The 204,486-nt window shown below is 43.2% G+C and overlaps 13 protein-coding genes across 16 annotated transcripts; 6 read left to right on the forward strand and 7 right to left on the reverse strand.

The window, feature by feature from the left end:
* Positions 1-16,074: 16,074 nt before the first annotated feature.
* On the forward strand, positions 16,075-49,030 carry cdk6 (cyclin dependent kinase 6). The gene is made up of 8 exons (XM_080516315.1): positions 16,075-16,241; positions 17,118-17,480; positions 21,445-21,580; positions 28,036-28,203; positions 40,605-40,714; positions 46,658-46,708; positions 47,466-47,601; positions 47,847-49,030. The coding sequence occupies exons 2-8, from the start codon at positions 17,257-17,259 to the stop codon at positions 47,997-47,999; spliced, it is 978 nt and encodes a 325-aa protein (XP_080372441.1). The 5' UTR covers positions 16,075-16,241; positions 17,118-17,256; the 3' UTR covers positions 48,000-49,030.
* Positions 49,031-51,973: 2,943 nt separating this feature from the next.
* On the forward strand, positions 51,974-57,972 carry fam133b (family with sequence similarity 133 member B). The gene is made up of 11 exons (XM_080516366.1): positions 51,974-52,106; positions 54,644-54,741; positions 54,989-55,067; positions 55,268-55,387; positions 55,474-55,506; positions 55,689-55,760; positions 55,838-55,936; positions 56,030-56,068; positions 56,180-56,269; positions 57,102-57,152; positions 57,236-57,972. The coding sequence occupies exons 1-11, from the start codon at positions 52,083-52,085 to the stop codon at positions 57,329-57,331; spliced, it is 801 nt and encodes a 266-aa protein (XP_080372492.1). The 5' UTR covers positions 51,974-52,082; the 3' UTR covers positions 57,332-57,972.
* A 1,078-nt stretch (positions 57,973-59,050) lies between these two features.
* On the forward strand, positions 59,051-61,053 carry LOC308144936 (progranulin-like). 3 transcript variants are annotated; one of them, XM_080516224.1, is made up of 6 exons: positions 59,051-59,083; positions 59,317-59,466; positions 59,595-59,897; positions 60,015-60,191; positions 60,365-60,502; positions 60,614-61,053. In XM_080516224.1, exons 2-6 carry the CDS (start codon positions 59,317-59,319, stop codon positions 60,740-60,742), a joined length of 897 nt encoding a protein of 298 aa, XP_080372350.1. In that variant the 5' UTR covers positions 59,051-59,083; the 3' UTR covers positions 60,743-61,053. The 3 variants fall into 3 exon arrangements, with proteins under 3 accessions (XP_080372350.1, XP_080372352.1, XP_080372351.1); XM_080516226.1 differs by having other exon boundaries at positions 60,365-60,516; positions 60,614-60,739; XM_080516225.1 differs by lacking the exon at positions 59,051-59,083 and adding an exon at positions 59,139-59,202.
* Positions 61,054-61,900: 847 nt separating this feature from the next.
* Positions 61,901-66,356, forward strand: LOC308144421 (uncharacterized protein; the record flags this gene model as incomplete). The annotated part of the gene is made up of 7 exons (XM_080515533.1): positions 61,901-62,082; positions 62,173-62,289; positions 62,382-62,537; positions 63,661-63,786; positions 63,878-63,910; positions 64,892-65,014; positions 65,758-66,356. Exons 1-7 carry the CDS (start codon positions 61,905-61,907, stop codon positions 66,354-66,356), a joined length of 1,332 nt encoding a protein of 443 aa, XP_080371659.1. The 5' UTR covers positions 61,901-61,904.
* A 1,701-nt stretch (positions 66,357-68,057) lies between these two features.
* On the forward strand, positions 68,058-87,652 carry ankrd28a (ankyrin repeat domain 28a; the record flags this gene model as incomplete). 2 transcript variants are annotated; one of them, XM_080515529.1, is made up of 29 exons in its annotated part: positions 68,058-68,146; positions 76,658-76,741; positions 77,461-77,539; positions 78,209-78,279; positions 79,620-79,820; positions 79,898-79,985; positions 80,084-80,226; positions 80,777-80,884; positions 80,953-81,057; positions 81,532-81,610; positions 81,734-81,848; positions 82,089-82,171; positions 82,261-82,324; positions 82,440-82,508; positions 82,608-82,748; positions 82,842-82,953; positions 83,032-83,058; positions 83,335-83,409; positions 83,856-84,057; positions 84,201-84,288; positions 84,448-84,565; positions 84,852-85,071; positions 85,166-85,253; positions 85,334-85,417; positions 85,509-85,657; positions 85,745-85,827; positions 86,023-86,105; positions 86,185-86,276; positions 86,358-87,651. In XM_080515529.1, the coding sequence occupies 29 exons, from the start codon at positions 68,120-68,122 to the stop codon at positions 86,654-86,656; spliced, it is 3,177 nt and encodes a 1,058-aa protein (XP_080371655.1). In that variant the 3' UTR covers positions 86,657-87,651. The 2 variants fall into 2 exon arrangements, with proteins under 2 accessions (XP_080371655.1, XP_080371654.1); XM_080515528.1 differs by lacking the exon at positions 68,058-68,146 and adding an exon at positions 74,707-74,862 and having other exon boundaries at positions 86,358-87,652.
* A 41-nt stretch (positions 87,653-87,693) lies between these two features.
* On the reverse strand, positions 87,694-91,430 carry btd (biotinidase). The gene is made up of 6 exons (XM_080515530.1): positions 90,910-91,430; positions 89,818-89,967; positions 89,526-89,677; positions 89,275-89,452; positions 88,603-89,175; positions 87,694-88,522 (listed from the first exon to the last, which is right to left on the reverse strand). The coding sequence occupies exons 1-6, from the start codon at positions 91,129-91,131 to the stop codon at positions 88,253-88,255; spliced, it is 1,545 nt and encodes a 514-aa protein (XP_080371656.1). The 5' UTR covers positions 91,132-91,430; the 3' UTR covers positions 87,694-88,252.
* A 1,809-nt stretch (positions 91,431-93,239) lies between these two features.
* Positions 93,240-113,521, reverse strand: snx13 (sorting nexin 13). Its single transcript, XM_080516070.1, has 25 exons — positions 113,438-113,521; positions 104,533-104,645; positions 104,253-104,355; positions 104,017-104,106; positions 102,085-102,206; positions 101,876-101,994; positions 101,539-101,643; positions 101,352-101,440; positions 101,154-101,237; positions 100,691-100,829; positions 100,500-100,588; positions 100,249-100,348; positions 99,441-99,634; positions 99,241-99,345; positions 98,969-99,139; positions 98,798-98,867; positions 97,994-98,136; positions 97,797-97,904; positions 97,600-97,710; positions 97,255-97,416; positions 97,095-97,166; positions 96,877-97,022; positions 96,677-96,745; positions 95,939-96,051; positions 93,240-95,783 (listed from the first exon to the last, which is right to left on the reverse strand). The coding sequence occupies exons 1-25, from the start codon at positions 113,447-113,449 to the stop codon at positions 95,548-95,550; spliced, it is 2,865 nt and encodes a 954-aa protein (XP_080372196.1). The 5' UTR covers positions 113,450-113,521; the 3' UTR covers positions 93,240-95,547.
* A 12,758-nt stretch (positions 113,522-126,279) lies between these two features.
* twist1a (twist family bHLH transcription factor 1a) lies at positions 126,280-127,868 on the reverse strand. The gene is made up of 2 exons (XM_080516197.1): positions 127,162-127,868; positions 126,280-126,748 (listed from the first exon to the last, which is right to left on the reverse strand). The coding sequence occupies exon 1, from the start codon at positions 127,741-127,743 to the stop codon at positions 127,195-127,197; it is 549 nt and encodes a 182-aa protein (XP_080372323.1). The 5' UTR covers positions 127,744-127,868; the 3' UTR covers positions 126,280-126,748; positions 127,162-127,194.
* Positions 127,869-129,919: 2,051 nt separating this feature from the next.
* On the reverse strand, positions 129,920-130,381 carry LOC308145176 (uncharacterized protein; the record flags this gene model as incomplete). Its single annotated transcript, XM_080516538.1, has 1 exon — positions 129,920-130,381. One exon carries the CDS (start codon positions 130,379-130,381, stop codon positions 129,920-129,922), a length of 462 nt encoding a protein of 153 aa, XP_080372664.1.
* An 11,171-nt stretch (positions 130,382-141,552) lies between these two features.
* On the reverse strand, positions 141,553-144,789 carry polr1f (RNA polymerase I subunit F; the record flags this gene model as incomplete). Its single annotated transcript, XM_080515607.1, has 4 exons — positions 141,553-142,631; positions 143,502-143,710; positions 143,870-144,011; positions 144,491-144,789. The coding sequence occupies 4 exons, from the start codon at positions 144,787-144,789 to the stop codon at positions 142,136-142,138; spliced, it is 1,146 nt and encodes a 381-aa protein (XP_080371733.1). The 3' UTR covers positions 141,553-142,135.
* Positions 144,790-148,052: 3,263 nt separating this feature from the next.
* tmem196 (transmembrane protein 196) lies at positions 148,053-153,268 on the reverse strand (the record flags this gene model as incomplete). Its single annotated transcript, XM_080515623.1, has 5 exons — positions 148,053-148,124; positions 148,221-148,339; positions 149,293-149,428; positions 151,107-151,163; positions 153,104-153,268. The coding sequence occupies 5 exons, from the start codon at positions 153,266-153,268 to the stop codon at positions 148,053-148,055; spliced, it is 549 nt and encodes a 182-aa protein (XP_080371749.1).
* A 20,302-nt stretch (positions 153,269-173,570) lies between these two features.
* itgb8 (integrin, beta 8) lies at positions 173,571-187,989 on the forward strand. The gene is made up of 16 exons (XM_080516438.1): positions 173,571-173,665; positions 174,641-174,726; positions 176,411-176,582; positions 176,676-176,782; positions 177,186-177,325; positions 177,635-177,800; positions 178,590-178,748; positions 178,876-178,971; positions 179,136-179,228; positions 180,257-180,397; positions 182,593-183,025; positions 183,186-183,408; positions 183,530-183,633; positions 185,084-185,200; positions 186,565-186,728; positions 187,681-187,989. The coding sequence occupies exons 1-16, from the start codon at positions 173,572-173,574 to the stop codon at positions 187,807-187,809; spliced, it is 2,424 nt and encodes an 807-aa protein (XP_080372564.1). The 5' UTR covers position 173,571; the 3' UTR covers positions 187,810-187,989.
* Positions 187,990-190,964: 2,975 nt separating this feature from the next.
* sp8a (sp8 transcription factor a) lies at positions 190,965-193,029 on the reverse strand. The gene is made up of 2 exons (XM_080515598.1): positions 192,952-193,029; positions 190,965-192,575 (listed from the first exon to the last, which is right to left on the reverse strand). The coding sequence occupies exons 1-2, from the start codon at positions 192,970-192,972 to the stop codon at positions 191,355-191,357; spliced, it is 1,242 nt and encodes a 413-aa protein (XP_080371724.1). The 5' UTR covers positions 192,973-193,029; the 3' UTR covers positions 190,965-191,354.
* Positions 193,030-204,486: the final 11,457 nt, after the last annotated feature.

Consider the following 204,486-nt stretch of genomic DNA (forward strand, 5'->3'; position numbering starts at 1 on the left):
GAGTAAGAAGAGGTCCACCTGGCAGAGGCACAGCACAGTATCATCGTCATACATACATGCACCGAGTAGCCCCGGGGGGGTGAGGATTTCACCGTGTCAAGGAGAATCTGAGATGCGAAACTGTAAAAGGATAGCTGAATGGAAAGTGCTCCTTTACATTATGACACGCCAGCTGTCGAGGCGCTCAGACCTCCGGGCTGTGAAACAAAGGTTTTGACCGCTAACATCAGAGTTCGGCTGAGTTACAGAGCTTTCGGCGGGGAAATCAGCTCCTCCGCCTTCAATGATTTTGTCAGTTTCTAGAATAAGAGAACAAAATAGGTACATACAGTGATGATGGAGTGAAACTGGCTGAGGAATGTCGGTACCTTCAGGATAGAGCCCTGTATCAGTTTCAGAGAGATGGCCTGATCGTGCCATGCAGTGGCTGCCTCTCTCGGCTCAGAAAGTGAAGGTTCCCACCTTCATGTTCAAGTTGAGCTGAGGGGTCTTTCCGGAGCCATATTGTTTACATGGTTTTTCTCCAGATACTCAAGGTTTCTTCCACTGTTCAAAAAAACATGTTTGAGGTTTATGTTTGAGCCTAAATTGTCCATAGGTGTGATTTTAACTATGACTATGTGTTTGTGTTTGACCTGTGTTGGACTGGTGATTCCAGGATGTATCTTGTTTTTGCCTGTCTTTAACCAACTGCAGCCCCCTGTGAAGTTGAACGATGGAGTATGTGAGACTGATAAACGGCTAACATGAAAACATTTTCACATTGTTTTTCCTTCTTCAGGGGGGGGATTGTGGAGTAGAAAATGATGCCAATGAATCAGATGAAAACTTAAAAAGCAATATTTATCGTTGTACATAAACTTACCTCAAGGTATTAGATTTTTTTTTCCCAAGGGAATCAGTATGGGACTGTCTCTCCTCAAAATCCCTCAATGGTCCATGAAAGGCTGATTAAAGGAAATCAACAACTTGGTGGGGTGAATTGATTTCCACAATAATTACTGTATATCCTCGAATTTTATTCAGTGCACAGAATTTCTCAAGTGTTTCATGCAGGAGTCTTTCTCTCTCTGTGCGCCCGTCCTCAGAAAGGCTGTGGTTAACTTGGAACTGAACTGCACTCTGGATGAATTCATCTATTGTAAGCTGCATAAATAAGTGCCTAGTTTGGTGGTGGCACCATTAAAGACGCTGATTATGTATTTTTTCCACTGGTGTGCACTTCATCATGGGATTCTTTTCACTGGGAGAACCAAGGCCAGTGATTAATGCTTCAGACTAAGTTTTTATGTTCTATTTTCATACAAATAGAGTTTTTGTTGATCAGAACACATGATCTGACAAATTTGACATGGATTCATATCTCAAGGAGCTATCAAGCTGTGTTTGGTCTATGTTGTACAAATTTAACTTTGCTAAGAAAATGAACACTGCACAGACGATATTGGATAAATCATTTCATAAAATACATTTCTGGACACATAAAATTGGATCTTCCTCAAACTTTCTTATCTTCGGCCAGTGCACTTATTTATTCTCCTCCTGCAAGTTTCTTTTTCACCTTTAGATGGAGTCAATGCACCATAAACGCTCTGTGGTCTCCCATTGAATGCGAAATCACCTGTCCAGCAAAATAAACCGGATTCAAATTTAGTTTATTTTCTTTTTCTATTTGCCAGCAGTAATTAATCATCATCACCATCCAAATGTTTGATTTGGATGGTGAACCTGTAATAGAAAAAAAAATCTCAATTCTGAACTTCTATGAGCAGTTTGATAAAGCAGAGTTATATTTCTGTCTCATTATTTTTTTAATACTTTTCAAGAGACCTGTTGAAGGATTTAATCAGTGACTGTAAAAAAAAACTAAAATAAAAAAAAGCCAATCAAACAGGACAAAGAAAATTAAAATAATAGTATTTTTTGATCATCATCAATCAGTCCAGCGTTCATCTTAATGGCTAAAATCTGAAACAGTTCTTCACTCAACTTACTTTCCTCTACTTCTATTGATATTTTTTTTTATTAATGTCAGACATTCCCCTTTAAATGGCATGTTTTATGTTTTTATTCATCTATCCAATATCATTAAGCTTTTTAAATATACTTCTGCATATAGCAATCCAAGTTTGACATTTATGGGAAGAAGAATTGTGGCGTTTTCCAGGTGCACAATAACATCTTGATTTACAAACAAGCAAAATAAAGTGTTGACGGTGTGGCACCATCACCTCACAGTGAGAATATCACCAGTTCAAGTCTGGCTTCAGTGCTATTTTTGTGGAATATCTAATCTACCAATAACCTACATGTCACTGCTGTGAATCCTGACCCTGTGACCCTTGACCTCCACCAGCTCCCCCGACACGGCTCTGCAGCAGCCCACTACCCGTGGTATAGGCAGTTAAGGTTAACTATGAATAGGGTGACTTCAATTCTCCAAAGGAATCCATAAAATGTGCTTTTATGAGGCTTGCCAGGGTAGATTCTATTTATTGGAAAGCCTGGTTTGGCCTCTTTTGGACCACCTTTGCAAAACCAGAACTCGCCAGCCGAACGACACACCCACGCGGCCTCAAATGGGGGCCCTCTTGCTGTGTTAAAATATGTCACATTTTCCATTTTCAGCCTCCCAGTCTTTGACTGCCACATTTCACCACAGCTCTGGACTGGTTGCCTCCTGCAGCCTCCTACTGTTCCTCCACCCACTGATCACATTATCCCTTTCTCTGCATTCTTCCTTGTGGTACTAAATGATTTTCCTGCTTTTCTTTTCAGGCCTAACAAATGAACATTTTCTCTCGTTGGTTGTACTTTCTCTGTTTTTCCTGTACACTGGCATTTCATATTTGATTCTTTCTTGTTCTGGTATCATCTCATTCTTTTCCATTTATCTTTTGATTCTCCTCTCTTGCTCATTCCTCTATTCTTCGACTAGCCTTGGCTTCCAGCTGCAGACAGTCAGAGCAGACACAGCACACCAGCCCACATCAAGGCTGCACTATTGGCACACGAGCGTCCATGTGCATGTGTGTATGCATGTGTGTGGTTACAGTGGGGCCACATGGGGTGTCATTGGCTTACAGTGACATACATTAGGTGCCTATATAGTATTTCCTCAGTCACTGTGATTAAAAAGAAGTAAATACAGGGAAAACAATGGTGTAATAGAAGAGGCCCCCTCAGTTTCACCAGAGAGGATGTTGAAGTTCACTGTGACCACACACACAATGTCACAAACATGCACCTATATACATATATTCGCATTGTCCCATATTGAAGAGGAGTTCACGGCAACAGGCCGCGGCCCATCACAACCAATTACTGTGCAAACAAAAGAAGAAGAGGGGGCGTACAAATTGAGGTTGAGGCTGGCAGATAAAATGTTAGTCCATTGCTAAAAGTGAACAAAGAAAGAGAGAATGGAGTTAAGTGAAACTGTGAGGGAACTAAGAAGAGGGGCGGGACCTCTGCATATCCTTTGCGTGATGTGATTGGATGGCAACATTTCATTCACTTGCAGATTTATAACAGTGGGAAACGCAGACTGTTGGACACACATGCTGCATAGTGTGCGTGATAGTGTATGTGTGTGGGTGTATGCCAGCACATGCTTTCTGCTGGACCTCATTTGTGAACATAATTTGTTTTTACTGCTGTACCATTGAACCCTTCTCTCACTCTGACTGCTGTTGCTCCTGTTCTACCTTCTCTTATATATATATATATATATATATATATATATATATATATATATATATATATATATATATATATATATATATATATACAGAGAGAGATAGAGAGAGTGTGTGTGTGTGTGTGTGTGTGTGTGTGTGTGTGTGTGTGTGTGTGTGTGTGTGTGTGTGTGTTATAAGAGCCTCACCCCACTAACGCATTCCACTATCTTGCGCCCACGCACTCACCATGTGACCCGCAGTCAATGACAGGAAATAAGCTGATGTCAAATCCTGCTGCCTGCAACCCAGATCCTCTTCTGCTTCCAGTCAAAGACTCAGCCTTGTGTGCTCAAAACACACCCACAGCACAAGACTCAACAATAAACCTATAGGGACAAAACCGCATTTTTATGCAGGATGCACGACTTCCCACTGGTATAACTTGTTTCCCTAAATCTAAAGGCCGGCGGTGAATTTTTCCAACTTCCTTTCAGTCATCTTTACCCTAACATTGTGATGTTTCTTTTTCACTCTGACATTCATTGTTAGCCTTGTGTATTTGCTGTTTTATTTCTACTTTCTGACATGTCATGGTATAGTCATGGTATAGTTTAATCACTATGTTGACATTTTAATTGCCTTCGTCTGAAATGATGGAAGATGCAGATTAGCAATGTTCTCAGGTAGCTTACCTCTGTGAGCAGAGACTGTCTTCGGGATTATTGATTTGAAGGATTGGATTTCAAAATATATTTGACGCATTTGGACTGATTATTAAGTGTATTTGACACAAAACATAAGATGTTAAGTTTATTTGACACAAAAACATAAACATTGGTAGCTGGCCAGAGCGTAAACTCAACAGGGGCACGCCGTGCACCCGCTCAGATATGGTCTTCAGAAATATGGGTTTCAGAAATGTATGACTGAAACAAATAAGACAAAAAAAATAAATTACAAATTCTTTTAAAAATATAAACCTAAGTAGCAACCTTTTTATACTTGAAACAACTGAGTAAACCTCAAAATGGCCCCAAAATACACCAACTTCAAAAGCAGGAACAGTGGTTATGAAAACTGACTGCGTTTCTAAAGTCAACTGTCAGAACAGGGGTTCAATCCTTCAGTCTGTGGCTTTGTGCAGGTCCCCAGTATGCATGCTAAAGAAATAAGACTTAATATTTTGGTCCGAAACATCAGCCTTCACATGGCTCTGTGATGGTCAGCACAAATAATGAAATCAAATATTTTTCCCATGTATTCTATACTTCACACATCGTGACAAAGGAATACCCTGGAATACACTACCTTACAAGGCTGGAGTTCTTGTTGCTACGATGATGGTTCTACAATTTAACGTTCATCCCCCACTCCTCATCTAACTAATCTTTTTAACTTTATTTCTGCATAGTCTGAAACTCCTAGCGGTAGAAATGATACACGGCGTGTTTCACTGACAGCAGCACATGTGACGCGGTATCTTTCATTAGCAGGTGTAGCGCTGATAAAAACGTCCCTCAACAGTTTTGTTTACATAGTTGACACCCACACACACACAGACGTATTATCTCGTTTCCTGTTCTCAAGACTTCAGAAATCAAAGATTCTTTCTTAGAACTAGCATTTTTGAAGCATGTGTCACGCTGGGAGGCACAGAGAAAATAGACACACAGACCTTTACGTATGAAAAGCATTTACTCCAGACATGACTGAATGAAACACCTGTGCACTGCAAAGTATGTATTCGCCAAACCAGAGAAATGAAAGTGCACACTTATTCTATTCTTCTATTCCAGGCAAGACTCTAATTTATTCTGCAGCAGCATTTGGTTCAGCAAAATAGGTGTTTACGTCACATACGGGTGTGTGTGTGTGTGTGTGTGTGTGTGTGTGTGTGTGTGCGTGTGTGTGTGTGTGTGTGTGTGTGTGTGTGTGTGTGTGTGTGTGTGTGTGTGTGTGTGTGTGTGTGTGTGTGTGTGTGTGTGTGTGTGTGCACGTGCATGCAAACAGAGTTGAATGGACACAGCCACCTCTATGTTCTCTCCAGCAATAAACCGCTGGCTGTTAGAACCGACCGGGTTCCCGGGCTGAAAGTCAGTATTCCCATTGCTCAGGTCTGTGCTTGTCTTCCTTGCTTCATGCAGGATAAGAGAAAAACCCCATGGGTGCACCAATTCAATGTAAAAAAAAAAGAGAAAAAAAAGAAGAAGAGAAAGAATATATTTACAATATTTGGTCGGCTCTATTGGTTCAGTAACAACCTCAAATCACCTGAGAGGAAAAGGTGATATACTGTGACATGATGTCAAACACAAGCACACAGTATACTTTTCCTGAAAGCACAGTTTTGTGTTTTGGAGTGGAAAGTTGCAGTCAAAGCACCAGCGCAGCCTTAAATACATGCACACCTTGGCCAATTACAAAGGGCGACTCATGGAAGGTGCTAATGTTTACCATCACAACACCAACCGGCGAGTGGCTACTCCGGTGTAATAATGTACTGTTCCTCAACAGCATGCCCCCACATCTGGTAGTCTCTCGCACCTCCCCGAAGGTATCGGGCTGAAATGTTTCCCACAGACACGCAGTAAAGGCATGGGATTACATAGTTCCTCTCAAAAGTGAGAAGATGTGGTGATAAGTGAGGATGAACAGCTGGACGGTATTTATCTTTTACCCATGCATCCTAAATAGAGGCAGTCTCTCGTTGGAAGGTATTTGGATGTCGCTCCCCATAACCACCCACAGTCGTGACGTCACCGGTGCGAAGTGTGAAGCAAAACAAGTTGTGGTGGCCCGTGAATTACAGACTGTTTCTGGTGTTCAGAAGGGGAAATGGATGGCGGGCAGTTCTGAATTCACGAAGGGTAAGTTTTACAGCCACCTCCGTCTATAAAAGTGGAATGATAAGGCGTGCTTTTTGTTTCATTTGTAATTTTCTGATATGATAGCAGAGAAACAAAGGCGGTCACACCCACATGCCATGACACCTCTTCACCAATTCACCTCAAATTCAAAAGGCGGGTGCCCCAGAGGAAACCTCATACACGCACAGGGAAAACATGCAAACATTTTCAGAAGGCAGCATCTAAACTCGGCCCGCTGGCTCAATCTGAACTCAAACTAGGAACGACGGTCTTGTTCTCAGGCGAGAGTCCTTATCACTGCACCATTGTGCAATCTGGAGTCTTCCACAGTTCTCATGAAAATTTGGGCAAAATCCAAACTGGCAGTCCACAATATAACCCTCCATAAAATCACAATTTGTCAATCATTCAAAGAAAGAAACAGAAAGAAATATGTCCTTTTTTGTGTGTTAAAGTAAATTTTGTTACAATTCTATTCTTTATGGTCGTACCTCCCCCCTGGCAGCCCCTTCATCAAATTTTCAGTATTTTATTTCTTTATTTTCCAGCATTTTTCAATTAATTGTTGCCACAGCAGCTCATCCTCTTCTGGTATCCACTGTCTTGCATCCTCCTTTCTCTGGTAGGTAGTTCATTAAAAAGATCCTAATTCTCTTTATGTCAAGATCTTCACATGTATTAATTAAAGTCACATGAGACTTAATGGCAGGTGCCCCCCCCCCCCCCCCCCCCCCCCGAAAAAAAGAAGAAGAAGATATATATATATAAACAGATGTTTGTGTTTTTTTTGTTTTTTTTCCATGACTGTGCTTCTATCCACTCACTGATCACTCACTGCAACAGTATGTTGTTGTTTGTGTTTATTTATGTTATTATTTATATATTTTCTTGAATGTGCAGCGGACACTGCTGAACTGATGGATTTTAGTAGGGCTAAGACTCGTGCTCATACTCGACTGGTAACTCTGAGGCTATTCTTCTTCTTGTCTTCTAGTTTGTCTTATCCTTGTAGAAATGCAAATAAAACACAAGTTGGAATTTAAAATATGTGTTTACTGCCATAAAAACCACAAGCACAAAGGGAAGGAACTCTGTGAGACCCTCTAATTGAAAGTGATCTGGAACATAACCATCATGTTACCTGTAATTAGATCCCACCTGTATCCAGAGAGTGTTGGTACAAATACAATGAACCAGGATAGTAAGGCCATATGCCCCTTAATAACAGAGACCTGTACTCCCACAGCAGGCTGTATCTGTGACCACTCAGCTTATTACAGACAGGACAGGATAATCGTTGCCAGGTGAAAGAACAACAGGTCTTTACAATGCGAGGATTGCAGATACCAGCGAAACACCCACGATGCTTCTCAGGGGCCAATTAAAGTCGGCCAGATAAAACAACTCTGATTCCTTAACAACCAATGTTGTAAAACACTTGCACACACACCCAGCTCTCAGGACGACTGCACTGCTGATATTGTTTACTGCACTATTCCGTTTTGCTGAGAATCATGCCAAAATACCAAACTCCAACCAGAGTTCTAAAATTGCAACAGATTCAACAATACATAGATACACAATTAAACATAAATCATATCCAGGTCTTGATTCATGTTTTTTTTTTTTTTTTTTTTGGTTCACATGCATACTATACAGTGGGCTGATGATTAAGATCAAAAGGTTTACAATCAAGCAAATTTCCAATGTCAGATATGACAAATGTTGGCACTAAATTCTTATTTGCATCACCAAGACACTGAACCCCAGATTTGTCCCAATCAAAGTCAATCTCCTTGCATAGCAGCTGTCGCCATTTGTCTATCCTGTAGGTGATTGTGATGTAACCGTACTTTAGAAGCAGCTCAATAAGTGGAAAAATGTTACATGCTGGAAGCAAAATCTATTTATATAAGTTGTTAGTCTTTGATTGCAGTAACAGCTTACCTGTTAAGGAAAGAAAAAAACAAGTTTCACTGTGAAAAATGTTACTGCAAAAACAAACAAACGTTCTGTGGAAAAAGTAAAACATTTATGAACTGGCATAAAAAAAAAAAAAACAATCATATGCAGGTAAGCTAATGTTTATTTAGCTTCTGCTAATACTTCACAGGTACAGGGGAGAAAAGAGCGTCAACTCACGCAATAGAAAAGACAAAGACAAGAAACGAATTAATGGGTTCAAAGAAACTTTATTCTCTCTGAACTTTTGAATGTAACTGCATTCGTTTCCTAATGAATCAATTTATCTTATTCTCAACAAAAGGCTACAAGAGAACATGCCGAGCAGAGTTTTTGCTGATATTTGTGTTTGCTCCAGAAACCACTCCAGAAACCACTGAATACAACTTTGACTCATCACTTTCATATTTTGATCAGTTTCTCGCTGCACTTTTATAGCTTTTATCTCAACAGTAAAAGTTGCTGAGTCTATCTGCCGCACATCCTCCGGGTGACCACGTGCACGCAAAGCAAACATTATCTGCGCTCATATCTTCCGCTTCTTTAACTATCATCACACATGCTTGAAATAATCCTTCCGATCCCATGCTTAATCAGCAATCCATCTCTTCAGAAAAAAGAAGAAAGAGGAATACAAAAGAAATCTGTCAAATGTTATTTATTCGCTCCTGGCTTGTTTTCCGGTGTCTGCAGTTCATTTTCTGTGGACTGTGAGGAGCAGCTGTCACTTTAGCACATGAATGGAGCCCGTTCCGTGGCCCAGAGGCATCGGAGTGGATCAACGGCAGAGGAGGGACAGCTGGGCCTGGGGGGGGGGGGACAATAGCACTCTCAGTTAATCATTAATACTCTTAATGAACAGCAGCCAGGCACCAGAGGTTCAATGGCCAGTCTCTCCAGAATATTCCGCCTGCAACAGGAGGACGCAGGAAGCCTCGACCTGCCAGCTGACCCCAAACTGACACTTGTTGATTGGGGGCCTTTAACGGGTCAACCTTTTAATGGAGCTTTAAACTGCTGTCGGTTTGATGAAGTTTCGCCCGTCGGCCTTCAGAAAAATGACAGCAAACTGACATCGGCCAGATTTATGACAATTCTGAAACAAAGGGCCTCGGCCCGTTTTATCTTCTTGGTCAGCTTGCGCTGGTTAATAAACGAATGAGTGATATTTGTTTAAAAGGTCACGGAACAGACACAAGAAAACACCACAGCAACTGAACGACTCACTCCTTTCAGGCGCGCCTCATGTGTATCGGACATATGTTGCACTAAAAGGTAGAGTGAGGATTAGATGGATGAACTGAGCAAGTGCACAGTCGTCCACGAGGGATTTGAAACATTACCATTAATTGTAGTGGAGAGAAGAAAAAAAAAAAGGCACAAATTAGCTTTGAGATGTTAAAATAAAAAATGCATTTCTTTGCCTGAAGGCACGAGTCTTACGAACAGAGGGGGCTTTATTTTCACTGACTTCTCTCCTAATTTTTTTTTTTTTTTTCCCCCTAAAATGTGTTAAGAAAGCCGTTAAACAACCTGAGATGTTATTGGAAGATAAATTAGTTTCTAAGGGGGAGCAGATGTTAGCTGGAGGTCTCATTTGAATGTTTGTGTGTGTGTGTGTGTGTGTGTGTGTGTGTGTGTGTGTGTGTGTGTGTGTGTGTGTGTGTGTGTGTGTGTGTGTGTGTGTGTGTGTGTGTGTGTGTGTGTGTGTGTGTGTGTGTGTGTGTGTGTGTGCACTTGTGACCACATGAATTTGTATGTGAGTGTGTCTGCACGTGTCTCTCAGTCCAGCCCCGAGGCCCTCCCCGTCAGCGGAGGTGGCAGGTGTTCCTGTAACCCCCCCCCCCAAAAAAGAGCAGGTTTTTATGTCGCCTCCTCAAGTTAGTGGCTTGGTTGCCATGGCGATGCCCCAACAGAAAGAGGCTTGTGTCTGGGGGCCGGTGCCGGGGAGAAGAGGAGGACAGGCGAGGAGGAAAGAAGAAGGGGCTTTACTTTCACCACACACACACACACGCGCGCACACACACACACACACACACACACCGGACTTCACTCTGTCTAAATGAGAGGAGAGGAAGAAAGGACTCAAGTCAGAAACACAAAACAGGCTCGGATTGTCTCTCCACGTCTGCGTCCGTCTTGACGCACCACCTAAACATTAAGCTGCTGACTGGTGGGTGAGACCTGGCTCACATGAATCACTGCAAACTAAGTGACGCTTATAAATCCCGACAATGGGATCGGGAACTTTCAAAGGGCATCTGATATCACACATCCTATCAGTTTTCTCCCCAGGTGTGACAGCTGTGAGCCCAGAGACTTCTGGTAATTATCACTGCACCCTGTGCCTTGTGGCGTGGACACCCCCCCCCCCCTTCATTTATCGTGGGCCGACCCACAGTCAAGCCCTCTCCCTGTTGAGGGTCCTCCACTCTGTGTGTGTGTGTGTGTGTGTGTGTGTGTGTGTGTGTGTGTGTGTGTGTGTGTGTGTGTGTGTGTGTGTGTGTGTGTGTGTGTGTGTGTGTGGGGAGGTAGATGTAAGGAGATCTGGGAGAAACTGGGAGTCACCTGTCCCTCGTTGGCCTCTGTTGTCCCCCATGGGAGAGGTCGTAATTCTCTCTTGGCTGGGCTGATCAGCAGCTGCTACACACACACACACACACACACACACACACACACACACACACACACACACACACACACACACACACACACACACACACGCACTGGCATATTGGCAGACACACTCAGACTCACAAACATAATGCACATAACGCAGCAGCAGCTTGTTACTGTGTGTGTTTTTGCAACCTTTAATTTGATCATTTTTATAGAATGGTGCAAACATCTTGGACATATTTGCCGAGGAATCATTTTCATTTTTCTAATAGCTTGCATGGTAATCGTTGGCATGTGGCCTGTTGAGGAGAACTGATTCATGATGAAAAACTTGACATGACATCCAAGTTTTGGTTCATCCTCGTGCAAAATTGTCCATCTGCTTGTCATTATCTTTTACATGTGTATTCCATAATTATCTGTTACCTGGAACATTTGGGATGTCACTTAATTTAATAGGCTGAATAACCTGCCAGGCTACTGTAACAAGTAGACATGGAAAATGTCCACAATGCATTTATGTTTTTAATATTTTTTTTTTAATTATTGAATTGCTTTAAATACAATCATTCATTTCATCACATTCATTGAAAGTAAACTCACTTGATCAACTCCCAGCTCTCTTGCAGGACATACTGTACGTTATAGTCATTTATGAATGCTGAATTTTCTGTACGTTCACATTTTCCCATATTTCATAGTTTTGTTATTTTCTGTTCGGATACATAAAAATCACTATTGAAGCCTACCTTTTAAGGTGAAAAGTCAAATTTGCAATTATCAAAAAGTCAGCAATCAATGAGCCAGTTGCACTTAAAGTTTCGTACCGGAGCCACTTTCTTTTACATATATTTCCTTTTTTTAATCATTTCTTTTCAAAGCATCAGCAAAAAAAGTGGAAGGAAAACAAGGCTTTATATCAAACAAATATTTCTTTCGTTCTTGGTCAGTGACCATCATGATCTCAGCGTGAAATATTTTCACGCCATCCCCAAAACAAGATAAAACAAATATGCTGGTGGCACTGGTGAGATGAACCATTGCATTCCGTATTTTCACTGTCACGCCGTAGAGGTTGCATGTTGTTTCAAATGGCTGTGACGATTGTATGTAGGCTACAGCTTAGAGGAAAAATTCTATTTAAAAAAATGTTCACTAGTTAATTCGGTGGCTTATAGAAACTAGAATTTATTTTATTTGTCAATGGTCACTACAATACCTTCATTAAGTTTGAATCCCCTTTTAATATGTCCACCCTGATACAAAAAAAAAAAAAAAAACTGCATCTGTATTGATTACCGTATTGTATTCCTTCCAAAAAGCCTTAATCAACCTTAACAGAAACATACATTGGTCATAATATCATTATATTACAGACTTTACAATATGTGTATTTGTTGTATTTTGTACTTCTGTGTGTGTTTTATATTTGTTTGTTGTGATAGTAAAGGAGAAGCCGATCATATCATTACTAGATTCCTATAATGACAATAGAAATAGATCTATTCGATTCTATTCTATTGGATTGTTATGAATTCTGGTACACCATGAAAACTTCAATGCTTTACCAGTTTCATTGGAATAAATGTTTGATGTGAATTAAAACAAACGCATGATGAAGAACAACTAAATTAAACCCTCCAACTATATTCTATTACAATATATATTCACAATTCTTACACTTTTCATTACACAGAGATTTACTTTGACTTTTACAGAAAGATTCCAGGGACTTTCTTTACCTGAACAAGACCATTTGAATGAAAAAACAAGAAACCAGAAACTCATTTTCATTCTGTTTATGTTAAATGAAGATACATTTGTTTGTTTGTTTGTTTTGTCTGTTTATTATTCGGGCTTTAATGAGAATCCAACTGAAAATATATCATCATGATCAAAGACAAACTTAAGGAGTTCACGTCCATCAACTGGAAACAAATTATGTATCTTGTGCACGTCACTGATTGCTTTTTCTTGTATTTTTTTTTTTTTATAATTGACAATGAGCAATTGTGCACACTGCTTTTTCCATTGAAAAAGCCAGAGATGAAGCCATACTTTATATACGGAGCGTGGTATTCCCACAACAGGATGTTCCTAATTGGACCATCCTGTTCTTGCATACTTTGTAAAACGAGTCTCTGGGATGAGCGCTGTCAGTCATGGACGGTGAAAACCTGAAGAAAGTTGACAAATCACATATTGAGTAATCGACGGCTGCTGTGCGAGTTTATGTAAAACATTCAGACTGTTTCACAATGTGGGTGAATGCCTGAGGTGTCTCTCTCTCTCTCTCTCTCTCTCTCTCTCTCTCTCTCTCTCTCTCTCTCTCTCTCTCTCTCTCTCTCATGTCCATGCTGCACAGAACAGACCTAATTGGTTTGTCGCTCAGCCGGATCAGAAGTATGTTTACTAATATATTCACCGTGGGTGACGGCTCTCAGAGCGGATTTCACGTGAACAATGATGATGAAAAAATGTAAACGTCCCCATTTACAGTAATTGGTCTGAGACACATTGTCTGCTTTGTGTGTTTTGTGATGTAAATGGTTGAAATGTGGGCTTGCCTATATGAAGTTGGGCGAGGGAGATGGTTGAAGATACTTCCATGTCATCGTCCCCCCACAGTTCCACCTTTTCAATAGAAATCAATGGATTCTGCGAACAGCATGGAAGACAAGTTTGCATGGAAATCACAGCTTCGGAGGATTGACCTTCTTCTGATCTGGTGTGTGTCTCAAAATGCACGCCTCCCAATGAAGTTATGATAATGGGGCTTGGTTACACGCCTGTAATTGGCTATTCATTGGGATAATCTGACATCAAGTCTTGTCATGTCTAAACCGTGTCCACGTTGAAAGAGAAAAGGGAGAAAAAAACAAACTTGGCTGGAATGTGAATAATGTTCAAACTAATTTTTAAAATACATAATTTATGACAGGTAAGTTATGAGGACATAAGGAGGCGGAAAGTCATTGCAATTAAAAATCTGCACAGTACAGCAAAAATAAATGAATAAAATATCAGTGACCAAAGATAACAAAATAAAGAATGCAGAATACAATGAGCATAACATGCATTAAAATCAAAACAAATAATAATAAACAAAAGACAATCATTTTACACATTTTCAAAAGGTAAAATCAAATGTAGTATAATCTAATGCATAAAAGCCAACAAATATATAGTGGTGCTTCTGTTAACAGTATTTTCTTAATTGTTTTAATTAAATGTTTATTTAAAGTTAAAAAAGACAGAAACTATGCAAATATATATATACATATATTGGATTATTTTTCTCTTGAAACAGTGCTTTTGAAAATAAATCACATTTTATTTGAAAGTCCTTTTTAAATGGTGTCACATTTGTTGAAAACATGCATTTGTGGGATGAGCAGTGAAGCTAACAATGTTACTACTGATTATGCATTTAACCATTTATTTATTTGGAAAATAAGAGTCTCATGCACAGCAACAGGAATAGTAAGAAAATGTGCTTAATTTTGCATAGTTAAAAAAAAAAAAATTCTAAAATGAGTGTGCATCCATTATTGTGGTAATGTTTCATATTAGAATCTGCAAATATTACATGTTGTAGAGAAATATCATTAATTATATTGTGTAATTATTATATGTCGTGAAGGTCACACTGTTTTTCTTTGCCTTGACTCTCATTAGATTGGGTGATTAAAGTCTGAAACATCACATGTTGTGCATTTAAGTTTATTTATTTACCTGGCCAGGAGGAGCAACCATACAAGAGCAAGAAACAGTTCAAGAAAGTTGTTTTCTCTCTCTCATTTTGTTAACTATATTCTAAAATGCATGTTTCTAATTAAAACCTGACTCTGCTGTGTTTTTCGTGGATCCTTTACGCACAGTTTGCATGTTGTCTGAGTATAGTCCATTATTTATGAATGACTTTATTTTAATTCTGGCAAAAAAAACAAAAAAACATGAAGAAATATCTCTAGGAGGAAGATGCTGTGCAGAGTTGAGAATCCATAAATGTGCCAGTTACGCTTATCATGGGGGGGGGACTCTGCAAACGACCACCCCAGCAGAGGGACCCCCCTATCCACCTCCCCCCGCCCCGCCCCTCGCCTCCCTGCCACAGATCAAGCCACCGGGCCTTGAACCTGACCCCTCGGGACCATCTAGGGCGAGCTTGTCACATTGCATTCCCGCTGGCGCATTGTTGCCGCTGCAGGTCCTCAATGGGTTCTTGCGGGAGAGATAGATAGTGTGGCCGTCCATCCAATAAACCTCCCCTCTCTCTCTCTCTCTCTCTCTCTCCGTCCCTCCCTCTCTCTCTCTCTCTATCTCTCTCTCCCCCTCCACGACCCCCGCGGCGCTCCCGGTTTTAAACACGGGAGACAAAACCCGCCAGGGAGGACTATGAATGGTAAAAGCACCGAGGAGGCCGAGGGAGAGCAAAAAGGAGGCGGCGGGCCTTTGTAGTCGGGGGAGGAATGCGGAAATGTCCCCGCTCCGTGTCAAACCTCTCTGAAGGGGGTCAGGCCACATTCAGCCGGCGTGGGAAAGCCAGGCGGAGACGGAGCTCACACACACACGCGCGCGCACACACACACACACACACACACACACACACACACACACACACACACACACACACACACACACACACAGCCGAGCGGCTCTCCGCGGATATATGGAAGAAAAAAAAAAGAAAGAAAGAAAAGAGAGAATCCAAAGAGGAGCGTGGTTTTGGAGGGCTATATCACGCGTTTGCCTTTGTCCTATGACCCCCTTCTTCCCCTCCACCCCCAACCAACACCCCCCCACCCCACCCCTTTCCCCAAGTTGCAGTGAGAGTGTGTGCGCAAGTTTTCCTCCTCCTCCTCCGCCTCCTCCCTCCCTCCCTCCCCTCGCTGGAGTGTCTCCGGCCGGGGCTGGTGCAGCAGCAGTCTGAGGGGATGGGGGGTTCGAGCTCGCGCACCGTCAACTACCTGTGTGGCCCCCGCATGGAGGAGGACAGTGTCCGGGGATGCGTCTGATGGAGGAGCTCTTCTCGCGCGAGACGCCAATGCCTCCTCGTGTTCTCGAGCACGCCGCCGACGTTGCGACACTTTATTGACAACACGCGCAGAAGGTAAAAGCGAAGTATTTGTGCACAACTGGTAGAAACATTAAAAAAGATTTGAAAGAAGTTATCTTTGCGAACCCGGAAATATTGCTTTAAATTGTAGTGACGCTGCAGACGCTCGCGCGAGTAATTTAGGTTAGAATATAGGCCATTTAAAAAAAGAAAAATCAGCCTTATGAGCTCGCGCCCTATTAAAATTGGAAAAAATTAATGGGTGGCATCCAGGCTGATAAAAACAGGCTTAAAACTCAATTTGTGCGTCATTCCACGCAATTGGAGCGGTTTGAGGCGCGTGAGGCGAGTTTTAGCGTGTTTTTAAATGGACTGTTGCTGTACAAAGTTCAGACAATGCAGCCACGTGCTCGGCAAGTTTGCGTCTCCTTCTCAAACAGAGAGACAGAAAACGGCCCGGAGAAAGAGCACCACTGACCCCCTCGTGTTTGTAGCAGTGAATGCCACGCCATGTGATGTTTTCCTTCTATTTGAACGCGTTGTCTTGCAGTTTATTTACAATTTAACACCAGTGTGGCGTCTTTAATGTTTTTTTTGAGGGGGGGAGGGGGTTAACAGCGCAGCGTTTGAAAGTGTTGAAATATAAAATGTGACACAAATGCAGTTTGAATTAGAATGGCACCGTGTTTAATTTGATTTATTTTGTGTTACACTGTGTTCAAGAGGAGGACGCGAGTTGCGGTGCGTAATAGGAGGAGGAGGAGGAGGAGGAGGAGGAGGAGGAGTGGAAGTCTGGACGCAGCAGTGCTCCGTGTGATAGTCGGAATAAAAACATGATGACAGTCATGTTGCTGCCTACCTGGAGCACTCTCTGACCAAATCTGACAAGGATGGTGTCTCCCTCCATCTGTGTCTGTCCCTGTCATCTAGGCATCGCATGTGCCGGCTCTTTCCCGTGACTATGCCTTTGTGAGAGCAACTCTTGGACCCGCCACCCCTCGCCGGGATTCCCCCGCAATATTTTCAACCCAGGAGACGAGGAAGAGGGGGCGACGACTCCGCTGCAAGAATGGACAAAGAAACGATCGGCTCCCAATACGAGCAAGTGGCCGAGATCGGAGAAGGAGCCTACGGGAAAGTGTACAAGGCGAGAGACTTGAAGAATGGGGGACGCTTTGTAGCCCTGAAGAGAGTCCGAGTCCAGACGGAGGAAGAGGGGATGCCTCTCTCCACCATCCGGGAGGTGGCGGTACTGAGGCAGCTGGAGGCCTTCGAGCACCCCAATGTTGTCAGGTGAGTGAGTGAAGGGGTGGGTGGGGGGGTACATGTGGGTGACAAGAGTGAAAATCTACTGCAGTGATGAGACAGGCCAAAACGCACAACTTCCTGATTGATGGTTTCTGATGGCAGCAACGCCGCCTCATGTGACCTTTTAGTGCAGGTCTGCACTTCATGTGTTGCCGCTCAAGTCCTGATCTTTCATGGGTTGGTTGTTTTTTTTTTTTTCTTTCTGCTGACAACATGTAAATGTGGATTGCACAACGCCACATTGGCTTCCTCTGCTATCTGTACCCAGCAGGCACTCACCTGTTGGATCATTTTCTTTCTCCGCGGCCCGTCGTTTGTCTCCCGGTGCTGGCTTCCTGTTTAATGTGGAAGCCTTGCCTTCGCCCAACATTATTGGCTGTTTCCAGTCACATTGATGATGTGATGCACAAGCACGACACCCTTCAGAACAACGTGTTCTAACTTATTTCCCCATTCAGTATTTATTTTGTTCAGGAGCTGCATACGGCCTACATGTAAAATGATACCGTAATAATATTTAATTCCTGACCATTACAAAACACATGAGCCAACCCTGGTGATTTACTTTTCATTTTCTATCTTTTATATGTATTTCTTGAGTGAAAATGCAGAAATCTGCCTATTCCATGCAATATTTTCACAAAATAACTTTCTCATATGGCTTTGGTGATAATAATCATACATGTCACATTAAACTACCTATCACTGCTGCATTGCTGAGCCTTCAAAGTTAACGGACCACCTTCCCAAGTTTACGCTAGAGTTCTAGAAAGCGCCTCGTCACACTGGCGTGTGCAAGTCAAAGCCTCACGCCATCCCAACAGGGTGCTTGTACACCAGGTCGATAAAAAGAGTGCCATCTTGCAGAACAAATGAAAACTGATTTTATGCTTGTTGAGTTGGGAAGATCGGCAGTGTTTCGGTCAAGTTTCCTTTACCTTTGAAACCGTGTCAGATCACACGAACTCTGCTGTGCATCCATGGAACAGCCTTCAGCACAGAATTCAACATACATGCGTTTCAATGAGATTACTATTCATGTGCAATTCTGGAGTTGCCTGTGGCCTTCTTCTCCAGGCTTGTTCATAGCTGTATAAATGCTACTGCTGCATGATGTTGGTTAAACATGTGATCATGTAAAGTATTACAATTGCAATAAGACTTGCTGTAAAGCCTCCAGTCGATGTTGTTCATCCAGATAAGAGCAGCATTTCTAATTTTTTGATCTATCTGCAAGTTTCCTACCAACAGTGTTTCACAAGTAGAGCAGCGTGATGACTTTGTTGTTTTTAGGCCTTTTTTTTTTTTTTTTTACTTGTTTTTGTGCTTGTGACTCCCAGTTTGTTGGAACCAGGTATGATGCAATGTTGATATGAAGAACTGATGTACAATATCTTAACACAAGTGCAGCCGGATTTGGCCAAATGTGTTGCACATAAATGCATGGTACATGAAAACACAATTTATTTATTTATGTTTTGAATTATGTACATTGTGAAAGTTATTAACATGCTGATGATAAAATATATATTTTTTAGAATGAATACGCTGCTGTCCAATGAAACTGCATTTTGGTTTGTTTTTTAACTTGTCAATTTCTAGCCTAGTCGTTGAGTCTTTTTCTACGCTCAAAGCATACGCCCAAATTGTAAGTGGCACAGAGAAATGTGGCTTTCAGCAGGTCGATGAGTTTTCTACGATCAAACTGAAGACGTGCACAATTCAAGTCAAACATGGAGCAAAGCGCATGTTTGACTGTAAAGGGACTTTGCAAAAAAAGCTACAGGAGTTCGCTCAGGTTTCACTGCATGACCTATAACACGAGTAATTTCGTCATTACTTGTCACTTGACCAAAGCATAGACCCATAAATTGCTGTCTTCTGTAATAGAAGGACTAAAGCCAGCAAGTGTACGATTTAAAATGTGCTTTAAATGCCATGCACTGATAGTATCAAATATGTCTATCTCATAAGTGAATGCTTGATTCAAGACATTTTTATATAAATCTCTCAATTTTATTTCTCAAGCACATTAAAAAAAAACAAAAAAACGTTTTTAAGCTATTTTTCTTGAATAACTGCATTCATCTGATGTGTTTAGTATCTGAAAACAGGCCATTTTTGGCTCATCTGCTTGCTGTTCACATGACTCATAACAATGTTTGATACCAACGCAAGAACACAAGCCTCATTTAGCCATGTTTGTTTTATCTTCTTTTAGTCTGCTCTGTGCACATATGTCATTTTCTTTCAGTTTTGACATGAATCGGGCAGAAGTTGGTGCGTCATTAGTTGGCCCCAGCCAAGGTCTGACCTTGTGCTTGTTTTATCATGGACTATCGAGTGCTTTGGGATGTGGCTGAAGCCCTAAATGAATGCTTCAGAGGAATAGCCAGTGCCCTTGTGCCTCTAACAATAGTTCCCCCGTCCATTAATATGCACTCCTGTTAAAGCATAAATTGGTGGCATCAAATCATTTAGAATGCAGACTTTTTTTTTTAACTATTGGAGGAAAATAAGTGTCCTCCACTTTAGCCAGTGAGCATGAGCTGAGCAGCCCAGGCCAGGAAAAGTGCATTGTGGGCCTTCTGTGTGACTCCAGGCAACCCCTGGATGTTTGTAATGAGGCCCATTATTCATTCCATATGTTCAGTGTCTGCTGAGAGCCCCCATTGTAGTCCAACAATCGAGCTGTGAGGGGCGTTTAACCCCAACGCTTCAGTAGGAGGGCGCCTTCTATTCTGTGACATCATGCACAGGACTAATACCTTGAACGAATCGCCCCTCGCTCACTCCTCTCGCTGCGCCATATCCAAGTCTGCTGATTACAAGGGTGTTGGCATGGACACATGACGCCTCGTTGGAGGGAAATAAAAGAGTTTCCAGCGAGATTTAGTCGTTCTTTTCATGCTCCCGTTTTAAATGGCTTATGCAGATTAGCTCGATGGAGTTTTAATGGCACAAGTAGTGAAAATTGTTTAGGATGTTGTCGTAGCAGAGTGACGATGCCCCCTCATGAATATAATGATTAAAAAAACAAACAACGATCCCTGTGGCCCCCTGGCTCGCAGTATGTACACTTTGTACTTGAACGTTGTTTCGAAGTGGTTGAATTTGTTGCACGTCGCCTGATTGAACAGTTTATCAATTTATGATGCCGACTTGTTTCGACCTGTTTTAACATAATGAAACATTTAATTGTGCATTGTCCGCAAGATGTCCCTTGCACCGTGTCGGCAATTATGAAACGAGTCGCACAAAGTAGACGACAGATGACCGAAGCTTCATCGCGGGACTCTGATGTTTTGATGGGAGACGGTGTCTGCAGGCCGCGGCCACCAGACTTCCCACCGAGTATCGGGAGTTGTCATAGTGCCGCTCGAGGAATGCTGCTTGTAGTCCCCCGGCTCTTTGAAGAGGACATACTGGACAGCTTTTCTTTTTTTCTTTTTTCTTCAGCTTTTCATCAAAGCTTGCTTTGGCAGGTCTACCGGCATAATCTGGATTCTTGGCCTTAGCTGGTTGCTTAGCAAAGCCCGGCCATAAACGCTGCTGCAGACGGGATGGTGTTAAATGTTTTCAAAGCTTTGCATAAAATCGGTGCATTCTCTCAGTGTGTTACTCTCGTCGGTGTTGTCAAGATAAAATGGATCCTGCAGAGGGTCTGGATTCAGGTTGTTGACTTCACACTCATGGTGTTATGCCTTTAAAAGTGATGATTGCTGAACAACAACAATAGAATTTTGTTAAACTCTGTGTTAGTTGAAGGTAAAACAACTTGATGAATGACAACAGGTAAATTATGCACCGCAGGAAGTGATTGTGTTGCCATTTCTTGCATTGAAAGACAACACAACCACGTTGTTGACACACACACACACTGGCCGAGTGCAGTGGACCTCATGAAAATCAATGGTATTGATCTCGCCCACCTGTTCTCCTGTCGCAGGCTGTTTGATGTGTGCACGGTCTCTCGGACTGACCGGGAAACCAAACTCACTCTGGTCTTTGAGCATGTGGATCAGGACCTGACCACCTACCTGGAGAAGGCCCCCGATCCTGGAGTCCCACCTGAGACCATCAAGGTAAATGTCCAGAAGTCAAATCACTTCTTCTTCTTTTTTGTGTGCCATTGAGCTTTCAAACATTAGCAAGGACGAGGATAACATTCCTAGACGGGCTCATAAAACACTATTTGACATTACTTTCAGTTGCTATTTGAAGCATAAAGGAAGGTGTTGGCCACTCCTCTCCCCCAGTCACGTCTCCCGAAGACTTTTCTTCGCCAGAGTCGGCGCAATTCCCACTGACATCAGAGGTACCGGGGTGTTTTTTAAGGGCAGCACATATGGCAGATGGGCTCCAAATTAGAGGCTCACTGCCTTTTTCCTTTTTCACTCTGCCCTCCGACGTCACCCAGTAATGCAGATGGAGACTCAACTAGTTTAGAAAACTCTTCTCTCAATGCTTAAAAGACCATTTCAATCTAATCTTAATCATTGGCACGTCACAGTTAAGTGTTTTTTGTGCATCAGTTGAAAGTGCAACAGTCACCACCACTATCACTTTCTGTAATTCGTTGAATAAATCCAGTGCCGCCTTACACTTCGCCAAAAGATCGGAAGTGGATGTGTCGTCAGCTCCCTTTTTCCTCTGAAACGGTCTCCTTTTATTTACATTTTTCCCACACAGTGTCTTTTATAGAATCCTCTTTATCGTGTTTCTGCCCCAAGGTCTGCAGATGCAACGTGAACAATATTGGGAAAATTATCTCTCTATTTTTAAACAGAGGGGCCTCCGAGTTTGAAGTGTCAAATTTGGAACAGAGAAGCTGTGGCGCTGCAGTAACCAATAACATTTGACCCCAGGGTCGGGGGGGGGGGTTTTTGTGTGTGTGTGTGAGTTTTGTATCGATGCAGTGCAAGTGTAGATGGGTCAGGTAGATCACACCTGAGGCTTTCCCAGGGCAACTTTGCTGAAGATGATACAGTGTGGTGCTGCAGTTTCTCTGAATCTGTCATGATGATTGAGCTGCAAACACTGCACACGTTCTAAACAGGCACTTTACCCAGTTACAAACAGCTTTAAAAAAAATTTTTTTGCAGCAATTATCTACATTGTCACAGTTTCTATTTGTCCACAACATGTCTTTCTCAACATCTCTTCAGAGCCAAACCAAAGATCTTATGTGGACGTAAACTGACTCGCGTCTGTCTTTCTCTTCCTGTCGTCCCAGACAGTCTGTGGGGTCCACAGCATTGTTCCAGTGGACTCATTACTCTTCTTTTCTCTGCACACAGCTCTCAATGACAGTTGGTACATTTACATGTGCAGATGAGCCGTGCTATCTTTATAGCTTGACAAAGCCATTGAAGTGGTCACAGGACACAACAAGAATAAATAGCATGCAAGTGGGTCTCTGTAACAACAAACCACCTCTTTTCACCATGTTTAGCTACTGTTTTAGTGACTATTTACCTTTTTATAAACTGCTGGATACACAGATCGCCTCGTCTCTTTCTCGACCAACTGCTATATATTTATTATATATATATATCACTGATGTCAATTTCAGAAGCACTCAAAGTATTTAGTTAGAGTCTGACCTACGCTTTTGTTTTAGGTGTCATGCAAGTGTAGCGAGTGGGGTCCATTGGTCTTTGCTGCTCCCTCATAGTTTTTGTATTGTGGTTGCATTTTTCCACAACTCACTCAACGTAATGTGTGTTTGTCAAGTTTCTAGACTAAATATGTCATCGCGGTATGAATACACTCTCATTACAGTATAATTTCAGTGAATTAGAGGAACTTATTTTTATACTCTCCCGTTTGAAATCAAGAAAAAATATCTTCTTTGGTGTCATTGGCAGTTTTTTGTATTCATTACAGACTTAAAACTGTCATTAGTCCAAATGTCTTCCATTGAAATTATTTTTATTGGTATTAAGATACTACAGGAAATCTAATAAAATTGCTTTGTATGTCACTGAAATTATTGAAATTAGACACATACTTCAAAATGCCCAGTAAAGAGTTTGACTTTTTATTTACCATTATTAGAGATGGAATTTTCAGTTAAACTCATACTCAGTTTTTTCCACATTTTTTATTAATTATTTTTATTGCGAAAACTCCAGCTTTCTACATTACAAAATGGTATATTTTGGACTTTCAATACAATCACGTATTGCTCTGAGATGTTGGATATTTTTCATAATTTTAGCAATAAAGAGTTTTGCATAAGAGTTTTGTTACGGCTTTCTCGGCTCATTCCTGCTGCCATTACAATGTATGTTCTGACACCACCCGTGTTCGTGCATACACGGAACTATTTCATTCTCTGTCATCTCTGATGATTTAATCAAAGGCAGAGTTCTTTACTCATTCTGGACTTTTTTTCTCAAATTGTGACGGGTGTGACATTGAAAACACAAACGCACCAGCGGGTTGTTTCAGACATTGACTCATTTATAATGTTTAGTTGTAACATAATGTGATGGCAGTTGTGTATAATCTTTTGCAACATAAAACAAATAATCGTATTTGTCTCTATACATTTAACATTTAATAAAAAGTTTCAGTTTCTGAAAAATGTACTTATGTGTATATTTCTGCCTAAACATCAAGTTATTTTATTCAAATAAGATGGAAATACACATTGATGTTCTTATTTGCTTTAACTATTACAGGAGACTCCTGTTAATTTGGCTTGTTTATCAGTCACATGTAATTTCTGGAAATAAAACTAAAGATTGTGATTCTTTTTTACAATGACTTTTCCAACCGAGGCTGAAGGCCTGAGGAATGTTTGTCCTCCCTTTTTGACGTCTTTCCTCGGAAGTAGTTCGTTGATTTATTCTACAACTAAAGGTGAGGGCTTGCAGGAAGGGAAGAAGAGATGGAGGTTAAACGTTCTGTAGCTTCTGGACTCTCCATTAACCGAATGAAGTGGGCTTCCATCTGAAAATTTACAATTTGTTGTATGTCCACCCTGTACATGCAGCTTTGGGGATGTTTGAGAGAGGGAGCTCGGACCACTAAGACTGGCCTGTCTTAGATTATATATACCACTGGAGTCTCCAGGGGACAAAAGGACAGCTCCACGTGGGCACCGACCGTTGTTATTTCTAGGACAGTGGACACTGCACAGTAACCTGAAAGTGACCCCTGCCCCCAATGACTTCATGAGATTTGGGCCGCAGCAGATGACACCATATTGTCGCTCCAGTGTCCCACCTGTATGCGTCTGATTAAAGGATTATCTGAGTATCATGAGTCTTACTAAAGCAAAAGGAGCAGGCATACTTTTCCCTAAATCCAGCCAACCCCCTGCAGCGGTCACCCCACCATGGCCTGTCCTGTCCACTTCAGCCCTCCCACCCTCCACCACCCACTCAGACCCACCACATGGTCATTGATGAAAGAGGCCCTCCTCCAGGAATCAAATGAGCTGGAAGGACATCAAGCAGCCGGGTTGCCCCAGCCTCAGTGCTCCTTAGCTGGGCCATCGCTTGGGTCTCACCCACCCTCCTCCACCGCCATCACCCAGGCTTCCACAGCTCCATTCTGTGGGCCCATGAAGGGGGAGGTTAATGAAGCATGGGGAGGGAATTACACTAACGCTAACCGGCAGATGTCCCATATTGTGCCTAGTTACAATAAACAATATGGCCGCCTCTGGTGCATTAGCATTAGAAAAGGAGGCGCACTCAGAAAGCCATGTTTTGACGGCTCCTTGCAGTGGGCTGACTACTTCTTTTTTTTCCATGGCGCTCCAGTTTTTTCAGGGTCAGATCTGTCGCTTTTTTTTTCTTCTTTTTCTTTTTCAATTTCCTCCTGGCCAAGTTTTTTTTTTTTTTTTTTTGTGAAACTTTCGGTTGAAGTGCAGCCAGATGAAGACACTTGTATGTTGAGCAACTTTTTAATGTCTCTTTGCTGCTGGATCAACTTCCAAGTGAGGTGGATCACATTGCCACCCACACAGTATGTACTTTTAAACTTTGTGCCGGTATTACAATGTCCTGGCTTTCATGCGTGGGCCTAATATTTTCCTGTTGTCTCCGTTGAAAGTGGTTTTGTGGAGGATTGTCGAGATATTGTCATTGGCGAGTTTGGGAATGTAACCGATACTGATGATGGCAAATGTACTTCCAAGGACCAGGAGGCCACAATTGTTTGTGTGTTTGTCCAGGAGTCACACTTCGGAGATAATTAGTGTTTACTAGGAAATGCTGTTGAAAGGAAGCACGGCAAAATGGCTATTTAAAGCAGAGAGGAACCAACGGGAGGGGGCACGCTATTGTGTCAGCCCCGACACACACACTCACACAATAACCAACTGCCTGCCTCTGTCCTATGGCCCGGTCTGTCTGCTGGCCTTCTCGGCAGGTCATGGCTGAATAGAGATGTAGAAAGGAAGGTCTGTTTATGCATCCTGCCTGTCCTTGGTCAGAGGGCACCCACACACATGTGCATGCTTCCACATACACACACTGATGCACCGAGGGGCAGACACAAGAGAAACGGGAAATGTCGGTACACCCATATTAAGTTTACACAAACCCTGGGAGGGGGGGCGGGGGCTTTTGAGTTTGTTTGTGTATACAAACACACACCCACATTACACCCCGTCTCCACAGCATTGTGTGGGGTGCCCCGTCTCCTCGTCAATGGCCGGCGCAGCAGCCAGCCCCACGCCGTTTGCTAATGTTTTCTGCTTGAGTGTGCAGACCCCTTTGACTCACTCACCAGCTGGTGGGCCAGTGAATAGAGCTGCGGGCTTGGGTCCATGTCACTTGTGAGGTCTTGGCGGTGGGTTTTGGGGAGTTGTTTTTAGGGAGTGTGTGTGTGTGTGTGTGTGTGTGTGTGTGTGTGTGTGTGTGTGTGTGTGTGTGTGTGTGTGTGTGTGTGTGTGTGTGTGTGTGTGTGTGTGTGTGTGTGTGTGTGTGTGTGTGTGTGTGTGTGTGTGTGTGTGTGTGTGTGTGTGTGTTGGGCCCAGTTGGATGTCTCGTAGAACAGGTTTTAAGATTTTAAGACATTCAGCATCAGAGGCATTTGTGTTTTCCACAGTGTTTATTTTTCCTCGCATCAAAGGCACACAAAATAATCTTATTTTAAGATTAACCTGCAGTAACTTCACTTGATAAATAAGACTGTCCAAATCATAGCTCTGTTTGAACTACCTCGCCACAACCTCTTTGGTCTGATGGTTTATTTGTTTACAGGTGTTGAACCTGTTTTAGGAGTATTTCAGTTGTAAAAGAACAAGTCTAAGCTGGTTCTGACAGTTTGTTCCTGTTCACACCGGTCTGCATCTGCTAATGTGTTGAGGATGAACTGCCTTTGGCCATTCCTGAGATCAACTATTGGGCATAAAAAGAGAGCGAGCGAGCGAGCGCCAATTAACTTGAGCAGGACAGCTGTGGAGTAACAGATCAGTGCTTGTACAACGCTGGGGCCTCTTTCCTCTCTCTCTGTGTGTGTGTGTGTGTGTGTGTGTGTGTGTGTGTGTGTGTGTGTGTGTGTGTGTGTGTGTGTGTGTGTGTGTGTGTGTGTGTGTGTGTGTGTGTGTGTGTGTGTGTGTGTGTGTGTGTGTGTGTGTGTGTGTGTGTGTGTGTGTGTGTGTGTGTGTGTGTGTGTGTGTGTGTGTGTGTGTCAGTTATCAAACATCTGCCACCGTGGCCAGAGATGGACACAGGCCTCTGCTCGTTAACTCCTTCTCCGCCGCAATGTTTCCGTTTCCACACTGATCTCCTCGCTCCATGTCCTCATCGTTGAGACTTTCTTCTTTTGAAAAGCTTGACGGGACGAGATGATCGTTTCTGCAGACATGCAGCTTTATCTCGCCATCTGTCTTTGGTAATTTGCAAAGGCTCATTTGTTTCAATCCATCAGATCAGGTTAAATCATTCAGAACTGCACAAGAAATGTTCCCATTAAATTTTCCATTCTGGACAAATCAACCGTCCATCACAGGACAGAGACGGCCAACAACGCGTATTCACAGTCACACCAGTTTACCATTTAACCCAGTTTGGGAGGTTTTGGACAAACGGAGGAATTCAGGAACTCCAGGAACCCGGAGCCTGACACCCACTTGAAAACATGGTCTTCACACCATGATGCCAAATTGCAGTTTCATTTCATGTCGCGCCCACAATGGGTGCCACATAAATAAAACGCTAGAAATAAAACACTTTACCAATTGCAGGTCGTCGTCCAAAGTTCAGGCTCCATCTTTCCCTGTTCATACATTTCAGTTTGCTTTGAATGAAGGCCGAGCACCTTCCATGGCAGCTGCCGCCATCTTTGTGAGAAAATGAATGACTTTCTCCATTTATCATTCAATATCAGAACCAGAAAAAAATCTTTATTTACCCCCGAGCACCAGAACAGCAGATGCATAAATTTAATGACCTGCAGTGACGATGTGGAAATCGACGGACAGAATGCGATGAATTGACTGAGGTCAGCCTGTCCTGAGCTGCTCCTTCTGCACTTTGACTGTATTTCCAACACTTATGTTTTGCTTTCCTTTCAGGATATGATGTACCAGCTGCTTCAGGGGCTGGACTTCCTGCACTCGCACCGCGTGGTTCACCGTGACCTGAAGCCCCAAAACATCCTGGTCACTAGTGGAGGGCAGATCAAGCTGGCCGACTTTGGTCTCGCTCGCATTTACAGCTTCCAGATGGCGCTCACTTCTGTGGTGAGTTCCAGTGTTCGTTAACAACGCAGGTCTCGTCCGCGGAGAGACTCGTTACACACCCCCGCACTCATGATTTTAATATCGTGTTGGCTTTCTCCACAAAATAATACGCCATGAGGTAATCTGACATTTTGGCCCACCTCTGTGGCACCGGTCTACTTTGGTGTTGAGCTTTCTCATAAGCTGCTTCGGGACGCGCTCCAGTTTTTTTGCTTTTCAAATAAATTATCGATATTATCAGCAGATATTGCCTCTTTCTCCAATCAAAGTCAGCTGCGTAGTTTATCTGGAGTGTACTCGATAATAGAACATTGTACACGTGTGGAAACTCTGACTCATTTCCATCAAGGTTTGTGATAGATGCACACACACACACACTCTGCCTTGAACTCCCCTCCCATCTCCAGAGAGTTAGATGAAAAGCGTCTAATGTGTTGTCGCGGGCACTTACGGGGCATCAGCGGGCAGCTCGGCAGGGCTGAGCCAAATGATAGGATTTCTCTGCGTAAAGTGAGAGCCAAGGGCCCCCGTGGCCTGTCTCAGGAATCCCTCTGTGGCCGTCGCAGACAGGGATGGAACAGACAAGGAGACACAGACACCCCTCCCTTTCCACTGTCGGCACTTTGATGTCCAACTGTTGAGCTGCAGGCTCTGATGACCAGATAATATAAAGCGAGAAGGGACTGAAAGGAGTCTTTGGAAGCGCTTGAAAAAAGGAGAGATGTGACTTTTTAAGATGACGGTAGGCAGCAACAGTAGCCCCAGTAACTTTTTTTTTTTTTTTTTTCTTCCCTCTCTTTGGGAGGCTTTTTATTTTTAAAGGGTCCTGATCCACTTCACATGTGCACCAATGGCTGTTTGCACATTTACAAATCCAGTGTTGTTGTACTTCAGAGCTTGTGAAAGGTGAAATTCATGTCTTATTTCCATGATTTTGAAACTATTTGCCTTTGCTTGTGAAAGATAGGCTTTAGCCTGGAGTAATGGCTCAGTTTCATCACCTGCAAGTGTCAAATGTGGATTTTGTATGTTCTGGAGGCTCCGGTGCAGTGGGGAAAACACTGAGAAGAGAGTTGGTGGGCAGCAGCGGTTGTTATGCCAAGTTTGAAAAACACTCATGGGAACTCGGGTCCAGTTCCATCAATGAACGTAAATAAAAACATTTGCAAAGGGAAAGAATGCAAACTGTATTTTGCTTCTCAGCATCTGTGAACATGACCTGCACAAGCAGGTGCTTCTCTACAACAACCTGCTCACACGCATCTCACTCGCTGGCTTTTTCTGCTCTGGGAATGTTTCATTGAGCGGCGGTAAAGACCTCTCTTTGGTTCGTGAGGTGAAGGGCTGACATTTAAATTCAGGTCACGTAAAACTGGGCTGTCCCAAGTGTATAGAAGATAATTATCAAATAAGATTGAATTTACTTCAGGGACCACATACAGTCCAGTTTCATCCAGAGTGGACCAGACTGGTAAAATATTACTATAGTAACCTTTAAGTTTACACTTTACACATTTTTCCTTTGTTATGGCCACAGTGTTTGTAATGAAATTGTCTATATATTTTTTTACAAGATCAAATAGTTGGCCATGAAAATTTTGTACGCGCTGACTACGCATGCGCCAGAGCTTGTGCGAGGAAATCCTCCGCCTCCCCGTCTGAACGAACACAATTTAAAAGCTAATAAAGATAGCCACACGGCTCAAAAGTCTTGAAGTGAAACATAAAGTACCTTAGGAAAGGTGGAGAACGCCGGGCAGCAGAAGTGCATTACGTTATGGAACGTGCACGGAAGGTGAAGTAAATTAATCGATAATGAAAATAGTTGTCAACACTTTTAATAATCGTATTTAATCGACTCGTTGTTGCAGCGCTCGCATATGTATGGAAAAAAAATCTGAAGCAATTTTGGCACAGGATCATAATTATGGTGAACTAGCTCTCTCATTTAGTAAATATTGATGTAACCTGGTAACATTCATGAGTCATGGCTGACTAAATGTGTGATAATGGTCTGCAGTCTCTGGTACTTTTTATGATTACTATAAGTGTCTCCTTGGTTTTGATAAGTCCATCACCCTGCAGAAGGAAATGTACCTCATCATAGAAGATGCAGATTGTTTCACGTTATTCAGCGTACGAGCGTTTTCATTGGAGGATTTGCCTGCGAGTGAATATTGCACTTCTCTTATGACTCCATGGGGACAATTTCTGTCAGGGGTGAACTTCTCCGAGGGGGAAATCACCGTGTGAGTGGCAGATGTCAAGTCCTCGAACCGACCCGCTCAGTGGCACTGAACGTGAATGTGTTTGCACACACACTCATTTCCCTCCTCGCTTATGCAGATTGGGCCACAGAAAGTGTGTGTGTGTGTGTGTGTGTGTGTGTGCACGTGTGTGTGTGTGTGTGTGTGCGCGCTCGCGCTCTGAAGCAGAGCGTTGCAACGTGAGCACGGGATCTTGGGTTCCACATGAACGTTCCTGTGTCTGGAATCCCCCTATCAGCCCCAACACACACAATCTCCATTCATCCATTCATTGTTTCCTCTTGCTAATAAAAGCAGATAATCTGCAGTGCACGCAGCGCACATGTACATAAATACACACAGTGTTTTAAGAGGATCTTCCCCTTTGCCCAACAGACCAGCAGTTGCTCATTTAGTCACTTAATGCCGCCGTTACTGGCAGACAGATGGACGTTGGAGAACTGCAGTTGCTCAAGCAAACAAGGTGCTTGTCTCAGTTTCAAAGTGATTCATTTAGCGCGACTGCAATGAGAAGTGGGCTGAAGTGAGCATTTACATGATGTTGTCAAAGAGTCCCCGGGTCCTTTCTTCTTTCCCCGCGCCGCTAACTGAAAGTCGCACTCTTGTACTTTCTGCTGATGATTTACCAGCAAAAGCTTGAACTTCTGTTTTTTTTTTTTTTTTTTTTTTGTGATGAGTTTGCTTTCTCACCTAGCAACATGTTGGTTTGCTAATGTGTCATTGATAAAGTATGTGGTCCGTGTGTGTTTAAAAAAAAAAAAAAAAAAAAAAAAGTGTGATGGATTCTGGGTGCCTGCGTGTGACTGATGGCCCCGTCGGCATCACCCACTGATCATGTCGCGCGCGAGAAGAGGAAAAGGGAGGCAGAGAAAACCAATGGAGAGGGAGGGAGACCACCCATTGGGTTGGTACGGGGGTCCAGATTAGGCTGCCCCAGGCAGTCCCTGGGGGGACCGTTGCTTTGTTGATGGTTTTTTAATGACCCTGGTCTGGCTGGAGGCTCATTGTGCTGCCTTGAGTGACGGGCAGATGGGGAAAGCTGATGGGTTAATCTGACATACCAGAAAGGAGTGCAGTGGGATCTTTTTTTTTTTTTTTTTTTTTTCCTTTCCCCTCGCTGTTCATCTCGACTCAAACTCCATTCCTGCCAAACTGCTTTAGGGAAAACTATTTCTTTTGATGCGGCTAGAATTTGAAACAAATGTTCCGGGGTTTTTCGCACAAATACAACCAAAGAGTCTCAAGCGTTGCGCAATTTTGTCAGTCCAGTGTTTACAGCTTGACTACTTAATGTCTGAACAGTGGGATTAAAAATGAATAAAAAATGTTTTTAAAAGGCCTGATTGGCAACATTGAATCAAGTTGTTGAACCCTGATATGTGGAAAAGCACAAAAAAACTGCGAGGAAGTAAAGCAGTTGAAACCGCAGCCTTTCCTTTCCTTTTTGGACAATTTCACAGCCATGAAATCTAAATAATTCTCAGTCATTAGAACGTTAAACATGAACTCTCTCGTGTTCCCAGCTTAGTGAATTTGTGAAATTTAATAGGCCTGCAAAAAAAGTGGAATGACATTTGACATTGGATGGTTTAATTAGTTATTAAACGTAAATGCACTGTTGTCAAATACATAAAACTTTATCCTCTTCTCTTGTGTGCTCATGGACTTGTATTCCATCACTAAACAGGTCTGGTAATATGTCATCCACTGCAAGGCTGTCGACTTCACCCTGTCCTCTGCAAAAGTTGTGAAATTATCTTGAGGGCAAATATAAAAAAACAAAAAAAAACAAATATAAAAAACCACACCACTCCATTTAGCAGTACTCTACAGGAATCACTTGTCATTCCATAATTCAGAAATGGCACCAGATTAGACGAGATGTTTATAAAACACGGCCGCAGTAGCCTCACCTGACCACACACTGGCAGACGGCGGACAGACGGACGACCCCGTGAATGCCATTAGTCGACGCTCTGATACACGTCATGTGCATGTTGTTGCCTGACAAACAAGGTTGAGAAAACCTCAAGAGGAATGCCGACAGACTTTTTTTTTTTTTTTTTTTACGCACTGGTCATTAAGCCGTTTTTGTGTTTTGAGTTTTTGAAGTGAAATTAAAATGAGGGGTTGCCACTGTTTGCAGGAGATGACAAGATAAGATCATTAGTGGCAAAATTGGTTTTATTTCCCTTTTAAGCTCGTCTGAAGTCTGTTACCGAGTGGCGGAACAACCCAAGGGGAATTTTCTGATTCTTCAAGTGAAATCCTTGTCAAGTCTTGGCCCAGATGGGACTTGGCGTTCACATAATCAAATGAGCCATTTTGTATAATGAGTGCAGTTGGGGGTTATTTCAACAGAGAGAGATTATCTTTGACTCACTGTCACAGTTTCCCTCAACCTGTTGCTGGTGCCATGCAGGGGAGTGAAGCGGTTACCTGATCAAAAGTATTTTCCCATTTCTTTCCACTGACCCCCCCCCCCAACCCTCCGCTTGTAGCCTTCCCACTGCTCTTACCAGAATAAGACACCCATATCTCAGACGACATTAAACAAATTGAAACCAGATTTCCTGCCTGCGCTGAAACGGCGGAGTGGCTTTTACAATGAGAAGACTTTCAACTTCGCTCAGATTTTATTCAGTCTTGATTGAAATTTCCACGATGACAATATTCCCCGTTTACGTTCCACGGACTTTACGATCAAAGGAGCCAGTCATAAGCTTTGCAGAGAGCCGCACAGCATATTTAACCTTGAAACCTAATCTAGCACAGCTTCTGAACTTGTATAGTTTAACTTTATATACCTAAACTGTGAGTAAGAAAACTATATTGAAGCGCTGAGTTTGTTGCAGTTTGTAGCTTTTACAACAAAATAACATGCCACATTTTGATGAAAATCAATGAAAACATGTTTTATACTGCTTTATCCAACTGAGGATTCAGGGTGCTGGAGCTGAACCCAAATGACTGTGGTTAAAACAGGGAACATCCTGGGGTCACTTATTTCACAATAATTGTCTTTGGTTGAAGGGAGGAAACTCCAGTTTGCACAGGGAAATCATGCAAACTCCACAAAGACCCGACAAATATTAATGAATAAATAAGAATATATGAGCAGGTTCATGAAAGATCCTTTGGAAATATTTAACACAATAAGCAGCTTTCAGACTTTGATTGGCACTTTCTTTAATCCAGAGTTCCATTGTCTGTTATGCAATATGCAATGCTGTTTTAAAAACAAACAAAGAAAAGATCTTGAATATATGATTTTGTGAGGTTGATGGGTCTCATGGTTCTTATGATCCATGGTATGTATTAATGTGTTCATATTTGTGGCATTCAAGGTACTTTTCTTGAGGGTCGGTTTTATTGTTGTGTATATTCTTTTCTTTTGTGCATTCAAACATTGTTTTACTCTCACACATTTTAATGATGCTTATGCATACAAACATCATAAATGCATCATGCCTGGAAAAGCAGTCTGATGTACTTCTCTAATGTTTCTATGATTGCCGAGGAAAAACTGGATAGTCGTATCTGTGTATGTGGGCCTGTTTACCCCCCCCCCCCCCTTTGCCAGACAATGTAGTTCTCCTCTGGACGAACAGACGGAGAGAAAGAAAAGCAGGCAGGCAGCGGTAGGGAGGGGGGGAAAACCCTTTGCACTGCACGAAGGAGAGCACGTGCAGCGCGCTCTGGGAATGTTTAGATATCTCCTCAAACGGCTCCACATGGGAAAAAAAGGAAAAGTCATCCTCTATGCTTTGACTGCAGCCGGCCGGAGCAAAGGGGCTGGCCCCAGTTTGACATAAGCAAATACACACACACACACACACACACAGTTCGCACATGTACTTGTTCAGAAATACACTGCCAGTGTTGGGAGTAATGCATTACAAGGCTGCATTACTGCTGTAATTCCGCTACTTAAAAAAAAAAAAAAAAGTTTAACCTTTTATCTTCACAGTCACAGCACCTGTTTATAGGTTTTCTTGTCACTTTCTCTGTGTAATTTGTAGACGAGTTTAAGTTTTAGTAGTCTCCAGAAAATGTAGCATCTAAACATAATGAACAAATTACCCAGACTCCCTCTTTACGGCCCAGCTGAGCTCGCTTGTTCTCATTGAACCAGTCGCTGTTGCACAGGTTTCCACAAAGGTCAGCAGTTTCATGCAATGTCTCATTGCAGCTCCATCATAAACGAAGCTATTTGTTTGTAGCGTATTGCTTTTGCTTGCACTGGCTAATAAAGCGAGAACATTGTTTTGATTGGACTAACTGGAAATGGTCTCTCGTTTAGTTTTGGGCAGCCCTTTATAACGTACACAACAAATTCAGAAGATCGTCTTGATATGACGAAACACGCACGTGCACATGCCGCCACATGCACAGTGCAGGGTTTTGTTGTCCCCAACCGTGTGCTGAATGTACACACACACACACACACACTCTCCTGCAGTTCACTCCAGCATATTAATTGTTGCCAATGTCTTGGCAGCCCTCCAGGTGGGGAAAAGGGGGCACTGATTGGCATGTTTGCCTTACATGTGCACACGCGGTCACCTGGATATTAAAGCAGAGGCAGCGCCAGCAGTGGGAAGAGGAACAGGGGGGGGGCAGAAAAAATTACAGCATATATCAAGAATTTTCCAGCTAATGATGTGCGGATGTGGTAGCACTGGGGAGAGGGAGCCACTGACTGTGCTGTCTTTGTTTCGTTCGCCAAGGGCCCCGTGCTGCATTCCTGTACGCTGTGCATACTTTGGCAACAGTTGCAGTGCCCTTCTTTTTTTCTTCTTCTTCTTCTTCTTCTTCCAGTTTTACTGTATACAGTTTGTGTGCTGCTCTTGCACTTTTCTCTCTTACCCCTGAAGTTTTCTCTCAACCCCCCCCCCCCCCCCCCCCCACACACACACACACACACACACACACACACACACACACACACACACACACACACACACACACACACACACACACACACACAGGCTCCCTGCCTCAGTCTTCCTTTTCCCCTCCATCACTCCACTAAATCTTCTTTCCTTTATTTCCTTTCTTGGCCCGGGGCAGCAGTTTTGTCGGGACTGTAAATTGTCCTTTTCACATAACATGAGCAAGAAAGAGGGAAAGTGAGGCCGGAGTGAAATAATGGTGTTTACAACATGGCTGACTGCTGGAGCTGTGGACTGGGGCCTCTCTGGAGACACAACATCACAGCCTCAGCGGTATTCCACATACATGGCTTTATGGTTGTGATTATAACTTGTCTTCTGCCTTATGCGTTGGCCTTTCTGTATACTCTGAATCCTTTGTCCATTTAGGTTTTGGTATCTTCTTGGAACGACAGCAACCTACAAAGGATCGTCTTCAGGGATGCTGTACAGAAAATGGAAAGCAGCGGTTGTGAGCCATTTACCTGCGAGAATATTTCCTGCACCATGATTCAACTTCAGTCAATCCCTGCAGAAAGTTAAAACTTCCAATTACAGCAGCCATTCTGCGTGTGGGTGTGCGCACACGCACTGCTGCTCTTTTATCCTGGGCTTCCTCAGTGAGGGGGAATGTAAACATGGGCCCCCAGCCAAGCTCCATCAACCCCGGAGCCTCCAGGCTGCGGCCTTAAGCCCCAGCCTCCGTCGTCCTCATGGCATGGGGTCACCGTTATGCCCCCCCCCCCCCCCATCAGAAGATCACCCACACTGGATAAACTGGTGAGAGTGGAATGAACAACGCCACGACCAAAAGCTCCACAACCTGCCAATAATTTTGACGTATCCCAATATAATAATTATAACTTCCCATGCAGCAATATCCGGGAAACAAAGATACCCTTGCCATTAAGGAAGTTTAACTTTGCTTGAAGTAGTGCTTGTGCAGCTTTTGAGATTAAAAAATCCGGAGAAGCTCTTAACAGTCTTTTAATACTTTGTACAAATACGTGAAATCTATCATCTCAAGTTGCTGCCACATCCAAGCGATTGAATACAATGTCTAATCTCCGATTTAAAGAAAAGACTTCTGATCTGAGAGCAGAGACTTTACTCTTTTTCACATCGAAACGCATGCTGCAGATAACATGCATGTATGTTTGCAGACACGCACGCCAGCTCACAAACCATACTGACGCACATTCGTCCAGTCCAAAAAAAAAAAAAAAAAGCAGGTGCTCCCAAAGTCACGTGCAAATACTCCCACACGCTCACATGCATGCACCCTATTGTCACACTGCTCCGCTGTTTGTGCACGGGCAGACGCAGGTCCGGATGTTGCGAGGCGAACGGGCTTGGAGGTCTGGCCTAGGAGGTCCAGAGGTCCTCTGGGGCGGGAGAAGCCATTTCCTCCCCGAAGGGTGGCGGGGAGGAGCGAGCGGCGGCAGCGGCGAAAGGCTGAGGAGGCGGTTGGTGGAGGTGGTGGTGAGGGGGCGGATGCTCTCAGCAGAAAGGAATTCCCAGAATGTTGTCCTTTAATCTGGAGTCAGCCTCACACACACTCTCTGTCTCTCAGTCAAACTCCCTGTCTTTTTTCTCTCTCTCTCTCTCTCTCTCTGTCTCTCTCTGCTTTCTTTGACCTCCTCCGGCTTCACTGTTGCCATGCAGAAGGGAAGAACGGGTTCAGACACAGAGATGGGCTGAAAATGCAAACCAGCTGACCTAAAAGCAAAACACTGTATCACACAGTTTATGGCTGAGTCACTTTCTCTTTCTCCCAGTGGCCGGCGTGCCGTACGCCAGGGTCTACGTCGCCGTACAGAGACGGGGAAAGAAGGGATCTGTGAGGCCGGCCAGAGAATGAGAAGAGTGAGAATGAGACCCAAGAAGAAGAAATGCAAACGTGGTTGGGGGGGAAAAAAAGGAGCGGAAGGGACAAAAAAAAAGAGATTAAGAATTACAATCTTGGAATGTCCTTTTAATACATGTTGCTATAATCATTTCTGTGAAAACAGCCATTAGCTTGTGTGTTTAGGCCGTCGCCGTGAGGATGGTAATCTAGAGATATTTAGGAGAACAGACTGATGCATTTTATAGAGTGTGTGAAACTGCGTGTGTCTCATATTCCATTCATGGATATTACAGGCTCTCCAAAAGTGTAAGCGCTGGCTTTACTGTGTTTCAGGCATATGTGTTTTACAGACTTCGAAGCTTGGAGAAAGAGGGAATTTATAGAGAAGGAACACGAGTTTTTGGAAGCAATTGAAGGCAGAGGTTGGAAAAAAAAAAAAGGGAGAGGCAGAGGTGACGGTAGACTTGGTAAATAAATCAAGTACCCCACAGCTGTGAATCACACAGATGTTTTGAGATGATTGGAATATAATTAAAATACGTTATGGCTTTCCCTATTGTTGCAGCCACACATTTCAATTAAAGTTCTGTTTTTTTTTTTATCAAACAATTGGACACTGGGTTGAGTGTTGCATACGGGTTGCAAGAACATGGTTAGTTGGTCTCTTTATGATATCCACTGAAGGAGAAATATTAAAGAAAAGAAAAGAAACTTATTAAAATTGCACACATATTCTTCTCTGCGCCAATAAAATGAGAAGCCACCTTGCCAGAGCTACAAAAACACTACAGTGCGAACCCTCGGAGTGTAATTTCAGATAGAAATAAAACCCTGATGCATACACCCTGCAGTACATGCGTGTGGCAAATGCATGTGTGCGTTATGTATATGCCTTCATCTGCAGTTGTGGCTGGGTTTTCGAATAACTGTGTTGCAGTGAGGCGGATATACCCCAAGCTCGAGGTCTGTGGTTCTTCCTAGAAGGCTGCGCGTGTGCATGCGTGTGTGGGTGTGTGTGTGTGTGTACGTGCATGTGCATTTTTCTATACTGGTGAGGACCTAAACACTTCCATACTGACGCATTGGGACTCGTGTCACTGTGGATACAAAAACACGGCTCCCCATTCGGGAAAGTTAATTGATTTTTAGGCTGACACACGTGTTAGAGTCAGGTTTAGTGTTTGTCTGCGTGTGTTTGTGTGTGTTGATGTGTTGCTTCTGCATCTGGAAAAGTTGGATGTTTATTTTTCAGTCATGCATCCATACGTGTTTTTAAAACACCAAAAATAGTTATTTGTTTGATGGCTGCTGGACGTCTTATAGGACATTATGTTCAGCTGCAGCGCACTTAAAATAAAGTCAGGAATGCTTTCAAAATCCCCACCAAAACAAATTGTATTTTTGAATTTTCCCGTGTGGTATACGAAACTGCATGTTGTCCAGATATCTCGGCAGCTGTTGAACTTCCATTCATAATTTTCTTTTGAGGTTTCACTGTTCTCAAATCTTCTGTGGCCTAAAACAGTCAGTCTGTTCCATCTCGGCTTTAATGTCTCACTTCTGGTGACATGGCTCGCCCACTCTCACCCGGCAAGCCTCAGCTTCCGCTCTGCTTCAACTGAAGCAGGAAGCCGAGATGAGAAACTATCACACATCTGCAAAATGCAGCTCCCGGCTCTAATAATAGCGTCATTCAGTTTACAAAAAGGACAAAAAGACGAGACCCAACTTTTTATTCCTCTTTTATCAGTGTCTATTGACTCCTTATTTAAGCTTTGGCAGGCATTTGGTCGGTCAAGATTCCCTCTCGGGCTAGAATAATGAACCAAGTCCATTTTGCTTGAAGTTTCTATGTCAGGGGTTTGTGGCTTGTAAAAGTAACATAGCAGCAAATTGCAGTACGAGCGAAGACACTACCCATTTTCCTTTTTCGCATTGAGCTTGTTTTTTTTGCCCACAACAATTTAACTGGGAGAAATTAGATTAATGTAATGATCAGATCTGACTTATTTACCTGAAAAGCAATGATTGAAAAATCCAGGTTTACAAGTTGCAGTGGCTTAAGAGTTTATTTTAGAGTACGTAAAAGTTGAAATTGCATACATTTTTTTGTATATACATCTGACCTTGTGTTGTTGAATGTGATGCCTTCAGCCTGAGTGCTAGCTATGTTGAGGGTTTTCATTTGATTTAACACTGGAGTATCGGGGATAAATCGGCAGGTGACAATCAGATTTTTCATAAAACGACTCCTGCTGGAACCCCTAATGCAAAGTTTTAACATCGACCTCACACTGTAAGATGTTTCATTCTGGAGCAGGAGTAGTGGGTCTACAGGGAATCTGCTGCAACGGATAAAAAAAACACAAATCGTCTTTTCTCGGCTGCCTTTAAACTTCGGACTAGCTGAGCTTTTGCAGTTTTGTGGGAACGGTGACCTACAAGCTGTGTGAGTCAAATTGCATGAATGGCTCTGCGTGTGTCATACTGAAATACATCAGACCATGGCGCTGACTGCCTGCTGACTCAATCAGTGAATAAGCATTCTTTGATAGGCTTTCGGTGGTTTTCGTCCGGTGACTGCCTCGGTAAGTACCTGACCACTGAAACGTCAGGTATCGGTTTTCTCCGACGGAAAGCAAACACCGGCTGAGCTAATCCATTTCACACTTTTCTATTTTTGCTTACAAACATGTTCACCTTGGCCCCTGATAAGCACTGATCAGCGCCTGCAGAGGGAACTGCAGCCAGAAGCAGCTGGAAAAATGTGGAGTGTAGGAAAGCACCTGGAACCAGTCCACTCTGTTACCAGGGGTCACTGAGTTTTGTCTGGAGGCTTTCCCTACTGTAGCTGTTAACAATGCTGCTGCTTTCCTGCAGGCCACGGCGACACACACACACACACACACACACACACTCGGAGGTCCCTGTGGAGTTACAGCGACAAATTTGGAAAGCATGCTTAATGTGAAGTGGCACAAAATGGCTGCTGCTGTACCGCAGGTGGGAGCAGGGTGTTTTTTTTTTTCATAAGACACAGTAATGTCTTTAGATGTTTGGTATCAGTTGAAGTCACCCTGTTATCACTTCATGTGCTCGGTACTTGCCAGACCGGTAAAATGAAACACAGTGTTCATTATTGCGAACTTCACCAACTCATCGCTGTAGTTTTTGGTGAAGTCTTTGGAAAGACTGTGTAACAAAAGTCCCACCGGTGTGGGATCACAGAGAACGCGTCCTTCCAGATATGATTTCATGCCTTGCACAAGCCCAAGATGGAAACTTGAACCCGGTTGTGATGGTGTCTGTGCATGTCGGATGGTGACGTTCTGCTGCGCGCATGTGTTGCAGGTGGTGACGCTGTGGTACAGAGCGCCTGAAGTGCTGCTCCAGTCCAGTTACGCGACGCCAGTGGACCTGTGGAGCGTGGGCTGCATCTTCGCCGAGATGTTCAGGAGAAGGTGAGGTCCAACATCAGCGTCATCTCCCAGAACTCAAAACGTTGTGCATTTCGTTTTTGTGTTTTTTTCATTGATCCAGTGCATGATGACGGGGGGGTGCCATCGTAGGGCCAACACACACACACTATCCTCCCAGTGAGGGTGGAAGCAAAAGCAGTAACCTTACTGTGAAACAACATTGTTATCTGCTGCTCTGCCGTACCACCCATTGAACGTGTACATAATTCTTAATTTTGACTTTTAAATCGAGTAAACAAATGTTTAAGTCGAACAAAACAAGCAGATTGTCTCTAAAAGTCACAGTCCCACATGTTATCCATATCAAATCTTGAAAGCATCTTCAGATCTTCCATTTCCACCGTGAAACATGCTTAACTAACAATACAGCCATACCGATATCAGGAATGTGGTTGTATTGGAAGTACAAAATATATTGCATATTCTTGTTGTTTTATTTTCTCAAAAGGTTACGAATGAATGATACTTGGAGTTACTTACCAAGCTGCCACTTGTGAGACAGTCGATGTTGACCATAATGAGCAGTACAGGAGCAGTTTTAAGCCATAGTTTGAAACGATATGCCGATTGTTTTACAGCAATTGATTATGATCAGCGACCTAGAGGGATGTAAAGAATGTATACTGTACACACGCTCCCACCCTTGTGACTTTAGGTCTCCTCTTGTAGCCATAATCTCTTCACACCATCGGTTATCTCAGCCGTGAGGTCAACTTTCACCTTTTGCATCAGTATTAATACAAAGTTGCTCTTAATGTGAAAACATGTCTCAACTGGTGTCCAAAGACTTATATGTGGGCTATCAGACCTTAAAAGATTACTCTAGAATTTGTCCTTTTCTCTATTACGTTTCTTAATGTTCGTCTTTTCACAAAATGGCACCTGTCAGATGTGCTATGAGCGGAGCGCAATCACATTTCAGTTGCCTTATCAAACCACTACAGTAGCACAGGCAGCCTGCTGTGGTTGCTGTATGCGAGTCAAGATTCTGCTTCTTGGTAAAGGTAGACGACAGTTTGTGGTCTAACGAACTTTACATGCTGGAGAGCTGATCTAATAATGGACCACTTTTTAAAAAAAAAAAAAAAAGAAGCTGGAAGTGGAAGAGAGAAAAAGTCACGAGTGTATAGCTTGATATGAAAATCATTTGAATGTGACAGAGAGCTACGGGTAACCGTTATGGAAATGTCTCGACAATAAACTGAGGTCTTGCCAGCCTATAATTATGTGCACCATCGCAGATAAGAACAGTCTGTCTGAGGTAGGGCTGAGTGCCAGGAGGAGCAGCCCAGCTTCCTTCCCCAACCGTCTTCACCAGCACGCACCGCCGCACATCCACCCCCGCTCATTGCACATGGTGGGAACACTCGGGCTCTCGTGGCGCATTCCGGGCGAAAGGCGAGCAAAGGAATGAACGTGGATGCTTCACATTAGTGATTCCACTGATATCCTGCGTGATCCCAGTGCGAGTAAAAGAAGTGGCGCCAATACTTTGTAGGAAATCACAATATGAGACGTAACCTTCAGCTTATGTGAATAAAGGTTTTTTCTTTCAAATGTTAAGTCATAGATTAGGATGAGTAGTATTCTTTCCTATGCCATAGTCTAACTTTGAATTCTGATGAAGTATCGATGGCATGAGAATAAAATGTGACACGATGCCCACAGGAAGCCCCCTCGTCCTTTTTTTTCTTTCTTTCTTTCTTCCTTAATCAATGTCTTCTGCCTGTATCGCACTCCTGGACTAAAAACTAAAACCGAGATCATCATGTGTGCATGTTTCTCAGTAAATAGTTGTTAATCAGCACTGTCTGGTACATTGTTCTCTATATTCATTTCCTCTGGATCTTATGGCATTAAGGCCAGGTTGCCAGTGGCCGCTATGAAGTCGTCAGCACCACGAGCTTGTTTGTATCCAGATCTTTTTGAGTGTTCCCACTTCGTCACACGCTGGTACAAAAGGAAGCTTTGGAAATGTATATGCACTCCAGAAATACTTGCAACTGCTCTATATAGTGTATAAGTTGTTTGCAGTTGAAAATTGCCACCACAACAATCCAACTTGGAATTGAACTTGCACTTAAACCATCACGCAACTTTATTTCGGGAGTTGTTTTCCAAAAGAAATACATAACAGCAGTTTTTTTTAATGTTTTGTTCCCATGTTAAAAAGAAAGTGTTACAGTGGGAACTGGAGTAGAATGTAAACTTTTCTCTCAGATTGTTATTGCATGTTCTAAGTCATGTGAAACTGGTGACGCATGACAATTGACATAGTGCTGACAAAGTTTGTACTTCACACAACAATATTGGTCTGAAAGACACACAAACTGCAGATATATCACCAGTTCTGCCATCAGTGTTGCAGCATGAATCAAAATAAAATGCATTTAACATATCTATATGTCTGTAGATTTGGCTTTTTATGATGGGCTGAGATTCATCTTATTTGATAGTAAACAAAATGTCACTCATTTACTTCTTTCACATATTATATTTGTAATTTGAGCTTTTCATTCTGACCTTCAAGTAACTGCAGTTATGCTCAAATTTTTTTCACACGTTCAATAAACCAAATGTCACTTTATTAACAAAATGTAGATTGAGTGCAAATTCCCCGACAATGAAAATAGTTGGAAAGTACAATGTTTTTGGAGAAGTGGAAATATTTTTCACATGTTCATTTTCTTTACTTTTTTTTTAGCGTTGCATCACATGGTCACTTCTTTACATGGAAGATATTCATAGTCATGTCTGCTCATAAATTTAGATGTGCTTCCTGATCTCTGGGCATGTGGGAATTCAACCTGTGATCTTAAAACAAATATATATATATATATATATACACACACACATACGTGTGTGTTCATCTGGCACCCGTCCAACTTTGCCTTAATGTGCAATGTGAGGCAGAGTTTTTTGATGTGGCCATGAACCAATCACATAATCTCTCCCTCTTTTCCTCTGTATAGGTGATTAAAGATGGCTTTTTAAAAGGCCACCTGTCAGAGATTAAAGGGCACCTGGGAGAAAACAACACTACTGAATGGAGGAAAGTGTATAACATGCATGGATGAGCTTGATGCTGTTGAGTTTAAGATTAAGAATCATTTACATCCTGGGAATCAGGCTCTCCTGCAGAAAGCCTTTTATAACAGCGTGTGTTTATTGTAACGTTCTTAGATCAAATGAGTATATATAGCCTTAGAAATACTGTCTCTATAGTTAGAATGTTGAGCAAAGGTGTAAAAATACACCAAAAGTTGATTCTTAAAAAAAAAAAAAACATATATATATATATATATATCTAATGCAAGCTTGCAGTTTGTTGCAGGCTACATAGAAACTAAATGTAGCTGCTCCAGACATGTTATCTTTCTTCTTTGGAATGTCGAGCAGGTCACCACCACACAGTTCAACTGTGGAACATTTTCACACAAGCAGTCAGACTGGTATGAGGGTGCACTGCCAACACAAAAACATAAATAACATGTTAAATCCATCCGAGAAGCTCCAGGGCTGAAACTGGGGTAGCATTATCCCCGAATTCTACTTTTCAGCATTTTCTCACTTTGAATAGACCGTCTGTCATGTTGAATGTACGTTGCAGTCTCATGTCAGAGCCCCCCCCCCCCCCCCCCCCCCCCACGTCACCTCAAACTGCAGGTCAGAAAAGCACAGAGTCCCAGCATGAGAACATTTCCTTTATGACTCATGAAACTTCAAAGGCTTGCAGCCCCCAGCTCCCTCTTCTTCACTTTCATAATCTGACATGCCGTTATCAAACAGCCTTTTGAACGACTGTGGACTGTAACGAGAGTCGCTGTTGTCAATGGAATTCAAGCAAATATTGTACAAGTCTGCATCTGCATGGCTGGGATAGTGCCGGGGTGAGTCACGGCCTGTGTGAAAAGGCAGAGAGCGTCGTCTTGTTGACATTCCTCCAATCGAAGAAGTTGAACGCTGGTGTGTGCGTTTAATGGCCCTTGGAGAGGCTCCACATCCGTGTTGATTTTCTCACAGTTTGGAACTCGATTGATAAATCCGCCACGGCAGCGGCAAGTCCACGTGTGCTTCAAACGTTCGCAGGTACGGAGCATCCGAGCTTGCCCCCCCCCAACACCACTGGCCTTGCACACACATGGAGAAAAGCCACATGTTCAGTTTTCTCTCCATTTCCCACTCAGCCAAAATGAAGCGCTCGTGTGCACACGCACGCGCACACGCATTCCAGAGGTTGTCTCGGTGGAATGTGGGACAAAGTCGCGTTGGCTCCAAAGGAAGCGTGACTCAGCTGCCTATCCCAACTCAGTCTTTTCAGTGTCACCACTTGTGTGTGCACATGCAAGTCTCAGATTAGGAAACAATGTCGGTGCATGCGCGTTTGCCCGCACTGGTGTGCACTTGACTTGTCGGCCGTGTGTTCATGCCAGCGGCCGGGCCTGTATGAATCCAGCCACACCGCTCCAACCAACAAACCACTCTGGGTTTAAAAATGGTTCAAAGAATTATCAGCCCTACTTGTTTTAGCGTGATACATTTGCTGGAGGTGATTTTCTTTTTTCTTTTTTTTTTCCCCCTTCTATTGCAACAGTCAGAAACTGGTTTGGTCTGATCTTAAATGGCTTTCAGAGTTCACTGCAGTGTGTTTTCTTTTTTCTTCAACCCTGGAAAAACTGCCTCTGTGGTGTGGTTCTTTTAGAAGTCAGATGTCTAAAGCAGTGGTGCAAGAGTTCAAGAAGCTCACTGAAACATCTATTAGTTCAGGGAGAACTGAAACAAATTAATATCCTAATTCCACTTCCGAGTTGGAGCATGTGAGTTTTCTGACACTGGAGAAATGCACACAACTCCCCCGTGTGACTAATATCCCAGTGGCTGCGTCTGTAGGAAAGTGTGGGTGTTCAGCTATGCAGATCTTCCTGCAAGGGGGGAAAACACAGGGAGCACATGGTGACTCGCCAGTCTCTGTTGAGTTTCAGTTGAGTGGGGTTCGCCTCAAGTATATTCGCCTTTACACATGCATACAAGGACACAAATGCAACAGTGTCCTGCCTTACATTGACATCTGCTGGTGGCAAATCAATTCAAACGCATACATCCATATAGCACATTTGGAAAGAGAATATAATTCATTAGTAAAGCTGCAGTATTGTTCATGGGAGAGGACCGTGCTGTTTTTTTTTTTCCAACAGCACCTCCCCATTTCCATGCAGAGGAACCTTTATAACAGGAAAGTCCAGGTCCCATATGCCGCTTTTCTGTTGGAATAATCACACTTTTCTTTCACACGCCTTCCCCTCCCAGTTTCCTGCACACATTGACACTCACAGAGAGCAAAGTCAGACACACACACACACACACACACACACATGCACGCGCAGGATAAATGGGCTTTTTCTGTCCTGTGCGGTAACCAGCAGGCTTGTGCTCATGATGACTACTGGAATCTGTGCGGGTGCCAGGGCCGGCACGGCTGCCCACGGGCGCCCAAAGACGGCCCAAAAGCCACAGGAACCACCAGCGGCCCCGCCGCCGCTCCTCCCTCCTTTCATCCCTCGCTCCCAGTCTTGAGCGGCAGCACCGTTGCCGCGCCGCAGTCCCAGCTCCATGCGATGGAGCTGCGACTTCAAACGTTCACATCAGAGTCACACATTCCTCCTCGCCTTGGGCCAAAAGCTTATATATTTGGACTGTTTATCCACAGCGGGCCATGGGAAAGTGAACGTTAAACGTTAACGCTGACATCAAGAGCAGGTCGATGAGCGCAAAATGAAGCCCTTTTCCACCTTCATCTGAGATGTTTCTTCACATTTTCTTCGGCGTCGACATGGTTTTTTGTGGGACAGCATATTGGAAGAAAGAGATTAACATATGTTTAACATGAGCAGTCAGACTGATCTGTTTCCAATTTCTCTTTCCCAGGCCACTATTTCGAGGAAACTCAGATGTTGATCAGCTGGGGAAGATATTTGAGTAAGTAATCGAAATCGTTTCTTCCTGCCTCCTGGGCCCCCTTTTATCGTTAAAGAACAACAAATAAGTGAAGAAATTTTGAGACTGGACTCTATGCTGTGCAAGAAAATGAGTCCCGTCCTTTGAAAAGAATTAGGGAAACTCATGACAAATCCAACTGTTAGGACAGGTTGTCTGAAATGGGAGGTTAGCACCCCTGGCCATAACGTCAAGGATGCATTTGCACATTTTAGCCATGCATAAATAATATGTATCAATATAGTATTCATATTCAAAATGGCTGCATCAGACCAGCCCATGTGCCCTATACCTGCCATACTGAACGGTACGGAAACATTGAGAGGCGATTGGGCTGGAGCCAATCCCAGCTGACGACATGCAAAGACTGACATTTGACTGCATATGAACCACTTATTTTTTCTCGACACGTTTGAAAATTCATCACGTTGCTTTTCTTTTTGTCAGCAGTAGCAGCATCAACAGATAAACACGAACCAAATCCATTGAGAGCCATGCATATATAGTACACTTTTGCACTGGAGGTGTCCAAAAGGGAAATGGGTGTTTTTACATATCACAGGCCTCCAGCCCAGACTCTTTATTGAGGCACAGTGAAGAAACACAACTCTTGTCGGTGCTCGCCCGCATTACACAAGTCTAGTATAATTCTACCAAAGGTCAGAGAGGAGAGACGGGGATTGCTTCATCATCACCATTGCTGATGTTGAAGATACTGACGGCTGTTATCATTCCACAGTGTCGTTGGCGTACCTTCAGCAGAAGACTGGCCTCAGGAAGTGGCCCTACCGCAGAGTGCCTTCACCCCTCGGCCCCCGAAGCCAATAGAGGACCTGGTTCCAGACATGGACGAGCAGGGACGGGCCCTGTTAATGGTGGGTGGTGTGACCCTCTGAATGAGAAATTTGCTTTGAGAAACGCCGTACATATAGAAATTACTAACAAATAATTCTAATTAAAAGTAAGCCCTCTTTAATTTAATTTTACTGATCCGGCCCACCTGAGGATAGGTTTGGCAGTTTACAGCCCCGAACTCAAATGAGCTCGACACCCTCTGGATAAAGAACATGCCATTATTATATTTATCTAATTGTATTCTATCCTGTCCCTCCGTCTGCAGCAATTCCTCGCCTTCAACCCTTCCAGGAGAATATCGGCCTTCGCTGCATTGAGTCACCCCTACTTTCAAAGTGTGGACAGCCACAGCCGGAGTGTGTACGCAGCCCAGCCCATCCCCAGCAACAAGCCCACTATGGAGGAGAGGACTGCCTGACAGCACTCCTCCTCCACCCCCCCCCCCCCACACACATCATCCATCACAGTGTCTATACAGCAACAAAACAAAAATCACTCCCGGTATTTTCCACGAGTGACCATTTGTACAATGGGAAGTCAAAGTGCGTTCATTGAGTTTTTTTGCCACTGATCTCAACGGAGAAGATTTCCGTTCTAGACTGACGGCATATCGAAAGAATCCCATTTAAATTGAGACAGGAAAAAATTGTCAAATTAAAAAACAAAAAAAAGAAAATGTGTGCATTAGAAGAGCCTGACAACCAGGAGTCTGTGTGGAAAACCTGTTAGTATTGTAGTTTTAGTTCAGATTCATCAACTTCACTCAGACTTTGTTAAACTGTGACACTTGGCAAAACTCTTCTTTCTGCCTGATGTTTGAAAGCTTTTCTTCACAGTCGGATGCTCCCGAAAGCCACGAAAACAATCTTTAATTTGACATCATTCCATCAAGAAGCCCAAATTCATTCCGTCAGTTGTCTTGTATCTCTTTTTCAAATGTAAACGGACACTTTTCAACGATTACTTCGGTTTTCTGGATGATCAAAACTGCAGTTAAACACTTCGGTTCAGATCCAACGTTCGACTACAGCTGCGTCACGTTTCCGCTCCTCTGTGTCACAATTGTATTTATCAGTGTCAAAAAAACTTAACTACACTCTAAATCTGCTCTTGAATTGAAGAGCAGACCACGGGGAAATGATCGAGAGGGGACAGATTTTTTTTTTTTAGCCCGTGTAGGAAGCTCGACGGAATACACGGAGCGAGAGGAGGAGGATGGCGTGGAGAGCGAGGACACCGGCGCTCTCACCCCTTGAACCATGCACAAAAAGCTTGTCCTTCCACGAACTGATGGATTGTAAATGCTGCTTTTAGGATGTGAATTGTTGATAATTGACTTTGTGTAGCAATGCAAAGAGGCTCGCATCTCAAGACGGGCCACGTTGCGGGCGGACGGACTGCGGAGGCCACGGAGGTGAAGCCTCTTTATGACCAGTGTTTATCCTTGAAAGAGCCTCCTTGACTAGGGGGGGGAGGGGGAGGGGGAGGGGGAGGGGGGGCCCGGACCAGTGAGCGGACGGAGTGGACAAGTGTGGAGCTCGCCCTGCCTTCATGCTTTTCTGTGGATGAACAATAAGAAACACACCTGCAGACATTGCGTGCGTCCACGTAAAAGCACACGCATGCACTCGCCGAAACATTAGCAGGCGTCAGCAGCCAGCCACTCACTGCCATGTCGTTATCATTCCAGTTTGACCTATAATATTGCTGCCGCCTTGTGGACGTCCAGAGCAGCTGCAGACCAGTAGCGGGATTCTAATGGTCGCTGCAGGCTCGGAGCCACTGGCAGAGATCGACTGATCGGTGCTGAGACAATGATGAGATGTTAGAAATGTTCCTGCCACTTACTTGGTATTAAAGGTTTTGTTTTGGGTTTTTTTTTGTTGTTGTTGTTGTTTGGATGACATTTAGTCTGCCATCTTGGGCTTTTATCATTATGAAATCCAACTATTTTGTACTATCCAGAAGATACAGTAATGCACAGGCTTGCAATCGGTGGCAAAAGTCCCACTGGCACTATTCGAAATGAAAAACATTTGGCATAGTATGTGTCACCAATAGTCTGTATTTAAGTTTAATTTTATTGACAAGTTTTTATACGCTTGTTACTTGATTTTATTTTTTTTTAAATGCTGGGGCATAAATGATTCTTACACCTTTTCACACCAACTCTGATGATTATTGTATGGTTTGTGTAAGACTAGTTTTGACAGTGTGAGGAATGTATAAAGGATAGTACTAGGATGGTACTGTACAGTAACTTGCGCTAGCTGTAACGATAGAAGACCTGTGATGCGTGCGGCGAACGCGCGTAGACGTAGAGTAGCGAGGGTCGGTGGATTGTTGTATGGCGAGAGTATTTTGTCCTTTGAAAATGTTGGGTGGGCTCTGTGGGTGCTTTTTTTTTTTTTTTTTTATTTCATTGTACGTCGGATTCAGAGTGACTACAGATTCTACAGTAGTTTTGATAATGAAATAATGCACAATATTTTGTGTAGGTTTTTTTGTTGTGTTTTTGTTTTTAATCTTTATTTTACATTAATGTGCCGTTATATTCCGGTTCAGTTTTTACCAGCAAAGCTAAAGAAAGTTATGCAGAGTTGTATTTTTGTATGTAGTAGTTCTTGCAGAACAGTAACATTATAACACTGGTTTATGTTTTTTTTTCTTAACAGGTAGTGCAATTAGCACACACACACACACACACACCTACAGACACATTCTCCGACTTTCTCAGGTTCTTTATATGGACGTCCGAACCTCTCGGGCACCGTTTGCACATCTCCAGGCTACTTAAACAACCACATTACAACTCCTTCAGGTTTTCCTTCAAGCTGTTTCTCGATCATGTCAAAGATCCTAGTCTACTGTCATTTCTATTTATCAATATGTTACTGTAGTTATTACTGTCTAAAGATAACTGCCTGTATAAACTGTTCTTGCCTGCAGCTTTTAATTGCAAAATGGCAAACACGACAGAAATACTTTAGTTTAATGTCTGCTTCACTAAACACTGTGTGAATTTTTCAGTTCAAGACAAGTCTGATTCAAAAAGTGCATTCAATGCAATGAAAGCTACATATTAGGTATAGAGAGGTTTACAATGAAATGAATGACTTTTAGTCTCCTCACAGCCAATGCAATCACTGTATGCTTTTTGTATGATTTAACCAGTTTGTAATGCATTTCAATCTTATAGCAGCTGAAGTCCACTGTTGAACTTTACCGGTTTAAAAACCGGCACAGCTTGATCTGTCATATCACTCAAATTGGCATTATACTTATGTATCAATGCATTGGTGTCTTATTATTGTGTTGCACCAGCTGAATAAAAAGCAGCTTTTTATGATTGTTGTATTGGATTCTTTCATCGCGATCACACGTCCCAGTTTGTAAATTCATCTGTAGTTGCTGTAGTTGGATCTTCTCACAGATTTGTGTTTATATTTTACATCTCTGGTCGATTTTGGTCCTTTCGTAGCAGTTCTGTGTCTGTGGCTGGTTCGTGTCTCTGCAGTGTGTCAATATCTTAGGTTGTTCTTTGGGCTATTTACTAGTAGTAGTTTTGTACCGTTTGTAGTTGATTTAGTTTATCTTTGTAGATGTTTTGAACTGAACTTTTGAACATACATGATAACTAGGTGGGCTTGGGACAGTTTTTGTGAATTAAAGTAATGGCAATCAAAAGCACTTGAGTTGTCATGTTTACCAGAAATTTATTTTATGAACTATTTAGATGGTTTATGAGTGCTTGGGAAGGAAAATTGGAAGAATCAGTTGTATGGAAAAATATTTGACAAATGTCATCTTTTATATGACCCTTTTATTCAAATCCCACCTTGTTTAATATTTTTAAAGGATCCCACTCATGTTACACAATGTTAGTCTGATGTTATTCTGAATGTCCTTTAATGTTATTGCTTCTTTTTTTTAAACTGTTTTAATAGTTCATTGTATACAGTGACTGTGGGTGTCATGAAAGGCGTTGATAAATAAAATGGATTATCATTACTACTACAGGTTTTACAGAACCAAAACTACATAAACGTTTTATTGATTACATGACACTCAGTTTAGTTTTGCATTCATTCAGGTCTATCACGTCTGATATTGATCTTCGTTATTTGGACGTTGGTTCGGATAGATTATTTCTATCCTAGAAACAAGCTATCATTGACTAAACAGTGACCATTTAATTATTATATTTATCGGGAATAGGTAGCTGCAAGTTTTGTTTACGATTCGGCTGACCGTTGAATTGTCAAGTTTAATTTCTGAGTGCCACAAATCATTCGCATCTCCCATTACGTCTACGGTGTTTGTTATAGTCCGCCAGCAGGGGGCAGTAGAGCAAAGTCCAGAACGTGAACTTGCCGTCGAAGAACAGTTGAACGGCAGTAGACGGAGCGCCACTGGCTTTCTGTGGTGGCTAGCTGGATGCTAACAGCTACCACTCATGTTGTTCCTTTTCTCAAACGTGTATCCTATTTATTGACTCGACATGGGCAAGAGAGACAATCGAGTGGTGAGTTATGTCACGTTATTACGAACAAAGGGGTTAAGTTTAGCGCGCTGTCGACTAACTGCGATATACTTGATGAGCCAGTCGAGAGCTGTGATGCTAGGGCCTGCACGGTGCTCGGATGAAGATGGAAATAATCGATTCTTAAATGCAACGCAATTGATTCAGATGCATTTGCAAGCCACAGGTTCTTGTTGCGTGGTCTATCTAACGGTATAACAATGGAAATACACGAAGTAGTTACTGCGAGCTTCAGCTGATAGCATTGTGGATTGGCTGCATGTTGACGTTGCGCGTTGTTTTTCGGTGACATCAACCACTGTCGCTGCAGTTCTATCCATCTTAGAAACACGAGTTGATACGAATAATAAATTCCCTTCATTGGTAAGTGTGCATTTGAGTTTGCGTCATCCAGTGACATCGGGGCAATGCCGTTGTTTCATTACCTAATCCACTGACATCAGGCTGATGCTATAGAATTTAAACGCGATTACCTTCATGTTTTCAATAAGAACTAATTGCTAACATTTTAGGAGACACACACTATTGTCATCTTAGCCTCATATATTTCATTGCCCCGGGGGTACTCTGTAGAAAAATATTGGCCTGATCTGTTGTGCATCCTTGACTGACATAATATAATAATAGTCATAATATAAAAGTATACATAGTGGGCCGAGCCCACTGATATTTACCCTTTAGAGCATTAAAAAGACGTCTTTTTTTTTTTTTTTTTTTTTTTAGCTAATCGAAGTGGGGTTCTTCTACCCTTAACGTACCATAATCATGAGCAAATGCAATGGCTTCAACCATTTATTACTGAACCTATATCTATAATAAGCCAAAAATACAAAGACCCAAATATGAGTGCACTAATACATGTACAACATTCACAATATATATTTTTGTGCAAATCCAAGCCACGTAGTTCTAAATTATATAAAGAATAAGCACATTTTCTTTTTGTAACTTTAAATAATTCATATGTGTTTTGCATTCAAATGGAACACAGCTGCCTCTCAAACTCTATTTCACCTGGTAAGCATTGTACATAGAAAAATATAGTCGTCTAATTGTCCGCATTCATTTTATTTTTGTGAAATATGACATGCCAGGTATTAGTCGTAGTTGTGATGGAGACTGGTTGTATTTCTTCAAATTCAGCTTCAACAACAGAACGAAAAGAATAGAACACTTGTGTTTTTCTGTATTAACATTCACTGGCTGAGTTTAACTAAAAACGAAGAAGAAGAAATTTCACGCATCTTCTAATACTCAAAATATAGCTTTGTCTTTCATTCATTGTGCCGACAAAAATATCCAATCAACTCCATGTGCAGCTGCTAACTCTATAACTAAATATTAACATGTCCCACTGTACTCACGCGAAACTATCAACCTATAACCGGGACATTAACACACACCATCAAGGCAATCCAGGCTATATTAATCTCCAAAATCAGATCAACGACTGTCCATATGGGAACTACGGTGTCCTGGGAAGGACACACGGCTGGAAATGCTTGGTTCAACAGAGCAATATTGGGACAGCACCATCTAGCGGTGTTCTTCAGTTACTCCCTTACGTTCACGTTAAAAGACGAAGGATGGAGTTTACTGTTGTATCAGGGAGAGCTGATTTTGTTTTCTTGTGTGAGCTCAAGCTTTAGAAGACTCCCCCTCATAAGAAATACGTGCGTTTGAGCTATTTCATTTAATTGGTGGATGACTCTTCATCTTCATACTCAACCTTGACGGGTCAAGATCATAATAGTTTATAACCTAACTGCACTTTTGAGATGCTCAAATGGTACTCATAAACCTTTTTTTTTAATAGCTATATTATACTTATTTAAAGTGTCCTTCTTCTGTATAGATATAAAATTCTGTTTTGTAACAAAATAATATAACTCTGTTAACAAAGGCACACATTCTATCACGCAAAAAGGTTTGGCTACTTTGAGGAATATAAAATGTATTTTCAGTTACTTCACACTTTTGTGTTTGACATAATTCCACGTATTTTCATTTATACTATTCATGCCTTCAGTAAGAATCGACAATGTAACTCGTCAAGTAAATAAAGAACAAACAATGAATGAAAGGTGTGTCCAACCTTTGACTGATGGTGTGTGTTTATATCATTTCAATAAAATAAAAAGGTTATTTTTTTGCCTCACTTCCTCTTAAAAGCTGCAGTTTGACATTATGTGAGCAGATTAGAGTCAATGATGTCTTCTTTTTTTTTCGGATGTGACATATCTGACCTTTGCTTAGTAGTTGAGCCACGTACGAAGCCGTATCCCGGGGATGACCTGTATTCTTTCATTCATTGATTTGATTTCTAATTTATTAGTGATTCCGTCTGAAGTATTACCACTTCAATATGCTGAAAACCCCAGTTTTGCCTCTTTAGATTGTGTCTGACATTCACCAGAGTTTCCTAACTTTTCTGTGTTGAAAAACAAAACAAATAGTCAACAAATGATACGGGATCTATTTGAAAGAATGTTTATTTTCTTGTGCTGCGGTTGTTTCAGGCTTACATCAACCCTATTGCTGCTGCTCGTGCCAGAGGGCCGGTACAGAACTCTGGACCCACCATACAGGATTATCTCAGCAGACCTCGGCCAACATGGTGAGCACAGGCCAGCTGTCTTTGCTGCGTTGCTACTTTTGAGCGCTCGTACAAAGAATTAGCTCCTTCTAAGTAAAACTGGCTTGTTTAAAAAAAAAAAAAAAAAAACAATCAGTCTCACACAAAGGAGGAACTTTTCATTAATAAATAGCTGCTTCGTTTGCATTATCCAGGGTGCAGATCGCATGTGTTTTGCAACTTTTTTTTTTTTTTTAAAAACAGAATTTTGAAATTGTCTCTGCAACAGGGAGGAACTCAAGGAGCAGTTGGAAAAGAAGAAGAAAGGTTCTCGGTCCCTGGCTGACTTTGAAGACAAAATGAATGAAGTATGTGTCTGTTGCACACAGTTTTTACCCCTGGAAAGATCCAGAAGTGTGTTTTTGAGGTTTTGGCGAACAATTAAGATGAATAAACAACATATTACACGTGGAGATAATTTATTTTTAGCATTACGAAGATGACTGTTATAAACCCAACACACTGGTGTATTCAGAGCTGGTTGCATCTGTCTGTCGTTCTTCTTCAGAAATGGAGGAAAGTTCTCGCCAAAAACAGGGAAAAGTTGCTCGGTGCCGGCGAGAAGGAAAAAGAAAAAGACAAAAAAGTGACGGACAAAGAAAAAGAGGAGAAGAAAGAGAAAAAAGAGGTGCGTGAATGCCGATTTCAATGTGTGACGCTTCGACTTTTCATCGTCGGGCCTGCGCTCACGATGGTTTCTCTGTTGACGTTTAGAAAAAGAAGAAAGAAAAGAAGAAATCGAACAGGGTGAGGAGAGACCTCCAGCTTCTTCCCCGGAAGAGAGAGAGACACACACACACACACACACACACACACACACACACACACACACACACTCTCTGATTGTGACGTGTTGCATGAATTTCTCTTGGAATCAAGCGAATATTCTCAAGTCTCATGAACCCTGCTTTCATTGTGTTTTGGTCAAGCTTTCTTCATCTTCCTCTTCTTCATCGAGTTCTGATTCCTCCAGCAGCTCCTCGTCTGAGTCTGAACATGAGGTGAGTTTTTTCATCGCGCGCACGCAGGAGCGTCGGGAGTCCGGTTTTGAGTCCCATTTTCGCCTTTATGTGTTCAGGAAGAAAAGAAGAGCGTGAAGAAGAAACGGAAGAAAAAGAAGTCCTCTGCCCGCAGAGCATCCGACCCCTCAGAGGACGAGTCGGATGGAGAGACCAAGGTTTGTATTTTCAGACTGATGTTTGCCTTCATCGCGCCGCCATTGACGTGGGCGGGAATGGAAAACGTGTTCTTTGTTTTCTCTCGCAAACAGAAAAGGAAACGAATCAAGGAGGAAGGCGACAAAGAAAAGGTGATTTAACTGAACTGTGGCTGATAGCAAAGATTTGGAGTGAGATTAGATATGTGAGGAGACGTGTGGTGTTTTTTGTTTTTGTTTTTCATTCTTTTGGTTGTGAATCAGGACGAAAGGGCCCGTCGAAAGAAGAGGAAGGCGGACAGAAGTCATAAAGACTCGACCTCAGAGTCGTCTGCAGACACGGAGGGGGAAGAGGTACTTCTAAATTGTGGCGGGACGTTTTGATTGTGTGGTCGGCTACAGTTGCTAATGAGACTTCCCCTTTGATCTTTTACTGTTCCTCTGTTTTGTTGGGAACCTGCTGACTTTTTTTTTTAATCTGCAACGCGCTGCAGACAAGGAAATAACGTTCACACTTACCGAATGCAGGGTTTCACTTTTTCTTTTTTCTTTTTTCCCCATGTCTGAAAACAAAAGTGTAAATCTGGTAAATGTATGTCACTTATAGGTCTTTACCTCTGATTCAGCGATTTCATATTGGCAAATATAATCACATGTCACACGGGGAGGGGAACGCTTGACTCGTCTGTTTGGGAGTCACTTGTCGACAAGTGACTCCCAATTCCACCACTCCCAATTCCCCTGGGAATTTGAAGTTTCAGTTAACATAACGGATTTAGATTGTTTGGAAGAAGCCAGAAAAAGCTGTCGGGCGCAATTTTTAATCACTGAACCCGCTGCTCCAAAATGATCCGGGTCATGTTCAGGTCTGAAGTGATGAAGCCTTAAATACATTGAATGAAGCTTTCAAAGATGAAATCAGTCGCAACGTTAAATAAGTTGTATTAAAGGGTTCATTTACCTGAAATTTGAACTTGAGTTCAACTTAATTTTTTTTTAGAAGCACAAGTTAGAGACTGGTTTTAAAGAATGACCAGAGAATTAACAAATCGCTGTTGCAGCCACTTGTGGGAAACTCCAACATTGTGAAACGCTCAACTTTTTTTTTTTAGGCGCGAGCGTAGATTTTTTAAAGTTTTATCCCTCTTAACGTGGTTCCACTGTGACTCCTTTTCCGCTCCCACAGGCCGACGCCAAGAAGAAAAAGAGAAGTAGCGAGGAGAAAGAGAAATTCACAGTGAGAAATTAAATTTCCTTCTTGCACCATTAACGACACACAAGCAGCGTGGACTGTCCTGATTCCTGTGTTTGTCGTCTCAGGACAAGTCCAAGAAGAAGAGGAAAAAGAAGCACAAAAAACACGGCCGGAAAAAGAAAAAGAAGGCCGCCTCTCAGTCGGACTCGGAGCTCAACTAGCGGCCGAAGGTTTCCTCTCGATCTCCCCGACAGTTCACGTTGTAGAGTCACTCTTTCTGCCTTTCGACTACCAAAAACTTTTCCCCCATCCGAGGTTCGGTTGTTGTACGGAGGCCCTCAGTCGTCCCGCTGAGGCTCCGTGTTTGGACTGAGAGAGAGAGAGAGAGAGAGAGACGCTCCGTCTCCCCGTGGTGGAAACTACCGCTACATAATTTTTTTTTGTCGATTTTTATCACCATGCGTTTTGTGGGTTAATAGTCTTAAATTCACTCTGGGCTCCTGAGCCGCGGTAAACCCCACCACCACCACCACCACCTTGAAGATTTGGGTGTGCGTGATTCACTGCCACCATCGGTATGCTGGCCTTGTAACAGCTGCTTCCTCTGCTTCATACCAGTCTTCTTGCTTCGCTTCACCAGGCTGTGACGCTGGCGCCTGTGATTCTGCATGTAGACTTGATAACCTGATGTCTCACCAGCCTCATATTGAAGTTGGAACTGAAATCTGAGCGACGCAGTCGATGTTAATACAAACGGACGATTGTCTTTTTTTTCTTTTTTTTTTGGTTTAGACGACTTGTTAACACTGCAATGTATAAATAAACAATGGGGATTCGTTAATAAAGTATTGTTTTAGCCTTTGCCGTGTTTGTCTGTCGCAAACTCGTCACCGCCACAATATTAAACATGATTATAAACCCAGTTCAGAGCTACTTTTAAACCTAAAGCAAGACCTGCAGTACTTATGAGTGAAAGAGGAGCGTCTATCCTTCTTTACCTTCTTTATTTAGAACATTGTTGTATGGCAGTGATCACACAGTTACAGCTACATTTATAGCCTTTTTAGAGTTTTATAAAAGTGACTTGATAAGAAGGTCAGGGTTTGAACTCCAAGGTTGATGTGATAGTTTTGAAGCATTGTTTTGAATGTGTTAAACTAATTTTACTAAAAAAAAATGTATGCAATGTTTTCCACTGACACAATCACCTGAGCACACAACAATTTAAAACAGACAGCAGGTCTGAGTTTGGCTTTACGGTTCCCAACGTCCTCGAATGCTTCATGTGGTCCTCCACTGATACTCAAGCAGCAACCAATCAAATATGAATGGGGGGTTGTGATTTATTCTTTTTTTAACTTGTGAATTGTTGGGAACTTTAGTTTCACGAGTCTCATCTTGTACATGAGAAGTATTTGCAGTACTTTGAGAAAAGCAGAGTAAAAGATCTCTAATTCAATGGGAGAGGACTCCAGGGTGGAAACTGAAGAATATCACTGCACCGCGATCCCGGCCACAGTCGAGTCGTTTTAAATATGACATCTATGCATAAGTCTAAAAACACATAGTGCTCTTATATTCATTTTGGGAAATAAGGATTTAGACCTGAATGAGACTTTAGCGTCAGGTCTTGTGACTGATGTAGGGCAAGACTATCAAAGTTTAGTAAAAGCTTGTGAAATGTTTGATCTTGAGATACTGATCATGTGTTTGTTTATAGGCTTGTACAATCATTACCCAGAGGTCTGCCAGGTGCACTCAGTGGAGTTCAGGTAACATTAAAGATAACATGTTTGAACCAATCTGACAGTCACGAGACTGCGTGGGTGATGAAGTTTCCTTCTGCTTTTTTTTTTTTTTTAAGGTTTCAGTGGGTGTGTCTCCTTCAGCCCTATAAAGCCATTTGTGTTGGGTTATTCACTTTTCAGGAAGTGTGAGACGTACTGTAAAGGAGGAAGCTTCACTTGCAGAAGGTAAGCAGGAAAACCCCCAATGAATCTCTTCAGTTCAGTCTCGAAGTAACTTCTACCCGGGTCCACTGAGTAGACGCAACGGGAAGGTATTTTCTCTTTTCAGAGGGACGGTTTTGCAGGTGAAATGAAACTGAGAGTTTCCAGAGCAAAGGCTTCATATTCAGGCCTGGGAATCTGCTCTAACACTGTTGACTCTCTCACTCTCGCTCTCTCTCTCTCTCTCCCTCCTCCAGATGTTGAAGATGTCTTTGGGGTTGTTAGTTGGGGTGCTTGCCTGGGGGACGGCTTTTTCTTCCATCGTATGCCCCGATGGCCAGGTGTGCTCCGACGACTCCACCTGCTGCAAGACTGCACAAGGATACGGCTGCTGTCCATACCCACAGGTGACTCGTGCTCACACGCTGCCTCGCGGCGACGGTGTTCACAACTGATCCCATGTTTTAGGAACATTCAAAGGTGTGAAGATTTAAAAAAATAAAATAAAAAATCCTTCTCTCTTGTGTATCCGTAGGCTGTGTGCTGCTCTGACCTGCTCCACTGCTGCCCCTCTGGATATCGCTGCAACCTGGTCAGTGACATGTGTGAGAAAAAGGACCAGCCGTGGTTGAACATCCCCATGGTGGAGAAAGAGGCTGCGGAGGAGCAAAGCACCCTGGATCTCTCCCTGACTCCCTTCCAGGAGATGGAGGTCAACGTGGTCCCGGAGCAAAAAGGAGTCTCGATCGTCCACTGTGACAACTTTTACGCCTGTCCTGATGGCACCACTTGCTGCAGACACCCTAAAGGTGGCTGGACCTGTTGTCCCTTCTCTCCTGTGAGTCCCCCCCCCCCCTCCCCCTGCACTATAGTGTCATGTGACACTACTGTAACAAGAACCATGACTGAAAGATTAATGTTGTAGTGATTGATGCCGATAACGTGTGTCTTGTAGGCAAAATGTTGCACGGATGGCTTCCACTGCTGCCCGTATGGCTACGACTGTGACTGGACTTACCAACACTGTGTGAGGCAAAGCCTGATGTATGCTTTCACGCCCAAACGACTTGCATCCTCCTCCATGCTTGCCTTTCCCATCTCAGCTTCCAAGGAGGAAAGCAGCAGGCACAAGGTAGGGAAGACCATAATAGTTGAGTCTTTTTTTTTTTTTTAAAGTAGAGTAGGATCACCTCGATGGATGTGCAGCCGTACAAATAGCATTTTCAGTGTTCTTAAAATACATTCGATAACTCTGTATTCAGTGAAGAGTGAGTGAATACTGATTTATTTCTTCCTGCTTTACAGACCCCAATGGCCTCTCTGACAGAAGCTGTGGGCAGCGGAGTTGGAGTCATTCGCTGTGACTCCAGCTTTTACTGCCCCCAGGGTCAAACCTGCTGCAAGGGAGTCTTGGGACAATGGAGCTGCTGCCCCTACCCTCTGGTATGAATCCCCCAGTAGGTATTTCACGCTTCACTTTCAGACCCTGTCGGTATAGCTGTTCGATAAAGTGATACATAATTGATCAGTGCCGTCTTCTTGCGTTGATTTCAGGGCCAGTGTTGTTCAGACGGTCGTCACTGCTGCGAGTTCGGGTACAACTGCGACCCCTCCTCCTTGTCATGCAGAAAATGGTGGTCTCAGATCCCCTCTGGAGAGCAGCAGCAAGCAGAGACAGACTAAATAAAAGCTGTTAAAGGGACCAAGGTTTTTTTTAATCAGGTTGATCTACAGGCCAGATAAAATCAAAGCTTCTTTTTTTGTTGCCCTTCTGAAGAACAATAGGATAGATGGTAGTGAGTAATATCACCAGGTTTCAATACTTGAATCAAATAAATGCTTATTTTAATGAAAATGAATCTTTACTGACGTAATCTTTACTTCACAGCTTTTGGCCATTTTGATTCTTTTTTTTTTCAAGTGGTTGAAGATGTTTTAGAAGTTGGAGTTGTAACCGTGTCTGACCATTTATTAAAACAACTTTATTTCCTTTTTTCGGCTGTTTTCTAATTATTTTAGTAATCTGTATGTCTTTTAACTTTTTTGTTGTTGCATTTTTAGCCAGTTCAGCAACTTTAGCCAGTTTAGCATTTTGTGCCACTTTTTTGTTTGTTTTTATTAGTCCTTTTTTATTATTTAGCTTTTTTAAACCATAGGGATATTTACATAATGTGTAAACAAAATAAAAAGAACCTAAACATGTTTTTTTTATTTTTAGTACCTACACTAAAAACACATCAATATTTGTAGAACATTTGGGAATAGTGTGCTAAGACCAATAGTTTTTGCAATAGATAAATAAAACCTATTTTAATTGGCCAGTCAAAGTGTGTTGGATTTTCATGAAAACACAGAATGCAGGAGATACTCATTATTAAATTATACTCATTATTTCTATCATCGTTACAGCTGAAGGTATGGAGCCATAGACGCAACAACCTATGCCCTGTGATGCTCCGTGACAGAAAGTGCAGTGGAACTGCGGCTTATGAGGCCTACTTGGTTTAAAATGCACATTTTTATGTGCAGTTGGCATTATTACTAGGATGCCAGAGGTTCATTTTGCAATTTGTGTAGCCTGTGGTTGATTTACTGCGCTCTTGATGGTTGCAATTTGCAAAAAACGTATTAATCTATCACATCTATGCGGTTATTTGATGCAGATATGAAGCTCTGGGTGTTTTTTTTTTTTTACCTTTTGCATGTGTCGTGATTGGGTTCTAAGACGTGATTAGGCAGAAAACTGTCAAGCTGATCTGGCTACACCGTATGGGAACATTTTTAACTTCCGGTTTGCGCTGCGTTTGTTTTCCGGTTCAAAGTTGAGAATTCTAATGGTGAGAAAATGAGCCAAGTGGAGGAATTGAAGGAGTTTATCTCTCGGCGGCTTCACGCTGCTACTTCAGACATCTTGGGCGCCGTCGTCAAATCTTTGTCGGACTTCGAGGAGCAGACGGTCCGTCTGAAGGAGGAGAACCGGAGACTGCGCTCCGTGCTGGACATCATCGTTGAGTCCAAAAAGGGTCGGTGCGGCTTAATCTTTAAACCTTCAGAGGAGAAAAAAGAATAACAATAACAGTAATTTCACACATTATATTTGATCCTCTCTTTAGCAGCCAGGGAACCAAAGATAACCCGTCGTACCGAAGACAACACCCGGACATCAGCAGCCAAACAAAAGCCGAGGGTTCTTCAGACTTCCGGTGCAAAAGGCTACGCTCTGAGTCCGAGTGAGAATGGCTCCACGGTTTGTTTGTTTTTGTGTTGTCACGTTGATATTTAATGAAGCATAACATTGTTGTTTGTTTGTTTTTTTGTGCAGAGTCAAAGTGTCTCTTCGCCTCTCGGGAAGACCTCCTGAAGGTGCAGGATGCGAATAGAAACTGTCCCTACTGCGTCAAGACGTCTGCGGCCACTGAGGCGCACCTGCTGAACAGACATTACTCACGCGCCATTCACTTCATCACGGGAGGCACAGGTAACTGTTGTTTGCATGGAAGTCAAAGTGTTCAGGTTCAGATTGGAGCTCGTCAAATGTGTAATATATTATCCGAAAAGACATTGATCTCAGCATATGAGGCTGTTTTCACACTTCCAGGTGTGTGTGGAGATGCTTCATCAGCATTGGGTCAGCTGATCTCACTTCAAGCTGTGTTTACGTGTTTGAATAGCTGACAGGAAATGTTGGCTCAATTAAAAGACAATTTTAATGCCACAACATAAGTCTGTTCCCTTTTTTTTTTTTTTTTACTTTTTTGGACGATCCTGTTCTATTTGGTACTTTGTGACTTCTGCTTCTTAAAGGTCTTCCAGAGAAGTTGTAAAGGATTGAGAATAGAGAGGAAAACAACAACACAGATGCTTTATAACATTGTAAATGCAAGCACTGCTTTTTTTTTCTTTTTCGTCCTTGGTGTATTTAAAATGAGCAGTATTTAATTCTTAGTTATCATTTATCCATCCTCCTTTCTTCTTGTGACCTTTGTTTGTGTTACTTTGGTGCATTTTACTTGTGTATTTCCTTTAGTAATGGTTTGACTTATTTATTGGTGTATTCACTTTACACTTTTAATAATTGCTTTCTGTCATCTGTGGTTATCGTATTATAAAGTATGCAACTGGTGATATTTGATCGTGGTTGTTTTCGGGTATTTATTTTGAGGGATTTTAGGTATAATGTATGTGTATTAGACCGTTTGGGTATTAGAGAAGCTGATTTAACATTCCATCTATTGATTCTTGTAACATGTAATACATTATGAGCAATACTGATACCAAAAAGAACAAATTCTTTCTGTGTCCTTTTGGGTGTTTTACCTCACCTTTTAATGTTTGCATATCTTAGTCCAGTTAATGTAAAGTTCTTAAATAATTTTTGTATTCTGGTCTTATATATATTTATTTATTTATTCATAAACTTTAACCATTCATTTTTATAAGAAAACATAGCATTTCTTCTTTTTCTGCAATTTTTAAGAGCTGATTTGCAAAGAACACAAATGTTCAACAGGGGAAAACCATATCCTTGTAACTTTTTAGCTACTTAGAATTTATTATATATATTTTTTTTAAATATCCACCCCTTTTTTTTTCCATTCCAGGAAAATTTGTCATCCCCTGTATGTGTAAAGATAAGATCCAGGGCAGAAGTCACTGGCACTGCCCCTGCTGCCAGAAGATCATTTATCGGACATGTAACTTTGAGGCTCACCTGTCGAAAATGCATGGTATGTTTTTTTTTTACTACTATATCTCCACAACACTGCTGTAATATAGACCCACTCCACAGTTTCTTCACTGTGCATCTTTACTTCCCAGGTTATGCGACGCAGCAGCAACGCAAAGATGACGGTCAGTCAACAAACATGTCTCATTTGTTCTTTGTCAGTTTAAGCCGGTGGTTTTCAAAGTGCTTGGATTATGTTCATTTTGTCGTTCTGACTACATGGATGGATGTTAATTGAAATTATGAAAGATTTTCCAAGTTGTTCCAAACTTTGTCCAAAGACTCGCCAAACATTTAAGGTTTAAAGCATCTTTTAACGAGCATAAATGTGAAAGAAGGGGGCTCTTCCTCTCGCCCTCTGAAAGCCTGCTGGTCTAAACTGATGCTGTCAACACGGATTACATAACCACCGGTTGGTGTGTATTGCTCAGCTGTCAAATAAACAGTTGTTTTTACCTTAACAGCTGTTGGCCACTGTACAGTAATGCAGCACTAACTTCGCTGAGTTGAAATAAATGGCTCCTTATTACACAAGTATAGTCCGGTTTAAATTTACAAATAAGGCGTGCAGGAATTTTTTATTCACTCGGCTGCAGCTTCGATGCTGCAGTTTGTCAATCAATACATTCAACCTGTTATGTAACTGTTTTGTTTTCAGCCTCATTCAGTGGAAACAGATCTGTTGTTACAGTTGCATGAAAGAGCACGCATTGCTCTCTGTTAGTATGATTTATTTTTCAATTTAACTGGACCGTGCTTTGAGATAAAAATCTCTTTTTGCAAGGGAAAACAGTGACAAAATGACACGATCAAGTACCACATAATTATGTCATTTATTTTTGGCTATCGCCATAGGAGCTGTATAAGACATATCTAAAGAGAGAGAGTTTTTATGATTGAATAAATTCAATGTCTCTTGCCTTAATGTGCATTTATGAGGATAAATTATTTGTGAATGTTGCTGTTTCCCATTTGAGCTCTCTTTAGAAAAGTAATGTTTGACCAGGGTGCAAAGTGTAAAATGTATTTTCTTTAAAAAAAAAAAAAAAAGAAAGTCTATTAAGGCCTTTGTTGCATTGAAAATGAATCTGTTCTTCTCCCTTTAGAGACCTGTCAGCCCGCTGCCTCTGTGATTGAGGCAGAGCCACTAAATAATGAACCCAGGAGTCAACAGCAGCTGGAGCAGCACAGAATACTGATGCTTCAAATCAAGCAGGAAGCGGATCAAGGTGTGACCCAAGAGCATTATCACTTTGACTGCAAACTGTTACAGAGCGGTAGATTGTTTAGAAATGGCTTGTTTGGAGTGAATCACCCACAGTGGATGTCCAGCCATTAAGTAGGGGTGTCCAATTCTGCTCCAGAACGCCAAAGACGGCTCATTCTGGGATGTGGGACGACTTTGGAAAGTTTAAAAACGACAAAGAAAACCTTTTAATCTCTCAATCAAAGTGGCTGCTGTTAGTAATTAATTTACTGGGGATCACACTGTGACAGACACACGAGAGACTCGGTAAGAAGCTCGGCAGAGCAGTAGTGATGCAGTGATGCTGCCATATTGTTTGCAAAGCCACACTGTGAGGGTGAGTCTGTGAAAACATGCATTTGGAAGGCCGAAAAACGTGGACTTGAGAAATGACGGGCTTTGCCAACATGGTGGCAAGCAGGGCTTTAGATTGATGGATAGATTTTAACAACCAAATAAAGCACAAAGTCATGTCATATTCTATGTCGTGGAACACAACAAACATCAGCCGCAGAGGGAGAAACCTCTTTTTGGTTTTCGAAACAAAGGGAGCCATTCGCAGTTGGTGCTGTTATGCTATCATCTTACCAATCCGGGGAATTTGAGAACAAATTCGGCTTTACGAGTCCCCTGAAGGAAAATGACTCTGACAGCCCTGAGCCAGAATATCCCATTTAATTGCTACCTTCATGAAACTGACTCATGTTTTTTCCCCTTAATCTTCAGTGACCCATCCAGAAGTGCAACCCGGTGATGGGCGGGTACAAAATGGCGACGGTCAAACAGGAGGAGAAAGTCTGGAGTGCGATTACGATCAAGAGCTTATGAACAGCATCGTGTGTGTGGACAGTTTTATTCAGGATATCGGTGAAATCCGAAGTGTGCACAGCTGTACGAGGCGTGTTCAGCCCATCTCTCCAAGTCAGCCCATGGTAACCGATGCGGGGTGTGAAACTTCCGCAGGTGGGGGATCTCGACGCACTCCTGGGAAACGTGCCGCTGCAGAAAACGTTGGCGGCGGGCAGACTGAAGGCTCCGCACAGCTGTCTTCCGGTCACAATACCACAGGTTGCCACAGCTGTAAGGCCCGTGGGAAGGTTTCCTCTTGCACGCACACACCGAAGGCACATGTCCAAACCCACGCGATGGACGCAAAACTTTTGAAGCCTGCAGAAAGTTCAGCTCGACGCCGTCAAGGTCACTCAAAGAGAAACAAATGCGTCAGATGTCGAAAGCAATTTTCTTGTAGTTCTCGTCTCAAACGCCACATGAAGTTTCACAGGGCAAAAGTGCTGAACGCCGCGGGCAAAGGACTCCAGGGTTGAATTGTTCATTACTGCTGGGCGGGGTATAGTTATTCCACCTGTATAACAGCTTTTTTTTCTTTTTCTTTTTTTTTACTGTTGTAGAATTCTGTAGACTGAACCAATAATAAAACTTTTCAGCCAAAGTGTATTTTTTTCACAAGTTATCAATTTGAGAGTGAGAGCCTGCTTCACATGATGCACTGATTTGAGATTGTAGAACATTAATGAAGAAGATGGGAGCAGACAGGCTACTGCCGCCATTGCAATCGTTTATAAGGCAGCAAATGAATGCATGCACATGGAGAACATGCAGCAGCTAATCACTTCAACATGTGGTGCAAAATTAGATCCTTTGCATTCATTCATGAAACTCTACGATACTTAATATGTATACCCAGTCATCATTTTGTCATTTAACCGAACTGGTCAAAAACTGCTTAGTGGAGACTTTTATTGCCTTCTAACTTCTTGTAGATGTATCACTAGCATTTGAAAAGAAGGAATAAAATGACATTGAATCGTGTTACGTTCTATCATCAATAAAAGGCTGGTATATCAGAATTGTAAATCAATGCATACAATTTTAAATGACATTTTAAAGAATGCATACTGTTTTAGATTGCAGTGTGCATAAGAGAACGATTACCCGACAAATAAACAAGTGCTTGTGTGAAAATCTCATACAATTGATCCTGAACACAAAATACCACAAGGGTCTATACTGGGCCCCCTCACTACTTTTGATGACATTATTAAAAAGCTCCAGTGACCTCACCTGAAGTACAAACCTCTCAGCACAGACGCTACTTCCCCAGGAAGCTGAAACACACTGAGTGCCTTCTTCCTGCTGATTCACGCAGTCGGCATTGTGGAGCCTCCTGACCTCCTGCTGCACTGTGAGCTCCTCCAGCTGTACACCGGAGGACAGGAAGGACCTGCAGCAGGTGGGGAGGCACTGGCAGACAGAGTTAATCTGGAACAGACCTCCATCCCAAAAAGACCGTACATAATGTGATTGGGGTTTCGGCAATCACAATCAAGGTCGGCCCTCCCTTTAACCCTCCCACAATGAGGCGGCTCTGCTCTGGCACATGGCACATTGGGAGGAAGTACTTCCTCTTCTTCCTCAGATGGGCATGTGTGGGTGGAGCCAGCCCAGCTCACACAGACACAGCAGATTCTGAATGCAGCTCACATGATGCAATGATGAAATTGTTGAAAATCAAGGAAAAGCTGGATTTGGGCCATTAAACTTTGAATGAAACGTTTTTGGACCAAGGGTTGAAAACCCGTATAATATGACCCCTTTAAAACACTATTATTTGCTCAAGCTTTCCATTAAACAATATATTTTTACTCATTTATCACCCTGACATTAAAACCTTTTTATCTTATTCAGATTTTCTGGCCTTTCTTTATCGCTTCGTTTTAATACAATTCCTTGTTGGAATGGAGCTATAGAAATACATTTGCCTTGGGTTTTTTTTTTTTTTTTTTTTGTGGAGTTTGCATGTTCTCTTTGTCCACAAAAGTTGTACGATTTCCGTGTGTTTGCTGCGAATGTTGAGCGTGCATTAGTGTATTTTGGTGAAACTATCCCCGTTCTGCTGCGGGTCTCCGGGGATGTGTCGACAGGAAGGAGGAGAGGAGGGGGAGAAGCAGGGAGGCTTCACTCTCCCTCTCTCCCCCCCCTCCGCTTACTTTACTGTAACTCCCCGTCCAGCTACTCACACAGCCTCCACCTCCCCCTCCTCCTCCTTCCTGGGCTTCACTCGGGGAATATGGCTGTGTTGAAGATACAAGACCAGGTAACGTTTTCCTTCTGGCTAACGCTTATTTGTCTTATTTTTTGTTAATACATACACGTATATTCCCGTTTAAAACTGATAAAGGAAAAAAGCTCGCTTTGTTATTCACACCAGATGTAGTCCGTCAACACCGAGTCGCGCTAACTTCTCGTTTCGCTTCACTTTGCAGGATTTAAACAGTTGTTTTTAAAAAAAAATTCTCGTGTGCTTCGTGGCGACTTTAAAGCGGACGGCGGGTTGGAGGGTTGGCGTTAACCGCACGAGCTAACGTAGCATCGTTGTCCTCGTGAAGCGGAGTTAACGTCTGACATGTTAGCCGACTAGCTAGCGGCGGTAAACACAACAACAGTTCCCCTCAGAGATAAAAAAAAAAAAAAAAAAAAACCTTTCCCCGACCCGCTGGTTTAAGTTCCACACACTTCAATGTGGAATTCACACTAACACGTCCGCGTTGTGGTTCCCCCCCCCCATTTTAAATCGACGTTTTTTTGTTGTTGACTGGTGATGTGTCGGTGATCATCACAGCTGGATGGCTCCCGAGGTTATCAGGGTGGCTAACCCGGCTAACGTTAATTAGCAGCCCGGGAGTACCAGCTGTACCAGCCGCTGTACACCCCCACCCCCTCCCTCTCCACTCCCCGCTGCTCGGTTACTAAGTTAATCTGGTACACGATTGCTCATTAAACCGCACAATTAAACCGAGTTGCAGGAGCTGCGCCGTTTGCTTTGTCAGGCTGTCTGCTTTTCAGATCCGTGCACGTTTAGTTTGGGGCAGCTTTGGGCAGGCGGTCACCTGTTGCTGCAGATAAGAAAGGCTGTCAGACGAAAATAGCAGGTGGTGTTGCTCTGAAGTCACCAGCTGTGCACTGCCCACCAAGTCAGACCCTCTGATCAGCTGTTGTGGACACTGCTGCTGCTGCTGCTGCTGCAGCAAGGCTGTGGATACCAAGAGACCACATTTATTATTCTCCTATATCTAGTAATGGATTTCATCTTGATTGTCTTTTCAACCAAAGTTTTGTCTTGTTGTTGTGCATCTTCTGCCGCACTTTGTTTGGAGGCAGTCACGCTGACCAAGGTGTAATAGCATGACATTTTAGAGGAATTATACAAAATGCATGTTTTTAGACACACACACAGGAAGAACATGCAAACTCCACACATAGACGCCTGCCTCCCAATACTGTTAACATTGTAATCTGATTTTAATCATAGGTAATTAAAAAAAACACTTGATTGTTCTTGTGCTGTAAGATTCTTTTTTATTTGAAATATCTGCAAAGGTTTTGTACGCCATACCTTTTTGTTTTGTTAGTTTGAATCACATACTCAAAAGTAGAATGGAGAGAACCATGCAGGGAAAAGCCACAACACCCCCAGATTCTCTTTTAAGTGGCATTGCCAAGCACTTCTTCCCCTGACACTTTGATCTAAACTTGATCCAGTCTTCACAAAGGGAATCCTGTTCAGCTTTGCTTGAGATTGTCGAGTTTTAGCGAGGACATTGCCGGTCTAAAGTTGAAATTATCGAGCTTTTTCTTTGAGTTTTGTATCCCAACGCTAACTGTGGGTCCCTGGGCATGACCCTTGACCCATAGCAGCTCCCCAGCGTGCTGCACTTCACTCCTTCGGATTTGTTTTGGTTGCTCAAATTTATTTTCTACTCCAATAGTGTCAAAACATATCCATGAAATGTATTAGTGACCCAGTAAACCTAATCTGGAGTGTTTAATTTCCAGATGATGTGCTCAACACGGAACAGGATGCTACAAAATAGTTTTAAAAACAACAACCAAAAAGACCCAGCTTTTTAACTTCCTGCTTAGTTGTTCAATAGAGAAACTGAGTAACAATTTCTCGTGAAAAACCAGAGGAACTTTGCTCGACCTGAAAAACTGATCTCTGCTAACCAGTCCGGGTGTATTATAGCAATTTTTTTAAAAACCAGTTTTTCCGTAGCTGTTTAAAACATCAAACGGGTCAGTTTACAACAATTTGAAAGGCTTTTTTTTTTTTTTTTTCCTTAAACGACCCTTTTTAATTTTTTGTCTTACAAAACTTGCATTAATTTATTTATATTTGTTAATATAGATTTTAATACCCATTATATCATGAAATACATGAAAACATGTAAGCTGCAGGTGAAAAATAAATTATGTGCGGAAGTCCTGGACTCCTCAAAAAATAGCATGATAAAGTATAGTAAAAAAAATAAAGTATATAAAGCTAAATCATTTTATTTGATACAAGCGGACTTGAATCAAATTTGAAAAACAAATCTCTTGGTCAGTGTCAATGGAAGATGCATTTCTTGCTTGAAAATGATTAAATTTATTGGGTGAATATTCCAAATATTTCCAAGGTGCTGTTGTAAAAATCACACTTGTTTTGGTTTTGTCTGGTTTTAAATGTACTTGTAACGAGCTTTAGGATCTATAATCTGTTGATTTGTCAGTAATGATTATCAGATCGTGTGAAGTAAAAACCTCAGTGGATTTGATTGAATAGCTGTGTTTTTGTGGTGTTTTGAAGAAGTTATTGGAGCGCCGACGTGAAATCAAAGTGGGTCAGCGGCTGTGCGGCTCTGCGGCCCGTCCCGGACTGACCAGTTTTCTGGGCAGCAAACAGGAGATTGTGCGTGATTAGATCCCGCTCTCCATTCTCCATTGTTCTCTGTGCTGCTTGCGGACAGAGAAATGGACAAAGGGACAAAAATAGTCACACACAGGATAGAGCCAAGCTGGAGACAAGCAAGGGTGTCACTTTTGGCAGACGTTTTTTCTTTGGCCTCCAGGGGGCGTCCTGTTGCTTAGGAACCAGTCAGTGCCCAAACCAGCCAATGTGAATGAGGAGAGTGGGGAAAGCTCCTTTAAGAGGGAAGATTAGCATATTTCACATGAGGCTGGTAGCTAACAAAAAAAAGCTTTATACTAAAATGAAGGTTTATTGTTTTCTTATGTTTGCTCATGATTGAAAGGTGCTCATTATACAGATATTTTATGTGCACGTTTGGCTCGACTCTCGTGTTTCATTGAATAAGTGATTGAGATTTTATCCACTGCAGATAGCGCTGAGTTAAGATTGTTCTCGTGTTATGAGTGTGTGTTCATCAGGCATCAACAGTTTATTTGAACACAACACACAAGTGTATTTCCTTGAAATGGCTTGGCGTCAGTTCATATTTGAGGATGATGATGACTCATCGTTGATTTGCCAGCTTCTCAAATGATATAGCCTCGGGACTCACAATTTTACTGTCACTAATGGCTCGTTATTTTGAACACAAGTTTTTTTTTTTCTCTCACAACATTATTGCTGTAATCTTACAGTGTGTTCATACACTGATAAAAGCTGTAAAATACCCCCCCCCCCCACCACCACCACCACCATAAAAGTGCCTCTCGGCCAAACTGTTCCAAGTGTTGGAGCATGTAAATAGATCACATGTCACCGTGGTCGGGTCGTGCATACCATGCGTGTCGTGTCACAGTCGTGAGGCTCCAATATGGATCACCATCGCTTGATCTTTGAAAGCTCTGAAAACGCTAGATGTCAGCGTCTTCATTGGTTGCTGTCTATGGCAGCGTGTGCCAACACATACGCACGCACACGTGCTGGCCATTGTGCTTTTTTGCGCCGGGATTACGTTACACACACAGTGCATCCTGTCGTGGGGTGAGAGCAGAGGTCTCACAAGCCTGTACACTTTCACTCTCATAAGGGCTTTTGCGCATCGGCTCTCTGGTGTTATTGTGTGATTATTGTTTTATAGTATTTGTGATAATATTGTGACTGCATCTTGTTATTGCTGCAGTGAGATCAAGTTCACCTTCTGTGTGTGTTTTTTTTTTTTTTTTTTTGGAACAGCCCTTCTCAGCATTAATGGAGCAGACGTTCATGTTCCGCTTACCACACTGAAACACGAACCCAGCACATCACTATCTCTATTTTATTTTATTTTTTTTCAGTTGTCATTTGTCACTTTTGGCCTGATTCTGATCATCCGTCTTTGCTCCTAATCATTTCTATACTGCAAGTAAACCTTTTCCAGTTTTTTTCTGCATGCTTCCCTAGTTTGCTTATGCTGATTACATCTTCAGATGCACAAAGAGCTCAGAGAAAGACTCTTTTTGTTTGGCAAATTACAACAAATCTGCTTTGTAAATATCTTTGGGCTCCACTGCTGAGAGTATCCCCAATGCTAAGTGGGATAGACAGAGCTTTGGTTGTTTGTTTATGTATTTTGCTTCCCAAACAACATTCTTTGTTTCTGCTTTTGATGCAAATCTCTGCTGTCAACTGAGGAGGAGCAGGGAGATTGTAGTCTGTGCTTCATTATATTACATGGTTCGTCCATTTGACTCAAAAGTTGGGTTCCAACAAAATGAGCCTCTCTCTGTCTCTTATCCCGTCCCTCCCCCGGAGTTAATAGGGTTGTGCGGCTTGGCAAGATGGGTCTTTTCAGGATCTGTGTTGAATATGAACGAGACCGAGACATAGACACACACACACACACACACACACATACACGTACAGACTGGTCTTGTTAGCTGCCCTCACATTCTCTGGCAAAGCCAGTTTGTTCCAGTTTTATAATGAGGAGATGGGGACTTTTGAAGTTATGCCATTGATACACTAAAGTGATTACTGGAACACACACACACACACACACACACACACACACACACACACACACACACACACACACACACACACACACACACACACACACACACACACACACACACACACACACACACACACACACACACACACACACACAGATCTGGTATCCATTTACTTGTATTCTTTTAAATTGAGAAAGAAAGTCCACTTTGATTTCAGAATGCGCGTACCACGTAAATTTCATTGAGCAAATTCTAAAAACTGCTCCGCGGGGTAACCCACGTTTTTATTTTCACCACACTGTGTGAGTCACTGTTTTTTAGAAGCCTCAAACTTGACTGTAAAACTAAATATAAAGAGCCTCTCTGTTTTTTTTCCCTCATCATCATAGTAATGTACACCAAACATTTGGGCTTCGATGGATTGGTGCTAAATCTTTAAGACAGGTCTACGAGCAGCCATATGATTTCCACTTGTAAACATCTACAAATCCACGATGTTACAGATTTCAACAAACAACATGGCACTGGTTTCTGGAGATAGTCCAGTTTCACATTGAGGCGGCTGCAATGCACCACCATTCTGTACTGGAAGACCATTATTTCACTTTTAATTTAGTCACGACAGTCAAATCACCTCTTGTGGGTCACTGCAGTCCAGCTCGTGACCTCAATGCAGTTGCACATCAAATCAGGGTCATAACTCTCCTCTCTCCCATGACACTGTTGGTCAGAAGTACTGGTATTCTTACATCTAGAATTAAAATGATATCAGTCAACCCTGTACCATCACAATGTTTACAGTTGTTTTATGGTGAGGTAAAAAAAAGTAAACGTCTTTATTGTTTTTGTTTTGGAAGATTTTTGCAACTCCAGAAGCTAGTATGTTTACATTTAGGTAGTCAAATAATTCCCGTAAGGGAGCCACATGTAACATTAAGACCATTGCAGAGGGATGAACCGAATGTTCTGCCCACTGTGAATATTTGTTTTATTAAAAAAAAGGCTGCATTCTCTTTTAATTCCATTATTGCAAATTATGACCAGAAACTGTTTTGTTTATTTTCTGTCTTTCATTCTTTCACTATTACTCTTTCGTTATTGTCCATCTTGACCTCCTGCTTCCTCCCAATTGGCATTCTTTGCTTCTTTTTTTTTTCAGCCCTGAGTTTATTTTTGCTGTGGTCCTCTACAAGGTTTGTTGATGCCTAGTGCTTGTGGTCCCTGCATTTATTCCCCAGTCCCCCCCCCCCCCCCCCGTATCCCTGTTTGCCCCTTTTCTTTTCATTCTCTCTCTCCCTCCCTCTCTCCCCTCCCCTCCACGTTTCTGTCTCTCTCTCTTCTTTTGAAAGAGCTGCCTTCAGCAGTCTGCCTGAAATGAGCGATGCATACCCACGCGTACATTGGGTGCTGCTGCCCCCATCCACGCTAATCACAGAGTCTGCGCGCGCACGTGTGTGTGTGTGTTTGTGTTCGTGTGTGTGTGTGTGTTCCTGGCTGCAGCACAGCAGCGAGGATATGTAGCTTCCTGTGTGCTGCTAGGCAGCCCAGGCTCATTCTGCCGCATGCCTCTCACCGCCACCATTACGCAGAGGAATTCCCTGCCGTCTCCGCTGCTCGCCGCGTCCGTGAGTGCTGGTTAGAGAGAGAGAGAGAGAGAGAGAGAGATAGACGGCACCGGAGGAGAGGGGACATGCAGCAGAGCAGCGCCGACTGATAAAGGACAGGAGTGGCTTTCACGTTGGATTTGAAATGAAGCTGAGCAGTTGTGTGTTTACAAGGAAAAATCACCATGTCGCTGGGATTTATTTCTGACCCCTGCACTCTGGGATTGCGCACATATGGAAAACGGGAACACAGTGTATTTATGTGTCTGTGAATGAGTGAGCGCGGGAGTGCGTGAGCGACCGTACTGCCTCCGAGTGTCTGTTCCTGATGCGGTCTGAGCGGGCGAGCCGTGTGTGTATCGTGGTGCTGGAGGAGGTAGAGGAGGATGAGCCCTCCTCTTCATCCCCACCTCCTCGGCCCAAATCTTCCCCAGACCGCAGATCCCATCATGCCTCTCGAAAGGCTGCCGCTCAGGATGACAAGGTGAGATGGGCCGTGCTCCCAGCTTCTTTGTTGATCGAATTACATTTTGCTAAATGCTGATCTGATGGAGGACTTGCTATTTATCGGGGCTTAGCCACAAGGACTGTGGTCACTTCACGTTTCATATCTGGTGTTAAGTTTAAATATAAGAGGTGCATGGGTGCATGTTCCATTGTATAAAAATGCAATTCAATGCCAACACATGTTATCCAGCACTATATATAGCAGTAGTATAACCACCAGTGTCCTGCTGTGTGAAAAGACTACCGGTTTGTTCCGCTTGTGAGCAAGTCCTGGTCTTTGTAGTCTCCAGTGTTGCCTGTATGAAGGACAACCCCACCCTGTAAAGATGGGACTAAGTCTTGCCTTTTAATGATGGCTACTTTTTGAGCAGATACTAAGACAATGGGAGGAATTGATGTACTGGCCCTGATGACAGCCTTGTTACTCGTCTCCTCTGATCTCTCAGTGTGTGTCCGTGATCATCAGTGTGATAGGTCAGAAACAGATGCCAGCATGATGCACAAGCTCACTTATTTTTAGTTGAGACAAAATGAAAGAGGGTCGGTTGGGGAAAACAAAGAGGCGATCAGGAATGGGCAGGTCAACGTAATAGCATTGTATTATAATCATTGTTGCCTCAGTATCTGGTACTAGTATGAATACCGAGTAGTATAAATTGATGTCTTTTCACTTTTGTATTTGCTCAGTGTTGTTTGTGCAGTTTTTTCAGTGCATTTTCTCAAATTATTGCATCTCTAAGAAAACAAGGCATTACTTTTTTTTATTATTGATACTACATATTCCTCTATTTAGCTAATTGCTTTTAAAGACCTTATTTAGCCAATGAACTGTTATAATGGTCCATTAATAGTTGTTGAACTATTTGTGTCAGATTTATAGTTCTCGTCCTGGTGGCACCGTTTGTGGCTCGTCATAATAATGAATTATCGAATATCAGTTGTGCAACAGTACATATGTTTGCAGGTTATGGCATATAAGTAGAGAAACTGGATAAACATGTGAAGTTGTTAAATTTGAATTTGATTGTGAACACCAGTGTTCAAAGGTTCCGTTTGTTGTGAAAGAGGCACTTAATTGTGACCCTATCACGTGGAGTCAAATTTTGATCTGAAAATAATTGTACTTTTTGAATCAAATGAAGTGCTGACTCTTAGGATTCATTCGTTTTTGTTTTTGTTTTGTTTGTGAGGACTGCTGTATACACTTTCACTTCCGTCATGACTGCACAGCACTTGTGTTTACAAATCCCACTCAGTGTCGGGCAGCACCACGCTCCTACTCACGCCAACTGTTTACATTGACGCACTTGAGCATTGATGAAACGGGGCTCAGCTCGGAGAGCGTGTGTTTGCACTACGGTCTGTGTCACTCATTCAGTTGCAGCTTCCCCCTTTCTGGTAAAAGTTGTAATCACTTCACTGAGAACATGTGCACCTTGTTTGAATTATCCACATGTTGTGAAACGGAGGAAATGCCTTTGTTTATGATGCCCTCAGCCTTTCTTTTCAGCTCAATATTTACACTCGGATTGAGTGTGCTGGTTTAACTGACGGAGGTGCTCACATGTGCGTGTTTATGTCTGCTGGTGTACCTTTGTTGCTTTCAGAGGAAAATAGGTTGTGACCAATGACTCCCTCTTGTTTGGCTCATTTATGCTGCAGCTCATAACTCGTACGGGCAACGCAGTGGTCTGCAGAGAAATGTAGGGATTTTGCAAATTGAAGATCACATACTGAGTATCCTTCATCATCTTATCTTTTTGACTCCACAGCCATCTCTGTTAAAAGCCATCTTCAACGTGGACCCAGATGAAGTTCGGTCCCTCATATTTAAGAAAGAGGATGTCAACATTCAGGTAAGCCACTCCCTTGTTGTATGTTATTTTCTCAGGAGCAGCAGTCGGAGGGCCGGCGAGAATCGATCTATGTTCCGACTGATCGATCACCTGTCTAAGTGCACCTCTTGTCAGCATACTTTGCTTCTAATTTTATATTTCTTTCCATCAAGCAAGACGTATAGATTGTTTATGACATTAGACCCTCAGAGAAGGATCTCCTCACCGATTTCTCCTTTTTTTTTTTTTTTTGTTCACACAGTGTCCCTTCTGAATCAAGGAAATTCTGAATTTTTTTCTCTTCTTTGGCTTTCTGTTGATGCTCTTTGCCTTCCTGTTGGACTTAATTGCTTGGGTCGACACACTGCATCCCACTGGAGTCAGCAACACTGGCCCTAGCGTAGTGCAGTCACGTGGCATTTATAGCCTCAATTTGCTGATTGCTCTTCGCCGTGTTTAAAGAGTATGGGTGAAGCCGTGGAGTGTGTTGGGTAGTGACGGAGTGAAATGAAGAGTCAATGTGACCAGATGATGGACTTTTTCCTCTTCTTGGCACACATCTCATGTTTCCTGTGGTCTGCAACAGTGTAAGGTCAATAGATTTTGTTTTGACACGTCACGTGTTCTCTCTGCTATACGAGGCTGTATGACCTGTGTTCATATTGCATATAGACAAAGTGCTGACACTTAAGATTCGTTTTTTTTTTTTTTTTTTTTTAAATATCACCGTGTTCCCTCAGGACAATGAGAAGCGGACGCCGCTGCATGCTGCAGCCTATCTGGGAGATGCCGAGATCATTGAACTGCTCATCCTCTCAGGTACACACTGCAGCCTTTCACCTGTTATGCATCACTACGTTTAACAGCCCATTCTGGCCCTGATGAACTTGAAATTGAGCCAAACAAATGAGTTATGTCTCAAGTAAAGATACAAAATTGAAACTTGTGTCCAAATCTCTTTCTCATGTCGGAGCTCCCTGTTCTCTCAATAACCTCATTGTGCTGCTTGCTGATTTACAACTGTGGCAGTGTCACAGTGACTCTCCCCCCGATTTATCAGTCGTCTGAAAGAAGTCTTTTTTATCTCTGCGTGAAGTGATTTAAGAAGTGGAGGAGTAGGAGGAGGGGCTTACAGCAGCGTAACACAAGAGTAGGGTGGAATGCTTATGCGCGTGTGTTCATTCAGTGTTTTTCAATAACGTGAAGGGCTTGCAACAGGTGCAGCTTCGGGGCTATTTTAACCCTCGAGCCGCGCCAGAGAGGATCAGGGCCGTTTTATATCTTCCAGGCACCGTTGGCTCGCCTGCGTTTCCCATAAGTCAAGTGAAAAGCCTTTTTAAATTAATTTGTCTTTAGGCCAGTGTCGAATATCCATGTCGTTGTTTTTTCTTTCTATATCTGCTATTGTTAACATTTACCTAACTATTCCTGCCTTCCCACTGTGCTGTGTGTCCGTGTTTTTTTTTTTTTTTTCTTCTTCATTCAAAGGAGCCCGAGTTAATGCCAAAGATAACAAGTGGTTGACTCCTCTTCACAGAGCAGTGGCTTCTTGTAGCGAGGTAACACATTACACTAGCACACATGTTAATATCTCCTCCCCTGCCTTCGCTGCAACTCGAGTCATCACTGCCAGAAGCAACGAAATGAGTTTCAAATTTTCTTCCTGGGGATAGGCCAATGCTTATTTAAATAAACTGAATTCCTTGTCAAATGACCTTCATCCTTATATTGCCATCTGAAGTAGATATATGTCATAATTATCTTTTATCTAGTACAACAAGAGGAAGAAATCATTATTGTCAAATCACATTTTACCTGGCTCCAAATCCTGAATGTTTAGGTTACATTTTTTGTGCCTGTAGGTTAAATATGTTTACGTTGCGTTACATAACACTGGATACGGGCAAGATAAAATAACAATTAAGAGGACGAGGATAGCTTTGGTTGGGACACGAGATTGGAAATAAAAACAGATGAAGCCCAAATAAATGATTAATAGAAAATGTAGGAAATTGAAAGGAAAATTTATTCAAGATTAAATGTAAAGTGTGTCCGCAGCAAAGACTTTTTCAAAGCACAAAAACGTTTGTTAATGTGGACAGAAATGGGAATGTCTGGAAAAAAAACATGACTATGAAAATAGATCAGAGAGATGATGTGTCTAAACTGAATCAAAATTCTCTGTCCCGAGTGTCAACAACTGCCATCTAAAAATAGATTACCAAAATGATTAACTCTAGTTATATTACACACGCGCACTCACGCAAATCTCATCATATTGTACAACACTGTATCTTGGAGCCACGAGTTGCTGTTACGGTATAAAGTTAAGAGTTTCAAATGGGTTTTTACACCATCTATGAATCCCTGATTTTGCTAATGGAAATTAGTAAAATAACCTTGTGTAAAGTGATCACTGCAGTTCCTGTTGGCGCTAGTAACTCGACTGTTCAATAAAACAACACTTGACAATACGTCTCAGTGATTTATTCAAGGTGGCTGACTGCATTTTATAGAGCAGCTCAGACCAGGTGGTGCATCCTGACCCCAGTAAATAACTGAAAATTGAAAGTGAGAAAAGGCTGTTTAACGGCTTTATTTTGGGATCGAGAATTCTATCGTTCAGTATTGTCTGGTTCTGAATTTTCCTGGACAGACTACAAAAGGGCGTCTTTGGGCACGTGCTTCATAAACCTTCCACGTGTCTACCTGTTCTTCTTGGTCCTGGGCAACATGCCCAAACCAACTCTGCCTCTTCTGTTGTTTCACCCTCTCGGTGCTATTTTCAGCTCGAACACCCCCTAAGAATAGCAAAGAGTGTATTTAAACACCACACGGCCACCTGCACACTCTGGCATGTATATGAAAACAGTCTGACCCAAACTCGCTTCCCGTGCAGGATGCAGTGGCCGTGTTGCTGAAGCACAGCGCCGACGTTAACGCCCGGGACAAGAACTGGCAGACGCCGCTCCATGTGGCGGCGAGCAACAAGGCGGTGCGCTGCGCCGAGGCTTTGGTCCCGCTGCTCAGCAACGTCAATGTGTCCGACCGTGCGGGACGCACCGCCCTGCACCACGCTGCCTTCAGCGGCCACGTAGAGGTTGGTCGCCTTCCATTCTCAAAACCGACTCGCGAATACACATATTGGCATCTGTTACATTTCATTTTCTGTGTCAGATGGTGAAGCTGTTGCTGTCCAGAGGGGCCAACATCAACGCCTTTGACAAGAAGGACAGGCGAGCCATCCACTGGGCAGCCTACATGGGTGAGATTATTGTACTAAATATATCAGATGAGCTCACTTGACTTTACGGAATTTGTCTCATCTCTTTCTTTTCCGTCGCTGTCGTTTCTCTCGACCAGGTCACCTCGAGGTGGTGAAGTTCTTGGTGGCCAGTGGAGCTGAGGTGGACTGTAAAGACAAGAAGGCATACACACCACTTCATGCTGCTGCATCCAGCGGCATGAGCAGCACAGTGCACTACCTGCTGGGCCTCGGCGTCCATGTCAGTACACATGCTTGAATTAATGCACATTTAAAAAAACGCTTTTTTTTTTTATCCCATATGCTAGCATTCTCTTAGAATTACAGTTGACTTTAAACTGATAATATCAGCGGTTAACTTGCAGCAGAAATGTACAATGTAGCTCCACATACGTCCACACAGTTACTACTGTGTTACTGAGCTTCGTTTAGTGTAAATTGTCACTCTGATGAAAAAATGTAGTTGAGTATTTGCAGTTTTTCTTGAGGTATGCAAATGACAATGGCTACTTTACACTATAGCACAGCCACAGACTCGCAGTAAGTTTCTGCTCTAAATTCAGCTTGAGGACGGCATTCAAGTCGTCAGCTTAAAGTCTTCTGGAAAAGTAATAGTTGCAGTAGACCAGGCTGTGCTTTTTGGTTTTTATGTAGTTTACCAGGAGTTGTCATACATAACATGAGATATCCAACAAGGCTTTTCAGTTGTTTTTTTAATATGTTTTTTATATATGTTGTTATATTGTTAAAGTGCACTTTTCTTTATCATTGCATAAAAACTCTGTGTGTAGGTAAACGAGGTGAATGCGTATGGCAACACACCGCTTCATCTGGCCTGTTACAACGGACAGGACGTGGTGGTCGGCGAGCTCATCGAGGCGGGAGCCAGCGTCAACCAGGTGTGTTTGCGTCCCTCTGCCAGACGATATGTTCGGGATAGCCGTGTCTAACGACTGCACGGTTTCAGGTGAACGAGCGAGGATTTTCCGCTCTCCATTTTGCTTCCTCCTCCCGCCAGGGGGCGCTGTGCCAGGAGCTGCTTTTGGCCCATGGAGCTCACATCAACATGCAGGTATGTCCCTATGCTAATATGCCCCCATTAAAAGCACTGAAACACATCGTAATAGCTGAGAAACAGGATTTTATTTTCAAGTGGCGAGATTGGACTGAATGTTTGTATATTAGAAATGATTAAAAAAACACAAGTGTTCTGGTCTCCTACCAATGTGAATCCTACTCAGTAAAACACCAACAGTGTGGTTAACACTTTTGGAGCAGTGATGGAAACTGATATTAGGCCCCCACAGCCTCAAGATGCAAGGCCATATGGAAGATGGGGGAGGAGATAGGACACCCTCAGGCAGCAAGCTGCTCAGAGATTATGTGTTTGTGTGTGTGTTCACTTAGATTTTTTTTTTAATATCACATTTTTGGGACTCGCACGTGGATCAGCTATCGCTATCATGCGGCTGGACATGTACTGCAAGCGCTGATAATCATACTTTCCAACTATCTCCACTGTCCTTGTTCCTCCGTCGATCTGCAGAGTAAGGATGGTAAGACTCCCCTCCACATGGCAGCTACACATGGGAGGTTCTCGTGCTCCCAGGCGCTCATTCAAAACGGTGAGAACTCACAGGCATGAATTTAAATCAGTATGGAAAGTAACTGGCGTGTCCTGCGCGTTGCCCGATTTGCACGATGGCACGTATTGTACGGCTAATCTCTTGGTACTCGTGTCCGTGTAGGAGCCGAGGTTGACTGTGAGGACAAAAGCAGAAACACTGCCCTTCACATCGCTGCGCGCTACGGCCACGAACTCATCATCACAGCACTCATCAAGCACGGCGCCAACACGGCCAAGTCAGTAGTTGACATTTTACAATCTGTTAATCTTCCCACTTCATCTACTTTATGACTTGGTAATAAAAACTGCAAATAAATCTATAACATGTTGAGGACTTGAAATGTTTGGAGTCCCAATAAAATAGTGTTTCTGTGTCTTTGTCATTAGAAATGGCCCCTCGCTCTCTCACATTGCACCTCGTGCCTTGTAATGACTTGTCTTCCTCGCCGTTTATTTATTTATTTTATTTTTTTCAGAAGAGGCATTCATGGGATGTTCCCTCTCCACCTGGCAGCTCTTAGCGGCTTCTCGGATTGCTGCAGGAAGCTGCTGTCCTCAGGTACACTCGCGCTTTCATGCCGATGCCATTCCTGCTTGCAGAATCACCGAGTTGACATCCAAATTGGTGCTCATTGCATATTTGTGCAGGGTTTGTCATAGACACCCCTGATGACTTTGGAAGGACCTGTCTACATGCTGCTGCAGCTGGAGGGTGGGTATTTTCCCCATTGCTTCACTGTCACTTTAACCTGGACTAATACTGAAACAGAGGTCTGTGGTTGATTATTAAACGGCTCACTGATGTGCAAAGTTGTTTCTCCAACCAGGAATCTGGAGTGTCTGAACCTGCTTTTGAACATCGGAGCCGACTTTAACAGGAAAGACAATTTTGGGAGGTAAGTTACATTGTCACGAATAAACTATTATGTCAGTTTGACATATCTGCTGGAAATGAAACGTGAAGAGGTTCAAATGCATTCCTCAAACCTCTGTAGGGCTCCACTACACTATGCATCAGCCAACTGTAACTACCAGTGTGTGTTTGCCTTGGTGGGCTCCGGGGCGAGTGTGAATGAGCTGGACCAGAGGGGCTGCAGCCCCCTACATTATGCTGCTGCTGCTGACATGGATGGAAAGTAAGATCGGTGTTCTGTTTCACCGTCGTCGAAGGATCACGGATTTCCGTTAAAAGTGTCCGTCTGAATCTGACGTCTCCCCGTCTCGGCCAGGTGTGTGGAGTATCTGTTGAGGAACGACGCTGATCCAGGAGTGAGAGACAAACAGGGTTTCAGTGCAGTGCACTACGCCTCAGCCTACGGACGCACACTCTGCTTGGAACTGGTGCGTACGTGGAGAATAACTGCAGTCACATGGATAATAAAACAGTCTGTGTGATCATTTGTATGTAATTTTTTCCAGATAGCAAGCGAGACGCCTCTTGATGTGGTGAGCGAAAACATCATCACCTCCTGTAACATGGATTCCTCGTTATGACTCTGTGATGGTTTAGTCACTGAGTCAGCTGCTGGGCAGATGAAGCAACTGTGAAATCTGGAAAATACCAAATGGGCCAAACCTTTTGCGGCACACACAACTTTTAAATGTTTTACTCGTCTGTTTCGCGGCTGTTTCGTATTTCCTCGATGCCCCTCCTAAAGCGCTCTGTTAAAGTGAGACGTTCAACCTTGGGTCTGTTCCATGTGAACCACCTTCTTGTTTCAGTTAATGGAGACATCAGGAACGGATATAATGAGCGATGCGGAGAGCCAGGCCCCAGTCAGTCCACTCCATCTGGCGGTGAGTTCTGATTGGTCAGCTTGTCATCTGCCTCTGATACAGTCTGTGCTGCGATGACTCTGCAGGCTGCAGGTTTCACACAGATTCACTGTATGACTGTCTTGGATTGGTTTGCCTTGTAACTAATGTAGAAAATGCAACAGATTTAATCTTTAACTTCTCTTTTAATACATTTTTAATAATTTTCAGTAAATTGTTACAAATGCAGGTTGACAACATCTTGCAGTTGACGACTCTCCCTGAACATTTCACTCTTATAGCCTGAATAATTAAAAACTGACGACCTCAATGAAATTTGATATGTTTGAGCAGCTTCGGTGCTTTTAAGACGTCTAGAACTCAGAAATCGATCAGTCGAGGAAACTCTTTACAGAATGATCTCTTCCACTGCCCAGGCCTCTTTAACAGCACATGAACCTGACAGAGTTCTCCTGTGAATCCTTCAGGCTTTCCACGGTCACTGTGGAGCGTTGGAGGTACTGTTGTCATCCTTGCTCGACGTGGACGTTCGCAGCCCAGAAGGCCGGACCCCCCTCAGTCTGGCCTCCTCCAGGGGTCACCAGGAGTGCGTCTCCCTGCTGCTGCACCACGGGGCCTCGCCAATGACCCGGGACTACATCCACAAAAAGACGGCCATACATGCTGCAGGTATGCACACGAGACCTCCGTCTGAAAGCGGCGCCGACACATAACGTGAAGGTTGTTTTCATTTTTCTGGCGTCTGAAATGGGAAAACATGCCGTTGTTGTGGAAAGATAAGTCGTGCGTCAGCATGTCTCTGTCTGCTCCAGCTATCAACGGCCACCCAGAGTGCCTGCGCCTGCTCGTCACCAACAACGACCAACAGATTAATGTGGACGCACAGGACACAAATGGACAGTGAGTGTGTGTGTGTGTGTGTGTGCGCGTATCGATGAAATGCCTCCAGCTGGAGAGACTTACTCGAGTTTATTATGTCCCTGATTTAGCTTTTAACTGTTTTCATCTGGGTACTAAATGAAATGAAGTGTATCATTAATGCGCAACATGTCCTCACAGGACTCCTCTGATGTTGGCGGTGCTGAGCGGACACACAGAGTGTGTGTTCTCCCTGCTCAGTCAGGGCGCCAGCGTAGAGAGTCAGGACCGCTGGGGCAGGACGGCACTACATCGAGGGGTCAGATTAAACGCACACACACACACACTATGAAAAAACATTCCTGATTTTTATGCTCTCATCTCATAACCAGAAAACGGAAATAAAGAGTTTTGCACCGACTCACATTTTTAACATGCACAGTAAAAAAACATGGTTATACTGAAGTTTTTTTTTTTTTTTAATGGATCGAGCGACTAACTCATTGCACATTCTAGGTATTTTTACAGCCATAAAATCAACTGATTATTCTATTATTACATTTTCGTTGCTTTGTTTCTAAAGTCCTCTCCGATTTTCCGCCCAGGCTGTGACGGGCCAGGAGGAGTGTGTTGAGGCCCTCCTCCAGCGCGGCGCCAGTGTGTGTGTCAAAGACATCCAAGGCCGCTCCCCGCTTCACCTGGCGTCGGCCTGCGGCCGCGTGGGCGTCCTGGGTGCCCTGCTGCAGACGTCCAGCTCCTCACACACTCAGACGCACCTCACTGACGGCCAGGGCTACACGCCGCTGCACTGGGCCTGCTACAACGGTACACACATTCCCACGTTCCTCCTCCGCATGAAGCCAATTCAGTTAGTTTTTTTCCCCCCCTTCTTTTGACTGACGTTATATACTCATTCTAGGATACGACGCATGTGTGGAGGTGCTGCTGGATCAAGAAGTATTCAGGAAGATTAAAGGCAACTTGTTCAGCCCGCTGCACTGTGCTGTGTAGGTCACCGCAGGGTTAAATCCACGCGTGCCGAGAGGGAGCGCATGTTCACGTGCTCGGGTTGTGCCGTTTGTTTCAGCATGAACGATAACGAGGGAGTGGCTGAGATGCTGATTGACTGTCTGGGTGCCAGCATTGTCAACACCACCGACTCAAAGGGCAGGTAAGAGGCACAAGCAGAAATCTATTTTGAACAATAAGGTATATTACATAAAGTACAGTCGATTACATTAACCGTGTTGATATGGACACAGGACGCCTCTTCATGCCGCGGCCTTTTCTGACCGTGTGGAGTGTGTTTCCCTCCTCCTGAGTCACGGCGCTCAAGCAAACACTGTGGACACACACTCGCACAGGACGCCGCTCATGATGGCGGCGCTGAACGGACAGACGAACGCTGTGGGTCGGTATATTTACTGAAGCGCACGAAAATACTCCCCGTTAACCTTTAAGCGCTTCACATGCAGCGGCCTTCATTTCTGTGTTACAGAGGTGTTGGTGAGCAGCGCTAAAGCAGACTTGGCACTGCAGGACACGGAAAGAAACACCGCGTTACATCTGGCTTGCAGCAAGGTAGCAGCTATTTAACAGTTTGCTATTTCAGACTTAATAACCGGAGGCTTTAGAAATCACAATTCTAATGAAAAAATAGTCAGGCCAGGTACAGCAACGGTCACAGTGGATCTCTTTACCCAGCCAGAAACCTAAAAAACAACACGACCAAGCACCGAGAGTTTCCCTCTGTAATCTTTGCTCTGCTCTTCTCAGGGTCACGAGACGAGCGCCTTGTTGATTCTGGAGAAAACCAGCGACAGGAATCTCATCAACTGCACCAACGCAGCGCTCCAGACGTACGTAGCGCCTCCACAGTGTGGAACGTCCACACTGTGGTCGGGCTGTCGTTAACGGTGTGTCCTCCTCCGCTTGCAGGCCGCTGCACGTCGCAGCCAGGAAGGGTCTGACCGTGGTCGTCCAGGAGCTGCTGGGTAAAGGCGCCAGCGTCTTGGCGGTGGACGAGAACGGTGAGCTTTCAGATGAGACTCATTATTCGGACATCTCCCCCCCCCCCCCTCAAGCGTGATGTTCTTTTCCTTCCTCCGCAGGTTACACTCCAGCGTTGGCCTGCGCTCCCAACCGCGACGTCGCCGACTGCCTGGCGCTCATCCTCAACTCCATGATGCCCACCTCGCCGATGGTCACCATCGCGGCGTTGCCGGCGCTCTCGCTCACTCAGACGGTCATCAACCACCACCCCACCTCCAACCACATCTCCAAAGGAGTGGCCTTCGACGCTCCGCCCCCCCTGAGGCCTGACCACGCCTCCTACTGTAGACCGGAGCGCCCGCTCTCCTCCGTCTCTGCGGACGATGAACTGAACGACTCGGATTCCGAGACGTACTGAGGACCTTTCGACGAAGCGCCACTTCACTGGCAGGCGAGCCAGACACTCAGGAGCCTTAACAGATCACTGACCGGAGAGGACGATCACCGCTGGTTATTTTTAGGTGGGCTTATTCTAATCTAAAAATAACCCCTCATGTCAACCACATGGTGGTTTCCTTACGGTGCAGGACCGCGGGAACCGACGTACTAAACTGTAGAGTGAGGCGATACAATTTCTTTCAGACTGCATCACTGTATGGTCACATGGCCAGTGTCTTTTTAAATTTAAAGCAATGTTTTTTTGTTTTTAAAATCAAACTCCTGTTTTCTGCTGACATTTTTCCGAAGTAGTTTTGGGCCTTTTTAGAGATTTCAATTCAATTTACCAGAAGAGCATCGACTGGAGGAAAGCTCAGAGAACTGTTTCCTTTTTTCTTTTTTCTTATTTTCTCGGCACCAATGTCTGGAGAAAAAAAATGAAGCAGTGGGACAATCGTAGGGACCAGGCGAGGAAAAGTATTTCCTGCTGCACTTCTAGTCAGAGATCTCTGAGCCATCACGGCAGACTCACTGAACTGCCACTCGAGGACGCCGGCGCAGCCGCGTCAGCTGTTAGGAGCCACTTGTCGATTCCCTGGTGAGAAAGTGATCATTGAACCCTGTGTATTTATTCCAAGTTCAGCTTTGAATCCTTGAGATGCGATTCTGACAGCAGGCGGATGTACGACCCATTTTACTGTACGGCTGGCTCAGGACCCCACTGGCGGCCTGAGGAATCGTTCACTTGCAATGCTGTAACTACTTAATGTCTGTGTTCTGTGCTGGAGACGGGGGGCGTGGCTGACACGGTGTGAATGAGTTTGTGTGTGTGAGCGAGCGAGGGAGAGAGAGAGAGAGATGGATGAATAAATATTGCCTTTTTAGGAATATGCAACATTCAGGCAGAGAATGAATGCTACTTGGTGCAATGTTTGTAAAGATTAAATAACAGATGAATAAAGGTATTTGATTATAATTTATTCAGTTTGTAGTTTCAGTTTATTCATGTTGAGGAATCTCCAGCAAATACTGAAGTGAAGCATGGAGTTCCTCTGGGATCTGTTTGACCTTGGATATTTTTCACCTCATACACTCTTTTATGTGGGGAAACATCTGGATTCTCTGCTTATGAGAACAGACAAAAAGGGTCTGTCAAACTTCTCAAAGGACTAAAAAGGTGTGATTTTCTGTTTCTGACAAAACTAAACTTGGTGTGTTCCGCCGCTTTAAAAATAAAAAAACTGGACTCCTCTGTGTCAAAGACCGGCCTTCTATCTATGCATTAATTCAACACTGTCGAATGTCTTAAAAATTAAATATAACCCGCAGCACATCCAGAAGCAGGAGAGATTATCTGCTATGAACATTATTGACTCACTATAGAATTTAACATCCTAATTTTCAAAACTCAACAAATGTGTTGACTCATGAGATATGGAAAAGCTCATAGTTAAAAACCGACTCTTGCAATCTCATAAGCTGTTGTCTGAATCTAACTGAAGTGAAGAATAAAGACTGAACACACGTCCATCAGAGCCTGATTACTGGGCTGGTCTGAACTTTTCCATGTCCTTCATTAGTTGTCCAGGTGGTACATCCGCCCGTACAGACAGGCGGTGACCAGGCCGCCCGTCATGTTTGAGTGTGTCATGGTCACTCCTCCCCCTGCAGTTCTCTCCACCAGGTCTGGCTGCTCCAGAACCATACGACTGGACAGCACTGACGGGTAGACATATCTGGTCTGGAAAGTTCCCTCCAGCACAAAGTCCATCTTGGTCTCGGCTTCTTCCACCTCCTGTCCGCAGCCGCCGGCTTCCGGCTTTGCACACCGAACCAGCGCGCACACCTGTGGACACAGGCGGCGTACATAAGTGGGACAGAAGACATAAAGCAGTTTTGACTCTTGTGATTTCACCTTGTTCCCACCTGCACGGCATAGCGTCCGTTAACCACGTGCGTTCCGGCAAACGCACCGAGAGCGTAGAGCTCTGTGCCGCCACTTTGTGGTCGCCGCCTGTACTGCAGGCCGCAACAAAAGCCCCCATCGCACACTTTGAGTTTGCCCTCCGTCTCCTCCAAAAGGAGAAATTTAAATGGGTCGTGCATCATGAGTGAGACGAAGGAGGGGTCCAAGAGGGAAGCGTCAACACTGGAGGGGTCGTCACAGCTGTCTGAGTGGCAGCATCCAGACTCTGGAGCCCCCACCCCCTCCTCCGCAGCTGCGCTCTGTCTGGCCTGTCCTCCAGGTAGGGGGTCCAACCGCGGCACCCTGGCCACGAGCAGCCGTCCCTCCTCCGGGTCACCTTTGGCAGCGTGGTGGTAAGTGGCAGAAAAGGGGGTGTAGATGCCACTTCCCGTCATGATGAGCGGGTCACTACGAATGCTGGCACCCAGCAGAGTGACGTTGTTCCCCAGGCTGAACGCACGCTGGAACTGGATTAAATCCAGTAGGGGGAGCTGGTTCATCCAGGCCGCGGGGAAAATCAGCTGACGCACGCCCTGAAAAGAGACGGGGGGGGGGGGGGGGGGGGGGGGGGGGGGGGGGGGTCAAACACGACACAGCTCTTTACTTGTTTTTCTGTGCGCGGGTTTTCCTACCCTCTCCACCAGGGTCATCGTGGGGTCGTGGAACAGGATGTCGAAGCAGATGATGAGGCCAAACGTCCCGGCGAAAGGCGTGTCAAACGTCACGACTTCAGTCTGCGGAGGCGTGTCGAAGGCGTCCTCGAAGTAGAGGTTGTTCTTGTGGTAGCGTGCCACCAGCAGGCCGTCTGAACTGTACGAGGAGACGACGTGACTGACTGACGCTGAGGAACTCACGAGAGCACGGCCAAGATCTCCCAACGCACCTGAACACCACGTTGGTGTTGAACTGCCAGTGGCCGTCAGAGGGACAGGGGGCGGAGGGCGCCGTCGGCAGGGGACAGGGCTGCAGGTCGGCCATGTTGGCGACCAGGTAGAGGTTGTGGCGACGGGCCATGCAGCTCAGCCGATGGAGAACCTGTCAAATGAAAACACTCAAAACGTGAGGGTGCTTTTTTAGTACGAGTGAGACAGCCTCGTACTAAATCTACACCGTACAAATGTGTCATGTCATCCTACGTGACCATAACACAACATCCCTCAAGCATGACCTTTAACCTCAGTGTTATTGTATCTGCCGGGTTGGGTGCATGGATTCCAGCTCTCCCGTTCAGGGTCGGGAACGGTCTCCAGGAAGCCCGAGATGGATGAACGAGTGTAGTTGAAACCCTGCAGACCATCTTCAGGGAATACCAGGATCTGAGCACCCTGAGAGGGCCGGAGGAGCGGAGAGAAGTAGGGGCAGGAGAGAAAAATGCTGATTACAAGCTATGTATGAGTTTAGCCCAAAAACACGTGAATAAACACACGTCTAAAGATTTACTTCTTTACTTTGTGTCACAACAATTGAGTGCATCCTAAAGTTCACCCTGAGCATCAATGTATCGGCAATGTAAATATCACAAAAGCTCTAATGAACTGTCATCAGTCCTGTTTCCACACACACTGTATTGTGTGTGTGTGTGAAGCAGCATTTCTCGATTTTGACAAGTTATTCCAACTATAATATGAACTAGCTGACTATATTTTTGAGTTCCAGCTATGTTTGGCCAAATGTTTCATGCCTTTGAAGATTTACAAAAAAATTTAATGTCATGTGATCTGGAGGTTGAAAAACATCATGATATTGTTAAAATTGCAGTTTTAAGTCAAATTTCAGGTTTTTATTGTTTTGAAAAGGGATAGGTCAATAAAAAATAAACTGTGTTGGTCTAAAACAAAGACACAGTAAGAGTTCAACTTAATTCTAAGTTATAATGCCATAATTCACTGGCCCGGTGGCGATCAAACTGCTGTATGTGTATGTGAAGTAAAATGAGTTTGACACCCCTGATTTTAAGTCCCACTATAGTTTTCTTTTGACAAGAGGAATTCTATTTGGACCGCTTCTGGTTGAGGAGGTCAAAGGTTGGATATCCGTGTTGAATGGTTAACACTGTAGGAAAACAATGAGGGGAAATGTGAATTAAAGAGTAACTAATGCACTGTTGTTTATTAAATATCACAGATTGCCTCACATGTGACTCATCTTCTACTTTGAATCATCAGATTGTTTTGAGGTTTAAGCAGCACCAAGAAAAGAAAAAAAAAACCAGAATGAACAATCACGTGAGTTGAATTGAAAACAACCCCCCACGTGAGCAATCGCACCTGCTGTGCAGCTCGTGCCGCCTGCTGCTCGTAGATCTCCAGGTTGTTGTGCAGCAGCTGCAGGGCCTCGCGCCGGGACAGGGGCACGCGGGGCTCCGGGTTCAGCACCACCCGGTGCTCGTACACTGCGGCGACGTACGACGAGTCCGCCGCGCCGCCGACAGACGCGTAAACAAGCAGACAACCGAGCAGGAACAGCGCTTCTTCTGCTGCCAGGGACATGGCTGCTGGGACTCAGAGCCAGACTGACACCAGCCGTAAGAGTCACTGCGGACTCTGCTCATTTTGTGGTTAAAAAGTGATAAGAAACTCCTGTTGCAACATTTAAGTTACTCATGAACTCGTCTGGTTGCCTTGCGGCTCCAGCGGTGTTTCGGATGAACCGGTTTCCCTGTTGAGTTGTGTGCTGGTCGAGCGCGCTCGCCCCGTTACGTCCTCACAAAACACTTCGAAACGTCATTGTAACGCGGTTAAAACAGCGTTCACGAGCCCAGCTCCAGATTCCTGTCGAGCTTTTAATATCTGCGGTTTTGAAGGGACACTAAAGAAAATCGGTCACTAATTAACGGGGAAGCCACTAAATTGAAACCACCGGAAGCAGTTGGTACATGACCCGGAAGTGTACAAAACACGACCTCCAAGCAACACTTGCACGCTGGAAGACCTGGGATTTACTTAGTACCTTAGTTTTCCTGCTTATTTTTTAACACGCGGGTGGTTTCCAGGGTATTCCTCTCTTTCCTGACCACGCTGCCGATGCTTCTGTGTGTTTTAATCCGTCAGCATTATTATTAGCTGTGCAGCACAATGGCAGCTCCTCCGGAGACAGGAGGAGGCGCGGACGCCCCCCTCTCCAAACCCAGCCAGATGTTTAAGAACTGCTGGAGCTGCAGGCTGCTCTCCGGCGGGGGGCTCATCCTGTCCGGGGCTTATGTCTACAATGCTGCGAGGAAAGTCATGAGGATGGGAGGACAAACCTCCATGGGGGTCGTGGCACAGATCACATTTGCTGCAGGTAAAAGTTCTCGTGAGACTTGTTGTTTTTGCATCATGTCTCTATTTTTTTTTGCAGTGAATCACGCGTGTATGTTTGTTTGTTTCAGGCCTGGCTGCCTGGGGGATTGTCATCCTCACCGACCCGGTGGGGAAGTCACACAGGGTCGGAGAAGAGCCTCCATCAGCTGGACGATGAATAGAAATCAGACTGTTGTTGTTGTTGTTGCTTTCCAGAGTCTCCACCAATCTGCTGACGGATTTGTGCATCATTAAATCCTGGAGGCATTCGACTGTAGGAATGACGTGTAGTATATAAATACATGCAGTTTTATCTCTACTGAATACTGTAAACTTTCCCAGTACATAATCACTGGGACCTTAAACTAACTTCTTGAACTGGCTCTGCACTGTGCGACACTCTCCCTCCTATTCCCTCATGCGATCAGCTTCACGCCTCCAAATGAGCCTCCGTTGGATTAACTAAATAGCTTGAACATCTTAAGATGAGATCTTCAAGTCGACATGGGGAAAGGCTTTGCTGTGTTACACTGTCATGGTCACACATCGTCGAGAACTAATGGAACAAAACGTGTTGTTATCATCAAGCCCCTCGTTTTTCAATCAGATGTGTCACAGCTGGGAGATGGAACATACAGAGGATCCTTGAAGATGGTTACAATGTGCCATATCACCACAAGAGGGCGCTGGATCTTACACTATCTCCAAATCTTCAGTAAATTGGAAGGCCAGGTAGCAGATCCAGCTTGCAAGATCAATTACTCTTAAATTATGACAACCAGCCCATGAAGTACACTTACGGCTAAAAGTCCTCACACGTGTTGACTGATACACTGTGTGAAAATATGTGGTAATTCTAATGATCAGTAATAAAGTTGATGTGCTTTTCATAAACAAGTTACTGGTTTGGTTTCCTGATCTTAACTTGTGTATCACATGCTGGAGTAACTTACAGTATATTTTGTACATGTGTTCAATTATATAGTCTTACTTACCAAAAAATACTAGTTATGACAAACTACATTAGGTGCATGTTTGAAAATGGACACTTGTAGGATTATGTGCATATGATCAGATGGTAAATAAACAATAGTTCTGATGCAACAGTCATGATCTTTTAAAGTCCCACACAAACAACTTTATCTCAATATGTAAGAGAAATACTCAGTGATGTGATTGTCAATAACTTACCAGCTTTGAAGTTACAGAAAAAAAGGGAGGTTATTCAATATAGACAGAACATTTGACTTTATAAAACATTGTGGATAAAGACAAGCACACTGTGGGTCAGTTAGTCTGAGTTACCTTTTTATTATTAGTGTTATACCGATCTGAGCACAACTGCTCACAAGGAAAAGTTTGATAAGCATGATGCAAAAAACAAAACAAAACCACCCTTATGTCATTTTCAGTCGCGTAAAATGATCATGATAATCTTATGTTTTTTTTTTTTAGGTTAAAGAAAAATATGAAAATAGAGTTGACAGTACATTTAGGCACACTATTAACACATACTGTACACAGATATGCACAATTTTCATTATCATAGATTCATATATACTTGGGTTAAAAAAAAAAGAAAAAAGACGAGCCTTCCTGTATGGAGAGGTGTGCAGAAAGTTAAAGGTGACGTCTCCTTCTCCCAAAGTCTTCACCAACCCCCCCCTAAGGAGGGAGGCTGCAGTTCATCATCAGAGTCCACCAGGGCTGCTCAGTGCAAGCAAATCACAGCAGACACGGGAGATCCATCAGGCGACGGCAGCAGAGTGGGGCTCCCACAGTTGCTACGGTAAGTGCTAATCAGCAGTAAATCCACTGGTCACGGGACGCGGCTCTTCTGTGAACCTGTTTGGGGAGGGTGGGGGGGTGCACGAAACGAGAGAAGAGGGTGTGGAGGGGATTTTCCAGCAGTCACTTCATGATAAAGTCGAAATTAATGCATAAAACGCCACTTATGAGTTAAAAACAAGTAGTTGTTCGAGGGCGCCTCTCGGCTAGTTATAGCCCGTTGAGCTAAAAAAACAAACAAAAAAAAAAAATCACTGTTGAATCATTGTGCATAACAGAGAGTGTGCAGGAAATAAGTGTAAAATACCCCCATACACACCTGTAACGAAACAGGGGAAAACAAAAAACACACCAGACTTATAAAACAAGTCTGTAAAATAAACATACTTTTACAACAACGGAATGTCAAGTTGTTGTGGGTCGACAGGGAAACTGCTTCTAATGTTTTCTACTATTAAAACATAACAAATGACTAGATGCAGTATACAATGATTCAGTTTAATGCACATGCATTAAAAAAAAAAAAAAAAAGAAGAAAAAAAATATATTGCACCAAATTAAAGACATTTTCTAAGAATAAAAGTGATTCGGGATTCGTCTCCATCCTGATTTCCTTGTAACGTTCAGTCGCGTGGAGGAGCGCTACCTGTAGCGTGCGTCTGGCGGTCAGTATATACTGGATGTGGGTTTAAGGCTGGTTCGCTAGTTCACACTGGCACAGTTAGTGACTTGGAGACGGTCGCGTCCTCGTGCTACAAACGCCGTCACACTACAGGAGCCGCACACAAGGACAGAGCAGAGAGTTACATTCTTCGGTAGTGTGTTTGATCAGCCCGCCGCCGTGTGTCGTCACAGCCTCATCTCTTAGGTCGTTAAAAGGTCAACGCCGCCTTTTTATCTTCACGCACACAAACACACACACATACAGACACACACACACGATCAGCATGAGCTTTGGTCATCACAGATGATATGGCAGTAGCAATACAGGGGACGCAGGCTGCTCCTGAAGGGTGGTACATATGATGGTAACACTTTAGTGAGGGAAAAAAAAAAAATAGAATCTTATATCTCAAAAGAAGCTGGAAGGAAGAAAAAAAAAAACCCCATTGATGCCAAAAATAAGAGTAAAAAATAAAAACTCATCCTTTCTACGTTTGTTCAGTCACATTTTAAAAACCTCTGTAACCCAGTGCTATTGACATTTTTTGGTTGCTGTGATATCAGAAGGATGATTCTGCGAGTGGATAAGTTGCTGTCGCACCTGGGAAGCAGCGTGGGTTTCAGCTGTGCGGGCAGGGTCACTGAGGTGGCTGGAGCGCGGCGGCCAGGAGCAGGAAGGTAAGGCAAGGTGTGGGTCTATTCTAGCTCGTCCTGCAGTTTAAAAAAACAACAGTATTTGTGGAGCCACAAAGGGAAGCAGCGTCGGCTGGCCCAAGATCAACTCGCAAAAAAAAAAAAAGGAGGGTAAATAGGCAGGGTGTAGTGGGTGGACTAAAAGAAAAGACTGCTGCGGTCAGTCTTGGTGCAAATTAGAAGATTCATGTTTGTGCATGTGTGTGTGTGTGTGTGTGTGTGTGTGTGTGTGTGTGTGTGTGTGTGTGTGTGTGTGTGTGTGTGTGTGTGTGTGTCAAAACAACCGAGCGTCTGTTGTTCATCCTTCTGTTATGAATAACTGGAGTGTTTTCATTCAGGAAAAAGGAAGGACAGAAATCACAAACTTACACACCTCCCCACACACACACACACACACACACACTCTCTCTCTCTCACTCTCAGCTCTCAAGTCTCTGTGTGTCTCGTGGGCCCGTGTCCTGCTGCCTCCGTCCTCTCCTGTCACCTCTTCAGAGAGGAGGATTTGAGTTTCTGGTTGTATCTCTGGATGCGCGTGGAGCGGGAGTGCAGCTTGACGAAGAGCTCCGGGAACTTGTACTGAGGGAACATGGTCTCCAGGAAGCCCTCCAGGAAAACGTAGACCAGGCGGCGGTTCATCGGCTGGTACTGGAACATGTCGAACACGCGGAGGATGCCCTTTCTTGTCGTGTCCGCGCCGATGATGTGCTTCAGCTCGTCTGGGGGAGGGGGGGAGCCAAACACAAACATCCTCAAGAAGGGAAAATGACATCATCGAGTAATCATAGCGTAGGTAGATTGTCTTTGTGTGTGTGTGTGTGTGTGTGTGTGTGTGTGTGTGTGTGTGTGTGTGTGTGTGTGTGTGTGTGTTCACCTGGCATGATGCCTAGCAAGCTGGTCTTGGCAGCCACTCGCGTCCTCATGCGGATGTTCTTGTCCCGACGGGGCGGAGTCTCAGCTAGGATCCCGTTGGGCCAATAGGAATCTCTACAGAGGCGGCAAAACGGAATCGATTAAGATTCTTCCGATTGTGGAACATTTAAGCGGTGCTTCTCGGTGTTTGATCTCTCTTGGGATATTCGTGGCGACACGGCGACGGTTTGCGTTCCGAGTCTCACAGCAAGAAGAGCTGGAGCTTTCTGTGTGGAGTTTCAAAACTATACAGCTGTAGTGACTGGGAAAACATAAGCAATGATCCTTTCTAAATGCATACAGGAAGAGGTGCTCCCATAATCAATGTGCACTCGAAATTTAGATCGAGGGAATGCTCTTCTTAGACTAAGTGCTTTATAATTTGAAACTGTAAATCCTGCCTCTATCTCCTGTACCAGCGTCCAAATGAGGCAGCAGCCTCCTACGGATTCCTGCCAAGGTGTTTGGCACCGAGACAGGGCGGGTTGTAGAGATAAGTCTGACGGCGACTTTAAGGATGAGCAGTTTAACAAATGGGAGGACATTCTCAAGGAAATGTCACCGGTCGACAAGCGAGCAGCGGACAATCCTGTAGTGTCTGATGTGGATCAGACGTTGATTTGTCTCTCTCTTTTATTGCGTTAAAATGTGTTAAGAAAGCCACTGAACCACCCGAGACCTGCGGGGAAGGGGGCGTCACCTGAATTTCTTGACGTAGTCTGCCACCTGCTCTGGCGACGTCATGTAGTCCACATGATCCACGATTTTCCTGCAGGAACAAAAACAAGCAAACAAAAAAACAGAGGATTTGAGCTGAACTTCCATAAATAATCTAAACTTTTCTACGAGGCACACGTCGGTGTATTCCAGCCTGCTTTGAGGACTGTGTGTGTGTCTGACCTGTTGATTGTGTCTCCATACGTGGCCCTGATGAGCTGCTGCAGCAGGTTCTTGATGTTCCTCCGGAGCCACTGGTTTTTCTCTTTCAGGTCGAACACCTCGTCCATCAGCAGCAGCATCACCCGGAGCGGGATGTTGTCGTCCACCTGGACAAATGAGGAGCTCGTTGAAATGTTGCTTCAAAAAGCACCGGCGGGAGAAAAACTGAGCCGACTTACATTGTCGTCGAGCTGGGCGGAGACCCGACAGTGTTCCGGGTCGATGTCGGTCTTAGGCAAAAGTGGAGGCACCTGGAAGAGTCGAGAGGAGAGGTGGTCAGAGTGGGGGGGGGGACAGCGAGACAAGCTGGATTTATTTCGCATCATTAGTTGCTCCTGCCTTCAATATGGACTGTTTGATGTCCTGACCGAGCCTCTCCGACATGCGGCCCATGTTGTCAGAGACTTTGGTCATGCCTTCAGCCAGGCTGTCTGGCAGAGCTTTGACGGCGTTGGACACATTCCTCATGGAGCTCCGCAGAGGATTCACAAACGTGTCTATCTGCGGAGACGGGAAGCAAAAAAAGAAGAAAAAAAAAATCAGCTGGGTGAAGCCGCAGCCTTCACAGTACTCCATCATGTACTGATCAGACGTCCGTATCTCATCATGCGTACAAAAACGCTGTAATATTTCCCCAGGGGAACAGTTTACAAGCTTCAGAAAATAAAAAATAAAAAAAGTTACCTTTCGCGCAAACTCTCCTTTGCCCTTGCTGTAGGCTTTGTTCTCGAGGAAGTCGTAGACGTAGGGGATCAGAGTCGGACAGGCCTTCACCATCTCGGGGTTCAGCAGCAACTGGAACAACCGCGAAGTTAAGCGGCGCAAACTCGGAAAGTAAATATGGCGCAATGCAAAACAAATAACCAACATAAAACTATTACTTGAAGATAAGCGTTGAGGTCTTTTTTTCTCTTCTCCAAGAAATCTCGGTCCATGTTATTGAAGGTTTTCTTCCCTGGCAGCTTGAGGATTGACGCCAGGTTTTCAAACTGCATAAAAAAAAAAAAGATTCAAAGATTATATCTCTGTTGCACATTTAACCACTTTAGACCTGCTTGATCTCTAAACCGCCGCGCACCTGTTCAGTGATTCTCATGTGGAAGTCGTGGAAGTCCGAGTAGCGGCGGTACGTCTTCCAACAGTCTTCGCTGCCGTCTTGATTGCGTCTGAACACAGTGATGGCGTACAGCGCGTAGGTCTTACCGTGGTCGTTGCAGACCCCTGCAGCACCCCAGAAGCCGGGGAGACAAGCATCAGCTACCCCACCCAGAAATTCATCCACAGGGGGAATGGATGAAGGGAGGAAAAAGGAGTGACGGGACCCAAAGAATAGAGGGAATAAAGTGTGGCAGGAGCAGAGTGAAGTGGTGGACAAGCAAGCGACGGAAAGGAGTCCAGAGCGAAGAGGAGGGGGGGTAGAGGTGATATAAAAGTGTGACAGAAAGGCGGGAGAAGTGAAGGGAAGGGAAAAAAAAGGAAAAACAGAAAAACAGTGAAGGTGATGGAATGAAAGAAATTAAAAAAAAAAACAACAAAAAATACAAGAGTGTGAAGTGACACGGCAGACACATGCAGATGAATGGAGGTGAAAACACGTGCAGGGGAGGACTAGAGGGGGTCAAATGTCATGTGACCAGGACAAACTACACACACAAAGGTTAACCCACAGCAGATGTTTCCAGACAAGCCATCATCAAGCATTAGAATTGTAACTAGAATCATTCTGCGACTATTTGTATCTGTGAAATACATGGTAAAAATAAATGTATATAAAAAAAAGAAGCTCTGCAAATATTTGATTAAAATAAGTATTTCCACTCTGCTAAAACACCTCCAAACATTCCGTTTTCAGACTTTTGTTTTGAAGGCTTGGCGCTCGTACCTGTGTCAGAGATGAAGGCATGAAGGTGCATAGTTTCATCATGGCAGGAGTTGGACAAGTCGTCCAAAGACTGAAATCGACAGAGAGGAACCATCGTGAAGTAACGCCGTCCAACCCGTGGAAGCCTGGCACTGCACCTCAGCCTTTCGGGCTAAAATTCAACCCACTTACTAGATTTATGCTTCCCGTTGGGGAGCCGTTGAAGGACTCGCCGTCGCCGTCGTCGGAGCCCCGGTAGCTCGGCTCTTTCAACATGTCCAGCTCGGCGAGCATCCGCACGTAGAGGGGGCTCTGCTTGAAGGACGGGTAAAAGCGCTCGTCGCGCAGCATCATGTCGTACACCTGTGGGACGGCGCGAGGCGCAAAAAAAACCAAGGAAATGAGAAAGCTACAAAAACAACAACAAAGACGATCGTAGACAGACCGTTAAAACTCTTCCGCACCATTTTCTGGATGTCATCAAAAATCTCCGGCGTGGGGTCGTCTTTCTGCAGTTTCTCCCCCAGTTTTATGACCAGCGCCTCGTCCACCTGCACCCTGGGGGAAGCCTGTCGACACAGGCGGACACCACCAGATAAGCTCTCGCAGGCGAGATGAAGCAGAGACGCCTCCTGCAAGTCGCCGTGATATTTTGAGTCCCCACCTTCTCAGACAGGTACTGCTCGAAGACGCCCAGCGCCGCCGCCTTCAGCAGCCCCTTGGTGGCATTCGGCTGCTTCTTGCCGTCCTTCTGCCAGCCCTGCATGGCTTCCAGCTGCTGCTGCGCCGTCACCCTGTAGCCCTCCACCGTGAGCCAGAAGAACAGCTCCGCCTGGGCCCCCGCCGCCTGCATGAAGTCTGCGTGCACACGCAAACACATGGCGCCTCACATGTAACACTCGCGTTACACTTTCTTATGACTGAACGCTGCAGTTGCTTGGATGTTTTGGCAGCTCGAGCTTCAAGGTGATCCAGTTACTCCAACGCCATCTGATGACAGTGAGCGCTCTCTGTGGGTTGTTTTTTTTTTTTTAACTTTGCATGCAAGTGTTGGAGATTTTAATTGTTCATCTTTATCAATTAAAAAGGAAAAAAAAAGCTTTAAAGTAACCATTTGCAGTTCGAGGCATGCTAAAAATGTAAAACCAGCCGTGGTGTTTAAACTACTGGCTGGTTTCCACATCAGATCTGACACAACTTGGCTTGACTCCTTGTTCCTCTCGCTCTTTTACGCAAACACACGTACGCGCGAACTGCCGTAATCTGATCTGTGTAGCGGAGTGACCTTTTTAGATCTCTCACAAGGTCTTGTGGAAGCGACAGGGAAACGTCTCTAACGAGGCTGGATAAGGTTACTAATTTTAGAGAGTAGGAGCAAGATATGGATAAAAAAAAATAAAAAAAAGACGACCGTCTATATAAACACTGTGACATACTGTGAGAGACAGGATGTGAAAATCAGTTGGAGTTACCCATGAAGAACTGCAGGGCGATGTTGTGGACGAGGATGTGATCCAGTGGGATGACGCACAGTTTGCCGAAGTTGGCTGCCAGCTTCAAGGCGTCGACCTCCTACACAACACATGATCAGAAAAACAAAAATTATAATCAGGGAAAAGCATCACGAACACAAATGCATCCAGCTGATAGGGAGGAGCCCAACTAATATATATTAAGATAAAGGATATCAAATAATTCATGGTCGGGTGCTTCAGGTTCTTACCTTCCCGGAGTGCAGCCTTTGTATCCTGGTCTCACACACCTTCTTCACGAACAGCAGACTGTTAATCTGGTTCTTGATCACATTGATGTCTAAAAGACAAAGAAACAGGGAAGCAATGGATTCATTCGTTCGTCCACGCGCGACGCGTTGTGCAAACGTTGACGGGTTGAAAGCGTGTGGCGTCCGCCCACCGTCTCCTGCCGTGTCCAGAGAGCGCAGATACTGCAGCTCCTCCAGCACCTTGTCTTTGACGGACTCCAGCTCGGCCGGCTTGTCGGTTAACTTCAGGATGTTCATGAAGGCTTCATAGTTGCAGCTCGAGTCCCGAATCTACACACAGTGACAATCATTCTGAGGCCAAAGAGCTTCCCCCTCCCCCCCCCCCCCCCCCCACTTTAATTAAGCTCTTGATGATTCTGGACTCTTCTGGTAATAAAGCCTGCAACCTTCGGCAAACGGATCATTTTGTGTTACAGAAATAATATTAAAGCCTAAGTCAGGAATTTGCCTTTGGCCCGTATATTCTGCCTCAATCACAAGACATTTTAATCTTTAAATCTCAGAGGCTTTTTTTTTTAGATTTATTATTTTTCATGTAATAATCGAGTTTGGTGTTGTTTCCTTAGCTGCAGCGGCAATATTGTGCAAACGTACCATCCAGATGACAAACTGGTTGATGTAGTCGGGATCGCTCAGCTGGTTGATGAGAGGAAGTAGCACGCCACGCGCAAGGACCTCCTGAATAAACAAAAGGGAAACAAAAGTCACAGAGTTCTTTCGCAACAAGCATCAAAAGACGACTGCCTCAAAGGACGCGAACAACTGAACAAACCCGCGTGCTTGTGAACTCACCCTGAGGAAATATCTCATGTTCTTGTTGTGGAAATCTCCAGGAGGTAGTAACAAATACAGAAGCAACTCACACAAGTCGCGAAGAAAACCTGAGACACACACAAACACACACCCCATGTTCAAACGTATCCATGACACCGTTAAACAAAAGACTGAAATGTAATAAACATGGACGTTGTGTGTTTACCTTCTTCGTCTTTGTGCGAAGTACAAACTACATCTCGACAAATCTTCCTCTCCATCTCCACTTCGGCTTCGAAGAACGAGTCCACCAGTTCATCCGTTATGTCCCCTGTTCAGAAAACAATCCCCGCTGTCACTACTCGCACTATATTTAAAATAGCGACGATGCATTTATCATAAATGTTACAAATGACGGGCTTGGTGCTGCAGTACAATTAAATCTTTATTGAGTCACAGCATTGTCAACTTCTCTGTGGTAAAGAAGCTGAGTGATGTCTGGAGACGAGTCACTGAGAACCGCAGCAACTAGAAATCAAGAGTTTAACAGTGTGTGTACGTACTTTGCTTGTCCTCTCGGTCGCCGAGGCGATCCTGGGCTTTTCTAAAGACACGTAAATGGGTGGCAAAGTCGTCCACCAGGCGAGTGGTGAAGTAAGGCTGCCAGTCCACCTCTTTGGACCTGCAGGCACAGCATCAATAGTTACATCAGTTTGAAAGGCGCTCTATGGGGAGGGAAGTGTGTGTGTGTGAGGGTGTGTTTGTTCCGTACTGTGTAGAAAACTGGACGAGGGCGTTCTGCAGCGTCTGTCTGATTTCCAACAAGAAGGACTCGTCTTCGCTCAGAGTGTAGTACCAGTACTGGATGTAGTCTCGCAACGCAAACTGGATCACCTGCAGAGAGAGGAAGAGGAGGAAACTCAAGATTGCGAAATGAGCATCTAACAAGCAAGGGGAATAGTTAACTCAGTTTCTTTCTCTGATCGTCATGTTACTAAGTACGTCAGCCTGTTTCAGCTATGATTGCTTTTAAAAGTTGAACTGACTTTCAACACCGAAACCAAAAATTACACAAAAGTCCCGCTAAATAGTTGTTGTCCTGTGTATTCTGAATCATAACCTCCAAACTAATGATGACGCTGCAATAAATGCAACCGAAAACCTTTGAAACGTACAAAAGGAGGCAACAGATTTGCAAGAAGTCCTTTATTATGGCCCTGAGTTGTGAAGAAACCGTCCGTCATGTCCCGTGTTTGGTTTGCTCACTGCTTCATGGTCCTAATGCGTTTGGACTTCCTTTGGACATGCCTTACAAAGACGTGCATTTCATGTGGCTGGTAACCTTCACGCTATGTGCCACGCCAACACAGTAATCATGCTAGGATTCCTTTGGCCGGACCAAACAAGACAAGTTTGAAAAATATCTGAGAATCTATTCAGTGACTTCACAAAATCTGTTTTTCTCTTTTTAAATCTCCAAACACTCAAAAGAGGAGATATGATTAGTTGAAAAGAAACCAGGATAAGCCAATCCTCTGACTGTATTCTGTTACAGTAAATTGAAACGTAGCCACGTCTGATTTGATCAAGGCCACGTCTGAATCAATTTAACAGGATCGTCTGCAGAGACACTTGAGAGAAAGGTGTGCTTGTAAGTGAAAATAGCAGAGCAATCTAGCGGAGAATTTTGCTCTCACAGCCCGATGTGCTCTACATTTAGTGGCGCTTGACGTTCAACATGCTGCTGAAGTGATAAAGTGTGCATTCCCAGGGTGAAGGGAGGGTGGAATGGAGCCACCACGAGAGCCGTCAGTGTCATCTGACCGTCACTAAGTGCTGCGTCGGCACTAAACTCTGCCGACCGCGCTGCTTTGCGGAGGGCGACGAGCGAAAAAAACGAGGTTTCTTTACAGTGAGCGCTGTGGCCGGCGGATCGCAAATCATACAAATTATGACGATCAAGCCAAAGCCACAAACTTCATCTTCCCCGTCTGCAGTGCCGACAGAAAATCCACCCACATGCAGAAGTTTTACAATCGTGCCAGGCTGAGTTAATTATCCAAAAGCAGTGAAGAATATCAAGAGTGGAACCATTTCTTCCTTTTACCCAGGCCTTATGATGGGAACACCGTCACAGTAAATTTTCACTTCCACTTTCTATCCTTTTCAACATATATGTGTGACGCAGAAGACCGAATAAAATAGAAATGCCAGACTTAAGTGCTTTATAGTTCTACTTCTTTAGTTTCACGATTTCTCTTGTGAAATCACAACACGACTTTCCCTTATATAAAACACGACTGATCTCCAAAACACAAGGAGCAGCCTTCCTGCGAGCCCACGGCACAGGGAATTCTGGGAGTCATGCAATGGCTGACGGCGAACCCTCCTCTATGGCTGGAGGCCATGAAGCCGTTTATGTGGGCCAGCTGACGGGTCGGACACTGACCCGAGTGAGCCGGCGTCCAACAAGTCAGGAGCAGCCTGCGTTAATCCCGTTACCGTGTGTTGGCTTCTCTCGTCGGTTGCCACCGCGTTAATAACCATGCGGTGGTTTTAATGATCAAAGTAAATCGCCCAGCTGAGTATGCTTTGTCTTCATCAAAGAGCATTGATGGTGGTATGTTTTTGAAACGTGAAATCCAAAGATTACATTTTCACTGTTTGACACACAAAGTTAAAAGAGTGACTGAATAACACACACCTGCTGTAGTGGTTCATCTATAAAACTGGAGCCCGTCAACCTCCTGTCAATCTTTATGGGCTTCATCTCCAACTTCATCTCATCCAACGTCTGAAACACAGAACAACACACGCGCGGTGAGAAATGGAGCAACGTGAGTTACAGAGAAAAAGGAACTTTGACCGACAGAAAATTAAATCTGCAGCGAGTTAGTTTGCTGTACAGGTGTGTCAGTGTGTGTGTGTCTGTGCTTTTACCTTCAGTATACCAATTTGAGTCGGTGGCAAATAAGATTGCTCGCACTTTTCCAGGTGTTTCTCGGAGTTGATCTTTCCATACAGCAAAGTGACCGCAAAGCCCCTAGAAAAGACAAGAGACATTGACAGAAGAGTTAAAAATCGTTTCGGGCTTGTTGAAAAAGAATGTCGTATGCAATGTGTGAAATAATGAGCATAATTGTAAAGAGAGTACATGTGTTGGAGAAATATACACCGTACGGCTTTTAAAGAGAAGTGATGTTGAGATCATGTTGCTCACCCTCCAATGAAGCAGAAGATATAAAAGGCCAGGTAGAATATGGCAAAGGGTCCAAATGTGACAAGGAAGAGCACAACTCCAAGACCCCCCCATCCCCAGATGGAAAGACTGGCCTGAAAAAAACAGAGAAATAAACATGTTAAGTGCCACATATTAATTTATACCAATAGAATTATAATATCACATGGGGGCAGTGGTGGGTTACAGGTAAGGAGTTTTGACCAGAGGTTTGATGGTTTGAATCCCACTGCCAATGGCTCCCCGAGCAAGGCTTTTGACCCCAAACAGCTCAGGGTGCACAATACACCATTAATCGTGATATCAACATGCACAATGTAGATTGCAAAAGACTGACGGAACTGCAATAAATTAACTTTCAATGGCGCGACATGTCATCCTATTTGGTAGATCAGATGGGAGCCGTGCTACCTTTTGACGTCACAGCCGTAAATAAGAGTCGAGAGAAGGAGCACCGTTACTGGGAACAATGATGGTACGTTCACCTGGTATCAAGCAGCTATAATAACCACACTCTGGCTGTGAGGCGCAGTGGAAAACCAGTGTGTAGAAGACAGCAAAGACTTCTACAGAGGCCTTTCTGACATTTTATATAGAAACCACAGGAGAGCTTATCCATGTTTTATGGTCATACACATACCAAAAGTTCTCCCAAAAAGGTTTTTAGCTGCTCGCTCATTTGCGAAGGAAAAGTCGCAACACACCGGCAGAACTGGGAGACAGACGAGATTAGATTAGCACGGATTACAGACAACTCATGAACCATGATGACATTAACAGTGCAGATTAAGGCATGAATTCATTCCTGAAGAGTAAATGTTGGCACAGGAAGAGAATGTGTTTTAATGCAGAGTATCAGATAAATACCATGTCTGTCTGTGTGTGTGTGTGTGTGTTCATGTGTCACATTCTATGGCTTTCCTGTTATTGTGTGTGCAGGAAACCGAGCTCTCACATTGAGGCCACAACTCTGTCCCACTTTTCCAAGCAAGTTGGCCAAGCATCGTCACGGTTTAACCGTCGAAGTTAAAGCGCCAATTATAAAGCACTGGGGGATTTAAGTATTCAAATAATTTTAAAATACATTCCCAACTTGTCGATTGATTTATTTGTGTCCAATACTTGGCATCACGCAGTCATGGGAGTATTTTCAAATGAAATTTTGTCCTTTATTCTCCCTGAAAAAATCATGTTAGATGTAAGATGACTCATCCTGCACTCGGGGGTGTTTCCTAATTCTGCATCCAATAGAGATTCAGGGAGTCTCCTCTGCACCAACAACAGATGCCAGCCACAGTGGCTCAAAGTGACGGGAGAGTGAGTGTGACACAAATCTTCAAACTCTTTTTTACAGGAAATATCTACACAAAGACATTCTATTTCACAGTCTCTCATCCTTTTATATTCTTATCCTGAAAATCCCCAAACTCCCAGAAAGCAGAGAAATAGGACTTTTCAATGACTATGATGACAGTGGCTCTCAGAAAAGCTTCACATGGATGTTACGCATTGTTAACAAGAACCATGTTGACGGTTGAAGTCAACTTGGGAAAAAAAGGCCAGAAGAACTCACTAACTATTACACATTATTTAACAATTCTACTTGCCAACTGAATACATGTAGGAGTGGCTTTCATACCATGCTTAAGTGTTACATATTATGTCCTGGAGGTTGCATTATGAAAGCAATCCACCCATAAACCCATCATAATGAGACTGAGGGCAGCGACTGATCTCATTGTGCTGTAATGTAATAATGTATACGATGTACCAGTCTTTCTTTGAGAAGCCACCAGGCAGATTCACTGACAGACAGAACGATCAGCGGTGATGATCTTCGGCTGCCCTACATTCACACGAGAGTTACTTGGATAAGCGGCTCCGCTGATGGAGACAGACAGAGCCTCCTTACGACACTGACACATTGTCCGAGCTGTCGCCGTCAACCACAGCCAATCGGATGACACACATTAGACGACCTGCCAACTGTGTTGCTTTGGGATGCCCGAGCCAGCCGTGTCGGCATGTATAGCGCTGAGACTAGCCAAACATGCTACTGAACCAATGCTAATCAAACTGGGAGGACGCCACGAGGACAGAATAACTTTGCCTTTACTTAAAAGGTGACTTATTGCTGAAGAGATTGAAACTGCAGAATGATAATAGCCCTGAACATACGTTGGTGGAAAAAATAGTCAGCTGTGCAGGACAATGATCAGAAAATCTGCAGGGTTTCAGAAACGTAATCATTAAATCGATCATCAGCCTTTCAAATAATGCTGTTCAATAAGTTCTAATTCAAATAATTACACTTTAAGACATCCAATGCTCTTGTGTTAGCGCTGAGCTGGCATAGTGCACGAAGGTCATTCCTGGAGCGTTTTCTTTCATTAGACTCTCAGTCTGGGACATTTATTGCGGTGTCTGCTAATATCAGCTGCTTACACCTAGAAGACCAATATTGAAGCACAGCATGACCGTATAGTCCGAGTATAGAATGAAACCGTGCAACACACACGGTATACTTGAGTTGCTTCAGGCCAGAGCTACAGGTTTGCCCTCCTGTTGGACCAGGGCTTCAACATTAAGAGTTAACGCATGGATTATTCCTAAAACTCCTACAGTGAATGCATTCACATCATTAAAGGCACATTTTAGAGAGAAAAACAATGAAAACTACTATACAAGATACTGGAGTTGGATATTTTGCAAAGAATCTATCCGTGGGAATAAAAGTTAGTTCAATGTACAACAAATTCATCTTGATCTTCAATTGTATTTATAGGGCGCAGTCATCCAATACTATTTATCACAGTTCTATTTGCTATCAGGGACCGTCGGCGGGGATTTATTTTCGCAAACCGGCGGTTCGTTGTGTACCAAGATCATCGTGGGTTACAATCAACAAATGACCTCGGAAGCGTCAGGTTTCATAAAGCCGATGACGGCTAATTAAAATCGTCTCCACAGACACGGATGTTACAGATCAGCTCACGACGGCCGTAATCAGCAGAGGTTAATGTCACAGTCCACATTCAAGGAAGACCTGCTGACCCCGTCTCCATTCACTCACAGTAAAACCCTCGATCGACTCGACAGGTGCTGTCTGAGTGGAGCCCGGGACGAGACGGACGAGCTGGTCATGAGCATGCAGGTCATTACTAGAACAGGAACAGCCCACCGCGGAGCAGGCGGGGAAATATATGACACATAGCAGGCTGTCGTTGAGTTTATAAATGTGCCGATGGAAAGCTTTCACCAAGGAAAGCAAACATTAGAGCTTGTTATCATGCAGTGCTATAAAAAGGACCATTCACTCCTGTATATTTAACTGTGATGATAATCACATATCACTTTTCTGAACTGAGCTCGATGCATTTTATTTATCTGAAGTTATGCAAGACATCACTGTTACTGGACTGGCATTGTGAACACAAGGTGAACATGGATTTATTTATGTATTCTTTTAATCAAGGAATTATCTTTAGCTACTCAATTATCTCGCTTTAAAATTCGGAACGAGAAAACACAGTTGCCGTTTCCTATCAAAGCTCAACGATGCTGTCCTGTCTGCAGCCTCCGTCAATCACATGCACATTCTCAACTGTTCCAAGACTTTTTTGCAGGAAGACAGGAAGCGAATGCCGAAAAGCTGACAGTAAATGCATGTCATTAACGTTCGCGAGCACGTTGATGTCTGGACTGCAGAATGTGTCCAAACTGGCTCGACTGCCCCTCTTCGTCAAGTCACAACTGGTTTGAACAGAGTCAGAGCAGAAAGGCTTGGCCAGCAAAGAACACTGTCGAGATAAGAGTTAGAAACATCAAAAGGAATGCTCTTCAGTGGGCAACGTCGTAACGCCACACACTCTACATATCTTCACCCGTGCGTCCTTCTCTCAAAGCGCCTGGAACGAACCGTCAACCATAAAGTAACAGATTCCAAGAAGCTCCATGTAAAATCTCATGTGAACACAAACCGGTTCAACCGTGGTGTCACAACTATAGCATCAGATTTTTTCGATGCCCAACAAACACAAAATAGTTAAAAAGAAGGCTGTCGAATTCACTCCTGGGAGTGTTCTGTTCAAGAACAGTCAGTCAATGTAATCATCTGATTTATTACACTCAGGCCTGAGTTATGTGCCAACAGGTGACTGTATTACACACACACAAGCTCTGAAGGATAGCAGCCCTTGGAAAGCAAACAGGGATGGGCCAACTCTGCTCGCCACACACACAAAAAAAAAAAAAATCATCACTATCAAAAGATAGTGATGATGAAAAGGTCAAATTGTGAGCAAGCAATTCAGTCAGGGTGGGAATTAATACTACTCATTAAGTAAAAAGAGCTTCTCATCTGTGTGTTATGTTTGTGAGATCAAGTTGTGTATATTTGATATTGTTACACTTCGAACGGCAATACAGACGAACTGCCTTGGAAATCATTCGGAAATTCACTTGGAGACAGCAAAGAAGCGTAACAGCAAACAAAAGGCCAACAATCCTCGAGTCGTTTCAAGCCATTTATCTCTTGGCAATGGCTTCTGTGATAAACATCGAGGCATCAAGCGGCGCAGATGAAATACTTTGGGCATGTCAACAAACTGGAAGGAGCATACCCATGCAGCTGGGAAATGGGATTGTTAGTAACTGAGCCGATCATATTTCCCAGTTGGAAGCATTCATTGCTACTGTCAGACTCCACGAATGACACCGACGATCACATACGGAAACTAAGAGGGGAATGATTCATGTACACCTGTCATTTTGTTAATTGCTATGACCGTTGCTATGAAGCTCTATAGTTACAAACTACTTTCTTGGAAGCAGCGGGAGGAAGCAGTTTAGTTTATGCAGACTATGGGGGAGTTGACTGGTTCCAAAACACACAGTTCCCAATCCAATTTTGAGGCTCAGCTATATTATCGTTAGTAATGCAATACGGTGCCAACAGCTCCCCATGAAATGGAAAATAAACACAGGCAGCGTGAGCAAACATTCACTGAAAATGTAACAGTATGTACTTGAACCGGATCAACTAATGTCCAGGCTGATGTGGCCGCCGCTGGACGTGAAGGCCGTCGGCCAGCCCGTGTGATGAGGTGACTGCGGAGGAGAGATGATAACTGACACTCTTGAGTCATTACAGCTTACAGAGGGTTTATAACATGAACCATCTGTTCCAGTGATTAACACCCGACCCGGCGGGGGAGATGCACACATTTACAGTTGGAGATGCACAATGGCACAAGTGTGACGGTATCGGTGTCCCTCCAGGACGTCTGCACGTTCCGACGGGGAACAAATTAAAGCCATTTAGTAATAACAACAGGACAGGGACATACCATTAAAATTCAACTGTACACATTGTTCTAAAACACAGATTAAATGGCATTTGAGTAGAAGCTTTGTCTATCAAAACACAGACAAATGACTGGATAAAGAAAACGTGAATGCAAATTTGCACAAAAGATACATTTCATGTCCTTAAAACTTAAAATCAGTAGTTGCCTTACAGTGAGAACGGTGTAAACTCTAAATCGGGGATGAGAAAATTGTATCACTTTGACAGACATAAAAGCTGAGCATTTCAGTTGCAAAAATAAATAAGTAATAAATAATTATGACACCTAATTAAATAAATAGAACTCGCAGTATGTCTCTCAATCAAGTAAGTAAAATAACAGTGCACTTTAAAATGCAATTACATAGTAATTACAAATGATATCTGATCTAAATGTGGTGGAAATGACCTTTGTCCTCTGATCACCTGTGAAACCAATAATTTAATTTTAAGGAAATTGGCTTGCGGGCCACAAATAATGAGAGCAGGGGGCCACCTGTGGTCTGTGAGCCGCCAGCTGCATGTGTGATCTAAATGTTTGAAATCAATGCAACCTAACTTGCTTTTGTGGTCTTTAACACGTTGCCTCTTATCTGCGTGCTTGAGATTTTTTTTAAAATCTTATCTTATATATGCATTTCCTGCGCATATTGACAGCAAATCCACACATACTGCCTTGCACGTACACAGAAATGTCGGTGCTCAGAAAACTACAAGAGATGAGTATATTTCTATTTTTGTGACCAAGACCAGTCCACAAGAGCTTAGCTCCCACCCCAACTGGCGTGGTCATTGGGCGAGAGGTTAACTCAGCCCATTAAAGCTCTCCTGTGGGAGATCTCCTCTTAATGCCTGAGACGAAGAGAAAGTAAGTGGTGCTGACTGATCATGTCCCGGTACGTCTAATCCACCAGGACCACCATAATACAAACTCTCACCACACTCGCTTTGGCAAAGACATCAAGAAAGAAAAATATAGCAAATGGTAACAATGGAGAATTTCCAGAAATGCCTCGCATAGTGACCCACAACAAAGTGAGAGCTGCTAAAGAGTTTATATCTTGAACTTTTTCAAAATGTCCTTTCACAAAGCCTTGGTAAAGTGTAGCTGTTGTTTTCTTGTCAGCCTGGACTTGTATCTGTCGGTCAAGCGACGGTAATGGTTGGATCTGATTGATTTGTCTGGCTTGGTCTCTTTTTTGGAAACTGACAGTCAAAGGAGCAGATGAAAGTGAAAATGTAACTAATTCAGAACTTGAACTGCACATATGAGACAAGCCCACTGATTCTCATCAGATATTTTCTGTCCAGATTGTTACGCCCATCTCCCCTGAGCTGTAGTTTGATATTGCTGCTTCCAGTGTTACCCTGGGGAGGGTGAAGTCAACCTTATGCCTTTTTTTTCTTCACCTTTTAGGAAAACAGTGCAAGGAGGGCGTAACTGGGAGTTTTCATTACTCACCGAGACCCAAACCAGATTGTAGCAGAAGCCTAAGTTCACCTTTAACACACAACCACATAGAAGGAAAATGCACCGGGAGCTGAACCCCCGGCTTTGCAAAGTTTAGCAGCTATGGCAGTGTAAACTAAAAGGAAGAAAAGAAAGAAAGAAAAAGATATAAGAACAAGTAAATTCACTTCAAAGTGGGGACAAGTCGGATGTCACGTGTGAACGAGACTCTGCCTGAGCATGACCTGGACTCACAGAGGATATATCTGGATACAAAGCACAGGTCTGAACGGGGCTTAATTCTTGAGAGCTGTCGGCTTGTTTGGCAAGGTGACAGCCTCTTCTAAGTTTAGGAAGGAAGGAAGGAAGGAAGGAGGGAGAGGTGTACTCGATGACAAGCAGGCCTGATGTGACAGCATGCAGGCCTTGCTGTCTCCCAAGCTTTGATTAAGACAGCTTAATGAGGTTTAGCCAGAGGTGAAACACACTCGCATAACTGTGTGTGCCTGGCGATGATAAACCTCGAGTTAGTCACAAATGAACAGATACATTTATCAAGCTATGCGGGTTCTCGGTCGCTTTCTCAAAGGAGCACGTCACACTAATAAAAAAAACCAACAATGCATTCCGATGTCGACAAGAAACCAGCAGGACGATACGAGCACACAACAACGTGTGGGAAACAGTTCCACTGAAGCAGGAAATTGAACCCAGGATTATTGAACACAAGTCTGTCATTCATTTCAAATTAAGGCGAGCGGAGAGCAACATGTCTGCAGAGGTTCTTAGCTGAAGTTTAACACCCGACTGTGCATTATACAGAAATCAGTGTTGCCTGTCTGACGGGCTGAGCACAAAGCAGCTGGAGACTCATTACATCTGTAAACCTCGACTCAAGACTGCTGGAGAGATGATGTGTATTGAAGACAGGCAGTCTGTGCCGTTTGTTCACCCCCACCAGTTTTCTCCTTCAATCCTATGTGACACTACATGAATACTTACACACAGAATAAATCTACCTTAGTGTACAGAATAATAATGAAACATACCTGAACCTGTTACAGTGATTAATTGCATTATAAAACACTATTTTCTACAATAAATCAGTACTACACACTGTTTCTCTCTGAAGCATGATGACATATCTATCTTAATACAAGCTGGTTGCTTCGTGTTGTTTTTTTTGTTGTGGTTGACCTTGTCTCTCAGCTTGTGACGAAAGTCCGGACTCAGCAAAAATGAAACTTTCCATCAAACATCATGACTTCAGTTAAAGTCGGGAAACCTCATGTGAAAACGGCTGTGAAACTACAAGTCACGTTGATAAATCTCCACCACTATTGACCAGCTCCAGTGGACTCCAGACACCTTATTAATATTTCAGCAGCAGCCTATTTCAGGTCATTTGTGTTTGATAGGAGACCGACGAGCCACTGTCAGTGGAGACACCCCCAGCAGAAAGATGTACACACACGTCTTAAACACTTTCCCCACACGTGAAAACAACCTTGTAAACGAAATGCAGCAACATCTGTATGGCCCTCATCGAGCTGCCACCGCATACAAAGCGTTCAGACCAGAGCACAGAGGCGCAAACTCCTTCACCGGCACTGACAGTCGACTGGAATCTTCCTCGTTCTCCTCCAAAACAAAACGGCTAACTTTGTTTTCGCGTCCACGTTCGCTCCTTAGCCCCCGTGTCGCCGCTCGGCCAGCTAACGCCCAGCTCACCTGCGATCGCTGTAACGTAGAAACTCGTCGTTGGGGGACCTTACTCATAATCTAAACGCACATTACTGACATCGGCTGTGTCGAGCTAATTCCAGCGCGGATCTCCTAAACCCATCGTATTAACATGGCGTTAAACGTGTAATCCCGGGCTGACTGCCACTTATAGCTGACAGCCCTCCTGAAGCACGGCGGCTGCGTGCAGTGTCCGTCCTCCCCTCCCTCTCCCTCCCTCTCTCTCTCCCCGGGGCAGGCTCACTGTTTACCTGCGGGGCTAACCGCTGGGGCGCTAGCTGCTCCGAGCTAACTAGCCGTGGCCGCCAGCGGAGCGACACGCGCGTCCGCCTCACGCGCGAACTCACCTCTGCAAACATTGTCTAAAAGGCTGCGCGCGCGGTGGCTCCGGCTAACCCCACCACATCGTAGCATGCGAAGAGGAGGTCGTGTTGTCGGGTTAAAAACGCTCGTATTTCCAGCCTCCGTACGCTCTTCGGAGCGTCGCCATGTTTGCAAGGTTTACGTCTCGGCTGACCCGTTTGTGGACGTCGCCACGCGATTGGCTGAGCTCGTGATGACGCAGTATGCCGCGATAATCACGATTGACTGACCTAAATACAATAATATTTGACCAACTGCCGGTCACAGTATACATGACAGTCCTCATCTAAGACGGGGGATTAATAAACTCATATTTACTAATACCATTTATAGGAATACATTACAAATAAGATGTGAAGATTTGGACCAATCAGAATTTCTTCTTGGGGCAACGCCATTCAAATGCATTGAAACACATTAACATCTATGTTCTGTAACATTGCCTTATTTTCCGTTAAAACATTTTTTATAGCTAAAGAATGTTCTGTTTTATTCTATTATTTGCCCAGGTCTTTTTGAAATGTAGAGATCAGACTGAAAAGGTAATCTAAAATACAAATAAGAGACACTGCAATGATTTTAACCAGGTGAGTCACTCAAATCAGCTTTATTATTTCCGTTAATTCACACATCAGGCGATTGTAGATCAATTTAGGGACTGTAGTAGCCTACCTCAGGAACAATTGTGTTAGAATTGCATAAACACGTTATAATCGAGGACAAAGTTGAATCAGTGTATTATATTTGTTGACTGACGAACAAGCGACCTTTCCAGCACAATGGAAGTCGTTGTCCACTGTGAACTGGTATTGACTCCAGTCCCGACCAAATCTAGAATTAGATAATGTGATATAGAAAATGAATGGATTGATACTATCCTTATGACATGTCAGCAATAAAAATCAATGATATTCACTTGCATTTATGAATAAAGTTTGTTACCGTCCATCTGAAAACTAAAGCGTCTTTCATTTGCAAATTGTTGAATTAGAAATTATCCATGTATGCATTCACGTTTTGTCTGTATTGTTTTATTGAAACTGTTTGTGATCAAATACATAGGAACATGTAAATGGCTATAAAGAATATTGGAGAAAATCCACATATAATCCATCCATTCACCCATCATTTATACTGTTTTAACCACTTTGGACAAAGGCAGGGTAGACCCTGGACAGCTCGCCTGACCATCACATGATAAACAACCACTCACATCCACATTCACTCAGGTAATTTAGTCATTTGAGCACTCATTTACCCTAAAATGCATTTGTTTCATTAGAGGAAACAAGAGAACCTGGCAAAAAAAAAAAAAAATCTCCCGCACACACTTATATAACATGAGCAACAAGCTGAAGACAGACTCAATCTCAGGTAATTGTCACTGTGAGGCAAAACAAAGAGGAAAGAAACCGGTACACAGCCCACACATACCATCTTCTGTTTAGTAATGTCGTATAGAGGCGGAAAGTCATTTACTGCCATGTTAGTTCACATGGACTTTGCCCCTGCAGTCATAATTACTAGACAAAGATTTTGGACAGAACACCACTGGTCACAAGCTTGTCTGACGGTGTTTGTCTAATACTCTGCACACAGCTGCTACTTCTGGCTCTTTGATGCCTCAGTTGTATTACACTTTTAAGTTAATACTTTGATTTGTAAAAGAGAATTTTTTTTTTTTTTTTTAAAGTGTGATTTCCTTTTATCAAGCGAAGAGCATGACCTGTGTCAGTTTATATTTGTTTGAAGATAAGCCTCTCTGACACACTCATCAAATAAACAAGGGTGCTGTTTGATCACATGGTTGACCAATGGTTACCTGCCGTCCTGGTGATGATGCATTATTCAGTGCCTGAGTGGGACTTTCATTAACCTGAGCTCCACCTGACACTGGCTGGCACGGACACAAGCAGTGGAGGAATGGGGCAAAGAGCCAGAGACAAAAGAATCCCAGAGTGATTGTAAATTATTGTCAGCTACAATAGAGATGACTTTGTTTCTCTCGGTCATGATACCTGCGTCCAAGTGAACAGGGCCCCGGTTGACTTTCCCCGCAGGCAAGGAGGAAATGAAAGACACTTGCTCGGTCCCTCCTGTCCAGGAGACCGGGGTGCACACATCAGGCTTCCCATACTTTCAATGCCCAGGTGACCACAAAAGGCAGTTTCCCTGTCCTCTCATGTTTTGAGCGTCTTCGTATGTCTTCCTCTTTCTGTCTTCCTCTGTCAGCTGATGTCTCCCTCCCACAGGAACTTCCCAGGAAGGTTGTTAACATTAGACTTTACACCCACACTTCATGAGTTACCAGGCCGTAAGGAGCAAAGCATGTGACAAGCATATTGACGTGTGCATCAGTTTTGAAAGCAAGATGTATTTTGTCGCTTACGAGAGTTAAGCTCACACTGGGTTCGCCAGTTTTTCAACCTGATATGACCTGTCTGGGGCATTTATCATCAGTTCAAATATTTGAAACGTAACCCTCTCTGATGTCAAGCACTTCGAGGTGGAGAGTTTTCAGAAAGTCAAGTGAAATTATTATGTAATGCCATGTTAGTGCCACTAGATGTCACTATCAACCCATGTTTACCGCTTGGGAGACCGAGTCAGCGAAAACCTATCCCTGTACTGTACTAAGGTTTGATCTCATCTCTGTGACTATCGACGTTTGAAAAGGTGCAATAAATATATTCAGAGGTCACATAACTATGGTAATCATCTTGAGAAAAACAAAAGCAAAAAAAAAAAAAAGGTATTCAGAGGTAATAATAATAAAGTATTTACTTTGTAGGGCAAATTCAAATAGAAAGTTGCATGTTATGTAACTAAATGCAAGTTAGAAAGATGCGAGGGTTTCATTAGAATGTTCATTGCAAAAGTAATTGACTGTCTCACCTCCACAATGATTAGACCTTCAGCATGGTATTCCAGAGGATGTTTGTACACAAGTATCCCATTCATTGTAGGAGTTTGTTACTAACTGAACTGAAGTGATTTTGTACTCTGAAAAGTGATCTAAGGCACTAATCTTTACTTGATCTATCAACCTTCATGGGAAAGCTTGAGACCAAAGAGGCTCTTTGTAGAAGTATTTAATCCAACGATGCATTAGATGGTTTTACAGGACCACTTAATTTTCATGCTGTCACTGTAAATAAGAAAACACCGTTTTAATGGATTTCAATTTGTTTTTTGTGAAGTAATAAAGTTCTGTGGATGAGAAATTCAAGATTATTTCATTATTTAAAGGATTAACCATTTGGTCTGTTTCATGGGACAACAAGTGGCCTGAGGCATCGCGTCCATGGTGCTTTGGGCAGGAGGCAAAGGATCGGTGTGTCATAGTTCAGAGGTTGAAAGGTGGAATGTGATTGCCAGTGGTCATTCAACAATTAAAGGAAATGCATAATAAAGCATCGTACCCTTAGAAAAATGAATTGTCCATCCCTGATTGTGAGGATTCAACCTTTAAAACGACACAAATCACTTGCTTTCCATCTGAAGTGGTTCACCTCATTGAATAAGTTTACTTTAAGCATACATTTAGTAAAAAAAAAAAAAAAAGATACATTTATTGATATAGAAGACAATACAAACCTTTCGGTAGAAGTAAAAGCTGTAGATCCCCATTGCATTTTTAAAGAATTAAGTCAAATCTTCATCTCTGTTGTTGTTAAAACTAAAGATTAAGCTATTGTTAATTCCATGTTTGAGCAATGATCAAATTTGTGCGAACCACCAAACAAAACACCCCCTCATTGTTGCATTGTGAGTGTCCACACTCTAGAATCGTTCCAAAAATATAAAATATGCTACATATGAGGTGAAATACAGCATTCTAATTGAAGGATGTATCACCTCTTCAGTTGTTATTTATGTGACACTGTCCTCCATGTATTGCCATCTCCTGTCACCTGTGGTCAACTGGGTGACACGAGGCATATTAGGGGTGACACTGGCTAAATGTTTGCAGATGAGGGCTCCCAATATTTAATCACCATGGTAATAAGGGTCACCAGGGTGGGCCAGTGGGCCAAGCAGCCTAAGGGTGGTATGGGGGAAAAGATGTTTATTTCCAAATCCGATTGTGGGTATGTGAGTGCACGCGCAAGGTTGAGTGTGCGTGCAGATGTGTGTCTGCCCTCGATTGTCTCCTCGCCATTTGCCTGAGGGGAAAGTGTGCTTGGTCACTGCTCTTCCAAACTTCACTTAACACGGCCCTCTACCCCCTGACCTCAGCACAAAACACACAACAGTCGCAGTATTGGCCAGACGAGGAGCCGGGATGCAGGGCGGCTCTCTCGCTGGTGCTGTGTGCACATTCCCCTGGTACAAAAGTTGCCTGGTCACACAAGCACAGTGTAAGTTGAATAGTTTACCGTCCTTGTGGTGGAGATATTTCTCACTGATTAACACTGGGTTTGACATAAAGAAAGATTTATAGGTCACATGCTGCTTCAGCATAGATTGTAGATTCCAAAATTCTATTAGAGGTCCAAATATTGGATAATCACAGAAATGTTTGCAATGATAAAAAAGAGTGCCGCTAATGATTTTTATTATTGTCATTGCACTCTGATTTATGAGTTTCAGAACAAAACAAGGTAAGTTTGACACATTGATTTAGCAAGTGTTAGTGAGTAAACCTGAACAGAGTCCCACTTCCCACGGTTTCTTAAGGATCCTACACAAACAAACAGGAATATTGAGTGATTTAACCACAAACTTTGTCAATAAAGGAACAAAATTTTAGCCACCTGAGTAACATCCACAATTTTACATTTGTATCTTATTCTAAAGAAATGAACAAATGTTGATGGTTTTATCCCATCAACTCTTGTTGATTTTGTTGGAAAAGCAGACACATTTCATACGAGTGAGGCTGAAGTGATGGAGGAGTCAAACATAGATGGAGTTGAAAAAAGTTTCTTCCTGTGACAGTCTTTTGACTTGAATAAAAAAACAGTAAACTATGAGCTCCCATGTCTGTGCAAGGCATTGTACACAGGACACCAGTGCAACCTTTCACACATATTCCCAGTGCTTTTACAAAATCACATTTGAGGTGCTTATAATGTATTATATGGTCATATGATGGTACTTAATGTCATGTAGCAAAGGTTTTACAGATGTACATTGAGAAATGTGTCTAGTTTAGAGCCTTTTCAAGTTTGAAATTGGTCAGTGCAATGCCCCCAACATACAGTAACAGTCTAAATTATGCATACATTCGTTTGATACTGACTTTTAAGCATTGAACACTCGCCAATAATGCTCTGAAATGGCTGTTTCAATGATTTCCCTATGAGAGCTTGATGAAAATGATAAGAGATGATTGAAAATGATAAAACAAAACCAATGTCCAAACTAAACAAAAGTCAAGCAAAACCTGAAGTGAATCCAAGCAATTGTAAGGCAGGTGACATTAGGCTGGAGCAGAGATGCAGGATTTAATGGAAAGAATTGAACAGACAAGCTTTGTATCCACCAAAAAAGTGGTGAGATCACTCCAATGAGGTTTTACAGTTTAAATCATCTACATTTTGTGTCAAACTGAGTGTTTTCATTGTTTTTATTCCCCGTCCCAATGATATCAAAACAAAATGACGATTCCTATTTTCTCCATCAGACAGTTGAATTTATTTGACAAAAACATTACAGCAAAGGCAGATAAGGTACATATGGTGGAGATAGGGTAGATCTGTTTTCACTCTTCAAAAAGATTTGAAATAAACCTGCTTTTCATCCATTTAGGAAATTCCACAAAAGTGTTGTGGGGATAGTGTGGGTAGGAATACCACAAGTCTTCAGGGAACACCGCTGGAGAATATTTCCCGGAATTTAGAGGCCTGTACAACCGCAGCAGCAGCTCGTTTTTGAGCCGGGACTGAGCTCAGTTTGAGATAACGCAGGTAGCAGAGGGCTTTCTGTCTCAATGACTGTTCCTCTCTGGAGGACCAGAAATGAAAACAATAAATGGAGAGAAGAAGACAACATGGGAGGAGGAGAATATAGCTGACAAGAAGGGGGAAAAAAAAAAATGCATTTTTCAAATGGTGAATAATTTGTACCCCCTGACATGATGCTGCGCAGGACCGTTTCCTGTGGCTCAGGTTTCAGTGTGTGTGAGTGTAAATGTGCTGCTGGGGGAGGGTCCACTTCCTGCACCAACTCCTGATTTTGGGGGCCATTGGTTTGAGGAAATGTTAGACAGAATATAAAGAAAAAAGCAGGAGCTCTGAAAAGATTTGTCAAAAAAAATCATTAGTATTTGAAGTCGAGGTTTGTAAATCTGGGTAGTAAACGAACAGAGGCAGTCAGCAGTTAGAATAATTGAACTTTGGCAATAGAAATGCCGGAACTCCTTCTTCCTCGGTCATTCAACAGAAGACCCAGAACTTTCAGATGTAAATGACTCAAATCACATATTATGTGGCTGGATAACATAGTAGATCAGTATAAATTACTTGCTTGTCTATGCCAGTAAGAAAATGGTTTGATGTAGGTATATGTGGGTCCTGCATCAGCAAAACCAGGGCACTAGATTTGGGAAATGTTTGTGTGTTTGTCACCTGACAAATTAAAAGGCTAATACTATCACTACATCCTGTACACTGTTCAAGCCAAACAATATTTGAAAAATGTTTTCAAGTTAATCACATCAACCAGGCCAAGAGATGTAATATGCCTATAAAGAAACGTAGCAAAGCATAATGATGCATTTTTCATTCTGCCCAAGCAACAGCTGTTTTAATTTGTTGGTATTTAAGAGTCCCTTTAATTGCCACAAAACTTACCATTGTTAGTTTGAAAGAAATGTGAGTGTTACTTGTCATTTGTTTTTGTTTTTTTTGCAGGGTTCTACTGTTTTTAATTGATCAGATATTATATTAAAGAGTATGCCTTCTAACGTGCATTTGTTTCCATTTAGGACAAATCCTTGTGCTCTTGGTACAGCGTACAGGTGCTGATTATGTGTGTGGCCTCAGGTCGTGTTAATGGTCAGTTACAAGCTAAATAACCCTGTTGACATTGTCTTTTCCCTCCCTTTAAATTTACATCAGGCCCACACTTTAATAGCAGATTCGATCTCCCTTTGGTGCTTTTCTGAATAACCTCTGTTTATCTAAAAGCTATGCAGCCAAGATTTTACCACAGTCAAGTTGTTTTAATGTGTAAGGTGCTTCCTCTCAGATGTGCAACACATTAGTATGTTCTGTGTTGTGTTTTAGCACATTTTGCCCTTGTACTTTGTGTGTGTGTGTGTGTGTGTGTGTGTGTGTGTGTGTGTGTGTGTGTGTGTGTGTGTGTGTGTGTGTGTGTGTGTGTGTGTGTGTGTGTGTGTGTGTGTGTGTGTGTGTGTGTGTGTGTGTGTGTGTGTGTGTGTGTGTGTGTGTGTGTCTCTCTCTCTCTCCCACTTGAGACCTGGCAGTGTCTGCTCTGAGGTTTCTGTGGCTGCAGGTAGCGGACCTGTTCACTTTAACACTGTACCTCTAATGGGCTCCAGATGATCCAACTATTTATAACTTTCCCACAAGCATGCGCACACACATGCATACACACACACGCGCACACACACACACACACACACACACACACACACACACACACACACACACACACACACACACACACACACACACACACACACACACACACACACACAGCTCTTGAGATCACTTTGCTGAAAACACACACGTGCAGGCACACAAATACAATTGCAGCAACATCTCTCTATATGTTTACACTCCCCTGCATTAGAAAACTTAATTTTACCTCTTTAAGAAAGAGTTTGTCACTTCAGACTTTCCTTTCAGGAGACTCAGTCTGCAGGTTATGTGTATTGGTGTGTCTGCATGTGCATGAGAACGAGTTCAGGAGCTGGCACTGAGCTTTACCGGGCAGCCGGGGGAAGAAAGTTATGGGGCATTTTGGCCAGTTTTACAGGACTTGAAAAAACATGCAAATGGTTCATATGACACCAAATGCCAAGCTTATAAAATCACACAACCAACACCTTCGTAGACAGAAAAGAAAGTGAGACACAGACAAGAAACACCACCCAGAAAAGCAAATATAGTGTTCTAATATTACACTTTTGGCATAGCAAGACATAAAGATAAAGAAAATCCCCTGAAATGTACACGTACACTCTGGGCACAATTGGCCCAAAAATGAAGGCCAACAGTAATCACTGCATCAGCAAGACTTTGTTTTCCTTCAGTCGTGGCATCTCTTCCTTTGTCTCAGTGCGGTTTTCTTCACTTCTTCAACTACATTCACACGCTTCAGTGTTGCACATTGACTGAACAACAGTGTGGCTTCATGTGTGTTTTTGCATTCGCTCGCTGAGATAAATAACAAGGAGCGAGAGGGAGTGAGTTCGAAACAGTTGGAGGAAATGAGAGGGGAATTATTAAACAGAGCGAGGGAGATTCTTATGATAGATAAAAGAGGTTGGGTTAGAGATGAGGAGGGGGCGGGCGGGAGGAGGGGTGGAGAGGGAATTGGGCTGGGAAAAATAGAGTAGGAATGAGGTGGAAAGACACAAACCACCTCAAAAGTAATGAGAGTGTGGCTGAGGAGATAGAAATACGTAAAGAGGACGAAAGAGAGAGAGAGAGAGAGAGAGAGAGAGAGAGAGAGAGAGAGACCACCCCACAGTTACCAACAGAGGGAAGGCTGCAGATTTTAATGTCTATTTCTCTCCCAGCTCCCCTCAGACCAACATGGAGGCCAAAGTCACTTCTGCTGCCAAGTCATCCCTCACTCTGCCCTCATGCACTCATGCATGTGTGTGCGTGCGTGCATGCGTGTGTGTGTGTGTAAGTGTGTGTGCGTGTATGTATGTGTGCAGACTCACTAATGACAGGAGCCCCCTCACCGCCACTAAAATACAGTTGTGCTCCGCTTGCTGCTTTCAATGGAGCAAACTCAAAGGTTTTGCATCATCCAAATGATGCAACAATTTGTTTGTGAGCCTGTGTGCATCAGATGGATCTCATTCTCTACAAACGGAGTCAAAACAATCCTCTGTTAACACAACAAGGAAGCTTACATTTCCCCACTGAAAGCCACATTCTCATCAGTGTGAATGGACCTAAGTTGGGTCAAACAATGCCCTCTCTCTCTCTCTCTCTCGTTTTCTCTCTCTCTCTCTCTCTCTCTCTCTCTCTCTGTGGAAATCACACACGGTGCGTTATGTGTGACCTGGGGCTTTTCCATCCCGATAGCCCGTAGATCTTTGCAAGATAAGAAACCAGTGTGGTTTTATAAGGTAAACACAGTAAAGCCCCTTTAACCTTCATCAACAGACCCCCTAAAGTTCCCTGTTTTCAGCCAGCATTAATCATTTCAGAAAGCTTAAATTTAATAAAGGATCTTTGTATAGGGTGCAGTAAATTAGGTTAGGAGAAGGAGCCTATGTGTTTGAATGAGCCGTGCCAGTCTTTGATAAAGCGCCTATGTTTATATTTGTAAAGCGGGGGCCACTGTGATATTGTCTGGTATGTGGGGAGTTATAAGAGGCTTGTGTTTAACTCAATCTGCAAGATAAACAGCCTCGGGCAGGAGAGCCGAGAAGAATCATATAAGTTTTTTCGCCTCTTTCCGGAATTCTCTTCCTTTTTTTTTTTCCACCATTTTATCAGCTTGTTCATTTTTTAACCCTCCACACAAAACTCCTCTGAGTTGACGTCCAAGTAGCTGACAAGCATTAGTGAGGGGACATTTTGTGGAGGTGAATGTGGTGGCTCGCGGTCCAGCTGGGGGTCACCCCGCTGTGGGGACGAGGTCAGTCTCAGGGGTCATGGGTCAAATCTGATGGGCGCTGTTGGCACCGACCTCAGGGAATGTGTGCTCATTATGTGGTCCCAACTTCCTCTGTCACTCTGCTGCCACTGTTAAAACAATAATACTCTCATTATATTCTCAACCTGAGAGATTTATGACGTTTCTGCACCTAAAATCACCAAACTTTCAGCCAAAAAGGTTTTGTAAAGCTTAAAACTGATACAAAGTCCCAACACTTTTATGAGCTGAGCTCCGCGGCTTACCATTATGTAACAATCTTTCATAAGACCTTCCTTCATCCTATAACCACCCACACTTTTAGATTTTAACACTGAAAGAACCTCAAATCTGATCCTCCCCACGGGTAGTGGAGTTAATTTTTTTTCCATCTTTAGAAATCGCCCTCAAGAGACAAACAACTACACAATCTATACGCCTATATTTCTCTGCTTTCAACAAGTGAATGTAACTTTATTTGAAAAAGTTAGTGGAAAAATACTTTTAAAAGACAAGTGGAAAAAAAATGACATCGTATATCTTTCATGACATATAGAATAATATACTCATGGATGGTCTGATTCTTGAATCATAGAAATAAAACCAGGAGTGTGATATAGAAGATGGAGAATTTAGAAAAAAGTCTGATAAAAAAAAAATAATCTAAAAATGCTCAGTTTATTTCGTTTCAGGTCAGATAATATCCTATAGGATGATTATCTTGATATGAGCTTGTATAAATTGAAAGCTACAGACCACAAGCGGAAAAAAAAGGCTGTCACACAGGCACACAAACGCACGCAGTCGTGCACATGCACACACATGCATAGCCTATATACACTTACACCTATACACACAAACTGCTTCAGGTTGAGATGAAACACAGATAATTAGCTCTAATGGAAACCAGACTTCTAAATCAAGTCTCTCTCTCTCTCTCTCTCTCTCTCTCTCTCTCTCTCTCTCTCTCTCTCTCTCTCTCTCTCTCTCCCTCTCCCCGTCTGTCTCAGCCTGACTTCCTCTCCCCCCTTTTTGGTTTTGTGGTGTTGAGGGTTAATGTAAACCAGGGCTTGTTACCCCATAATGGAGAACTTCAGAGGGAGATGGAAGTGAGCCAGACACAACGCTGAAGGACGTAAAAAGAGACAGGTTGACTTCTGTTATAGTGTTTAAAAAAAAATAAAAAATCAAGAAGTTTGGCTTGATTTCTATACACAAAGAGTCAAAACTCGGTGTGTCAGAGGATCTATTGGGTCTGGCATCATTCAGTTACACACACAGGCCTGCACCTTTTGGCTTTTCGATCAGTTAAAGGACTGAAGACCCCAAACGAGGAGATATAAACTGTGATTAATGAGCAGGAGAGTGTGTGCATGTCAGTCATCAAAGAGTCTATAAATCATAGCACACTTAAAACTCGAGAGCCAGATTCCTTCACACTGATAACAAGCGGTCATCCCATTACTTTCAAACATCAAAGGCGGGCAGAAGCTGAGTTGCAGGAGCCGTCTTCCCTTTCTTTCTCTTCCCTCTGTGGAATGTATTTTGCTGTTTGGTAGGCGTGAGAAATCTCCCTGTGTGTGTGTATAACCTATATGTGTTTGTGTGTGTGTGTGTGTGTGTGTGTGTGTGTATGTGTGTGTGTGTGTGTGTGTGTGTGTGTGTGTGTGTGTGTGTGTGTGTGTGTGTGTGTGTGTGTGTGTGTATGTGTGTGTGTGTGTGTGTGTGTGTGGTTGTGTTTTGAAGCCTCAGAGGTGACATTCCTCCGTGTCAGAGCAACAGCCTCAAGTTTAAGATAACACGGCCACGGTGATCTGAGGGTGGGAATCGATTCCCCCCGTCGGCCGGCGGGGGCTTCAGGTCAGAGCTGATGGCTTTACCTTCCGCACGCAACCCGTGATGCAAAAACACCGTAATGCTGCCATAATCATCTCTTAACAACCCTTTGGAGACTCGTGGCAGTCTCCACAGTGAGCGTGCATTGACGTCAGCACCTTTCATCTTTATAACAGACTCTTTTTAAAAGCTCAGTTCTCCTCTAACTTGATTTTATTTGAAATAGCCGCTTTGGAAAGTTTATACAGGACTCTTATATTCATAAGACAATGTATAAGATGGTCTCTTCAATAAATAGAATGTAAAATTGCCATTCCAAACAACATTATTCGACATAGAAGAAACTAATGTTTGATATTCTTTGTTTATTGTCTGTTCAGTGGGACATAAAGTGACAGAAATGTGTAATGCTACACAAAATCAGTCCCTGTTTAAGAAATAATTGTGTTTGTGCTGTGAATGAAAATTAGGCATTGCATTTTTCAAAGAATTTGGAGAAACAGTGGTAAATCAAAGTAACATAATTGCATTATGCAGCAACTTGAAATGTTCAATTCCAGTCTACAGCTATATAATTTGTTTCATTATCTCTTCTGTTCCCATAGGCCACTCTTAAATGGACAATGCCGGTCATTCATGGTGTCTTTATGTGGATAGCCACATCATTTTCCCCAGATTTGCCGTCGCATGCAATTACACGGCCTATAAGTTTGCATTATGAACCGTGCCCACCCCATTTATCTGTCAAAGCTCGAGGTGAGACCGCTGTAGCACCTGCAGGAGACTCCCATGCTGACCTGTGGCTCAGCAGACATCTGGGAATATCATGCATGCCTCCCACAGCTCCAAATTCACCTTGTTCAAACAGACCACCAGCTAATTATGGCTTTCCCAGATCCCTGAGCTCAAGAAATCACTGCAGAGTAACCCACCACGATGAAATGTTTTCTTTTGTGCCTTGCACTGTGGCTTAGTTAACTTGAAATTCACCCGCAACCAATGAAAATAAACTCACTGCTCAGGCTCAAAGTACTTAGACCATGAAAGATGAGTTTGTTTTTCAAAAATTTCAGGTATTAAAAAGAGTTAATGTGCAAAAATTCACTCATAACTTTGGCTCAATCTCTGTTGATAAAGACTCAGGCAAGCAATTGAATGAATATCCAGACAATTTGGAAGAATGAAAGATACCTTCATTTTTTTATTCAAGATATTACCAAATATTTACAAGACTTCTAATGCTCAGACTGTTATTCCCTTCAGAAATCTGTAATGTCACATAAATAAATAGCTTTTATTTGAGAGAAGGAAAGGAATTTAGAGCGTGTGTAGAAAAATAAATACAAAAAGACTTCTTTTTCTGTGAAACACCATCACAGGGAATGTGGAATGAATTGTCATTTTTTTTCTCCTCTTGTTTCAAAACAGAGCAGTTCTCCACTGCTCCTTTTGTTTTCACAACATTCATAGTCGCAGTGGTCTGTCTTCATATCCGTCCTGTCTGTCCTAAGTGCTCCTTTGCAAACTTTACAGTCCTTGCAAAGGAAAATATGCTGCTTTCCTCTGAGGCCTGAAGCACCATGGCTAAGTTCAAGACTCCGCCGCACTCATGCCTCTTTCAGGCTATATGAGGAATTTGTCTTTTCCACTGGTTCTTCAGTTAAGACAATCTGTGGAAGAAACAATCATGAAGTTTAAACAAACATCATAAAATATGTATTTACTGTCTTCTAACACATATGCAGGCTACTTGTGTAGCAACCAAACTGATGTATACATTCAACAAAACAGGCGCTTTCCTGAACAACAACAAGTCGCCCCACAAGATTTGTTGATGCACATTCTGTGCCTTTCTGTTTTTACTTGCAATGTGCCTAAATTGAGATTTAAAATTCCCTGTGCTCACGAATTAATGACAGAATCAAACTGACTTGGTGGAAAAGTGTAGCAAAGAGAGCAGTTAGAGCATCTCTTTTGTAACATTGTACCAGTATTATTACTCTGTATCTGCAGCCTGTGCGTAAAATGCGCACGGTATAATTTTGGCACAGTCCCAACAAAAAGTGAAAGGAGCTCAGCGTACCGTGCTGTCCCATCAGCAGCAGCTCTGGACTTGCTAGTGGGAAGTGGTGGACGAGGACCACGCGCCCCCCATCCTCCAGACCGAAAACGCGTAGCTCAGGCGTTCGTGCGCCACGTAGGTGCAACTGGCTCCTCGCGCGTCCAGCTCGTCGCTCTGTAGAACTTGACAGAGGAAGTCGATGTACCGGGCCGCGAGCTTCAACGTCTGGATCTTGCTGAGTTTGTCAGACGGGAGGGTGGGAATGATCTTACGTAACGACGTGAATGCCTCGTTGAGGGACTGCGTGCGTTGCCGCTCACGGATGTTGGCCATCACGCGTTGCGTCTGCAGGTCATCGAAGGAGCGCGCGGGACTGCTGCTGGCCTCGCTGGCTCCGCTGCCCGTACTGCCGCCTCCTATGTCACAACTCTTCCTGCATTTCTTCTTCTCTGAAGTTGGACTCGCCACTTCTCCCTCGTCCTCATCGGCTGTACTCCTCCGCGTTGAGCGTCTCTTGCGCGCGCCTCTCCGAGGCAGCTGACGGTCGGTCTCCTCCTCGCTGTTGCCCGCACTGTCCATTGGGGAGGAGTCGTCTTCTCGCATCGCCCTCGAGAAAAAACCGTCAGTGGCCTGCTGGACAGTTTTAACCCCTGACCCAAATCCACTGAAGTGGGTACAACATCAACAAACACGATAGGTAAGGAGTGCGGCCTGCAGTGAGTGTGGGCTGGTATTACGGTAAACCTGGTGCGCCACGGAAGAGGAGAGGTGTCTGCCAGACTGGGACGACCCGAGTTCTTATAGCGGCGAGCGGGCAGGAGGATTTTGGGGCGCGCTGTGATTGGGCGAGGAGAATGTAACATAATACTGCAGGAGAAGGAGAGCTATAATATTAGGCACAGCGTTTAAGACGTGCAGGATTCTTTATATAAGATTGAGGGGATGTCGGGGTAGTCTGAGGTTTGTGCAACCACTATAAAAACCTCTCTTCAGGATTAATTATTTTCTCTCTTCTCCATCCCACATTTGTGCAATATTTAACTTCTTAATTTATAATCTAGCTGGGCTCCTGGAATCTCTTTTGAAATAAATCAGCTTGTGCTTGGAATTTTTACTTTACATTCATATTATTTATAACGGAATGTTTCACTTTAGTGCTTAAATCGCTGTTTGTATTTTCGGATATAGTTTTGTCTGTGTTCTAAAGCAATTTAATGACTTAATTATCCAAATAAGAATAAAGACTGCCCAACGTTTACTTGTTTTTACAGTTACCTCCTTTCTCCTATAAGGACCTGTCCTCGCATTTATATTTTCGTCACTGAAAATAAATCAAACACATCTCAGAATCTCCTCCATGAGTCCTCGTTAGATCTATAGTGTCTTTGTTTTTGCCGTCTCAGATGGGAGCAGCGGTGATGGTGAAAAACATCAGACCTACTGAAACACAGGAGGAGGCTGTCACAGCAGGAGGCCGCTCCTCGTATAGGCAGGCCTAGGTGTTTATTTTCCCGTCAGCAGCCCCGCAATGAGGTATGCACTTAAATGAGCCCGACTCCCGCAGGGATCTCGGCACCTCGGCTCAGGTTTAAAAGACGATCCGTCGCAGGGAGCTCGCAGGGCGGATCCGTGCGCACAGCGGGGTCGCTAAGGGCGGTGTACCTCTGGAGCTCAATGCAGATAAAGACGAGAGAGAGAGAGAGAGAGAGAGAGAGAGAGAGAGAGAGAGAGAGAGAGAGAGAGAGAGAGAGAGAGAGAGAGAGAGAGAGAGAGAGAGAGAGAGAGAGAGAGAGAGAGAGAGAGAGAGAGAGAGAGAGAGAGAGAGATTGCCCTATCGCAATTTGTGGCAACTTTCGGAGGTCTGTTGTGTAAATGATAAAAGTGGCGGCGTCTCATCAGGAGGAGAGGAGGGGGAGGTGGATGGCACACGAGTGGGGCGGGAGGCCTCTTCTCATAGAAACAGTGTCATCATGGGCCAGGTTAATGTCCGTCTTTTGTTTTTGTGAGGGATCTGTCGTGCAGTTTTGGTCTCACACCCATCGCTGTATATCGCCGACTCAGTTTGGTCCCGGGTGTTAAAAGGGTTCACACAGAGCTTTGGATTTAGGATTCTTCAGTTTGGGAGGGAAAACTCCTGTAACTCTCCTCCTTGTCACACCTGTTTGAAGTGGGCAGTCGGCCAGGTGAGGCGTGCGGCTGCTCTCCAAGGTGCTGAAAAACACACAGCTTCCAGTCTTCATTGCATCCTCAGTCAGATTTTTTTTTTTTTAAATGTTATCGGTGGACTCGGCTTTCGTTTCAGACGTAGCTAACAGCCTAAATACATTTAAATCGCTCAATAAAATACACGCACGCAGCATAACAACACTTATTTGGCATGATTTTGGGAGTTTATTTCGGCCACTGGAGCCACATTCATTCCACATACTGCTTTATCCACCGTCCCGTGGTGGATCGGAGTCAATCCAGCTGACTATGGGCGAGTTACATTTAAACATTAAATATTTCGGTCTCGACGTTCTCGGCTCCACAATGCTCGAACAGATATATACATTTTATTTTATTATTGGTTAGGCAGTTTTTTTTTTTTTAACATGCTTTATCAACGGTGGAAATTATTCGCGCGTGTTTCTTCAAGGTTTTTGTTCTGTTCATTTTCATGCGTAAAAAGCCAGTTTGGATGGAGACGACAAGAAATTAAAATCCAACCATGTTTGTGCAAAGTGCAGACCAACTGCGCGGGCTCCTCGAAATAAAGTTTGTACTGAGCTGTTCTGTCTCAGGTGTTTTCCAGCAGGTCCGTCATGAAGGAGATGTAGACGATGGCGAGGCGCAGAGTCTCGATACGCGACAGCCTCTTCTCGTAGGCAAACGTGGGAACTTTTCTCCTCAGTTCATCGAACGCCTCGTTCAAGCTGAACATCCGTTTTCTTTCCCGCACATTGGCCGCCTGCCGCTGGACCACGGTGATGATCCTCCTCCGTTTCGACTTGGAGTGCCCGTGCATCGCGCGGCTGTAGAACCTCGGAGGCTCCACCACCATGCGCTCTTGGTGCACGTCGTCCTCCAAGCTGCTACTCCAGGACAGGTCGTTTAGATGCGCCTGGCTGTCAGGACTGGATGGGATATCATTCCCCTGCTGCTTCGGTGGCAAGGCGTACTTACCACGAAACCCCATTAGGTCCACGTCAGTGACAAAGTTTATTAAAGTTGGATCCATTAAGTGGCCTTGCGTCTCCATATTCAGTCCCAAGATGCTGGTTTGTTGAGATTAGTCCAATTTTGTATTCCCAGTAGGAAAATCTGCTCCAAAGCTTTCAGACTGGCTCAAACAGTTCATCTGACACTGAAACCAATGCAGAGGAGCATTTCAAGTCAGTCCAACTTTCTCCAAATCCGGTCAGTGCACAGCGGGGTCAGATCCTATTTGGCTCACATCCATGGGCCTTTCCTGCTGTTTTAATAAGCCCCCCAAACCACCTTGCAGTGTGGCATCTTTTAAATCTGCTGGAGCTCTAAATTGGCTCCATTTCTGCTGTTAGTCCGCTGATGAGTGGGTTGCAAGTGGCTTAAGAAGGGGAAGAGGAAGCTGAAGGGCCCTGCCAATTGATGTGCTGTCCTCATGGAGGCCCTTAATGAGCTTCTGAAGAACAGAAGCTCTTGACAGAGGGTCACACAGTCGTGTTTGCACTCTCCGCTCTGCCTCAGAGGCTAAATAATGACACTTTTATCACTTAAACCAGCCAGGAGAAGACCAAATAGGACATTCCCTAACAGTCACTACACACCACAAGCTTTTCTGTTGCAAATTAAAGCAAATAACTGTCCGTTCCCATGGCAGGCCAGTATCCACAACGCAGGGAAGGAACCGCTGGTAAAGCAGGCAGCCTCAGTCATCTGATAAGCGAGATAACCTGGCCTTTACTATAAGAAAATACTGCAAGTTTTTCTATCGTGCATTTAAAGTAAAAGGTAATTTGTTAGTGCCACTCACGAATAATGAAACCACATCCCTAAACATTATTTTGTATTGATTGTTTGACATGCACTTTTAGTACAATGTCCAGACACTGATTTTTCACAATTTGTGTATGACCATGTTTTTCGTCCTTTATTCAAAGGCTAAAATAGACTTTTTCCCGAGATTTGCATTGGGAATTACAAGCCAATTAACTTATAATCTCTCAACATTTCTCAACAGTAAAACAAAACTTTCATTTGAGCCATTACATTTCAACTACATCATCCGTGACTTGTGTCCTCCTTTTTAAGCAGGTGTTTGCTTTTATTTTAATGTGGGACAGGTGCATTGAGTGAAAAATATGTGTGCTACAGCTGTGCTTTTGCACATCTGCTCAGGATTCTGGCACCAGTTAAAAACTTAACTGAAAACTTGTGTATGAGAGTGAGCCAAACGTTTGTAACCCAGTTCCAGTAATTTGCCAATTTTAGTCTGTTAATTCCAAATATTTCCCTCAAGAAGCAGAGGTGGAAACAATCCTGATCACAAGCTCTCGAGTATAATTACTGCTAGAATTGTACTCAATTACAAAAGCAAAGTGAAACATAAAATTTGAAAGTGTTCTTTTCATTAATCTCTCAATTATTAAAACCACATTTAACTGCATTTACAAAAGTCGACACTTTTCAATTTAATTTACCTTTATGAATATCTTAGTTTAAGGTACATTTCAGATAAAAAAAAAACAACAAAAAATGCTATGCTGAGGAAATTTGTTTGTTAAAAGAGTATACAAAAATGTAATTAAATATCAATGGAATTATGAGCCACATTAGCAAAGTACCCTAAAAAATCTCACTGAATCATAGTGTATGTTACTCCAATTTGCTATTTCCACCTGTATCAAAAAGGCAGAACTACTTTTTTGCAATTTGAGTACAACCATCTCTAGAAAAAGCTGTGAAGAAGATGTGAGGCGAAGCATCCTCATGAAGCTAAAGTATTCTCGCTGTTGTGACCATGATGACTGAGAGGCTTCATGGTGTCCTGTATTCCTGAGTCATTATTCTAAATACACACGTTCATCACATGAATGCATCATTTTTCTGACTTGTGTACACCCTCTATCATCTCCATCTCCCTCGGCTGCCTCCTCTTCCTCTCGCTCTTATGTTTTCCTGGCAGGCGGATAAACATGATGAGACATTCCTCCGGTCGCCGTGGAAACGCTGAGAAAGCACAGCTGGGGCGGGAGAATATGAGGTAATCTCACCCCGGGGCTGCTTAGTAAATATTGGTCTTAAATAAGGAGTAAAACCCCAAAAGACACACACACACACACACACACACACACACACACACACACACACACACACACACACACACACACACACACACACACACACACACACACACACACACACACACACACACACACACACACACACACACACACACACGCTCACCTTCAGGGGTTTGTCCCAATTTAGTCTGAGTCAGGACAGACCTTCACACAGACACTCATAATAGCCCATTTCCTGATCTGCTCTGTTATTATTTGTTACACAAAGTGAAATTAATGATAGTTTGTGGTGTGACTCAGTGTTTATGGAAGTAAACAGTGGAGGGTTGAGAGCTACAAACACAGCGTGAAACCCAAACCTCTTCATAAAGTGAGTGTTCGTCGGTCACAGGAGGTGAATCTTCAGCGTTACATTGAAACGTTTTGATTCTGTGCTTGTGAAAGTACAGCGCTCTACAAACAATGGGGATGCAATAACAGCTTGTGGATGTTTATGTCAAAGCTGAACATTCTGCATTAGAAGAATGTATATCGAGTGACTCTCTGCAAACAACAAATACATTGCAGTGTTTAGAAGTGCAAGCCAGCTTTTAAGGGAAACATCTTGTTTTCTGTGGCTTGGAAAAGATCCTTTCACAAATGTCACATGGCCAAGGCTGAGGGAGGGGGGGGAGAGATATTTTTAAATGTGCTTTCACAATTTTTACGCAGGGTATCTCTCACGTATTTGTGTTTAAAGACAGAACAGCATGTGTCCGCTGGGCCGCTGCAGAGCAGCCGGGGCTGTTCTCACCATGTAAATCTGCCTCGGCGCTCCTCCTCTGGCTCCGTCCTCAGTGAGCTCCAAGCATGCGGCCAAATCTCGCCCACTACTCCTGTAAATCTGAAACTAGACACTCCTCTCCCCTTTGGTTTCTTTCTGTCTCCCTCCTTGATGCTGTCTCCTCCCCAGGCTTTCTTTCTCCAAGCTGCCTCTCACCACACCTCATTTTCATTGCTCCACAGCGGATTGACCTGAATACCATCCATCCTTTCTCTTTCATTCTTTCATTCTTTCTTTCTTTCTTTCTTTCTCTTTCCAGGTTTCTCTGATACGTGGAGAAGCACATCACAATTTTGGAAACCGGAGAAGGGAGGGAGTCGGATAGATAGAGAGGGAGTGAGGAAGATGTGTTTAACTCCTGACCTGTCCTCCTCTTCTTCATTGTGTCACTCTGACTCTCTCCTGCTCCTTCTTCCTCTCTCCACACCCTGACGCTGAGTCATCGGTTCACTCGGCCCACTTTCTGTGACATCTCGCCCTCCGATTGGCCGGACGCTTCAGTCGTGGGGTGTTTACACAGCTGGGTGGCCATGTGAAAGATAGGACCCTTGTCTTGGAAAAACTCCAAAACCACATCATATATCTTCTTAACCCCCCCCCCCCCCCACACCACACCGCCCATACCCCCCCACTTCCAGTGGACCTACACCTCACGTTTGCCAAACCGCTGCATGCTTCCAGCTCCTCCTTTTCTGAGCAATCCTCCTCTTAATCTCACCTCATTGAAAAGAAAGAACCCCACCACGTGGCTCCTCCACCCACCCTCACTCATGACAGCACCTTTCTCCAGAACCCCCCCCCCCCCCCCTTCCTCTTTCTGTTTAAGTAAAGTCTGTGTTTATTTTGTAAAAGAGGGTCACTGTGTCTTTCCTGTGTATTTTTAGGGTGCAATGTTACATTTGTTTTATGGGGGTTGTTTTTTCAGCTCTGGTGGAAGCGAAGTCTTGGCCGAATGAGTTTGACTTGCTCCGATGCCACTGAGTAAGACGATGAAGACTAAAGTCACCAGCATCACTCCGATAAACCAGAGCAAATAACTTTAAGTGTAAGTGGGTGTTCATGTGTGGACCGGCAATGTTAAACCATGAAACTGGAAGAATTCAGATGTAGAAGAAGGACAGAGAGTTTGCAGAGTGGTGTCGTGGACAACACAAGTTCAAAGTGAGTCCGATCCTGAGTCCAGTCTGTGGCCTTTCTGTTCTCATGCTGGTCGGTTGCTCACTCATCTGCCAGAGTCCAACAAACAAGGGCTCATTGGCAACTCTAGAATTTCCTAAAAGTGGGACTGGGTGTTCCTCTGTGTCCGTCCTGTCATGGACTGACAACCAGTCCCCTCGTCACTAATGGTCAGCTGTGGTCTACTCTCGCCCCCCCGCCACGCTAAAATACCACGCAGGGCAGTTGGGAGAGAAAGTTGCCATTCCAATTGCAACATTGTGAGTTCGTTTCCTCATCTCGTCTTGTTGAAGTGTCCTTGAGCACGATGGTGAACCCCAGTTGCTCCCAATGGAGGTTGTTGGTGTGTGAGAGTGTGTGTGCGTATATGTGTGTGTGAATATCGGTAAATGGGACTGTTAGAATAAAACACTGATGAAGATCATCCATCTCAAAGACTGCTCAGATTGAACTCCAGTAAAGTGAAATTGAAATTAGAGCGTCTGATGCAAAAGAGCTTATAAACTTAAGGAAGCTTCAGTAAAAGTCACTCTCTGTTATTATGGTGGCTTTATTGCAGCTTCCATGTTGTAAACACCCCATAACTCTATTGTTTTGAATGTATATATTTTTCTTTATCACAACTAAAATCTACCAAATGACACACTGTTTGTCTTGAACATGTCACTTTCATTTAAACTTGGACTTAAGGATAAGCAAATGTAAATAGTAATGCTTGTCAATGGAGAAAATTATTTCACTTTCTCCAGACTCTGTCCCAATATTGGAGTTAAACCTTTACATTTCCTTCTCATTTCTCCCCTTTGGACACATCACATGGTTAACATATGATGGCTATCACAGAGTACACAACTAAATTGTTTTGATTAACACAAGTTGCAAGTGCATAATATCTGTAATTTGTAAAATTGTGACAATGCATGACACTCCATACATGATAATAAAACTACCATTTTATTTTGGCTCTTTTCTTTAGAGAAGTGTATCCAACTCTCAGTTACTTCTCCTGATTGATATTTTCAATTAAAAAAAAAAAAAAAAAAAAAGACACCAATAGCATCTAGTGAGTTATATTTTGGGGTAAAATCCTTTTTCTGCGATTATTGCAGTCAGGTATGACTTCATAGTACATAGGACATGAATAAACAATTGCAAATCTTTTGCAGAAATCCACCAAGACATTTATTCAACCTGAAGAGTTTCTTAAGTTCTAACTTGTGAAAAATGTGTGATCATCAGTTTTAAGACTCAGAGATTTCCAGCTCCCCCCCCCCCCCCCTTTCTGGGAAACGACACTGTCTTCATAAAATATGTGAAGATTTGGGAGTGGGTTCAAAATGAAAGTGAAAAAAAAAAGATTTGGAGAAGTTATTGTTCCCAAGACGTCAGCCTGTCACACTGGAAGTGTAGAAATGTCAGATTATGACAAAAACTTCCAGATTCACATTCAGTTAAAGCTGAATGATCTTTAAAATAAAAAAAAAAGAGAGAGAAAAGCTGTGAGGTCTTTGTCTCTCATCTTTTCAGTTTAGCATGTCAGTCGTGTGTCACCGGTAATTAAAAAGGGTCCGCTTGCCAGAGCGACCTCCATGGTTCACTGATCAGAGGAGTTTGTTTCATCTCTGTGTCGATGACTTTATAAGTACTTTTCCAGAAATCCACTCTCATGTACACATCATCAGCAGCACTGGCCACCCACGTTTCATTTCTTTTCATCTCTCCCACTCTTTCCCCTCCGTTCTTTCTCCCTTTCCCCCTCCCCGCCGTGCGCATAGGTGTCGTCAGCTTCACGCTGAAGTTTGACAGGATCATCATAAAAATATAATAGTAAAATATTTAGCTGTGTCCGGGGTATTGTCCTGTAAAGCTATGTGACCGAACATGACGTCATTTTTTCCAGACCCAGAACTTTTTCTCTCTCTCTCTCTCTCTCTCTCTTTCTCTCTCTCTCTCTCTCTCTCTCTCTCTCTCTCTCTCTCTCTCTCTCTCTCTCTCTCCCCTCCTGGCTTATTTATTTTTCTGTGGTTTTGGAAGGTTGTGGCTGTAGGTCTGATGATATGCTGAGTGTGTCTTCATCCCTCATAACTCCTCTCCACTTTCTGCTTTTCTTTCGATTTATATGCAAAAGTTACAGGGAGTGATAAAAATACATTTTTCTACATTAGCTTTTTGCACCGACATTAATAAAAAAAAAAGAAGTTTGGTTTAACCCTTTAACGCTCTCTTGTACTCGACACATGATTTGACCTCATTCTTTCAATGTTAGCCTTGTTCCTGCAGCTGAGGTTACTATCAAAACAACTGCAGGGAAGATTAGAAGTACATATTTTTTAATTGTTACCTTTTGTCCTTTCCCAGCTATATTTCCTGTGTGTTTTGGGTGGAGGAGTTACTCGTTTGGGCTGAACACTGTCTAGACGCCTGTGAGCCTCCCATTACCTCTTGATTACGCCGAACCCTTATTAATCTCACTGGGCAAGCTCGCCAGGAGACACAGACACAGACACCAACACACACAAATAGAAATCGTCAGATACACACACACACACACACACACACACACACACACACACACACACACACACACACACACACACACACACACACACACACACACACACACACACAGAGTTCATATGAAAGAGCAAGACAAACAAGGTATAAAACAGACATAACACAAATAATTAGGCAAGCAGAAGACATGAAACATTACATATAAGCATAAACATGTAAGATTCACAATATATTAAATATATATGATGTATCATATTCATGACACTTACTGTATATACATATTTTTCCATGAATGAGTAGGCTATATGAAAATTAGGTTTATGCTTTTTCTACTTTTAGAAATGGTCTAACATGTAAAAGGAAGCAGATCTATTGAAGTACTTACTTACTATGTAGTTGCTCATCATGCGTATTAATAACATCAGCAAATCTTGTGATAATATCTTAACTGTAACAGAGAATAATATAATAAACCCCTTGAAAATGTGGTATAAATAGAAGCAGAAGATGTAGAAGGACTATAGATAATAGCAGTGTAAGTATCTTTTCAAATTAATACGGTCAATCAAATGTTATGAAGTATAGTTACTATATGTACATTGTGCCCGCTCAGCACCGCCAACTCACCTGGTCCACATTTGATCCCACTTCATGCAGTAGTTTCTGATTAAATGCTCGTCTTTCTATTCATTTTGACATTAAAGAACATTATTGTTGACAAATATAGGAACCCAGAGGAACTGAAAGGCACAACTTTAGTTATGCCGGTAAGAATCACTGAATTTGTAACACTCACAATATAAAACACAACTATTCTCATGCTTGTTAGATAAAAGTCATTATGCAACTGCCTGCCACACCTGTTACATGCACATCCTTGTACTAAAGCTTAACTTGTATGTTTTTATTGTCTTCATTATCCTTAAAATTAATGTGGGCCTACAAATAAATATTTTGAATAAAATATTCAATATATTTGACCTCCATGTATTATGATTGTATCATGAATTCTTCTCCAAACAAAAAAGCTAGAAAAATCTACACCCTGACCCTGGGATTTTCCTTGCTGTTCCACCCTCGTAAATTGTCTTGCCACGCCTTAGAAATCACATTTATTGTTTATTTGACTTGTACTCTGGTTCATTATAATTCTCTTTCTATGGTGGTCCGGGTTAGTTCAGCATGAATTCTGGAAAAAAAGGTTAAAACCCATGCAATTAATCATAAAAAAACAACCAGTTTAGATCCAGACATGAGTACGGCTTCAATGTGAAATGATTTAACAAACAAACTCATCTCAAAACGTTGTACTTGCTGATGTGCATTGTGTGATACACGCCGGACAGGAGGTGGGATGATGAAAACCTCTCGGTGATTTCCAGACTGACCGGAATGGAACGCGATCCTTCATTGTCAGATTCTAACAAATTCACCGATTGAGTGTGTGAAACTGGGAAAACGTGCACACATGGGGGCCCGGACTCTTATTCCCCGGAGTAAAACGCTGTGGCAGGAAAACACCCGTCTGTCGTCGCCAGGGTTACCGAGGGGCAGGACTGTGGGTGTCGGGTGCCAGGGAAACTAACTAACTATGGGAATCTGCCTCACTGACCAAATGTAACGTTTACATTCGGGGTTAATAGTGTGTGTACATATGGGCTTGAATGTGTTTGTGTTCGGACAGCGATCCCTGGGGAAAACCCATCATACTTGATTCCTGCCTGACTCTGTGTGTGTGTGTGTGGGCTGCTTGCCTACCTGAGTGAGCGTGGCAATTTTTTTTATAAATAAATGAAAAAAACAGAGGTGCAAGTGCCCCAAAAAATAAAAAAATAAATCTCCATCAAATTCCTTTGAAAATACTATAAAGAGATTTCATGGATGTCAGTGGGCCTGTGAGAGATGGGCGTCGATACAAGCCAGCCATACCCGAGCCGTGCTGGGAGAATATACGGCCAGAGTTGCAGAGCTCTGACTGGTGGAACACTTAACATTTTACGACTCGCTGCCATTTGGGGCTCAGGGACGGAGCAGAGTGCTGACCACATAACTAATTAGGCTTGGCCAAAGGGGGTGTGTGTAAGGATAGGGGGATTTGTGGATTGCGGGCTGTGGATGTGGCGTGTCTGCATGAGTGAGAGAGCGAGTGCGTCACTGACCGTGTGCCACGGGTTGTTGTTGTGTGTGCGTGTGCGTGTGCGTGTGCGTGTGAACCTGGCGAATTGCATCCGGGCGCCGCTCGTTCTCCATAAAGACTCCGCGGGCCTCTTTCATGTCGGAGCTGCCGGGGTCTGGAAACTCTGACAGGGGAGATAGAGACCTGTCGCCAAGCTCGCACTGAAACACACACACATGGACACACACACACACACACACACACACACACACACACACACACACACACACACACACACACACACACACACACACACACACACACACACACACACACACACACACACACACACACACACACACACACACTCTCTCTCTCTAGATATAAGTGTTATCGGGGGAGACAGGGGTATATGAAAAGATAGTCTGGCCTGCTCTACAAAAACAACACCCCTCCTATTGTCTCATCTCTCTAACCCTCCCTCTTCTCTCCATCCCGGGATCATGAAGATAAACGACCATGCACAGATATGAGAGTCCAGTTGCAGGAGGGGGCGGGTGGGGTGGGTGGGTGTCAGAAGTGGAATGTGTGTGAACTGCACACCGCCTCCTATAAATCAGGGAGACAACTAGGAGGAGGCGCGGGAGGAGGAGGAGGGTGAGAGAGAGAGAGAGAGAGAGGGAAAGCAGGATCCAGGAAGAGGAGGCCGTCTGCATGAGGGAGTGATAGGAGGAACGACAAGATAAATGAGCGATGATGGAGGGAGGGGGCACAGGTGCAAGAGAAGTACACCCAGGCTGGGGTTAGAAACAGGCAAATAATAATGATAAGACAGAAGGAAGGTCATCGGAGGACAAATTACAGTGAACCATCTTTTGAACATTTCCCATAATTGTTTCTTACTCTCTTGAACATTGTGTTTCTTTTTTTCCTGTGCAGCTGAACTGTTGCACAACGAGATGAGATTTACTCTATAGGAACGATTTGTAATAACCAACGCAATGTTTCTTTACTGAAGGATAAAATATGTGTTAAGTGAACGTGTTTATCTATCTGCCTTATGCTCCAACCGGTCAATTTATGAAATAGCAGGTTTTATTTTTGTATAGCAGGTCACCTCCCGCAACAGCTCTGTGAATTAGAACTGATGTTTTTAAGATCGATAAATCTTTAAACGTTTTCAAGGCAGGTTGTGAAAACATTTCCTGAGTGATGAAGTGCTATGAAACCCCAATTAGGGAAATACTCCACTTTTTTTTTTTTAAACCATCATGCTGAGACGCAGTGTAAATCTAAGATCTTGAAATATCACTATCAATATCAGCTGCAAGGAAGTTTTTCCTGTAACAACCCACAAAACATAAATTAGCAATGTTTTGTTGATCGTAAGCGAAGCAACATGTTTGTGGTTTATATACCCGTGCAGGCGGATCTTTTTTACACAGTTGATTTAACAGTCTTGCGCCAACGTATGATGTGGATCTTTTTTCACAAGTTGCAAAGGAACCGATAGAAACCAGCCGACTTTATCCAACTCAGGATCTCGGGACGCTGAAGACAGGTGGCACTGGCCTATCGCAGGGTAAAACACACAGAGATAAACCACCACACACGTCGTCATTCACACCGAGGCAATTCAACCTCATGCACACATGACTTAAGGCTGTGAGAATAAACTGGAGTACCTGGAGGAAACCAACACACACAGGAAGAAAACGCAATCGGCCAATATTTGAACCTGTGGCCTTCCAGCTGTGAAGTGAGAAAACTAATCACCGCTTCAGAATACAGCACAGAGGGAGAAAATGAAATTATCACACAATATTAATAACATGGTCATAATGTTGTTGGTTTAAATACTGATGACTTTATCAATTGAAGTATGTTCCCAGTTTAAGTTTTGAAATCTTAAATTAAGTTTCCAGAGGACTGTGAAGCTCAACTAGAAATACACACAAACACTTCCTTTTTCTTTTCAATAGTCATATTTTTAGTTACATTCCGGCTACAAATGCAGTTTAAAAGTTAGTCAATTTGCATTTTCTTTTTTTTAAAACTGACACTTCAATAAAAAACATTGCAGTTTGAAGTAAAAAAAACAAAAAAACAATTGAAAGCAGAAGTGGCAGTTCATGTTGTCTCGGCAGAAATGTGAGATCAGGCGTAAGCGGCGGAGATGAGCCCAGTTAATTGCAGCTCCTTATCCATCTTCTTTAGGCAGCTTCTGATAAGCTCTCACTCTTAGCACCTAGCAGCTAATTAGACTCCTCACTGAAAACCAAAGGCTGAGATTTCTGTGTGTGTGTGGGAGGAGGCAGTTGGGGGGGAGAAAAAACACACAGATCTTTAGGTTGTCTTTCAGCATTTTATCACCCGACACCGCCTGGTTAGCAGAAAACAGCATGTTGTGGAAGAGAAGTAGTGGTGATTTATAAATATAAAAAGATGGTTTTCATTCAAAATTGAAGTGGTTGAATTCGGAAATATTGATGCCAAGTTACAATTTTTAGGCAAACAAACAATATATGTGCATTCCAAAAATTATGGTAATAAAAAAAAGGCTCACTAAAATATTAATCAAATATTATTTTTTTATTGCCTTTGGTTGAAAGTCAATAACACAGGTCTAGGAAATTAGAAACAACACTGATCGTTCATATTCACAGTGCATTCCACTGTGCTTGACGTTATGAACTTTGCATAGTACAAGTTACGTCAATGCTGAAGGCACAGTTCAATCAGCCTGAGCAGCACGGTTTCATTTGTTTTTGGTATTTTATTGCCCAAACAAGACAAAAAAACCCCCCAAACAAACCATACAGCACAGCAAAGAATTCATATATTGTTCACATTTAAATGGCCTCTTCTGGTCCAAACAGATGAAATCCTAAGTTTTCAGCTGTGGGAATCCACGTCTATCATCTGAAGCAGTTTTACGCCCCCATCAGGTGGTGCGCTGGAATTACAGTCCCATTAGAAACGACCCAGAAAAGCTGTTTTGAAAGTGTCTCCACTTAATAAGGCACCTCAGTACGTTACCCCAAGAACCACTGTTGCTAATGACAACATCAGTATCGCCTTTAATAATCAACCTCATTTCTTTCAGGAAAACTGCTGAAGGTCACGTTTTCTCTTCTTCTTTGATTTGGGGGTTTCGGGTTCTTCACTGAAACCTGACGTGGCCTCTTTACTCGTTTCATGCTTCCTTTTCTTGCTCGACTTGTCACTAACGTAACCGCTGGAGTCGCTGCCGTGGATCTCCGTGCGAGAGACCGCAATCTCTTCCTCCTCTTCCTTCACCTGTTTTTCCTTTTTCTTCTTCTTCTTCTTTTTCTCAGCCGCTTCCCCTCCGTCCGCCTCGTCCGTCGTTCCGTTCACCTCGGGTGTTGCGCTCCTCTCCGGCTGACACGGTGAGTTTGCGTTTTCCTCCATCTCTTCCTCCTTTACCTTGTCCTTCTTCTTTTTCTTCTTCTTCTTCGGGGCGTCTTCAGGAGACTCCTGGCTGGGCTCTGGGGTGGGGTTCGCGTCTTCTGGTTCCGTCTGGTCGACAGGCACACTGGACTCTGTGCTCTCACCCTGGGCCAACATCTCTTGCACTCTGAAATACACAAAGGCAAACACAATGAGGATTAAAACGCTAAACACGATAATTATTTCCCCTTTTTTAATTAATTCCGACGTAATCATTTTAAATTACGTCTTTGACTGATGACATGTACTGTGGTGGAAGAATCACATAAAGACGGTCAGGCTCAATGAGCCTCAGGTCTGAAAGAGTTAAATCTGCAGCGATGGAGTTTCGTCGCCCCCTTCTGCCCAGGAAGGTCGTAACAAAAACACTGTGGACATGGACTCAGGTCAGCAGCTGTGCCTCCTGCAACTGTGAAATAATGCAAAAACCTTGATGTTTGAATCAACTGTGTACTGAGAGGAAAATAGGCGATACAATAAACTGCACAATACAAGGGTAACTATTAAACATTAAACATATCAGGACATATTGTGACACTGTCAGCAGGACAGTATTTTACTTTACTTAATTTTAGCACCCCCCCTTAGGTTTGGGGGTTTTATGAAAACAGATAAATTACAACTTAAAAGTTGTTGATCATAACAAATGTTACCGGTGTGTCAGTTGTTGATGGTATACAGACTTATTACAGCTGCCTCGCCCACATAAATAACTTTATTTAAATGAAAGTTGGGATGAAGGTTATGTTTTTGTCCACATGCATTTATTTATTGGTTTGCATATATGGATGTATGTCGGCCTTTTACCAACTTTTCACAAAGACTATTAACCGGAATTGCATGAATAGTCGAGGGACGATTCGCTAAGTTGAATACGAAACGCTATAATATCAATATACTCTAAGCACGTTTACTTTAGGGCCTTGATGTAAAAACTACCAACAAAGAAGGAATTATTTTTAGTTGGGTTCGTGCGATTTACAACTATCACACTTGCCTGGTCCTGCTGAGCCGTCCTCTGATCAGCAGCACCCCCACGACGTCCGCATCGAGCGCCATCACCTCGAACTCCAGCTCTGTGCCGATCCGCGGCCCCGAGTCCCTCCACGTCTCCACGGTGACCAGGTTGGGTTTGGGGATGCTGGCGTTGAAACAGCCGTGCACCAGGCAGCCCACGTGGGATAGTCCGAGTTTATTCACGACGCCCTGCGAAGACGCACGACAAGTCACCGTAGGAGTTCATTTCAAATGCTTGTGCAAAAATTTCTCGCTGACAAAGAGAAACAGCTCCACACTCAAAACATACAACGTGTCGTATGAGCTGGAGAGGAGGTTTCACCGAGAGTTATGATAGTAAAATCTCACCAGCAGTTTCTGTCCCTTATTGGGTTGAAATAGGATGAAGGTGGCTTCTATGTCCATGTGAATGTAGCCGCTGTCGTCATAAATGTCTCCATGTTGGCCGACTATCTTCACGTCGTCATAAGCTAATGGCACACCGTTCAGTCTACAGGGGGAAAACAAAAGGTGAGTGGAATTAGTCTGACAGCAGAACAAACTGCTTGAAATGTGCAAACAAGATTTATTGATATGAAGATGACAACCTCATTGATCCCTGATGAATATAATGTATCAGCTGCACTCATAATCAAAAATAAAACGCTTAAACTATTATGATAAGATACAGTACTAAAGATAAACAAACACTAAAAGGCACAAACATAATTACAAGTTATCAAAGGACTGACGTGGGAACAGAATACTAAACTAATACAGATCGCATGTTGAAAGTACACTGGAGTTAGTCTGAAGCAGAACTATAACCGGTTTGGGTTTTAATCCTGAAATGTGACAGTGAGGTGAAAACTTTCCACTGACTGTCCGAGAATGGAATAAGTGTCCCGACCCCAGTGTCCTGGTGTCTCCGTCCTCCGCGGGACCTCCAGAGACCGTCAACAGTTTCCGGGACAGACATAATTTCGTCACCTTTGAGAGAACTTCAGCAGCTCTGTCTCCAGCTCCTCTCGGATACCCGTCTTCTTCTTTTTCAGGTACATCGGCGGCAGGGCGACGTGTCTGCGATGCGTGTTCATAACCAGACACGAGTACGGGGCGGACAGCAGCTCCGAGGCGGCGGCGAACGACGGGATCGCGCAGGGGATCGTGTCCGCGGGCTTGTCCGGAGCAGCGGACACCTCGGCCGGAGGGGCCGGGGCTCCCGGAGCGGTAGACTCACCGGACATCTTCACGTGTTTTGGGTCGTCTTCATGCTCGAAGTTCGCCATGCTGTCAGGGAAGACCGGAAGAATTATCTCCGGAACGAAAGGAGACCTGTTACACTCGTGACTATCGCCCCCTGCTGGCGAGGAGGTGCAACGTCAACACTGGAAATGATTTAAAATTCGTTATTTGTATATTTTAAACAAACAAACAACAAACTCGTACATTATACAGCTTGACATGAGATAATAGGTGTTAAATTTAAATAATAAGTATAATTGCCAGTTGCTCCACCCTCGTACTGTAAAAGCAGAGTTATGTATTGAATTAATGGTGATGGAAGGGTCAGAGTGTCACTGGATTTTAATTCCTGCTCCACTTGCAATGGACTTTCCATGTTTTCATCTCATTCTTTACATCCAGATAGCTGACAACATTTCCATAATCCATTTTTGGTAAAGGTGGGTCTGAGGAATATTTCCGTTCCTTCAAAATGAGTGGAAAAAGTTATTTAAAGTTGTTTGAAGAAATCCATCTCCGAGTTTAATATAGATAATATAGATATAACTTAAGTCACGACAGACACACGTCACACATAGATAGGAATGAAATGTACATGTTTTGTTAAAGTACAAAGAACTATTAAAATAACCTGGAAAGTTTTAGTTACTTTTTAACTGCACTATTCAATTCAGTTGATCTGCCTGACATAACTACATAACACACTTTTCAAACAAACAATAACTTATGTATAAATTATGCTTAGGTTATTTGCTTTGAAAGCAATATAAAGATATAATACAATATTTTTCCATATGAATCAATGGCCCATTATTGTGAATTAGTTCATATACTCAAAAATACAATTTAGCCATTAAAAATGTAAGAATATTTAATTTGCCACTTCATTGTCTGCCAGACAAGGTTTTAGAAAATGCCAAGACAATCAGAAATTAGTATTTGTAGTTATTTGCCCCTCCTCTGTTTAGTTTTTATTCAGCTGTTTCTGCACTGCGATCATGAATACCCAGAAGCCTTGTTGTCCCCATGTCTTATTGTTCTGCTCATTAAAGTCGATATTCATCTTGGAGCCTTGCAAATAAAGCAATACTTCAAACATTGGGAAAATGTGGGAACTCCAAAGTCAATTTATTTCCAATGAAAAGTATGGAGATGGAGTAAAGAACACAAAATACACATTCTTGAAACCTCTATTCAAGTACAGTATTGGTCCAGTCTGGATAAATCCATGACTTAACGCTTGCTAAAGTATTAACCACAAAAAAATCATAAGCACAACTTAATCACATGATCAGTGTAACTATTGAGTTACCAATAAAAACAAAGGGGGAAAAAAAGTGATTTATCCTGGGGAAAGCACTCAACATGCCCTTTGTTCTGTGAAGTGCAGGTTGTGCGCTGATAAGCGGTTTTGTCCAATGAGAGACGCTCATTGATTCTGTATCCTGTTTTTACCTACAGAGCCACATTAAGATCATTAGGGTGACCTGAGGTGTCAATTAGTGCTCCTCACACACACGCGCGCGCGCACACACACACACACACACACACACACACACACACACACACACACACACACACACACACACACACGCGCGAAAAAAAGGTCCTGACACAAACGTAGACACTGACAGAGGTATCCAGTGTTACTGCTTGCTGACAGAGAAGCACCATGGGAGGTCACATGATTCAGCACTCTTGCTCTCTCTCTCTCTCTCTCTCTCTCCACATACACACACACAGTGAGATTGCAGGTCTGGTGCTCTCTGGGGTGTCATGGCCCACTCCTGTCTATTGTCACAGTGATAAATAGTGACGTGGTTACTTAGTCAGCATAACCTCCCAGTGGCCCTTGCTGCTGTGGGCCCCAGTTAAAGTACACACACACACACACACACACACACACACACACACACACACACACACACACACACACACACACACACACACGCACACACACACACACACACACGCCTCCACTGTTGTGGATTCTGGATGGAGAAGGCAGACGCCATAATGAGGTATTGAACAGCGTGCTGTCGTGAAAGCAGCTGCATGTCTTCACTAGAGGTCAGTTGTGTGTGTGTGTGTGTGTGTGTGTGTGTGTGTGTGTGTGTGTGTGTGTGTGTGTGTGTGTATGTGTGTGTGTGTGTGTGTGTGTGTGTGTGTGTGTGTGTGTGTGTGTGTGTGTGTGTGTGTGTGTGTGTGTGTGTGTGTGTGTGTGTGTGTGTGTGTGTGTGTGTGTGAGAGCATGTGTGTGCAATCCACCAGCTTTATTGCTGTTCCTCCTTCTGCTTTGTGAGGCGTTTTATACCCGCGGGTTTGACAGATTCACTTCAACAGTCCTCACAGGACTGCACACACTCCATACATCTTGCACAGCATTGATAGTGTTGACATATTTTCAATGTTTAACATTTAATTTGAAGAGATTCTCCGATGATTAAATTGGAAATAAATACTCTGTGTATTGACTGAAATGTTTTATCCTTCCCACCAGCCGAGAAGCAACTCGCGACACCCTTATACTTACAGCATAACTCATGCAAAGTCCACATCATTACACTACTAAGACATGAGTCCTGTACAACAAGCTGGCTCTTCATATTTTATGATTATATACACATCGTTTGAAATATTCTCTACGAAAGTGAAGCAATACATGAGCCCACATCTCAGAGTCGTCATACTTTAATTGATTTAACTTTATAAGAAGCGTTATAAAAATATGTCTGATCTATAGATACCTGATATACAAGCATGGACGTACAGTACAGTACATTGCGCATCACTGTATTTTCATGTCGAAGCATTCTATTATCCGATGATACATACAGACTACTGTAGGCGATCTCACGATCTGCATTCCATAAACCAATAACAAGACAGAGAGAGCTAATAAGGACAGTGAGACTGAAATAGCTGGAGCTCTTCAGAACAAGTGAATCAGCTGCATGCTCAGTTTGTGCTCATCACTCTCAGCATCTGACTGGATGAAACATGTCCTTCCCGCTCACTCGTTTAAGGACCAAAACGTCGCCACCGAGACCTTCGTCACCTGATTTGCCAGCTCGCCATCCCGGCTTTGGTTTGACTTGTACTTGAGGGTCTTCAAACCCAGGTTTGCATAATAATTCAGAGACACGAATGCCTTTGTTTATGCTGTTCGTACCGTTCAAAACGGTGGCGTGGTTCACTTCCTCTGATCGGGACGCAGGTAAAAAGCTGCAGGACGTGTAAAAGTGGAGCAAAAAGCTGCGATCTGCTGCCTGCTCAGGTTGTGCGCGTGGCTTTTCTCAGGGCGTCGTCACGGTGACGCTGTGGTGTGTCCATTGTAGGAGATCTGAGGAATGCCGTTACTGGAGTTGTCCAGGACCTCCTGGAAAAAGGACACACACACACTTAATATTCGGACTTTTAAAGCTTTTTGAAGTCACGTGTTATACAATCAATGGACCTTCTATTCTTGTCCCACCTTCTCGGTCATCTCGTGTGAATGGTGCAGCGAGTGTTCCCGCTCCAGGAACATCCGCTGCTGCTCAGAGCTGGCCAGGCGACAGGTCAGCCACGTAGACAGCGTACAGGAGGAGATACCTGCACAAGACGGAGAGAAAGAGGAACCACACCCAGGGAGGACTCTCTATGAGAAGTTGATCTGGGCTTTAATAGTATCATTCATTCATATTAAGTTTCTTTACTCGCATTGGCAAGGTGAAGTTTTCACTTGTCAACCTGATTTCAGCAAACGTTTGTCCTTGTTTCTTTGAAAACTGCATTTTCATACATGTATACGGTGTTTTTGATCTTGCAAGTATTATTTTTTATACCAGTTCCCCACCGTAAGGTGTAGGGTTAAAACAGTTCAACTTCTTCCTACCCCCTTTTCAAGCATGCAACACACACATTGTAAAAGTGGAGTGTGTGTCATTTGAACTCTGGGTGACTCATTTAAATGATTGTTTCCTTATTTTTTTTAATGTATTCTGTTTGTTTCTCTTTCAATTTTTTAGATGTCTGGAAATAAATAAATAAACAAATACATACATACATACATACATAAATGCATAGATAATATATACATTCCTTACAGTTTCAGTGTTATCATTTGTATTTTCCTCTATCTTGTCTTGTCTTGTTTTTTCAATCATAGTTGTGTTTCTGTGTCTTTCTTTAAGACAATAAAATATTTTTTAAAAATAGCAATTGACATGGATTAAACAAAGAGGCTGTCTGTTGGGACTGGGACCTCGGGATTTGACGCATTAGAACACATCCAGCATAATCGACAAACTTTACCGGTGACAATGAAACCTTTGAATAATCTATCTATACTAGGATTTGTATTGGGTGTCACATTTTAAAAGAAATGTGTCACTGTCACTCGAGTGATGCGTGAAAGGTAGGGTTTTTTTTTCTGTTAAACAACCCCGACCTTGCTCATGATGTCATTCAGACGCAACACGCTGTGAACATGAATGATCACTCCCAGTGGTGTCAGTTGTGTGGGAGTAAATAAGTGTGCAGTGTCACACAGTGTTTTAATTTACCCAGACAGGCCAGAGTCATGGCGGCCAGGTGGATTGACTGCGTTGAGCCCGGACGCTTATTCAGTGCTCGAACAAACTGAAAGTTGAGGATGCCACCGATCAGACCGCAGATGCAGCACGCTGAGAAAAGGATCATCTTAGAGAGAGAGAGAGAGAGAAAGAGAGCGAGAGAGAGAGAGTGAGAGAGAGACAGAGAGAGAATGAGAGGAGAAAATGGTTTGTGTCAAAGCAAATGGTAAAATTAATGTCCTATCAACAAAACTTTATACCAGCTGTCATAACGTGATGAGATGGGAGATAAACTAACTAATGTTTAGCCTCCACCTCCGTCATTCCGCTGTTTTGAACAACAGTTGTTGTGATGAGTAATGGATATCAGTCAAAATAAATCAAGTTTCCGATTAGAAAATTGGATCGCTGTCAGCCGACTCGCTTTTTCAGAAATACTGCTCAGCCAGTAAATATGCTACATCCGTCACTTGCTGTGTTTGTATACGCATGTGTGATTTGGATGACAGACAGTTGGTGTGGTTTTATTTTTAGTATTAAATCATAAGTCACATTATATGGAGTGGTCCTATTGAATGAGAGAAACTCAATTTCAGTTCGAGAATCCTTTTTTTTTTTTTTTTTCCTCCCCAGCATAAGCTAAAAGGAAAATGATCATTCCTTTACTTTGCCATCACTTTTGATAAATTCCATGCCTTTGTGTGTGTGTGTGTGTGTGTGTGTGTGTGTGTGTGTGTGTGTATCAGGCTGGAAGTGCAGGTTCCCTTTCATTCCTGCCAGTACAGATGCCGTTAGTGCCTTTAACTGCATGGAAAAGAGCATCTCCAATTTCAGTCATTACCCGCTGAAGTGTGGAAAGCGGCTGGCAGGGGTCCTCAGCCAAACCAACCTAATGCAATCATCACCACACCGGCAAAGAAGGAGGGATGGGGGGGGGGGGGGGGGGGGTAGATGAGCAGATGAGGAGAGGAAGATGGAGGGAAGAAGAGGATCAAACTGACTGAATGGATGAGAGTGAACAGAGGAGGGTTCGGCAGACGAAGAGAGGGGTGACGAGGAAAGAGAGAGACACGAGGAGGAAGAGATGGCGACGCGGAGAGAAAAGGCAGGGGAGGGAAGGAAAGGTTGAGAGATGTCTCTGTTACAACGGACTGCGCTGACATTGATCCATCATTAGTGCCCTCGCTGCAGGAGACAGAGAGTCACAGGGAAACACGAGGACTCGGAGACACTGAGAGACTGTGAAAAAGACAGAGGGAGAGGAGAGAGGTGACTGCCTGTCTCCTCTCATTTCCACAGACATCACGCTTCCCGTCGCTCTGTTTTGCACCTGCTCAAAGGAACACACACACACACACACACACGCACACACAGCCTCATGGTAAAGTGTGGGAGGAGTTTGCATGTTCTCTCATCTGTGGGTTTTCTCATTTTTTTCCTCCCACGGTCATTCTTCCACATCCCACTATGTAATTTTCCAGCACTTCTGGTTCAGGACTGACAAATCCCCTGCATCTACGTATTCACATCTGAGTTTTTTCACAGATTAAACACGTGAGATTTGATATCACCAGGCCAACTTGTACCTGGACGCTCTGTATGTTTGCCTTGGCTTCTGATTTACTCCTGAGAAAGAGTCTGAGGACGCTCACGTCCCAAAAAATCTGATATCACCGGAGGGCTTTAGCGGCGTTCTGCAGCAGAAATTGTATTTTCGTGAGCCAGTATAATAGGATTAAAGGGAATTTATTGTTCTCTGAGAAACAACTTCTTCTCCAAAAAAAAAAAAAGGAGGATGTACTTACAATGAGTCCCGTCCTCTTCCGAGCGCACAGCACTCCACACATCCCACAGACCAGGAACTGGGAAAAGAACAAAAGTGCAAGTGAACAAATGAACACAGAAGTTAGAATTAGTGTTATAATTAGTTTTTCATTAGGGAAAAGTACTGGTTCAGAAACAATAAAATGTAAAATATTCTTTTTGACTGGTTCCTTCCCATCCTGACAACAGGAAACGCGAACGCTCGGTTATTCAAATGCAATTTTCTTCCTCTAAAAATAGTGTGTCATCACGGGCTTCACGTAGGGAGCCATATTGTACTGGATGTCAGTAATTCAGACTGAGCCGGAGCAGCATGGTGGTGGAGTCGATGCTGGCAGTGAGCAGTGTGCGTGTGTGTGTGTGTGTGTGTGTGGGTGTGGGTGTATGTGTGAGGGGGAGTGTGCCTTCCTTTCATTTCAAGTATCAGTTATCTTAAGACCATTTTGAAATTCGGGACACTTAAAGCCATCAGATTACTGATTACTTTACACTTCTTGTTAGTATTTCACTGCTTTTAGGAAACACACTCACTGATTAGATCTCCTCTGAAGTTATTACAGCCTCAATCTAAAGTTTTCACCACTTTTGTCATTAACTGGCAGCTGCAAATATCTCACAAGTAGATATGAGATTGCATATATGTCTGCCCTGTGTTGTTGATAAACTACAATATTGTTTTCTAAGATTAATTAAACAGATGTTCTATTACTTTTCAGAAATGATTGGGTTGAAAAGAAACTGTTACTCCTTCATACCCCCAGCCAAAGTTATTGTATGTAAAATGAAACTTACATCAGCAGCAGCCTAAATTTGTAATTAGCCTTCTGAGGTCAATCAATCATAATAAGCCGGTCCAAACCTCCGTGAGACAGGAGAGCGCTGACTCAGCAGCTCAACATCTGTGAGGGTGAATACACCAATATCACATTGTGTTTCATCTTCTCCACAACAACTTTGTCCTCAGCTCTGTGGAGGCACACACCCAGACATTCTGTTACAATATCATTATGTTGTCTCTCTGCCTCGTGCATCTGTTCCTTTCAAACTTCGCCGTGAGGCAGACGCGCTCTGCCGAGACCCAGCCTCATCCTGCTCCCTCCATTTGCGTCTCCACAAACTGAATAACAGACCGTAATCCCTCCCAGCTGTGGGCGTGTGACTGAACTTTTCACAGTCTGTGCAGCGGAGGGACTGAGAGCGGTGCTGAAACAAGAGGAGACGGTTGCAGCATGCCAGGAGGATGAGAGGGCATAAAAGCCATGACCCTCCCGAGTACTGAGCAGCAGTTCAAGCATGGACTGATGAAAGTCATCATTAACTTCAGTCCAGCATTATGTGTGCTTCTCTGATATCAGAGGCAAAAGTGCATTGTTGTAACAACCATAGGAGAAAAACACAGGCAGAACAGTTAGGTCTAAACTTCCTTCTTGGTAAAACGGATCATTTTCAACCGTGGAATTTGAAAAGAAGTACATCATTTTTTTTTATCTATGCTAAATTAAACTTTGACAGAACTTGTAAGAATACCCAGTCTCACCTAAAGGAGAGAAAAAAATCTGTTTTATTTCTCAAACAGGAATTAAAGTATTATGATGTCAAGGAAAAACAATCTCGTTAAAGGAAACTCAAAGTTTTTAGAACAAATCTGAACGACCCTATGATTTATCACTGTTTTCATGATTAAATGGTGGAGATCTTGTTTTCTCTCTTTGCTAAAGCATTAACAGTTAATAAAGTAAACTGGCCACACACACAAAAAAAGCAATTGTCTAATGACGAACTATCAATCCAACTATTTTCATTTGAATTCTTGCAGGCGTGCAGGTAAACTGTGCGTCACAAACACGAGTTACAATTAACAGCACAAAGTTCTCTTATCGGACTGTGTCCTAACACCCGCCACACCATCCTTGGGCGACACACATTCATCCACCGTGGTAAAGTAAACCGTGGAGAGAGAAGAAGCGGGGGGTCGTACACAGAGTCCACTCCACACCGGTGAAGCGTCGCCCTGCTGCGGCTTGTGCTCGCCCCGGACCCAACTGATGCCCACGGCTCCCAGGACGATGCTCGCCACACCCAGGCCCACCTCCACCACGGACAGCAGGAGAAGGCTCCACAGGATCTTGCGGCTGGAGCACATCCCGCCCCGGGCATCTCTCCAGCTTGCAGCCGGAGGAGGCGGCAGGAGGCGGGCGGAAGAGGAGTCCGCTTCTCCGGATCCGAGCGCCTCTTTACCGCTTCATGCCCTCCTGGGTAGGGGAATAAATGGTGATCAGCACTGGTAAATCCAAGTCGGACGAAAAAGCAAAGAAGGAAAGTTGAGGATGCTGAACTGTTCGAAAGTGGAGGAGTGAAAGCTGCTCCTCCTCGCTCCCGAGGAGCGCTCAGATGAACTCCCTCCGCTCGCAAGAAGTGCGTCTGTGCCGCATGGCGCTGTCCATGGTCCTTAAACGCTGCTCCGCGTGCGCGCGCGCGCGCGCGCGAGCACACACACACACACACACACACACACACACACACACACACACACACACACACACACACACACACACACACACACACACACACACACACGAGCCAGGCGGGGTCTCAGCCTCTGAACCCACTGGAGAAATTTGAATATTTGACAAAGAACATCTTCCGTTGTTCACATGGATTTCTCAGACAACTGATGTGACACAGAGAACTTCGCTTTGACGCCACACAATCGCTTTCTCACAGAGTATCACGGTTAATGTCTATTTCCATCTAATTTGCTAAATCTTCGACTATTGTTTGCAATTGTTATAACTGGCACAATTGTGGTTTGCTATGGAAGCTTATTTTAGCAATTAATAAATGCATTTTTAAAATGTGTGTTTTGATGATACAAAAACTACTACAGAGTTTCACCTCACGCTTAAATTCAATAAATAGTGTTTATGCAACACGTGCCCCCTGGGCCTTAAATTTCAGTTTTTTTGATAACCTGAAGTAAAATACAAGGAAACCATACTTGCTGGGATGTACTGGTGACTTGTGTAAAGACAATAGATGGGTGTATAATACCTAACACTACTTGTGATTCTTTTATCAACCGAATAAAGGTGTGTTATAATAGCTAAAACTGGACTCTGAATCAGACACAGTTGCAAGGTAATGTAACTGTTTCACTGCAACAAGAGTCAGAGCAGATCATTCCATGACATATTAGAACGCGCCAAGCCGTGGAAAATGAGTGTATCAGGCCAGCTGTTTATGCTCAAGCCTTTTGTCTTCAGGTGTGAATCTGAGTGGAGCAGCAGACGTCTCGAGTTTGATGTGTCACCTAAAGTGCTGTTTGGGTGTTTCGTAATTACTGTCATGCTGTGAAAATCATCCTGCTTTGTCAGCTGCTTTGAGTAAAATGGGCAGAGGTGACATTTTGGAGATGAAAATAACTTGTAGTACAAAAAAACAAACAGAACCGAGGTTCCAGCTGGCCTGAGAATAACTTTCAGGACAGTTCATAAAAACATAAGAAGAGGGTGACGATGACACACAAAACCTGATAAATAGAACTTGCAGTTCACAGTCTTGCCCCACGACACTTCTTCACATGGATGGAGGAGACGGGTACTGAACCATCAACCTTGAAACTGGAGGATGACCAGTTAAGGTGTAGAGGATTGCTATCAACACAATGCTTGAGAAAATGATTGATAATGCATCCACTTGTAAATGTATAGCTTGTTTTTTCAAATCTCACTTTATCACCTTGTTCCATATATTTAATGGAAGTGACTCATCTAATCGTAGCCGTGTTTCCTCATAAATTACTTCCTTTAATATTTCCTCTTTTGAACTTCTCAAACAAAAAAAACAAACAACGATTACAACACCTTCTGTCAGCAGGACAACATAGTATCTGAAAAGCAAACCCACATGCTTCCTCAGCCTTTTCTTCAAATAGCTAAACATTCAATAACCCCACGTGCAGGAGCTGGATTTCTGTCTTTGCTGAGAAAAATCAAAGAGTTTGAATTAAGCCTGCAGTACGCCAGAAAACAAACAAACATGCCTCAGCTGATTCAGGCTTCTCAAGCTTGTGTGCATGTCCTGACATATCCCTAATCAATGCGCATGGCAATAGGTATGAGGAATAACTGCATTGTGTTACAGTAATCTCTAATTTAATACAGAGCAGCGAACGCGAGATCAGCTGAGGCAGACATAAGATGAAGTACCTGGTGAACATGCCTCTGCTTGTCGCTTGCCTTGAGGTGGAATTGTATAAATTATGCAGCAGTCCGGATTATTTTAAGGCCAGTTTGATTTTACTCATTCTGGCTGTATACAGTCTATAAGTTGTTGCTCTGTCCTTGACACAACATAGTTCATGACAAGTGCCACCTGGATGTAAGTCGAGATGAATATGGTCTATTCGATAATATCCCGTCGACACGGCTGGTTTCTATTCAAAGCAGCTTGTTTTTGCTGTTTCACATCTACAATCCTGAATGTTTTATGATCTGTTGGGGTCTATAAATCCACGGTAAATAGAAAGACTTGACGTCGTGTTTTTTTGCTGAGCTTATGTGTGGCGAACCCTGAAGCCAACTTTGACAACTTCTAAGCAGATGCAGCCTGTGACCTTTGTTTCCCCCCTATAAGGAGGTTCTGGACCTCAGGTTGGGAACCACTGCCTCACAGGTTACAGGTAAATGTATGGTCGACTTCTAAGTTGTAAAAAAAACGAAATAATAATAAGTAATAATAACTATTCATGCATCAGTGGAAAAGTTCTCTTTTTCCCACGTTTGTCCTTGTCATGACGTTCATCCATGTGTTTGTTAAACTCTATGCAGCACTGCAGACCTGACTTCAACGCTATTCCAATTCATCTTCCCTTGTTCCTGGTTCACAATTCTTCATTTTAGTTCCTATAAATGTAAATGCCGGTGGCCACATAATATGGATTTAATGTTTGAAACAACCTAATTTCTGGCAAACTTAAATGACTTTTTTAAACATAGCTTATGCATTATATTATTGCAGTTTTAAATAGCTACAGATTAAATTTCTGAAATATTAACAAATAATTCACTACTGTACATGCGTTGAAGAGATTAAGGTTTATGTTTGGGCACACTGCACGTACACATGATTAAGATCTCAGTGCTGGTTTTGGTAGTTGGAATTAATTTACATTGACAACATCGTGTGACTTTCAGAATTAATAAAAAATAACAAGAAATAGCAGCCACAAGCTTTCTTTCCATTAATTAAGAAGAGCCTGATGTGGAGTTCAAACTCAGGCAGTGAGAGCTGCTGTAAATCCTCATCCAACGCGGTTGTAAACCACAGGAACGTGTTTCACTTTGTCAGAAGGACTGATTAAAGAAAACATTGGTGATGGGCTACTTTAAGTCATTTTGTCCATTCTGGCTGTGCTGCTGACTTTCCATCATGGCTGCGGGACGTTTGGTTGCGTAAGAATGTTTTACAGCAGCAGCTTTGATAGAAAGTTGCCGTCGACTTGGCCCAGCAGACTTTTATTAGTCTGGGATAAGATGCTGCTCTTGGCTCAATGCCGAAATGATACAGAAGCTTCTGATCAATGCAGAGTTGATGACACACTGGATTTCTCTCTCTTTCTCTCTCTCTCTCTCTCTCTCTCTCTCTCTCTCTCTCTCTCTCTCTCTCTCTCTCTCTCTCTCTCTCTCTCTCTCTCTCATATAAACCAGGATCACACATTCAAGTCTCCATTTTCATCTCTTGTTATTGCTTGAACCTAATCAGAAGGAATTTAATGCTTTATTTTCCATCATTGTCATTGTAGTAAGACTATCACTCTCTTTTCTTAAGCGCCGGCAATTTAGTGATGATTACTATTGCCATTTTGAGAACAAATAATTCCATTGATTTTGTATTAAATGGTGTTGTGAAGAATATTTATTGGAAACCGCACTGAAAGGCAATATTGAATAATGAAATTTTATCCCTTCATATAAAAGAATGAGATGTTTTCAGTGTCTGTTGCCCTCCTGCTCCTGCACAGCATCTGCACACATTCAAAACAGAGGTGAAGAATATTGTTTAATAACAATGTATATTAATGATTTGACGGCAATGACGCATGCTGTTGTCAATTCAACCATTAGCAACAAATAGGTGGAAAAAATAGAAGAGAATTATGAGTATAATTTCATCAGTTTTCTTATATGTTGCTGAGAAAATGTGTAGTTTTTAATCTTTATCAGGGCAGAGCCACATAAGGTGGATGCATGTTTGTACTACTTTGAAAGATCTTGAACTATCCAATGTGTGTTTGGCTTTGCTCATTCTTTTTTATTTAATTTTATTATATTTAAATGTCATATAATGTTTCCTATTAATAGTGACAGATTGGGGGAGTGCAGTAAAGACATAGTTTGCATTGTCCCATCACAACCAGGAGTTGGTTTGTTGAGTTTCCATTTTTCTGTCCAGATATTTTAGCTCCCAACTTAAAAAGGCATCACAAGGCACGTTTGTTAGGTTCTAGGCAACTTCATCTCCGTGGGAATGCATGTGACTGTCTCTCTGTATTAACCCTGTGACTGACTGACGACCTGCCCAGGGCGCATCCTGCCTGTCACCCTGTGTGACGTCAGTATAGATGATGGATGCATGGGTGGATTGATGGATGCTTAGCAGGGAGGATAGATGCATTCTGGATTTGATGAATTAGCGTAAATTAAAATTCACTTGCAGGCTTGTTGGTGTGTATGTGTGTATGTGTGTGTGTGTGTGTGTGTGTGTGTGACAGTAACACAATAAGGGGAAGTGCCTTCCCTGTGTGAACCACAATCAGGATCATAAACTATGTTTACGTATTTAGAAACTGATTTTATGGCGATAAGACTGTGTATGTGTGAGCGTAGGAACGTACAAGTGTGCTTGCCTGCATTTGTGCATTGAGTCCCACTATTTTTAGAGCCATAATATTTTGTGCCTGAATGTTGTCTCCTTCCTGTTACACTCTCAGAGCTTGGGGAGGTGAACGTAATTGTGGGGCTTATTCATGCAGAATGCGATTTTAATTCCAGTGTCAACTTATTATTCTTGGGAGAAAAAAAAAAGAGTTGAAACTTCTAGGAAAATGGTGATCTGTACCAGTCCTGTTTTCCCACTTGTGCTGTTTTGTGTTGACCCAAGGTGGCAGCTCCGGGGAGATATATAAGATATATAAACTTCTTTCCAGCTAAGTGGATAAAGAGAAGAGATCTCAGAAAGTGCCTGGAACTACGGTGCCCCCAGAGCCCCATTATATGCTTCTCAGTGGTGCCATCCATTCTCCTTGTGGCTCTGTATCATTAGGAGATATATGGCTGCCGGCCTGTAATGAGCACAGGATTGGGCAAACGTCAATCTGTCATCGCTCCTGGGAGACGAGATAAGCGGGCGGGACGGAATGGCCACAGGCCACTTAGAGATTGCCTTTGTCGCGCCGATGCTTCAGTGTAGGTGTGACAGGAACAGGTGAGACAGCAGCTCCACGGGTACAGAACCCCGACACCGATATACAGTAAGCGAAGGGGTGACTGGTGTGTTCACGTCTTCCAGTCTGTCCCCAGATTGCACTTGTTTGCCTCGTCACGCAGGAGAAACGCAACTAAACACACCGTCTCCTCGCAGTCAAAAAAAGTCGTTATAAGAAGTGTTTCATGTAAAGTTGGCCCTGGTGCTCTGGCAGGGAGGAAAGTAGCACAGGGTCTGAGTTTGCAGAGTCTGCAGAAATGATAAGCCAGACAACCGGGGCAGAGAAAACTGGTCTCAGGGACTTTTTGCTGAGAGGAAATTTCCAATGTTGTTAAACATTTAATTTTGGGTTTTAATCAAGTGTTTTAGTGAACATGGTCCGCGATGCTGTTTAACCTCTCTGTACATTATACTTGTGTTTTCTTGCATCACAGCACAGCAAAATTCACTCTCTCTGCTTGTTGATGATGCTGCTCTGACGGCCACGAGGTTTGAATTTGCCTTAATCACAGCTGTGAACATTCTCTCTGGAGTTGTTTGGTTCAGTAATACCCGTCAGATTTTTAACTTAGATTAATTAAGATATAGCACTAATAAGCTTCACATTCCTCTTATTACTTTTTCACCCCCAGTGACTTTACCTCACCCTAAATCCCTTCCTCGGCACCAATTGGTTCAAATATGTTACATTGTCGACTTCAAAAAAAGACGAGAACCTCATCATTTTTAGAGCATTCTGCTATAAATTCAATGTTAAACAACAAATAGACACACCCTATTTATCCAGCATAAAGAGCTAAAATGTGAAATGAAATAAACACTCATAACCTGGCTGGACTTTATATGAAACATGGTGAACATCTATTTAAAACTACTTGTTTGTATATTATTTATTTGATTTTATTTTCATCACTGGAAATAGAAAGTCTTGGCATTTGACAATTGATGTGACTTAATAACTCAGAAATCTGCAGCTTCGATAATCCTTTCAGTAACAAACCTTTAAAAATAATGTACAGTTGTGTATTAAGGTTATTTGATTAGTACCTCTGCAGACGTTTCACTAACATGAGAACATTGTCAAGCATCATATGTGTGAATTGCAAACAGCATCTGCGCTAGACAAGACACACACACACACACACACACACACACACACACACACACACACACACACACACACACACGCACACACACACACACACACACACCCTATAACTGCAGCATATTGCCGCAAAATCTGTCACTGAATGAAAAACTGTGTTCCTGCCCTTCCACACACTCCACACAGTGTGTGGCCTTTCCCCTTTCTGTTCCACTCCAGCGGAGTTTGCAGGAATGTGGCGAGCTGGTCAGCTGTCGCAATCCTGTGCTCCAGATGTTACTACACAACCCGTCCAGTCAAACACACACACACACACACACATGCAGGCACACACACACTCAAAGGATTTAATGAAATCTTTCCATCCTCTTTCGAGGATTAATTAGGAGGCTTGGATTTTGTCTCTGACTGAAGAAAAGGAGCAGAACCTGAAGGAAAGGTGAGCAGCGTGTACAGTGCAGTATGTAAATCCTGCTGGTAGGAGAAAGAAGAACTGAACCGAAGAAGAGAAGCTGAAGGACATAATAAGTGACATGTTTTATTGAAATAATTTCTCTCTCACTTGATTTTGCTCTTCTGGTGCTTCGTTCTTTCTTTGATTGCTCTTGTATCCACCTTCTATCCTCTCACCTGCGAATGCTGGATCCATACTTCCTCTCCTTACATTAGCCGCTGACCAGATGCCCATACAATGAGATGGAATCAGTCTGTGAAGGTCAAAGGTCACTTGAATGTTCACCTTAATTAACGCCTGCGTGGTAAAAAAAGAAGGTTAACAAAAAGCGCCAGCTTGCGTATATAGGAACGGGTGGCACGACCCGCTCTTCAGAGCAACCAATTAGCAGTTCTGTGTTTGTGAGCCGACGTGTGGGAGGACTGGAAGTGTTTAACCCCTCCGCCTCCACTGCGATGTGACACAGGCTTTTAATCGCTTGTCACATCTGTCAAAAACTGTGACGCATTCCAGTTCCATAACGCGAGCGAAGCACTTTCTCATTCTGTGCGTGTGCATGTGCGTGTGCGTGTGCGTGTGCGTGTGCGTGTGCGTGTGCGTGCGTGCGTGCGTGCGTGCGTGCGTGCGTGCGTGCGTGCGTGCGTGCGTGCGTGCGTGCGTGTGTGTGTGTGTGTGTGTGTGTGTGTGCAGGCGCCAAGCGGTGGGCACACGCTGTGAAAATGTGCATTTCCTCCAACTGCTGGGCATGTTGCTGCAGTCGGTGCCAGGAGACTGGAGGGGGAATGCCCTTGAACTCAGTACAAAAACAACACAGAGTGGAAACACTCCACACACTGGACTCGCCCAGTGTGCCCGAAGAAATAAGATTGGGTCAAAAATGAGAGCGGGACAAAGTCCTCCGAGTGCCATTCATGGACGCTCTTGCAACAGACGTTGGGTTTCTTTTTCACCAGAGCTACAGAATGTTCTGTCTATACTTCCATCAGAGTCAATCACACACACACACACACACACACACACACATGCTCACCTCACTAGAAATGCATTCAAAATGTTTGGAAACTTGTTGTTTTTGTCAAGGGTTAGGGTTTGTTTTAGTTTTTTGTCTGGCTTTGGTCTGTACATAAAGCCAGAAGGTGGTTTTCCTCAGTTATAAGGTTATAAGAAAAAAAAATACAATAAAGTAACTAAAAAAAACATTAGTTTTTTGTGGCCCATCATGGGAGCAACATCAACTAATTTTTCACTACATTGTAAAAAAAAAAAAAAAAAAAAAAAAATGTCTTTTAATTTGTGTCTAACAAAGCAAATGAGTTCATTTGAGGTAAAAACAAACAACATTCTTGAGTTCTGTGTTTCTGCTGCTAAATGTTCAACCTAACGAACTAAAGTCAATTTTTCATGCTTTTCCTCTTCTACAAACGTTTTCGTCTTACAGTAACAAGCCCACAGATGTATGTTAACCAAAAAAGAGGAGCATGAAAAGAATAGATGTCTGTTTTATTTAGTATTAGTGTGTCAAGGTGCAGGATGCAATTGAAGTAATGAGGTAATAGAATGTTTTTTGTGCATTAGTTTGCAGTGAGTCAAAGCAGTTTGTCTTCAGTCACATTACATCAATAGAAGGACAACATGACAGTTGTTTTTTAATTTCCATTTTATGCGCATATCTTTTGATGTTTTGAATTAAAACGATATTTCATGCTAGCTTTAAATGGCAGTGGTGAAAGCAACCGTGTCAGCGTAAATTTACTGGTGCAAATCCCACTGGATCGTTGGTTTCTAACCTTTGACCCCAAAACTACTCAGGTTGCATAAGAAAGTAAAACCCAATCAAACATGAGAATCACTTGAGCTCCTGAGAACAAAACATCCAAAAATCATGTCCTCGCCGCCACTTTACTGTAACTTTAAAGACAATGAGGCTGCAGATGTGTATTTTTCCATGTTCAACGTGATGAGTCAGCGTAATATCCCAGACAGGTCGTCGTCTCGTTTATCACCTTGTTAGCAAATGATTCATGTTTTTTTCTTATTAAGACAGTGAAACCTTGAAGCATCAAAAGTGGAGCACTTGCTGACGGTGTTGATACTGGTGGATATCGTAAGACTGAATACGTCAATAATGTCGTCATAGTCCCTGAAGTGTAATGATTTTTTTTTTTTTTTTAATAAGACTGATTTATTAGAATATTTTTTTACTGTTATCGAAAAGCATTGACTAAAAGTGAGTCAAAATCAAATTTAGGTCTCAAGAAGCACATAAAATGTCTCGGGGGCACGTTGCAATGACTTCAATGACTTAACAAATAGAAACTTCTTCATGCTACTGATTGTCTTTATTTCACGGCATGATTATTTTCTTCTTCTTTTATTATGGACTGTCTTTATCAATACATTTTCATCCTGTTTGTGGTGTGAATCACAATATTAATGCATGTATTATAATGTGTCTTGACATTATTGTCTACTTCTAAGCCAAAAATCTACCCAAAATGAAACATATCCACGATTACATTTTATCGCAGATTTGTTTTAAGAAAGTTTGCCATGAGTCAGGCAGCAGTAAAACTGAATTTATTGTGTATTCTATTTTTAAAACATAACACATCTAAGTGATGCAATAATGGAATGATATAAAGTAAAAATGGCAAACAATCACTTTGTGAATGTAAAATACACATAAACAATATCGTAACAAATAAAACTCCTCACCAGCCTGGATGTCTATATTTCTTCATTCCATTCATCTTTTATTATTATTATTATTTTTTTCTGTCAGGACGTGAACTCATTGTCATTAAGGTGATTGTTTTGTCACACTTATTGCATTATCCATCAACATGAAGCACACCAGGCCCAGGAAACAATGAGGCCCTGCCTCTCATGTCATCCTGAAATGACTACAGCTTCTGCTTTTAATCAGCGCAGGGCATTTATGACTTTAATTTATTACCACTGGTGACTACTCGTGTTCTTCCTCCATTCTGCGTGTGGAAGGAATAAAGTTGTTGATGTCAAATTTGTTATCAACAAGTCACTTTAGCACAACTGTGATGTGACGCAAGAGTCATATATAGTGCTGAAATTGCTGTATATCGGTTTGAATATTTGTGTGCCTGTGATGAGTAATGAAAGTGGATGTGAAGCCAGACAGCTTCAATGTGCTATCTCCCCAGAGGCGGCTCTTTGGGGAGGTATATTGATCCAGAGGCCAGATGATGAGGGGGATTTGTTTTCTCTGGGTCTGCATTTGTGCACATTTGTGCTTTTTGTGTGTATTTCTTTGCAGTTAACCCATTCTGTCGGTGTCAGCTCTACTTTGAAGCCACTTTATCTGACTTCATGAGATTCCGGCATTATTAGAAAGGCTCTGAAGTTTTTCCAAGAAAAAAGGATCAATTAAGAGGAGTGAACGATGATACAAAATATGTGTTGTGTTTTCTCCCGGGGTCCATTAACCACAAGGAATATTGCACGCATTTTGCATTCTTTGTTAACACTCGGCTCTTCTTACTTTGATCAACAACAATAATATTCTTGACGCAGCAAAGTTTCTTCCAGTTCGCAGACAGCGAGGGCTGTCTGCCGTATGTTGGGCTATTTGTTGAAACTGAATTTATTTCCTGTATTTCTTAAGTTGAATCTCTCAGCAGTTGAGAAGCATCTGCTGTGTGGGCAGCAGCCCTGCCAAGTAAACAAGGCTCTTATTAACTATTAAACACTTCACAGCAGGGACTGCAAGACACACACACACACACACACACACACACACACACACACACACACACACACACACACACACACACACACACACACACACACACACACACACACACACACACACACACACACTAATGCAGAGCTGCACGAATGTAAGCGCGTCGGAAAAGTGTGTGACAGTCCCACTGCAGAGTCAGTGTCCCCCTTTTTTCTCCAGACACAGTGAAATTGGATCTCTCCCTACATCCTCTCTAAAAAAAGGTTGTACGCTTAAACACTCAGCCTCTAATGCACGTCGGCATGAACGACCCCGTAAGCACAGCATGCGCCAACCTGATTCAGCTCCACTACTGACATGTGAGACTGTCAAACATGCTTTGTCCAGTGTGTAATATGTAATCATGTGGCTGACCACAGAAACCATTGTGTAGCTGAACCGAGGAACAGGAATGTGGAGAATCACCTCACTGTGCAATCCGACCTTTGACCTGCTTTTGTGAAGCTTCAAAAACATATAATTTTATCATAGTAAAAATAAGAAGTGCGTATTTGTCACATTCTTTCTGTCTGGTATCGTCAGAGAGCTGTCCGCATGGTAAAACCGTAGAATTTGACTGACGGAGAACCAAATGTCAAATTTCATATACTGACTTTCTGTTTACGAGAAGGCACCACTAGAGGGCCCTGTCACATAGTGAGAACATGCCACGAGACGACGTATCGAAATAAACTCTGGCTTTAGTGAGTTTCCACAGATGAATAAATTGTTTTTTATAATAGACTGTATAAACACACACACACACTCCGTGTGTGTGTGTGTGTGTGTGTGTGTGCGTGCGTGTGTGTGTGTGTGCACAGAAACAGAATGAGGGAGACAAGTGCCATGTCAGTAAGTTCTTGCTGATTGCACCATAAAGTATCAAAGGCTAAATTACATGTAAATATCAAAGTGCAATAAGTTACAGAAATAAAAACATTTCTCAAATCATTCGCTCACGTCAGATGGAGTTTCGGGGGATCTTCACGGGACCGTATGTTGTTGCACATCGGGCAGCTGTGAAACACAAACTCCAGATAAGTGGCTTTGTTGTAGGATGACATATCGACGATGACGCACCGGGAGGTGGAGGGACACGCACTCCCTCACACACATCATCAACTCCAACAAATACATTTACAGATACACACACCCACACGGTTGTAGAGGTGACGCAATGGCTTCCTGGAGTTGCTGGTTTCCCAGTGTGAATAAATATTCGAGCGCTGGCCAACTGTGGGACGAAAACACACAGAAACACTGATCACAGCAGATCCGTTACAACCCTCTGACCTGATTGTTTCAATACTACTGTGCTTTGTGACTCGCTGCGAATCAGCAATAGTCAAAAATGTGCAATGACACATTTATTTGTTTCTCTTCACGTGTTTGGCTTCTTTTGCATCACAGCGATTAATTCATTTGTTCATGTGTACCTTTGTATGTCCTGCACCGGCAGTTTGTGTTAATCAGGCCATATTGTGAAATGAAAAGCTGAAGCCTGAGGCGAGCTGAATCCAATTCGCTTCTGTTTGTGATCATGTGAATCATTGTTATTAATAATAAATGAAAGGAGGAAAAAAAACAAAAAACCCTGAAGAAGCAGAGCATGATGCCTTCCTGGCCTCGCCTGTGAGTCAACACACTGCCCATGAAGATCATGAGCGAAAGAGGAGACAAAGCAAAACCTTGGCGGAGTCCAATTATTACTGCGCTCCAGTTTCCTCCCACAGAGCAAAAACATTTGTCTGATGTACGTTGGTGAATTGGTGACTCCAACTTGCTGGACTGTCTCTTTGTGGTTAACCGCTGACCCGGTGACCTTTTCAGGGAAAGTAATGGCTTCACCCATAACCAACATGGATCACAGAAGCATCCTGCAAACTAGGGTGAAGCAATGAATGGATGGATGTTTTATTACATCATCACGGGCAGACATTTGATTCGATGTATTCAACATCTGTGTTTAAATCGCATGGAAAAATGGTACTAAATTCCATTTAGAATGTCGTGCTCAAGCAGCAGCCTGATAACTGCAAAAACTCAATTAAACGATTGGTGTATATATTAAAACGGTTTGCTTCCTTAGCACAAGCTTGTGATCTTATAGCAGCAAAGTAAATTACATGACGTCAAATGTATTTTAAAATAAGCATATCTACATATATAAAGTACCCAAAAATAACATTTTAATGAAGTAATGTGTATTTTTGTCATGTGTTCCTTCCAGGAAAGCTTGATTTCTTTTGTTGTTTTTAATGAAAGTAATTTGCCTTAGTTATTCTTTTACTTTAGTATCTCATGTGATAACAGGAGAAGGTTAAGGGAGTAAATCAGGCGAGACATGCACGTATAATTTTCAGGCATTCCTTCACTTTGACCTGACCTTAATATCTGCTTTTGAACTTGAGAATCTGCATCATTAGAAAACAGCGCGGCAATTAATTCTTTCCTGTTTAGCTGAAGATATGAAAGTGCACAAAGCTGTCTATCGTTCTCAATGAGCTTACAGTGTTGACAGTGCTGACTATCCTCTGGTATCAGCTTGCCCCCATGTGCTGGAATCACTTTCTGAGAGTGAAGGAGGAAAAGTGCTGGTTGGTGAAGCAGAAAACTAGTTTAAGATTACAATGTGATGAGTTTTTTTTGTGATTTTTTTGTGGATATCCCCTGAGTGATACACGGGTGATCAGAGGATACAATTGCTTTGTTATAATCTTCAGCATTCATTCACTTTCAGATCTTGCCAAAAACTCAGACTCGGTTTAAAACGGAACCATGTAACCTATACTTTATTTTTCTTTTGTGGCCTTCCTGCCTTTGACACGTCTTCTCCTTAAGCGGCACGTGGTCCATACTGTATGCTATAGTAGCAATGTCGTATCATTCAAGTAAGAAGTCTTCAAGCTTTCCACCGCAAATGATTTATTATCAAATGTATGATTGTGCATGTTCATGTTGGTTCATTAGCCTTTAATCACCGCAGATTCTACCCAATTTGTTTGGTCTAATGGGCCTTCTTGTTTCGCTCATTAAAGGCAACCTTTAACAATGGCCATGATGAAAACACTGAAACCGCATCAATCCTCTGCAGCAGGACTTTTCTGCATTTAATCAGTGGGTGTATCACCTGAAAATCAGATCCAATTTCCACAAGGAGTCGGGTCACTTCGCATCTCATCGCCGCACAGTTGTGTCAGGGAAATATAACCTGGGTGGAGATTGGAAAGGGCTGGTTTGTGTGTGTGTGTGTGTGTGTGTGTGTGTGTGTGTGTGTGTGTGTGTGTGTGTGTGTGTGTGTGTGTATGTGTGTGTGTGTGTGTGTGTGTGTGTGTGTGTGTGTGTGTGTGTGTGTGTGTGTGTGTGTGTGTGTGTGTGTGTGTGTGTGTGTGTGTGTGTGTGTGTGTGTGTGTGTTTCACTGCTAAACCGAACCGCAGGATGGCATATCATTATTACTCCTCCCTGCTGCAATCCTGCAAGTACGAACTGTGTTATTCCCCTGAATATAGACACTGTGGTAGAAAGTCCTTGAGATCAGTGACCCTTCTACCTTCTTCATTCACTTGCTCTTACTCTCTCTCTCTCTCTCTCTCTCTCTCTCTCTCTCTCTCTCTCTCTCTCTCTCTCTCTCTCTCTCTCTCTCTCTCTCTCTCTCTCTCTCTCTCTCTCTCCTCCCCCGCCCTTCCTTTCACAGAGTGAGGTTGGCACTGAGCCTGACCATAGCTCCGATGGCCTCCATAAAATTACAGTTACAAAGTGCACAGCCGCTGGCACCCAGGATGTGGGTGAGAAAATCCGGGACTCTCCAAAGATTCCCCCGGTGAGCAGAAATGGGCACGGGAGGAAGAATAGATACCAAAAGCTTTCCAAACGACTTTCATTCATGTTGTGACGTTTCACTTTCACATTTCAAGGACAATATAGTGTGTATTTTCACCTCGCACTGTGGAAAGTAGGGGTCTTTCTATGTTGAGGTTAATCAGTGACACTAAATAGGTGTGAGCGTGAACGTGTGTCACTTTCTGTGTCTCTGTGTTTCTCATGTGATTATCTGGTGATCTGTCCAGTTAGTTCTATTAACTTGAACTGAACAAAGCAATATGACGGATATGTGCTGTGTTTTTGGAAGTGTAATTGACAAAATTTGAAAGTCAACATTTTAAAATCGTCTTCCTTCTAAAAAAGAAAGATATCCTGTAATCACATGGTGATTATAAGTCATACTGCAAAAAAAAAAATAAAATAAAAAATGTTAGTCAATTGTTTTAATGATCTGTCCAGGAATTCCACATTTAGTGACAAAAAACTAACACAATTTCATATTTGTGCCACTGTTCTGCTAAATGCAGATTAAAGTATTATCACTATTGTAAAAATGTAAAAATGAAGGATGAACACACACATATATATATATATATATGTATGCATCACTGATCCATGATGCTGATTTACAAAAACAGCACGAAACCATGTTGTAATTTTTTTTTCTTTTTCCATTTGTGAAATTTGGTTGCAATCAGTTTCTGAAACTTGTTATTCCAAGGAGAAAAGAAACAACAGGCTTTTTCTGGTGGTGGGGGGGGAGGGGGGGGTGTTACTGTGGTTGTGGATGGTCTGTTATGTGCTGACCATCATGCTATGCTGGTGGTTAAAGCGTGGGTGTCTACATACGTGTGTGTGTGTGTGTGTGTGTGTGTGTGTGTGTGTGTGTGTGTGTGTGTGTGTGTGTGTGTGTGTGTGTGTGTGTGTGTGTGTGTGTGTGTGTGTGTGTGTGTGTGTGTGTGTGTGTGTGTGTGTGTGTGTGTGTGTGTGTGTGTGCTGAACCACCACAGGGCCCCCGATGGTCAATGTAAATGTCAGCATTGACATAGCATGAACCACGGGGTTTCCTTGGTTGCCTGTGAGGTAACAAGCGGATGTTTTCTGAGATCTTAAGTGCACACTGTCATTTCCACCATAAAACCACAAACTTAACATCTCATTCTGTTTGTTCAGTTGTCTTCCACATGCACTGCAGTTCAAACCTTTAAGAATGCTATCGTGACACATGGCATGATGCTCTTAATGAGAAGTCACATTTTCAAGTTCCCTTTCACTGTGCTGTGGTACAGATGACTTCATGAAAGTGAAAAATGTAGGAGGAAGTTGTTCCAGTAGCATAATCATTAAATTCAGGAGAAAATAAAACCTCAGACAAACAGTGCCAGTGGGTGAAGAGTACTACTTTTAAAATTTTCTGACGAAAGAACTTGCACCGCTACACACTGCTGTATACTGCTTTAAACTTCTACCGTTGCCTGTGCTACTAATATGATAAATACTTAAAATAAAAACAAAATAATTAAATTATTTTTACCCCTGAATGAATGCTTTAGAGTTGTATCTGACTTCTCTGTTGACCGGGACTGTCTATAATATTGAGCCAAACCACTGTCTAGTTGTCCAATTAGTCTGTACATACAGGCTGTGCATTACTAACTATATTCTAAAATACAACTATTTAAAAACTACAATGTGTTCATTGTTCGTGTGATCGCAAAACACAACATGCTGTGTGTAAGGTATCTTTGCTGCAGCAACATCTCCTCTTTCATGGTTTCTCAAGGCTCTCAATTTCTCACTGAAGGACAACAAGTGCATTATTTATGAGGACCAGATGCACATTTCCTCCCCAAAGACAAAATAAACGTACAGCTCACCATCATATCATAGTATAATCACATGGCATATTTAAAATAGGTAACTCAAGCACCATTTCATATTTAGTAAAAAACATATTATTCCATGTTGGATTAATCCACTATATTCTATTTTATTCTATTCTATTCTATTCTATTCTATTCTATTCTATTCTATTCTATTCTATTCTATTCTATTCATTTTATGTAACTTCCTGAATACTAACAAAGGTCTAAAGATAATGTCCTACCTTGCAGTTTGATATCATAAAAACTTACTTAATTGCTTCCATGATAAAAAAAAAAAAACAACAACAAAAAAACAAACAAAAAAACAGGTCTGTATCACATTTTAAGCATTTGATTATTAATTGGTAGGCCCTGCAATTGTAGTGCAGAGTTGGCAATATGGCATATCAATAAGTCTATGGCCTTTCTGACTGTTGTTTGCATGTTCACCCTGAGCACAAGTTGTTTTTTTTGTTTGTTTTTGTTCAGGGTATCTGAGCTTCCTTCCCCTGAATTCCAAAATATTTGTAAGGTTAAGTCACAATGCTAAATTTCCTGTCTTGACTGTGTCTCTTAACAAAGATTACCTTAAATAGCAGTCAGTCTCTAAGATATCAGAAGCACTCAAGCACATTAAAGCAGCCTGGATCTTATCTTTGCAATGTCAGCGCGCCACATCTGGAAGATACAGTCATCACAGAGCGTATTTTTCTGCAGTGAAGAAATCAGGAAGAAGTTCCCTATGTTTTGTCTTATGAAACAGTGAAGCGATCACAACAAAACAAGACTGCTCAGAGCACACAGTGCGATTCTGCAATTCTTCTGAAAGAGACAAACTTCCCATTACGACCTAAACGTTTTCAGTTCCTCCTTGAATTCCCTTGAGGGTCACTCTTTGAATTTTTCGTTAGAAATACACACTCGTGCACCAAATGCAAGGATGTGAATACTTCACTTTGGCTATTTTTGGACTTCTGCTCCATTGAAATGTCTGTGGTTTGTCTGTGCAGCAGTCAAATTGAAATCTTCACAACACCATTCATGATTTGTACAAGACTGTTCAGTGGGAGGTGGTGACATTTGAAGCTTTGAGGGGGATTAATTCCGCTCAATGCCAAATCTTAAAGGACAGTAGGAAAGGGGAATTTGGATTGCCGTCAGCAGCTGAATCAGATTGAAATGGAGTTTTTTAGGGGAAATGTGGTTAGCTCTTTAGAACTGTGCAATTGTGGGGTTATTTTAACAAAATCAAACCCATGATTTGAGCCAGAAATCTCTGTCAGAGTGACTCTGAGCTCCTGCGATGGCTGATTTGGATCTGACCATGGGAATCCCCACTTGGCGCCATCTCACCTTTGACTCCTACTTTGTCCTCGCATCAACTCAGCTAAAGAATGGGAGGCTGATAGAAGAGTGTGGGAGATACTTCTGAGAGAAAATCAGTGAAATGAGTAAGCTTTGAATGGAGACTCAGAAAAAAAGAAGTTAGGCAGGTGTTTGAAGGCGAGAGACGGTTTTAAAGGCAGACACAAACGAGCGTGCTGTGTGTGTGTGTGCATGTGCTTGCGAGTGTGTCGTTAGAGAGTGATGAGACCAGAACAGCGTGATGGAAAGCCCAGCGACTGCTAACACAAACATACAGGGGGAGGGAAAAAAAAAAAATCAGAGCGGGGCAGGGGAGGGTATGGAGGTTGGAAAGGTGGGGGAGGAATGATGCAAAGGAGGAGTGTTTTCTGTCACGTTTACCACGGTGACAGCTGTCATTAAGACGCTGATGTTGGCCAGTATTGACAGGGGCCGGGAAGTGTTTACATAAGAGTCCATTATCAAGTTAAGTCAGCGGAGAGTACATCCATATTTTGCCCTCCAGACAACCTCCACAAACCACTCCGCCACCATCAGTCTGGAGAAGAGAAAGTTGGCCAGGGTAGAGAGAGAGTTTTTCAGACATCTTTCACACAGTTGGAAAACAATGTGGTGTGTGTTTGCATCATTACCATAATTGAGAGCGACCGCTTGTGGGCACGGAAAGGGAGGAGTTGACACCCCCCCCTCTAAAAATTCTCATTTGTGGATTTATATGAATGAATGGGGAAAGAGGCATAGCTGGCTCCGCTCTGGGCTCCTGAGGGACAGATGGGGTCAAAAAGAGTTGATAAGGATTTGAAGACCGCTGTGCATTGCTCCTGACTGCTGCCACGCTCACAATCACAATCGCTATTTAGGCTCAGCGCCAAGCACAATATCATTAGTTTCATCTAATGATGGACAAGTTACTGAGGAGTTATACTTGATCAGAGTTATTTCCTTCTGTTTCTAAACCACTTCTATTTTTGTGGGAGCGTCACCCATTCCGCTTGGCTGACATTGCGTCTGCACACAAGGAAGATGCTCTATAGTCTGGGTGCTAATGATTCTTAAAATAAATAAATGTGGGTACTAATGGCCCCTGAGACAAACTACTCTTTATGGAAGTAAACTTCCAGACTGACACATCACAGATAATGTTATTGTTACCTACAGTCACACACCTTTCATGCTTCTGACAGGAACATGAATTCATTTAGGATTAAACCTTCCCCTCCTCTCCCAGTAAACAGGAGTTTGGTGAAGCAGTAACTGTTACAGCAGTAGCTTTGGCTGATGCTCAATCTGATTTATTAATTTAATTCAAGTTAGCTGAATAGAGTCGTCAGTTCCAAAAGACAACCCAACAAAGTACCAAGCTCACTGAAACTTTAAAAAAATGTAACGCAATAAGTAACTTCTGGGCACACAACTGCCAGACGTGTTATATCATTCCCGACACAACAACTGGCAGGATTCTACCTGAGACACGGATTGGATGGTGCCAAAGATGATAAGCCTTTGTGTCTTTTGTCACCACATTGGCTCTGTCCTCCGTGTTCCCTCTTCAGCCGAAAATGTTGAGTTGTTTGGTAAGTATTTGGCTCCTGCACAGGGGCACAGCCAGCTCAGCGAGGCGGGGTTACTCCATGTCATTGGAATCTGTGCACAATGAACCCAGACCCCCTCCTCCTCCTCCTGGAGCACCAGCCTGTGAACCCCTCTGTGTATGAGAGCTCTGCTTTAAGTGACCCCCTCCACCCCAACCCCACCCTGCACCCCCCCCCCCCCCCCCCCCCCCCCCCTATCATCCATCTCTACACGCTTTAGGATCCCCTCCCTGCTCACAGGAGCCCTCAGTGCTGTTAAATGGCTCCCTCAAGAAGCAATATAAACACAGTGTGTTCAATTCAAGGCCAGGTCTGACTTGGAATGCGCCGCACCGCAACTCCACGCAGCCCAGTCAGCATCTGCGTCCCCCCCCTCTCTCGCTCTCTCCTTATTTGTCTCTCTTCCCTCCCTCTCCGACACGGCGCGGACGCAATGTGGTTGCCATGGCAGCTGGCGTCTGAGTCAGTACGCGGTCATTCTCCCGGATCGCGGTGCGCGCGGACCGGCCGCTCCACGCAGCTCTCTCCACGGCACCGGCGCGTCACTGAGTATAAACGCGTGTGGGCTCCGTCCCGGGATGGGACTCCTCCACGGCCAGCAGTGAGGCGAGAGGTCCACGGCGCTCACCTGAAGCTCAGCTGGAAGGACGAATAATAACAATAATAATACTAGTAATAGTAATAATAATAAGAAGAAATAGATGGAGGGACTTGAGGCGCACGCAGCCGCTCTCACGCTCCATGTCACCTTCACTCGCGGTCCACGGGGGAGCGCGCTTTGTAAGCTGATTTGACCCGGGGGATGTGAATACCTCTCCGGGATTACGGGGGTGATTTGGGTGAACGACAATGTCCCGCGGCTCGGTCCGGCACTCCCGGCTTTTGTGCGCGCGGCGGCGGACGCACGGTCCTCGGTCTCCTGCGGTCCACCTCCTCTAGCTCCCCGTGCCTCCTCGCTGCCTCGCTCCGGTCACCCACCCGGTGTGGACGGGATAATATGACTCCCTGGCTCCGGACTGACGGCAGCGTCCCTCCGTGTCTCCTGCTCTGCTGCTTGCTGGTCAGCGTCTGCACAGAAGCCTCCAGCCCCGGTGAGTAGAGGCTCATTAGGGTCAATTACATCACAAGTCAGTGATTATCCTTCCTCTTGTGATCATGTCAAGTCATCACTGCGCTGCATCAGCCCCTCATCAGCTTGTTTCCTTATATTAGGCGGAGACTTCGTGCTTCTGAGCATCTTTTCATCACTCACAGCAGTCGTGCGCATTAATTGGCTCGTGTATAAAACAACACAGCGGGGCAGACAGTGACAAAGTGGTAATTGCTCATGTGCAACGTCTTGGGCTCACAATCAGGGAACCCACTGCCACGACAGCCTCTTTGTTTTAGCAGGCATGGATCATTTGTCATTAGAAGTTAAATGCTTCACCTATCCAGGAACTCGCCAGAGGCCAGAGTGCTAATTGGGTCAGAGTGGCTTGATAGGAGTGTGTTAGTGCAAAGACCTGCTGCTTTCCTCTGTCCTACATTCCAGCTCTGTATGGCCCACAGAAAATTTGATTTCAGTAGATAAATAACTCCAATAAATCATTAATTCCTCTAAAGGATGCCTGAGGTAGTCACAGCAGTCACTTGATGCATAAAACTATCCTGCTTGAGTGATGAATGAAAGTATCACTGTGGTCATTGCAAAGTGTCTTGTAATTGACTCATCACAGACAGAGATGTCCTGAATGTGTGTTTGCGTGTTTGAAAGTGTGCATTCTTGTGGTTAATAGTCCATTGCGCCACTCAACTCAAGCACCTGTTCCCACACCCCCACACACTGGCTGATATGGACTGAAAAGCCTCATCTGAGATGCAAAGTGGTGCTCTGATCCAAAAGTGTGCATGAGATCCCTAAATATCCACAGGGGGTTCGCCTGCATGGCTAATGAGTGTTGACACACACATGCTTTCATATGCTAATCTGAAATTCTTCTCTTCTCTTCTCTTCTCTTCTCTTCTCTTCTCTTCTCTTCTCTTCTCTTCTCTTCTCTTCTCTTCTCTTCCCTTCCCATCTGCAGGTGAGAGTGTCTGTAAGTCACCCGCCGCCACTTCTTGTGCAGACTGTCTCAGACGTGGTCCACGGTGCGCCTGGTGTTTCAAAGAGGTAGGGATGACAATCCGTGCACTCCTCAAGCCGAAGCTTCCAGAAATGTGAATATGAAGTGTATGTTTAAGCTCAGTGGCCTGTGACCTTACCGAGGGCGCCGGTCTGTGTGTGAACGTTTCCCCACATTTTTTCTCATGCGGCGGTTAAGAGACAGAGCCACGTTCTCTCCGTGTGTTTAGTCTCAACTTCACACATATCACTGCATCCGCCCATCTGTGGGTCAGTATCTGTCTTTTCTGCCTGCGTGTCAGTCTGCCTCATAAAGAGCCCACCCTGAATCAGACTTAAGAAGTTGTAAAGTCTCCCAGTGCCACCCAACGTACACACACAAACACACACACACACACACATAAACACTAAGAGAAATTACCCCGACTAGACTAGACTGTCAACATGTGTGTATTTACAGACTTCAGGTGCTTTCCAACCCCGTGAATGTTCAGCCTCTGTGACATCATCAGTCACTGGTGTGTGAAGGCTTTCAAAAACATCACCTCCATACATCCCCAGCCTCTCCAAGCTAATTCATGCATTAATAAGCTGAATGCTACAATGCTTGCGAATAATCATGTTCACACATGGCTGTTACTGTACAGTGCTTGGTAAAGAGGCAAAGTGTGTGAGGAAAGTCCCTGGAAGTGAGTCTGAGACTTTTTTTTATTTATTTTTTTTTCGTGTTCGGAACTGTTGGACTGAAAATTATGGCCACAGGGACAACCATGAATAAACAAAAGTCAGTCAAGCTGTGAGGTTCAGATTATGGTCAAGTATTCATCGATAGATTGTATTATGAGTAACATGAATTCAGGACTCAAACGCTTGCTGAACATGTCACAGTCTTTAAATTTAGTCCTGCAAATCAGGTCCATAACAAGTTACTGAATAGTTGTAACAACCATGCTTAATGGCCTACTTTGGATTTACTGAAACTAACTCAACTGTGTTTGTGAGCTTGTTCGACACGCGCTGAAGCGCCAAAGGTCACGAATCCAAAGCTCGAAGGCATGACGCTGTTGTTCTGGGGCAGCTGGTTGTTGAGCTGAATGAGAAAGCGTACCATCCAGTCTCCCTTTCTGCCAGTCCAATATTCCAATTTGGATTTTTTTTTCTCCTTAGTGTTCAGACATACATGTAATCTGGACATGGCTGAGTGAACAGGCAGGCACATGTATGTTCATGAAATCTAGAAACTTCAAAAACTCCCCAAAAGCAATGAAACGGAGCCCTGCCTACGTTGCAGTGTCTCCCAGGAACACACTTGATTTCAAGGACACTTGAACATCACCACATTCCTCCTCATCAGAGATTTGATTACAGTCGGAGTGGTAAAAAAGTGCAGCTGCATAAACCCAAACTACAGTGCTGGTGGAGCTTGTCATAAGCACATGCTGGTCATGAACGTGTCAGAGTTTGTGCCTTTGGTCTGCGGGGTTATGTGGGACAGCGGCACAGTTCACATGACCCACTTCTTTCTGTTCTTAGAGGAGATTATTGTGAAAACAGTTTAAGTCAGGTCAGTGTGGAAATGCTTCTATTGTTTTATATGCTGCATTCCCATCTTACCAACGTGTCTGGAGTTGTTTCTTTGTTATAAATTGCCAAAGTAGCAAAAGATTGTTTGTATATTGAAGAATGGAAATGTGTCCTAACTCTGTCATTATAACTCTGCTTTGACCACCAGGACTTCCTACATGGGGCAGACCTGAGCCAGCGCTGTGACCTGCCAGTCAATTTGCAAAAGAGGGGCTGTGGACCGGAGTTCATGGAGCAGCCCGGCATCACGGTGGAAGTCAACGCCACCGTCAGCAGTACACAAGTATCTCCACAAGACATCAGCGTCACCCTGAGACCAGGTACACTTGTACATGTTTCAGTTGTGTTTATTATTCCGTCGCTCAGCCACAATTCAACGGGTTGATTGTAAAATCATCTTCCTTCGCTTTTAGGTTCAGAGGCCAGTTTCATAGTCGCTGTGAAGCAGCTGGAGCGTTACCCCGTGGATCTTTACTACCTGGTGGATGTGTCGGCATCCATGCAGGAAAACCTGGATCATGTAGGTGTTTAAACACACTGCTGTCATTTAGTCTGCCAATGCTAATGCATTTCACCCACTTTCTCCTGAATAAAGCATTTGGATCATATCCAGGATTTAAATCCTGACACATCACAACTTTTTCATAGCAGGCTCAGTCAGTACACCAAGAAACATGTTCGTTTCCATTGTTTTCAATTGAAAAGTAATTGAAAATAGATACTTAGAACAACCACAGTTTGTGTGAAATCCCGATGCTTAATTAGATTGGAACTGTCTTTATATTTCAGGACGAAAGAGGATAACTATGCGTAATGGACTTTAAACAAAAGCCTTACAAACTAACAAATTCCTCTTTTAATTTCCTTCACTATGTTTTTTTTTTTTTTTTCATTATGTGCATTTGTTTGTGCCGCTGATCCAGCTGAAGACTGTGGGTGTAGCTCTGTCCCTTCGTATGACAGAGCACTCCTCCGATCTCTGGTTGGGTTTCGGCTCGTTTGTGGACAAACCTGTCTCACCTTACATCAGCGTCCATCCTTCGAAGATCAATAACCCCTGCAGGTAAGCGGAAACACCTTTGAACTTCCATTTATCACTGAACATATGTTAAGACATTATTACCTCAGCTCACATTCTGCATCACGCGTCAGGTTTTTCCGCATTTGTACAGAAATGGTCCATTTCCTTTTAACAAATGCCCCTTTGTGTTTCTGCAGTAATCGTATTTCATCTTCTTGTACCTATAGGAAAGTTTACCTTAACCTGGTGTGTTTACAGCAAATACCCATTCGCTTGTTCTGGCAACAATGCCATGACGATGAGCCATTCTGAGTCTATCAAACAGTAACACTACACTATTCTTCTCACCAGCGATTATGAGATCCGCTGTCGGCCGGCACACGGCTTCCACCACGTCCTCAGTATGACTGGAAACATGAGTGAGTTCACACGGGTCATCAAGCGCCAGAGGATCTCTGGAAACATGGACACACCTGAAGGAGGACTGGATGCCATGCTGCAGGCAGCTGTCTGCCAGGTGGGCGTCGACTTCTGTATACTTTCAGATTAAAGAGGCATTTTCAGTTTCAAATTTGGTGGTGAGGTGGAATTGCAGTGAAAAGAGGCATTTATTCTCGGAGGAATGGTGGCAGTCTGACTCAGCAATAAATATTGCGACTGGAATACCACGAAGCAATGACAACATTGTTGGGGTATGGCAGGCAGACACATACACACAGAGACGCGATTGCTACTCTCTGGCTGCTGCGGGGCTGTGAGTCACACCATGCAGGGGGCCCTGAGTAATCGGCATGCAGGGAAACACCATGGTGGTCAACTGCCTATAAATAGACTCTCCATTATGTCAGACCTTCTTATATGCTCACTAAGTCTCTTTAAATACACACATGTGCACACTGTCCCATTTTCTCACGGTGAAAATGATGAATCACAGACAACAGAGGGAGAGAGACTTCTTGGCTGATAACAGATTTTTATTTTTGTGGCTTTTGCTGTAGTCGGGGATTACAGAAAGCGCCGGTCATCATGAAAACTAATATAGTTCAGATGAGTAAAATGTTTGAATGGGCATTTTCTTTGTACCACACGTGTGAATATTAATTTATGTGTCAAGCACGTTTTTCCACATCAGCCTGCACATGCCAGAAACTACTCGATTCAAGTGAGTCAGAATGAAGGAATAATCTCCCAAAAAGACTCAACCACCAACTGTGCCGGTGTTTGATTTTAATGAATTAAACTACATTTTCAAACACGAAGACTGAGTACAATAACGACGCGATTTCCCTATTTGGATTATTTTCAGAAAGCAGTTGGTTGGCGGCCAGAAGCAAAGCGTCTGCTGCTCCTGATGACTGACCAGCCCTCTCACCTCGCCCTCGACAGCCGGCTGGCAGGGATTGTTGTGCCACACGACGGCCTGTGTCACCTGGAGAACAACGTCTACACAGGAAGTACCAGCATGGTGAGTACCAGCAACCCAGAACCTTGGCCAGAGTGATTATTACGGTCTTCAAATCCAACAGTGGTATGCTTTAGTTATATACAGAAACATTTAGATTCCAAATGTATTGTTGTTTGGTTTTTTTTAGGACCACCCAAGTTTGGGTCAATTATCTGATAAACTGCTTGAAAACCACATCTACTCCATCTTTGCTGTAGAGAAGCAGCAGTACCAGTGGTATAAGGTAAACATGACAGAATATACAAACATTGAGCATGCACACGTATGAAAACACCTTTCCTGCTCACATCTGCTTTGTACAAAACTGTATTTTCTTTTCTATTTCCACAATCCTGCCCTATATATAGTGTGTCATTCAGTGTTTCTGACCTCTATTCCCTGATCCAGGATTTGGTGCAGTTGCTTCCTGGCTCTTTCCTGGGAAAGTTAGGACTCTTCCAGGCTCCGAACCTCATCGAGCTGGTGGTGGATGCATACAAGGTACAAAGCAATTATTTACCTGCGCATCTTGTTTTTTTTTCTTCATATATTTTAGGGCCTCATACTGTTGTTTTGCTTGGGCAACATCAACCAGGTTGTCTTTTTGATTTGTTTAATTATGCATGTGGATTAGAACCGCCTCTTCAAAAAGGGCTTAGTAAACAGTGGTATCGTATTCCTGTAAATGCGTTCAGCCTAAATATATCCCAGGAAATTAGATTTGGCTGCAGAGTGTTGAAAAAAAAAAGGAAAGAAAAAAAAGGACAAAGACACTTCTCATCTAGACCTGAAACAGCTTGTATTTTCAGCTACTTTCACATTTTGAAGTTAGGAAAACAAATTTGTTGGATAGTATGTTTGTTGCCGGAGGCTTAATGCAACACACACACACAGATGAGGACTGGGTTGTAAGGAGGTTAAGACCTCATTTGTGTGCGTGATTGTGTGCGTGATTGTGTGCATTGTGCATGTGTTGGTCGAGGAGTTTGTTCAGTTGGCAGCGTTCTGGGGTATAATCTTGCCTCCGGCACAGCGCTCCATTGTGTGCTCCGAGAATCTGCCGAATCCACAGATCTGGTTGCGCGGCCACGCACACACACACACACACACACACACACACACACACACACACACACACACACACACACACACACACACACACACACACACACACACACACACACACACACACACACACACACACACACACACACACACACAAAAGCAGCCCAGCCTGAACAGAAGCTGGCATTATAGCTATCAGATCCGCACGGAAACCATGTGTCCCGATCAGGGACGGACACAAAGATGCTATTTCGGGCCCCTCCTCCTTGTTCCCATAACAGAAAGTACAATACAGGCTTTCTGGCGACATGTGACAAATTTAATTAATCACAGTTCTCTGTTTCAGTTTCTATTTTCCCCCTTCTTGCTTCATTAATTTCTACTCTCACTGACTGCCACTGCTCATTCCTCATCCACACCAAGTATCACAACCCGGTGTTAAACCTGTTGTTCTTTCTGTCCAGAGGTTGCTGTCAGAGGTCGCGGTGTCGGTGTCAGTGGAGGACACAGCTCTCAGCAGGTACTGGGTATCTGTATCTCCTCTGTGTCCTAATGGATCCACTGCGAAGGAGCGGAGCTGCTCAGGGGTGCAGCCGGATCAGACGGTAAACACAAAGGCTCACTTTCACTACACAACAGTGTCACAGAGCACATGATGTATGCACGATTAATACACTACAGTTTAACCGAACCGAATTAAGCCCAGGATTTATAGAGCTTCTGTAGAGCTATAGAGTTCACAGTGCAGCTGTATAGATGCGGCATTGTGCAGAATTTCTTGGTCGTATTGGATTAATTTGACAAATACAAACACGCTGACATACAAGTCGGAGAGGTTTACGTCACAGAGAAGATTTTGTAAATAATCCCTGCTGAGCGGATTACAAGCTGTATTTAACAGAAAAACATTCCCATGTGATTCCATGACCTTCCTGTCCCCAAATCCTTACCGTACCCACTTGGAAAAACATTTACCAACAATCGAGACGTTTATATTTAGAAGTGGGTTTTTAGACATACTCTGTGTGATACCTGTGTCATTATCCAACTAAAGAAAAGCCTTGAATAGCCTTCACCACTGCAGAGAGCACTATGTGATACTCAGCGCCTCTGCACAGAAGCTCCTCTGCCGCAGTCATAACAATTACACAAAAAGCCACTGTCAAAAGATATTCATCTAACAACCCAAAGAGCTGCTATTTTAGTGTTGATTATAACATTTTCAGCACATTCGGACATTTTCTTTCTGTCTATTCATTTAAGAGCCTTTGAGACTTCTTCTTTTGGGGCTCTCAACTCTCACCAAGATATTAAATCACTATAGATGCTGCATTGTACAGAGATAGTGAAGCTAAGCTTTTTAATCCATGAGTGGATTAAAGAAAATTATGGAAAGTACCGGCACTTACCAGAATGGAGATGGCGATCGAGTGAAAAGCTTGACTGTACATTCAAACCTTTGGCATGCACAAGCTCTCCCACATCAATAGGATAATTATTCAAATTAGGCAGCACTTGAAAATCTGCTTCCTTATCGAGCTATTCAGAACCTATTAGAGATTTCTATAATCATGATGTTTTTGGAATGTCATTCCTTTCTAGATTTACAGCTGCAGTTTCGTTGGTGCTTCATTTTCATGTTTCTGAGCATATTAATCACATGTTGATTAATCACATATCAGCGTGTGCTTACAGTGGCAACACTATCGTACAGAGATTAAGTATATATTTAACAAACAAATGAGAAAGTCAAATAATCGATAATGGTGACGATTTAAGTGCCACAGTCCCAGATTTGTTTCTACTGTTTCATGTCTTGTCTTTCTCTGTTTGTCGGGTTTCCTTCTGCCTTGTTAACGTCTCATGTTGCTGTGAACTCCTCTTCCTTAGTTCACAGCACATTTTGTTTAGTCTCTGTCTGATCTCATCTTGTCACATCTGGATCTGAGTCTCCACCTCACCTATAGTGTGTGGATGTGATCCTGCAAGCCTCATGTTGTGCCAACTGTGTTTCTTTATCCCCGTTTCCTTGTGTGTGGATATAAGTCTGCATTAGTTCCCAGACAAAATAGGGAGAATTGTGATGGTTATCTCTTGATTGGGCTTTTAAATAGTCATTTCATGGAGTTCAGTTTGTGAAAGGCTGTGGTCAGTTTTACACTAAGGGATACATTTTCCTGATCTCCGACTCTGTACACAGCACAGTGTGACTGGTGGTATAACGAACACGATCACTAACAACCAATACACCTGCTGCAGGAAAAGTATAGATTAATTCTACTTACTAGGCACGACACCCAAACAGTTTTTAGAGCTCCATTACGGTCAAATGGCTGAACCTGTCCACACATTTATTTATATTTGAGGAAGTTGATTATCTTGCATAATGATTAACATTGTCACCTCCAATTTACTGCAGGTTCACATCATCCATTTATACTTACTATCTTACTGACATTTATAAAATCCATGTCGGACAGTGTCATTTAGACATTTACATTGTTACATTGTCTATTAACCTTTACTTGTCTAAGTGACTTGCGATTCCCATGTGCCTCCCTTTTGAGTTTCTTCGTTCCACTTTGATAATATCAACTGACAGCTGTTGGTTTCATCTGTGCTCGTTTTGACCTTTGCTTGGTTTTATGTTGTTTTGCAGAGTTCTGTTTAGATTACACAAATAGTTAAATCACTTCATAAAGGCCTTATACTCTGAGAACTATACAAGAATCTTGTGGTGTTTTGGGTTTATGGCGGGTCAGTGATGCTCAGTCGTGGGTTTTTTTTTTTTGTCACACAGGCCTACTTTAACATCACAGTGGGCCTGCGATCCTGTCCCGACGATGGTGAAGATGAAGACATAACAGTGATGGTGCGCTCCGTCGGCTACAATGAGTCCACTGTTGTTCGGATCCACTCCAAATGTCGCTGCAGTTGCGGCTCGACCGGACGCTGTCGTGATGACAATCAGTCGCCGTGCACGGCGACGCAGGGCGGCGGCGAGCGGGAGCAGAAGTCGGGCCGCGGCCTGATGAAAGACTCGAGCACACTGGATACACTTGATACAAACTGGGGTTGCAGAGCAGACGGATCTGACGTGGACTGCAGCGGCCGAGGAGTGTGTGAATGTGGGAAATGTCTGTGTGAGCAGAGCAGACTGGGGACAGTTTACGGGACGCACTGTGAGAGAGACGACTTCTCTTGTCCATACGAAGGAGGACTGCTGTGTGGAAGTAAGGAAGATTTGCATTTTTTTTCCAAAGAGCTCTGGCAAGAATATGACTATGAGCACTTTTGATGTACACTCCAATCAATCTGTATTTTCTGTTAAAAAAAAACAACAAAAAAAACAACAAAAAAACAATCCATTTCTCTCCTGTGCCTTCCTTTCAGGTCGAGGTGTGTGCGTGTCAGGGGAGTGTGTGTGCGACGACGGGTGGACAGGCGATAGCTGTGGCTGTCTTGTCTCCACACAGACCTGCCAATCACCGGACGGCTTGCTTTGCAGTGGGCGGGGGAAATGTGTGTGTGGAAAGTGTGTGTGTGACGACCTCCAACACTCCGGAGACGTCTGCGAAAGATGTCCTGCTTGCAAAAGCACCTGTCAATCATACTGGTACTTGTCAGTTCCTGTACAACATAAGTGGAAAGGACATCGCGGCACAATGGACATTTTTTGCTGACATGGTTTGTTTTGTGTGTGTGTGTGTGTGTGTGTGTGTCTTCTTCTCCTTCAGGAAGTGTGTGGAGTGTCACATCTCTCATGGTCTCTCAGAAATAGAAGGGGGACACTGCAATAGCAGCTGTGCGCCGTCGGTAGGCTACAAGGACGACGTATCAGGTACAGCGAATCTGCCAAGGCCCAATTTTACACATTTGCTGTTTTGTGGCTCCTGTGGAACAAAATTCCAGAGTTGTTATTTCTGATGTCTTCCAGGAAACTCAGTCAGGGCTTTTCTGTGCAGTCTGCACGTTCTCCCTGTGCCTCTATAGGTTTACTCTATTGTCAATGTAAATACATCCTTCCTATGTTGATTTGCCTCCAACTTTACTGTAGGTAGAAGTGTGTGGTTTCACATTGCTCAGTATAACACAATGTCAGAGGTTCTCAGATTGCAGGAGGGATAACACCCCCCCCCCCCCCCCCCCCCCACCTCCTACCGCCACCGTCGCCTCCAAACTCTCACATAGCACATGCCTCACCTCATGCCAAGTACTTAGTTTTGATTGAATGCTGGTCGTCTTTTCACATTATGTGGTGATATTGTTAAGAGCCATTGGGATCCGTAGGCAATAAATCAACAGCATAATTCTTCTTGTACTTGTTAGATGCTTTCAGTTTGAAATATCTGTTAAACAGAGATGGCAAAAGTACTTCTTTTTTTTTTTAACTGAGTAGAAACACAGATACTTGTGTAAATGAAACACTCTTGCAAAAGTAAGTCTACATTTTCAACTTTATTAATTAAATTAAAAAACACAGGTTATGAAATATATTTCACATTTTTTTAATTGTATTTTATTGATATATGCTGCCTTTTTAGTGCATCTTGAGCATTTTTCTTGAAGCAGCAGTTAAATGTCATACTTACATAAACACACACGTCATATTTATTTGTATAGTAATTATTCTAGTACAACCGCTTTGTCAACACTATGTTTTGCTTCAGATGGATTATTATTTTTGAATTGGAAACAGGAAGTCTTGGCAACTCTGAATCATCGTCTGCTGAAAGAAGTAATAAGTCAGTTGAGGATGTAAAAAATTTTTACTGCAGCAATGAAATACAAAGACTTTTTTACTTGTGAGTGTTTAAATCTCCTCTATTCTCATCACACCTGTTTAACTAATGGCTTCACACTGAAGATTGATTTGGAAAGTTTTTGTCGTGGGTTGTCTTTCAATCACAAGGTCACAGATTTAATTCCCCACCTCCCCCTGGGACATAATTTGACATGTCCTTGAGCAAGACACTGACTCTGCCTCCCGATCCATATATATGGTTGTGTGTCAGGTTAATTGAATAAATAATCATAAATTCAATTTCACCTGACACATTTGGACTGAATAAAAAAGACACAGTACCAAGAGTAAACAGGCACAGGGAGAACATGCAATTTTTTCCAGAAAGATTCTGCTTATCTACTCTTTACGTTTTGTGTGTGTGTGTGTGCGTGTGTGCGTGTGTGTGTGTGTGTGTGTGTGTGTGTGTGTGTGTGTGTGTGTGTGTGTGTGTGTGTGTGTGTGTGTGTGTGTGTCCTGTCTCACAGCTTTCTCGTTGCGTTTTCAGGACAAGCGGGGGAGATGTGGATCCATTGCATGTACATCAGTAATGACAGCTGTCGCTACAGGTTTCAGACCAGCTCACAGTCGGGTCAGGCTCAGCTTCACATCAGCACAAGACCAGGTATAATGTTCACAAACACACACACACACGGACACTCACTCTCATTTACTCACACACTTTTATTCGAGGTCACTTCCGTTGCTACCATGGCTGCACTACTACACCCTTGTGTATTTGAGTCAGCAAGCCTGCTGTCAGTGTTACAGCTGTATTTTACATTTCCCCTCAGTTCCCTGCTTACTTACTTCATTTTCTCAGCAAAAGACACACACACACACACACACACACACACACACACACACACACACACACACACACACACACACACACACACACACACACACACACACACACACACACACACACACACGCACACACACACACACACACGGTATCCACACATGCCCTCAGTTACACACACACTTTATTGCACATCCAAGTGTTACAGTTCATCCGCGCCCTCCCAATTTTTGGAACAGCACCACTCATTGTGTGTCTCCCCCATCTCCCCCTATCCCCTCGTGCTACCCCAACCCCCCCCCCCCCCACCCGACGGGACACTCTCTTCCTGCTCACGCCCACTCCTCCCGAGTGCAGCGGGAGCCAGGTCTCCATGGTTACCATGTTACAAAATGTCAGAGCACTTCTTTGGGCTCTTTGTGCTGAACGATCGGCCCGTCATCCGCACATGCTCCCCAGCAGATCCACAGCCAGCGAGCTGTTCAGTGCAGTACCTCTGGCACAGCTGCGTCTGACCCAGCTCTTCAAAATAACTCGAAACAATTACTTAACCGCCGCGCTGTAGCGCAGTCCCGAGGTGTTTACTTTTTCCTGAGTACTTCACTTTTCTGCCACTTTCATCATCCACCTTCCCACATTTAAGTAGGGGGATTTACTCCGGACTCAAACACATTCACTTTAAGACATTAGCTTTTCATTTATGCACATTTAGTTCCACATACTTGAGTTTGTAATGCTCAGTATGTTTATTTTGCTGAGAGGGCTGTTTCCTGTGGTTGGTAAACACTATAAGCAACCTCACTGGATTTGTATGAGTCTTCACAACAAAGAGTTTAATAAGTAACTCGTTTCTCTACAGCTTTACTCAGAGGACGTGGTTGTATTTTTGAAGTCAGTAATCAGAGTACTCAGCTGTTTTACTGCTGGAGTAAAAATAGGTATTGGCTAGAATTAATCATGTGGATGTATTTGTGAATGAATGAATGTTTGAAGCAAGAAAATGTAAGTATTACAGAGAGGAAGATGCTGTTGCTTCTGGAGTCTTGCTGGGTTTTTGACAGAAAGGCCTCATAGTTTTTTTAGGGGGGGGGGGGGGGGGGGGGGCAGATGGTCATAATGTTAAGGCTGACTGATTTAGGTTCTTTCTGCATGTATTTCACAGTAAATCTGATCTGTGTCCACAGAGTGTGTCAGCAGCAGTCGGCTGATCGGAACTTTCCTGAGTGTGTGTGCACTGACGGTGCTGTGTGGGCTGGTGGTGGTCGCCGTGTCTCGCCTGCTGCTGCAGAAGCAGGGCTGGTCACCGGGGGGCGCTGCTGAGGACCCGGACTACCACTGCACTGGAAAGGTGAGACTGCAGATGTCAAGAATGCAGTAGGTAGTCATCAGCACAGCAGAGTTTTAATTAAGAGGAGCCTGGGGCACTCAGAAACATCAGGGACCCTGTAATTCTTTAGGTTATTTATGTTAACAAGCACTGTCCGGCTCTGAAACCCAAAGTGAGAAATTTGAGCCTGCTCTAAGAGGTACAGCTGGATTTCACATTTCCTCTGAACTCCCAGCTCGCCATCTACAGTTTCCAGATTTGTGACCTTACAGTGACGAACAGTACCTTTGAGAAGACGAAGAAGATGGAATTTTGTAAATGCGAGGGGGCTGCTCTGAGATATGAGCACTTAAACTGCTTTGCATGGCTTATAAACGTTTCAGCCCCCTTGTTTATTGTTCGTGACACCACTGCACATCATTTTAACGATTAAACAAATTATAGACCAAAAGAAACTGACCCGTGTGAACACCTTATGAAATCCTACATGGCTGCAATCCCCTGCAGGTCGTCCACTTAACATATTACTCTCAGGGGAACTATAATACAAATGGACATAATTGGGAATTTAGCATCAAGCTGTGCCTACTTCCTCAATGAAAGTCTAATGTAACAGATGTTAAATATCCACTGCTGAATGTCTAGTAAAACTTGAAAGAAGTGTCCTGCTAATTTAATTTGCCATTCGCTTTACTGACCACAGACATCTGGATCTGGATATAAACAAGATATGTGCAGGTGAAATCACAATACTGTGAATGCTTAAAGGCTGTAAACATGGAAACAATAACAAAAACAGTGTTTCCATAGTGTGAATCATAGGAGCTATTCTGCTGCCTCGTTTTGTTTTTTATTATTCCGACCTCCAATGAATCCTCTAACTTTACGTGAGTGTTTATTTGAATGTGTCAGTGATAATCCATCGAGTCATTCTTGTGGTTTTTACTCACTGGACTTTTCTCTCCCTCCCCAGGATCTCTCATACATTCCTACAACCAATGAGAAGACAGTCACCTACAGGAGGGACCGTCTACCGGACCGCCCTGTGGAGATGCACATCCAGGTTCCCAAGATGCCCCTCGGAGACCACTGGCAGTGCTAGGCAAAGGGCGAAAGGTCAAGGTGCCAAGGACGGAGGTTGAGCACTGGATTAAAAGCTTCTTTTCCACCTCTCGCCTTCATAAGACTTTGCCTCGCCATGAGTGGACACTCTGACGGTAAATGAATCAATGAAAATCTTCATTGAATTACATTTATCAAGTGAATGAACAAACTCTCATAGACTTGTGTGACTAATAAGGCCAGTACCATGGAAACCATGATGAAACAAAGAGCACAAGTCCTTAACCTCTTCTTCCTCTGTAGCAGCAGGGAGATTCTTCTTCTTCTACAGGGTAAAAGGTGATCATCCCCCAGTTTTATTAGACGCGCAGCATTCATTGCTCTAACGCATCCCTGCATTATTGCGTGCAGGCATGTGTCTTTCTATGTTAGTAGTATCTATTTAAGTTGGGCCTGCGTCTTCAGGACTTCAGGGTGTTCTTGAGATTTTCGAAGCTCAATGTGAAGTAGAGGATTCAGAGTGATCACTGAGTTTAGGAGGGGTACGTGTGTGTGTGTGTGTGTGTGTGTGTGTGTGTGTGTGTGTGTGTGTGTGTGTGTGTGTGTGTGTGTGTGTGTGTGTGTGTGTGTGTGTGTGTGTGTGTTCTTTCTATTTATAGTTTCATAGTGAAAACACTACATGTTATAAGTTCGCGAGACTGACACGTTCAAACTGAACTATCTTCCTGTCTTAGTGTGCCCCCATGTGGCCAGCATGATGTACGACATTTTAACTCAAATTATGCACATTCCTGACCTCAGTTGTACCGCCTCAGGTACCGCCAACGACTTAATATGCCTTTCTTTTTTTTTTCTTCCTTTTTTTAAACTTTGATTACATTTTCAGTAATGTATGGCATTCCCTGTCTTTTCGTGGTTTTAAATGTTTCTTGGTTGCATTATGTTTTTGGTCACCAGTTTGCATTAGTTTTGTGACTTTTTTTCCCTATCATGATCAGTGAGAATATAGTTTCACGTGATTGTTGTTGATCATCTGGTTAGACTTGCACTAGAGCAACTGTTTTGCATCATACTACTGAAAATAGCGGGGTCCCCGGGGCAGGTAAGCTGTAATAGTGAGGAGAGGTGATATGTTGGGCATTAAAAGGTATCTAAATGCATCTGCAGCTACGGTATGTAACAAAATCACTGGAATAATGACGGGCTGGCATTTTAGATGTAAAATGCATCATCAGGCATGTGACAATTCGAGCTCTATTTGAACTATGTTCGCATGCTCCTGTTCACCATCCACATCCATTCATTAGTCTGTCCTCACAAGTTTAAACTCAGAGACTCCTGAGCAAAGGTACGAATCATCTCTCAAAGGTACGAGGTCTGAAACAGGGTTTTACTCTTCACACTCCTGGAAAACTAAACCAGCTCCTCTGATTCCAGAGTGCCAGTTGCATGACATGTGAGACTTCTCCTGCCCTCTCCTTCCTTTTGAACTGTATTTAACAATATTGTTTACAGCAATAGCTGCTCCTCTTTATTGTAAGTTGGGAACACTAATGATTATTTATTATGATTTTATTATATTTCCTTTTTTTTATTTGGTATGTTATTTGTATTGTTTGATGAGAAAGCTACTCGAGGTGAAGGTGGAAGGTACTGTAGGTGGTTTATCTATCTCTAACCACAAGGTTAATTCAGCAATAAGATATTAATCATCTCATTTCACCGGGCATTGAGTTCGGAGTAACAACGGCACTTTCTATGTAATATTGCAGTCAGTTAATGTGACAAATGTGTAGCATGACTGTTTTCATTGCAATAAACATGGGCAAGACTCTTTTTTTTTTTTTAACAGTTTCTTGACTGTGTGAGCTTTTGCTGTATTATAATCTGTCTATCTTCAGAGTTTATCCTCGCTGGGTAAAGGCAGAGTACACCTTGGGCAGGTCACCGGAACGACAGACAATCACAAAAACTCACTATTTCACCAAAAGCCAATTTACAGCCAGCAATTAACCCACAACTTCACACAGAAAGACCCGAACCAGACTGAAGCCAGGTATATTTAAGTGAGGCTGCACTTTGTGGCACCTGTATTTCATTATTATTTGATAATGTGAGAATTTTATTTGGGCTTTATGACCCTCTTTCACTAACACAGGAGAGTTCCTGATGTAGGAACACCAATGTGCCATGGCCAGTGAGTGTATATTGATTAGGTTATTCTATTGTTTTATTGTGCATCTTGAGCTAAAACTGAGAAAATAAACATTTTATAATGCATTTGCATTATAAAAGACCAATTCGCTAAGACACAAGACCAATTCGTCCATAACAATATGACAGAAACCCCGTGAGCTGGATAAACTGAACACTAGGTGGTGATGCACTCTTGGATAAGTGATTCTGAGTGAACTCACAAACTTTTGGAGCCTTCCTTGACTTTTTTTTTTTTCTGAAATTGTTTTCAAATTTAGCCTCCGACTTTTTCTCAACAGTATAAATCATTAGTTAAATATTTAGGAATCTTCATCTGACATAAATATTTTCATAAGTCGTCTCATCAGTCCAGTTGTCTATAACTAGCCACATACTCTTAACATAGTAACGTAATCCTGTACATATTGTGGCTGAAGGAAAACAGGGATTTCAGGTTTGGTTGGGAATAGAAGAGAGATTTTGTAGTTTGTTTGCCTGCATTATTTGACATGTGTCTCTTATATTTTCCAGTAATGTTGTCAAGTAAAACAACGTGGCATTTTTAAGATTGGAATTCACGAAAAAGGTCTTGCATTTTATCACATCAAATTGTATACATGTAGTTATTTAGAATTGGAATGTCCCCCTAAAAGTAATCTGAAACATGATTCCAAGAAAAAGGTTTTTTTTTTTTATATCTGCATTTGTTTTGAAGGGATTTTAAAACAACAGCAAATCATTATAAGTTGAATCAGAACATTAAAAAAAACAAAACATACTCAAGACAAAGAAACAAGATCCTGTTAGAAGCAACTGTCTAAGTGTCTAATATTTCTAAGAGCAGTTCATTCATATGTCATATAATACTCCAAAAAGAAAGAAAACAAACATATTTTCTAAACAGCTTTGTTTAACAAGACTGTGATTAAGTGATTTATTTACCTAAATGCTTTCACTAAATAGTACGAAAGACTTCAATAAAGATGGAAAATAGAAGTGTTCAAAATCGCCCTGTTTTATTAAATCCAGTTAAGGTCAAGATATACATCCATACCGATTTTGACAATCAACCAAAAATGCCTGAGGATAACCATAACCTTAAATATTTTAATGTGATCGTGCCAAGGAAACCCCAGAGATATATACTATATAAGGCTACTTGTAAAAAATAATAATAAAAAAAATCTAAATAAATTAGGGGTATATGACATGTTTTCAAATAACTGACAAATTGTATTTTTATACAAAAGGCTACAAAACAAGAGATGAGGTAAGGAAACAGCGTTCATCCACAACTGAAGATAACCATAAAGTGCCATTTCAGTTTGTAAGTGTCCAAGAAAATATATTCAGGCTGGCATAATGTGCTCAATTGTTCCTGTTTCTACTTTATTCCACTCTCGGACCCTCTAAGCTCTTTGCGCTCTCGCGCACTTGTGGTGCGGGAGACTGGCTCGGACTGCCGGACACGCTATTGTCCGTGTCGCTGTTCCCTTTGCCGAGCCCCGGTTCCCCGCAATCCCCGTCGGCGCTGTGCGTCCTCGCGTGCTTGCTGAGGTGGTCGGAGCGCATGAACCGCTTATGGCAGATCGGGCACTCGAAGCGCTTCTCCCCGGTGTGCGTGCGTATGTGTCGCTGGAGCTCGTCGGAGCGCGTGAAGCGCTTCCCGCAGAACAGCCAGTTGCAGACGAACGGGCGCTCCCCGGTGTGCCAGCGCAGGTGCGCCTTCAGGTGAGAGGTTTTGCCGTAAACCTTGCCACAGCCGGGGATGTGGCAGCTGTGTAAGCCTCTCCTGCGGGGGCTGGTGGCTCCGTGACCGAGGCTCTCAGCCTCCTGGCAGTTGGGACAATCGCACGTCGCTCTACCGGGGTAGCGCCGGGAAGAGGAGCGGGAAGACGCCGGGAGAGAGACAACAGGGGCACCTTTGAGTACAGGTGCGACCATGGCCTTGGACTCGGTGTAGGCTGTCGGACCGGGCGGTCTGAAGCCGTCAAACAGGTGCTGCGCCGAAGGGAGAAGGTGCTGAGAGGCACCGGCGCTGAAGGCGGAGCTGTAGTCATTACTGTAGCTCAGAGGAGAGGTCAACCCGGCTGGACCGGGTGCGTCCACCCAGCCGCTGCCCATGTCCCACCAAGCAGATGAGCCGTTACTGACCTCCCCTCCCGGCTTGAACCACGAATCATACGGGTGCGCGTGCATCCTCGGATATATCCCGGCAATTCCCTCCACCGACGAGGGGAACTTGGTCAGAAACACAGGCCGCTGTGCGTGCGCAGAGTCGGCGACGTTGTTGTCTGAAGGCACCGCGGTCGAGTACATGGCAAAATCATTCCCCAAATGAGAAGTTGCTGCTGTCACCGAGAAAGCGCTCGAGGCCTCTGTCAGTCCCGTGCCGCCGGCCCGGGAGCTGCCAGCGGATATCCCCAGCGACGTAAGACAGGTGCCCATGTTGCCGCTGCCCTGAGCGCTCCTCTTCCACGGGTGAAACCCTTTGATGAGTCCCGGGGCTCCATCGCAGAGAGCAGGTGAGCAAGAAGGACCGGGCTCACCGATTCTGCTGCAGGTGGCAGCCAGCATAGCCAGCGGGGTGCTGCCCAACCGTGGTTCCTCCTGTGGAGAACACCAGATCAATCGCGGTCAGGCTCCAGTCAACTCCGGGTGCGTAAATACGCACGGAGGTATCGTTCTATTCGATCAGTTAAGCCAAATAAAACGTTGGGCTCTGACTTGAAAAATCTTCAAAATCTGATCAGTCTTTCTTTTTTTGACTATGAAGAGAGAAATATACAGATAAACTTCAAATAATTATCATAGATATAACTTTTATGTAAATCCAGCTTTGTCTCGCGTCAGACACGAGCCTCAACTTTTGACTTTCTTCTAAATGTTTTGACAGTTTGGAGGGGGGAAAAAACAACATTGACCATCTTTTCATGATTTTCCCTCCGAAAAATCACAGTCTATATAGATATAAAAGTGAACTCACCCCTAACAATGTGGCAGCCATGGACTGTGCTGAAGTCTTCTGACAAGGTGTGTGAGTGTGCAAGTGATCAATCCGCGTTTCCTCTTTGAATGCTTTACAAGTCAGAGCGCCTCTGTGGCTTTGAAGAGCTGCAAAGGGCCGGATGACCAATCAGAGGCCAGCTCAGACTGTCTCCAAACTTGTGCGCTCGAGGTGGTCATAAATTCAAAATGTCAGGGCCTCACCAGTCACCGCCAAAGACTTAACAAGTAAAAAAAAAAAAAATGTGATCCTTAAGACAAGACATTTATATGATGAAACATTTGCCAAAAGCTGCTCTGAAACACTTTGTATTAAAATCCCAAAAGTGCAAGGAAATGTGTATCCTCGTGTGCGCATATCATGATTTGGTAAGAACCAACATTGAAAACATAACAAAAACCAGTTAACCAACTAACAAACCAACTAACTAACTAACTAACTAACTAAGTAAAAATGGAAAGAAAATAATTTCCATCACCTTCAAAGGGTCAAAAAAAATATTTATGATGTTACTGCTTAGAACGTTTTAAGTGTTTGTTATGGAGGATTCACCCAATGTGATGTCCATGTTACATTGAGAAAATGAAATAGCATTGTTTTTTTATGCTTTGTTGCTTTTAAAAAAAAAAATTTATATGTTCGTGACAATATATAAATACAGACAATCGAGCACTGCAGGCTTTCAAATCAATCAATTGTGTCAACATTAACTTCAATTATCTACTTTATTTCCTAACTTTTCGTGGTGTTTTTAGTATTTATCCAGGACTGACTTACTGATGGCTGAGTGACTCAACCTACTCACTTTATTCACCTGCAGGGGAAAGAGCCAGGCAGGTGATCTGCTCGCTTGTTTTGATTAAAGCACATTTGATAGATTATCTGCTGAGATTAAATTAAAGAAAATCTCTATATATTTTTGGAATAATTCTGAGAGAGATTTGAGGCAGACCCTGGTTCAAAGCACGTCGGAGTGTGTTTGATAAATAGTTTGAGGTTTTACGTGTTTTAAGCATCCTGTCGGGTATAAAGGTGAAGCTGTGAGGCCATGCAGGGGGAAAAGCCTGATGAATGAGAGGCTGGTCAGGTTCGTCCCACCCTGTCCTCTGGGCGTTTCCACTCGGCCCTGGGGGAGGGAAGGGAGGACACTGTCACTGCCTCCACAATTTCATCTTATTCAATACAAAACAAATGTGTTTTTTTTTCCTTCTTCCTTCTTTTTTTTTTTTTTAAACACCTCTTCCTGAGGATTTCACCACTTTATAAATCACTTCAGCTCAAGCTCAAACCCAGAATGTGCACCTTAGTGAGAAGAGAGCTTTTTATTACCTGAACCTGTAAATAGATAATTCTGTCCTTCAATTCAAGGATGGTTTACCAATATGATGGAGCAGGGCATGGAAATAACCCAGACTGATCTCCAGCTTGCTAATTTATGTGCAAAGGCACAGAGGGAGCATTTCATTTGAATTTCAAATTTAATAAAACAGCAGGATTTAATCCATTTCCTTCATTTGTTTGGTATTAACTGCTTCCCTGCCCTTTCTCCTTCTCTCTTGTTCTATGATCAGCCTGAATGAAGTCAGCTGGACACACATAGACAGAAAAGTTAATCACATTCCTCATCCACTCAGACCCTCCCCACACACACCAACCCACCTTTTACACCATGTGATTGATAGTGTGCATAATTATTTTCGGGGATGTTATGGAGATAAATAGTTCATTCAATCAGGGACTTTACATTTCTTATAGTTTATTCCCCCACAATGTTGAGGCAAAGATTTATAGCTAGAATACTTTGGAGGCTATCTTATTCTGAATTTTTGCACATGGAGACGTATACTTTAACTCTCTATGAGGCCAGTGACCGACCACAGTTAGTATTTCTGCATACACCAAATATGTCCTATTATTTTTACTATGTCCTATTACTATTGTCCAATTGTCTCTTTTACTGGAAACTGGACATTATATTTTTGGATAGTATAGGACTCATAAATCCAGAAAGAAATCCAAAAATCAATTTTTAACCAGAAATTAGTAAATGTGCGAGTGAATTGGTGAACATATAAAATTAGACATAAATGTCATATAAATGAAACAACATTTTATTTGAGCCTGAAATTAGAACGAGTTTTCCCAAACATGTTTTAAACAACTCTGCCAATTTACATTTCCAAGTTTTTAAATCATTGGACAGGTTTACAACCAGTAGCTTAAGTAAATTTATACATTTTCAATAATGCACGATTAACATGTAAGTACTGCAAAACCATTGGTTTTCAAAGTGGTGGGCTGGAGATTTTGGGGGTCAGGGGATGAATTTTTACAGTGTTATTTGTAATTATTATTTCTTGAGGAACAATCCTGATTTAAAAATATGAATTAGTGTAGAATTATTTATCACTTTCTCAAAACTCACTTTTAGAACTGAATTGTAACAAATCCAAATGAGCTTTAACATAACAGTTACGGCAGTTGCAAACTATATAAGGACTTGGCAGATATTTTTCATTAAAAACATCCAATGGGCAGAGATATGATTTTTAATTAATAATATATTATGATGCAGAAAAAAACAAAAAACACTCAAGTCCAGGATTCAACCATAAATTACTACTTGGTGGAGACGAAGCATGGGATTGTGAACAAAGCTCGTGAGGTGGCTTCATTCTCACTTGCTTTAAAACCTGTGTGCTAGATGTTGATTTTAACCTAATACTAATTTACAAATAATAATTTAAACAAGCCGTATGGTAACAATTGACAGAGGTTTCTTAAAAAATTAACCCCAATAATAAAGGCAAACGGAAAATTCTTTAACTATATTCTACAGTAAATAGCTGCTAGGTTAAGTCTTGACAATCTGTAAATTAAATCACATTATTTTTACAGATTCCTTTCCTTATTTAACAATTCCCAGTAGACCGAACAAAACTCCAGGCTGCTGAGCTGGACCTCTGGTCCCCCCCTACAGCCTCAGGCACGGCCATATGCACAGGTGGAGTTTACAGTAGGCCATCTTCACTTTAACCTGATCACCATCCTCACAAGCCACCGAAACAGCTGTCCCCCTTTCAGAGGCATTCTTTTCCCACACTGAGAGTGTGTGTGTGTGTGTGTGTGTGTGTGTGTGTGTGTGTGTGTGTGTGTGTGTGTGTGTGTGTGTGTGTGTGTGTGTGTGTGTGTGTGTGTGTGTGTGTGTGTGTGTGTGTGTGTGTGTGTGTGTGTGCGCTTTAAAGACCCCCTCCCCGCCCAATGAAACCCTGTCTGAGCCTCAACCTGTTCCTTTAGCGATGATAATGACCACATTATCACGCGCCATCGAACGTCAACAAAAAAGATTGTCGTGTGCTTTCCAATCACTTTGTGGGCACTGAGACAGAAGAAAAGCAGGGAGAAAAGGGTGAAATAAAGATCTGGCACTTCATGGGGAGAGGGGTGGCTGAAGTATTTTATTTCTCCTGGGTGTTTCCCCCCTCCGTCTCCTCTTTGGTGGGTGGAGAAGGAGTCCGCGGGGATTTGGATGGGAGAGCAGCCATCTTGGTCAGCTGCCCTGCTGGGACAATTAGCAGGAGAATCACAGAGTCAAAAGGGAAGCCGCTAAACGTGACACAGAAATATTCATTGTAACCAGGGGGTAAACCAATCAGTGTGTGTGAAAAGAATAAAAAAAATAAAAATAAAAAAAATCACACACAAAGCCAGAATGAGTGCCACTCTGTCGGTGTGTCCTTTGAGAGAAAAAAAAAAAAAGTTTCATCCTGTTATCAAATGTTTTCTGTTGACGCCCTTGAAGCTCATCCGCTAAAATAAACTGAGCTCGTCGAGCTCGCCGTGGCGGGTGAGGATGAGGAGGAAGAAGTCATCCAGGTGAGCTGTGTGCCAGGATGTGCCTGGAGCAACTCCTCCTTGGCTTCCTGTAATTACTGCACGGAGAGGGCACGTCCGCTGTCTGTCAGCACACAGCTGATGGATGACTTTGGCAGCGGCGTCGGGGAAAATTTGTTTCGGTGGCTGTGATGAAATCGTAAACAACCGACGTCGAGCTCCCTGACGTGTGAGCTGCCGATATGGAATCAATAAGTGGTTACAACCCTCCACAAACTTTTCTCCTTCCGTTTATCCCATTTACTTTTTGTGACGGATGTGACATTATTTTCAACGCTTGTATAAACCAAGATAGCGCGTCAAGTAAAATAGAAACTCACGTCAAACTGTGCACAAATCTATGCAGGCGTATATGGAGTCAATTGGAAGGCCTCACTAATCCCACCCCTCCATGTTTATAGAAGTTTACCATCAATTGTCTGTCACACACACACGCACACGCACACGCACACGCACACGCACACACACACGCACACACACACACACACACACACACACACACACACACACACACACACACACCTATAACATGCAGCGGGTCACAGAGGGCATCTCTCATCAGCCAATGCAACCGACTGTGGGAATTCAGGCCAGTGTAATTACGCCGTTGAACTGCTTCATTCGCATTCATGTATACGGCACATCTACGTACACCCAGCAGACACACCCATTCATGAAACGAGCGACAAAAGAACAAAAGGAAGGTGAGCGAGGAGAGGAGGTGAGGACGTGTGAGCTTGCCAAGGCATCTGCTGAGTGCTCACCGGGGCTCAAGTATTCAGCTGAAGTTAAGTTGAAATTGCGCTTTATGAAATAGCAGCTATTCTCTCTCTCTCTCTGCTTCACACACACATCTCACACACACACACACACACACACACCGGTCTGCGTTGATGGATGCATGAGGTTTGTTAAGTCATACATCACAGAGGTCATTTAACCTGCCAACACATCTGCTGTCTCTGCCCTCACAACGAGAGGAAGAGGAGGAGGAGGAGGAGGGGGGAGAAGATTTATAAAGGCAAGGAGGGGAATTATGCAGGATGAGAGAGAATGAGACAGTGATTAGTAAGTGAAGTGGATGAAAAGTCTCACGCATCACACACACACACACACACACACACACACACACACACACACACACACACACACACACACACACACACACACACACACACACACACACACACACACACACACACACACACACACACACACACACACACACACACACACACACACACACACACACAGTCTCTTTCAGAAGTTGTGGATGTTTATGAGGAGAGATTTCAGAGGGAGCTTGCTGTCCTTTGGTAATCAAAATGCATTTGATGGCTGCATGGTCGTGGCACTGTTATCTCATATTGAGATTATTCTGGGTTTGAATCTGAGCATTGGGTTCTGATCCCAAATTGCCTGTACAGGAATGAGTCCCTGTGTATCCTGCCCTTTTGTTTGTCAGCTCGGATTGTCTGAAGCACCCAGTGGCATTAAGTGGATTAAGTGGCATAAAAAGCAGATGATGGATATGCAATGTTTTCCGTTTTGCACGTTTTGGCATTAAAATATAGCATCCGAGCTGTTAAAATGCAGTTAGAGCCATCTCTCTGCTGTCACTGTGACACAGATTATAATTTTTTAAAGATTTGTGTGGTGGTCTTGTCTGTTATAGCATAAATAAATTCAGTGGTAGACTTCATGCAACTTGCACTGATGGTTTCCATCAATATGTTTTTCTCACTTCCTCATCTGTCAAGATGCACTCACTTCAACAGTACAGTTAGGGAAAAACCAACACATTAAGACAATGTCACTGTATATGTGGCAGTTGAATTTTGCCACTTCAGCCAACGTATCATGAATAAGCAGAGAGCAGCCACAGTGCCGTGATGAAGATACGACATGAACAAGCCTTGTGATGCCACAAGTCACATGTTTGAGTTGGGTTTTTTTTTTTTTACGCAGCTATACTATTTTGTCTTTCCACAACGGAAGCTGTTGATGGTCCTCGGGCTGCAGCCACTCACACAAACCTCACTGCACTTCTCCTCACGTTCACAAACTTGCTCCCAGTCTCTCTCCTTGATTAAATCCTGCTCTGACCGTGATCTCTGTTCTCCTCCCCAATAATACTGTTCATCCTTCTTTATGCTGTGCACACACACACACACACACACACACACACACACACACACACACACACACACACACACACACACACACACACACACACACACACACACACACACACACACACACACTTCTCAGACAAGGAGATTAATTTGCCGGTGTTCATTTTTCAAGTTTTGCGTCCTCTCTGTGTTTAATGTACGTGTGTCCATTGATTGATGCGCAGGAGCCCAGGAGCATAATCATACACTTCCAGACGTCATTTTTCACTTTCAGCCCCGATGGATGGACTTGATGCATGTGATCAGTGCTACCTCAGCGTGGGGGGTCTAGGTCATCTTGTGCCTGTACGTGTGTGTGTGTGTGTTTGTGTGCTGATGTGTCTTTTTTAGCCAGCGGTCTATCTGTCTGTCGGAGGCAAGTAAATGATTGAGTGGACGCACCCATCCCCAGGAGGCCTGTTTGTGAGGTCTCTTCTTTCCGTCTGTACCTGGACGACTACAAACAATGGCGGCCAGCTTTGGGTGAACTTAGTCCTGAAGCTCCTGTGATTTGGAACAGGAAACTATTTTTCACTAAGGATTAAAGCCACATTTATATTCATAGTATAAAAAATGAAAAAAATGTACCGGAGGAGCTCCTCCCAAACAGTGAGAGTGTGGAAAGGCGGCTTCGAGATGATTCAAATGTCAACCATCCCACACCTTTGTCTTCAAGCGTGTGGCAATCTGAAACAATGAAAGAAGGGTAGTGTCACACTTATTGACAGACTGACAATCACAGAAGTGCACGCAATCTGTTTTGGATCAACACGTCAATTACTCCCTAAAATAACTTGCATACCTTGCTTACAAAAGGCATCTCAATCTTCATTAGACTTAAACCCCTGTATTTCACTTCAGATGACGTGACTCAATGAGTCAGTGGTTAAACGTCATAACGGTTTCAACGTATATGTTTATATTTTTGTGTGCCGTGTGTGTGTGTGTTACTATTTTGCATTACATGTCTGCAAACACATGCACCCTCCCACCCACTCACACACATTGCACATTCATTGGCGTCAGACTAACTCCAACTTCAACAAGAGATACTTGTCCCCACTCTCTCACCTTAATCATATCCCAACCTTTAAACATCACTTAACCCCCCCCCCCCAAAAAAAATAAAATAAAATTAACTTGATTCGATTGCTATCCTTATTGGGATTTGCATTATGTCTTGCAAAATGGTCCCCAACAGAAAAACAAGTCAACAGATTCAGGTCAAGAGTCAGATAGTGCACACACACAATCCACGCTGTGTTCCTGATTAACTGGCGCCCCTCCCACTCACTGCGCCTCTCCTCACCCAAAACGCCGACCATAAAATTCAGGGGTTGGGGGAGCAGGCGGAGAGAGAGAGAGGGTTAAGAAAAGCAGTGAGAGATGGCCTGATGTTAAATTGACTGGAAAAGAGCTCCTTTCTTTTTCATGCTAATTGCCATGCAACAAATTGCTAATTTATTCCACACAGAAATGCTGAAGTCCCTCGGATTTGGCTCAGCATTTTTTTCAGTTTATGAAACAGGATTTGATTGAGCATATGGTCTTTGCATGTGACACTCAGATCTACACACACACACACACACACACACACACACACACACACACACACACACACACACACACACACACACACACAGTCATCAATCAATCAGGTCAGGGTGGCTAAAGGCATGAAGCGCACAAAAGAAAAACCACAGGTCAACACTCGTCCTCTAATAGTCTCTTTCTTTTTCTGTATCTTTCTCGGGCACACACACACATGCACACATGCACACACGCCCACACACACACACACACACACACACACACACACACACTCATGCACACATGGACGAGCCGCGCTCTCTTTCTTTCAGACTTTCTCGGACGGGGTTCAGGTGGTTTTTGGGTGATTTCATGGTGGCTGTTTTATTGATGGTTCCCGTCAAACATGAAACGTTTCTTTTTTTCCTTTCCCACCAAACCACACACACACACACACACACACACACACACACACACACACACACACACACACACACACACACACACACACACACACACACACACACACACACACACACACACACACACACACACACACACACACACACACACACACACACACACACACACACACACACAGCCTCTGGGCTGTCATTCAGGACATACACAGACAGCCAGGAACAAGGAGTTGGCGTCAGTTCTACCAGGCCCGCAAGTCATGTCAGGTCCTGCACAACCTGTACTACACACACACGCACACACACTCATTTACACACTTATCTTGGATCTTTATAGTATGCTGCACCCTCCACTTAGCGCTGCTGTTAAGGTCTTCCTGAACTCATACAAGAGTACCATCTTCAAAGAGGTCTATGCACGCACACACAAACGCACACCGAAGAGCCACGCAGACTTCTAAGCGGACTTAATCATTTCACATTTAGCTTCAAAGAGACTGTTTAAACACTCTTGCTCGCTGACTGAGAGCACAGCATGGGCCCCGTTCTCTTTAATGGTCATTTCAATTCAACTGAAATCTGCATCCTTCCGAGTTCAGATGCATTTCGGCTGCCAAGTTGTAGCAGTGAAACAACTGAACCAGTCAACAATTTGTTCCATTCAGAGAAGCTCACAACATCTCTGGAAGCAACTGTTGTAAACAAAGATGAGCGTTGACTGCATTGACAAGAACATTTTTGCAGGATAAAACTGTCTAATGAGCTTTCTATGTTTACACGCTTTACTCCCCAAACAGCAGATCATTGATTTTTTTTTTTTTCCTTTAGCTTGTTGATCTCAATGTACGATATGAAGGGTCATAGTTCACTCTCAGTTCAAGGTCTTGATTTAAACGATTCTCCAAAGGATGTTATCTCGTGGCATCTCATCTCTGGTAAACAGGAGCTCTTTCTCGTGACCTGTGAACCCTGAAGGTCATATAGATCTGCAGGTTGACCGCAGGTTGACTTTTACCCTTTCTGTGCATCTGGACTGTCTCTCGTGTCACCTGTGTGTGTGTGTGTGTGTGTGTGTGTGTGTGTGTGTGTGTGTGTGTGTGTGTGTGTGTGTGTGTGTGTGTGTGTGTGTGTGTGTGTGTGTGTGTGTGTGTGTGTGTGTGTGTGTGTGTGTGTGTGTGTGTGTGTGTGTGTGTGTGTGCGTGGCAGGGCATGCCTGAGACAGACTGTGAACACATAACTGCATGCATGTGTGCAGAAGCTCAGCTGGAAGACGGAATGAGCAGAACAGTGAATGACTGCACTTGTCGCCAGCAGACACATTCTGTACATTCAGGCCAAGACTTTGAAGGTGTTTTCTGACTCAAGGGACTTGTAATTACTGTACTTGCCGCTTTCAACCTTGTAGCGTCTGTGAGAACAAAGAGCGGTGGACAAAATAGCCATCGTATATGGCGGTGTAGCTTTTTTTTTTAATGTCGTGTATGCAAAAACCAGACTGAGATTGTTCGCATGAGTGAAATAGAAATGTATCATCTTTTTTTCTTTAAAAGAATAAAATATTTTATTTTCTTATTGAGATAAACAGCTTTTTCAAGGGAGACCTGGTGCAGTGTTGGAGTATGGTAATGAGAAGTAAAACCTTGCTTTCCCAAACCAGCAAACTAGTTTAACTGTCTGTCAAAATGTGTAGAACTCACAAAGAAGTACATTAAAAAAAGAAAGAAACTGCAACTAACCATAATTGAGATTATACACCACACAAACTCAATTAAATAATTAAAAAACATTTATGTTGAGCGATTTTCTGTCAATTTGCAGTTAAGCTAATTGCTCCAGGACAGTTTCTCATTAGATGAAAGTGAAAAGCGTGTGTGTTTTGGTCACATAGAAGAATACAGTACAATTATACTCACTGAAACGTTTCAATCTATGTGAGTTTGAATGACATGTAAAAATGACTCATCAGTGTGGGAACTCTTTAGGTTTGATTCATAACAAATGTTTAAAATGTCACAACCTTTATAAACAGAGAAGTAAAAGGTTGTAGATCAGCCGTCAGATCCTTGTGTAACATCATGAGTTTACTGGTGAAATTATTGCAAATCTAATATTCATGGTTACTGAAATGTTGCCTTCAAGGACGGGCATACTTCTTGGGTGATCCCACGAGACAAACATACAGTGACACACTGAGCTCTTCAGTGGAAAACATAAACATGTCAACATAAAACTAACAGTGAGGAGAAAGCCAGCAGCTTTGTAGCCCAACAATATTCACAACACTGCAGTCATTCAATAGTTCCATTACTTTGCATGATATTATTCCACCACAGGTGGACACTGTATACATTGTAAATTAAAAGATTAATTTGATGGCTTCGATTCTCCTTTTTATGCATTTTGAAGTTGAAGCGAAGAAAGTGTTTGAAAAGAAGCTGTGAAGTTGTCCTTGAAGGTATAAAAGAGCTGCATGTCAGAGTTGATGCTCGGCCTCGGCTGTTGTCCAGCCTCTGATTGGATGTCTCCTATGTGGTCACCATGGCAACCTTGGTTAACATTCCCCTCTGCATGCTGGTGCTGCAAAAGGATTCCTTCAAACACACTTCAACCCTGAGTTTGGACTCACACACCTCTCTTTTTGTCTGCTTTACGCACTCACACACACACACACACACACACACACACACACACACACACACACACACACACACACACACACACACACACACACACACACACACACACACACACACACACTGGATATTAGTCCAGATAATTAAACCATATTCGAAAAGTATCCCGTGTAGCAACAGATGGTGTCAGTGCTGCACACGTCTGCACGCATTCACCTTTTTTCATCTACCCTGATAAAAATACTGTACACTTCTGTCATACTTATTAACGTTTCCTGAAAAGTTTCCAACAGACGCCCACAATTATGAAGGGTGTGCCAGTCCGACTGTCATGTCACAAAACTGTTTTCTGTATTGGGACATTGTCTGTCAAGTGACTTCACAGCTCACCTATTTATTTGTAATTGCTCAATGTAGAAAGAGCCACAACACACCCTTGTCTCCGCCGAGCCCGGTGTTTAACGTTAAATGCATTGTTGTCTAATTGCACATGAGCGAATGATTTATTAGGCTGTGGCTCTTTTTCTACAGTTTCATACACATTTTCCAAAAATATGTCTGTATGTGTTTGATAGCTGTGTCCTCCTCCGGCCCACGTGAAAATAAGAGACAATAAATTTGTAAGAGTGGAAGACAAATCTTGACAGAAGTTGATGGCAACAACTACTAAAGTCTGTTACAAAGGATTTAATACGGAACTAAATATTCAATGTATAAACACAACTGTGGATTAGGGTGATATAATTGTTACTTATTTTCAGACTATGGTTTCTACTTGTGATTTGAGATTACTCTTTATTTTAATATTACTGAAGACTACTGTGTTTGTTGTTTTTGAAATGTACTTCATGTTGTGTTATGCTG

The sequence above is a fragment of the Blennius ocellaris genome (assembly GCF_963422515.1).
Source record: "Blennius ocellaris genome assembly, chromosome: 20".
Taxonomy (NCBI): Eukaryota; Metazoa; Chordata; class Actinopteri; order Blenniiformes; family Blenniidae; genus Blennius; species Blennius ocellaris.

Bases quoted from the DNA above. Each gene is read 5' to 3' on its own strand.
- cdk6 (XM_080516315.1), top strand. From the start codon at position 17,257: ATGGACAAAGAAACGATCGGCTCCCAATACGAGCAAGTGGCCGAGATC. The intron at 17,481-21,444 runs GTGAGTGAGTGA...CTCCTGTCGCAG, and splicing joins GAGCACCCCAATGTTGTCAG to GCTGTTTGATGTGTGCACGG. The intron at 40,715-46,657 runs GTGAGGTCCAAC...TCTCTTTCCCAG, and splicing joins GCCGAGATGTTCAGGAGAAG to GCCACTATTTCGAGGAAACT.
- fam133b (XM_080516366.1), top strand. From the start codon at position 52,083: ATGGGCAAGAGAGACAATCGAGTG. The intron at 55,507-55,688 runs GTGAGGAGAGAC...GTTTTGGTCAAG, and splicing joins AAAAGAAGAAATCGAACAGG to CTTTCTTCATCTTCCTCTTC. The intron at 56,270-57,101 runs GTACTTCTAAAT...CCGCTCCCACAG, and splicing joins CAGACACGGAGGGGGAAGAG to GCCGACGCCAAGAAGAAAAA.
- LOC308144936 (XM_080516224.1), top strand. From the start codon at position 59,317: ATGTTGAAGATGTCTTTGGGGTTGTTAGTTGGGGTGCTTGCCTGGGGG. The intron at 60,192-60,364 runs GTAGGGAAGACC...CCTGCTTTACAG, and splicing joins AGGAAAGCAGCAGGCACAAG to ACCCCAATGGCCTCTCTGAC. The intron at 60,503-60,613 runs GTATGAATCCCC...CGTTGATTTCAG, and splicing joins GCTGCTGCCCCTACCCTCTG to GGCCAGTGTTGTTCAGACGG.
- btd (XM_080515530.1), bottom strand. From the start codon at position 91,131: ATGTCCCTGGCAGCAGAAGAAGCGCTGTTCCTGCTCGGTTGTCTGCTT. The intron at 89,678-89,817 runs GTTAAAGGTCAT...TTCATTTGACAG, and splicing joins GCAGATACAATAACACTGAG to GTTCTCCATCGGCTGAGCTG. The intron at 89,176-89,274 runs GTAGGAAAACCC...GTCTCTTTTCAG, and splicing joins CGATGACCCTGGTGGAGAGG to GGCGTGCGTCAGCTGATTTT.
- snx13 (XM_080516070.1), bottom strand. The intron at 102,207-104,016 runs GTGTGTGTTATT...CTCTCTCTGCAG, and splicing joins TAGATGAACCACTACAGCAG to GTGATCCAGTTTGCGTTGCG. The intron at 97,711-97,796 runs GTAATAGTTTTA...CGGTTGTTCCAG, and splicing joins ACCTCAACGCTTATCTTCAA to TTGCTGCTGAACCCCGAGAT.
- twist1a (XM_080516197.1), bottom strand. From the start codon at position 127,743: ATGCGAGAAGACGACTCCTCCCCAATGGACAGTGCGGGCAACAGCGAG.
- itgb8 (XM_080516438.1), top strand. From the start codon at position 173,572: ATGACTCCCTGGCTCCGGACTGACGGCAGCGTCCCTCCGTGTCTCCTG. The intron at 177,801-178,589 runs GTGGGCGTCGAC...GATTATTTTCAG, and splicing joins TGCAGGCAGCTGTCTGCCAG to AAAGCAGTTGGTTGGCGGCC. The intron at 185,201-186,564 runs GTATAATGTTCA...CTGTGTCCACAG, and splicing joins TCACATCAGCACAAGACCAG to AGTGTGTCAGCAGCAGTCGG.
- sp8a (XM_080515598.1), bottom strand. From the start codon at position 192,972: ATGGCTGCCACATTGTTAGGG. The intron at 192,576-192,951 runs GTGAGTTCACTT...TGTTCTCCACAG, and splicing joins TGGCTGCCACATTGTTAGGG to GAGGAACCACGGTTGGGCAG.